This window comes from Pagrus pagrus, assembly GCF_965226575.1.
Source record: "Pagrus pagrus genome assembly, chromosome: 16".
In the NCBI taxonomy this organism is placed as follows: Eukaryota; Metazoa; Chordata; class Actinopteri; order Spariformes; family Sparidae; genus Pagrus; species Pagrus pagrus.
In genome coordinates, this window is record NC_140200.1 from 13,319,773 (window position 1) to 13,563,565 (window position 243,793).

The following is a 243,793-nucleotide window of genomic DNA, read 5'->3' on the forward strand; positions in this document are numbered from 1 at the left end:
CTTTGAAGTAATTAAAATTGTACATTACTTATTACATTTTTAACAGGGTAACTAATCTGTTACCTATTACATTTCAAAGGAAATCGTAAACACTGTCTTTGAGTCGGTTTGTTTATCCTTTAAACAAAAGGAAACCCGTAGAAGGTTATTTCTTCATCTGCAAAGGTGCTGTAAGTTTTATGATACAAGCAGAAGTGTTTGATCGGTGCGGCGTGTGTGTGTGTGTGTGTGTGTGTGTGTGTGTGTGTTTGAGTGAGAGAGAGAGAGAGAGAGGGTGGGAGTTTAAAGCTGTGTTTCCAAGAACTTGCTCAAACCCAGCTCCCTCTCCTTGTGTTTATGTCTCATAAAAGTATTACGACACATAAAGAGCTGTCAGAAGTCTCACCCCTTCAGGCCGTTCATTAAAAAAAAAAAGAATAAGAGAAAGAAAGAGAAAGGGAAGGCAAGAAAAAAGAAAACGGCGCAGGTGAAGAGATGAAAAGCGAGCGAAGGCCTGACTCAACAGTATCGGGTGTTCAGGTGTGTTTACGCCGAGATCAGAGGTGAGAGGATGTGTGTGTGTGGGAGCGAGCGCGAGAGGGTCTCTCGCGTCGTGGCAGAAGTGATTGCCTTCACCTCTGTCAGGTGACTGGTGTCCTTAGCAACGACCCACCTCAGGGGGGGATCTGATAGGACGCTCGGGCCCTGGGGTGACAGGTTAGGGTCGAAGTTCAGAGACCGGTGGCCAGGGCATAGAGATGGGCCCAACAACACTCGCTGCACAGTTGCATCTTTCCAAATACCTTAACCAAAGAGCTGCAGGAAAACGTTCCTTTTAAGAATATTTGATGCTTATGAAGATGTGACAGAAGCAGCCACAGCCTATACATCAGACTTCTTCTCGAACTGAAAAGAAAAAGAAAATATAAAAAATTTTTGATCCGAAAAAAAGATGTGAATGAATACAAACAAAATAAAGGACAAAAGGAACAAAAAATGCGCGATCAGATTACTTTTTTCACATCATAAAAACACCATTTTGTAAATGAACTCTTGAATGTCATTTCCTTGTGTCCCTTCTCCTGAAGTTCCTGTCTTGCTTTCCTCTACATACCACAGCGAGGGAGAAGCAGGGAGCGGTGGTATTTGTCTGATTATGAGAATGAATGAATAACTTCCTGCCGCTGCTAGAGAGAGTGGGTGTGTGAGTGTGTTTGTTATCTAGCCCGGGTGTTTTATCAGGATCAAACAGCAGCTCGGGCATTAGCTGCAGAGGACTCTGCTCTTTTATCTGCACTGGCGGGGATGATAATTCTGTTCATTCAGAAAGTAGGAGCAACAGAGGTAGCCTGTGTTCAAGGAAAAACTGTTAAGGCAGGGGATTTGGTGATGGGATTTCACCCACATAAGTCTCACGCAACACATCCAGATCACTTAAAGACACAGGTCGAGCTGCCTTTTGTCTTTTTTTTCCCTTGCTCCAGAGCAACTCGGCAGCCATCACTTGCAGGAAGAGAGGAGCTTTCCCTGATTGGGAGTTGAACCGGGTCGCCTTCCAGTCCCAGACTTTCTTTCCATCAATGTACCACCGCCTCTTGCAATTCCCAAACCTCTGGCGTTTTTCCATTCTACACCATTGTAATGAAAAGACGGAGGTACAGCTGTTCCAAAATGACTGCCAACAAATCATCCCTGATGAATATGTTTGTTCTCCATTTAAAAGAAGCTTCCCTTCGGGGTGTGTGTCCAACTGTCTGAGTGCCCCCAAAGGAAGGGCAGTTACTTTTTGGATGCACTTGGAAAGGATGCAGTGTCCCAACAGTAGTTTTTGGGAAGCAAGCGCGTGACACATCGGCTTTCCTCGTACAGATATTCTTGATCTTGGCAATGCCTGCTTCTGTAACAGGGAGTGCTCTTCTAGTTTGGTAAATACAGCCTGACAGACCGACCTGTTTCCAAAGCTATTGCCAAATGACCCCTGGCTGGATGTTGTTCTCCACTTAAAGGGAATGTGCGTGCTTGTTAAAACTAAATTGGAACAAGGCTGAGCATTGCTGTGTTACACTTTGCTTTTTGTACAACTTAAACAAAGGGGCAATATATACGAATTTTACTTTGAAATTAACTAAAATTTTCAATAGAATGTGAAGAAATATATAGAAATATAGCATGCGAACCAACTAGCCCCTACAGTCCAGGACTTCAGTAATAAAGCTGTTAACACCAGCACCATTTCCCCATTGCTCCCATGAGCTCCCAGTCCAAACTTGGCTAGCTACACGGCTAACTGAGCTAACTAGCTTATGATGGACACAGTTAGCAGCAGTTAGTGGTTACTCTGGTGATATGCTGCCCCCTATTTGTTTGGAGTATAAACTCAACAGATATATATATATATATATATATATATATATATAAAACAAGATATAACATGTTAATTAATGTGCTAGTATGAGGCCTTTGTTACCTTTGAAAAGAGCCGCCAAGCTGATTTCCCGTTTATAATTTATGCTAAGCTAAGCTAACCGGTTACAGCCTTGTATTTATTGGAAAGATCTTTTGGTGGTTTTAATCTTTCCATCAAAAATCTGCTAGAAAGTCAAAATGTCAAACTATTCCTTTAACCAGGAAGTCAAACCAGAGAAAATGCACGCTTAATCCTGATATCTCTAAATTTTTAAGTCCCGTCTCGTCTGCTCTCGTGTATCTATTAGTCTCTGGTGGATACACAGTTTCAGGGGACTTCCGCTCTCAGCTGAGGGTGGCCTTGCTTCATAAGTCTGCTCCGAGATCATCCAGAGACAGACACAGAGCAGGTATGGCTTAACATAATCCACCTAAATCAACCCTCTGGGTGACAGCCAGACACTGAACACCGTGTGCATGCAGCACACCTACGTATACATACAGTACATACCCCCTCCTCCTCTCTCAGTTCATACAAGACTATCATTGACATGATAATTACCTGAAGTGCCTCCTCACTTATAAAGAGCACTATAAATCATCTTCGTTGCTGTTTTAACAGATGAACACACCTGCATGCACCTGAACGTCGCTCACCACCTTGGGCGAGCACAGTATGCAGAAACGCCACCCTGCAATTAGGTAATATCGCCCCAATTGAGGATCGAGTGTATAATGAGCGCATGTGAAGATGTACCCACGGTGTATATTTTCATTGCATATTAAATCATTGCTCTCCCACCCTGACAAGGTCTTTGAACTGTCAGGGAGCAGACATTTTCTTGCCAGATATATGGATTTTTAGCCCAACCCCCTTAATTTTAGTACAACACAATGCAGAGTGAGGGACAGGGAGGGGGGCGATGAGGAGCGGGGGCCTGTCGTTTGATGTGTTCTTACCCTATCCAAAGTAAAATATCCCTCTGGCTTTGATGTGCTACCTTAAAACCCTTCCCCCTCCTTCTTGGTTCCCTTGCGGGAAGCTAAAAGTGATCATGCACACACACACACACGCCTGGTTTCTTGGCCAGGTACACATGTAGTAGATGAGGCTAATGGCTTGTGTTTTGGTGCATCTGTGTGTGTGTGTGTACATGCAGCCACTGAGGTTGCACTGCGTGCCAGGATCCCTCCATTCAATCCACGGTACAACGGGGATTCGACAGGCTTTCGGGAGATTTAATCGCTCTGGGAGTTTGAGTGAGCAGGAGGAAATACCCTTAACAAGCAGAGTCAAAGTGTGATTAGCGTTCATTTTTTCCTCAAGTCTGTTAGTTTATGTGTGCGCCGGCCTGTCCTGGTGACTCACATCCCTGAAGTAATGACACATTATCCCTCAACACACACTGTAAGCCCCCGCTACTTTACAGCCATGATCAAAAGCAGTAGTCATACATGTTGTTTCATCACTCTTATCCACTAACTAAGCCCAATCATTGCTTTTATGACAAATCTCAAACTTTAAATCCTAGTTTTTGCTTTTATGATAAATCCTCCAGCTATGTCGGCACCGGTGCTTCCATTTATGTTCAACCCCAGAAATCTTGAAGCCCCAATCCGGGCTTTCATGACAAATCTGGAACTTAAATGTCTCTTTATGACGAACTTTCAACCTCCGGCCCAGCAGTTCTGCTCACAATGAACTCCTAACCTTGAGCCAGGCAGGCGGCCTTAACGAGGGTTCTGCCAGTTCGGTCCGGCAGTAATATAGTTCCCCCCTGCCCTCCTCAGTTGGACACTAACGAGACGCCGCACACTGACCTCTGCAGCGGCTCAAATTAGATGTAAATTGTGCCTGATTTTTACGGGGGTCCCTAACGCGATCCAGATCCCCCCGCCATTGCGGCCAGCGGGTCAACGGCGTGAGAACGTCTCGCTCCCTAACGACATTTGGAGTGGTCGATGAGAGGGGTCGCGGGTAATGGCGACCTTACTGGCCTACACTTCACTTCCTTCTAATTAGAGCGCTGGGCCAGATCAAAGGAGCCAACCGCATCGCAGCGGGAGAGCTACTGAAGAAGGAGGGAGGGTAGTAAAGACGAAGAGTAGGAGGAGGGTGAGGTAGAAGCCTTTTCTATAAGTAATGGGGTGCAGCAAGGATGGGGGAGAATTTGAGGGGTTTTTTTCATTAGTTCTGGAGGTCATTGGGGCACTCAACCTGTGTGCAACGGTATGGACCCTCTTCTATAGGTGGCAGGAGTGCCTTACAGAAGAGAGACTTATAGAGAGGTAGTGGAGGGGAGAAACGTATTTGTGAGGGAGGAGAGAGGGGTGTAGGGTTAAGCACAGGAGAGAATAAACCTTTATTTCATTGCTTTCAGGAGAGCCACGCACCTTAGCGTTGTCTGCCGGCCTGCTCTGTGTCCGGCCACAGCTGTGCAGACGGACCCAGACACACAGGAAGTGGAACATTTGGCCCTTCCTCTCTCGTGTGTGGCTGAAGGCCCCCAGTCTTAAACATATGGACGAATGCAAAGAGGATATGCACACACACACACACACACACACACACACACACACACACACACACACACACACACACACACACACACACACACACACACACACACACACACACACACACACACACACACACACACACACGACATTCATCTCTTGTGTTAGCCATGGACAGACTGTCACACAATAACAAGCGCCCGATTACATCTGTTTCCACGGTTACTAATGAGCGCACAAGCAGGCCGGATTAGATAATTGATGGTATCCACTCGGGGACATTTTGTTCCAGGAGAGTAAGAGTGTGAAGGTACAGGATGTGAAACGGTTCAGGGGTTTCCTGGAAATAGAAGGATGAATTTCTCTTATTTTGCACTTGCGTCTTCAAAGATTAAAAGAGTATAGATCCAATAAATACGTCCGGAAACGTGTTTAAAACGCAGTTAATGAACTTTATAAATTGAGAAGGATATGACATTAAACCAATATTGGGATATTTTTAGGTTATATCGAAATAAATCTCCTCAAGAGCACTTGTAGAGATGACTATTGGTACTTCAACCAAATATTAAAACAATAAGATTTTTGGTAAGTAATCATCAGTAATGTGGATGTAATGTGGTGGTCCCCCTGCCCTGCATGCTTCACATGTTTCCCTGCAACAACACACCTGGTTCAAATGAATGCTTTGTTATCAGGCTCCAGCAGAGCTTGATGAGCTGATCATTTGAATCAGGTGTGTTGGAGCAGGGACACATCTTAAACATGCAGGACCAGGAGTGAAAACACTACTTTACTCTAATGCAGCCTTGCAAACCAGGAAAAGACAAAACTTCCAAATTTATATATAGTCTCATACCACGATAATATCATATAATTTAATATCGATATATTCCCCAGCCCTAGAGGTCACCATGTTCACTGCCATGGTTGGAGCATCCCACATACCACAAAACCAAACTCTGATAAGCATTTCCACTTACCTCTTATAGCAACTGCTTACAAAAACAAACACGTTTGTCTCATGCAAAAAGTAAAGAGACCTTATTTCATTGACGGAGGCTCCTCCTGTCGATTGTATCTGAGTTAAGTTTAGATGATTGTGATTATACACAGCAGAAGGTGCTGAAAGAACCGGTCTGAAATAGTAGAAAGAGATAAGAAGAAAACATTTGTGCTGCCTGCAAACACCAGAGGCAATCTAGGCACTCTTGGATATCCCCCCCAGACCTTGTTTTTGAGCGACTGAGCCTTTTCGAGGACGCCCCCTTTCATACCCAATCATGATACTATCACCTGTTACCAATTAACCTGTTTACCTGTGGAGCTTTCCACAACTTTCCCAGTCTTTTGTTGCCCCTCAATATCTTTAAAATGTTTTTTCTTAACAAAGCTTTGTAAATTGATGAGGTGAAACACGACATATATTGTCTTTGTACTGCTTTCTATGGAGTAGATATCACAAACGATTACTGAATAATCATTTTGCTGATAGTTGTCAGCTTTTTTTTGATTGAGAAAAGTGTGTCTGAGGAGAACACTCAGTGCTGCTGAAGGGTTGTGGAAAACACCGCTCTTTCACATCTATGGATCTTTTAAGTGCGAGGACACTATGTTCTCTGGAGTCGAGTTTCAGGACGGAGCCCCGAAATGCACTGGGCTGTTATGAATGTATGGCATGCTAGGTTCATTACATGTGTTGTTGTTGCTCTGGTGTTGCTCTTGTGTAATAATAATTGGTTTGAATGTTTTTTTTTACAGTGCATCAAACCCATTCCAACAGTTTAATGTCTAGGTCTGAGTAAGGGTTCCAGTTCCTGTTGCTATAAAAGCTAATCAACATTTTATTATTGTTAACCATACGTGTGGAATGCAGGCCCGTGTAATACAGCGCAACAAGCTTTCAGTGGTAATTTTCCAGTGATCTACTATCTAAACTCAGTCAAATCCAGCGGTTTTTGTCCGTGAGCTGGATGAAACAGTGGATAACGCTTCAATGTAGCGCTGACCTCTCCTATGTGTACTCATAAGCACGCTTTGGATGCCGAGATTGGGAATTTCATATGCTGGGAGCTATGTGTAGGGATCAGCAAACAGTGAAACTGCAGCCTGGGAAGTTCACGGTGCTTTGATGAAGCCAGAATTCCAGGAGCTTCCCGTAATCGTGGGATAAGGCTGTGTCATCCCTGTCACTCACCTGGATTTATCAGCAGGAAATCTGGAAATGAGACGGCATTCCTGCCCCCTTCAGGAACTCGGGCGGGTCGAACAGCAGACAAAGAGGGCCACAGTCACAGATGAGATGTGATTTGACACTGTGCAGGCTGCTATCTCACGCTTTGTCAAAAGATTTAATCTTTCAAGATATGTTTTGTGCGTTCTTAACTACAGAGGGAGTTTTGTTATAATAAACCTCTCACAGTGATTAAAACTTGTTTGTAAAAGCCAAAAACCCTCTTCAGGCAGCCCCGCACACCCCTTGGGGCGAACCAGTGAACTATGCACAACCCCCTACTATTGATGTTGACATGTTCACTGACCTAGTCTATCAACACACACACACACATACACACACGCATAATTGGTCTACCCTTTCCGTGCTAACTGGCGCTGATATCATCTGTGTCGTCTGATACACTCTGATCTGACCCCACTATGTGCCTTAGCTGCCCTCTGGTTCTGTATGTACCCATCAGAGCACAAGACCCCCAGTGGGCTCACTGACCCTGAGATGAGCTTCTCTCCAGAACCCTGCAGGGCTCGAAAGCACTTCTCTCCTTTATGGGATGTAAGACCAAAACAACCAGAAATCACTGATATTAACTGTGTTTCCAGTTTGTGCCAATGAAATGTTATTTGATAGACAAAGAGCAACATTCATAGTAATGAACATTGATGACTGATGACCTGAGGAAAGGCATTTTTGTAACAAGCCACTGGAAATATTTAGATTTGTTAACAGTGTATGTGCAGATTTTAAAGCGACATCCTTAAATGTCCTCAAAAGATATTCAATTTACAATAAAATAAACAAACAACAATAAAAAGCTGCACATTTTTACATTTGAGAAGCTAGAACCAGTGGATATTTGGCATTCGTGCTTTGATAAATGACCTAAATGATTTATTGATTATCCAAAATGTTAACTGATTAATCAGCTAATCGTTTCTGCTCCAGATCACATTCCATCTCTGTAATCTGAACAACTAGAAAATAACACATTGTACCAATTTATGATAATTAAAGTAAGTATTAAGAAAAAAATGCTTCTGCAGGTTTAAGACTTAACAAAACATGCAAATTAAAGCTGTCACCTTGGGCCCTGTGAAATTCTGAGGCACATTTTTACTAGAGCTGAATAATTAATCCAAATTTGATCAAAACTGCAATATGCCCAAGTGCACTATCCAAATCACAGAAGCTGCATTTTTTCCAAGAAGGTAAAATGTGTGACAACACAGCATTATAATGAAGAACTGTAGCGCTGCAGAGACGCCCTGACCTGCAAACCTTGTTCTCCAGATGTAAGAAAACATGTTTGTTTGCTACAGCCCCAAACAAATGTTACAGCATCATGATTTAAATAGTTTTTTCAATGAAAATGCAAATTGTGACGCTAAAATGATCTTTCCCACTAATCGTCAACCATATCTTAAATGCAATATCTGTCAAAAGAATCGCAGTCGCAAACTATGTCGCTCATGTCTTGATTGATATTTGATATTTCAGGATTTCTGCAGGTCTTGAAAAGTCTTAGAAAGCATTTCAAACACGTTCTCTTGCCTGTCCTTAGCGAATAATGTTGGATTTTAAATGTTTTTGTCAACTAAAAGTGTGATTGTTGTGATTGTTATTACACCTTTAATTAGTTTTGATGCTCTTCACATTGATTCATTACGTTCATTTGGGTGCTGCACTGAAACCTTGTGATGGTAGAGAAAACCCTGCAGGAAAAAGAGTGATATAATAATAAATCTTTCTAAACCTACTGGTTTTCCATCAGACTGATACTTTGGCTGATTTGACCGTGAAACTGATATTAAATTGCATCTGTGAGTTTTATAGACGTGGGTGTGCAGGAGGATTTACAAACCTGGGAACATGGTGACATTTCTTTCATTTTTTTCACACACATGAGTGACAGATGCCTTCACAGGCATGGACTGGAGCACATATGCACTGTACTGCTGCTGCTGCAACATACACACCTGTGATGGTTCACATGGACTCATTCAGGCATGAAAACACGGTTGCAAACACACTGACTGAACAGCCGGCTATCCTCACCAGCTCATTATGGTAACAATTATTGGGGTAATCAATCGGCCAAATTACAGACCAATAACTGAGGCCTTATTGTCTGAGGAGGAAGACGGCGGCCTTCTTCTCTGCTGCATCATTTTGGGCTTGACCCCCTGTGCCCCTTGAACCCCACTCCTAATACCTTCCTGTCTCCATTATCAGGCTGTGGAGGTCACGCTGTGTAAAGGTCAGGGTTTAAGGGTCACGCTGTCACTCAGGCGGGCGCCAAAAATAGGTGCCGTGTGATTTTAACCACGGAAGAGCTCAACAGTGCGCTGAGTTATGTGTCATTAACCTCCTATACACAGAGCATAGCTGGCACTCCCAAACACCCACACGTTTACATTAGAGAGCAGTCTACTGTATATATTGACTAAATGGCTGTATAGATGTTGTTTGACCCAAATACCAAGTTCATTGTTCGCAACACAAAAGCAGACTAACTGGAAGAAAACACTTCTTTAAACTCGCCCACAGGAATCCAGTGATAATAGCTGGGAGGAGAGGTGGCCAGGCTGTTAAAGCGCTGGTAAAAAATCCTTGAGGTTGGCTGCAGCGGGGCTCTGGCTCTGTACGCAGGGCCCTCTGACGGATGTTTGCTGGCACAGGAATCGACCGCGGCGCTAACAATGCCATGTAAATCAAAGATGGCCTGTTAGCGCTGCATCATAAATCACTCACATCCCGGCTAACACAGTCTGCAGGAGCTGAATGGGCCTGCATCGTGGGCTGCATTCCCAAACAGTGTCTCACCTGCACTGAGGTGTCAACATGACTGTTGGGGCTTAGCAGGACTCTCTCCTGCTCTTACTCCTCTGAGATCACTCTCCAAGTAGCTGCAACATGAGAGCACTTCTTAAGGTGAACAGCACAAGGTGGTGTACCTCATTAACTGACACGCAAGTGACAAATGGTGCACTGTGTTGTAAGTGTGCGCAGGTATCTATAGTTACCTGGCGGCTAAGAGGAAATAGTTTACCTTTCATGGCTGGTTATGCGTTCTTAAGATTCCCTGCATCTGCTGCTGGGGAGTGTGTTTAGAAGTCCTTATCTGCATTGAAACAGGAAGCACTGCGGAGCAAAGGGCGCTGCTTAGAAAGAGAGGATGTAAAATGTCCAGAGTCGGTGACTTGGCAGGCGTCGGAGTTTTTGTTTTCGGTGTCTTTTTACGACTCCGAAATTCAGCGAATGTGCAAATATGCGATTGCGTGTTGCAGCAAAATCTTGGCACCGCTGCTTTATTTGTTCTCAGTTTTCTGTTGTTGTGTGTTTGCAGGGTTGTTGAAAGGTTGTGTCAGATTAGGCCTCAGACCAGGCACCGTTCCTCGTGGGTAAAATGAGGTTTCAGGGATTCGTTTTCACACCAGCCTTAAAACCAGCTATGAATATTGAATGTCTTTCATCATAAGACAGCGAGGGGAAACATGCTTGACATTTCCCTGAAAAGGAAGAAAAATGATAATAAATCACACCTGTGCGAGGCCATCTTCCTCTTCAAGAGGATGTGAAGTTTTGGAACTGCCCGTATCTGCTGCTATAAAGATTCCTGCCTCCTGACCCGGAAAGGCAGGCCTGTAATAAGAACCATCAAATCATGTGATTGATCGCCGAACGCCGCTGAGAGGAGTGAGTGCAACAGGCTGGATGGGCCACTGCTTGCCAACACTGAGGATGGTATGTGGGTGTGTGTGAGAAAAAAAGCGAAGATGAGACGGAGAGAGTGGAAGAGGGAGAGAGGGAGAGAGGACTTGTTTAATAGGGAAGACTGGGGGGGGGCACAGTTTTTTTTTCTTTCAAGAGAGAAATGACAGATGGAAAGAGAGGCTTAGAAGAGAAAAAAGTATGAAAAAGGAGACTAAAGGAGCTGACATCAAGAGGAAGAGGAGGTCGGACGAGTCGGAATGAGAGGGATCAGCGACAGAGACCCCATTAACCTGCAGCCAGGTGTAAATCACACAGGAGGGATGCCGGTGTGGGCCTCGCTTTCTGCGAAACCGCCCCACCCCCCAACTCATTTGTACCTCTGAACTACCGATCACAGCGCTGTTTCTCAACAGTGTCGTCTCGCTGCAGTTAAAATCCGAGCGAGGTGACATTCACATGATGGATGCCGCTGCAAGCACAATGAGCCGCGAGGAGGAGGGAGTGGAGGGAATTGCGTTTTGCATACCTGATGTCATCTTTAAGTCTTTACAGCTCAGTTTTCTCAGAGCGGTTAGAGACAAGTGGCTGCACATGTACCTGAGTGGGTGTAAGCATGCCGTTGAGTGTAACTCCTATTGGTTGTATGAGCAGGAATCATTTCAGGAGTGAAAATGTGCGAGTTCCCCAAACAGCCAAGAAGCTGTGATGTGCCGGTGTCATAATCCCCTCTAATCCGATTAGTTTCATGTATAAACTCTGTCCTGCGGGCGATGAGGGACTGAGGAGACGCAACACAAACTCTCTCCGAGACCTCCGTCACACCTGGAGCTTCCAACTTCCAGTCGTCACACTCGACTGAACGGAAGTCTGATCCCCCCCGATAAGGATCGCGGGGCTCCGGGATCGGGGTTCAACAGGCGCTCAGAGGGAGAAAAGACAGAGAGCGAAAAAGATGAGAGAGAGTGAAACTGTGGGAAAGCAGCGGCGGCTAAACGTGCGGTTGGTATGTATGTATTCCTAGGTGGGTGGGGGGTGGAGAGTGGAGGGTGGGAGGGTTTGCGCTTGGATGGGGCGGGTGACAGAATGATGATGGGGGCAGATCAGAGCCCAAAGCTGTTTTTTTAAGGTGGGAAGGGTTGATTGATTAACGGTTTCAAAGCCCCAGGGGAAACCTGGGTTGAACTTCCTGTACTTTTCTCACGTGTCGCCTCAAACTGTAGAAAATTTCAAGTCCTGTTCCTGAAGGGGAAAAACATTTAACTCTAAGCAGATCTCAAACATTACAAGGAACTGTTCCTTACATTCAACAAGTCTGCTTGTTTTACTTTTCATTGTCTACCGGACTGGTTTAATTGCAGCAGAAGGGGTTTGTTAGTGTATTAAAAACAGTTTTTTTTTTCATGTTTCATTTGCATTTTCTGCTGAGTCACACAGTAAATGGCTATTGGCAATGAACCCTGAAACCACATGGTATGTAGAAATCATCATATTTTCATTCACACCCTGGAACTGTAACTCACGGTGCTCCTTTACCCCGAGGATGCACAGGCAGCAACAAGGTGCATTGTAAAACTTTTTACGCATAAGTAAAAAACCTAAAGGAACAATAGAGTGTTTGTGAGCGACTTGCGGAGCGGAGGAGAGGGAGAGTGGTTTGAGCAGAAGTTGTTGTGCAAGTTAAGAAGGAATGCAAAGTGTTTGAAAAGATATTAGATAGAGCTGGCAGAACATTCTCTGTGTTTGGCTGAGAAGTGTCGCTGCGAACGCCAAGCCTCGTTCCTCCGGCGCGGCCCAGCGCTACGACTGAACAGAATGCGCCCTAACACACACCGACTGTGCGCGCACGCACAGCACAAGCGCACACACTTTGCCCAAGGGGCTGCTAACAGGCTGCGAGATAGGGAGTGGGGAATTGAGTCAGTGTATGAAATTGGTTTAATTTGTTTGTGATTGGCAGATTATATAACAACAGTTGCATCAGGCTTGTGACAATTCAGTTTGTCCTGTTTTATTGTATCTTATCAGCAGTGCGAGTCTGTCAGATGAGATGCTGTGATGACTAAAACAATCAGAAAATGTGATGTGGAAACTTGTTTTTTTCTGGGATTTTCTCCTAAACAAATAGAAACAGAAATTAAATCTAGTTGCAATTTGTTTGCGAGGTATTTTACATTGCAGGTAACCATAGCAACAGTAATGCTTGGCACCATATGAACCCTCGTAGAGAGGCGAAGTCATGCTGAGAATGGAGAGAGACAAATCATTTCATGATCATTTTTTCATGATGTTTGTCAATTAAGAAGTTTATTTTTTTTAACTGGAGAAAGTCACAGTTTGTTGTAAAACTAATGAAATGTCCCGTATATTAGCTGGCTCAGCAAACAAACTCTCCTTTCACATAATTGCAGTTGTCAATATGGCCAGTTCACTGAGCGGTTTTACACAAAAGTAAATACATATTTTACATTCTTTAAGACAAACTGTGACTTTCTTGACTTGAAAAATTATCTTTTAAATTGTCAAACATGTGTAAGTCATGGTGCAATTCAAACATTTTTTGTCTCTCGCCATTAACTACTGCACAAAATGTTTCCAAAATAAGGTTCCGTGTGGCACCAGAAGGAGCGTTACTCTTCCTCTCTATAGGTGAAACCGGACCTACTGTATCTGCACATGGGGCAGGCCTGGTGTCTGTATTTACTTTGTTCTTAACATGAGATGTAGGAGAACCATTGATATAAGTGACCAGAAATAAACAGTGTATGAATATTTGAACTCCTTCAGTAAAGCAAATAATGGAATGATGCCATCCCTGTTATCTTTCGTCCCGACATGGTGGCGACTCAGGAAAAGAGGTGGGATTGTGTCCAAGTCAAACATTTGGTCTGATACTGAATTGGCGACACTAATCTTGGGTGCCCAACTTGAAACTGTGGTGATCGTACTGATCTTCTGTGCAGCCGGATTCAATAAAACATCCACTTTTAAGTGTTTGTACCTTCTATTAAATAAAAGGTTTCAGTTGATTGGTGTTGCAGCTATCCATCAGTTCTCTGTACTCCTCTGCCAAAATAGTCTCCTAGTGAAGTCTCCCATGTTTTTCACTGGAAATGACTCACTTGAATCATACATGTCAACGGTGATAACTTAACTCAACTGTTTACCTGTTTTTTGTTGCTGATATAAAGGAGAATTTATTTGAATTATGTTTATTATCCTGAACTGTTTTGAGTAGAAGATTATCATTTTCAAATGTTAGTTTTTGCAATCTTTCCAAGACATTCTTGCTATCAGTTTTTTTAATGAACATTCTGGAAAGAGTCCACTGATTTTTCTACTCAATCAATCTAGTTCTTGCTTTTTTTCAACTAGAAAATATTTAATGATCCGTCTTTTACATGCCTTAAAAGCATCCCATATGATATCTGTTGGAGATCAATCAGTAGATGTAGTATTTTCAATATTTGTACTTTACTTTTAATCACAAAAATACGCTTAATACAAGTCTCTACTGCATGTATGATTCTGCACAGACATGGATGTAAACTGCAGCTTAATTGGTTGGTGAAGGCATCCAACCACAAGCTGTCATTTAAAACCACGACACCTCATTGTGTAATAGCACAGCTCTTTCTACGGCTTCTTTGAATGCCACTGCTGTTGTTGTGGCCACCACTATGTCATCAATATTCTAAACATTCAGAATCTGTGTTCAAGGACGCAGGGATCGGTCCGGCATCACAACAAGGATGAATAAAAGGTTACAGATAAGAGATGAAAGGAGATACAGATGAATAAATATCTGTTTGTGTCTTTTAATGACCTCCGAGCAGAGACACTGTGTTGGAGGAAGGCGCTAGCGATGCATGTTAAACTGGTCACTCACCAAAGACACGGGGAGCCTCTGGACCGCAGAATGTCCCGACACAGCGTTTTTCATTTTCCATGCATCGCAGAGAGAAAGCACAGAGGCTGACGGGGGCAAACACAAACACACACACACACACACGCATATACACACACTGTGGCACTTAGGCCCTGGAAATCTGCTGACATTTCTGCTTCGACCAGGCGGCGCTCAGTCTGTGGTGCTGCCGAGCGGTTCAGCTGTGACAACGCCGGTAATGACGCTCCTCACCCAAGGGTGTCCAGAGGACAGAACCGGGCGTGCAAGCGGCGGTTTATAGACGTAAGGAAGATTGGAAAATATAATTAACTGCAGGGCTGTCTTCTGAAAAGATGGCATTGTCTATACATGAACAAGAAGTACATAAAAAAGCCAGGTTAGAATGTCACGTCTTATATTTATACATATTTTTCACTGTCTTATCTTCATCTCCCCTGGCGTTTTGCATATTTTAAGGTTGTGAAATGCAGAAAAAAATACTCCTTTTAAGCCCTGACATGGGCTTGGCAACGCTTTATTGCTGACACACCTTTTGAGTTTCTAGACTGGATGTCAGACATCAGCCTTTTTGCTCTCGAGTTGTTTGGGTGGAGAAGGGGAAAGTGGGTCAGTCTGAAACACCCTGGGGAGGCAGGGGATGGATGGAGGGGTACATGCGTGGTGTGCACACGTATATGTGTGTGTATGCGTGTGATGGGGGGTGGGGGGAGGGGAGGAGAGAAGAGGAGTCGGGGCGACTCAGGAGGATGCTGACTGTCTACTCAAGCAAAAAGTCTAAACTCTTGAACCCTTTGACCTAGCTCTGAAATCACCAAGGTCTTGTTTTTAAGTCAGCCAACTTACCACAGAAATATGGTTACACACACGCTGCTTCAGTTCTTAGTGCAAACATGTTTACTGTTTATTATGGCTGAAGATGTTTCGATTAACGATTATCTTCACTGCTTGACTTTTTATCAAATGTATGAGATTTTGAACATTAATATAGCAGGCAAACACTATTTGCTTTATAAAGATATGGTGGAGTAATGGCATCCTGAGCAGAGAATAAAGTTTCACTTCCTGTATGTGTGTTGTAATCCAAGCTTCTCTGTTCTTTGTTTTGGTAGCCGGGCTGGCAGCGTGTGTGTGCATGCAGCGAGTTAGGCGCTACAAGCTGCTGAAGGGCTCCAACGTGACTTGGAGATGTTTTTTTAGTAAACACTTGAAGGGTACATAATGTTGCAGGCATGATAGTTAATTAGCTGTGACAAATATAATGATTTTTTTTCTGCAAATGTTACCATCGTTAGATGTCGCTGAATGACGTGTATGTAATTGATCTGTAAAATGACAGAAAATAAGAGTTTCCCAGAGTCCGAGGTCAAATGTCTTGTTTTGTCCGACTCAGGATCATCAGTTTCATTAACTTTTGCTTTCAACAGTCCGACACCCATTAATCAGTAACTAACTAACTAACTAAATAAACGCAAAATGACGTGAAATAAAGGTCGCGCTGTCCTTTTTGTCTGGTCAGGATGCACTCCTCCTTGAGTTGGAGCACACTGGACTTGATCTGCCAGTTCAGCTAAACTGAAGAGCAACATCCCACAACTTACATTTGCTTTTGTTGCCTTTCTGGAGGAAACGATCCCACACTGAGCTTCACTTTTTACCTCAGGCTGTTAACTAGCAAAGCCGTTAGCGGGGTGTTTTTGTGTTTATGCAAATCAACCAATGGACTGACATGCGTAACCGTTGACTTCCCTCATCTGACTGTTCAGACGCCAAACGTTTTCATCTGTAAATGGTAAACGGGCTGCAATTATATCGTGCTTTTCTAGTCTTACTGACAACACTAGTCGACATTCACTCACATACAGTGCCACCATGCAAGGCACCACCTGCTCATCAGAGGCAATAACCATTTATTGGGGTTCAGTGTCTTGCCCAAGGACACTTCGATTTGTACACTGCAGTGGCCAGGAATTGAACCACCAACCCACCGATTGGTGTACGACAGCTTTGCCTCCTGAGCCACACCTGCAAATCCTCTCATTGGCGAAATTATCACCAGGGACGTTTGGCATTTTGCTTAAAAATGGTGGTGAGATGGCGGATTAATGGATAAATCGACTCATTTTTGCCGCTTTACTTGCGTTACTAGTTCCAGTCAGATACACAAGTATGCACTGATACTTTTATGATACCTTATTTTGAGAAATATCAACATGATTTTCTACAGAGACAATGTTTTCATTCGACAGACGAAGCAAAAAGCTCTCAGATGATGATTATTGTTTAAAAACAAGAAATCCGACAAGTTATTCCGTGCCAGCTTTCTGTACTCGAGAGTTTTCTGAGTTAGTGACAAAAGGGTATAAAAGATTGATAGCCGTCTTTAATCTTTAGTTTAGTTTCTTTTGTGTCTCTGCCCCTGCTTGACTTGCCCCTGAGCAGATGTGACAAGAAGTGGCACAGCAAAGAAAAACAAAAAAGGGAAGTGAGAATGAGAGGTGCAGACAGGGGGAGGAATAAAATAGTAATGAGAGGAGATGGGTAGGGACAGGCCACTGCTGAGCATCATCCTCTCTACTCCCCTCCTCACCCCCTGCTGTGATAATGTCCCGCCTTGTCTTGTCTCATCCTCCCCGTCTCCCTCCGCATACTCCCAACTCCCAGGTCTTGTGTGCCGAGTTTCTCTCTGGTTTAACTTCTCCTGTTTCTGTCCTCGACAGCAGGGGAGAAGCAGCCAGGAGGGGTGAGAGACTTCGAGAGAAATGTGTGAGAGAAGGAACACTTTCTTCCAGTCGGTTGTATAAAGCCATCAGTGTCCCTGTTAAGCCTTGCCATTCCCTCCACCGTCTGTCCTCCTCACCCTCTGTCTAGTTATCAAAGTGTTTATTCAGCCTGGCATTGTTTCCTCTCTCCTCATTTTCAGAGAGAAACTTTGAGAGCAGAGTGTGATTCACTGCTTTCACATGAGGACAGTGGGAGCAACTGAAAATGAAAAGACGTCTCGGAGGGTGGAGGGTGGAGGGTTGGGGAGGCACCCCTTGCTTCATACACACCAGTCAGTGGGAGGGTATGGAGGCTTCCATGCCAGTGAGAGGTGGCGGTGAGGTGGTGAAGGAATGGAAAGAGGGGGCCTCTCTGAACCGTGCCCCTGCTGATTGAGATGTACCCCACACAGGCAAACCCCACTTCGGGGTGGATCCGCGACGCGAACGCCCCCTTCAGCGTCCGGGGAGCGCCAGTCCGAGTCAAGAGCCTGCTGGGAAGCAGCGTGTGGGGGGGATGAACTTGACGTGCCGCTGGACGGAGTCTAAAGGATCCTACGGGCGGGGGGGGGAGAGGCGGGCGCGGGGTGGGGATGGGGTGCCGCTCTGTGCCAGGGTTGCCCCGGTTACGGGCAGAAGGAAGAGGCATGATATTCTCTCACTGTCTTGGAGGAGGTTTTTTGGTACGTGTTGTTTTGTGTGTCGCTACGCCGCTGTGGGGATGCTCCGATCCCTGCCGCTCTGGTGTCTTCACCGCTGGCCTTTGATGATCAACACACACACACACACACACACACACACACACACACACACACATATAGTCTCATGGATACACACAAGTGAAAGAAGTCTTTGGTGTCCATGCCGCTCTCCTTTGATGCTACAGGACAGGCACACACTCAGCTTACAGTATAAGTTGCTCAGTAAAGTCTGGCAATCGGTCCCATTCAGTTGCTTTTATGATGGGCTAATCACAATAGTTTGAGAAATTACAGCCAAGCCGACAGATTGATTGTGCGCGCAGCGAGGTGCAGTGTGTGAGTGATTATGTGGGTCTGGTTCATATTAGAGCTCTGTCGAGGGATATAAGGCGGTTACGGTACTATGAGCTACTGAGGTGTTCTGGTATCCATTTGGATGAATCAGCAATGATGACTGAACTGTACAGAGAGACGGGGCTCACCCAGATAACTACTGCTCTCTCCTGATCAAACGAACCACCAGCGGAGATCTCTGTCATCCTCCCTCTCACTCTATTATCTTCCCTCTCTTCTCTCTGGTCTTTTTCTATACCTCTTTCTCTCCATCTCCTCCATGTTTTCCAGTTTTTGGGGTCTTTTTCCTTTCACTTTCTGCCCTTTCCCCCCCCCCTACGTGTACTTTTTTCCTCTCCCCCGCTCCTATTTAATTGCCACCTGCCACTCGCAATCAGCGTTATTCAGATACCCGGAATTTCCAGTGTCACAGGCGGCGGGTCGGAGGGAGATAAAGAGAAAGGGAGGAGATGATGAGAGGAGAAATGATCCGTGATTCATCAGGAGCTAAAGAGAAAGAGGAAGCACTTTTTTTCCCCCCCTCGTGTCTTTAAAGGCAGCAAAAATTATTCAAGTGGAACTTTAAAAAGAGGCGTTCGGGCTCCCAGGTGGAAATGTTATACCTGCGCGCAGATCTAGAGTGACACGAGGAGGGATGAGGGGGATCAAAGGCGGTCTGGGGGTAGAGGAGGCCAGACAATCACCCTAAAACAGATAATTGGCCTGTGTGGGGTTTATAATGGAGCTGTCAAAGGGCTCCCTTTTCACAGCACAATGGTATTTGTGTGTGTGTGTGCGCGCGCTTGCGTGTATGTGCACATGCTACGCGTATGTGGAGAGACAGGCTTTTAACTTCGGGAGTAAAGGTCGGTGTTAGGGTCTCTACATGCCTCTGGGGAACGTTTAGATGTCTGTAAAGACAGGAAGAGAGAGACGAGCGAGGAAAGACAAATAGAAGGAGACAGTCGGCGACCATTAAAATCATTTGGTTTGTGCGTGGAATATTCTGCATTATTATAATTGTCTGTGTACAGCCCCAGTCTGGAGATGTTCGTTGGGATGCTGCTGGTTAACAATTGTTAGCAGTTACTTTGTCATCAAGTAAAGCTGTCGGTCGATGGATGCGGCATAGCAGCCGGTTGAGCAGAAAATACTTTCTCCCCTGAGTGAAAGATGAGTAATCAACATTTTTTTTATGTTTTCCAGGAAGTTACAAACTCTTGTACCTATAAAAATGACTTTTTGCCACTTTTTTTTTTGTCATTCTCATGTAAGACAACACAAAACTACGTGTTAATAGTGTATGAGTAACTTGAAAATGAGTCTTTTTAATACAGGATATGTTCCATATTTTGAAGTTGGGTCTCATGCATTAATAAGTGCTTTATAGTGACTAATAAAGCTAAGCTAATAGGCAACTAGTTCATGGTGTATATGTGTTCCCCAATCTTAAGTGTTACCCATGTTTTCTTCAGTAGATAGGATGTGGGATACGGCCAAAATCTTCTAAAACCCCCAAATAGTCAAAACAAAACAGCGAGATTATATTTTAGAAGCTGGAACCTGGACAAATATTCGACATTTATGCTTGATTAATAACTTTATCAAGGAGCTTAACTAATTAAAATTGAAAAGTCAATCATCAATTAACAGATTCAGCCTATAACAGAAACATTTCCATATATTTCAAATATATAATTAATCCCAAATCTAATTGAATCAATTTAGTAGTTTAATGAAGATAGAGGGGGTAAGGGGAGGACCAAAGCGATGGAAGGAAGAGAGGAGAGGAGAGGAGATTGACGGTCCTAATCCCTCCTTGGTGGCCTGGCTTCCCTTCAACACAACAGGTCTCATAATTACCCCCTCTCCTCTGGCAGCTCACACTCACAGCTCTAGCAGCAGGGAACTGCCTAATACTCTTCATCCTCACACACACACTCACACACACACAAATATTCGGGTGTTGGATCTGTCTCGCGCCGGTGACACGCAGCAAGAGGACAGACAGAGGGGACAGTGTGGCCGCCGTGACGCTCGTTCCAAAATCTTTTTAAGAAAATCATTTGGCTGGCAGAAGGTGTAGTCAAGTGGCTGTCGGGGTCGACTGCGTTTATTTTTCTGTCTCCTCCTGTCTGTCTCACCTAATTAACACAGTCACACAGCCAAGAGTGTGTTTGGCGGGAAGTGAGATAACGGTTACGCTGTGGGTATGACAGAAGGTGTATGAGGGGTTCTGGATCTGTGCGTTTAGAAACTTGATACTTGGTTATGTAATCTTTATGCTTATTTGTTTGTATGCTTCATACTTCACCTTGTCGAACTTTTATTTCTTAACTTTTTTAAGTATTAGTTTTGGCAATGTTTTCAGTAATTTGTGGGTACGATAATAATGCTTTAAATCTAGAATTTGAACTTTGATTTCTGATGAGTTTGTGTCTAAAGGCCATGGGTGAATTTTCATGTCAAGAGGCTTTTCAAGTCAGAAGCTGTTGCCTCTTCCTCTACTTTTTTTTTTAGTCAGCGTGCAAGCCTTTTGTCCCTATAATATCGATATAACTTCAATAGGACAAAGGTAATTTACAAATAGATTGACAGTTCTCTTTTTTTACTCGGACATCAACGTGATTGGGCACTCTCACGATCACTGAGTATCGCTGATTGTCAGATTTTCTGTCCTGTTTGAAAGTGTCAGCAATTTCTCCTCAGCTCTCCTGCAAAAACGATTCTCTGGTGAGAGATCTATCAAAGATGCCATTTGAGAGGAAATGAGTCACATCATCATGTAAGTGCTCCTCTTGCCATGTTGATTAGGCTGCTATTTATCTGACTTGGCTGAATCAATAGTCTGGTAGCAAAACATGAGCTGGTGAAATGCAGTCTGGCTGTGTGAGGCTCATGAGTCTAATGCAGAATTTGCTCAACACAGACTAATGTGACTTCCGGAGATGCTTTTAGGCCCGATCCCAATACATCCCTTGCCCCCACCACTTAGCCCTCACCCTCCTTTTGCGCATTCACGTCTAAGGGAACGGTGTCCCAATTCTTGTTGGGATATAGGTACAGTATAGGGCGAAGTGTTATGGCCATCTAAACAGGGGTTTTCAGATGAACGCTTCAAATCCAAGGTTGTGAGAACCCTGTTTTATTGTATTATGATCCTTTTCTTTATAAAAAGTATAAAACAATTAGGCTTTGGTGTTATGCAACATTTTATATCTTTATATTGTCCTGCCCAAATACTGCGATATATGATGTTACTGTTGTTTGTTCTGCACTGCGTCCCTATCGCTACGTCACGGCAATTAAGCTGAAGTAACCTCCCCAATATCGATGCGCGTTGCCTCCGCTGCCACAACAGCTCTGCGTGCAGTTTCTTTTCAAAATAAAAGCCCAAAGATGCCGTCGTAACAGCTGTTCAATGGCCATTATTGTGAAAAATATTGCATGACAGCAGATGTCATGATATTCAATAATGTCTTATATTGGCCCAAGCCTAAAAACAATTGCTGCTAGTTTGCTAATGTCTCAGTAGCTAACTAGCTATCAAGATAATGTAAATTGTTATTGCTGATTTGTGCATGACTGATTTGATGTATTTCAATGTTGCAATGTCAAATAAAACTGTTAAATGTGTCTTCCTTTAAATTATTGCAAAAAGAAAATCTAAAACTCTTTAAAACTTTTTGTGCAGGTGCTAAAACATGTTGTCCTTTTATGATCTGCATATTGACTTCCAATGACTATCAAGGAGAAAGAGTGGGTCTTATAGAAACCCAATGTTTAAAATGTATATAAATGGTATTTAAATTCCATGTTATAATTGAACCATAAGTCTCTAATTACATTTGAATGAGTCATTTATTGAATTAAGTCTCCACGCAGCTAATTATGTCACACATTTATGTATGCATGTGCTTTTGTTCCCTTCACTGACACTTCCAGTCTTGGCAGACACCATTGTATTGCCATGACACAATTATGACCATTTCCATATGAAAGTGTGGGTTTTTAATTAAATCTTCAGCATTTGTTCTCCAGCCTACCCCCCTCTCTCTGTTAATGACGGTGTTTTTCTACGTTCGACTCACTGTAGAGCGATAGAGTGCCCTGTGGAATACACAGAGGTGCACCGTCTCTGTGCTGGAGTTTTCATGTTTAATGAACCGACCATAAAGGACTGCTCGGGACATTAATAATAGATTAGCACTGTCTGGGTCTTGATAGGTGCTAAATCGCTTCTGAACATGATGCGATGACATATTCCTGAATCAATAAGGAACAACGTGCACTTCAGCCCCTGCACATATTTCAGCCTCAGGAATGTAGATCCTTCAGTGCTCAGAATTGATTTCCTGCATCTGATTCTGTTCATTATATCTTCCTCTTCGTGGTAAACTTGACCGCTGATCGCTCACTTTTCTCTGTACAGCTGCAACCATACTGTATTCCACACAGACGTATTGATGTTGCTGCTGTGTGTATCTTACTCTGTTCTGACCCCTCCCACACACTCACTGTCTACGGGGTCCTTCGGCTTTTATAACATGTATCTGTTTTTGCTGTAAAAACACCTTTTTTTTGTTGCAAGACTCTTCAATAAATAAGCAACAGCCACTAAAACACAAGTTAATCTGCTTCACTGATTCTTATTTAGCTAAATTCTGATTGGTGCCACAGAAAAATGGGCGTTCTTCGTCATTCAGAAGGACATTTGTGTACATTTAGTTGCTGTTGTCACATATACAGCTGTCATCAATGTCCAAAATATGTGACATCATCCTTTTTGAACGGAGCCCCGCCCCTTCACACCAGCAACACACAACACTTAGATGCACAGATCCCTTAGGAATAAATTGTTCTAACTTTGGCATGAAAGGTTTTTTTAATGTATGATTAAAAAATAGGTTTTGGGACCCTTTGATTAATGCTGACGAAACCTTTTCAATCTTACATTTATATTATTGATTAAATATGTCAGTGTTAAAGTTGGAAAGACCTTTGTCAGGATCGATTTATTAGATAATGGCGGTATTCTTGGCATCATCATCAAAGAACCAAACAGCTGCTAATTCTGATTGGTGCACCACTGATATGTGACATCACTCCTTTCAAACGGATCACAGCCCACTTTAACCAGTGCAGTCAAATACTGAGTTGTGAAAAATAAACAAAATCGTTCCAGCTTTGGCAGAATGCAGTGTGTCCATGTAGGAGAAATAAAAAGAGGTTGATTCAGAAAATAAATTATTTGGGTTATTTTTATATTATTATATTTAATTGCCATTTTGAAAAACGTTTTGATTTGTTGTTGTTTTTGTTTTTCAAAGGCAGTTAAAATTACATATGATTTTTTTCAGAATTTGGGCGTTTTCTGCTGTTGATGGGATTGTTATGTAACATCTCATTTGCATATCAAGGCAAATAGCTGAAATTTTTTTGCAGTGAGTGAAGTGAACCAAATCAAATCCATCTCTCAAGCGAAAGCTTGGGTTGAGGTTAGGGGTTAAGATGAGTGTGAGTGTGTGGGGGGGTCCAGGAATGCCTACTTAGATAGATAAAAGTACAGAACAGCAATATTTCATTCTGATATCTGAATTTACTGATGAAAGCACATGATGATGCTGCCATAACTTCCTATTGTCCTATTTTTCATGTCACATATGATGGGGGTTCAGATCCGTCACAGTCCAGTGGAGCTCTCTCGCCCTCATCACCATCATTCTGTAACTCAGTTACTTCTGGATAAGATAACCATCCTTAGTTACGCAGCCAGTTCTCCCCTCCCTCGTCCCACCCACCTCAACCAACCATGACCCCCCCATGGGGGTCATACAATGACTGTCATGCATATCATTATTGGTGGGGGCCCTCCTTCCCCTCTGGGGGTCCGCTCATTGACCTCCTGACAAAGGATGAAAGTGTCCCGTCCGGGGGAGGGGGTTGGCCGGGCCGACGTTGGGGTGAAGAGCCCTGCGTCCTCCTCCGGGTCGGGATAAGACCCAGCAGGGCTTTCTTCACGCTAATAGGCACGACCCCTGAACCCCACACAAAGAGCATCACTTCAGGAGCCATGGGCACTCAGTGTGGGAGAGCAAGGAGGAACCAATAGGAGCAGGCTGGGGGCTCTGGGCTCCTTTGAGAGAGTCGGACCACTGACTTTACAGAGGAAAGAAACAAGAGAGCAGGAGGGAGAAAAAAGACCAGGAGAGAGAGAAAGGAGATAAGGGGAAGATTTTGTGTTTTTGTTTAGGGGAAAGGGCTTGTTGCAAAAGTTCAAAGGGCTTCTCCTTTAGTGCAAGGGTCTCCTTTTCCTGCTTTTCTTCTTCTACTCTTTCTGTCTGTTAATGGCTGGAGGTGGAGGGATTATTGTGCCTTTCAGATGCCTGCTTAATTACTTGTTGCTGGTGTATGTTCTATGTGTTCGTGGCGGGGTAGCTACAGTGACTACAATTGTGTGCATGTATCTATACATCCATGTATAGGAATGCAAATGCTGAAATACAAGTGAAAAGGATTTTTGACAAGAATACAGTCTGGAACAGACATTGTCTGATCATATGTAACAATACAGAAACATTCATGACCTCAGTCCTGTATTATTCACATGGATCCTGGCTTGTTATTGTTGTTGTTGTTGTTGTTGAACGGCCTTGATGAATGTGATGGCAACACATCTAGGGCTGCAGCTGAGGATTACTTTCCTTATCAGTTAATCGTTGCTGGTTTTTCAAGTAATTGTTGAGTGATTGTTTTGCTTAATCAGTTATCAAAACTGTTTATAAATGAATGTCAATTAATTAATAATTAATAATGTCTGTCAGTTGAAAAATTGATTTATTGACTAATTGAGCATTAAAGGAGCACTACGTAGCCTTGGGGTAGAATTTTAAAGACCTTCATTGACAGATTTTTTATGCCTAAACAAACTGTGTAAACATGCTTTTCATTTTTATGACTGAATAAACAAACTGACCAGCTTGTTTATTCAGTTATGAAAAAAATATATATTTCTGAGTTTGTATTATTATATCATTAATATTTTAAATATTACATTTCTGAGTTTTAATTTTTCCCCAAAACTACATTGTGCCGCTTTTAATGAGCTAAAGTTACCTCAGTTTTATCACATGAGGAAGATGTTAGAGCGTACTGTATATTTCTTATGTCAATACTGACAAAAGATGGCTCAGATTACATGAAACAGTGCAGATAGGCACCAGCTAAAAGGCGATGGCTATACATATATTCTCACCTGCCTATTTTGGTGCTGTATTGACACAACACTGCTCCATGCCGCCGCATCAGCATCTGTTTAACGTCAAAATGTTTGCCAAGAACGTAAACATCCGCACTTACAGTTTAGATTTGCCTGGTCAGACATGCTAGTGCATGAATTCATGTTACTGTGACGTTCTTTAGTTAAGAAGCAGTTATGATAGAGATCATAATCCTGTTGTGGTAGATAACAGGTTTGGGGTACAGTAAAGGTCTTTTGGGGGGTGGGGGGTGGGAAGAGAATAGCTACAGTGGGGTCTGATGTGGGAACCAGAGGCCCCTCCTGGCCTCCTTGTTTCAGCTCCATTGATCAGAGGGGAGGGGTGAGAGGGAGGGGAGGGGGCGGGGTACTGTACCTGCAGGGAGCTGGTGTGTGTGTGTGTGTGTGTGTGTGTGTGTGTGTGTGTGTGTGTGTGAGAGAGAGAGAGAGAGAGGGAGAGAGAGAGGGGTCCACTTTTGGTTCTGGCATAATCCATCCACAATGCCTCTGCCTCTCCTCTCTCTCCCCTCCCACTCCACCTTCAGCCTTCAGTGTGACAGGTCCCAAACAAAGCTCTCAGCGTCTTCACACACACTCACACCAACACACATCATGGAGTAAATATGGGCAGGGAAGAACGAGGGAGGAGCAAGAGAGGACGAGGGAGCGAAATTGAAAGTGAGGATTTCAAATGAAAACAGGCCTTTTAACCTATCCGAAGCCAGCAGATGGGCTTTCTTCAGCTTAAATTGCTTTTGTTGACAGTGGCTCAGGGGCGTCCAGCGACGCCGCTGCTCAATGGGACCGTTTTTTTTGGGGTTTTTTTTTTGGACAAGCTGCAGCAGAAAATGATGTTTTCTGACAGTTTAAATAATACGTCTACCTCTTTGTTTGTTTGGAGCCAAACACAGATAGAAAGAGGGTGTCACACACCTGATTGCACACCATTAATCAAGACACCTCCACTTTCACAGCACACACTGACTCACATTTCTGCACACCAACAAATGTGACTCAGAAGCAGATTGTGATGCTGGCGGATATTTTTATCCTCAGTCTATAACAAACTTTTTCCGCTGGAGAGCTAATACTGAAAATGGATGGTGGCCCACGCGTTAAGGGAATGCTCGATGCCAATACTGATATTATGAAGTAAAAAATGTTATAATCAGTGTATCGGCCAATATATACACACGTTTTTGCAATGATCATTCCAACTTCATTGTCTAAAATAACATCAGTACACTTCACTGAGAGTTTAATAACTCTAAATTACCCCAGGCATCTTTATCTGCATAAAAATTAAGAAAAAATATCATATTGGTACACATCAGGGGATGTATACTTTGATACCGATATATCTGTGATCAGCCAATATCAGCTGATAATATCAGCCAACTGATATATAGTCGGGCTCTAATTGTTAGGATGCAAAATGGTTTTAGGATCCCAAGTTCCCTCCTTAATTGACTGTGACTGTGCTCAGATTATGAAAAGTAATGTACAATTAGAGATCGTGCATGTTGAGAGCCTTTTACATCACAAAAAACAGCATAAATATCAATGTATCTATTTTTGCTAGAGATCTGGCAGGCCAAATCAAACCTTATGGCAGTCCATCTTTGGCTCATGGGCCCCACTATGGGCAGCCCTGGTCCATAAGATCTAAATAAGGTAAAAGATTTGAACAATTTTATACCTGCTGCGGACTCAGTATTTACAGTTCCTCGGGGAATTGTATTCCTGGTGGGCTTTCACCTGTGGAGCTAATCTCTATCATTCTTGTAATTAATGAGGCCTTAATGAAGGCTCTGTAACTGCCTCAGGTCATTAGCCGCAGGCAGAGACGCTGCCGCCGCTGCTAAGTGCTACTTTGCTCTCAGCTGTTGCGTACCTCTTAGCATGTCTTTGAATTCCAGAGCTGTGGGAGAACAGAGAGAAATTAAGAGGCAATTTCCACACTAAGACCACAAGTGAGGTGATTAGCGCTCCTCGTTTGTCATACGGCAGTTTGGTTCCAGCGTAAACAAAACTTGAGCTGTGACCGGAAAATGCAAGAAAATATGAAAAAAATCTTAATATGTTTTGTGTATATATTTTGTTTGTTTAATCATCAGACTGGATTTCATTCACAACCACGTCTCTCTGTGTAACATTCTGAAACAACACCACCTGTAGCATCCTCTGGTCCTCTGCAGCGATTAATTGTGATTAATCGATCAATTATTAAATTAATGTCCACCTATTTTAAAGCAACACTATTATTTTTCTGCATAAAGATAAATTATTGTTGAGTGTCCGTCCATCCATCCAACGGATTCAAACACCAATCAAATATCAAATCGGGTCTTTAGCGTCGGACCCAAACCATAAACCATTAATTAACCATTAAGTGTTGGTATTTGAAGCTTTGGGAATGAGACTCAACAATCAACTATATTTCTCCAGAATTACTTAAAAAGTTACTTAGTGTTGCTTTAATAATCCATTAATTTGTTTGAGTAATTGTTTTTAAGAAATAAGATGTTTTTTCTCTTCTATGAAAGTAAGCTGAATATCTTTGAGATGTGGACATCACCTTGGGCAACACCAATCAACATTTTTCATTGTTTTCAGTCATTTTATAGACCAAACAACTAATTAATTGATTAAGAAAATAATTGATAGATGAATAATTGTTTGTCGTAGTCCCAAGTATAACCAACATGACCTAGTAATTTCTTTCAGTATGCAGAATATGGGCCTGTTCTCCCAAGAACATTATAAATTGGCGAGGAATGACAGAAATTTGACAATAGAAATACAAACAGTACACAAATGCCAAATTCTACATGTCCATGCCTCCCCTTGAGATACTGGACACACACACACACACACACACACTCTCTCTCACTCTCTCTCTCACACACAGACACACACACACACACACACACCAACATGGCCTGGAAGAGTGTTATGTCAAGTACCTCCCATCATGCTTTGTTCCTGTGTAGTGAAGTGAGTGAAGCGAATGGCAATTCTTCATTCTCACCCTCCCCTCCCACCCCCAACTTTCATCCTCTCCTCCCTCCTTTCCTTTCTCACCCCATCCTCCCTCTCCCCACTGTGGAGCTGCACTAATCCGTACTGAGGAAGCCCCCCCACCCTCAAAGTTTCCTCCCCCGTCCCTTCCTCTCTCCACCTTAACAGCCTCCCCGTTTCTCTCTTTCTTTTTCTTTTTTTCAAAATTTCTGTCAGTTTTCACTCTTGTCCACTCCCACCATTCAGCCCCTGCGCGCCGTATTTCCTCCATATTTCAAAAATTCAAACTGCCCACCGGTGATCCCTTTCTCTCACCGCATGAGAATCGGGGAGCGACTCGCGGCTTAGCGCTGACATCCTCCCTCGCCCTCCCCTCCGCCTTTCTCCCTCCTTCCCTGCATCGCTATCCACTGTACCGATCAATCAATCTCCATTTCTTACATTCCATCTCTCCTCTCCAGCATCCTATCGTGGACCAGAAACAAAGCAGGCTCCCATTATCCCCCCCTACAACCCACCCACCCACCTACCCTTCAGCTTCCGACTGGGCCTGGCTGGTTAATCTTCCCGAGGCGTTCAGTGTCTAACCGACCCCCCTGATGCCAGCAGACAAAGAGAGGGCTCCCTAATTCTCCCTTTCTCTCCTTTACCCTCACCCACCCTCACCCCTTCACCACACCCCCCACTTACATTCTCCATCCACAGGGCCCCAGAACCAGCGGAAAGGCTTTGAAGAGGGGGAACACCCCCTCCCAGCTTCTGCCTTCCATCCCTCTGGTACCCCCACACCGGTCAAAAAAAAAAAAAAAAACCTGCACCACCGAGGCTGTCAGGGTGGCCCTTCCTTCTCTCCCCCTTTTGTGGGGTCCTGTGTACCCCGCTTTACATACCCCAGAACCTTAGCATCCACCCCCCCATCCAGCTCATGAAAGACCGACCTGCTCAAGAATGTTGTTTTTAGCTCCTTCCTTTTCTCATTGAGCGGGTGATTGGTGATGTGCCCGGTTTTGTTGCCCGTATCAATGGTGCCACTTGATGACAATTTGGCGGGCGAGACGGCCATTTTTAATCAGACGTTAATTTATTGCGCTGCACCCTTGCTGGCGTGACTTTGGTTAAAGGAATGAGTAGGGTGTTGTGTAGCTTTTTGTTCCTTGTTTTGTTGGGGAGTGTGGCTAACATTAATAGCGTGTAGCTATAGTCCCTCTTTACAGAGGCCTCCAGTGGCACTGAGCTTTGCCTGGAGGAAAAGTCCCTGCATTTTGTAAAAGACCTAAACACATCTGAGGACAACCGCATCAAGGTTACAGTCACTTGATCCTGCAGCTATAATAGATGTACAGCATGTACTCCTATGCTTACATAACAGCTGGCTCATGCAGTACACTAAGTACACTAAAGTCGGCTAAATTTAAAATGTACATGAAAAAAAACCGATTCGACTGTGTGTTTTCAGGTCATCTCCAGCTACGTTTAAATCCCTTAACAGTAGGAAGTCTAAATCTCTTTTTCTAGGCTCTATATCACAGCCAACAATAGGTAAAGAGCTGGATACACATCCCAGTTGAGGCGCCAGTACGCTCCAACTGAAGTGCTCATAGGATGGTCTAACAGTGTCTGAAATGAAAGTTGCCCAGGTGTGCTGAGGTTAAAAGTAAGCAGGGTTTAAGTACACTATGAGAGGGGCAGATTGTCAGAAAATCTACGCAATTGTGCCCATATTTAAATGATCAATGAAGGGAGCAACATGCAATAATCGCACGCGGCTGTGCGGACCAGCTATAAACACTTACCCTGTTGTCTAAACTTGAACTGCAGTCACCAGCTTGGCAGCCCTGTGGCTAACATAACTCCACCACCATCCCCTCCAACTCCTGATATGAAAGTCGGGTCGTAAACATGTCATGTGAACGTGATATAACATGTACTGTAGAAATGTCAGTATGATACTGTCAGTGCGATCAGTCCTGATTGGTAGTGATGACTGTTTCTGCGTTGATATCAATACTTCTTGTGTTTGGATGTATCCACGATTTCAGCGAAAGAGTGGCAAGAAATATCAGGCAAGAGGAAGAGTATGAAGCAGCTACACTCACTGTCCACGTACTCTGTGAATTCTCTGGACAGTGACCTGCTCTATTCACACATGGGTTCAATCGAACATTACATGCACTTTGTTTGTCCGATAAAGACCAGGGGTAGCAGTGCATGTGGACACAGCTCAGTTCTTTTCAAGCATAAACTTTAAAGCCTTAAGACACCTAAATCACCACGTCAGTGTGCTCGAGGCAAACTAGTTTGTAGGAAATGTCATCCAACCACGCCTGAAGACAAAAGCATATTTATCGGTTCTGAGATGCTGTCGGAGAGAGGAGCAGGATTTGTTGAATCATTCAGATCGGTAGAGCTGTGCATACAGAACTGTGCGCTTCCTTAAAGTCATTCATTGAATTATACACATCAAAGTTGGGTAAAGAGTGAAAAAAAGAGGGCTTGAGAGAAGAGTTACAGTCCTGCCTACAGGACTGCCTCATCTCAATTCTCAACACGCCTGGCCAGTTAAAAGTGTCAGATTTTCGCTTCATGGAAAGTTGCAAAAATTGTCTGATGCAGTCCTCCCAGTTCCAGCGTCAGGGAGTCAGTTTTAGTCTCATTAGTGTGAATAGAAAGAGAAATTTCACACAGTTCCACAGGTGTCATGTAGGATGGCTGACTGGGTGTTGGGCCTTGGCTGATCTGCCTGGGCACCTGATATCTGTCCTACTCGTTTTGATTCACCACCATGGATTTATAGTAAACTGGCAACCAGAAATCTGAGCTTGAACCATGACCAAAGATCACTGCTGGTCCCCTCCGTCCACGTCTTACTCTCAATACATGCTGCTTTGTCTCACATGCACAATAACCATCCTCTGTCTGTCCAGCCTGTGGGTCTTTTCTCTCTCTTTCTCTTTGGTATCCTGCTTTTATTTATGCTGGTGGCAATCTTTTCAACTCCAGTCTTCCATCACATTCCAAAACCCGTTACCAGTCAAAGTAGAAGGTGGTTGAAAAGCAGCATTACCGTGTCTGTGGGTGGATACCTGGCTGAATGGCATGTGCACAGCTGGAAAAATGATCCTACTTCAAACAGTAGTATGAATCAGAGAGGTATCACTAACACCACCCACTCAAAAGCAATAAAACAAGTGCAGGGAGGGGTTCTCTGTGTGTAAGTGTGTGTGTGTGTGTGTGTGTTCTCAGAAAAAGGAGAGTGGTAAGGTAAGAATTAACCAAGGGAGATTTTGTAGATCATTAACAGAACACAATCTTTTTCCTGGTTTTATGAATGAATGTGGGCATTGTCCTGAATTAAAAATTAAACAGCGCTGGATCGCCTCTCGATTTTCGCGGCACTTCTCATTGCGCTGTGTCCGCCCGTTATGCAATCGACGTGCTTTTAAGTGCAGCTGAGGTATGTATAAGGGATTTACATAGATTGGGGTGCACGTTCCAAGAGGGTTGGGGGCCCCCCAGTCAAATAAGACAAAAAACAAGGGCAGGATATGAAGTCAGGACTTGAAAATACCACCATTGTGAGTAATACGGGCCTCAGGCAATCACTGGATACACACAGGAGGTGTGTGAACCCTTTTCAGAAGATTCGTGCGTGATTAAGTCAAGGCTATACAAAAAACATCCACTACTGATGAAGACTCAGCTGCTGCTACGTCTACATCCAAATTTCATTTACAGTAAATGCCCGCAATTTGCAAAAAGCAATAAAACTGAACACATCAAAGGAAAGCACATCACTGTGCCGACGTTCTTTTGTTCCTGCCGTATCTTATCACAGTAGGCTCCAACAGAGCAGCGCAGGAAGAGCGAGGTTTTAATGTAACATTTACAGCTTATTATCAGGAGGAAAATAAAGAAAGCGAAAGTGTGTGTGTGTGTGTGTGTGTGTGTGTGATAGAGAGAGAGATAAAGTGTATAAAATAGTGACGAAACAAGCGTGGGAAAAGAGCGGCACAGTTCAAGAACACTGTGATCCCTGCGTCATCAAGTCAGTTGAAAGAGTCAGGCAGCTTTAACAGCTGATTTATAACAAGTAACTGACAAGTAGTAAAACGTGAAGATGCATTTTGCTCAGAAATGCCTCGTGATCATGCGTGAAAACCTGTTTGTTTTCAAAAACAAGACATTGAATTGATTGATATTGAGACTTGAGAACTCGGATCACAAATTCATGAACAAACGCTGTAGATGTGCTGATGCAAACATGAAGTTAATGGTTTATTTTCCAAGAAACTGTTTGTGTGATGTTGCAACTCGCTTTGACGGCACATTAAACCCACAGCCCTCCACAACAAACACCCAGACAACTGCTCCAAGCCCAGCTAGTAAAACAGTCACATGGTCCCGCATACCCAAATAGATGTAATTGGGCATTGTGTGGAACCATAATAGCAGCGAGTGTTTCAAAATATCACCCCGGAGCTCAAAGAGTACTCCTCTATCCTCCGGTCCTGCTGTGCTGTAATAACAAACCCTTAAATTGTTGCTTATTGCCATTCACCTCTTAGAAATTAGCTACAGGCTTTCGGAGACCTTCATTGCTCAAATGATTGTGTGTTCATAAGCACGAGCGGCAGATAGCAAATCAGATAAAACTGGGGGGTGTGAAGTTGAATAAAATGGTCGCTTTTATGAAGCCTGAGCTTCAGCATGTCACACTTTTGGTTGTGTTCCTCAACCATCGTGTTATTATTATTGTTGAAACAAAATAAGGTTCTTGCATCGCGGGAACAAAAGGATGGAGGAAAGCAGTTGCCAATCCGACTCCTGACGGATGTCCAAGCTGTGCAGCTGCATCCTGGATATGGATTACACAACACTAATGTTCACGTATTGTCGTGCATGTTTTTTCTTTTTGCCATTTTTTTTCTATTTCGGTTGGAGCAGTGTGATTAGTCAGTGGTGAACGCTCTGTCCACTCATGCTTGTATGGGTTTCCTCAAAGACAGGAAGACCAGGTGATCCGAGAACTCCAAACAGGTTGTTTTCGTCCTTTTCCCAAAAGCACGCTGTGATGAATTCTGGTCCCGAACAGGAAAAAGCAAGCGCACGTAATGGATGGATTTAGGAATAGGCGGGCAAATAGCTGAATGGCATTGGAGCGCTTTTCCCTCCAGCTAATTGGTTGAATATTGTACACTCAGACAACTGTGGAGTATCTGCTATAAGCTGTTTTCAATTTTCCTATAGAGTCTGACTGTTCCTCAAAGCACCATCCTGTACTCCGGCTTTAATCAGGGTTGTCAGAGCACATTTTCCATATCCTCCAACCATGCAAATTAACATTTTCTTTAGTACTATCAGCCTGGAGGGGGGCAGTCCCCATTAATAAAACACTCATTATAATTTGTCCATACCTTCACTCTCTGATTTCACCATCGCTCTTTCATATTTCTCTGCCATTCGTTACAGTCTACATCCCTGTGAGGCATATCGGACGCTCATAAAACATGATTTTAGGGCTAATATAAACCTGTTACGTACATAAAATCAGCATTTAATGGCTGCCCACATCTAATCTGTAGCGTTGGCTTTGAAAAGGGGAATAATTTCAGGCTTTGAGGATGATAAAGAGTGATGGTGGGAGCTGTATGGAGAAGCAAGCATGCGTTTCCCATATCAATCAAGGCCTATGGATGGCGAGGCTAGTTAGCAGCTCGTGATTGTTTTGAGGCCCTTGGCTGGGGTTCCAGTGTATCCCCGAGGCCTGTCCCTTTTGGTTGGCCCAGTGGGGGGCGAGGTGGCGCCTCCGAAGCCCCAAATCCAGCCCACGTTCATGCGTCCGTTCGGATCCATCACTGCAGGGCGGAGTGGTGGGGCAAGGGCCGGCCTTTGTCCAGCGCCGCATTCTTTGGCCCATTGTGCGCAGACCACAACCATTTAGGGATTTTAAAGGCTCGTTTGCACAATTCCTTTTGTCAGCGGCCCTCAGCACAGAAAAGCAGGAGAGCAGTGGAGGGGGGAGGGGCCTATGGATTTTCAATGTAAAAAGGAAAAAAGATGGAAAAACAAAATGAGAAAAAAAGGAATAAAAGAGGGGGTGAGAAATTAGGTTTGTTGTTGATGTTCTTTTTTAATTAGATGGAGTGGCAGTTTAGTGAATCAGGGCCCTCGGCACAATACGTACGCTCCCCTTACCTCGTCATTTAAGCTCTGTGTCCTGTCACGTCTTCATGAAAGCCTTGGATTTCTTTCCTTGGGCAACAGGCAGGCATACTTTTCTCATGGCACCAAGGCACATGTCGTAATGGGAATAGAGATACTGGCTCAGACACATCGCATGTTCTCATAGAGTAAAACAAATGCTAAGCATAACAAGATATGACGGACCCCTCCCGGCTGCCCGTAAGAAAACAGCCTCTTATCAGAATATTTCCCCTAAAGTTCTCTGCATTCCTGCGAACAGGGCCGAGCTGCGAGGGTCCTTGGTTGGAGAGCTTGTTTTGACTGTGATAAATGGCATATATGTGTATGCGCGCGTGTGTGTGTTTGTGTGTGTGTGGTTGTCTATTGCATAAGCCAGATCCTCCTGCATCGTTAATGACATCATGATGTATAGCCAGGATGCTTAATGTCTGATTTAAAAGAGAGCGAGTGCAGTCAATTTGGTGAAGTTAAGCACTGTATCGATCAACCTTCACTCTACTCTTCTTGCCGGTCAAAGTGGGCGTGTCATATTCTACAGGACGTTGTGTAACCGTTGATGACGCATCCTTTATCACAGAACCAAAAACGTGGACTTGTTTGGTAGATAGCACAAAGGTTTATTTGGTGAGAAAAGAGGCAGAAGAGGAACAATCGCAAGATTTGAATTTCATTTTAATATCCCTCTTATGCCTTATACATATTATATACAATCTTATCCTTAGAGATAGGCGGATTGACACGCCTGTGACCGATATCAGGTCTAATTTGGAGACTCACAATGGGATTCTACCAAAAAAAAAAAAGAAAAAATAATCTGTCTCGCATTTGATCATATCTGGACACATTAACACTCGTATTAGTCCTCACACTCTTTGCATCTCAGAACACACACACAATAAAACTTTGGTGTTCTTAACAGAGAAATGCAGAATATCTGGCAAATCACACATTTCACATCCGCTGCTTATGATCATAAAAAGTATTGATATTGGTGAATCTAGTATTACTCAGTGTATGATCAATATTACTAAAAAACAACTGTCTAGAATTAAATATAAATATCTGACCAAAGCAGAAAATGCCTCTTTTACACTTGTGAAGCAGTTCAACCATCCATTACTGAAACTCCTATATATTACTCCGATAATATTTAATACAGAAAACAAAGCCTTTCTTCAGATAAGTCTTGCTTTATGAGGAGAGAGAGAGAAAAAACATACGAATCGGAATAATGGTATAAAGATTTGAATATCTAGAGTGTGAATGTTTCAGCTTTCACGCTAATAATAAGTTATCAAACCTGAGAATCCTAGTTTTTGATACTTGACACTTTAATACTCGATAATCTGTCCACATTTCAGCCACTACTCAACAAGCATAACGATTTTATACCCAACTCTACTTTAAACAAACTTTATTCATGTCTACAAAGGTTAAGATAACACGTGTAACTCACAATCCTCTTGTTCTTTCCCGTGTCAACACTCTCCCATGCATATGGTGACAAAGCAACGTCGTAATACACCCAGCTGACTTATTCATTGATTTGTAATCAGATAACTGAATAACCAGATGGATACATTTATGTGCAGATGTGATGTTTTGTGTCTGTGTGTGTGTGCACCGTTGTTGTTGTTTAGTGTTGGCCTTGCGTTGCACATGAATAGCGAGCAACAGGAGGGGGTAGATGGTAACACACTAATCTGATGCTGTGGAGGATAGTTAAAGACTCTCTTAGGCCTTTAAAGCACATTGTTATCATCCTGATTGGGTTTAGCACTCAAGCAGAAACCAATGCATTCCTTCCTATTGTGTTTCATTCACCGGAAAAGCTGGGGAGAAACAAAAGGCACCGAGCATCACAATCTGGCACTATTGTTGCTCATACAGTGGCCAGCAGAGTCTGTTAGAAAGTTTTTATTGACTGACTCAACACTTGACTGTGAGGAACCTCAGGAATCAATTACTATTTATTTTTATTCAAGAGGGTTTTTTTCAGATCGGATTTCTGGATTCTGATCCCCTTCAGGGAAATCAGGAGGACAATGAGTGAGGGTCACGACTTCTGGCTGAAGAGGTCAAAGTTGAAATGACGTGCAAGGTGGCGATGAAGCAAGTGGAAAAACAAAGTGTTGCTATGGAAGAAGCCAACGGTATTTGAGTTGAGACCAAGCCTTTGAGAAAAGCTTTAAAAGGTTCCTCGGTACAAACTTGACAGAAGATTATTCACGATGTTTGAAATCACATGTCTCGACAAATGTGAGGAGGCCTTTTTTTCTCTCTTCTTAATCTATAGGGACATACGTTTCGGTCTTTGATCTGCTTTGTTTCTTCGACTTCTTCGACTGTTAACTCTTCTTGTAAATATGTTCAGAGCTGCTAACTTGCACGGGCGTGTTCTTGCGGGAGTCAAAGGATGGTATGTGGAGAGAAGAGGAGCTCAAAGCTGATTCCAGCGATGCGTTGACTGATTCGGCCTTTGAATGCAACCGAGTTCGGGCGCGCACACAAAACAAGGGGTCAAGTGTGTCAGCATGCATGTGTCAGGAGATGCACCCCGCGCTGAAGCATGCACGTTGATATGAAAGCGCTGCACGGTAGCAAGGCCTGTAAAGAGCGGACGATCTCAAGTTTATGTTGGCACACCACCTGACCCTGCGACCACTCCAATATGCATCCTACTTCTCAGCTGTTCCTCTCCTTGTTCTCCCTTTCTCTCTGTTTTTTATTATTGTATGGTGCTGCCCCTTCCAGCAGCGACCCACAGGAAGCCATTCACTTCCTAATTATCTGCACATCAAACAGGGGTCGCCACAGAGACGCAGACCATAAATTCAGCCCCCCTCCCCTCCGCTGTGGTGCGATAGCGCAGCAACAGCTGCCTCTAATTGGGGCTGTAGGTTCAAACTGCTAACATATGACTTCCCTCCCATTCACTAACACACTGTCTGCCTCTACCGAGGCCGCAACACACACGGACCGGGTCACCAGCACAGAGAGGGATGAGGTTTTGGATAAAGAGAGACAGAGAGTGCAGAGAAAGAGAAATACACCCATTGATTGCTCGGGATGCTTGGTGTGGTTTTGGGATGGGCTCTGAAGTGGTCCAGTGTGGCCCACTCTCACCGCAGAGACCCTCAGGTCAACAGGAGCTCACCCATGTTGACTAAGAGAAAGAGAGGGATGAAGGGAAAGGCAGCGACAGGCTGTGATAACAAAGACGACCACAGCGCGGTTTTGTGATGGCCCTCCGGGTGCAAACCGATGAGTTATCAGATCCGGCTGGGCCAGATGTTGCGCCGCTATCTTCGAAAACCTCTTTTACACTTGTGGAGCACTTCAACCATCCGTTACTGAAATGTGAAGAACGTTATTTTAAAAAACCTCCTTTTCTTTTTCTAAGTCTTGCCTTCCTTTAATGGCAGGTCAGAGGTCAGGGTCAGTTACAGGTTTCGGTTTCTAGTCAAGGACACTTGGATAGTAGATTCATGGATACATACGCCGTCAAATTGAACTTCATGTGTTAAACCACTGAGGGATAATGAGCTATTTCCAACACATGACCAACAGAGAGGTGTCAGAGAAGGACTTCATAGCCCATAGGACTGAAGAGGCTTTAGTACCTGCCACTGCCATGTAAATTGGACCCTTAGAAAGTGAACGAGCCTGCCTATTGTCTCTAATGGCCTCTTGTTAGAAAAGCCGCCTACAGTGTGAATTTGAGTTTGTATGAACGCTCCAGGGTACGTGCATATGCACTTCCTAGCTTCCCTTAGGTTTACTGCATTCAGCAGGAAACACAATTAGCCCAATCAAAGTGAAAGGAGGGGGGCCTGGGAGGGGTGGCGGTGGGGAGACTGTGTTTTATGAACATGGGTGGTGAAACGGCAGCATTGTGACGGCAGAGGATATTAGGTGCTGGGCGGCAGCTTTTTGATGTAAAGGAGTCTTTGGAACGCATCTGACTCTTGTTAAAGTGGACCGACGTACAATTAAAGATATATGGCCCGGGACAGCCGTGTGATTTGGATACATTAGCGGATTAGATTTTAAAGGGAGTTGTTTAAAGGATGGCCAGTAAATACTATTCAGCACTAATGCGTGCTCTCATGTATGCAGTGAATTAGGTATCGTTTAAAAGCACCATTTTTAAAAGCATGTTAATGGAAGTCTATTAAAAAGGGATGTAAAGGAGATTAATTATTGGTCCACAAACTGCTGCGTGAGCAGATCCTCATTACAGAAATAAAGTAATATTACCAGATGCTAGCGCTCTCATTTATCTTTTTCCTGTCTGTCTCTTTGTCTTTCCTCTCAGCCCTCCTCCCCTTTCTCTTATAATGCGTCTGCATATGGAGCCTCTACTCTCTTTTATGGCATCTGTGAAGGGTTCGTGTATAAATAAGGAGCTATGTTGAGCATACATACAAATTGCTAAGTGCTCAAGAGCCCCAATTTATAGGGAGCTGTCAATAAATCAAGGGGTAAGTAAAGAGCTGAGAAATATCTCTGCATTTCTGCTGATCGTTGGTCACTGTAAATTCTTGTTCTGGTGACAGAACAAGACTGCTGTCGATAAAGCATCTATTCATTGTCAATCAAAAAAGGGAGAGACATTCAGAAAATGGACAGATATAAGTTTAACTTGTAAATGCGTGTTTAAATGTACCTGTCAGTTTAGATGTGGCCTTGCCAGTTTAGTCCGTCTGCTAGGTGTGAGGATGAGAGCGGCTGCCATTGGAGGTATATAAAGGCAAGGGGGCCAGCTATTTAAAAAGTTATTGAATCAGGAAATTCCTCAAACACTCTGGGAGGGGGGCTTCATTGCAAGGCTTAGCTGACCCTATGGTATCCACCCCTCTCATACCCCTGGATGGACTCAAAAGTGGGCTCACTGGATGTCCCTGAGTCAGCACATACAGGGGGTGCGGACAAAAGGTCCATTCTGCCAACAATAGGGGGCATTTAGACCGTCACATACCCTGGTTGACTCCAAGGGTGGGGATGTTGGGGGAGGTAGGTGAACGGAGAGAGCGTGGAGATAGGAGAGCTTGGAACTTCAATGGAAAAAAAAAGCAATCTATAGAAAAGAGTCAGCACTGTCCAAAAGCTAAGCTTACCTATGGGCCAGGTCAAAGGTCAGGGACTAGGCACACAGAGGAATCCCTGTGGTAAAGCAGAGGTAACGGGGGGTTGGGCTTGATCACAGACAGAATAGACAGCATGAGTCTGAGGCTGCTCTTTATTTGTTTTGATTGGACCACTGCGTTGGCACAGAGGGGGCAAAAACGGCTGTTGACCCTGGCTCAACTTTTGCTCTTGCCTCAGATGCGTCTTAACTGCTGCGCGATGACATAGCCATGCATGTTTTATGAGAACAGACTCCAAGATGGGCTCTATGAATTTTACTGAAAGTTGCTCACCTTGTAAATCAGGCCGTGTCACACCAAACCGTCATGAAAGACCTAACTGCGTCGAAGGCTGACTGTTGCGTCGCTTCACATCTCCTTCGTCCCTGCCAAAAAGCTGCACTTGAACACACCGCAGAGACTACAGCCGGTGGCAAACAAGCTTGTGCGTTCTGTGCCTGCGTGAAAGGAAATACCTCCCCGTGGATGTACAAAACTTTTATTGTGATTCCACATTTTCTGACAACACTGTCACTGAAATTGCTGCTTCTAACAGAGAATATGTCTGTTAGAAAAGTTGCAAAGGGCACTGGCAAAGAGACAGAGGAGAAAAATAAGGATAAAACGTGAAATCAATACAATACTACAGAGACAGGCTCAAGGGGCTTTCCCTTTTTATATATATATTTTTTGGCCTTTTCATGGCGTTATTTGAAAGTGCAGCTTGAGGAGTGACAGGAAATCGGATGAGATGGTTCCACCTCCCTCTCGTCCGATTTCCTCTCCCTCCTGACATCCAGCAAAGGGCAACTGGTTGGTTTACGAACCCTGGGCTGAGGACGCAGCTTCCGCGCATGGGGCGGACGCTCTACCAACTGAGCTTCCAGGTCATCCAACTTTCCCTTTCTTTTCCGGTTTCTCTTTTTGTGCACTGACTTGCTTACCTGAACTGGAAATTGATTTCTCACTACCGGTTCTACATGCTCGATCAGCCAAAAAGCTGCCAACAAGGGCCGTCCAGGGCTTTAAATGTTTTCCCTCTTTCTGGTTTCCCTCCTGGTCTCTCTTTCTCAGGTATCCTTGTTGCATGTCACCCCCCCACTATCCGCACATTACTTGCCTGCCTTTCCATCGGGAACTCTCCAAAAAATAAAATCCATAGAGGCTGACTCTCAATGTTGTATCTAGCTCTTTTCATACATCATTTAATCTGGACTTCCTGATTCATGTTTCCCCTCTCTCACCTGCACTAGTAGAGCCGGTCAGTGCAGCCCTGTGTATTGATATATCTTCTGAGTGACCACAGAGATGTCGGAGGGACTTTTTTTGACGAAACCCTTGCACAAGATATGCGCATATGCAAATGTGTCTTTTTGTTAACCTACAGTGACTTCAGAGATAAACTACCCTTCACATAAAGCGCCCGCGAGCTCAAGGGGAAAGTAAAAAAGCCACTTTCATCCACATCTAATGGAGGACATTTTTTTTTTCTCCATCCTCACACAGCTCCCAGGTGCCCCGTGTGCCCTCCCTTCCCTTTCTCCGGTCCGAATCAAAGGCTGATACTCTAAACGCGATGAATGACATTGATCTTAATCTGTGAGGAGTAAGGGTAATTTCGATGGGTGTGTGTGTGTAAGTGGAACAGAGAGAAGGTCAGGGGGTCTGCGGAGAGGGGGGAAGATGATCTCTGTGCTCCAGCGGGGCACAAAGCGAGGGCGCGAGCTACAGGAGCGCTCTCCCTTACAATGCGCCCTGAGGATCGTTAAGTGATTGTGTTACAGAGAACAGGTGAACTGCGTCTCTCCGCCTCGTCTTTTATATTTTCCTCTCTATTATGATTTACAGGGCTATTCTTCTCTCCTGCCACCCCGCCATAACTTGTGCTGTTCTTTTGAAGGCGGCCTGCTCACTGCTATTGTACCTGGCCGGCTTTGAAGTGCCTAAGTCTTAAATGATGATGAGACAAGGAGAGTGCTTTTCTTTAACAGCCAGGGTAAAGGAGGCTCTTGTTTCTGACAGGTGTCTTTTATAGAAGGGAGTGTGCTGGACTGGTGTTTTGTTGGGGATCGGGTTCCACCCTTCCCCATCACCTGCTAATTGAATAACATCAGCTTGCCATCTGTGGAGATTTACTGGAACTGACCTCAGTGGACTGTTTAGATTACAGATTAGGCAAGAATCTGAAAATGAGTCATGTAAATAAGAGCTATTGTTGTTTACAGCGTGACAAAAACAGACTTCTCTCCAGCTTGGCGATGACACATTATGATGCTATAATTTCATCACCATCAGGCAGCAGGAGCTTTACAGAAAATGGGTAGAGACGATGATTGGTTCTCCCAAATAACTGAAAATGTGCAGTGTTTTCGCCTTCTTTTGGTATCTAGTCAGAGAACTTTGGTGTTATTTTTAAGCAGGTTTTGAGCAGGGATCCCACTTTATCTCTTCTGATCTGATTCAGATGTTTTATATCAGGGTGTCTACTAATTCCTGCAAGGTCCCGTGAATTTAACAGTTGCAACATAATCTATGATGTGAACTGGGAAAAGTTCTGGATTTGGGGTGAGTTGGCATGGATTGACCCAATATCTTAGAAACAGTGTGTACACCTCACACCTCATTGTGAACTGCTTCCATCAGGACTACTTTTTAGCTGCTTTTTTTTTTTTTTTTACCAGGGAAACGGTCCCTATAATGCAGCTGACAGTGTGTAATTACGATGAACAGACCCTGTAAAGCTCACAATAGCTCCGTCAAAATAACTCGTCCTTTTTTTTTCTTTGAGCAAGGCACAAAATACCAAACTAGAGGTTCAACGCCAGCTATTAGAGCGCACTGCATCGCCTCCTTTCCCACCACCACTACACGACAGTCTGCTCACAGTGATCCGACCTAGTTAAATAAGGTAGTTCAAGGACAGTGCGTCAATGAGAGCCCGCTCCCACTAATGTACACTGAACGCAGTGAAATCAGAATGAAGCCCTGACGGACTCCATTCATGTGGAAAGTAATCACATCAGCTGTTATCTCTTCATTAGCTCCAGTCTAAACAGTGCATCCCCGTTCGGTGCGTGTGTGAGCGTATTCATGTATGTGTGTGAAAGAGACACTGCCGAAGTGGGAGCATGCATAGAAATGCAGGCGTAAAGGAGCATGAAGGCATTCGTCTTTGTGTCTGTGAGTGTCAATACGTGTGTGGGTGTGAATGTGTGTGTGTGTGAACCTCAGCTTTGCATCAGTGATTCCTATTCCAGCCCTGGAGTAGATCTAGAGCCAGATAGCGGCAACTCGCAGGCCGCTGTGGGCCACGGCCATCTGGGCCTGGCCCGAGGCGGGTATTCTCTCGGGTGGGGGGGTTGCTGGGTCTGTTTTGAGGGGGGTAGCGGTTTCAGGACAGTATTACAGAATTGGTAGGTGTGTGATTAGCAGGCAGGGCAGAATAAATACACCCCTCCTCCCCTCCATCCATCCGCCTCAAGCTTGTGGTATGATGGAGAGAGGGGGGACTGAACACACAGCTGTCCTCAGCCATTATCAGTGATGGATGAAGCCAGAGCAGAGCATCAATGGCATGCCCGGCGCTCACTCACTCGAATGTGTCAGTGTATTGGTGTGTGCATCTTATTTAACTGTGTGTGCGAGACAGACAGAGGAAGGACGGAGAGAGAGAGAGTGCGATGGCGTGCCGGGAATATCCCAGTGACGCAAATTAATCACTTTCAATGTTTGGATGAGAGGAACAAAAGAGGAAATATGTGCTCAATACGTTTCCTGCGGTAAATCTTCCTGTTGTCTGATTGGATTTTGAGTGGGCGAGGTCTTATCGGTGCAGCTGTTCCAACTGCCAGGCCGTTTTAGCTTCCTCTGAGAGATCTACCTGTAACACTGTGTGACAGTGCAGCATATGTCCTCCGGTAGAGGGTAGGTTTAGCTATAAGGCCCGGGCACTCAAGCATTAAAACCAGGAAACTTTCCTGGTAATTTTAAATCAATTTAAATTGAATTTCAACGACCGGTGGATTCGCTCATGGGGAGGAATAAATCCACCCACATTTTTTGAATGAAGTTAAACTTTGGTGAACTGAGACACACAAATATGCCTCACTGACCAATAACAACCATGCTGCACATGCCCAGCTAAGGGAAGCCAGAAAATCCAAAATGGAGGACGCTATCATGGCTTATTAGCTTTGGTTCACTATCCATTTATAATTAACTATCCTCTGTTGGTGTGTTAATCAGTAGACAAAAGAGAAATGGTCTGCAGCCTGTTATACAATGGAAGTCAATGTGACAAATATCTCTTTTGAATAAACTATATGAACTTTCTTTTCATGCTGGACAAAATAATAGGGGTCAACACTGATTATTAGTAATAAGGAGACCAATAAACGATATATGGATCCGATATTAGCTGTCTGGTAAGTTCAGAAAATGACATTATTTTACTGTGATTTAGCCTTTAAAACCAGGAAAAGGCAACATTCACGTCACAACATTTAACAATATCCAAAATCTAAGACGATATATGGTCTCACATGATAATGGTTTATATCGTGTATAGCCCTACTCTCTATCGAATGCAATGATGTACAATCCTGCGGGTAAGTGGCCCAGCACAGAAAGAAGCTCAAAATAGTGACTCTCGTCAGCATGTCCCCGGCTTGCTGGTGTGGGAGCCACTAGCTCACCAGCTACAGTAGTTCACTGAGTAATTCTACCTGAAGTAACTACGTCTGACAGGGTTTTTGCACTTGTGTCAATAAGCGGGCAATTTTCCTTGCCGAGCAACTTGAAAAATCCTGACTTAAGTCCTTTCCTGTTTTTAAATCGATGTCCTTTAAGGTCGTATCGGAGGACGTTGGAAAGTGCTGGCGAGGCCTGGGAGGTGGAGGGCGCACAATATGGCATTTGTTTGATGTTAAATCCCAGATGGAAGTTGAACGCTCCAGATAGTTCAGACATCTAACAATGACCAATGCACTGGTGGATTGTATCTGAAGTGTGTGTGTGTGTGTGTGTGTGTGTGTGTGTGTGTGTGTGTGTGTGTGTGTGTTAAATCAAATTCAATGATGTTCTCCGCTCCCAGTCCACCAATTAAAGTAATCAATGCCACGCCTGAGTTACCACAGCATCATGGACTGTTCTTCAGGCCCTCATTCACATCAGCCGGTGGCTTGTGAATACTATTACCTTACCCTTACAAGCGATAAAGCCATTGTCCCTCCCGAATCTAATTCTCCCATAATTAACCTTGTGTGTAATCCTGAGAGCTTGCTGACGGATGTCCAAAATGCTAACTCAATCCCCAGCCAAGGTTTCGCTGATTAGATTAGTGTGCACTGACTCATATTCGCACAATGCCGTCGTCTGACTCAACAGCTGTCAAACACAAGAGATGGGCATAAGCCACCAATTAAATATGCTAATATATTTCATCCTCTTAGACAGGCGAATTATGTGTGTGAAGAGACTGGGTCCTAATTCGCCCAAATTTTCGTCGGTAATTAAAAGCTTCAAGTTCGTCTGGGTCAACCTGTCAGCGCACACCGTCCAGGAACAGTAACAACTGCAGGGAGAAGGGGAGTAGACGTGGAGAGAGCTGGTTTCAGTCAATCTAATAAAAGGCAGTGATTTGCATCTGTGTTGGGTCCCAGTGCAGAAACAGGCTGATGTTATTAAAATTGAGACTGGTGGTTCTGTCTGGAGCTCACTGATCCATCAGAGAGAAGTGACAGCCACGCAGACAAGCCTGTAATGGACTGGTCATGGACCAAAGACCCACCAGAGAATACACTCTAACAAAGGCTAGCAGAGAACACTGCATACAGAGAGAGACTAAAGAAAAAAAAAATCTAAGAAGCTATCAAATATAACGGTTATATTCAGAGTAAATCATATACATGAACACTCACAAAAAGAGACAGAAGCATCTTTTATTCCCATCAGAAATTGACCATGACACTTGAGTAGCAGGTGCTTTGTCCAGCACACATCTATGATCTATTGTCTGAAATCCTTTTCACAGGTTCAGATATGCCACCTACTGACCTCCCCATCGCTCCCTCTCCCAGTGGTGTGCAGATGAGTGCTGGTCCAACTGATAATGACGGGGGAATATTGAAAGACGAGTAACCCCGCCGTTTCCCTCTCTCCACGATTCATTAACCCGATTTCCACTGAGCTCTGTCCCACATGTGTCAGCAGCGAGGCGCCTGCTGAGGATTCTGCCGCCCCGCCCGGCCCCGTCCTCTGCCCCGTCGCACTTCCAGCTCGCCATCAAACCGACAGATAACTGTCGAGGAGCAAGGTCGCCCCCGAAGTGTCGATAACCTTGTACTCTATCTCGGCTTTTTTGCCTCAGGATTGTCTGCTACTTGATCGATCCTGTGCACTCTGAGCTTGAGGTTTTCAAATCAATAGTGTTATGTATTCATTTAGGCAGTTATTTTAAAATTACTTAGCAAGAGGCCTTGAGATAGTGAGATTTAGAGCTTATCTTATATCAGCTAAGAGGCATTAGTAGGGAGGATATCACTTAAAAGAGCAGACTTCTTGAGTGGCTTGTTGCTGTTAAAACACACAAGTAATTTAAATTCAAATGAGTATAAAAGCTAATTAAAGCTATAATGTATCAGTCGCTTATCAAAGTGATTTTTGGTGATTCATTTCGTCTTTGTTGTAGTTTGATGTACATATCTTTATAATTATAAACATAAGAAAAGGATTAGAAAGCATCAGCTTATCAATGCAGTATCAATGTTCATCTATAGTGCAACATATGAGCCGGTTATCTTTGGTTTGGAAGAAAAAAACAAGGCTCAGGGAGTCAGAGAGAGGAAAAGAAGACAGTGCTGGCAGGAATTTGTGATTTTACCTCCAGTCATAAACATTAAAATGCCGTCACAGGTGTGTACTTTACGGGAATTACTTCGAATGTGACTCACCCGATCCATCCAGACCACTGTTTCCTTAATTTTAATCAGAGCCTTAAAAAAGGAAATAGCTGTAAATTTATAGTCAGTGTCGTTTCTTAGTTAGGGTGTGGAGGCAGACTCTTGCTGAACAGGCAAAATGTGCCTCAACCGCCTCCACTACCTCAGTACATCCTGCTCTCGCCCCCGATCCAGGCCTTGTGCAATCCCCCCGGGGGCATGCAAAGAGGGATTTGCAGTGTACACAGTCATCACTGAGGCTTCAGCAGTGGCTGAAAGGGTCAGTGGATGAATGAATGGACTGGCCGGGCTGCTGGAGTCGACCAAGATACTAGTCACTTATTAAACCCTATCTATTTTCTTTTGAAAACATGCTTCCCTTGTTTTAACACTGTGACGGAGTAGTTAATGGAAAAGCAACACAGTTTTAAACTCATGCATACCGATGAAACAACTGCCAGAAAGCACTGAAAAACTGAATCTTGTTCTTGGAAAAAGGCCCCATCAGGTATTTGTGCTAGACTAGCACTGTTACATATATAATGGCAAGGGCCCGACATGGCGCCAGAACCAGGGCTTTATGGGCTATCAGACCTGGTATACAGTTCAGCTTTAAGATATATTTTAGTTTGACCTGCTGTTTCCTCAGGTTGAAAGTGTTGCGAGGACCAGCTTTTGCATTTTGCATTACAAATACTGCAGCGAGTGCTTTCTGCGGCAAGTTTGGAAAAGTGTAACTACGTTTTTTACCGCTTTTGGCTCGCCTTTCCCCTAACCTACTGTGACTTGAACACACTGAAGGATGGACAGTATCGCTCTCTCACCCAGATGTGGTCCCAGATATTGAAATTTGGCACCTACTGATTTTATTTGAATCGGTACTTGGTCGTTCTGATGTAACTCTGTCGGTTCCTCTAAAAGTAGCAAATTCAGTTCCCTAACCCTAATAATCACTTTGCAAAGATATCATATTATGCACTATTTTAGTGTAACATATCAGTTTTAATAGGCTTACATCCTTAACTTTCCCCCACTGGTCACTGTCACCCTTCCTAACAGGCATAAAGGTCAAGTGTCAGACCCGCCCTAGCCCCCAGTGGACCCCAAATGACCATCACAAGGTAGCATGGAAAAGATCCCTCAGATAGACACACATAAACACACATGTTCTCCTTTTTTCCTCCCGTCTAATCTTTGACCCAATCTTTTGGTTGATAGATAAAGTAAAAGGGACTATTGTAATGTGGAGGTTTGAAAAATGCAGTAGCTGAGCGTGGCCCCATTCAAACACAAACTCATTGATTGGTAGCATAAAACCACGAGGGAGTCTGGAAGGTCTGCTTAGGCCTGAGGTGACACCGGCACTCCACAATTAGCCCTCAATCAATATGTCTCTCATTGAGTTTTACCACAGAACGCGACAGCCTCCCAGCCCCGGCCGTCCATTCAGCCCGGTGCTGAAGGTGCACGCGGAGGATGGTTTAGTTTAGACTAATTTGGTTTACAGGCAGACGGTGTTTATTGGACCAGAAAACCATTTGTTATCTGTTTCCTCTGGAGGAGCAGTCATGAATCAATCTCGATACAAATGTACAAACACAGAAGCGCCCCGGTGATTACTCCAAATAAACACAAGTACACACACACAAAAAGGGAGGAGTGGGTGTGCACTCGCATACACACAGACTGGCACAAAACCCACTCTGACACACAGACACACACTTTCTTTAAAAGAGTTATGATCACTGTGACACAGTGGATATGTGTCTCTGTTACATTAATGAGCCCTGCTGCAAGTGTGAATCCCAATATTTACAATAGGCCTGCTTGTTTAAACTCGCCACAATAAAAGCTTTATCTTATAGCCCACCCATATGCAGGACTGTTGTATAGCAGCGATGAAATGCTGATGGTGGTACCCATATACACGCTGCAGTCACAAAACTAACATGTGGCTGGGAGGTTACAGGTTCAGTCGACATGACGAGAAAGTTTTCCCTCCCCGATGAAGTAAAAGTGACAAAGTGGATCTGTGCACTGTGAGCAAGACGCTGAGCCCCTTGCCTGATCCAGAGGTGGCGCATTTGGCTGCTGAGACCACGGAGCCGTAAAGGACAAAAGAAAACAGGGTCTGTGGATTTCGTTGCCCGTCTCTGACGATGAAGTCGCTCTGTATGAAGGAATCACTTCTCGGACAGTATGGAGAGGAGCAACCTTTTCAACACACATGGGATTTTGGTGCTGTATTGAGAGAGATTTGAACAAAAGAAGCTATAAGGACGTCATTTTTTCTCCTTTACCACATGTGGTGTCCGTGGATTTTGCTGTATTTCTCAGGTGTTTGATTTCTTTGTGGGGCAATGTTCTCTTTCCAAGCCAGTTTTAATGAGGCGTTTTCTTTATGAGTAGAAAGTAGATCCAATGAAGATGTTCCACAGATGCCCTGAGGCTAGTGTCGTAGGGACGTCAGGTGCTGACCATGAACCTCAACGTCCCCTGATTGATTGCACATCTCTCTCCCTGCTCATTTTTTTCCTTTTTAGCATCATCTTTATTTAATTTCATGCTTTCCACCATGGCGTCTTGCTTAAAATCTCTGACAAACATACATATATTATCGCGTGATGTTTAGTCAATCAGAGCATGCGCGGTGTGAGCGTTCTGAGATCTTACCTCACCAGTGTCAACAAAGTGAAAGGTAACAACCTACCTACAAGACGGAGACTGTAATCTTCTGCGATGCCTAACGCTGAAAGATGTCAGAGTGACGTGCCAGCTGGAGTAAACGCAAAATTTGACGATTTGGAGACCAAGCTGGACAAACTTGTAAACCTTTAAACCGACACATTTTCGGAGAGTGGATGCCCTGGATAAAAAGGCTGAAACTCTAATCGGTGACATGAGTAGGTGGTGAAACAGGATACTCGTCAGCGCTGCGTAACAGAGCTTGAAAACAAACTGCAGCTCCCAATGGATTATTTTGATCAACTTGAATTTTTTTTTCTGCTGTCAACGAAATACTGAAAGACTGAAAGGTTCACAACGAGGTCGGCAGATTCTTCCGCTTTCCTGTGGCAAGTTCCATGTTGCTATTTACATTTTTGTCACGTCTGTCCTTCGGCGTCTTATTTTGATTTTGATACGTCTAACCTATATTTAGTGGTTTGTGCAGTTTGTAGACGTCTTTCTAACGCCTTGTCTGTCTCCTGTTTCCTGCAAAGCACTTTCTAACTGCTGTTTTGAAAAGTGCTTTGCAAATGACTCACTGACAGCAGAGTGTCTCTAAACTGAAGGTGTGTCACACGCTGATTGAGGCGGCTGTTGATATTCAAACATTAAACCCTAGAAACTAATAGCCCGACGCGCCGTTTGCGGCTGACGGCGGGTTGGGGCTGCGTTTGGACATGCTTGTGTCTTTAACTGTTCGATGTCATGTTGCGTAGGAGCTCAGGCGCTGACAGATACATCGGGAGGACACTTGGCACAGCAGGCCGATTGCCAGGAGCTTGCCTCACAACAATGGCCTCAGAGGAACATGTAACTTACTCAGAGGGCAGCACTTATGTGATCACCGCGTGCACAACAATGGCGTTCAAAATCAATAAGGACCGAGAATGTGACGGGGTGAATGAAGGGAGAGAACGGGCGTCAGATATATTACATCAATGGATGCATTTCATGACTACTGAAAGGTAAACTGTACTGGGGCGAATTTGTTTTAATAATTAGTGCCTGACGGAGGCTTTTCCTCTTCTTTCTTCCCATTGTTACCACTCTCTCTTGTTCCCTCCCTGTCTTAATCATTGCCTTTTTCTTTAACTTTTTTATCTCCTTGTTTTTCTTCCCCGCTCTCCCTCGCTTTTTCTTTCTCCATCGAGGTGCTGTGTTGTGCAGCCAAGGCCGTTTCTTCCTCAGAACACGCTCTTGAAAGGCTATTCATGGATTCTTCAATGAAACCCTATTACATTTGTGTGCGAGGGTGTGTGTGTGTGTGTGTGTGAGAGAGAGAGAGAGAGAGGGAAAGAGAGACGAAGAAAAATAAAGAGAGGGAAAGGTATTCCGGGGGCCGGGCTACAGTACCATCTGTATGCAAATCTCCTCAGACTTTGGTAAACTTTGATCAAACACTCAGGCCTCCTTTTCTCTCCCTTCCCTCTCACCCTCCCTCCACCCCCTCCCTCCCCTCTCTTGCCTCCCTGTCCACTTTGTGCTCTGCAATTACTGTAGCTCCACAGCTCTTTTGTCAAGGCCGCATATTACTCAGCTTGGGCAGCGTGTTCCCTTGAGGAACTGCCCCACAAACACACACATCCATGTTTTCTGCCCCAATACCCCCTGATACCCTAACCCCCGAATTGGGCTCGGCCCCTCCACCTACCACAACCCCAACACGCACCATTTCTGAGCACCTGCGACCACACTGGACCCCACAACAGATGGTGACACACACACACACACACACACACAGACACACACACACAGATATCAGGCCTCTTGGCAAACAGAGCCCAGTGTGGCGCATGGGTGACGGGCATGCCTTTGTGCAGAGGTTGGGCACATTGCAGACACACACACACACACTTGTGTATGGACACACACACACACACAGCAGCCATTGTTTCCTCCATATGGGAAGGTTAACATGCTGAATACAGATCCGGTGTCCAGCAGGACAATAGAAACGTTGCGACAAGTGTTGTCAATGAATGCCGGCGGTAATGAAGATCTCCAAACAGATGACGGAGACGCACATGAAAAAACACAAACATGACACATTATGTCTGCGTGTCGCTCTAATGTTACATCCGTCAGTGGGGTGTAAGCCCATTAGAGTTGTGGCGTGTGTCTGGGCAGCTCCAGCCAGGCAGTCAGTGGGCAGAAGGATAATGGGTATTAATCAGGGAAAAGCCACGGCCATATGTCTGTTTAACGCAGGAGATGGCTACTCCCCGAACGTCAGCTCCCCTCTAAAACAATTAGCCTCGTTTCACAGAGTAGATAGCCTAACTGTAGCTGAAGCGTGTGAGCACGTTAGTAGTGTGTGTTCGAGGGGACAGAAGAGGAAGGAGTGTGTGTGTGTGTGTGTGTGTGTGTGTGTGTGCACAGCTGAGAGGTGTGCGATTTTTGTGTTTGTTTAAGGAAGGGCGCGTGGGCGGGAAATGTGGCACTGGACACTGTTATGATGTGTGCGTGTGTGTGCTTTTTCTTATGAAGTGTCACCGTTAATCTTCCCGTCTGAAGCAACTAACTGCTTCTGTTAGCTGCAATGTGCCGTTACGCTTTGAAGGAGCTCCATGTAGTTTCGGGGAAGAAATTTTAAATCCGGAGGAGAAAAATCTTCTTCGACTTTATTTCCATGACTGAATAAACAAACTGGCCTTAAAGGACAACACAATTTCACACTGTTTCACTTTGTTTATATGTGGCGGACCCTGCCACCTTTCTAGCTTCAAACAGTGTTGTGGGGACTTATTTTCCTGTGAGAACAGCTTGTTTATCCAGTAATCGAAAAAATAAATATTTCTGTTTTTGTATCATTACCTCATTAATATTGTGAATATTAAAATTCTGAGTTTGGATTTCCTCTCCAAAACCACACAGTGCCCCTTTAATTTTTTTCAGAGGGATGTTATTGTCCGTGAACTTGTTTTCATCCTATAACCAGGCAGGATAAGCCATTAGGCAGATGGTAAGGGGAAGTCCCCACGAGAGGACATGCACACACACACACACACACACACACTCAAAGACACTAGACTCCTGTACCGTACACACACACACGTGCACAGTAAGTGTGCACAAAGACACCAGACCCACCAGACTCCTGTTATGTAATCCACCAGTTCCACTCCCCCACCGAGAGGCTCAGTCTTGGGCTGTCTCAACTCCAAAACAAAGTCATCAGTCTTCATATAGCCCTGTCTATTACATAGTGCACATACCTCTGGATCATTTAAGTCCAGCTCCTACGGGTGAATGGCAAGATTGGAGCGAAAACGTGTCGTCTAAGCAATATATCGTTTTTACTGAGGAAGAAAGGCTCGCCGCATCGTATGGTGCGATGCAGTCATTGCTTTCTTAGGTAAAAAGGATTAATCAAAGTCATCAACAATGTGTGTTTTTATGTCCTGTTAATTCCCTTCTCGGCAAGTCTTCTTTCTCCTTCCCTCTGTGAACACACTGTCGTGCTGAATGGCTACTCAGACCGTGGCAACAGATTTCCCTTTCAGCCATCTCCAGAGAACGCCTGGCCAGACTCCTGAGTGGCACATATTTGGGCTAAGGCCCGGCACTGGAGGCACAGAGGGAAGGAGGAAAGAGGAGGAGGAGCAGGAGGAGGAGGAGGAGGAGGAGGAGGCCAGAGCCATGTGGCTGATGTTGGTAAACAGTATCCAGCCTTGTCCTGGCATCGTGGCAGGCAGCGCACAACGCCGCAGATATCAGGCGCCCGGGCCACACACAGACCGGGACAAAAGGTAGACTCACATACAGACATTTGCATTCATACACACACACACACACACACGCACACATGCAGGCAGGAATACACAGACTACTAACAGACAAATAAAAGACTCACTCTCGGTGTCTGCCACCCAGCAGCTGCTCCAGTTTCCATGGCAACAGCCTGAACAATGTAGTAGGAAGGGCTATGTCGGTGAGTGCGTGTGCCTATGTGTGTGTGTGTGTGTGTGTGTGTGTGTGTGTGCTCCGGTGCACTTGAAGAGTGCGTGTGTGTGTGTAGGTGTGCGTGTGTGGGTGGGTGTGAGAGGCTACAGAGGGGGAGGCAGCCGCAGGGTGCTGAGACAGAGAGGATTCAGAAGACACTCTCTTTATTTCTTTGTCAGGATGAGTCTTTGAGAGGCAGCGAAAACAAATACGGAAACGTCGGGGCAGATAGGAAAAATACACAGATATGAAAAGGGGCAAAGGGGTTAAAAGGGGACATCGAAGAGACCCACAAAGGCGAGGATGAGGATTTTCTGATGTCTATTTATTTTTCAAAATGAGGTATTTCAAAGTGCTATGAGTTGCAGCACTAAATGTACATTTTAAAAGTGAAAAAAACAAACATCTTATATCCGTTTACCCAGTTCTATGCACCCGATAGTTACAAATATAAACAAAAGAGGAAGAAAAAAAAGGCCAGGTACATGAGGATAGAACACATTTGCTGTACAAAAGAATTATTTGATATAGAAGGAGAAAAAAATGACGAGATAAAGTGATATCTACCAAGAACTCATTTTCATACGAAAATATAAGTATCAAATTTAGTATGTATCAGGTTCACACTAAAAGCATAAAGGTGTGTAGAATTAGTAATATGATACAATACAAAGTAAAAGAGAAGGGAAAAAAAACAATATATTGTTATATTACAAAGTTTCATGACTCTCAAAAATCGAGGCCTTACAGTACTTTAAAGGTATATAAACTTCCAGTCTAGTTATTGGCAGCTTCCTGACATGTATAAAAAAACAAGGACAAAATGTATTACAAAACAAGGCAGATCTGAGTGTATTTTTTGTCTGTACACTATTGTTATTTACAAAAGTGTCGGCTAGCAAGGTGCACAGTTATACATCCACTGACTTGGTTTGAGCACCAGTGTGAGAGAGGAGTGAGAGGAAGAGAACCTGTAGTGGCATCGTTTACGTGACCCTCAGTCGTCAGAGTCTCTTCAGTTTTTTGTTACTTTATTTTTTTTTTTTTGCAGTGGTGAAGGCAAAGTAAGTGTGCACTGCTTTCTTGTACGTGAAACTCTCCAAGCAAAGTGCCCTCTGACACCCCATCCCTGTGGGGAATCACCTGATTCCAGGCTGGTGTCACAGTGAGTACAAAAACAAAAAACAAAAAACAAGATACAAATAGAAATGATATAAAAACTCGAGGAGGGGAAGACCGAAACAAGGTGTGTCCTCTCTCCTTCCTCCTTCTTTTCTCTTTTTTTATCTTTCCTCAATGTGACTGTATTGAAAAAGTAAACCCTAAACATTCTTAACGTCAACAAATGTGCAAAAAAAGTGGCGGCAGTGAAAGTCCGATCATCCCTCCGGCAACCCCCCGATCCTCCTCCAGGTTTGTGTGTCGGCATCTGAAGAAAAACGTCCTCTGAGATGTTTGTGTGTGTACAACAGATATGCACGCCTATGTGTCTGTGCTTTAAGTGTATAGACCTGTGTGTGTGTGCATCTATTCGTGTGTCAGACTGAGTGGAGGCAGGAGGGGGGGGTCATCCGGGGTATTTGTGAGTGTTTCTGTGTTGTAGTGGTTGTCTGTTAGCGAGTCCTAGCCTGCTCCAGCCTGCGCATCAGCTGCTGCCTGCGGGCCTGGAGCCTGTCCTTCTCCTGCTGGAGCCTCATCTCCTCTGTCTCCAGCGAGCTCACATACTCGGTGGCCTTCTTCAGGATCAGCACCTTCGCCGCCTTCTCGTTGTGCGCCAGCTCCGGCACGTGGTCGCGCAGTGTCAGGAAGCTGGAGCGCAGGTCGTTGCGGCGCTGGCGCTCCAGGATGTTGTGGTTGCGCCGGCGCTCGCTGTCCTCCGAGTCGGAGCTTCCTCGCGGGCTGCTGTCCCCGCTGGCGCTGCGCTTGCTGCGCGCCCCTGACATGCTGGTGAACGAGCTGCAGGATGTGGAGGAAGATGAGGAGGATGAGGAGATGGTTCTGGTGGGAGGCCTTGGAGCGTCTGATGTCTTTTGCTTTTTTGGAGGCGGGGTAGGGTCATCGTCGGAGGCGTACGGTGAGGGGGCTGCGTAGTTGTGCTGCTGCTGGTGGACCGAGCTCCTCTTCAGGATCAGCTCCTGAGGAGGCCGGCTGACGAAGCGGCTCACCACGCCGGACCCTGACACGCTTCCTCTCGTGTCCTGGTTCCTCGGGTGCACGGAGATGGTGACGGTGCCCGTCGCCATGGGCGACGCCTTAATGGTTGTGGAACGCCTCTTCTCTACTGTAACCACATCAATCTCCTCCTCGTCCTCCTCCTCGTCCTCGTCCTCATCCTCGTCCTCATCCTCATCCTCTCCTTCATCGTCTTCATCGTCGTCATCGTCATCTTCCTCTTCTGGGAAAAGAAAGCAGAATGTGAGTGACTCAGTCGCAAGTATTCCCACAATGTCATGCATGTGCACCAGCAGGTGACAGGTATGTGTGTGAGTGAGATCTGGAGAGAGAGTGTGTGTGTGTGGGAGTGAGCGCGTTGCTCAACGCTGTTTGCATAAGCAGAAATCTCTTAATGCTTAGTGTCAGTCACTCCTCAACTAATCTACTCTGCAGGCGTTGACATGTTCAGTCTCAGCTCTTTCACTCTGCATCCCTCCTTCAAAACTTCTGCTAATCTTCTCCGGTGAGACGAGACAGCTTTAGTCTGATCAGAACTTCGCTTTAGCATGAGAGGCTTTAAGAACTTACTCTGACCTCTGATGGAGTAAAAAAAAAAAAAAAAAAAAAAAGGGGGGAGAAGAAAAAGGCACAATCTCTTCCTAGCTGAGCTCTTCATCTTAATACCTGTGCCTAGCAGCTGAGACTTATCAGGGACTGGCGCCTTTTGAAGATGAGAGGAAGTAGCCAATCATGAGGCAGAGAGTGTGAGGCCCAGTTAAAATGCCTTTTGTGATAATGGCTCTCATTATCAGCTCAGGAGCATCTGAAGAGTGTGGCATTTTACAGCTTACAGTAACCCACTTCAGACACCGCTGCACCAGGGATGCTGTCTCAACAGACACACACACACACACTGACGACACACACACACACGCACACACAGACTGGCGCTGCCATCAAAACAAAGCTGGGCACAGCTGGGTGGATGAGGGGGCGTGGCTGGCTTTGCCACATGTGAAGCTGGGATTTAGCTGTTTGGTGTTTCGCTCTCAGAAGGGAACAGCTCATTTATTGGCGTATAAATAGAAGAAAGGGAACTATATTTCTGTGCGGGGAGATAAAATATTAGCCTTAAGCAAGAGATAAAGTGTTCTTTCCGCTCGCACATCTGCACAGCTGATTCCCCTACTTCTTGGCCTAACAATGGGGATAAACCTGCAATCTCGCCTTCAAAGTCTGCGTCTCTTTGATGAGACATTACACACATAACGCGCGCAGCACAAAAGGACGACGCGCCCGAAACGCTGCGAGCGGCGGAAGCGCACTGGAGCGGTGCTGCGCGCAGGATGGCGCGGCGGCAGGCGATCGGATCACCACCCTTTTAAGCCTCGGAGCTGGAGCGGCGCCAGGGAGACAGCTGTCGAGATGGAGCGCTTGTTCAAAGCTGTCACCCCCTCCCTCCACCCCTGAAAGAGGCAGCCATGGGTCCTCCTCCGTCCTCTTTTCTTCGCGGCGGAGGAGGTGTTTGGCAAGGCTGGCTGAGTCTGCCCTCTGTGCCAAGCTGGAGGCCTTTGTACTACTGTTTCGCAGCGAAAACACGCTGATAAGGACTCGTGAGTGTTTGTTTAGGGAACTCATAAGCAGGAATAGATGGGAGATGAAGCCTCGGGGCGATTAAATACAAACAACGCTCACTTCCTAATCTGAACACATATTACTTCCTACACAAAATCTCAAAAGAAGCGGAAGAATAAGAGCGTGTCACTGCTCCTGAGTTTGACTTTTTGTTGTCGTGGCGAGCTGCTCCTGTTGTTGCTCTCGGGGCTACTTTCAGTTATCAGCTGACAGTTTGTACAGGCGGTCCTAAACAAGTGCCAATTCCTCACCCACTGCGCGCAAATCGTCCCCCTAATCCACGCGTAATGAAAGCACTCACGGCACCTTGAACCTGACACCCTATCAGCTCATCACATCATCGAACACCTTTTCATCTCTCCCTCCTCCTCCTCCTCCTCCTCCTCCCACAGACCTGCTCCGGCTGCACTCGGCGAGTGTGGTGTCTTTTTGTTTGGCTCAGATGCCAACTGAGTTCAGGAAGGCGCACAATTCCCCATTTTACTGCCATCTGCCGGATGAAGAACCCGCTGATTACATAAACCTCGTTCACTGTGTCACTACTCCCGTGCGTGTGTGCGTGGAATGTAACGAGGTAATCCAATTCCGGGCCAGTCACATGAACAAGCTCGAGTCACTTCAATAACAACAATAATAATAAAAATAATAATAATAATAATAATAATAATAATAATAATAATAATAATAATATAATGTGATTGTTTTCCTGGCACCAGTCTTTCTGTATAAAAACGCAAACAAAGGCTTTTAGCGCATCTTCAGATTCTTACCGGAGTCACTGGGAGCGCTGGCGTTGGTTGTGGATGTGTTAACGGTCCCGGATGAGTCCCTGCTGCCGTTCTTCTTGTGGACCGGGAAAGGGAAGACTACCGTGGGGTCCACGCACTCTGACACCGAGCTGCGGCTCACCACCTCCGGCGCCTTGACGCACACGCTCCTGCCGCCTCCTGTGGCCGTGGAAATAGCCTTGCCGAGTTTCTCCGTGACCACCCGCTCCAGCTTTTCCCTGGCGGAGAAGCCACTCCACATACAGTCCTGGATAATGATGCTGTTGGGGTTAGTATCCAAAGCGGAGCCGAACAGGTCCCCATCGTCGGACGCCCCCCAGATATCGTCCTCGGGCAGGAGCAGCAGCTCCGAAGCCCAGTCCAGTGGGTCCCCCAAGCCGAAGCCGAGAGGGTCTGCTTCCGGGGAGGCAGTCGCCGGCTCCCCCGGTAGCGCGGCTCGGCTCGGGGAGAGGGGCGGAGTGGGCAACAGCTCGAATTTCTTCCAGATGTCCTCCCCCGGTGGCGCAGAGTCGGGACCACAGAAGTAGAAGTCGTCCTCATCCGGGTAGAAACACGGTTGTAAGGAGTCAAACTCCAAATCGGAGTTTTTACTTATGACCGCCGGCATTCTATCCCACAATCAAAAAACCTGCGAAGGAACAAAAGGCACTTTAGTCTCCAAAAGGAACGAGCGTCTCTCCCCATTCCCTCAGCCCTCTATCACACCTGAAAACTCCGCTCTAGGAAGATCATGAGTCAAAGCCCACACACAGACACACAGTCTGCTCCACTAAATTCCACACCCGCTCCTGTGTGGGGTTTAAAAAACCGCACAAATCTCACAGGAGAATGTGCGTAAATGTGACCGTGACGCACAAAGTGTGCAAAACGACGCGTTTGGCTCAGCGCTCGCTGAACACGCCAGAATAAAAGACATGACCGGGACACAAAAACAGCATGTTTACAGAAAAACACATGAAATGACAACAATCAAATCTAGCAGAGAGTGTGCTCTGTGTGAAAAATATGAGAAGACAGCGACACGTTTCTGTTTTTTTTACGCGCTGAAATGAGAAGATGCTCACCTTGTCCTGACTCGGGATGATAATGTGCGAACCAATTTTTCTCGTATCTCGCAGTCACTAATACAGACACCAGATTTGGAGCAGTCATCTACTTTGGGAGCACAGACAGTCCTCTGACACACATTGTGGCTGGCTGCAGAGTGTTATACACTCAGTTCTGCGGGAGGAAAGTATAGACTCCTCCCCTCCCTGGCTGGGGGGTGGTACAGTCGGGCTTTGGGTTTGTTGCGGCGCGGGAGACAGGCTGGCTGGGAGCTTTCTTTCAAGGTGAAGCGAGAAAATAGCCTAAACACTGCAGCGAAGAATGAAAGCAAGAAATAAAACAAAGGCAAAGTGGAAAAAGAAGAAAGAAAAGGAGGCAAATAAGACGGAGTAAAAGAGGCGGAAGAAAGAAAACATGTGATTGACACCCCGAGGCGAAGCTGTCTTCCCCATCTCTCCTCACCTCTCCGCTGGGACTCAAAACCTAAGAACAGCTATGAAACAGTCGAAGAAACCCAGAGGCTGTTAGTGATGTGATGTCTTGCTCAGGTTGCTCAAGGGCATAGCAGCAGCAGCAGCAGCCTGGATGCTACTGCTGACCCGAGGGCTTGAACCTGCAAGTGAAGGGCAGAGTTGCCCCCACACAAACAAACACATGATCCTCACATCACAGCTATTTCTTTAAAATAATTCATGTTGCAGAATTTAAGTATTTTAAATGACATTTTTATTTTCTTGGGTTTAATTGGTCAGAAAAGTGAAGACTCTAGTGGTAAAGTAATGATTTCTACATGTGAAATGAATATTTACGCACAGGCATCACGTCTCGTGAACACACTTGATGTGTAGAGATGTTTTCCTCCACATCAAACCCTCCTGCCCTTCTCCTGCTCTCCTGTAGAGCTCTAAATATCATTTTCTCTTTTGTCTGAGGGCCACCGGCAGCATCCCTGGATGAAAGGAGAAGTCGGGCTCACTGCGCCCTCACACGGACACTCAGGGAACAGCAGCAGCAGATCCACCGACCAGACAGAGCGAAGCAGCCAGACAAAGACTCAAAAACACACACAGTCGAGTTTCTTGTAAAATGGAAGAGACTTGGGGGAGAAAAAAAATAACAAACTCGGTTCCTTGGAGCCCCATGTCCTCAGACAATGGGCTGTGAGGGAGCCCGGAGTTTTTCAGCTGTCTCCGGGATAAGACTGGATCCGAGAGGAGCATGTTACGTAACCGCAAGCGGTGGTTGTAGCCTGGAGTCATTCCCATTCCCTTTTCTAATGACAGCTTTGGAGGAATGGCGCATCTGTAATTATGCGCGCAGGCACAGGCGCACACACTGTGCCTGATATTGACATATTCAGGGAAAAACGTTTGCAAAACGGACTCCAGTTGAGCTCCAGCTGTGAGCAGGAAGACGGATCATATCCAGTGTTTTCGAGCCAGACAATAGAAGATGATAAAACAAGCATTTAATATATAAATAAACAGACTTATGTAATTTCTTTTGTTTCGTTTTTTTTGTCTTTTTAAATGTGTAAAAATACAGAACTCATGTCACAGAATATTTTTGACTTTAGTGAAATTACCAGCAACACTTTATATTAAAGGGGCACTATTATGGAGAAGAAATTCAAATTCATAATTTTAAAGTTATAAATATTTTTATTTTTTCCATAACTGAATAAACAAGCTGCTCTCAGAGGAAAACAAGGTCCCAAGAACACTGTTTGAAGCTAGAAAGGTGGCAGGGTCCGCCAAATATAAACAGTATGATGGTGCGTTTGTCCTTTAAGTTCAGTTTGTTTATTCAGTCATGAAAACAAAGAGAGTTTGTTTATTAGGTTTGTTTGGACATAAAAAAGATCAGTCATTAACGTTCTTTCTTGTCTGATTGAAATGTTTTTCCCGCAGAACTACATAGTGCACCTTTAATGTTCTTATAAATGTCTTATAATCTAACAATAATTTGTTTATTGTGATATTATTAACACTTTAAAATGTTAATAGTCATCCTATAAGGAAATTAACTAACACTTATTACAATTATCTCAACATAAATAATTACCTTTTATAATTATTACGAACAACTCACTATTTCAGCCCTTGCAGTTAGAATAATCAGATTTTTTTTTCTCCCTCGGTCGAGTTCAAAAGCAAAAAAGTGAGAACGTGCAGCTGTTTTGTCCACAGGGTAGGAATAGCAGGGAGTTTCCTGGGACAGGCTCGTCAGCTCCCAGGAACTGTGTGGGGATGGTTTGGGAGTCAAAAAACTCCCCACAGGCTCGTCTTGTCCATCCGATCCGATCTCTTTTCCTTTTTTTCTCCAACTGCTGCTCAGCTCTGCCCCTTCAGAACCACCACCACCAGCAGCAGCAGCAGCAGCAGCAGCAGCAGCAGCAGCAGCTTCCTCTGCTGCAAAACAGAGCAGAGAGTGGGAGTGAGAACAGAAGGGAAAGTTGTTTTTTTTGTCCAGGGTTAGGACAGGAAGCTGTGTACTGCTGCTTTTTTATTTTTTATTTTATCCAATGCAGAATAAACACTTCAGAAAATAAGCAGATGGATCAGGGAATATTGGCTTTATGCTGTCTGGCACACACACTGCACATGTTCACCCACTGATTTGCACTGAAATTGCCCAGATGTTGATATGATTATTATGTCTGGTTACTGCTGATTTGTATTCATATCAGTAAACCCCCTCCCACCCGTCCACACAAATAAAAGAAAATGATGTTATTCTCCCCAGTTGTTGACAACTTATTATATTCATAGAATTATTGCTCAGTATGGAGTCTCCCCCAATATAAAAACATTTTCATAATTGGACCACCTTGGATAAATAAAAGTAATATAAAAATAGACGGAGGCACGTAGCGAAAAAGGGCAGACTTGGACTAAATGCTGGCGTCTTTGCTTGTTGTTTTTATGACAGTTATGGCATGCCCAGTCTCCCTCCCGCCATTCACCGCTGGACCGGGCCATGGATGGTTAAGCAATTAGGCCAGTTTTGATAAAAGATTCATAAGTCACCCCAGTGGATAGCGCAAAGACAAGCATGTTGTGAGTAAAACCTGCTGCAGTGACATCGGCACAAGCTGTGTTGGGTCAGAGAGCACGCACATCATATCAATATTTGAACTGTGTGTACGAGTGTGTGTTTGTGTGGGTGTGCAGGTTCTTATTGATGTCATCATTTTGTTGTCAGTGTCAACAATTTAGAGATGCAGCTGACCTGAATGAATACAGCAGGTGTATAATCATCACGTCACTCGATCTCAAACATGATATGGCAAATAATCAGTGCGAGTGCATCATGGTTGATACTGATGTTGACTGTTGGTGGTATAAAAGTGGTTTTATCTCATATAGGCTTGCTAGTGGTGCTTTGTTAACTACTTGCACTAGGGCTCCACAGTTAATTAACGTAAAATCAAAATCGCATGAGTGAATCTGATAAAGGTAAAATGTGTCATGACACGCCATTTAAAATGAAGCATTGTGGTGCAAATCCTACAAATCCTTTTCTCCAGACATTGTCACAGTTTGCAAAATGATGCTGACCCAAATGCAAAAAAACTAAAGTCCAATAAGCATGAAACAAACTAACAAAAACAGGCCGGGGCGAATCCCCAATAAAGAAAAACACCAAAACCAAAAGAAGAACAAACCAGAAGCTCAGGGAACACGAGGAACACCGGAGACATGGGGCTGATGTGGGGAAAGGGAACGAACAAAGAGTGAGGTAATAACAGGCGAGAACACAAACTAAACTAACAAGGGGATGAGGTGCAGGTGAAGAGACTTTGGAAACAGGGCAGCACTAATGAGGTTGATGTGACACAGGTGTTGGGGGGGAAAATCAGACAGTGACGAGCACAGGAACACAGGAGGGAAACAAAAAAACACCCAAAAAATAATGCTGAAGTCGTGAAATGTTTGTCGGACATGAACATTACTTCTTACATTACAGAAAACAAGCTTCTGTCTCCTGTCCCATCCTCTATTCTTCTAATTTACAATGCCCTGGAGATATAATATACATGAATCATGTGTTTTCACGGCTTTCTGGGCAACACTTGTTTTGTGTTTTTAATTATTGGGTAAGCGCTTATTCGTCACTGTGGTATTTCCACACCTGAATAACCCAGGTCTATTTTAGCACAAGCAGAGTCAAACATTCAGAGTGGCAGAAAAGCCTCACGTATGACTTCAGGCGCTTCATGTATGGTCTATTTAAGAGCTTGCACAAGACACAATGAGCTTGTTAACCAGCTAAAGGTTTCCTACAGCAGCTCAGAGCTCTGCACAGCGCTCTCACTCAGTACGTCTGTGGAAGGCATTAAGTCTCGTCTTCTTTAATCATGTCCAGTCAGATTCCACAGTGGCATCTTCCCCTCAAACAAACCAACAAGAGGCCATGTTTGTCCATGATCCACATCATTACATCTCAGCTCCAGCTCCAGCTCCAGCGAGACCCTCCACCTCAACACAGAGGCTGGAGCCTATACATTCCCCTTCACCAACCCCCCTTCACCTTCACCTCACCCCGAACTAAGCCAGGCGTTAACTTTATCCCTAAAACGACTTAACAGCAATCCAATCAAACACTTTTACATATCGGATCAACTTTTTTTTTTGAGTTCTTGGCATTGTTTCCATTCCTTTACGTATTTTCGAATGTGCCAAAGCCAGACTTTATTTACAGTGCCACATATGTTTTGTTCATCACTAGGAAACACAGTTTTGATGAAACAAATGTAAAGACGAGTCCATGAACGGCTTTCTTTGATAGTGAATCTCTTGAGGAATACCACAAAGTTCAAGTTTACTGTTCTTGTTATCAGGTCAGATACAGTACCTGGGTATTGTGTCTTGTTAAAATTGCTCAAGGGCACTCTTCTAGACGTGGAAGACAATTTCTGCTTTGTATCCCACTTATACTGCACAGAATCTGACTGTACACGATCCTCAGATGATGATTCAGGTAAAAAGAAGCTTTTTTTTTTTGCAATCTTGCTGCCAGGAATGACTTCATCAAGATTTTGCAAGAGATTGAGCCTTGTAGAGAAAAGCTGGAGCGAGTTGCAACAAAGCACTGAGGAATCTGTGTGAGAACTTAATAAAAATTCCTCAGCGAACAACCCTACCAAAGCATTTTCTTAACAATCATAAAGTTATTTTGAATATAAACCAATACGACTAAGTATGCTGTGGAAAAAAAAAACGCTTTCCCATGTCTATTTTGGGGCCATATTTTCCCATCAAGTCTATTTTGGGAAGCATAAACTTGTGGAGGAAATGTTTTGGCCTTTTTCGATATTGGATTTTGAGAGTGCCAGAAGTGTGCCTGTGTGAGGGGAAGTGGCTGCTGTCTTGTTAGATCTTGCCCTCCAAACTGTGTCTAAGTATGCCCACAGGTCTACCTGTACAATTAAACCGGCACATCAGATGGTTCACGGAGCACATAAACATCACTTTTTCCACTTGAGTAATGTTTCTGCACATTACTGCCAGAATCTCAGGTGCAATCCATTCCACCCAGGTTAATCCTTCCTTTGTCACAATAGCAAATGTGTTTGGAGACAGTTGGAAAAATGGATTTAAAGGCACACTCCTCTTGGGAAATATCCTCATATATAGAAAGGAACACAATATGTTACAGTCATTGGTGGTGTAAAGTAGCAAAGTACATTTATTCAAGTACTGTACCTACAGTAAGTACAATTTTGAGGTACCTCTGCTTGGAAGTTCAAACTAAATGTTACGGTGAGAAACACAGTTTAAAAAACAAAGATCCAAGGCACTGTTCTGGCTAAATGTTACAAAGCCTTTATTCAGATGACTATTTGATGGTACAATTCTTAAAAACATAGACATGCATGTTAAAAACAAGCTGAGTTGTTACTTGTTACATGCATTGTCTTTGTTTTTAAGAATTTCTCCAACAAAGGTATTTTAACTTCTTAGCCATGGAGTGCTTTAACTACTGTACTTTACTTGAGCAATTATCTCCACTGAGGAAGAGGTTTTCCCCCATGTCTGTTGGTTGGTTTGTTGGTTGCTTGGTTTGTATGTTGTTTGGTTTGTTTGTTTGTTTGTTTGTTTGTTTGTTTGTTTGTTTGTTTGTTTGTTTGTTTGTTTGTTTGTTTGTTTGTTTGTTTGTTTGTTGGTTGGTTGGTTGGTTGGTTGGTTGGTTGGTTTAATCATATTAATAAATGTTGTTAAATATATAAATCAACCAACAATGTGTGAAATTACTGAAGAAATAATTAATCCTCAATTTTCCTCATAAATTTATTTTGGATATCAAAGAAAAAGAAATTACAAAAATCTTAATATGAAATCTTATCAACAAATAAGATATGATATATTATCATTATATATTAAGCTACACACTGGCATGTAAAGCAAATAAAATTAGCACCACCTTTACCAGCTCCAACAATAAAACAATACACACATTGATCAGTCAAATTATAATCCAATAATATAATATATGTTACTCTCTAATGGGTCCTTTTACTTTTGGTACTTTATCTATACTTAGATGCTAATACATTTGTATTTGAGTAGAGTTTTGAATGGAGGACTTTTACTTGTAACAGAGTATTTCTACACTGTGGTATTACCACTTTCACTTGAGTAAATGATCGGAGTACTTCTTCCACCGCTGACAGTGATACACAACCTCATGAAGCTATGCCATATCTCTGTGTCAGTTAGGATACTGGCTTACATTACTTATGTCATTGGAGGTTTCCTGTTAAGGAAGTATCAGACACATTGACTGGAAGAAATGTCGTTACCCTCCACCAGTGGACCAGGTGAGGAATGCGTTTAGAGATTTCATGCAGACGGTAACCAGGCATCCTCTCTGTGTGGGAGCTCTCTCACAGATGAGAAGCGATATGCACGTCTATGTTTTCTCATCTTTTTGCTGAAACGAAAGTATAGATTAGAGACAGATAACTGTATGAGAGGACTTAACATAACTACTGACTATTAGATTTTTAATCAAGCTTTATAATGTCCCATGTCAGTGATTTCTGTTTATTTATTCATTGGATTGATCAGTTGCAGCTTCACCAGTTCCCATTAGAGCATAAAATGGGAGATAATTGTGCATCACTGTTGTTGCATGGATCGCGTTACCAGTTATGGATCAAGTGACCGGGAATCAATGAGCTTGGCCCTGAAGGTGAACATCATTAGGAGGCCTGACGATCAATTGGAAATCAATATCAGTGATGGATTAACAGCACGGGCAACACGATCCAGTTGGTTTGGTCGGTTTCAGAAATAAAAAAAAAAGAAAGCTCCCCCGCCAGCTCAACCAGAGACACTGTACCACAATGAAGCCAACAGCCTCCACCCATTTACAAAAACCTCTCCTGTCTCAGCCTGGGAGAAACGTTTAGTCCGACTGTTTAAAGTGTCACGCGTAAATTCAGTTTTGCTGTGACAGTTTTACAGGCCTATTGTTGCTCTTTGGAAAAAAAAAATGGAGGCTTTGGTGAGTTTGTTGAGTCGTGAATCAGGAGAAGGAAGCCTTATTTAACTGATGTCAGTGTGGGGGTCAATCACACAGACAGGAGAGCCACAGACTCCTAAATGAACTCCGCTCTTATAAGCAAAGACACTAAAATGATCAACACTATTTATCAAATGAATATTCATATTCATCTAATCTGTCTTTATCTATTCTATAGCTGTTGTGCTTCATTGCTGCAGCATTATCCCACTTATGATCACAATTATTTGTCTCTTTTAAATCATTTCGTCTACTGATGGTGCAGCTGTCAGTCCCCTGGCCAACAGTCAATGTATTCTCACAGCAATTTATGTGACATCCTCTGACATAGGGCTGCAACTAACGATTATTCATTATCAATTAATAAGCTGATTATTTTCACAGTCTAAGTATCAAAAAATTGTGAAAAGTGAGCTTCACAATCCCAGAGAAACGTCTACAGATCACTTCTTTTGTCCAACAAACAGTCCAACAGCCAAAGATACTTCATTTACTATCACGAATAACAAAGAAAAGCAACAAAGTCACAGATTAAACAAGCTGGAACCAGTAAATATGTGATGTTTTTGCTTGAAAAATTACTGAAATAATTATCAAGATAGTTGGCAACTCATCTTCTTGCTTTCGATCGACAGATCTATTAATTGACGTATCACTGCATCTCTACTATGTTGTCATATCATATTCTAAAAGAAGCTTTGGCCCTAATATTTCAGACGTCAAGGTGAAATTTTCACCACAAATTTTGTGTTATCACACTTTCTAGATTCAAACAGTGTTCTGGGACCTTATTTTCCTCTGAGAACAGCTTGTTTATTCAGTTATGGTTTGTGTTATTACCTCATTAATATTGTCAATATTAAAATTCCAAGTTTGAGTTTCTTCAAAACGACAGAGTGCCCCTTTAAGGTAGATAATTGTGTTGAAGGGTATGGTAAACACCCCATTGTTCTCATTTTGTGCATATCAAACAAATCATACACTTTTCCTGTTCAAACAAAGAAATGCAAAGTTTTTCCAACAACCACAACAGGCTTAGTCTGTGTGTCAGACTATTTCAACAGAGGTAGGAAGGTAACAAAAGGTTGAGCTCCCCTGACTGGTTGGTGCAGCTGTTGGTTAGATTTGATATAAGGACAAGATAACAGATAAGACATGATGCGCTTTGTATTATCATAACACTACTGCCGCGATCACTGACTGGAGATAGAGAGTCGATGTGGGTTTGAGGGGAAGAAACTATTGAGATAACGTCACGCTAAGTGACTTGTTTATTGTGATGAACACTGATGGAGACTGCGATAGTAAAAGCTTTTGTTTGGATATGTTCACCCCACACATACAAGCACTGTATGTTCCTAAACACCAGCCTGATGTGTAAGAACAGGTATTTAATTTGTCCACTGACTCTGACTTTAATTTGTTCATTTACACACATACCCCTGACAGAGCCGTGGCCTGAGCGAACCCTGCAGAGTCCTCCTGGAGGTCAATGAGCTCTTTTTAGCATTCCCCTCCTCCTTCCTCTGCCCGTCTTTATCTCCCTGCATTTGTTTTGATCCTCAGGGGTCATTAGCCAGATTAAATGTTTGTCTGCTCACAAAGGGAGATGGTTAATATGTTTCAACGCATCCATTTGTCAGCTCTCTTGTCTCTCGCTGCACGGTGTGTGTGAAAGGCGAGCTCTGCGTCTCAACTGGCATTTCAAGACTTACAAGCATTTCAACACCTCCGGCAGGAGAGGCCTTCAGTGTGTGTCTGTGTGCGTGCAATTGTATGTGCATGCGTGCGTGTGTGTGTGTGTGTGTGTGTGTGTGTGAGTCCAAATACATTCCTCCTCAAGGGTTGGGTTCCCAGCCGCCTGGTCGATATATCACCCCTGACATCATCAATGTGCAGTTTGGAGGAGAAAGAAAATGGAACGTTTCACTTCCTGCAAACATGCTCCGTCCTGTCAGTCGGCTGCAGTCAGATTAGCATGAGTTACGAGAATTAGGAAGGGGTCAGAAAGAGAAGAGAGGAGAAGTTCATTCACTTAAACAACAGCAATTATTTGCCAGCGAGGTGAGAAGAAGGAAACCAAGGCCATAAATTTGAGGCGAATGTTTGTGTTGACAGGAAGTGGTGTTGTTGGCACCGTTTAAATGATACCGCTGGTGATTTGCTGAAGCCTGGTCTAAACAGGAAGTCAGCGGTCCAGAAAAATGGCTGTCCTAACAGCATTTAGCTATCAGTGGGCAAAGGATCCATTTGTCTCTGTGATGAGTGATTCTTTCCTGCTGTGCTGGACCCTCCTCTGCTATTCAGAGCTCCATGTTCTGCTCATAATTTTAGCCCTCATGGTGTGTCATGTCTGTTGACACCACACACTCTGAGTGGTATGTGTTAGTGTTTAACCATGTATATCTGTGGTTAGTAGATGTATGTGAAGAGGTTCAGCTATAAGGATGCAGTAGTACTATATTACAAATGATTAGTAGTGATAACAGCTTTGCAGTGGTACTTGAAATAGTTGTGCAGTAGTAGTGCTAGTATCAAAACATAGCTGTACACTTAGTGGTTTAAAGAGTAGTAGTAGTTTAGGATTAGGTTTAGATTTATTGAGACTCAACTTAATTGTCATTGCACACAGCAGACTAACAGACTTTAATAACTTTGTAACTTTAATGTACAGAATGAACAATAAAGTGAAGTAGTAGTGACAGTAAAAATGGCTTTAAAAGTCAATCTCCAAAACGTACAGTGAATACAGCCGTTATGGATAGGTACAACAGGATAGAAAGTGAGGGTCTGGCTATGTTATGTACAAACAGCAAGCGGGTACTTATGCTGTCATCACAGTGTAAGTGATGCTGTTTTGCATAGCTGAATATGGTGAGAGTTAAAGGTGCAACATGCAACTTTTAACACTTTTTTAAAAGACCTATAAACAGACAGTGCTCTCGTTACAAGGAGTAGCAGTTTGCAGGAGCTAAAAGACTAAACAGTTCAGGAGAAATTCCTTGTCATTTTTTCTAATAACAAAACTGCAGTTGCAACTACAGTCAAGTAGTAATAGCTGCTTAAATATGTCAGAATTTTTCATCAAGATCCATTAATAATTTTTGTGAAATTAATGAAAATGTTGGAAAAACATCTAACAATGTTAAAGAAAGTAAGAAAAAATTCTGGGATCCGTCCTTTATCTGGAGTTGCGAGGGTCTGTTCTGGGCAGAGTCCCATCCTCCATCCAAGATTTGTGGAAATCGGATCATTAGTTTTTGTGTAATCCTGTCCACAAACCAACCAACCAACAAACAGATACAGATGAAAATATAACCTCCATGGCGGGGGGAAAAAAATCCTAAATTATCAAATAAAAAAGCATAGTTATAAGGTTTTAAAACATAGATGCCCCGTGCATAAAAGTAAGGAAGCCGAAAACCGAAAAGTACCACGCTTGTAATTGTTATCTAGGAGATTACAAGTTAATTATGTAATCTCGAGATTACAAAGCTTGTTTTTCTCGTGATAAGGGACTGATCTATCTCGTTATCTCACAAAAACGAAAGAGTGATTTCTCAAGATAATGAGGTAATTGATGAGAAAACAACATATGTAGATTCTAGAGTCGTTTCACTATCACATTTTCACAGTGATCAAAGCAGACAAAGTGTCTTCACGTGCAGAACAAAGTGAGACATCTCACAAACACAACACACGATCCCTCCAAATGTGTGTGCGCGCTATTTGATTTGCATCGACTAACCTTGGATAAATCTGTGTTGGCCTAATATGGAAGGAACAATAAGTGTGTTAACGACGTCGCACCTGTTGGTTACTAATGAATCCACACATGTCAGGTCATTATATGTGTGCATGTAGTGAAATGTGTTAGTTGCTGCTTGAGGAAAGTAAACGGGACGCGGACGGCCGGGAGACGATGAAAACATGAAACGTACGCTGGACTAAAAAAAAAAGAATCAAGTGGCTTATCACTAACTGCCTGATTACCTGAGTTAATGAGTCATGTCAGGTTTATGTAATAAAACTGGACGTGGATGTCTAGTTTGGTTTCTTCCCTTCATGCATGTGCACATTATGGAGGGTGTGTGTGTGTGTGTGTGTGTGTGTGTGTGTAAACGCCTCGCTGTTAAAAGGCAGTAATGTCCTAATGAGATGTAAATGACTGCAGGAGGTGGTCTCCCACTCTCTCAATAGGACGCCTCCCCACCTTTGAAGTCCTGATTTTGGGGGTCCGGGGTTGTCATAGTGATGCTCCCTCGTCCCCCTGACCGTCTCTGGAGAATTGGCTTTGATTGGAGTATTGACAGGCATGTGGCAGCCTCCTTCTCTTTCTCCCCTTCTCCCTCCCTCCCTCCCGCTCCGTTCTCCCTCGAGCTTTTTGTCAAGACAGCTCTAAGAAATCGGACAGCCTGCCTGCCACATGAAGTGCCACAGCGGAAAAGTATTGTTCCAAGCAAGAAATGTCAAGTCCCAGCGGCGTCAAACACCCAGCTTAAAACAGATCTCCTGTGTGACAACTTATGCAAAGCACTTTATATTTAGACGCTTTTGTTTTCGAGGATGCGTTTTGATGTTTTTGGAGGTCAGCCTGAAAGCAGGGTATATAAATAACTGATGCAAGGTACATGAGGAGAGGATGCTTAGTATGTAGAGCACAGTCGCAGCTCCGTCTGAGTGTGCTGGTATGCGTGCGTCGCCACAAAGGAACTGTTAGTGGTGCTGACGGGAGAGCAGCAGTGGGCATCGGGTTCAGTCCGACCACCAACAAGGTAATCTGCCAGACATGCCATGCTGCTCCATCTGCTCAGACCGTGCGTGCGTGTGACGATCACAGACGCATCACCTGCTGCTGTCTGAGACTCACGCACCTTACTGCACAGAAAAGCACAAATAACAAAGAAAGAAGGGCGGAAACAGACTGAGAGGTGCAGAAGAGGTAATGAGAAAAAGAGGGAACGGGGAGGACGATAATCTGACCACAGGGACACAGTGTTCCTGCAGCCACCCTTGGCCCAGCAGATCACCCTGTCTTGTCATCATTGATCATGCTTAGCTGTCAATTGATGTGAATCTATTAGAATGGAAGGTCTTTGTGGATGAATTCCTGTCAGGCACCAGTAGCCTACAGGCCTGTGACCTTTGTGCCCTCCACAAGGTCAACACCCGCCTCCCTATTCCAAAAAAAACTTGCCTGGCGTACACCCACCCTCCACTCTCGAGACCTCCATCATGTGGTCTTCTAATCAATTAAGCCGCATCTTGCATTCCTCTGGTGTGAGGTCACGCCATCGTTTCCTCCGGGGGTTTCTTCTCTTGAATGACTGCTGCCCTCCAAAACAAAAAAATGTCCTCAGTACAAGCATATGGTACTTGATTAACAAGCTTTGATTTATTCTTTTGCTCATGAGGGAAAACATTCATAATTTGTCTCCAGCTCTGCAGGAAATTAGTCGTGGCGTTCATTTGCGGCAGGCTGTACCTGCTTGAGCCCAAGAGAATCAGCTGAGCAGGGGTCAAAGACCTCGTCTTCCCCGCAAAGTTAAAGCTGGACAGTTGTGACAAAGTAACAGTCGGCAACAAGGCCGACTTAATGGTTCAGACAGAGTTCTTGTCAGACTTTCTGATGATGGAAATTTGGGGGGCGATTCATTGGGTCTCACCCCTTTCAACGCTGCTGCCCTTCATCAGAAAACGATGCTGATAAGAGAAGAGAGACGTAAAAAGAGAAAAGAAAAAGTTACTGGCCCAGAAACCAAAACAATGAGCTGAAAGATGTTAAAATGCTCCATAGAGCTAAGGAGAACTGTATATTCAGGTCAAATTTCTCTCGGGATTCATCACTTAAGAAACTGCTTTTTCATAACAGATAGTAATTTAATAAATCGGTAGCACAGATATTGTAACAAATGTTTGGAAGTCCATTATTAATGGTCTGGTCTGACGGTAGGGTTGGAGTGATATATACAAAATCATCTCCCTCCTTTTCCTTTGCTCCGGCTGTAGAGGTGTCACAAGTCAAGACTCTGTTGAAGATCAATGGATCTGCTCAGGTATGAGGGTGTGATTATGCATCACGGACCTTAGGTGGGAACAGTTGTAACTGACTGAATGTGAAGCAGGGCGTTGCAGACAAAGAAATGCATGTTCAGCAAACTCTCCCTTGGTAAATACAGTTTAACCCCTTAAATGCATACATCTGTTTTTTAGTGACCTGGGACTATATTATACCCTGTCTAATTAATTAGTTTAATTCAATTTAGTAGTCTACCCAGTAGTTCTTGTTGTTTGCAGACATTTTCAGTTGCTGTTCTTCTTCTAGTTAGCTGCTAACTCCTGCTAGCTGCTTTTTAAGGGACACATAATGCTCATTTTCAGGTTCATGATTTTATTTTGCATGACTACTAGAAGTGTTCTCACACTTTCCAGTGCTGCAGCGCTGTATTCCTCCTCTGTCTGAAACTCTGTTTTAACTTTAAATATGTGACATAATGACATAGTTTGATGTCAAGAAGCCACAGAATTAAAGGTGCAATATGTAGTTTTGGGGGAGAGATTTTAATCGGAAGAGAAAGATCTTCATTGACTGATTGTTTATGCATAAACAACCCAAATAAACAAACTCTTTGACTGAGTAAACTTAATAAACAAACTGACCTGGTGCTATTTGTAAGAAAAGTTGATGAAATGAGTCTCATTTCCAACTCTTAAAAAATAACGCTTTGGGATTGCAGGACAGGACGGATTGATTAAAAAAACACTATAAGGGACAATACATTCTGAAAAGTTTGCAAGTAATAGGATTTTTGTTGTTGTTGTTGTGTCAGTAAAGACCTGAGATATGCAGGGAATGTTTTGACAAACAGACCCATGCACTTAAGAGTAAACAAGATCCATTCTCCTGCCTTTTGTTTGCGGTTTTGTCTGTCAGAAGGCACCATAAAATGTACCTCATTAGGGTGTTAGGAGTGAGTTCTTATCTGAGTGCCATTAACAAAGAGGCCTGATAGGGCTGTGCCTCAGGAACGCTGTGATATTCTGAGGCTCGGTTGAAAACGTATGAGGTCAAATCGACTATAATATGCCACACAGGGGAGTTAAGCTTTAGAAAGTGTTGCCAGGGAGGAAAAGCATCTGACACTTGGAACAGAACACTGATAAGAAGTCAAAGAAACCTTTCCAGCGCCTCTGAATGCAAGGTGAAGTGAGGTAACGTTTGATAAATTCTCATGTCCTTGAACATTACTTTCCCGTTTGCCCATTGACCATGCAAGCTCACGTCCTGTGAGCAAGACCTCGGTGTGTGTGGGTCCCATATGATTTACATAAGGCCGCAGAGGCCCACAATCACGCTCAGCAATCACTGTGCTAAATTTAACATGGGGGATAAGGGGGAAATCAGGCCCAAATCAAAGGCTTTGTTATCTGCCTGCTGCTTATAATGTAGATTATGAAACAGCGCAGGGATCTGATAAACATATGGGCAAGGAGCAGGGTAGAAACATCTGCATGCCTGCTGGCCACACAGTAGCAGGGAAAACTTTATCCCACTGCCAGCCTTTAATGAAAAAGAGGAAGCTGGCTAAAAGGGAAATGTAGACAGAAAATTAGTGTGTGAGTGTGTGTGTGTGTTTCTAGTAAACTTCTTGGTCATGACTTGCTTGGCAACGTGATGAGGAAACGGTCCCGGAGTTACTTCAGGGACCGATTGTGTTTGAGTGGAGGAAGGGAGGGAGGGAGGGGAGGAGGGGGCATTTTGGGTGGTGGGGACTTGGATGGAGGAGAACAGGAAGACAGATCGCTTATGGCAACCGGGACTTTCTGTCAGATCCAGGTCAGTAAGTTGCAGCGTGACACCAGAGGGGGAAACGGTCTGTAATCGCAATAATCAACGTGATTAGCGAGAGCAAGCTGCAGCGACCAGACCTCAGTCCGCCACCCAGGCTGCTGCTGGCCTGCGAGCACCCTCAGCATCAGTGCATGGGAACGATGGAGTTGAGCAGTTTCTGTAACGCGCTGCCTGAAAGTTGAAGACAATGAGAGAGAGGACTGTGCCTAAGGAGGTGGAGAAGATCAGGATCGTGACCTTATTTAGAATATTTGCTCAGATTTGTGGGAAAAACAGAGCAACATCCTCCTCTGCTGCGTCAGAAAGTGAACCAGCTCTGTGTCACAAACAAATAGCTCCCCCTGGGAGACAAACTCCAGACAGTGTAAAAACATTTCTCCTTTTACTGTATGTCACAACTCCCCTTTGAGCACCAGTAATGGCTTCGGCCAGATGAAATATTGATTCGCACACAGGCTTTTTGACCTTGGAGGCAAATATAAAATGCAATTTGGTTGCCATTTCAAGACAGGGGCGTGGCGCTCGTGCTGAGTTGCATCCTGTGTCTGAAAAATATCACACAAATGTTTCCCGGTTTGTCGATAAAGAGCCACGTCAGAGCCATCTCCTCCTTCACTGGTTAAAAAAAGACAAATGTCAAATAGTCAGAAGATAAATGCAACAAAATAATTCATAAAAGTGAATATTGGAGATGAATTATTATAGGTGAGTAGGAGAACAAGAAATCCCCCCCACGCCCTGCAGCATGTATAATCTAAATCCGGTCAGTGTGTGGTGATTTGTCAGTGAGTCAGCGTTCTCGGGGTATCCATCTCTTTGTGTCTAAACAGCCTGTCGATCACCGTGCTGGCACTTCCTGTTTACCTGTCCCATTGACCTCCTCTTTGGAGAGCCACCGGTGCTGAGTGCTCCGGGCAGCCCCGAGGACAAGCACTGACACGGCCAGCTTCAAAGTTAAGGCAAAGTTTACCCAGAGTTGAGCTTCCACAGGCTGCCCTGCTGCCCACTGGGGTTGTGTGTTCAGATAAGACGGCTGCTTCCTGGTCCAAACATACACACACAAAGAGAAAAGAAAGGCAGAAAAGAAAAAAGGGGGGGCTGGGAAGCAAACAGTGAAGTGTTATCACAGGTATCATTTGTTTGAGAAGTGACTCAGTGATTAGGAAAGAGTGTGGTTGTGTGAGAGTTTGTAGTGGGATTTGCTTAATGGACACTGTGGGTTGTGCTGTCACTGCTACTGAATGGAGCTGGCTTCACTGGGATTAAATTATTAATTCTTTATTTTATCCACATGAAGCCTCCCAAATCAGTACGGGGCGGACAGAAATGTTAAAAATGTAAGGGCAGTGCAAGTCTCAAGACACAATATTTTTGATTTTGTCCCAGGGCTGCGCAATTAATCAAATTGCAAAATGGCCAATTGCGATATTCAAATTATAGCAGGTAAAATGGTGACAAAACAGCATGATAATGAAGTAATGAAGGTCTCCAGGTGTGAGAAAACATGTTTGTTTGGTACAGACCAATCAAATGTTTTTGTTTTTTTTCAGTGAAAACGAAAATTAAGAGTCAAAAATGATCATTTGTGAGTCATATCACACTCTTAATATCTGTCAAAATACTCACATTGTGATTTTTTTCATCATGCAGCGCCATTTTCAGCGCAAAATAAAGGCAGACGTGTCCTCTTACAACATGCTGGGCGACCACCGGTGTTCATAATTGTTTTGAAAAGCTACACGTGTCTGATAAATGCGATATCGGGCACGTTTTAAGACAGTCGCTTCACATGAAGTGACAGAAGCAAACTGAAAAAAGAGAGCTAAGGAGAAACGTTCACACTCAGGCTCCTTTCTCAAATTGAATTGGCGAATGGTCGGTTTTTCGGAAAGTAACAGATATGGTCGGATACAGATACTTCTTATACATACAAATACAAAGATAAACATTAAAAAAACTATGCAAAAAGGAGGAATAACTCACAGGCAAGAGGCAGCAGTGTTTTTACCATGACATTAAAGTAGCCTCGTGTGTATACACTATGTAGAGTCACTCTTGGGGTAATAGTGGATACTTTAGCATGTAGCGGAGACTGGAAACTATTGAAGTTAAAACAGCAAACCTGTAGATGTCTGGCCCCAGTACGTGACCATCGTCAGCCCAGTGTTGACCGCACTATGAACTGGGAACATAATGGCTGTTCTGTTCCTGCCATCTCTCAATGTAATGGTACTGTAAACCAACAGACCAACAGCCCCTTGAGCCACATTGCCTCGCTGCCCTGGTATTTCTACAACAAATTAGCCAGGCAAACTTAAATATTGGGTCGTCCGTCAACATGATGGGTGAAAGGAAAAAAGAGGCAATTTAGGCCTAATGTATTTCAATTAGTGGCTAAGTTTTAAAGGAAAAGCGGACTTCCGCACAGAGAAACATGTCTAAACGTGGGTCATCAGTGAGGGGTTGTGGCGGGTGTTTGGGTGTTTGGGGTTTGGGAGGGGGGCTGTAAGCATAAATAAGGCCTTGTGGCTATTAGCAAATGAGCAGTAATGTCCCCTGAATGATGGTGATAATGATGCAGTGCACAGGACATTGGATTTTGATTGGGCTCTCGCTGTGAACGGGCCCCAGTACACACAGGAAGTGCTTGTTTGTTCCGAGCAGCAGAGCTTCCTGTCCGACCGGCTGTGTGGGTGTGTGTATGTTTTCCACTGTGATAATCAGGACAGGCGTGTGTGTGTGCGCGCCTCACTCCTCCGTTTGCCTCCTATGGCCGCCGGTTCAAAGCGTCGCCGCTCGCCAGGACGGAAGTTCCTCACAACCGAGGATGAGATCACTGTGCGCCCAACAAGGGACTTCCTCCCCACACAGGAAGTGGAGGCGCAGCTGAGAGGGAAAGGGCTCTTCCTCTGCCACCCCCGCGCCTCCTGCCCCCTGCTCTTCCCGTGTCCTCCTCCATGATCCGTGTTTTGTCTCAAATACGAGCAAAGCGCCGCTCGCTCGCTCTCCCTCTCTTCTCTCTCTGACCGAGCAGGAAGTGCAGCCGGCTTTGTTTACGTAACAGAGGTCCCGTCTCCCGCCAAAGCCACCCAAAGGCCTCTGGGAAACGGGAATCCCCAGACTTCATATCCTCAGATTTGTGAAGTGAACATCCATCACGGATTGACGGGGCAGCGTGTCTGCAAGTGTACATGGGAGAGAGACCTAGAGGGGGAGTGAAGAGAGAGAACAGAAGAGCATCTGTGCCGATGTTGATGACCCTTTCCTGAGATGGTTTTCCCTCTGCTTAAGTTGACCCCTGCAGGAACTGAAGAGGGACTGGACATACTCTTGTTCAAGAGTCTCCATCATTTCCCATTGTGCCTTTTGACTCGGGCACTTATCCGTCTGCACATGATTCCAATAGTGAACATTCGCACTCATTGCGGACTCGAAGCTGGGAAATATGAATGCCACCGGTGATGGATATCACACTGTGTCTGTGTGTGCCTTGTTCTGGGGGGAGATGTGCACACTCATGAGGCTCATGTGACTGGATGTGGGTCGACAGAGAGAGGGTCTATCTATCTGAGGCCCCCCGGAAAACTGCCCGATAGCCATTATGGAACGAATGAAGATTTGTGAGTTTCTGGAAGGGAAGTGGGTATTTAGTCCACTGGAGACAGGGCTGGATGGGTGTGTGTCTGTGAATGTGCTGCAAACAAGCAAATATTTGTCACGGCGCTACATACTCTAAATACTCAAAAGCAAATATTATCTGATTTAACTAATTTTCTAACTAAATACATAATTTTATTTCAAATAATTGTGGAAAATCACATGAATGCTTTGAGGAACCTTTTTGAATGGAAGAACTCAGAGGATGGTTTAAAAAGAAACTGAGTTTTTTTATCTTCATGACATGTAGGACAGAAGAAAAAAGTCATATTCCAAGGACGTTATGTTTTTACTCGTGTCCAGTGGTTGTTTATTTGTTTGCTTGTTTGTTTTGTTGGTTGGTTGATTGGTTGCTTGTTCATTTGTCTGGTCGTTTGTTTGTTTGGTTGGTTGGTTGGTTGGTGTCAAAGTAAGACTGTACATGACTGTATGACTGTTTTTGACAGAACATCCAAAACATCCAAAACTCAAAGATATTCACTTTAAAACCAAATAAAATCATATAAAAAGCAGCAAATACTGATACTTTAAGTATTTTCGTTTAATAAAATATATAAACTATTAATTACATTACAATTTTTGACGATCAACATTCTGTCGCAGCCTCTCCACTTTTGTGTCTACACATAAGTCTCCGTCTGTGTTTTTCCTTGCATCTCTGGTGCGGACCGTGAAAACGTTAGCATGCAGCACGAGTGTCCTCCCTGCTAACTGGAGGGCCTGTCCCTGCCCCTGGCTCTGCAGCTCGGCTCATACAGTGGAGGGTTTGAGTGGCTGCCATAAGGACTGATGGCCTCAGGACCTGTTGGTGGAGGTCAGTGAGTACAAGAGGCGACAGCTGTAGAAACGCTGGGAGCCCGGTGCAGCATGAATACTGGCGATTATAGCCAGCATCGCACGCACACACACACACTCAGCACACACACACACACACACACACACACACACACAGTGATCAGATCCTTATCTAAAGGATACATTGTTTAGAGGTCGCTGGAGCACCGCCTCACAGGATATAGACCGCTGTTAGAAAGTGTGTCTGTGTCCGTGTGCGTGCTATGTTTGATTGTATAACACATGATCAAAAAGGTGAGGCTTGTGTCTGACTTGTGATTTTAATGGGTCTACATGTGTTCATGTGTGTGCTGTAGTAATATAAATCCATGTGTGCCCTCTCACGCCTCTGTGAGGTGTTGATGTGGTCGTATAGTTTACAGGAGGTCCCACCGGCTTCTATAGGTCAGTGTCAGTATGTGTGAGCAAAGCCGCTGCTACCACAACTGTGAGATCTCTCATATAAACAGTAGATAACTGCTCTGACTGAGCCGGTGTCAGCTGTGCTGCAACATGTATTTGTTGTTATGCAAGTCTCCAGTTAACTGTCATCCCCCATTCAATGATGCTTATGAAATAGATACAGGAGTGCCCCATAGTGAGTCAGCAAAAGACCGTCAAGCTCAGGTTGAACTAAGAACAAGTGCCGTAAACAGTGTGTGAAATACCCGTCAATATTCGGGGGGGTCCCCATCTCCAGATTGTTGCGCAATACCGATCTAAATTTTCTCAATATGCAGTAGGCCTGTAACATTACAATATTTCATGGATGCAAGCCAAGACAATCAGTCTATAGCTTACATGACAACACACACACACACACTTAACAATTTTTGACAATCCGATATGTTATGGTATTCATAAAGCAACACTGACATAGGAGGTTGCATTGGCTAAAGTTGTTTGGATGCACATTGTTTTATAACAAGGAGAGGCAAAGTTGTGCATTAGCTACAATGCAGACGCGACAATAATTGGCACCAATCTGGAGCGCTTACGAGAGCAGTCAACTGAATAAATGCCAGGTATAGCCTGTCTGAGACTGGCACGCAATCAGTGCACTTGCAAATGAGAGCCTGCAGTATGACCGATCGTGTGGCATTATTTAACCATCCATCTACAGCAAATACGATCAGACAGATGCATCATTGAACAAAGAACCATGGCGGATGCTGACAGACAGCCTACAACAAGCCAAACATGCCATGTCACCTGTGCTAGCAGCAGTAGCAGCTAACGTTACCTCAGCACCTGCTGCGTCTTCGGAGCACTCTGCCTCAACTTCACGTTGTTCTTCTGGGGAGTCACTGGGTGGGAGAGGGTCCTCTGTTCTGGTAGCGAGTGGGTCCACTGTGCTAGCTGCGAGCCCCCCCCGGACCCCCGTATTTCGCACACTGGCCCTAAACCATTTGTTTTGTTTTAGATGTGCAGTATGTAAAAGTACTGTGCATGAAATGCTCAGTCTTAATGATTTACACGAGCGGCTAGTGACTTTTCAATTGCAGTGAATCACGCTTGTGAAGTGATTCATGAAATATGGCACAATCCCCCTCTGAGGTACTGTCGTCTTCATTGCTTGCAGCTGTGGATTAGTCTGTGTTAAATTAATCACAGCGAAGCAGCAATGAAACTAATATTAAATCATAACAAGAGACGGCAAAGACATCAACAGAAGCTTGAAAGCTGGAAAATTACTTATCATATCAATCATTTAATTTCCCAATGCACTTCTAAACAACTACTCAAAGTGTCAAACACACGGCATAATGTCAGTTTTTCTGTGCAGCCATTATATAGCTCATGATTATCAAAGCATATAACTACACCTAGAAGTAAAACAGTATGAAATTGTGTTGCCCGTTAAGGTCAGTTGTTTTTATATAAGACAGAGTGTTTGTTAGAAGAGTTAAGTCTCATTTTTGCTTTATGCGTTAGATAAGCATACAGAAAGGGACGGAGCCTTCTTTCCGTAGTCTGCGTTCATTTTGTCTGTATGTCTGCACGTTTTCTGGAAGCTTATAGTTATTGTAGCAGTGTGGCCGATAGTTCAAGCGAGACACGACATCAGGACAAGAGGGAGAAGTTTAAAAATGTTGGTGACTTTTGGTGTCCCGTGCAGAAATTGCTCTTTTCAGTCAGAGATTTGGGTGCTGTAGCAGCATTTTCTCCAAATATGGTGACTGCAAATATCTACAGACATTAACAAATACCTTGTAAAGCTTTTTTCTTTGGTATCCATAACAAATGCAATAATTTTGAGACTGCCATAATGACAAAGTCACCACATTAAAAGATCCTCTAGCACCAAATGGGTTTGGCAACACCTCATTACCTGTTTCCATTTACTGCAAGGGTATTTTGGTCCCTTAAATGCAAGGCCCTTTGCCCTTGGGGAGGGACTGGGGCCACTGACCTGGATGCCCAGAGAGAGGTGTTGCAGCTGGGATAGTGCTCTGGAGAGACGGTGCTGGTGCTGCTGGGAGCAGCTGTTGTGTGTTAGACTGTCAACACAGTCATGAAGGAGGGGTTAAATCTGGCACAAGGAGTTTTGGTTGAATTTTGGTTCTCAGTTTACATAAGTATCTGCTTGGTTTTTACTTGGGAAAGCTTGGAGATGGATATCTTTGATGCACCAGAGGCATAATATGAAGCTGGGGTGATTCAAAGTGGCTTTATCATCACTTTATCAAACCAGAACCTAATTGTAGTTCCTGTGGGGGCACCACCCAACCACATTTATAGAGGTATTCAACGATGATGATGTCTACATTCTGATCATCTACACACCAAACAAGCCGACCAGCATGTCAGAACACTGAGGTCCGCTTCAAACCCTTCGTCGCCCTCATCATCAGGGTCTTGGATCTCTGAGCTTCCCCCTGTTCTCGTTCTCATGGGAACCTCAGCGCCTTTCAATGAGCCGCCTGGTTCACCTCTCAGCACTGGCCGCTCTGGGGTTAACTCCAGAGGTGAAAGGTCGCAGGATCACAGGCTCCACAATGCCTCAGATTGTTGATTGTTGATGCTAAGGCGGGCGCTGAGAGGAGGGGTATGACTGTGTGTGTATACGTGTATGTTTGCATTTCTTTGATTGTGCGCGTATTTATGTGTTTGTGCATGCGAGCTTATGTGAGTGCGTGAGCGTCAGTTTTTCGAGCGTGCATCCCACCGTGTTTACGTGTGTGCTCATGCATGCCAACGCATTGTGTGTAAAAGGAGGAACCTGATTGGCCGGACCACCGTGGCAGATGAAACTTGATGGACTGCAGGCTCTCTAAGCTCCTGTTGATGGGGATTTGGAGGCCTGTCTTTGAGGGGGGGAAATTCAATTTCCTCCCCCTGCTCGCCGGCGCTGTTTGGATAGCTTGGCCTGGGATTGGAGAGGGTGTGTGACACTCCAGATTACCCAGTCACTGAGAGTCTGCTGAGAAAGTGGTGTCGGATCTGCAGCATGCCATGACTCAACACGGGAGGAATGTGGCACGGCAGAGTGCTGTCAGTCTGTCTGTCAGTCCCTTCATTTCCACTTCTTTGACAATTTTTGAGTGAGCTACAACACGTTTGTTCAAAAGATTTCCATTTGGACATGAATGCTTTATGCAGGTATTGATCTTATTAGGGCAGTATGCAAATCAGACCTTTATTGACATCTGTTTTATTGATTTAGCATAATCAATACTCATAAACAGTTCACGTGGTGAGGATCCTTATTTAGGATGCACAGTGACAAGTCGGTCGAATTGTTTATTGTTGTCATTAAACTGTGTATTTGAGTCTTCTGCTTAATACTTTTTAGTTCCTGTGACATGGTGAGCCATTGTCAAAGAGAAGCAATTCTTAAGATGTTTTGTTCGACCATGTCAGAAGGCAAAAGTACTCGAAGGTGAGGTAAGAAGTACGCCGTCATAGAGATTGGGGAGATATCCTTTAAATATGAGCATAACAGTACACATTTTCAGACATTCTCCTGAAAACATTTGAAGTGTTGCAATCAGCTGTCATATGAAACATAGGGCATGCCTGGCCAATTACGGTGTGAAGTGCGTGTGAATGTCGGATTGTTCGTGACAGGAATTGTTCGACATAAAACCCCCCTCCCCGTTTTTAGAAAGGTGTTCAAGGAGAGGTTTCCAGCTACTGATTTCACAGTTTACCATGATATTCAATATTCAGTTAGTTTTAATTGTGACTTGTCCGTGTGCGGTTGTCCATGATGGATGAAAAAGGGCAAAAAAACATGCACCTTCACCTTTCTCGATCATTAGGTTCCTAGGGTTCTTTCCTTTTGCAGGAGGATAATCGTTAGTCCCTTATTTTGTTGTTTTAGCCAAATGACATAATTCCCAAATGGACTTTGTTTTGCTTGTTGTTCTGTCAGTCATAACAAAACCTCTTACCCAAGTCTTGCCACTTGGCAGCCATCTTGGCAAGGCCCCAGCGTAGTTATTTTGGTCTAACAAGACCAGGCTCCTATCTAAATGAAATGGGAGAGAGCAAAAAAAAGTTTGGTGACTTTGCCTCAAAATAAGGTTTAAAACACATTTATTCCTCAGGTTATACTTCTACTATGCATGTGCATGGTCCCACGACACTAACTTCTTTTAGGGCTCAATCTGTGACAAAGTCTACTGTTTGGATAAGCTCACCTTTCTTGGTAATCATGTGCATTAGCGTGATTTCCTCTTCTTCCGTGCCTACCAATTGGTTGAAACTGTCGTGAATCTCAACTGTGCGCTGGTGTCGGTGCAACAACATGTTCTGCTGACATTGTTTCCAGGTTTGGCTGTGATTAAGCAGAGGAATTTGGGAGGCTTGGGTTGGATATGTGTCATCTCTGGTGTTAGCTCCAGACTTTGCTATTCAAAAGGCTTTAAGTGGTTTGTCTCCTCTCTTAAAAGGTCTCTGGTTATATCTTGTTTTTCTGGTACCTGGTGAACACTGGGGATCACCTCATTCAAACCCAGTGAGGTTGCGCCATGTTAAAATTCACCTGCATTCAGGGGCTTCTTTAGCCTCGAGTCGGCTGATCAGGGTGACAAAGAGGTCGTCGCACATTAACTCAACTCATCCCCACTGGGTGTATCCAAGACAACATCCTCCAACTGAATCTGAACACTGAGCAGCTAGTGAGCCTCGCAGTGACTGATATCCATACTGCATGGAGGTTGCTGGATGGAGCGTGCACAAACAAACATATATACAATCCTGCAGGGGTTTGTGTTCCACCTCATCAGGAATGTCAATTACTTCTGCATTGTTTGTGCTGTTGTTTGTTTGTTTGTTTGGCCTGGCGGAGAGCTGTGATAGGGATCAAGGAGGCGGCGCGGTGTCGATGACACTCGGGCCACTCGCCTCCTCGTTACCTTCAGCTATCTCTCTCTCTCTCACCTAGCCGTAAAATGGAGGAATGTCTTTAAAGCCTCATCCAATTTTACTGGAGCGCTGACCACTTCATCATACGCAGATGTTGCAGTGTGTGTTGTTTGTGTGTGTGTGTGTGTGTGTGTGTGCGTGTGCTAGAGGGGCTGGAAAGCTTGCGTGTGCTTCCTGGGCCACAGCAAGTTATTGTTCTTGGAAAACCCTCTTGATGGAGAAGTGCGTTGCCTCAAGTCTCATATTTATTGCCACAACAAGAGGAAAAGGTAGAAGGAAAAGTAAGGAACAGGAAGCATATAAATTAAATGACGGGTTATGTTACAAAACATGTTTGGTCAAAACCGGTTCAGAACCAATGTCCAGAACATTCAGGAATCCATTGACCCCAGTGATGAGACAGGAATAAATAAAACAGACGTGATTAAAAAGGCATTAAATGTTTTAATTTGAAACATTTGCGTTGAACTGTGACTAAACGCACTAATTAGTAGCAGCGGCACATAAACAGCTGCATGACGCAACATTGACAACATTAATGTTCAAATGAACTGCGGTCGTGGTTGTTTATTTAGCTGATATTTTATGCTTTCAACATGACTCAGCCCGCCTGAGTCAAAGGCTATAATCAGACGACTGATTATTTCAGTGATTATTGTAATGAAGCTAAGGAGATAAAGAGGAACAAGGATAATGTTCCTGTTGCATAAGAATTCCAGCATGCATGACTTGACATTTGGATGTGCTGATGATAGTCGGTCACAAACAACTGCGAAGAAATTGAAGGTTTGTAACTTCTCATTGTGTCACACGATCTCGGAGGATCAAAAGCTCCAGAGCAGCCACCAAACATACTAAATGTACCTTGTGTTGAAGTTGTTTTTTTTATCGACTGTTTTAAAGGTCAAGAACTTTTAATCCAACGTGGACAAGACGTCCCTTTAAGTCCTCAGAAAAATGGAAAATTGGACATGTGATAGGATCAAAAGCTACTCAAAGCAACAAAATATTACATCCTGGAGGAAGACAAGGAACCTGAAAAACAAGGAAGGGTGATTACGTCACCGAATCTTGCGTTGGGACAGGACTGCATTGAAGTCTATGGGAGAAAAAAAGCCAACATATCTACATCCTGTAACCTCTGATGAAGAAATACCTCCAGGAAATGAACGGACGCACTACAGAGAGCAGGTTAACACTGTTTTTTTTTATTCACACGTTGTTCGTCCCTTGATTTCGTTTAGGAAAGACTCCTGTTCACAATGTCATTGCAGTCTCATCAGCAATAATTGGTCGGACTGGTCACTATGTTATCAGCCCTGTCAATCATCTGGAAAACAAATCAGTTGTTAACCTACACTCGGAAGTGTGTTTTTTCATTTTCTACGTAGAAAATACAACGTAGATATGTTGGGTTTTATTGCAGTTTCTCCATACATCCCCTAATGCAATAGAGCTGACACCATCCATCCATCCATCCATCCGTTTTCTAAATCTGTGTGACCCTGATTCTTGTCTGGACATGCCCCTCAGCTTTACTCTGTTGGGGGTTTTCTACAGAACAGGAAGGGCAACAGATAAAAGCTGATTTGTTCAGTTTTTAGCTCCAATGGAGAAAAAACAGTGATGAAAAATGTTGAATAGCACTAAAAAGCGTCACATCATATAATCTTGTAACACTTTCACATGAGTGTTAGAAAGCTGCAGACGGATAATCAAGTCAACGAAAATCAAGAAAATCAAGTGAAAAAACACTCAGACAATCAGATTCCTGTATGCAGCTCATAGATCAGTGTCCTCCTTTGACTTTTCTCAGCTTTACATTCACAGGCGAGGGTGGAGGCGTGGTCTTTTGAGTGGTTGCAGTAATCCCAGAGTATTTAGATGATTGGAGATTAGCTCCAGATAGATAAGATGTGACTAAGGATAAGAGGCATTAGCTTTGTTTTAAGACTGGCAGGTCATCTCCTCTCCCCTTCCCTCCTTTCTCATCCCATTTGTCTTCCGTCTCATTTCATCTGTACTCGTCCGTTCGCCTCCTGTAACTAATCAGGTGTAAAGCGCAAGTCCGGGCAGAAACCGGATGCCACTGGTGTTTCAAATATCCCTCACACCTCATGACTTCTGTTTCTGCTGAAAACAGACGCAGATATGAAGGCTCTCAGCGCTTCTCTCCAGGCTTATCTACGCCTTTGATCTATATTGGTTTATTTGGGTATATATCAATCAGCCTCCACCAACCCTTCTCCTTCTCTTCCGGCCGCCACTTCCTGTCCCAGATTAGTCCTCCATCCTGCCCACCTCGTCGGCTCACGATGCAACGGCACTTCAGGATCACAGGTCAGAGGGCAGGGGTCGAGCAAAGAGCGTCGTAACGATGTCCAGACTTAGAGCTGCGACTGACCGCTGCTGCTGCGGACGAGTGTGTGTGTGTGTGGAGGTGGTTAAACGGTTGAAAGGAAACTGTCCGTCAATGTGAAATCTGAAAACAATTTGACTGCATTAAGGCATTTAAAGCGTCTCCACTGATTTCCCCATTGGCCCCTCGTCAGCGCCACACACACCCGCTGCTGTGTGGAGCGCACAGAAGGCCTTTCACAATTATGCATTCACTTGTCTGCCCGCTTCTTCATTTACACATTTGTTTATTCATTTATTCATTTGCTATTGACTTCGTTTTGATCCAGCTGTCATCTGCTTTATAACAGATGAACTGAGACTTTTGTTTGCATGTGTAAACTATGTTTGCAGGCGCGTGCTCGCTGTGCGTTCAAGGAGCCGGGATGCAATGAGGACGCGTGAGTGTTAACAGGTCGCCTCGCGCCCCGCGATCTGTTTCCACTCTCTAATTTACTCACTTTGTCGATTGTCAAATGACACTTAATGGCGTGATTGATAACCGGCTCGTTTCCCTGAAATGCAAACATGCGGCAGAGTTGTGGAACTACATTTATAAAAGGTTAAAACAGCGTACTTCTTGTGTGACTCAGTACACTGTCTGCCTATTTGCTGTGTATAAATTGTGTATGAATACTTTCTCTAATTTTCCCCCCTCGTTGTATATGAATATATTCCTCTGTGTACAGTCCATGTTTATGCATCTCCACCCATGTTTAGCATAAGCTCATGACTCAACCGTTCCACCGCTGCCACCAGGACAGTTTGTCGGCTTCTGCACTCCACAAACAAGGCCTTTTCTCCGAAACTCCCCAAACCCTCGGCCTTGGCTCGCTGCAGCAGTTCCCATAAAGGAGCCCGCCGATGCCTCCTTTAATTGTAGCATGTAATCTGACTTAAACACAAGGCTGATAATAGTGCTGTCTATGTGGAGGTTAGGATTAGAAAGGCCCCTGATTCCTACCAGCTCTCTTATTATCCCCTCAGCCCCGGCCGCAAGGAACCGAATGGCCGACATGCTCGTTTCAAGCGGTGCCAGTTACTCTGTGACTCATCTAGGTTGAGAAACATTTGAGGAGAATGGAGCCCCTGTTTTGGTGTGTCAGCGTGCTGCTTGTGGCTCTCTGACAGATTGCCGTGAGACGTGCAGGCGAATCTCCCTCCATGCTGCGCGAGTATGGAAAATACACACGCCTTCACCTCAAGTTATGCAGCTCGACCATGCTCCCAGGGAGCTGCTGCGACTGTCCAATTTAGGCGGCATATTTGCGGTAGACGGACGCAAAAAGAAAAGTTCCAGTGTTGAGCCATTCTTAAAGGTGGAGATGACATTTTTACTGTCACTGCAGCGCTCGGCATCCCAAACACATCAATATTGAGCTCTCTTTTTCGGACTTAGAAAAACACAAGACGTGAGTAATCGCGTCTCAGATCCTCCTATCATTTGATATATTACAGGAAAAAAGCCAGACGGTTTTTATTACGTAGCACTTTGGCTTTGCCGTCTGCATCGGGAGGGCGTTCTGCTGCTAAATATAGTTGTGAATAGGCCTTATATGTAGTGCTTCCTTTTATCTGATTTTGCTTATGAAAATGAGAAAGTTCAATCGTACAAAACTCCAGCAGAAAATGTAATCAGTGTCACATTTACACACACGCCCCCCCAACAGAACTGACCTGAAAGAAAGAAGCCTGAGTTTGTACTGCGTTCTGCCATCACATACAGTTGGATATACCAGTATAGAGCACATAAATGCTCATAGGAGGGAGCTAAAATTGGCTTGATTTCAGTAACAGGCCATTAACACAGCTTACAATGTATTATTTTTATCACATTTTTACAAAGTGCCTCTAAGCAAGGCATGTAACCTCACCACTCACTACCTTTAAGTAACTTTCCAAAGAAGCAGCAGCTAAATGGCCACAATGTAAATATCCATACACTTATTTGTTAAACGGTGTTTACTATGAGCCTATAGATTAGCGTGCCATGTGCTTAAACACCCAGCAGTGTGCATCAGGGAATATTCAACACAAACGCTCCTGATCAATAGACATGTTTAATGCTAATCTTCTGTTACACCCCCCCCCCTACACTCACACACTTTATCGATTCTCAGGGCGCAAGAATCAGAATTACGCCGGCTCTGGTAGGATTAGATGCGCGCGCGACCGCTCACACGCATTCAAACACGCTCGCGGATTCAGCTTGTTTGATGACGGCGAGGAGGTGCCCTTGTGCGTATTGATCCTCCGGCCTCTGAAGGACAAGGTCGTCGGGTCAGCTGTCACAGAGCCGGAGGAGACAGCGACGCGCACACACTTCAAACAGAACCGACGGACCGTGCAGCGGCCAGACGTGGTCGGTTAATGAGGGTCAGGAGGGAGTGCGGGTTGTGGTCTGGGCAGAGCTAACGTTGCTAGGCTGCATTCGATCATGTCGGACGAGATATCGCAGAGGTTACGGGAGATAACGCAGGACTACAAAGGCGGCCTGTGCTGTCAACAGGTTACAGGGGATGTCCTCACCTTTCAGGCACTAATCAGACTTGATCATCTAGTGTAAACTCTACAACTGATTACTCTGTGTGCATCAGCAGTATCTGGCTTTGTAAAGCTCCATAATCAATGCTGCTAAGTGCACGATCAGTTATGCAACTGTGTGCATGTTTGTGTGTAGAAATAGAAACAGGGAGGGCATATTTTTATCTGCCGTACATCTGCATATTCCCATCAGCATATCAGCTGGAGGTCTGGAAGCTGAAATAAGAGAGCGCCTCACTTGAGTGTGCCGCTGAATGTAAAGTATGCCGCTGACACAGCCTGAGAAGTATTCCTGCTATGCTTTATTCTGTTTCCGCGCCGCTACATCCTCACTTTGACATTTGGCTGTGATAAGAGGAAAGCCTTGAATCCCACACATATCCACAGTGGATTCCTACCGCTGCACAACGCTGGATTCTGACTCCACTCCCACACTCTGCTGTACAGTAAGACTACCGCGCAGTCCTCGGACAATGCCGGGATTCAGGCTGTATGCATGAGGCCCATTCACACTTCCTATCGCTAGCATCTGCAATGCTAATGACAGAGTGACCGAGTGTGTTTCTCTCTGGCAGGGAGGTTGTGTTTTCTCTATGCATCTCTGTCCCGGTCCATTTTTTTTTCCCCCCTTTCTCCCTCCCTCCTTCCTCGACTGCGCAGTTGCGTAGGCGGCACATCTGAAGCCGCATCAAAGCTCCAGACGTCAAAAGAAGCCGTGTGGCTCAGCTGTGCGCAGACTGTGGCACAATCGTGGTAGTAAATGTCATCTGAAAGATTGTTTACAACATTTCTTTGCGGTTGCTTCATCAGATGTCCATTGTGCTGGCGAAAGCAGTGCAGCTTTCGTTGATGGGGCTGCAGCTGTGGGACAGTTTCTTTCACTTTCTCAGTTGATTTCCCTTCAGGTTCAGATTTCCGTTCGGTATTAAACACCTCCTTGGAAAGCCATAAGTCTACTCCCACTTCAACTTCCACAGGATTTATTCCACTTGAGAAATGGTCTTAATCTTAAACACATTCACCCCTTCAAACACTCCACTCTCTCATTCTCTGTGGCTTTTATTTCTGCATGTCTCCGACTGCTCTCCATCCACCGTCTCCCTCAGATTTACACGCGGTATGAACACACTGGAAGCTTTCTTTAGACTTTGTTGTATCAGTGTCAGTTTTGACTTTCCTCCCTCAACCGACTGCCGGCCAGGCAGAGAGGAGGACTGCTGGCGGCGCAGGGCCGTGCCGGAGGTGACTTCCTGTTCAACAGCTGGGCCCTTGTTCGGCCCCGGCCCGGGCTACACTGCGATAATCTCCCATGAGTCTTTCCACATGGGCAGAGAAGCCGCCGTGTCGCACCACTGTTTTTCCTGCCTTCCAACAAAGAAGAAAAGGTGATTGTGTTAAGACCTCTCAGCCCCTGCTAGGGGTCCAAATGTGTTTGTGTAGCGTGTGTGTGTGTGTCTCTGTGTGTGTGTGTGTGTGTGTGTGTGAGAGAGCTGTGAATCATTTTGCTACCAGGATGAATGCATGAATCAGCCTTTTCAGTAAGTATGTGAAGCAGAGGCTGGCTGAGGTGTACAGATTGGGAGCGTTCAGCTGTCACCAGCTGACCTCACCACAGACACACTTTGTGCTCGGAGGCGAGGAAACAGGGCTTCTCTCTGTCCCACCCCCCTCTGGAGAACACTTACACCTCAGTTGGTTATCCTTAGATAATCTGGACCGAGTTGTGTGTGCATGTCGGAGGGGGCAACTTCCATCTTTTTTAAAATCTCTTTTCCCATCGTACCCTCTGTTTTCCCCCCTTGTTGTGACCTTTGGCTCATCGCGAGCCCCGCGGCGCCCCTGGGCACAGGAACTGACCTGCACAGAGGTCACCCCAGGTCACCAGAGTCCGCCTGGGTTTTTGTGTGCGCCGATAGGACTTTGATGGCTTATTAGGGAATGTAATGGTGGGTAAAATAGTGGAAGTCTCAGACTCCACCGCCTGCTGGGAAGGTGACTAGACCAACCTGTTATTAGAGGGATCATACAGGAAGAGAGAAAAAATGGATCCAAACTTGTCATGATAATTAAAAATAAGCAGCTGGCTTTGTTTTTAGCTAAAACACACTCAGACTTAGCCTTCAATTGTGGTTTTTGAAACTTTGTTCTCCAGTTTTATCATAAAATTTATTGGCCACGTTTCCAACAAAAATCTAAATTCTCTAAGATTTAAAAAATGCAGTCCTTCCCCTCCCCTGGTGAGAGGACACATGCAGCCACACAGAGGGATGCCGTTGGGTTCACACAGTTCTATTCTGAACTTCATTTCCAACTGAAAGGCAGATGACACACGTGCAGCTATGATTGGACAAGACAGCTGTGCACAGGATGTACAGAGGGCTTTGATTGGCCTTGGCAGCTGCCCATGCCGAGCTTAGTTTTAGTGCTTGCTAAGTGTGTGTGTGCATTATCAGTGAGGTCACCGCTTTACCATACTACACTAATGCTTTTGAGCTGATGTTTATCCCACTAATCAAGTTTAGGGTTTTGACCGCTGTGGCCATCATTGAAAGGAGGCTCGCTCAAAAAAAAGCTGCACTGTGTGTTCGTTTTCCGGCGCCTGCCTCCAGCATTATTGAGTTGTTTTGTGCTCAGTGAGTTTTAACCTGCATTAGTGAATTGAGATTACTGTATGTTGATGCAATTTTAGTTTTTAGTCTAGCAGGGATAATCTGATATCTCTAAATGCACACTGTTGTAACAACCACTCTCACTCTGTTTTCTGTCAAAATTCATGACTTTAGTAAAAAAAAAAAAAAGGAAGGAAAAAAAGGCTTCCACCAGCCACTGGAGTCACTGTTAAGCTTTTGTCATACTCCCGCCAAAAAGACAAAAACATTTCCTTTTGGTTTCGTCGGAAATTTCAACTAGGAAATTCCAACCTCAAACGATGAGCCTCAAAGGGAAAGTTCGAGTCTTTTGATGTGGGGTTGTATGAAGTACTTATCAATATTCAGTGTATTACCTGCAGCAGAATACTGTCAGCTCTCCCCCTGCGTGGAGAGGAAGGAGGGCATTGTACTGCTGTGAACCGTACCGGCAGCAAGACATATTTTAGTCAGCTAAAATGTGTACAACGTCTGTATTCCTGCGCACAAGTGAAATGTAGTGCCAAAAAAAAGGCTGTCAGGCGGAAACATAAAGCGCCAAAACTGACTGGCAGCACCCATGGGAAGGACATAGGGTGTATTTGTAGATGACACAATCTTTATTAGGCTGGTGAAGGGAATATTTAGATTGGTTTCCAAGTTAAAAAGTCCCGTGAAATAAAATGTATAACGGCGTTGGTTATCTCGTGTTGGTTTGCTTCAACTCCGTTTATATATGCAAGGAAGCCGCACTGCTGAGGGTTCACCCCTGTGTATACTTGCCAAACAGACATAAATTCATTACAGTCAGCCAAGTTTTTAATTAACTTTTGGCATTGTTGGAAATGTCAACAAGGAAATTCCAATCTCTGATGTTGAGTCTTAAACTTCTGTCATGCCAGGACGAAATGGAAATCGAACGTTTCCGCCCTCCTAATAGAAAGAACAATGGAGCGGCAGTCAAGGGCAAAGTCCTACTGCTAAGCAAGTTTTTAGTTTAACTTTTGGTGACGTCGGATAATATCAGCTAGGAACTTCCAACCTCTAATGTTGAAACGCAGCATTAATCGCTTAAGAGTTAATCTTTCAGTGACGTTATCTCGACAGTGCTGACCTTTAAGGGGACGGAGAGCGGAAAACGGAAACGGAGGAAGCTATCGTAGCTTATTAGCTATGTTGCATCATGCACTTTGATTTAACCTCCTCTGTGTAAAAACTGTAACACGACAGTGATGGTTTGCAGACAGTTATGAGAAAGGAGTTGGTGTCTTCTGAATAAGAGCAAAGCTAATAAGCTAACGAGTATGCTAACTAACCATTGGCGATGTCTTAAGTTTGGAGGGCTTTATTTTCCACTAGAAAACGATGTGAAATAGCGAGCGACATGCCCCAGGGAAGTAAACAAAACAGCAAATAGAAATAAGAGAAAGGATCTGGGAACTGTTGTGACTGACTCGTGCGAGTCAGGTCGGCTGTAGAAGTTTACCAACTAGCTCTGCGACTACTCATCAGCTCACCAAGCTTCCGGCCCCGCCCGTTAAGCACGGACGGGCAAATTCACTTTGCGGCGTCAGAAAGACGAGGTGTTTTGTGAAATAGCCGCTAACCAGTTGTCAAGAACAGCACACTCATGACAGATCCATAAAACACACAGGGAATGTGAGAGCTCTGAACAGAAGGGACCCCAAGAATGCCACACATGCGCGCACACACACAGTTATTCATGGAGTCTTATTGGCAGACAAATTCTGAACAGCACCACCGAAGAGTCACCCATCTTCCCTCCCTCTGTGGTTTTTCGTTTGAGCTCTACCAACAGCTGAAGCGATTACATAATCGTGCTCTTACCGAGGGCCGTGCCACCGCCGCGGTGGGAGGGGTGCCACCGTAGGGCCCTGCTGCAGATGTCGGTCCTGCCTGCCCGCACCTGTGAATCATTTGGACCCCAAATTGTTTATTTGGCTTTTCCTAAGTGCTACCAGTGTTTCCTCTGTGCATTTGTGTCCCCTCTGGAAAATGAAAAAGAAAAAAAAAAAATCACCCCCAACTCAGAAGAGCACGTCCCTCTGGGCGATGTGCAGCTTCGGCATGACCACCAACAAAACAGGACCAAATTAACCCAAAGAACACCCTCCGCTATCCACTCCCACCCCCTCTTTCCTCAGGCTGTCCACTTCTAGAAATGCACAGGCACTTAACAGAAGTAAAGGAGTAATCCAAGCAAGCTCTTTAAAAAGGAAACGCAGCGCTGTTATTTGTTGGTGTTTGTTGTTTCTCATCCTTTTGAAGGGGAAACCTCTCTTCCTGCAATTCAACATTTATTTTTGCGTTTGTTGTTGCCAGCGCAGAAGAGGAGGCTGCTATCTATTAACTTAAACTTTCCTCTCAACCGGCAAAACACCAGCGTGCGGCGGGTGACTCGAGCTTGTGGTCAACCTTTATGGCTGCAAGCTCTGGCTTTAAGTCGGTTGGATGATGCGCACACACGCGCACGCACGCCCACGCAGCAGCGATGGTGTCGTCCGTGGTGATAAAATGATTTTCCAGCCCGGTCCCTTCCAGTTTTCCTTGAGAGCAGATCCACCTAAAACGGCTCAAAACAGAAAGTGGGACGCTTGGAACGTATCTGATGAATCCATCTCATTAACAAACAGCACACCGTTAACCAGCACCATCCTGGCGGAGCTCGCAGGTGCTAACGAGGTCCACTCAATTTGCTAATGAGATAACGAGCAGGCTAATGAGGCCCTGAAAGAAGGTCATGATGTAATGGAATACCCAGCTCACACCCATGCAGTAATACGAGAGACGTACTCTTCTGGGGAATTAAAGATCTTAAAATGAATATGCAATAAAGTGGTCTATTATAACTCATCCCTGGTGGGGATGTTTCCTAATAGGAGCTTTGATGGTAATAGTCGGTAAGAGAGCATAATAATAAAATCGGGATTAGATGAAATCAAATGAGAGGGATGAAGGGGATGTTTGTGTTTACAATTTGTTCAAGATAATGAGCTCATCCAGAGGGGAGAGCTGGTAATGAGGATGGGGAAAACAAATTTTAGATGAGTGCGCGTTTGCTTAATAATGAAATCGTGTCTTTTATGACGGTTTTTAAAATCTGTTCTGCAGTGTAAGCTCGCATGCATGAAAGTTCTGTTGTTTAAGCCTTACTTGGGTGATTATCGTATGTCGTTACTGTGCATTTCGCGCCGTGCGTGAGGACCTCTTGCACGCCTTCCTCGCACGTAAAAGTGCACGAATGTGCTATGTGCATTTTTCTGTGATTACGTCTGCAAGCCATGTTCCCCACCATCTCCTTTTCTATGATTCAGTGGAAAATTCCCAGATTGCCGTTGTGCTGGCTTAGAAAACATAGAGGCTGTAACCAAAGCTCCGGCTGTTTCGGTCATAATCCCTTGTGCCTCTCCCTTGCACTGCTTCCCCATCAAAGGAGCGCTGATTACTGGGGACTCCGCTGGGAACGAGGCTGGGAGATGGGAAGTGGGCATGGAGAAGGAGGAGCAGACACGCCTCTAACAAACACCACTGTAACCAGTGATGAAGAGTGACTCTGCCACCGGATGAATTATAAGGCAAACACTGCACCGACGTCTTTTTTCATCGTTTGTCAGCTGATGACTCTCTTGAAGTGCGCCCGTGTTGCTTTTCCCAAACAGACGCCTCCGTGGTCACAAGCATTAATTACAGGATCATTTTAGAGTCCGTTTCCTCACAATTCCCAAGATTCACTCGAGTCATTAAGACGTCAATACTTTGAAAACGTCTATCTGCGAGAATATATGATGCATGCATGTATTAGGAGAGCAGCATGATGCATGACGAGTGAGGGTGGCGGCCAATTTGTCCTAGAGGCTGATTTCAGTACTGCAACAACAAAGTCTCCAACTGCACAAAGGATGTAAAAGTGATAAGTAAAAAGTCTTGACAAGAGCCCCCAAACTGCAAACACAGTTATTTGCTGACAACACTGTCTGTCTTCTTCTCTCCTGAAATAGGCAGGAGAGCCAGTGAGCTGCGAGCTGTTAGCAGGCGGTGGGCAGCAGGATCCTGCAGTGTGTTTGGTGAAGGAGCTAACAGCTAACACAGCTAAACACACAGCAGGACTGAGAGTTTCTATTCAGAGGAACGTGAAGCATTAACATTGTATTAACAGTTTAATGTGACAACATAACACGTTTACAGATATGACAGGTTTTTGTGTTTGTTTTCTTTCCTGGAGCCCTGTGTAACATGCTAAAACCTGGAACAACAGTGGCACAATTTCAGAAATAGTCCTAGAGAGTCAGCGAAGTGACTCAGTATTGTCAGTTACACAACAATAAGTAGTGAAAGTTTGCTAACACTGACCAACCTGACTCAGGCAATCTGTATTGAAATAAAGATGGTTCAGACTTCTTATTTGTATGAAAAAGAAGTGCACAGTGGAAGTGTGCGTCACTCGACTTGTTAAATAAGCTTTTAAGAGGCGTGGACCTCTGTATAAACACTGCATTTTGTCAAAGTAGCAGCCCGACACTCGACTGTAAACACCGGTGGCTTTTTCACATGTCATGTAACCGCAAAACTGAGTTCTGAAAGGAAGGGAAAGGTATTCACAACAAAACACAGCAAGAGTAAAAATGTCTGACTCACTGGTGGCAAAGGGCAGGAAGCAAAGCATCCTTAGTGTGTCTGTGCTCGTGTCCGTGTGTGTTTGTGTGTGTATTTTCAAAGCCTTAAATAGATTAGGGAGTGTATCCGCACATTCTCCTCGCGCGTTTTTAATCTTCCTGTCCATTTGTCCATCATGTAGTGGTGCAGCACTTCCTGTCTGTGTCGCCGCCGTGATGACCGCGTAGCCAATAAAAAGTCAAACAGGAAACTGAGCGGAGACCCTCTGATTGTTACTGAGGTGTCTGGAGCGGGAGTCCTCATTGTACATCCGCCGTGCTTTTCCCCTTTTAATCACACACACACACACACACACACACACACACGAGGACAGAGGCACCCACACACAGGCAAACAAAAGCTCAAAGCAGATAAACAGAGAAAAAAGAGCCTGAACCTGTGATTATGCAGAAATCAAAGAGATAAAACGCCGCGCAAATATTAACACAGTCGTCTCCTTGTTGTGTGCATAAAACATAAACACGCATGTAGACTCAGGGGGATTGTAAAGAGAGTGGAAGTGAGTGGAGGTGATAACACAGAGGCAGGAAGACAGAGCTGCTGGATATGTAATGGAAACATCCCGAGTCCGAGCCAAGAATGATTGAAAATCATTCATGTTTTGTTATTTCCTACACAGTGCTGAAAGGGTGCGGTGCGAGAGGACACTTGAGCATCAGGTAGGATGTTAGTCACACTCACTGGACTGTAAAGGTATGCTAAATTTACCGGCAGGTATTCTCTTTCTCATCCTTTTCCTACTTGAAAGAGCAAAAGCTACAGAACGATCATTTCATGGATAACCAGATTCAGTAATCTGTGTCTCGTGGGGGGTGTGACTGCAGACATTTTACGAATGGTGGTCTTGTGTTTCAGACGGGGTTGGATGTGCGGGGCTGGTGGCCCGACAGGAGCCACCTGGTGAAAGGCCAAGGCCTGGGCTGTAACCCTGGAAGGAAGTGGAGGTCCTGAGGAGCATATTTGAGGCTAAAGGGGGCAGGATGTATAGGAGGGGGCTGGGCAGCATCTCCCACTATCCATTACTGTTTACACTTATATATGAGATAAATGAGAACAACCCTTTTTTCTATTGTCTTCTATTGTATTCTATTATATTCTGTTCTGTTCTATTCTGTTTGATTGCATTCAGTTCTTCTCTATTTTAATCTATACTGTTCTACTTTATTGCGTTCTGTTCTGGATTTCGCTATGTCGTCATGATTTGCTCAATGATGTGTTGTAATTTGAAATACTTATTAATCATCTTCACTTTGCATCGTTACTGACAGATGAAGTGTTGCACAACCATAATTTTAGCATTATAGAATGTAAATCATTACTTTGCAGGGTTGTCAGCCAAAGGTTTCAAACTGTCAACGCTGCTTTTTCATTCCGTCGCTGGAAGAATTCAAGCCTCTATGAAACCAATACAAACAATTCAATTGTGAGCGTTACAACACTGAAAAAATGACATTTTAAAAACTCGAGCGCAGCATGATTTTCCAGAAAATAATGTTCTCATTACGTTTGTTCTCATTCAAAAGAAGAAGAAGAAAGAAAAAGGCCCGGTGAAAAGTTAATAGCCCACAGCAGAGATGTAAAGCTTTTGCATATACAGCTGTAGAACAGGCAGAAAGAGGCTTGAGAATTAATCTTACTATGTCTTGAGCAATCAAGTGACTGTTTGCCATCAGATCTGTCATCAAATGTTCTCTTGCTTCAGCCTCTGATGTTCAATCAACAGCAAACTAAAGGCAACAGTGTGTGAATGGCCCTTTTGTGTCGTCCTCACGTGCTCTCTCTCTCTTTTACAGTGTGTTGTGACTCTTTCACTGTTGCTCTCTGTGTTTTTACGCAACATGCAGCGTCACAACATGACCATGTGCCAGTTTCATCCACAGTTTGCCAGCCTCCCAGGCAGCCATGCCAAAGTCAACGCACACACATCCCATTCCTGACCGCACAAGCATGCATTCACTTGCGCAGAATACACCCCTGCGCACACATACTGTACATGCTCGCACTTGGACAAAGACGAGATAAACTAGAGCAATTATTTATTTCCACACTTTCACACGATCTTAATCTGATTGTTCTCCCAAGCACACCTCGACACACACATGCGCCCACACCCCGATGAGCCAACAGCATGCCTCTGTTTTATTGCCTCTGCAATATGATTATAAAATAAGTGAGTTTATAGATTTGAGAGCATCATAAAAGCGAGAGAGTATGGGCGCTGCATGCCAGACCTCAGGCCCAGTATAACCAGCTCAGTGTGTCTTAATTGAAAGTCTCACAGGCCCACGACTTGTTTTCCCTGGGAATCAGCTGGGGGAGAGGCTCTGGGGTGTTGCTAGCTCTGGCGCTGCATGCAGAAGCTTGCGCAAAAAGCCACCAATTACGGACAAAGGGGTGGGATTTCATTTGGTTTCGATTCAAATGTTTCACTTCACTCTCCCACGATATCAAGCTGTAAAGCCTTTCAAAGTGTATTCCCAATGAAATGGGTCACCACATGTGAACTTGGAGGCTTGCGGCACAATTGCCCGGCCTGATTCGCTGACTCACTCCCTTATTAAATCATCACACTGATGCAGTAACTTTTTCTCTCTGTCATCAGCAGCTAGCAGGATAAGCCACATGTAAATTAATGAGGAATTAACAGCCCAGTCCCCAGGATAGTAAAAAAAAAAGTTCAGCAAACCACAGACAAATCAGTTTGTACCTTTGCAAGTGCCATATTACGTACAAATTATGTTTTATTACCTGAATTTCACATCGGGAGGTGGAGGGGACGCTGGTAGGTTTCAGGGAACGAGGCTGCCCAATGGGCAACAACAGTTGAGTCTGTGTTTGAGCATGTGTGTGAAGCTACAGGATGTTTTTGACAAGGGACTATGGCGTTTCAACATTTGTAAGATTGCCACCACTGGATATTTTTAAGAAGAACTCTGGATTTCCAGCCGTGTTTGTGAAAACCAAATGGATTTTTTTCATACAAAGTTGGGTCATCTCCAGCTGTGTTTATGGTGGCAAAATTGGGTGTCTTTGAGGAAACCATGGGACATTTCCAGCTGCGTTCGTGGAGACCAAAACCGGATATTTTTCATGGGAAGTTGAGACATCTCCAGCAATGTTTTTGCGGACAAAACTGAGTGTCTTTAGGGAGACCTCGGGACATTTCCAGCCGTGTTTGTGGAGACCAAATCCAGGTGTTTTTAATGGGACGTTGAACCATCTCCAGCCGTGTTTGTGGACACCAAAACAGGTTTTTTAAGCCAAATAATGATATGGTCCTAACCCTAACCAAGTGGTTCTTGTGCTTAAACTTAACCAGAGTATAAGCACAGTGCTGTGACGAGAGAAATTGAAAATTGATCCTGAACAAACAGAGTTGCAACATAAAGAAACGCTTGAACATATTTGTGGTTTTGCAGAAACGTACTTAGCTAACATTTATTCTGGCGATTGGGTTGATTATAATCACTGATTGGTAAACAGGCAGGTCTCGACCCAGCCGTCGATTACGGAGCGCATTCTTGTGTTATCCGTGGAGCTTTGCGACCTGCAATAATAAATGAGTGGAGTTTTCTAATTTGGCAAGGATTCTGTCAGAGGTCAGAGACCGTCACCTCTGCGCCTTTGAGCCCTTTCTTGGGGGTCAGCGGAGGTGAGGGCATAGCCACAGGCAAGGACACACAAATGCAAACACTCCCACACATACATGAACACACACAATCCCACTCTATCTGCTGATTTCCAGCAAGGTCAACACAAGGTTCTTTGGTGCTTTCAGTGGTTTTGAATTCCTGCGTTCTGGTGTCCAAAGATCACATCCAAGGTCAGTTAGAGTCCACACTGTATGGCACTGTACTGCGCCCGGTCAGGTCAGACGTTACATCTCCAGACAAGGACGATCCGAGCAGATCAAAGCTGTTCATAAGAGACGCGACGCTCATGGTTTTTCATACCCGCTCGCACACACAGAGTCTGTCCCACCCCGGCGGCGTCGCCTCGGCCCTCTGACCCTGTGAACTGTGCGTGTACAGAGCTGAGGCGGAACTAAACGGGTGGCTCCGGCGGCGTCATGAGAAGAGCTCGGCGTCATCCATGCAGAATGCGTGTCAGGGGATTGGGTAACTCTGCCAAGGGAAGAAAAGGCAAGCAGCACACACTGCACACATTGTTGAAACAGAAGACATCTCACTTACACAAGACAAGTGCGCAGTGTGTGTGGAGGGGCCTGCGTGTGCATGTGTACATGAAATAGCATCTGCAGATTTGCATGCATGTGTGTGTGTGTCTCCCTCTGTTAGTGTTTATGTATTAATAGGACAGTGTAGATTCGTTTCTATATACATTATATTTTTGTCCATGTAAGGAAGCATCTGTGTATGTATATGCCTCTTTGTGTGTCTGAGTGTGTCTGCATGTGGTTATGCCTCTGGTCATAACCCCCCTCGAGCCTAAACATATTTAACTGAAGCAAATGACCCCTCATTACTCAGTGCGCTACAATCAGGGGTGATAGGTCACCGCTTGCTCTTGTGTGTGTGTGTGTGCGCGAGTGTGTGCGCAAGAGCATCCTTGCATTAGAGCAGGTTTTTGTCTCCGCATTTAGACTGCCAGACTGCGAGTGTGTGTGTGTCCCGAGCATGCGAGTGTCATTCATCATCGGCGCTTTGTTTTCCCTCCTCTCACAGTGTTTGTGTTTACCTGCAGCTCTTATCTGATCTGGCCACACGGGAGGTCAAAGTCACAACACGCTCGCGGAGGGATTATGTTTAGTCCAACTGAAGGACAAATCGCAGAGGATCAGCTCAGGTCTGGTGTAACCTGCTCGCCGTGACACTGACAAAGCTGGAAAACAAAAATTTGTCAAATGCATCACAATTAGGCACACAGACATGAGTCCTGTTTTGAGTGATTATTCAGGAAAAGGTTCTGGTTTGGTAACTACGGCCGGTCCTGATGGATGTGGTTTCATCCGTCTCTGAACTGTCTCTCTCTCGCTTGTTTGGCCACAAATTCCAGTTTCACCCTGGAATTGCTATTGACTGTCCCTGCAGAGCCGAGGCGGCTCGTCCTCCATCAATGCCACAGGAAAATACAGCTTTGCTTTAGCTCACAAGCTGCTGTATTTTCACGCCTCAGAGGCTGCACGGATTGTAAAGATGAACTCTTTCCCTTGACTCTTCCTGTGTTTCAGCTGCAGTTTCATCTTTTAGAAATAGTTTTTTATTTGTTTTGTCAATTATGGGGCTCATGTTCCCTGGCAAATGTAGGAAGTGCTATATTAATGTACCGCACTGAACAAGCGGGGGGTGGTTGGGGTGAATGGCGGGCACACAAATCAAAGAGTTTGCATCTGGAGTCCTGCTTTAATTTGGGTAACAAAAGCTCTTCAGTTAAAATCAGGTCCTTTGACTATTTAAGTATTAAACCAACGGCATGAATTTCTCAAACCTTAAAGGGGGTCTTCACCGATTTTACCGCAACTGTTCACGCGTCTTTGGCAGGGACAGTCGGGAGGAGGGGTGAGGGCGAGAGAAATAGAGAATAAGTGTGTGTGGGTGAGAGAGAGGGGGAGAGAGAGAGACCATTTCTGCCCACCTAACCGTAAGTATCGCCTTACTTCAGCCAAAATAAAAGTGAGATCAGAGCTAAAGATGCACCTCAAAAAACCCCTCAGCTGTTTCCCTCTTCTCTGCTGCCAACATTTTTTTTATCCTCCCCTCTACTCTTGAGTACTACTGTATATTGTGTACAAAACCCATTGTGGCTTCAGAGGGAAAAGCATGAAATCTGTCAAATTGCCAGTGATGTCACTTGAGTCATTGTCAGTTGGGTCTGAAGACAACAAGTTTGAAGATGAAAAATATTTGTGTGCGTGGGGCTGGAAAACAATGTGACATTACCAGACCTCTGTAACCCGCTCCTCATCTCTGCTTGAGGCTAGCAGCTTGAGGCGACATAAGAAGCTACTAGCATAACACGCCTGAATCTCCTACTTAACTGTCAGTGGTAGAGTTGTGTTGTGGGTAATGTAGGTGCAAGATTTTGTGGAATAAAATCTGTTTTCCATCCTGAGCCCAACAATGCTAAATGCTGTGAGCACCCAAACATAAACATACATTTTTTTTACCTGCTTTAGTTTTTTTCACTTTTTTGCTGTTGTGGGGAAACTAATGAAATACAGATGGTGTTGAACCAACATGTGCCACCAAAACAGTTTCAATTGCTCCTTGATATTGATGCTGCAAGTCTCCAAGGGCACACTCACGTGCCCAAGCATGTTTGACCCCCAAAGTCCAGTTTGTTTGACTGGTGTGAGCGCTCCGGACCAGCACTCAAGCACGGTGCACTTTCTTGGCCCTGGCACGGTTGGAAGAGGTGCGCTTCTGCACTGTACGGTTGCTCATGCATGAGCACAAGCACGTGTACGCAACATACGTGGACATGTATGTACAAGAGGTAACCATGCTTGGGGGCACGGGATCGGGGCCGGAGCAATGTGAGTGCGGGCAAACGGCGGGCCTGGGGAGGTGGGAGAATCACACTGGGCCAAGTGTGATTGTGCCCTAAATCTCCAACACCATTCTTCCAAATGATATTCTCTTATCTGGTGTTTCAATGACTGACAGGTAAATCCAAAATCTACTACAGGTGTTCACTGTGAAGGCCATAGCAAATGATGTACATCAAGCCAAACTTAATGGTGGTCAATGGGCAAAGAGCAAAAGCAAACAAAAGTATTGTATTGTTAAAATGCAGAAGTAGTACCAGGATCTCAAGTTACCTTAATTAAATGATGAATTAATACATATTCAAAGCATTTTTACCTCATGAAAATTAAACAGCGTAAACAGAGATTTATAGTATAATTAAACGAAAATCACTAGAAACATCTGGTGGGCCAGATTTGTCCTTCGGACCTCGACCCCCTGCGGTCGGGGTGTTTGTGATATCTGCACTCATTTATTCAGGTTTTTCCTTCCTGGTTTTCACCCTTTTGTACGTTATTAGCAAATGTTCTTCAGATGCGCTCAGTGTCAACATTTTGTGTGTCTTGGTAGATAAGTATATTAGTAACACTTTCTCATTATGCTGTTTAACAGTTCCCTCAAAATAAGAGATAAGGTTGATCAACGATGTAATCTTTCTACTTCCTCCTCGTTAGTTAAAAGGTGATTGTCTTTTTTCCATCCTCATCATCATCATCATCATCATCATCATCATCATCATCACTACCACCACCCCTGGTCATATCCGTTTCCTCTGTACCTCACAGTGCTAAAAGACAACAGTCATCAGACAGCACATACAGTAAGCCCCATTATGGGTTTCCTGAGTCACATTCCAACCAAACGACCCAGCCGACTGATGCCCGGCGCAGGGCATGCATTCCCATCCCCACACTGATCCCTGTACATGCTCCCGACCGTACTCACACTTTGAAAACATCCGGGGCCCTATCGGATGCCCTGTGGAACGCCGCCCGGCGACTCCGCGTGTCTCTCATCCAGCTGGCTCACATAATCAGGAGCTTTGAGGAGACACCCGGGAACGCTGGCATTCCCTTGGATATCATTCCCGTTCTCGCCAGTGTTGCTGTCAGCATGAGTAAAAGGGGCTCAGGTTCGGCAGCGGCCATGGTAATGGGATGGACAGATGTTTAGATGTGAGGGACCGGGGCCCCCTGGGGCCCCTACAGTACTACAGTCTGACAGAAAGCAATCAGCTTGATGTGGAGGAACAGAATACTGTACTGTACATTCATAGAAAAGAGCTGCAATATGAGCCAGGAGAGAGGGATTTACTGTAGATATGGGGACGGATAAGACGGGAAATTAGCAGCGGAGAGAGTGAAAACAGTTGAGATACACAGTGTAGAAAGAGCTGAACACAGAACAGATGGAGAAACAGAAACAATGCATTGTGAGAAGCAGGAGGGATCCATTGTTGAATTCTGTGCAAAAATTCTTGAATCGGCACGAGACTGAGGGTATTACAAAAAGGGGGAGAGGAAGTGAAGGGAGGGAGGGGAGGTGAGGATAAAAATGAGTCATGTTGGCAGCAGAGAAGGGGGAAACAGCTGAGAGGTTTTTGAGGCGCGTCTTTGGCTCTGATCGCACTTTTATTTTGGCTGAAGTAATGTGATACTTAAGGTTAGGTGAACAAAAATGGTTTCTCTCCCCCCCCCTCTCTCTCTCTCTCTCTCTCACACACACACACACACACTTATTCTCTATTCCTCTCGCCCTCACCCCTCCTCCCGTCTGTCCCTGCCAAGTTTTTTTGTCCTGGGAGGTGATGTGAGTGTTTCCACATGTGGTAGGCCAGTGCTACTAGTTTGGCTTGTAACACTGACTCGACACAAAGCCCCCTTATAGAACCAGAAGAGCAAACAGGAAAAAGGCCCACGATTACCTCATAGTGTTTTACTTTTAACTTGGAGGCTCGGATAAAAAAAAGGAAGAGAGGCAGGGGGAGGGGGAGCAGAGATAGATGTACTGTGTGTGTGTCCCTGCATATTCCACAGTGTTTTTAATTCATATTTTTTGAATTATCACACACCTTTTGCTTCTTCTTCCCCTTCAGTCATTCATTTACTTTTTCTCAGTGCCATCTTTCCTCGTGAAACGACCGGGCAGGTCAGTTTGACAGTAATTGGGATGGGTCAATACAAGATACCACCCGTGGTGCTGAGGATCATTAGTGTGAGTGAAATAAACATTAATCCACTCGCTGTGCCGATGCCGCCGCTGGCAGCTGCAGTCGGCCGCACACTCCATCAGAGAGACGGAGAGAGAGAGGAAAGATGGATGAGCAGTTCACTTTTTCTTTTCTCTTTGCTTCAGTACAGCTTGAACCGCAGCTCACAGTCATTAATGTGATATTGAGACAGTTGTGTTCATCAGGTGAGATCATTTAACTGATTACCTGCTTTAGATGCAAATAACCTTGTTTTTAGAATGGCACTTGATTTTATGGCTGTTTTATTCTAATTGCAGAAATCTTTGTTATATAAATGAAATTAATCATTTTAGTAGATTTAAGAGAGTAGATTGTAAAATCTCTTATTAGATCAGGCGTTATCATTTACTGTTTTCTTGTGATGTGTGCAGCCATTGGTGTTGTGTTTTTGCACTACATTACCCAGAGGTCTCTGGTACATTTTACTACTTAATGCAATATTTCAATGGTAAAAATTGTTGTTTTTACCAAACTATACATATCTGACATTTTTGTTGATAAATATTTACATACATGCAAAACACACACAATGTTTCTAAGGGTCAAATCACCGTGACATCGCGACAGCTGGAGGAGGTATGTGAAATTGGCAAACTTGTTTACATCTGTTGGCATTTTCAGCCATAACTGTTAATGTTTAAAGATCTATAGTTGAAGATGGTGTCCGACATCTCTGTTGTACTTATTTTATGCACTGTGTTTCACTCAGGAGAAACTTTTTTCTAAATGAATAAATTGCGATATGCACATCAGATGAGATGAGTTAATGTGATGAGATAATTTGTGTCACTAATCTAAAAAGCAGAACATAAAGGAAACAAATTAATACTATGGTGCAGAAAGATCAATATTTCCCTTCCCCAATTATTGTGGCGTAGAAGCATAAAGCGGCGTAAAGTAAATACAAGTACGTCAACATTGTACTTATGAACATTCATCCATCATCTGTAACTAAATGGCAGCGTACATGCTGGACAAGTGGCCAGTTCATCACAGGGCTGACATATAAGACAAACACCCATTCACGCACACACTCACACCTACAGTAAAGTTAGAGTGACCAATTAACTTCACACGCATGGGTTTGGACTGACGGAGGAAGCCGGAGTACCCGGAGAAAACCCACCCAGGCTAAACCTACTTAGTAACTTTCAGCCCTGGCTATAGATCTGCACACATGAATGCATCAAATATATTGTATATGATACGATGGTTCAACGCTTACAGGGCTGATTTCTTGCATTCTGAGTGTTTTCACTTTTGATACTTTCAATATACTTTTAGTTAAGCGCAGGATCTCAATCCTTCTTTCATCAATGGGTCTTTCAGACAGTTTTTACATGTATTTGTACTATTAAGTAGATAGTAATTATTGTTATGGCTTACTAATTTACTAATTTGTTGAGGTACAGCTTCTGCGTACATCTGCTGGGACGTGCACAGCTCCTCTCTGTGCCAGGACACCGGGGGGGTGAGGATTGAAGGTTGCTGCTGACTGTGATGGAAGCTGAGCACGATGGAACTGGTGCAGCAGGCGGGGAGGAGGAGGAGGTGGAGGAGGAGGGCGGTGATGAAAGAGAGCGAGAGGGTAACACACACACACACACACACACACTTTTCTCTGTCGTCCGTTAGTGCCTGCCACCGTCACAGTGGGGGGGCCGTGGCCTCTGCATAGCCTGAGAATGCTAAAGGCTAATCCTACAGGAATGTTCCTGGAATGTGAAAGTTGAGTCAGGGATCGAACAAGAGAGGGGTGGAGAAGAAGTGGAGGGAGCGAGGGGGGGAGGTGGACAGAAAGAGAAAAAAGAGGGGGACTTAGAGAAAAGGGTGGCATTCAGGAATAAATGAAATGAAAGAGAGAGAAAGAGAAAAGGGGGAGCAGTGGAGGGGGAGTTCAGAGAGACTGAAAGAGAGGAGAAGAGGTTGAAAGAGAAGAAAAGAGGAGTTTGGCAAAAAAAGGAACAAAGACAGAAAAAGAGGGGAAGAGAGGCACAGATTGGCAGGAGGGATGATTGCAGAGTGTCTAGTTGTAAGATAAACGGTGGGATGCTTTCTTTTTTTTTTTTTTTTCCCGCCGGCTTTTACAGCAGTTGTTATGGAAACAGGCCAAAACCTGCTGGATTGTTTTTAAAGACATCTCCTGTCCTGCAGGTACATAGAGATCGTCCAGATAGTTTCGCTGGAAGAGTGTGAGAGCTTGTCTTGTCATGAAACAAATGAACTTTGTGCAGGCTTTCGTAACAATGGCGGTTAGGCGTCCACCGTTGTAGCTTAGCTGTCAGGATGAGTCTCTGCTTGTCCTCGTTTCCTGGTTCCTGTTACAAAGATGGTTTTTCCACCTCTCAGCAGTGCACTGTGACGTACTCGAGCCGGCACAGAATGGTATGTTCTCCCATTGTGTGTGCACACATGGGTCTGGTTCAGTTGTGTGTGCAAACGTGCCGCTCAGAGTTCCCTGTAGCACATTTGGCACTGTTCCACCTTAAAAGACGCACCTAGCAAGACGTGTTTGCTCCGTGATAACATGACAACACCGCTGCTTGATATTCAAACATGAAACCAAAGTGGAAAAAGAGTCGTGCAGGATACGATTGCATTATATATCTTCAGTTACCTGAAAGGCAGGTGTGCCTCTGTGTGTTTGCCTGAATGACTGCCAGCAAGGATAAGTGCATGTGTATGAAGAGAAGTTGTCTACACTGCAGATGTGTGTGTGTGTGTGTGCGTGTGTGTGTGTTCTTTGTCTGCTCGCTCTTGTGCAACAGTAATTACAGTTAGAGTTACGGTTACAGTTAAACTTGCTGACAAAACACGGCAGGCAGCGGTGGAGAAATGCAGCTGCCCCATTATCTTTATGTGTGTGCGTGGGTAGATGTGTTTGTGTATATTTATGCAAATGTGCGTGTGAGTGTTGTGAAAAGAAAGAAAGGCCGTCTTAATTTGATAAATGACTAAACTGAAACATTCCTTTTGTGCTTCTCCGTCCGTGACGAGCTGTGAAAATGTTTATTTCCGTTATCGTGAGCAAAATAAAATGTTAATTAGGGCAAATTTCCATCAACTATCCATAAATGACATAAATTTGTGCATTTTTAACTTGCACGGTCACCCCTAACATGGCATATATGTGTTATTTAAAGAATGAATTAATGTCCTCTGATATACATGTACCCTGAGGTGTTGATATGAGCCACTGTAGCAGAGGTCAAAAAGCAAAGTTCAGACTCCACAGGTTGTTGTACGAGTTGTCCGATCATCGGAAATGTTTATAGTTGTTCTGAATGGCTACATTTGATATCGTCTCTCAATAATAACAATGGAAACAAAAGATGCAGTTTGATGATGTAAAGTAGCCTGGGATCGTTTAACTAAAACGCCGATGTCGATTAAAATCTATCTCACGAGCATCGGGCAGAAATCAGGTTCACAGACGAGGTGATGTGTTAAAGTTACTCTCTTGGTCATTCAGTTTTCTTTTCAGAAACGGGTATAACTAAACAAAAAGTGTTTCATTATCTCTTTTTGTTTTAAAATAAACAAATTCTAACTGAAATTCAAGGCGTTTTTCTTTGTCCTGTTTAAAAGGGGTGAACAAAATAACCCCAAGTTCACATGTTTATTCAGGGTCATCTTGAAAAGGAATACATCGAAAATTTCAGCTAACCTCTGAGGGATTTTCTTGTGACAGGTGAAATACGGGAAATATAATGAATTCTGTGGATGACAGGTCGTGTTTGTCATGTGTCAAATTATACAAGAGAAGGTTTCCAAAGGCATTTTAACATGGGCTGAAGCTCACGTGCAGTCCTACACACGGTGCTCTTTCAAATGACAGCAACGACAGTGTTTTAATTTTTTGTCATGTGAAACAGAAAAGGAAAATCAAACCGTTTCTTAAAATATGCTCATCCATTTATTGTTGGAAGCATTTGGGATAATGAAGGTTCAAACTGTTTCTCACCTCCACACAGCTGGTGAATCAAGGTGCTGATTTCGACTGTCGATTTCGGACAGTTACAGAAGTTGTCAGGTGTGGGGGGAGTATCCAAAGCTATTCTGGCAGCTTTAAGGTACGAGACGCTGTCCGACCGTGACGGAGGCAATAGTGTTTCTAGCTGTTCGGAACGTCCCCAATCAAAGGTAGGTTGAAAAGCCGGCTTAAGTTGGGATGTTGTGGTTGTGCTAGTTCAACCTGAACACCTTAACTCTTTCTATTCTTTATTTTTTGGGCCCTCTGGGGGAGGGGAGGCGTGTAATGATGAGTGGCAGCATGACATTAAGTAGAAGAAGCAGGAGCAGGTAGAGCAAAGTCAATAAACCTGTCTGTCAGCCTCTATTCTTCTCTTTGTTTCTCTAAGCGTAAAAACATTTCATTTGGTCATATTTCAGCTCTTTTTATTCTTTAATTTTCTAAATTTAGTCTTAGATTTCTTCGTAGTGAACATGAGAATGGACGGAAACATTTTTTGGGGACAAATTGATATCAGCAGGTTGTTTCAGTCCAATGAACAACCTGCCAAGTCCAATATACAACGCAATGAGAATACCAAATTAATGACTTAACTGGTTACGATTATGAGGATTGTAATTGATCATTTGTAGGAGAAAAAAAATCCCTTGTGTCTCGTAGTATGTGTGTGTGTGTGTGTGTGTGTGTGTGTGTGTGTGTGTGTGTGTGTGTGTGTGTGTGTGTGTCTGCTGGCTGTCAGGAAGTTCTCTCATCATTAGGCTGGCTGGCTCGGTGAGCCTCTGTGGTCACCGGATTCCCCCAGAGACGAACTCCCTCACTCACTCAAGGACAGACATCAGACATAAAAAACAATACCACCGAGAGAGCGCGAGCATCGAGGGAGGGAGGACGAGTGATAAATAGTAAATGTTTGAAGCCGGCTAAGAGTGAGTGGGAGAGGAAGAGAGCAGATGGAAACTGAGCGGCGATGAGAGATTTTAAGAGGGAGGGATATGGGGAGAGACAATAGGACAGACAGGGACACAGAGAGTCCTGCAGTTGGAGGAAGTCCCCTAATAAAAGGTTTCCTGTCTCGCTGAGCATCTCTAGTCTCTGATGGCTTTTCACCGAGGCCTGCTTGACACCAATTAAACCTGCTCTGGGACTAATGCCCCCCCGCGCCCCGGGACACGGCCGACAGACAGCCGTGCACATGATGGCTGAGGGCTGGGTGAGAGGACTTCCTATGTAGGGGATACAATATAAACATGCACACACTGACAAATGCAGACAGCCTCCTGCAAGCTCACACACACACACACACACACACACACACACACACACACACACACACACACACACACACACACACACACAGACACAGAGACATACTGTCAAGGCAGCTTTTAATGAACAGTCTGCTTCCCTTTCCAGCTGACATATATTTTTATGGTGTAAATTCATAGAATTCTCCTCATTTTATGTGTGAGCAAATATAAACTATATGGACGCTGCAGTGCATATTATCATTTTTTTACTTTAGGAAGTCTCATCAGGCTGTTAAGTTTGTACTCCACTCAGAAAGTGGAAGGTGCCACGCTAGGCTAACGAGCTTCCAGTTTTCGAGTGGAGCATCACACATTGTTTTTATGTCATCTCTTTTAAACTGCAATTATCAGCAGTGAAAAACTGCCCATGTTAGCCTCCAACTTTTACTTTTTCTTTTTCAGGAACGTCCTGGTCATATTCACACAGTTACACATTCACACCTGGAGGCTCCACTGGAGCGGTCGAGGTTAAGGGCACTTCAGTGATGGTAATGAGCTTCACTCTCCTTCGCCCCACACTGCAGAAAGAAGGGGGTCCGGCTGTCTCTCTTTCATGGGTCCAGTTTTGGTGATAGCAAATGGCCAGAATGTCAAAATTAACAGCAGTGATTCGTCCTGTGACCTCAGCACCTGTATCAACACTGAGCAGTTAATGTATGGAGTAAAATAGGGAGCGTTCAACTCACAGATGGGATTGTACACTGTGGGATATCGACCTCCGACTGATTAACTTAATTTCAGTGCCCGCTCACACTAATATTGGCCCAATCAAATTAACATTGTCCATTAGAACCAAAACTTCACTAAAAATGAAAATTCTTCTTTTTAATAATCGGAATTTTGATCAAATAATGGATAAGTCAAAACAAACACCAAGATTTGATTAAACTTTTTAGTATAAGGGCTTCTAACTATTATATCACAAGACAACACCTCAGCTCTTCTTTTCCAATTCAGTTGTGTGTGTGGGAGTGTAATCGAACACGCGGCGGTGTAAGAACCTGTAAAAACATACATGAGAGATTGACTTCCGACAAAAGTTCTCCATTTGTGTGGCCCTTAAGATCCTGGAGGATCCGGGATGACGCGGCTCAGGATAAAGGATTGGGACGGCAGATTACAGAAAGGGGGCAGGCTGGGCGGAGGCGGGGGTGTGGGCGAATTGGAAATTGGGCCCAAAGCCCGGCACAGCATGCCACGCTCCGGGCTTCATCCAGCCCCGCTTCAAAGAGCCCTGAAATCTCTCCAGAGCCACTCAGACAAATTATAGTAATAAACAACAAGTCACCCCCCCTGATCTCACCCGCCTCACCTCCCAGGGGGAAAACAAGCGGCCCGGGATCCCGTTGCCCCGGCGACTGAACCCTGACCAGCCCGCCCAGCCACTCACCGTCTGTTTCCAACTTTGTTTGTTTGTTTGTTTACTCAAAGACACCAGAGACTGCTGCAGCGGGGAGGGTTATCTTCACAGAGCTCGCAGGCTGAAAGGAGTTGGAAAAAATAAAGCCTCCAATTACATGTGATTTAGTCCATCCTGGGGTATTATGGGGATGGCGTATTTGATTGGGAGAGATAAGCTGGACTGTGAGTGGGCTCTAATGACTGACCGGCCTACGGGAAAGCTGGGTGTGCTTTTTTTTAATTGTCTCCTTACCGTAAAAACTAAAAAGCCTGCGTGAGGACTCAGGAAACATTTTCTTCTCCCTCGTTTCCATGGAGAAAGCGGCGGTCCACCTTCGTGTCGAGTGAGGTGTGGCACGCAGTGGGGACGCGTCAGGTACACAAGGTCTCACACCAAACTATTGGCAGGTATTTGCCAAGAGCTCTGTCTGGGAATCATCAAAGATTCTTATCCCCGAGAGCCTGTTAACGTGTTAAGATAGGTTTGGGGAATAAAATCCATGCACGTTCCTTTCGTGCCCTCCCATCCTTTCCGTCATTTCCCATCACTTGGCACATCGTGTCCAAAGGGGCAGTAAAACCTAAGAATGTATTAAAGGGAAAAGAAATATACCACTCATATACTGGCGCAGGAGTCGAAGTCTTTACCTCCCGTCCAAGGCCAGCGGCTCTCAGAAGGTGTGGAATTTGACAAAGCAATAACTCACAGCCCTCTACTGTAGCTCGCATGGCACTGCTAACAGAAAACCTATGACGGCTCGGGCGAAGAGTGGGCGATCAATCACGACTCTCTTCTTTTATCTGGTTTAGCTAAGAGGAAAGCCAGATAAACACTCTCTGGTACCGTTCCTCCAAGGTCAATCCCCGTGTGACACTGAAGCCTCGCTGGAGATCCACCAGACGAGAGGGAGAAAGAGATGCAACGACGGAGAAGAAGACGGATGGATTGAAAGAGGCACGACCAAAACATAAATGTTTAAGTTCAGGAGCCAAGTGAGGAGTGTACTTCCCAGGGCCTCGCTCGGTCAGATCAATCACGCTAATATCAGACAGTCATGGGAGGAATGTCAACAGTGCTCACCTCTAACCCCACGTGTGAAGGCATTACAGTGGAGCTGTGACCCCCTGATTCTCCTCACGGCGACCTCCAGGCAGCCCCGCTCTAATGGAGATTTTATGGATGGTGTTCCACTTTATAGAGATGGTGGGCCTGACTGGTCGGCTCTGGGAGCCAGATGTGTTATATGGACAAAGTAAGCCAATTACTTGAGACAGAAAGGGCTTTAGATGCCTTTCTCAGGTACAGGCACTGATATGTCAATTAAACTTCACTCAAGGCAAAGGAGAGCGCTAATGTGGAAAATCGAAAGCGTGTCTCCTACAAAATACATTTATACGCTACTGTTTTTTGCCAATTAAGTTGCTGCCTGGATTGCGTTCATCTGCAATGTTTTTATTTCCAAACCACAAAGTCACTGAGTCTACGCTTAGGTGCACAAAGCGCAGGAATCTGACACTCAAGACGTCCTGCATCTCGAGTCTTGTTAGCTTTAAGGTGCTTTCAGACAGCAAACAATTGCTCTCGCTCGGCAACGATGTTTTGTTGTGTTTTGAATCCGACTATCTCTGATCTTACCAGCCTCTACAGTACATCACACCTTTCTGTGATCTCATCACGCAGACTGGAAAATCTAACTCTGCAGCTGATGTTGCTCCCATAACATTCTCTTCATTGATCCGTCTGTTCTCGTCTGATAACAAGGCGTGTCATTTAGGGAGCTCAGATGCTCTTGTATCACTGCCCTCGCTGAAGTTTTTTTGGGTTGCTTTGGTCACACGACGTGGCAAGTTGAAGAAGTTGAACCATCATAAACTCTCCTCCCTATCCTCGCTATCTGGAGACACTTCAGGTTACCAAGACAAAGGTTTGGGGAGGATTGTGGTTATGGTCAAATATTGAAAAAGTCAACAAACTTTTAAAAAAGTTAATTGTGCTTAAGTTGCCGGGATTGGGTATATATTATTGGATATGTAAAAACAACAGTTAGCCTTTTGTTGTGTTCAGTGTCAACAAAAAGTTCAGTATGAACACTTTCCGTTTTGTGTTGGCAGTTGAACAGTTTGAAGACTTGTTTTGTTTTGTCTAAACATAAAAACATTGACTGGGCAGCTTTACTGTCTCAGCTGATGCAGATTAGTGACATATCAATGTCATTTTTAGGAGACAGGGTGGAAAATGCCACAGTAGCTTTTCTGCAAGTTCCAACCTGCCACATCATTTTTAAAACCTGAAACTTGTAAAAATCCAATAAGAAGCAAGTGTCAAATTTACTTGTTGTTAAGAAACATGTAGAAGCTTTTTTTTGTTATTATTGAGTGGAAAAAGTTTTATTGATTCCATTAATTTGTAATTTGTTTGAATGTTTTAAGTGTGTTTTCTTTCCCAATAGGCTATGCAATTTTTACATGTCGCACCTTGAGCTGCATTTTAGGCAAAAAAAAAAAAAAAAGAGCTTCAAGAATGAAGTATCTACAATTATTTATTGTTTTTCATCTAAGACGATTACAGGATTTTCTTAGTTTCTTAGTTGGGGTGATGTGGAGATGTGATATTTGACGTGTGTGATGACGATAAAGGTATTAGTTATCAGGATGTTTATGATGACAGCTGCAATCGTGATGAAGATAAGGGCAACAGCTGTGAAGACAGTGCTGATAAGAAGAAACTGGACAGACCAACACCATCACTTATCCTTCTATCAGATAAAGACAGCTATGAAAGGGACCTGCTCAGTGACCCTTAGTAGTTTGATCGTGTTTCATAAAATGTGCACTGAGACGTCAATCAAACGAGTTGTATTAAGATTTTATTAATGCAACGTCACCTTACAAAATAGACGTGAAGACAGGTTGATGACAACAAATGCATTATCAGCTGAAATGACAATAAAATTAAGAGGTGACAGAATGTAAAACGTACGACGTCGGGCCAAGTTGTCCCGTTCACACGAAAAAGACACAAAAGGCCAAAACGGAGAGAAAAAACAAAATGCATTTTCAAATTTAGCAAGAACCAAAAAAGGAATACCAAGACGGAAAAGCGAGACAGGCAGACTGAAAGTGTGAGACAGTGAAAGGAATGATGGAGCGAGACAGACAGAGAGTTAATGCAGAGAGAGAGAGAGAGAGATAAAAGAGAGGCAGAGAAAGAGAAGAGAGATCAAGTGTCAGGTCCACTGTGGTCCATTTTGCCCAGAGACAGCTGCAGCCACAACTGACAAATCCAGAGGGGCCCCTTCCTCTATAGGCACCGGGAAAGCACCGGGAATTATCCAACGTCTCAGCTCTCTGCTCCTTGGGGAACCTCTCTCTCTCTCTCTCTTCAGTTAGCAGGGAGGAGGAGGAGGAGGAGAGGGTCACGGCCAGTTCCACTTCCACTGATACCCCTGCTCCACATGATCCCCCCCTTTGCAGTCCTTAAACGGGGCAAATCCTGGAGATTCAGGGGGCACAAACCTCTCCCACCCTCCCCTGCTTCCACTTCTTCTTCTTCTTCTTCTTCTTCTTCTTCTTCCCCCATACGTCCTCTCGTAATGATTTGTATATGTGTGTGCGTGTTGAAGGGGATGTGGAATGAGAGGTGGGGGCAAGTGTGAACAGCTGTGATGTATTGTCGTCTGGGGCATGATAATATACCCACGCCATTAGGGGCTGGACATTGCTAACATGTGTACGCGTATGTGTGTGTTAAGGTAGGCTTTAAAACAAGCGAGTCACAGTTCAAAGGAGGCCACAGCTTGCTGGCAAAGCCCGATACCTGCTGCGCCCGTAAAGGAAGGAGAATAAAGTGAGTAAAGTGAAATGAATGCAGCCGACCGCCACATAGCAAGAAAAAACACAGGGCAGGCCACGGATATTAGTGAGAGAGGTGGGGGGGGGGGGTATCAGGTAAAGGAGGAGGAAGAGGGGGGCAGTAGCTAGAAGGGTGAGAAAGGTAGAGGGAGGTTTTGATGTTTGGACTGGGAGTTCAGCAGGGGAGCGCATCGTAATGTATCTATTGAAGTTCAGGCCTCTGTGTTTGATACAGTACATCTGTACCCCATTTCCCTCTTTTCCCCCAGCTGTGCACTCTCACGTGTACAGGAACAATAAGACCCGGGACCATAAATTCCCTCACTCCCTCCGCATCCATCTCCCTTAGCGTCCATGTTTCTCTCTTTTTATCTCTTCTTCTCCATCCTTTTCCGTCACCCAAACAACATCCTTTCTCTTTTCTTCTCCCCTCCTCTTTTTTTTTTTTTGATGTAATCTAATGATACGGGCCTCCCCTATCACCTCTGACGTCCGCCTCAGATTGCTGACTTGGCTGCAGACGCCGCCCCATAAAAAGCTTGAATTACTTGATTTCCTCCCGGTAAGAGGGGTCATGTCTTCTTGCTCTGGTTTCCGACATCCCTTTACCCCCCCCCCCCCACCTCTTCCCTCGCCTCACACTCTCTTCACGCCAAAAATCCCTCCACCGCCCACTCTCCGCCGTGCAAGAGAGTGGAGGTATCAGTTGGCCCCCGTCGGGTCCACTGGGGTCTGGGTGCGTGGTAAATGAAATATGGTAGCTGTCGCATTAGGAAATCCATTGAAGTTAATTAGGGCCGGTGTTCTCTGCGGAGCCACATCTGCTGCTGTTTAGGCGCCAACACCCCCTCCCATCCAGACGCTGCTATGGGGACTGTGGTGGGGGAACGGGGAACAGGGAGGGTGGGGGTTGATGCCGACGGGGAAACTGGACCTGGGGTATTGAGTGGTACTGGCCAGCGGTTGGCTGGGGAGAGTGGCAAGGAAGCTGAGTGGCTCAGAGGTCGCGACCTCCAGGTAATTCGTAATGGTGGCTGGACGGAGCATCGAGTAATGGATACTGCGTTGTTATCAGGGCTATCAGCTGGCTAAGCTGTAGTAAAACCAAGGAAACCAGTCACTCCACACCCACATGCTATAACAACGTATGATATCGACCAGCCAACTGAGATTCCTTCATGTATGGTATTTCAGTTGAGACGCTGCTCGGTTTCTTTGAGGGTCAAACAATATCAGCAATAAAAGAATGAAACCGTCTCATATTATTGGCCGGTAATGAGCTGCGAAACAGATCTTAGCAATTTGCGCTATTGCCGGGTAATGGGGTGTAATTTTGTGATGGCAGCTCAGATAGACCGGTCAGAGGCTTTACCGTACGCTGGAGGATTTATCGCACACAACAGCTGACTCACATCATCAGGTGTGTGGGCCAGAGAGTGATGATGACAAGCAAACAATGAAGACAAGACAAGTAAACCTAGTGTGACAGGGCTGACCACTACATCGACGGTAGTCACAGGACTCAAAGGGCGGCGTTTTGTCAAAGAGCGACAGACGCAGCGGGGTCAAAAGTTTAATGATAGCGAGTGTGTGAAGCACTGCGACCGGGCAGCGTATCGGCATGTAGACAAACGGTCCAGAGCCACCTCGATCAGCCCGTCACAGCTCTTTAAGATCAGACTCTGATCGGGTCAGATAAGGTTCTGAATCATCCGGCGGATGCCGAGAGTGTCAAGCAGGCCTGTGTGGAGTCTGCTGGCTGCTGGAGGGTTTGTTTTTATACCCGGCTCGGGTCAAATATTTGGAAATTAGTTTTACTCTTTCGTTTTAACCTGCTCGACGTTCCAGATGGGGAAGGGTTTACTGTGTCAGAGCAGTTTCAAAGAGTGTTTGGTAAGCTGTCAGTCACAGAGTGCTAAGTTGACATTATACTTTTCAGTTGGTTTTCATTGTGATACCCCACAAGGAAAAAACCCACCCATCTGGTTCCTCGCAGAGTTTAAAATGGCTATAGACAAGTTTTTTCCTTTAACATATCATAATAATGTAAATGTTGATTGCACAATATAATGGCGTTAGAATAATGACAACATCAACATTTAGATTGGCTTTGGATAAACCTCACTTTCACTTTTTTATTACCCGGGAAAATGAAGTCACAAGCTTTCACTGTCCCTCACTTTAGACTAAATGAATGAGAAAACTAATGTTTTGTTGTGTTTTGTTGGTAGTGGCGTCAACGATAATACCACTTGGGAACGCTGCACTGTAATTGAAAAATAAATTACAAGTAGAATTTCAAAATTCTTTGTTTTGGTTTGAGCAGGGATGATGTGTCAGTTATAATACTTTAAAATACCATAATGAAGTAAATATTGATTGGACAATGTAATGGCTATCGAATAATGACGCCATTTTTACATTTAGGGGGTTCCTGATAAACCTCACTCTCACTTTTTCTATTTTGTCTGCCACCAAGCACAAACTCTCCAGGAAAATGAAGTCAGCCTGGCAGCATTTCTATCTGCTTTCACATCTCCATTATTGACTAAATAAATGAATAAACTCATGTTTTGTCCTGTGTTGTTGTTAGTGGCACCAGCGATAATACCACATGGAAATGCTAGCGAAACTTGTCTGTTTCCATTGTAATTTAAAAAAATAAGTTGCATGTTGTATCTAAAAATTCTTTGTTTTGGTTTAGGCAGGAATGGAAGTGTTTTTATAGTTTAATATAAATAAATGATAATTATATTCAAAGGAAACAGATACATACATAAGGCATCACCTGGTTTTTCTTTAAAAATGCAGTTACAAATAGAGGTTATTTGCCTGATTCAGTCTTATTTAACTTCTGAGCACTTTTGACTCACTTCATTCAATTTTATATATTTTATATCGATTTTTATCTATATTTTGTTTATTGTCATTATTATTATTACATTTTATTAAACATTTTTAAAATGGACTTTTATGTGTAATATTTTAATTGATCTTTATCATAATTTGTTGCTTGTATTTATCTTTTGTTCTTTATCTTTTTAATCATTTATCATTTTAACTACTCATTTAACTGCAACTGGTGTGCATTAGTCTCTAAATCCTTTTTTGTTTTCTTAATACCCCATGTTTTTTTGTAACTGCATTTTGATTTGTCCTAAAGGTGCTATATAAATGAAGTGATAGATTTTGTACCTTTGTTTACTCAAATCAAGGATCAAAAGATAGACGGTGTGAAATGTACAGATTGTTAAGACAAATTTGTGATTTCAGACTATATAAATAAAACTGACCTGACATGACTTTGTTATTTTCACCCAAAGAAAACGTTGGCATACAAAGAGGGAGTGCATAGTTTATCTTTGGCTCTACCAATCAGCAGGAGAAAGAAGGTGAAAAAATGGTCACTTAACCTTTGTCAAAAAACAAAATAAGCCACCCTCGGTCAGCCACAGCAGGGGGTCAGTGCACCCACCGAGGTGGCTGATCATTTCTCACCTACAGTTCAGCTCAGGGAGCATCTTCGCTGCGTCATCCATCTTCACTTTGCATTGTAAGTGTGTGTCCGTGGTGTGTGTGTGTTTCACGCCATTTGTCAATAGTTCAGAGTGCATCTTCACTCATTCGTCTTCAGCGAGCGTCTTAAGTGTGCATTCTTTGTGTCCATCTCAGGTCATTAGTGGTCAGCGTGCATAATGGATGAATGGGGTGGGTGGCTATCAGGATAATGTGAAGGGCTCTCTCTTCTTGTCTGAAACCGATAACTTAACACGATTGTGTTAAAACTGCTTCTTCATCAGTAGAGAAATACTCAGCTCTTTCACTTGCAGTATACTACCAGGCAGCTCAACCTATTATAATACATCATGATTTATTAGTTGATGTATATTTTGTGTTACTGATCTTAATCTGCCAAGTAACAAGTTACTGATGTTATCAAATAAATGTAGTTAAGTAAAAAGTACAGTATTTCCCTCTGAAATGTAGTGGAGTAGAGGTATGATGTCACACAAAATGGAAATACCAAAGTAAAGTACAAGTACCTAAAAAATGTGGCTACTTAAGTACTGTTTTTGAGGGAATATACTCCGTCACTCCTGTGAGAAGTACGCACTGTCCTTACAGTCCAGTTAGCTCCTATATAAAGACTTAACAAACATTTAAAGCCTCCCTCCAGCCCAAAAAATTTTTTCTCATTATTGAATCATTTGGATGTTTGACCTTCACTGTGCCGGATAATTTACGCGCAGTTTGAACCCCGACGGCTGTTTTCATTTTCATCTGCTGAAGGTGGAAAGTTTATCAGGGATCACCTTAAATCTCAGTTTAAGGAGTGTACTATATGTCTTATACGAGGATGATTTGTGACATCGCGGCTAGTTTGGAGCCATTCGTCGTCCAATATGCAACTGACACAAGTATAATACAAACTCTAAAAATGGACTATCTGGAGGGGTGGAAGCTTTGAGTTTGGCATTATGGCCATCCCTATCTTAGTTTTTTGGAGCAAGAAGTGACCATATTTGGGTGAGACGGTGGAGGTGGGGCCGGTGATGATTGGATTTGGCTGAGAATTGAAGGACACACCGGGGTAGTGAGGTATTATACTCTGAAAGGAAAACCATGATTTACAACCATCATTCTGTGTTGAAGAAGACTTGAAACTACTGATTGAGACCATAAACCAATCGGGAAACTGTTTACTGATCTAACTAATCAAGTGAGAAATAGGGTCATTTTCTCATAAGCTTACATACAATCAGACTTATTTTCGTAACCAGTGGAGTTGCCCCGTGCTGGCTATTAGAAAGAATGTAGGTTTAAGGCACTTCTGAATTTGCTTCGCTTTTCAGACCAGCAAGCTCCATCCATATTTCATACAGTCAGTGGTTTATAATTATAGTTTTAAATGGACTTATGGGTACAACTGTGGTGTTGTTAAATGTTACGAGTGTGTGTAGCACAAAAACGGAAAGCGATGTCCCCAAATTTAGTGTTTGCACGCCAGACTTTGAGCATGAAGCCAACACATGAACGAGACAAATAATGACAATTGGACCAATTTGATAAGGAAATGATATACGATGGTGTGTGTGTATGAATAGAAAATGTTAGTGTGAGATTCACTCAGTTGTTTGTTGACCTTCTTGACTCCCCCGGGCCTTGAAGTGTAAGGTTCACCTGAGTTTCCTCTAACTGCTCTGGTTCTCTCCCACAGAGAAAAGCGCAGCGCTAAGGCGGTCTGAGCTTCCCATAAATGAGAATGCCTTTCAATCTACATTCGCCACACATGACAAAATATACACTTCAGATTGTCAGACGATCTAAAGCTATGTGGTTTGGCCCGGAATCAAACGGGCGTGAGCCTAAACTCCGCTCTATCCACTCCCACTTTGTATATCAATAGCAATTTGGGTAAAATTGCCTCTCAGCTGCAGTTTGATACCGGAGAAAAAAAAAAAAAGTGAGGGGAGGCAGTGTGATGAAGCTGGCGGTGCCCAGTCCTGTGAATGTGTGTTCTGCCTGCATACTTGGCATCAGATCAAGGTGAATCTGGTATGAGCAAGGGAATGAGCTAAGGAAAGTGTGAGCTAGTGTGTGTGTGTGTGAGAGAGAGAGAGAGAGAGACAGAGAGCAGTGTGTGTGTGTGCATTTGCAGCCCTCATTAGTCAACTCCAGCCCTGCATTCACAGTATGAACACGCCACTCCTCCCCTTCCCCTCACTCTCAGCCTCTCAGCTAAATGAGGTTAATAAACTCAAGCGTTTACTACCATCACCAACACCATCCCTCCTCCCCACCGCTTTCTCCTTCATCTCTACCTCTGTTGGACCGGCACTCCTCCACCTACCTCCCTTCTCCTGCCTAAGCCTCCCTCATTCTTTCATCTCAGCTGAAACGCTTTCTTCCTCTCTTCCTCACCTCTGTTTTATTGTCATTGTTGCGCGGCGAAAGCTCTGGGATTTCCTCCCTCTATTTCCCAGGACAGAGCTGCAATTACAGCTCAGGAGAGAAGAAGACCAGCTGTGCATGGGAGCCGGGAGCAGGGGGAGACAAAAGATGAGGGCGCCCCCGAGAGGCGAGGGAACGAAACTGCTTGCATCCCAACCACAATATTTCTTCCTCACATCAAAGACGGGGCATACTTTCAGACCACATGGCTGTTCCCTCTGTTTTTTTTATGTGTAGTACCAGACAGGGTCATCATGACCAAACAGGAATAACAACCCATCATAAGGAATAATGTGCTGTGTTATGACCCGGCTCGCATGTCCTGACTGAGCTGGTAAAACACACACACGCTCGGCCGTGGCAGGAACAAGCAGTGATACCAAGGAAATGTGAAGAATGCATCAAACAGCCTTGGGTGCTCTTATCTTTGGACAGCATGTGGACGGGGACATCCTAAGAGAAGAAAAAAAACACAATATGATATGATTGAAGAGGACACATAAACATAAAGGACAAATTCAGACAGCTGTGACCTGAATACGTGCAGGAATGCCGCTGGGGCTGGGCACCATGTCAATTCTTAATACATTTGTGGGTGAATGTATCAAAACGCACATTGTTGCTGCTGGTGTGGCTTGTTTTTCGTCTCATCTCAGCGAGTCTGGCCTTCAGGCAAGGAATCAATCAAACATCTTTAAACGCGGCATCACGTAGATTAGTTATTGTAATTTCCTACCTGCAGTACAGTACGGGACACGTGACACTATCTAGAATTTAAAAGGCCCTCTGTGATTTTCTGACATCTGACTGGATTACCTTCAAACAAAAGATTTATTTGCACCAGGTCTGGTCACAGTGTTCCTCTGATCATATGACCGAGGGCCTGCTATTTATCAAGGCCCCGAGCTGTTAAACCTTCTTCAGTTTTTACTTCTCTGGAACACATTGGGTATTACGCGGCAATCGTGACTTTGCTGCCAAAGGGACACTTGGATAGGAGGATAATTGTGATATTTTACATTTTTGTAGTGGTGGAAGAAATATTCAGATCCTTTACTTAAGTAAAAGTGCTAATACCACATGAGCTCAGAAAAACATTCCTTTCTTCAGTCTTGCCATGTTGATCCCTCTCCTCATATGCTTGCCAAGTTATGGCCGTACACAGTGTCAATCTTTTCTAACCATCACCAGCTTTTTCTATTAGCACCACTCCTGCTGTTGTGGTCTTTAATCCTCCTGTGATCACACCTGAGCTTTTTGCATTTTGGCCTCAACAGAAGGGTAACAGAAAATCAGGACAGCGTGGAGCGATTCTTTCAGCGCCATCCACGACTTTTGAAAATGGAAACGCAAAAAATGTGTAACGAACTGAACTAAACTGAACTGGACTGCTTAGTGGAAACATGTTATTCTTTGATGATGCATTTTCCAGCTGATCCAAGAGGGTTTTTAAATAGTTTACGAGCTGAAGATTTATCACAAACATTCAAAATCAACACATCTGGATATACATGGCTCTCACCGAACACGAAGGGGATGAAAAAATTGTAATCTGAAGAGTAACTAGTAACCTAAGCTGTCAGACAAAATGTAATGGAGTAGAAGCTGCATTAAAAGTAGAGTACTTGGGTAAATGTACTTGGTAACCTTCCACCACTGTATTTTATTACCATCAACAAATGAAAACACCTGTCTCTCAATGCTTTCTCACTCCCCCGCCCTTCACTGGGGACTATTTACAGCTGCCAATCAATACACATTTGTTGCTTGAGTGAGTATTTGAGATGATGTTGGAGATGGTGTGTGTGGAACAGACTGAAAATTGTAAATCTACAGTCCTCATGTTCAACACAGCCTATGAAAAATTTACGGGTCTTCTGTGTTTCAGGGAGGAGCTTTGTCAAGTCTTTGAAAAATTACTCAAGTGACATCACTCACAAACTTTTGTCCTACTTGTCTGACACCAGTACGTTTCTCAAATAAAATAAAAATATTGCCTTAACCTGACTTGATATCATGGCTAACACTAATGGATACCATTGATCTTACTACGCTTTGAACCATCAACCAAACACTTACTCTTGTCCAACATGTTCATGTGTACATGACGTCAAAGTTGGTAATCATGTACCAAAATGTTGACGTTTTGACTTGACGGTGTGTTCAGGTGAATTTTCTTAGTCAGAAATTAATTTTTCCAATTATTCCGACACCACATGAATGCACTATAATTTGGTGCTTCACCCATATTAGTTACTCAAAGTCGGGATCTATGGGACCTTTTTTTCTCTAATCTCTGAAGTGGAAGTGCAGTACTGAATTGCTGGAGTCCTCTTTTAAAGCAACAAAATGTAACTACCTGGAGAAAGACAGCTGATTGTTAAGTCTCATCTCCAGATGGTCAAATACTGGCATTTGGTTTGGCAGCTCGAGATGACACTCCACAATCAACTATATTTCTGCAGGAGGTTACATTTAGTGCTTTATAAGTCCTGTCTTGTCCAGTCACCCCTGCGCTATGGATATCTGTGAACACCTGCTTTGATGGTCACTTTTTTCCGTACATTTTTAGGATGCTTGGCCCCAACTGGAAAAGAACCCATGACCCTGGCGGCACAGCCAGACCCGCTCCACACACACACCGGATCACATTATTAAAATGACTGCGATATGTGCCTGTTCGACTTGAGGCATCAGCTGCTTGCGATGTAATGTTTCCCAACAGCTGTCGCACTGTCAGGTTGTCTGTGTGAGAGAGAGTGATGGCAGCAGGAGCCTCCCCGTCAGGCCCATGGGACAGTCGGAGAGGAGCAGACGGTCGTGTCGTTTCACTGGAAACATATGGTGAAACTCAAGTGTGTAATTTACCTAGGACTACGGGTGGCCCCGAGTAGCGCGTACACACATGCTTACACACACATGTACACACACACAGTGACAGGGTGTAATTTACCTGGGGCCTATGGGTGGCCCAGTATCCCATTGCACTTGTCATACACAAAGACAGCTCAAACACAGTTCACACTCCCCGGTGGAGACGGAAAGAGTGAAACTAATTTCCCCAGGCCTGCAGACAGTAGAGTAAGAAATCACGCGGTGACAGAGATGTTAGAGATCAACGCACCGAAAAGGCTCAGAGAGTGAGACTGCATTTGCGCCGGTGGAGGACATTACCCCAAAATCTCACTCATGTGGGAGTTGCTGCACACCCTGTATCACATCCTCTCCAATTCATCAGCCTGGCTCCTTTTCAAAGCCAGCGCTATCCTCCCTTTGGAGTGAGAGCGAGATGAAGGTCATGGGAGCACTGGCGATGGGGAGGAAGAGGGATTAGAGGAGTGTGTCCCTCCCTACATTCCAGCACTGACCTTCGTAGTGGTGTGGCACTGTAGCTATCATCGGCCCACCATGCTTTACAGTCGACCGCCATTGAGGGGTGGGATTACGGGCTGCTCAGAACCTGCATGCCCCACCCCGATTCCACGGCAACGGTGAGTGGAGCGTATCTTGTTTCACATGAGGATTGACAGAAAGGCTGTCCCAGACGTTTACAGTTGGCACTGTTTGAGGTGTCTGTCTGTGAAGGCTGATATGATAGCCTGTCTACAAGTCTACGTGTGTGTGTGTGTGTGTGTGTGTGAGAGAGAGAGAGCTGGTGTTTGATCTTCTTTCCCAGCCAAGGGGCTTTAACTTCACTCCAGGTGCAGAGAAGTCAACCTGAGGGCATGGGAGGCACATACAGTTGAGATCCTGAAGCACACACACATACAAAAACACACACTGAGGCAGGAAGTTTCCTTGGAGCAGTAACTCAGACTGAGTAACTCTGCGGTTTAAGCTGGTTTACAGGTCCAGTGGTGTCGCAGAGGAATGCTTCTAAAGAATCGGGCAATGTGCTGTAGCATAAACATTTCTGTTACCGCCTCCGCACGTGAACATCAATCAGTCCCAAACAGAAGTACTGAGAGTAACAAAAAAAAAAAAAAAATGAAAAGGTGAAAGGGCCAGCTGGTTCAGTGGGTAGTGTAATGACAATGTGCAGGACTGGCTCTCAAACTACTGTACACAGATACAGATGAGGTTGGTTTTCTTTGCTGCAGGTCAGGTCTGATTGGGCAGTGTCAACAGCAGGACTAAACACACTGAAGAGAGCCTGGGACTTAGCTTTTCAACAGGTGCAAATTTAGATAAATTAATCCAAACCATTAACTCAACCCAATAGCGTGAATTTCTTGAAAGGTTAACTGCACTTCTTCCATTCCATTAGTTAAACCTAACAGGAATAATCACTCTGCATTCGTCTCTATCTCCACACAGGAACTCTGTGTGGTCCATAATGAGCTCAGTAAACATCTGCTACTCCTGTATTAGAGACCATTTTCTCCGCGTCTCATCCTGTAATATGGAGAAATTAGAGTGCAGGGACTCATTCAGCATGTTTATACACACACACACACACACACACACACGGTGAGAGAGAGAGAGCGCAGACATAACATCAGGAGTCCAAGTGTTTTTATACTACCCAACTGACGCTCTAACATACCATCTCGACACCACAATTTTCCATCCACAACAGTAAAACACTACCGGGTGTCCTTGGTGTACGGTCCCTGAAAACCAGGGTTGTTTTTTTTCAAAGTGCAGGATACAGCGGCATGTTCCAAGAAGCAGGTTTACTGATTTATCAGGAAATCTTGATGAAGTTAAACCCAGAAGCCTCTAAAATCTGTGACATGTAAAATACTTTTTATAAAGGTCCAAAACCAGATAACTGAGAGAAACTGCTCTTTAGAAACAGAACTAAAATAATAAACTGTTTGTTTTAGCATGGCAGGAGTTTCCCTAAAAACACTGTAGGACACAACAAAGGTTTGCTTATGCAACTGCTGATGGACGTGACATTTATGGAGGGATAGTGCCACCTAGTGTCAACACTTCTTTACTCCATAGCAAGTACAGCTATAAAACCAAACAGAAACACAACATTTGAGGGGGGAGAAAAAATAAAAATCAAAAGCTTGTAAGGTTTAATAGCGTTTATTATAGAAACCACTTAATGGATGGAGTAAATGTCATAACTAAGTCCAGTTACATTAACAACTCGTGATGGACAGCAGACTGACGAGACAAAGAGAAGGCGGCATGATTCCTCCAAGTACAACACCGGTTTCCATTTTGGTTCCTCCTTATATACATTGGTGTGACTGAAGTAAACCATCAGGATTAACTTCAACTGATCACCAGCAGAGTGTTAGACATCCCTGCAAACCTCCATGTTTCAGTCATTTCCTAGTCGTGAAAAAGTCTGTTGATCGTAAAACTCCCTCACTTGCTCATCTCCTGCTGGACCTCACTGAGGATCTGCTCTTCCAGTTTGGATGTGTCATACTCCTTCAGCATGTCGTACTCCCGCCAAGGCTCTGCCCACTTCTGGGCATGCTCCATCTTCTCTGGGGTCAGGGACCGATCGAACCGTATTCCCTGGATGTTGAACTTTGGTCGTTCCCAGCGTTTGGACCATGGCTTTGGGCGCATCCTTACCTTCAGCTGGTGAAAAGACAGAAATGTTTAATCATTTAGATTCCTGTTTTTCACACTTTGTTTGCTTTTTGTTGGTTATGGATTTAACTTGAGCTGTAACTAGTGATTATATCATTATTGATAAAACTGACTCGATTGATCCATTAGTTGTTTGGTCTATAAAATGGTGAAAAATCTTGATTAGTATTTCCAAAAGCCCAGGATGACGTCCTCAAGTGTATTGTTTTGTCCAGAACTTAAATATTTTCAGTTTACTGTCATAGAGGAGTAAAGAAACCAGAATATATCAACAGTTATCAGTTATCAACACTCATATCAAAGGTTAAGAAGTTCAAAGGTTTAGATCAAACCACCTACAAAAGGCAGGGTTTCTATCACTATTACTAGAAAAAAATACCTGCATTAATATGAATAATAATACAAGCAGCTTTATAGAAATGAGCTTTAATAATATTAAGTACAACAGATGAGTCTCCATCTCAATGTTCTCTCACCGTGCTGACAGGCACCTCTCCTGTGGGGGAGCAGGGCTCCGGCTTCATGTCCGGGTCCACAGTGCTGTACTCCGGCAGAGCGTCTCTCAGGTACATCAGATTGTCATCCAGCCTCTTCTCCAGCTTCAGCACTTCAATCTGCTGGATACGAGGGCTGTACAGCTCATAGCAGATCTCCACACCTGAGCCAAGAAAAACATGATTGAAATGGGTGTTTTACCTGAAGTCCACCTGGTTCACTTTGTTGAACATGTTAAGAATCACTTGTTGGGTGAAATGAAAACAGCCTTTCATCTTCATCAACCAAGTTATCGATGGGCACAGTAACAAACTGTGTGACCATTAGTCTTTGTTGGATCAGTAATGACACCTCACCTTGGTTGTCAATGATGTTCCTCACGACAAATGTGGCTCCCAGCCCATGTCCACCCCTCTGGATACAGATGCCAACAAAGCGGTTTGCTTTCCCACTGGCATTAGGGTCGGCCATGGTCACTGCCAGGATACTCCCTTAAAACAAGCAGAATGATTTACACCATTTTAAAGTGCAATTCGGAAGATAGTTAGTAGTTGAATCCAATTCCCAGGTCATCAGTGTTTGATGTCCTTGAAACTTTATTTCAAAGACACCATTTATATTTGCAAAGTTTTTGGTAAATAAAGAGGTAAAATAATGGTAACACTGTACCATAGGAAAGAATAACGATAAATACTGGAGAATGCCTGGGATAAAAGCAGTTTTGATGAGGGATTGAAAATACAAGACTGGTTAAGTTCCACAACTGTAAGTTCCCCTTCCCCTGACAAGGTGATGGTCATGATGGTGTCATCATGATAATGGAAATTGTAACTGTACAATACCTTAAAAAATATTGATATTCCAAACCATTTGTCATACCATTTGAAAACTGACACCACATTGAGGGCATAGATCTTTAATTTTCATTAAAAGATACATATAACAATGCTTGTGTACTTTGTGTTAAGCATAAACAGCATCTAAGTTAATGCACTTCAGACCATAGTCAAAGTCTTTTCCTATGAACTGAAACTCTGCTGAGGTGTGCTGCTGATGTTCCTCAGGGCTGACAGCTCTGAGGGGGATTATCGTAGCTTTGAGGATTACAAATAGCTGTATAGCCAACAACAGGATATCACACTAATCAAAAACAGTTTACTTGGCCGTCACATTGAACGCTTAAGTGATTTTGAAATGGGGCTTTATCAAACCTCAGAATCCTTTATAGAGGTTGATGTGTCGATCCTTCTGGTGCTTTGCTAAAGTTGTGTTAGCACATTTCATTTGTACCCCCTCCTGGTTCAGTCGCCTCAAATGCATTTCCAAACAGCACTCCTTCTGTTTACTTTGTAAACCAAAACAGGTTGCGGAGGCTCTGAACTTGCCATCTTTAATGAGCTCACACCATAACAATACAAATGAGCTGACCCTGCGAGAGAGCGCAGCCTGTATCTGTACATCTATAATGCAGAAAGCGAGTATTGAAACCATTTCATATATTCAGAATTGATATGTATTGTTAAATCCATATTTTTGACGATGTTAATGGGCACTGCTAAAAAAGGCCTGGTCAGAGAGCCTCTGGTTTCAGTCTGGATCATAACAGCTGAGACACAGAAACACTTCGGTCCAGAATGGAGCTAGGTTGAGCTGTTTAACTTAAATGTCAAATTCTCCAGGTTTGAGGATGAGAGAAGGAAACTGTTTGGTCATCCTAAACCTCTTCCCTCACATTAAGGCATGTACCTGCTGAGTATATCAATGGGTTTCTTACCTACGTAGAATTCAGGGATATTGAGCACTTTCCTCCTGCGGATCATGTCTTTCCTCTCAATGAAAAACTTGAACGGGTTCGTTCTCTGTCTGGGAGGGATGAACTCTGGGCTCAGATGCCTGAGAGGGAGAGACATGACTTTAAGACACATATTTCACTTCCTTTGCAGCTTTAGTACGTGTATCAATGAGTGTCAGTAGTGTGCTTATTATGCTGATCATACTTTCGCGTAGACGCCACAGTCTGTGTTTTATCTAGGATGACAGGTTTAGATGGAGGGATGAACCCTCCTGCAGCAAAACGACACACAGAGGTGGACAGGAACCCTGGAAATAACAAGAAAATGGCACATTTTATCCATAAAGTTAAAGCAAAGTCAGGGTGAAGAGAGCTAACGCTAACAGTCTACCGTTAGCTAGCCACGTTAGCTCGCAGCTAGCGGATGTAAATTGTCGCTACAACATATCTTCGAAGCCTGACAGCAAACTATAACGTTAAGTGGTGAAAGTAGAGCTTGTACGGTTTACTTACGTTCATTTTGGAGCTGGAGGTTTCGTAATAACCTCAGCGAGAACATGAATTTGTCGAGCCCTTTCACACAGGCTGCCATGTCTGACCTTCTGTAGACACACGCGCAAGTAGAACGGAAGCCGTGGTGGTCAAAATGTCATTCAAACGCGATTTGTCCGGATCGCAATGTGGCCCTCAGTCCACAAGATGGCGCAACTGTTCTGTCCCCTTTACACGAGCTCATTTTGACCTATTTCAAGTGCAGAAGTGGGCTTTAAACCAGAAATAAATAGGAAATGGCAGCTTAGTATAACAACAGTAAAAATATATAAAGGATGGACCGTCCACAAGATTACATATTTCAAGTGCACATGTGGTCCCTAAATTAGAAATAAATAGGAAATGGCAACTAAATACTGCGACGAATCAAATTAAACTATATCAGATTAAATTAAAAGGCTTGACATATTTAGATGACAACCATAGCCAACCTGCCTGTGTGATTTACACACGACCATTGCCTATAATTGCCTTTACCACGATTAATAAGCAAATTGTAAAGCAGAGATAGTGATTTAAGAAGGCCTATTAAGTTTATGTAGATGTTGATGATGTCTGATAATGATTGTGGTGATAGTGGAAGTGCTTCTATTCCAAAAACCTGTCTGTTTCATTGTTTTATTTTGTCAGCACTTGTGAGTGTCATCTTCCATATTTTTTCTGCAACAAAATACTTTGTTGTCTTTAGATATATTATGTAAGCTATTTGTACTGTTGGCATTTATATTGTTGTCTAGCTGCTGTGTGTTATCACTCAAGGAGAGTAATTTAAGCTTTCTGATTTCTTTTTCTGCATTTATAGATTGTCCCAGCCAGCTTTTTAAAGCGATATTTAACTTTATTCCTCCAAGAACTCAATAAGAAAGAAGTATGGAGATCCTCTATTTCGGTACCAGTAACACACATTAAAGGGGCACTATGTAGTGTTGGAGAAGAAATCCAAATTCAGAATTTTAATATTTAGAAAATTAACAAGGTAATAATACAAACTAAGAAATATTATTTTTTTCCCCATAACTGAATAAACAAGCTGTTCTCAGAGGAAAATAAGGTCCCTAAGCTACCTAGGTGGCAGGGTCCGCCAAATATAAACAAAGTCCTTTAAGGTCAGTTTGCTTATTCAGTCATGAAAACAAAGATGATGTGTTAATTTAGTTTGTTAAGGCATACAAAAATCTGCAAATGAAGATCTTGCCCTTCTGATTAAAATCTCTTCCATAAAACTACATAGTGCACCTTTAAATACTGGATACTCAATTTCACATAAAAAAATAATTCTGAATCCATTATTTTACTTACAAGCACAAAACTATGAAAAAAAAATGCGCATATGGTATGAAATAGTGCTCATCGGGGGACAGATGACAGTGCTGTTGGATTATTGCATGTGTCTGGTAGGGAACTCCGGGTCTTTGAGACCATGCAGGGGAGCGGCGGTCCTCCAGGTGGGCTGCCTCCCTCCACACAGCACAACACGCAGTTAGAAATGCTCTCAGAGAGCAGCGGCAGCGGAGAGAGCACTGCTCCAGCCCCCGGAGGAACCCCGATCCCGGTCTCACTCTGGAGGAGGATGAGGCGGAGACAATAGAGACATGATGGGACCGCACACCAGAATCTGAACCCCCCCTAATGCTGCTGCTGGACTTTCTGATGCTACGGAGAAAGTCCAAAACTTTGAGGCTTCAAGGATGTTCTGCTCAGATGGGACTCTCTCAGCCGTCACTTATGCGCTCCTGTTGGGAATAACGTGTCTGACCGTCCTCTGCGACCTCACCAAGGGATCCTCAGACTTTTCAGGTGGGGTGAAAGTAGTGTGGAGCTGTTTTAAAAGGGTTGAAACGGTGATCAGCGCTTGTTTTAGTCTGCTTGTGTCGCCTCGTTTACGCTCCATCCTGTTTTTACGCGTGGGAAATACACGTTCTGCAGCCTAGGGGATGAAATTTAAGTCATTACGCGTGTTTTTTTTAACGTCTCCAACAACAACCGAGGAGTGATTTCAGTGTCGCATCAGCCTCTTCCTCTCAGGACGACCCGTGCCTGTGGCGTGCTGCAGCATGCGCACTCAGATGTTTACTCCACAAAACGCAGCTTGAAAGACCCCGATCGCGCGTATTCTGGCACAATTTTGTGGAGAATGACCCACATGAGGCACTTGGAGCAACAGGTTCCCCTTTAACTTCAGCCATCTGGCTGTAAGGGCTGGTTGTTATCAGCAGGGCACACTATCTGCAGCTCATATCTATTGATGCCGTTGAGATAAATGGGTTAATGTGTCACTAGATGGGAACTATTGTCTGGAGCAAGTGCTGTCATTTACAGCCAAGAGAAGAAAGCAAGTGCCGACTACATATCAGTTTTTATCATTATGCACACAATCATATTTAAAGTCAAAGCAAGTGCTCATATCATAACGTGGGAACCTGCCTTTAACTGCTAAGCACCATCCTCTGTGACCTGAATCTGCAGGCCTTTATATCTGCTTAGAAAAGGCAGCATATTACTAAACTAATGAGTTATTCTGTGCTGTATTATAGGCTATTGAGCTCTGCTGAGCCCAAAGGCGAGCCTGCAGGTTTTGTTTACAGTGCCATAAAACAGGAAGGGAGCTTTGTGTCGGTGTTAATTGGCCTCTAATGGGTCTAATGGCTGGAAAGGAGCAGACCAACGCTGTGGGGAAAAAGGTGCTAAAGAGCAGATGTATGTGAGATGCCCTCTGCGTATGTTCCTGTGTGCGAACATGTGTCCGTGTTGCTGCCTAATGAGCTGCTAAAGATCATAGAGTGGTGAGGGGCTGTTAACGGGGTTGTGTGGCTGTAATTGGGAGGGATGTGTCAGTGGTGGCTGGTTTGGTCTTAATTCCTGGGATTGAGCAGTTAATTAAAGCAGCTGAGTCCAGATTAGATTTGCTACTTGGATACTGTGTCATAGGCGGGAGTTCATTTGTTGAAATCTCAGCTTTGGTGCAAGTTTTACCTCTGGACTTTTCAGTGTGCAAACTTTGCTCTCCAGAAGGATCATGTTGAGATTTTCCTGTCCTTCTCGTGGAGCTGAGATCAGATTGTTTCCCCCGTAGGCCCTCAGGGGACGCCGGTGTTGAAATGGAGTCCCCAGATGCAATTTTTGTTGTTGCATTTACAGAAATGCTGACCTGTGAATGAAATTAGACAAAAGGGGACAGGCTCAGAATACCTCAGGGACAAAGAAATCCTTCAGTCCTCACATTCTCGACCAGCTGGAGTCTCCCTGGAGACTGAGGGGAGTGCTGTGATTGACAGGTGCTGCCAGGGTGCAGGGTGACAGGAGTGGTGGGTTTTAATTCAACATCTGTCACATGGTTGGATCAGTGATAGTGGACTATCTGGTCACATCAGTGAGCATCTGCCAGTGTGTTGAATGAAACCAACTGTAGATTCAAGTGTCATAAGATTAATTCATTTTATCACACACTATTTTTGGTTCACGCTTCTCCATGTGTCTTGTTTCTGGATCATTTGTAAACTGGTGTAATGGCAGTTTCGTATTTCAGCAGCGTCCTTGAGCGCACTGCAGCAATGGAAACAAACTACAGTATGTTGGTGGGTAATTTAATTTGTTCTCTTCCCCTGTTATCATCTTCTATTATACAGCCGCCTGAGTGGCTAATTAGAGGTATGGAGCGAGCTGTGCACACTTGTTAGCCCCGGGGCTAACAGACGTAGCAAGAAGAGCTGCAACGACAAGTTGATGGATCAATTACTCAATTGAAATGAAATTATTTGCCGACAATTTTGATGCTTGGTCGATAGTTTAAGTCTCTTTTTCGAGCAAAAATGTCAAACATCCGTTGTTCCAGCTTCTCAAACGTGATGATGCTGCTTTTCTTTGGGTTTTGGACTTTTGTTTGGACAAAAGAAGCCATTTGAGGATATCTCGTTGGTCTCTGGGAAATTGTGACGAGCATTCTTTCAAAATTCTTTGACATTTCAAAGGCTTGGAGAACCTGTAGCTGCTGTTAGCTTGTTAGCTCAGTTAGCCGTGCAGCTAGCTGGAGGGCTGGAGGGCACCTTGGTGTTGACACTGCCAGCGCAGGAGCTTTGAATCGTCGGAAGAAAGAGGTATTCAGGCCCAGGGCTAGCGTGCTTACCTCAGTCGATATCTCTGCTACACACTAAACATAGACATATTTGGTATAACGCCAAACATGGATCATTTTAATACATTTTAAAATGCTTTACACTGAAATTTGTACGTATTGCGCCTTTAATGCTCTTCATTTGACAAGCTATCAAGACTCGATTGTTGATTTTTGTACCCATATTGTCTCCTCTCCTGTATGTATTTGTTTAGGTTATGTGGTGAGTGCTCAGCTCGTTATGTAACTGTTCTTCATCAGACAGCTAGCAGCAGAGCATCCATTAGCAGAAATGTATGTCTTGCTTAATTGCTTTTATTGTGCAAATCCAGACCACACCTGCACCTGGTACCTGATATGTTTTAACAGTAAAATAGAGCTGAAGCGGTCAGTTATTTCATTCATAAGTGGATCTGAAGACACTGATAAATCGTTGCCATCATTTCATGAGCTCAAATGCCAGGTCAGTTTGTGTATTTAGTTTATTCAGTCATGACAGCAGAGAGAGTTGTTTGTTTAGTTTGTTTAGGTAGAAAAGAAAATCAGTCAATAAAGATCTTTTCTCTTCTTCCCCCAAACTACATAAACAAGGTCTTCGTACTTTTTGGCGGGTGTGTCTAAGTACTGGCTGTGATTTCTGCCTTTCTGTCTCCTGCTGGATGCCGTCAACTGCTGACAGAGACAGAAAACAGATGATCATTTTTGTCAACACGTGTTTGCGAAGGGAAAATTAAGTGATGAATGCAGGACTGTTTGGAGAAAGGCCGAAACAATAACAGGAGGCGAGCTTTTTCTTTTTTTTCTACACCTGGACCTTTCGTCTGGCTTCATCTGCAAGCAAACAAAACACAGATGTGGTATTGTGTGTTTCTTTTAACCGTAGAACATTTTAGAATCGCTGCATTGTTTACGGCAAAAAATGTTACAGTGAAGCCACTCTTCTTCTCTTTCTGTGTCATAAAACCCTGCAGGCAAAAACCCTATTTAACCCCAGTCAATGGGATGTGAGGCTGTTGAAGGGCCAAGGGGTCAACTGAGGTCAACCCATAGTAACTGTGAGTGTGTGGTGAGGGGGAGCCATCATCCATCTTGCTCTTTGTTCCCCCCCTGTCGAACCTCATCACACGTGTTGACCAATGTCAGGAAAGGAAGAAGGAAAAGTCAACAGAAGGCCATTTTTTAGGTCATGAATTTTGAAGATATAGTTGATTTTTATCAGTTTTGATGTTTTTCATTTAGATCTCCTGTTTTTCTTCAGTTACCCTTGATGAAAAGATGTGAACCGTAAAGCACACTCGTGAGGTAAAATAGTTTTCAGTCGGTTTAAGGCGTTAACGTGCAGTCAACCTAATTTGTTCTCAGAGACAGCTGGATAATTGTAATGAATTAAATTGTGAGCTGAATAATTGTGACGATCACTTTAACCATAATTAGATCCTTTTCTTTATTGTGAAAAGCTCTACAATCCAAAGAAACGGCATAATTTAACGTGCAAAAGAGGGTTCTTACAATAACTATCCCGTGTTCATTGTTTTAACACATTACATAAATACTTGGTCTTTGGTCAATGTCTCTACAGCCATATTTTTGTTCCAGGAAGAAAAAATGATTGATCAAACGATTACAACTGAAACAAACAGGCAAGCTGTCAGTGAATGAAATCTTCCACAGAAAATCAATCAGCAAATATTTTGCTAAACGATTAATCATATAAATAATTCGTCAAGCAAAAGTGGCAAACATTTCATGCCTTCGGCTTTTTAAATGATTAAATCCTCACCAGAAGTTAATGGGGTCTATTTTGGGCCGAGACCAATCATCCATCCAATTGTTGTGGAAATCGTTATGTAGGTTTTTTGTAATCATGCTGACAAACCAACCAACCAGTGAACAAACAGACATTGGCAAAAACATAACTTCCTTCACGTAGGTGTAAATGGAAAAACAGTGGTTAGATTTCTTACAATAGCTGAAGTTAGAGCTCCTCAAAAGCACTTCATTCGTGGGGCAACAAACTCACATGTCACAAAACATCTCGACACCAATATTAAGTCTGGTACAACACTTATGCAAAATCACGATATCCAAACTCTTAGACAATATATATTGACATTTGTCACGATAACGATATAATACAGATTTATTGCCCAGTCCTGGTTGAAGCCCTTCTAAATATATATTGATGAAATCCTTTAACCATTTAATCTTGTGATATAAAACACTGGAGAGTTTGATCCTTCCATGGTGACAGATCAGCTGATTGCTTCCCTCTGAGCCAGTGCTCTAAGCTGCCTGACACAAATCCACCTATGCTATCACCCTATGGGCAAGTCCTGGATTAAGCTCCCCCTAACTGCCCGCTACCCCCACGCAAACACACAAACACACCCCTCCACCTACTACTGAGCACTACTCGAGGCCCCTCGAGTCTTAATCCTCTCTGATTTTTGCGTGGCCCTGGATAAGAGTAGCACACTGAACCCCATGCTCTCCCCTCTCAGCCCCTTCCCTTCCCCCATTCGCACGCTCACAGGCTTTCCCCACCACCTCCTCGCCGCCTCTGCTCCTCCCCAGGGCTCGTCTGATCACTGTTTCTGTGTCTGTGTGCGCCAGGTGAGCTCTGTCTAAACAAATCCTGCCTCCCGCTTGTTTTGTCTACTGCGGTGGAGGCAGGCGGCGAGGCGGACAGCGAGGGCCTGGCATAAGGCTGCTTTTCTCTACTACTAAATAGAGAGGGGGTGGGGAGGGCGACGCTATTCAAAGAATAGTCTGTGAGTTAGGTTGTGAAAGGAGTGAACTGTCAAGACGTTTCGATTCATTTCATGGTGGCATCAAAACACACAGAGGCACTGGGTGTCGATAAAAGTGTGCATTCTTTACGTCCTGTATTGTTTTGCGACATACTTAAGATATAAAATGTTTGCAGCAAAGCACCCAAATGATTTCAGGTTTAACTATCATCAAATATCCAATATAAAACAAATATATATGTCAAATATAAACAAAGTAAAACAGAATCATCTTCTGTTTTCCTTTAAAGTTGCAATATGTGCGAATTGGCCATCAGTCAAAGTCATAGCATAGTCAGAGCATTTCAGCAATTCTGAATCCACTTTTCGAATCCGCTTATCAAATCTAAATCCTTTCAAATCCCTCACTAAATCCATTTAGGTGTTGCTTTGATAAAATGCAAGTAACAAAAGTTATAGATAACCAAACAGCTAAGAGATTGACACAATTTCTTTGCCAGAGAAAAAGAGACACGATTCTGGTATTTCGCCAGCTAAAATAGAAACAGCCATCAGAAACCAACCTACAGAAGGTTATTTAAACCCAGAGGTAACTGAGACTGAGGCTTTTCCAGCTTCACATTACAGAACAGTTTACATCTAGCACGCTAAGAAAGCATCGGCGACATTTGAAACATCATATCTAGCTATCTTATGAGTGACATGTATCATTAATAGCTGAGCGATGCTGGTTATGTATAGCAGCGTAAATCCCATCTATAAAGTCTGGTACTAACAAGACTCCTCTTGCGGTCTAATAAGAAATGTGAAACTAAAGAGCCAATGGGTGCAGACAGCTTGGAGATGTAACGTAGATAACTTCTGGATATGTGTGTTTGCGTCTGTATGTGTGTGGGGTGTGTGAGGTCTGGCCTGACACAACGTGATAGCGATGAAAGACGGGACCTACTGTGCGAGTCCCTCCCCCTGGATACAATAAGCACATAAACAAACACATAAAGCAGAGGTTGACATCATGTCGGGGAACAACAGTGTGCTGCTGGTGATGAGAGATGGCTGTTTACAACAGGAAACAACTCTTCAGCACTGCTCGTTTCAAGTTCAGCGCGAGGACAGTAAATTATCCCGCATCGCGCTGCAGTAAACAGAAACAGCTTCACTGTGGAGTGATTAAAAAGGGAATTGCTGGAAAGTATGTTATACAGCTTGAGCTTTGTTTAAATTATACATATCAGTGGTTTTGTGAGAACAACAATGCGCTGTCGGGAATTAAACGGAAGAACAAAGCGCTTAATACAGAAGCGCTGACAAGATGGATGGGGAAATGTGTTCAAAGCGGATGTAGCCTTAAAGGCGAGCTTTGTCTCAACTGAGTCAAGTCCCAGCATATAAACCATATGAATGTGCACCAATCAAAATAAGTTTTTGTCTCGTTGCCAAGATATGTGTGGGAGGAGACCTCATCCTGACTGAGGTAATGCTTAATAAATGATTTGGCTGCTGTTGGGGCAATATTACACTAAATTAAGTCCCGGTATGTCAGTAAGTGTCCTGGTACCACACAGAGAACAGAAACACACTTGTCACGCAAAACTGTTTTGCACGCAGTTAAGATTTTCTCTTTCTCTGATTCTGGTTCATTTGGGCCGGTGACCACCTGAACAAGTTGGTCATGGAGAAAGTGAACAGGAGTTAAAACAGAGGTTGTTTCCTTTTCCTTGTAATGAGTGAGACTAAGTGCCCAAACACTAGCTAAATTAGTTTTTTCCAATTTGCTCTGACTCAGCTCTTTGGCTTCCGAGTGTGGGTTCATGTGGTCCTGATAAAGCAGGATGTTTGCAACACAAACTGGACCAGAACACTTTTGTCTTTCCAAAGTCCAAATCCTGCCACTGTTATTGTCTCCTACCATTCTGTCAATCCCCTCCAAACGAATCCTTTGCTTTAAAATCCGGAAATACTTCTTTCAGTGTGCCACACACAGACTGTGGTTGAATAGTCTTTTTGCTTCGATGGATTCTGAGTGAAAAGAGCCGGCGGTATCTGGGTGGCAGCCGTGATAAGAGCTGGTTGAATTCTCTAAATAAAGCTTCTTCAGTGCTTCCTTTCTTATCTCTTTTAGCAAAGCTAACACTGAATCATCCTTTATGAAAGGAAAGGAGATAATTCCTTCCCGCAAATTCTCACGACTCTGGTCAAATGAACCAAACTGCAGCTGTGAACACTCCCTCAGTGTCTCAGCCGTATACCATACTGTAATGTGTGTTATCTGTATGCTGACTGAGGGCTTACCTTGGCTGTTGTCCAAAACAAATCACTATAATTTGAGTGAGAGTAGGTAGATGTCACTTTTTCAGACAGTCTCTGTCTCATTCCTGATTTTGGGGTGAAACTCCCGGATTAAACCCAGACTGCGTTCAAACTGCAGTTGAGGAGACCTAACTACCAGCTAATCAAGACTTATAATCAGCTGAAAACTGCTCAACCAGTCAGCTCTTAATGTGATAATCATTATTTTGCATAGATTTCTGTCTATCCCTAAAAACCACCCAAATCGCCCAATCAGCTGTTGGGCTGGATGGTTTCTATAGTAATAACTGTTATTGGGGAGGGAAGACGAGGTCTAATTCCTTCACTGTATAGATGTATATGTAGACATGGCAGGCGTGTGTTTGCACTTGCCCTCTCTTGCACGAGGGAGGTGTCGGGAAGCCCCAAAGAAAACACAGCCAAACGCGTGAAGAAGATTCTTGAGTGACACCCCGACGTCGTTGCATGCAGGTGCAGTTATAGGGAGCTATCTCTGTTTTGTGTAATTAATTAATAACGCAGTCCCATTTGTCATTTTTTGACTCTTCTTGTGTTCGCCTCGTGAGCCGAGAGCTTATTTGAGAATCGGATACCTGTTGCTGCAAGCACGGGGTGTCGCACCAGCAAGCGCGAGGATGAAACTGAGCTGCAGACAAACAGAAAACAAGTGTTGAGAAAGAGTCTGGTGGGTGTGTGCACCGGCAATTATCTTCCCCCGTGTCCATCCCGCTTATGCGCTCACACACTCGCAAACTCCGAACGCACGCACCTTTCCTGCTCCTGCATCTCGGAGAATGTCGACCATGCTTTGATGCCCCTCCTCCTCCCCTCTGTCTCTTTTATCCTGTTTCCTGGGAGCTGATTTATGTTTCGCTTATGAGTCAACACGTCCGCCTTGATCTCTCTTCCCTCTTCACCTCATTCTTTCTTCATTAAAGGAGAGGGGGGCGAGCACATTTTGAACACTATTTGTTTTTTTATGGTTTGATTAAAACCTCCGGAGGCAAAGAGAGAACGAGACAGAGGGAGATGGAGAGGTAGTGAGGTGGGGCACAGAAGGGCCAGTCTGAACAAGGAGGCATTGTGTAGCCCCCCAACTGTGTCGGACTGACAGTCTGCATTACAGCACGCTACAGCAGCCTGCTCCCCAAAGCACTGCTAATCTGTTGCTTACTGGCCCCTCCGGCTAGCTCAGGTAAGGGGGGAGGGAAGTGGAGAGAGAGGGGAGAGAGGTTTACCCGTTTTTTTTCAGTTAAAATCATTTTTACCAGGCGGACTTCAGACAAACTGTTCATCTGCAGCATGGTGTCATTGTTGAATCATGTTATAGCTAACGATTAGATGGATGTATACGTTAACTGTAATGATAACTAGTAGCTAGCTCAAGAATAGGGGACATTGGCTGACTGGTTGGTAGATATTCTGGTTTGGACGTCATTGGTTGTGTCAGTTTATTGAGCGTTGCGCTGCATTGCGATGTGATGCGATGCAAGTTTGATGAGAGATTCATTCCTCATTCGTTCCCCTGAGCTAAACACTCGTCCAGGAAAAGATAAAAACCGAAGTTAGCCTTTAAATTTTCTACTGAAAGCACGTCTGAAAACAGGAAAAAGACAACAAATTCAACGACAGCGATTATGAGATAGAGGCAAGGCAAACAATCCATCCGGCCGATCCACTCAGCAGGCGTCGACCTTTACCTGAGGAGACCCCGCTAACTTGGTAGCTACAAAAACAAACTCTCCGTGAAGCTCTGAATGAATAGGGCATGAATAAGGTAAGCTTTCACATTTAGTCTGCTCATTCCTGCAGATCTGTCTGCGTTTGTTGTAAATGGAAGGAGATCTCCCTGCTAAGTCCCATTGGACATGCTGCAGACGGCTTTTCACTCCCTCAGCTCCTCAGGACTTGTCCTATTGCTTGTTTTCACAGAGCAGCCCCCCTGATAAGCTTGTTAATTCCCCCAAAAAGCTCAGCCTTTCGGTGCCCACCCACTCCCACCCTCCCGTTTTTTTTCAAAGGAAATACCTCTTGTTTTCTTCACAGCGCATGTTTGAACCTCGATAGAGGTATGCTGTCTTGCTGTTACTGCATTAAAAAACTAATTATTGTTTTCTTTAGGGGGTTTTGTGGGCTTTTTGGCAAAAGTAGAGAAGGGCAGGAAGTGATGGAGCGATTGGAAGGCAACTGGATCACAATGATGCCGGGGTGTGGAGAGAGGAATAGGGTTGCAAAGTGCGATCATTCTGAGTAAAGGCCGTGCTCATTTTCTGCATGAATAATGTCAGGTGTCCTGCTGCTGTGGGGCACAAAGGCTTGCAAAAGAGAAGCGATTGTGTTGGAAAATATCTGGTTCTTTGATAATGAGTCAAAAGGAAAAACTGAAGGGAGAAGCCAGCATTGACTCTGAAGAAGACAAACGTCATGCAGTATAGAAACCTTTAGATTAAGTGTGGGGAATAATCGATTCTTAGTTTTTGATACTTTATAGTATAAAAGATGAATCTGGAAAGTAACCAGCAGATTAATGGATAAAGAAAACAATCATTAGTTGCGGCCCGAGTCAATTCCCTGACACGTCTCTCAGTAAACTGCTCAACAGCAGAGAAAATGAGTGAAAGGAGATCGCTCCTTTGTGACCTCTTCTCTCGGCCTGAGGCTTCCACTGCCCCACCCAACAAACACTTAAATCCAATCCTGCAGTGACTTTGACTCAAGGAAGATACATCTGTCGTTCACTCGGTGACAATAAAGCTCACACACTGATGCATCTGTCTGGTGTCTGCTGGACTGCGGTCAGTAATGGCGCAGTCTGGCTGCCACCCAACTCTCCCAGGCCATAAAAGTGACCATTAAAATGACAGATTTCTCTTCCTGTGGCTCTCTCTCTCTCCATCTCTTTCTTTCTGTCACACACTTTCTCTGTGGGCGTCTGGACACGCATCCAAACACCAGAGAGGGTGTTCCCGGGAACCTCTGTGCCCCTCAACTCTGTCACCCGTAACCCCCACATCCCATCAGAAGGGACACACAACACACACGCTCAGGGACTCGGAGTGAAAGCGTCCTCTCACCTAGTGCCCTTTGACCCCCAGGGGTCGTAAGGAGAGGCACGTGCTAACAGAGGTCATGGGAGGGCTTGGGTGGGACCAGTGTTTGGTTTTTGGGGGACTGCCTTGGGTAGACGCAGCGGCCACTCTCCAGCCATGAGGCCACCTCCGACCCGGCAGATGTTTTATAGCGAATACCCCCTCGGGATGAGCTTAAACGACAGCCCCACAGGTGGACGTCCTCTCATTGTCTGCGGGAGTTAACTGACGCCTAGAACCTGAAACATCAACCGTGGCCTTGATGCTAACATGACAAGCTTCTCTTGTGGTTTCATTCAAACTGCGCCGTTTAGCGTGGATGTTTCCTCGGCTGTGTGCGGTTGTGAACAAGCAGGAGGAGCGCGTTGTGTTCGTGTTCTCCTCCAGAGAATGAATTCCTCATCCCCGCCTGATATGTGTCTGACTTAGCATGTGACATCCCTCCAGTTCTCTCTATTTAATCCCCTTCTCTCTCTGCAGATAAAACTCCACCTCGTTGCCTGAAACAAGAAACACATTCATCACACTATCATTTCCTAACAATCACATCTATTATACTGAAGCGAGAATTTGCCGCCGTCATCAAATCATTCGGTAGTTACCCAAGATTTATTATTGAAATGAGTCAACTCTCCGTTTAAAAGTTGCCAGTCCTGACATAGAAAGTAGTGCACCCAGTAATGTAGAGTGGGAAAGTAAGGGCGTCAATGTCGAGTTGTTGGATTGGCTTAAAGTTTTGCTTCCCTTAACCAAATGTTTTAGCAGCCTAACCCTAATCATACCTCAACCACACTGTGGTTGCCATAACCACCGTTTTCCCCAAACCATAACCATGCTGTAGTTTCCATGAGTGGATATCTCAGAGGGTGGCATTTAATGTAATCCAGGAGTTTTTCAGAATCATCCAACTTCGATGTTTTCTGGCGATCGTGTGGATTCTGTGTCCAGTTTAAGTTGGGATGAGGGTTGTAGAGCCAAGTCAGTTAAAACTCATCCTGTGCCACTGCGCTCCTAACTTTTTTTGGCCATAACACAGGCCCAGGAGACTGCTGCTAATGGGTTCATACGTCATGGAGTGAACAAATAAATAGGTTGTGTTTAGGAAAGCGGCGGGCAAGGGTGGGTGTAGAAGTTGTTTATGTCCAGCAGGTTATAGTTTGTGTCTGCATGCCTCTGCGGGTTTATGTGTGAGCATAGGTGTGTGTGTGCCTCCAAGTGTGTGTAGGTGAAAGATAAGCCATCTCAGGGAGGAGGACGAGGGCCGGGCGAGCAGAGTGTTTGTGTTTGTGTCTCCGGTTTTAATGACTTCAGCTGCTCAGGCTCCGGTCTCTGTCTGTTGGGGGAGGACGGGGGATATGTTAGCAACCCTGACATTCAAATTAAGGAGCCCATCACCTGAGGATATTGATTCACACAGCATGAGCTAAGCCCATGTGGTGATTTAAAAACAAGATCCACCCATCTTCTGCCTCTGGATTCCAGACCGCAGAATTTTTAGTGCATCAGTGAACCAAATCTAAATACATGGGCTTGTTTTTCCATTTCTGGCGGCCATTGCTGACGACAGATTGAAAAAAGGTGAGAACAAATGCAGGATGTTCATGCTGCACGCACCCACATAGCCCATGTTTACTCACATGGTTCTGTCACAGCTTGTTACATGAAAGTGACAAGTCAGTTTCACCTCGATTAGCTGCAGGAAGCACAGATGAAGCCGCCCTCGTCTTATCTCCTTGTCTCAATTTACGAATGTTGTTTGCTGGTCTTCCCAATCCCATTAGCTGCTGTTTGATCAGTCTGATAGCGAAGTGTGAAACACATGCTGGGTTTATATCCCAGAGGGGGAGGATACCGTGGATTTGAAGTTGTGTTGTTTAGGTGCTCAGTGGGGTTAAATCCAGGGGACCAACCTCATGAGAATAAGCCCCTTCAGCTGACATCCCACCCATTCAGAAGCTGTGTGTAGCGTCTGTGTATACGTTAACATGTTCAGTGAATATTCCAAGAAGTCTGCACCGGCCATCACGTGCTGCCTGTTAATGCTGTGCTGTTTCCCGTTTTATTATCTTTCAGCTAATTGTTTTGGTTGTACGGCCCATATCTGCCAAAAATGAATTGGCTCTCATCGACCTTCTTCTCAGGTTTAAGCCATACGATTGAAGGGTAAGATCACCAGAAAATGAAAATGAAAATTATCTACTCATGCTGATGGAAAAGGAAGTTTTTGTAGTCCATGAACCATTTCTAGAGCTTCACAGCAAAACAGCGTTGCAGCATTCTGCTAAACAACTGAAGTAGATAGGGACTTGTTTGTTCATTGGCATTTGCCAAATCAGCCTCCAATTGTTAACATACACGTTGTTAAATCCTGATTGGTACATGTTAGAGAAACATCCTTTTTCAAATAGGAAAAGACGCAAAAACACACACAAATGGAGGTGAAATAACAACAGCTGTTCCAACAGAAAGTTTCCTGTTCATGTAAGGTTGTCAGGGATATTTTACTTCACTGCAGCTTTGCTGATGTGAGCCAACAGACTCATAGATCCTCTTCAGTACTAAGACTCAATCAAATATTTGTCAATTCTGTACAAAAAATGGCAAGCCAGTGCACGTTTGCTCAGATTAATGTGCAAAATCTTCACTCCCCACATACTACAGCACTTGAAAGAACGTCGAATGGGCCACACAATTACAGTACTGGAGTATTTGAAAAGGTAATCCTGCTCTGACTCATGTCAAATTAACTGCCAATGTTTCAGCCAAATATCTCCGTGCTCTTTCTCTGCCCCATAGCAAGATTAGCAGGAAAGTAGGTTAATCCAAAACGTGACTATAGTAGCAAGACTAATGTATTGTAAGCAGAGGAATGCAGTGTATTTTAGGAATGCATTTTTTTTTTTTTTTTTTACCCGAATCTGAAAGGCTTAGCAGCGAGGACAGTACTTGGCACGTTTACAGCAACGGCTGCTCGTAGATCTCCTTTGACATCATGTCCATTGTGTAGTGGCGTGTCCTTTGTGGCGTCCACGTGAACTTTCGCTGCTTTCTTCTTCTGTTGTTTTGCGGTCTCATTTGATGTCAGCACACCTCATCAACCTGTCTCATTCAGCTCACATATCATATATTTCAGCTAAAGGTCTGAAGAGGTGAATGCAGAGTTCTGACCACACATGATTTAGAGACGGCGGTTTTATCTCAAAGTCATGCCGTGCTCCAGGCTCTTGTGCCGCCTTCTGTGGTCTGTGGAGGAAAGTAATTACTACAGGGCCTAAAGCCACCAGCTCCGGCCTTTGGACTCTCTGCTGCCCACATCCTGTAAGCAGCGGCTTCGCTTTTTAAAGATCTGTTCTCCGTACGGCTCTTTTTCTCACGGTCAGTTTGCCGCCTCGTCCGATCAAAACCACCGCCCTCTCTGCATCTTTTCAGAATCTGATTCAACACTCGATTATCGAGCAGGTGTCTGTTTCAGATTTTCTTTCCTTCCCCGTCACTCATCTTCATCTCTACTTTTTCCACGTCCCCTTCCTCCCCTCTTCATCTCCAACCGCGTTCTGTCGACTGTTGCCAGAGCGCCGCCTGCGTCTTTGAGGGAAACCTCCGCTCGTTCCAGTAATCACCACTTAAAGGGAATTCCTTCTCCAATAGCAGGCCTGCAGCTCTACATCTTTGAACATTCGATGGTTTGATGGCTATAATTTGCTTAAAATAACACCAATAAAGTCATGAAGCTGTAAATGCCTAAATACCTAATGTACCAAGATGAAACACGATACAGCCTTTGATTTTTAGCTTTCAAGAACATCTTGGCTACTTAGCTTCTACGGCATGCGTTTTTGAGGTGTTGTTCCAGATGTATCTTTATTATACGTACATGATCCTTTTAAAGAGGCTGCAGATATGACTCTTATTCATGCAGCCTGTTGATTATCTCTAAAATACAATGTAAACAGGCACTTCTGTGGTGTCAAGATAAGCTGTAATCTTCTAATATTCTGCAATATGACACATTCTTGCCCGATGCAAGAGGCTTTACAAAAATACTCCACAAGCAGCATAAAATGAGTAAGCAGCATTAAGCCCGCACCATTACACCACGTCAGTAATGCTTCATGCTGCAGTGCATTGTTCGTTCATTCTCCAGGCTCGGCCAATGGGAGGAGGCGGCATCTTTCAAAAGCAGGGGAAAGCCCTGAGCATGAGTAACAGAGTGGAGTCTCCACCTGAACTACCTCTCTCGCTGCTCCTTCCTCGTTCCCCCCCACCTGCCCTCAGTTCGTGTCAGAAATACCTGTCGTAGTCGCTCGCTTAGCAGGCAGACACCTCAGCTTAGTGGACCATTAGGGGAATTAGTCAGGGCTTACTCGCAGTCTGACCTGAAAAGTGAGGCAGGGAAGATTGCAGTAGAGGATCCAGCTGTGGATAGCCCGCACCAGTTGTGACTTATCAGTGAATCTTGAGGAGGAAAGCTTTCTCCACCCTCTTTCTGTGTCATGTTGACACAACATAGTGGCCCATCACTAATCTGCATCATACCTGACCCCTCCATCGCTGGGTCAGGCTTGAGGGTCATCACATGACCGCAAATGAGGGGCTACAAATCACAAGGTTCTCGAGCTTTACAATCGGTTGAAAGATTGTGTTTGCAGCTGAAACTCGGACATTCTCGCCTTCTGACAGGTTCAGTCGCGTCACATGACAAGATCCCATCTGTGTTGGACGATAGATACAAAAGGCAGGTGCAGCTGTTTATAACAAATCCCCACGCTTAAATGGACCTGGCACGCCTTTCAATCCAGGTCACGACAAGACAACCTGTTTGTGCATCGCGACCGCAACCTCCTGTCTTTTAATGACCGAATAAACAAACCAGCAGACATAATAGTGCGGCGCTTTTGTTAAGGGGAAAGGGCAGAGAGCTAGTTAAGGAAGGAGTCTGGGCCCACATGAAAAGAAACAGGGAGGAGAAGGGAGAAGGAGAGACGCCTGGGTGTTCCTCCAGCATTGTTCGGCCTTCTGCCTCTGAGGGACACCTGTCATTGGCTGGGCGGTTTACACAGGTGCCTTCACCCCGCCTGATTCGTCGGCCTTGAAAGGAGGCCTCAGTCAACAGGTAGCGTGAAGGGAACAATAGTGACGATCCTGAGGAAGAGAGAGCGAGACAGAGAAAGGGAGTGGGAGGAGGAAGAGAGAGAAATGGATTCTTTGGAAAGCACCTGAGGGTTTGTGTGAGATAATCTGTTTGCCTTCACACACAGTCCCACTTTTGTAGAGAGGAGGGAGGCGTAGCGGTGCTAGTGGCGCTCAAACTGTTGCTCAACGATCTCCTCTCTCAAGAAGCTCCTCCTCCAAGTGGCCCAATCATCCATCTTCAGTCCTCTCCGTTTCACCCTCTTCATAACCTCGGTTTCCATGGATACGCCGCCGTACCCGAGGCTCGCTTAACCGGAGGGCCGCGCAAACCCGTGGTCTCTCATGGCGCTGGCACTTTGCCAGGAACCAGCCCGAATAAAGTGATACTGTTACACCGACACCGCACACACACACCCTGGCTTCAAGAGCCAAGCAGCGAGGCTTGTTCCTACCACGTTGTTTGTGTTGACGTTTTGTATGCCTGTGTGTGTGTGTGTGTGTGTGTGTGTGTGTGTGTGTGTGTGTGTGTGTGTGTGTGTGTGTGTGTGGTCTCGCTGCCAGGGGGAAATGCCAAGTTCGCTCTCACCCTTTGTGGAATGTGGCATGCAAAGCAGACCTGTGTGTGTGAGCGAGGGAGATTACTGCAGCGGGGAGAAACTAGTTTAGCCAACACAAGTGAAAGAAAGAATCATAATTTCAGCAGACGCCGTCGGTGTCATTTGTAATCACAAAAGGGATACTGTGTCGGGAGGCCTTAAAGGATAAGTACACTCAAAATGTTAAATTCAGTCATTATCTACTCAGCAGTAGGCCGATGGAAAGTCCGGTGATGTTTCCTAACGTTTGTGGAGTTCAACAGCAAAACAGTGTTGCGGCATTCTCCTAAACAACTGAAGTAGATGGAGACTTGTTTAAAGCTTTGAAAAAACAAACCATAATCCAAATCTCCAGAAGCCCTGAGATCCCAAATTAATTTGAAAAGTCATTACTGTCACCAGTGACGGTTGTGCACCAACTTCAGAAGAGGGCCAGCGCCAAAGCATTCAGCTTAGCGGCTGTAACAAAGATTTTTCTGCTTTAAAAAGGGCCGTAACTCACTCTTTTGGAATCAATTTTGGATCTTGGGGCTTCCAGAGACTTGGATTACGACGTATGGACATATTTTTTAGTCCCCATCTACTTCAGTTGTTTAGGAGAATGCTGCAACACAGTTTTGCCGTGAACCTCCAAAAAATGTTTTGTGGACTTTCCATCTGCATTCGTGGTTGGTAGATAATGACTACGTTTTTATTTTTGGGTGAACTTATCCTTTAATAAAATGTTCTTGTTTCACGTTAATGATCATGGGGTTGTTCACACTATGTACATATATTGCAACTTAATGATTTGGACAAATGCAGTTTGGCAACTAGCAAGTGATTTTGCATGAAATTGATAAATACAGGTAATAAAACTCTACAAATCTGACCTTTGGGTCAAAGACAGCTGCTGTGGTCGGGTTCTACTTCACATCCTGATAATTTGGTCCGTGGCATCCCAATAATCTCTAAATAAACCTAAAATAGGATTGCACCTGACATGTGCACCTGTTCTCTATTTTCACAGCCCAGCCACAGGTGGAAAACTGTTATTGTGAGCTACGGTGGTTTAATAACTATCTCTATTTAAAGTGCGTGTAGTGACCTTTCACAGCCTGAGAATGTCTCTTGTTTCTCTTCCTCCTTTTAACTGTGGCCATGGTGATAAGGGGACAATGTGTGTGTTCAGTGTGCGTCCACGTGTGTGCCTCCCCGCTAATGTGTGTGTTAGGAAACTGTTTATTTCCTCTTCCCGAACAAACACTAACCAAATACAGGTAATCGAATGACAGCGTGTCCACTTTGTGAGTGCGTGTGAGCGTGTGTGTGTGTTTACTTATCTGAAGACGTGTTTGCAGAGCACTTACAGGGAAGCTTGAGCTGGCTTCGGACGCTGTTTACAAGTAAAATTGTAGCATTTTTAACTGGATACATTTGGAGACAGAAATGTGATTATTTTCTTTTATGTTTTTGAATGCCGGTGTCTTACTTTGACACTCAACCTCACAGTGAGCCACACGCCTGATCTTACATATGCCAGGCTTTATAAGTTGCCTTCAACAAGTGGGGTTTTTGAATCCAGCTGACTTTAAAGACTAAGAGAGTGTTTATTTCTCCTCTTCAGCAACGAGTATGTAGGCGACATGGTCCAGATAAGACATTATATGACAGCGGCCAGGGGATCAACTCTCCTTTATCTGCTCTTTCCTTCTCACAGGCTGGAATGTTAATGGTGGCTTTTGTGATGGCTTCAGTTATCCCGTGTGACTGACAGGCTGACTGGCAGCTCTCAAAGACTCCTAATGGGGAAAGTGGAGTTAGCCGTGAGACTCGAGCGTTTTAAAAGAATGAGGGCTTTTATTTGATTTGAAGCAGCCTCCGAGGTTAAATGAAAGTTCACGCGGTGCTTGTTCCATTAAACGGTTTATGTAATGTTCCTATTCACAGTCTTGATAGTAGCTGGTTGTTTCGGTGCGAGTTAACGTGGTTACTAGCGAGGAAGTAGCACACTAATAGGAATGAAGAGTGGCACATAAAAGCTTCAGTTTACAGATAAATAAGATGACCATCACGCAGCCTGGTAGCATTTTTAGCTAGCAATGCCTCAAAATGCTCTCCAAACTCTGTTGCTGGAAAAATCCAGTATGTACAGTCGGTATGTATGAACTGTATCCTTGTATAAAAAGTGCAATAATGTCAGGCTTTAAAAATTCCTCCTTGGCAGGTATTTTTAATATCAAACACAAGAATATGTTCTCCAGCCATGTCCAGAGGGCTGACGCTAACAGCTAAATAAGCTAAAGCTTTACCCTCCCTGTGTTGTTGTGGTATTCACGGCCTGGAGGCGTCCTTTAGATGTAAGCAGTGATCTGTCAGGGCTTGCTGATATGCAGCGCTACCAAATGTCCATGGAAACACTCCATTATTGAAGAAAAAAGATCTCTAGCATGCTAGCAACCCTCTTTGTTTATGATGCTAGCATGAAAAACATTTGCTTGGACAATGCGAAACAGAGGTAGCAGGATTTAATCTGGTTAACAAGGATTTTCCTCTTCAATACTTCCAGTGCAGGGAAATTAAAGGGGCAGTATACAGTATAATACGTTCAGTTGGGAACATTCTAAAATTACTTAATTAAAATCATCACCAGAATTTTAACTAATAGCAGTGTTGACATGATGGACATCGTTGTATTGTGTTTCAGAGATAGCTCCTGAAGTTAGCATGCTAATCAGCTAGCCCTGACCCGTCCTGGTCCTGTGTTAGCAGTGTAAGCACTAACCCTGCCCTGGTCCCCAAGCTCCCTGTCCAAACCGCTAGCTGCATGGCTACCTGAGCTAACTATCAAAGGCAGCTACTGTTAGCAGCAGTTTGTTGCCCCGTATTTGTTTGGTGTAGGAGTCAGGAGAACGTCAAGAAATCTTTGATGTTTTGCACTTAGTATCCGAGGTAAAGGCTGCATTGCTGTCCCATAGGCTACCTGTCCAAAGTGTTGAGGAACTACACCGAGCAGGCCTGTGACGGAGACTTCTTGGCTGTTCGCTGTCCGCCCCGCACCACCATCACCGTCCAGTCAGCTTTCTATGGAAGGAGAGGCGCCTCGGACCCCCAGCAGTGCCCTCAGACCTACCAGGCCCTCCTGAGTTCTTATGACCCTCGGGAGGATGATCGATATTGTTCCGTGTCCACTGCACTACAGGTAAATAACCAACGACACATATTCTTGATAGTGTTTTGTATCAGAAAATAATTGTTTAGTGATTATTTTTTAGATAACTATTTGCCAGAACTAACTCCGAGGTCATCCCCAGTGTCTCCCAGAGCCGCTGAACCTCTTTTTTGGCATCCTTCCCTCAGTTAGTCCACGCTTCTTGGGCAGCAGATCCTCCTGAGAGAAAGTGTCCTGTAAAATGGTCAAATTGGCCAAGGGTTGCATTTTGGAGGACCACCACTGATTATGTAATGCTTTGTGAGGATGTTTTCCGGCAAATTACACTCTCTAAAGAGGAAGCCGGCTTGTATGTTCCCGTGACACAAAGCGATTTCATGGGGTCTTTGCCTTAGCATCCTTTTCTAAATTGGGATGCGGCTGGACCAGAACCCCCGCTTTGCAGCACCAATACAAACACACACAAACACATCCTGTTCAGCATTCATGCGGTTGTTTGGGTTTATTCTTAGTGCCCCTGCCTTCTAGCGTCGAACACCCTCCGTTTCCATAATAGACAGGACAGCCATGAATGCACAGACACAGAGAGTGCATTGTGCTGAAGTGAGAGAATGACTGACTGCTGCGCCACCCACATTAGTACAACCCTGAAGAATCCCATTGTACCACCTGTCCATGACCCCTGGTTTGTTTTCATTACGGTATGAATGTCTCCATATCAAAAGGTTTACATCAAGAGTGTGCCAGCAAGGGCAATTTCTGTTTTATCTGTTAATGTAATGATTATTTTGTTCCGCCAACAGTTTCATCAGCTGTAACTTGCAAATGTTCTGCATTTTTACCCGATAAATGACTTTGAATCGATTATAAAACTGTTGCAGATTACTTTTCTGTCAATTAACCAATTAGTTTACAGACTAATTGTTTCACTAATCCGAGTAATCCTCACACTGAAAATCTGGACGAAGCACTCAGCCGTACTTTTAATAGATTCTCAGTGTGAAGTCTGGTGGAATGTGAAGTTTGGATCTTTTCCATCGTTGCAGCGAGCGGTTTGTTTCTTTGCTGACAAGTGGTATAGAGATCAATGTATCCCTGGTTATTTTGAATAGGGTTGGGCGGTGTCTACTGATGTGGCATACGATGATATCCACAGGAAAATGTAGCAATAGATGATATAATTGTTTTAAACTCAGATAAAGCCGTGAAAAAGGATGTTAGTCTCCACCCCACTGAGTACGATTCAGCCTCTGAAGCTTGATATGAAGTTAGTGCTCTGTTGAACATGAACAGTGGCCCAGACAAAAGAAATGCACCAATGTAAGGATTTGTTTTGGGTTCACCTAATGAGAAAATAATAAACAGACAGCCCTAATTAACTTAACATGTTAGGCTTGATTTATTCTATATATTCATGTCAAAAAGTCAAACATGGAAAGATTAATGTGTTTGTCCATTTCACAATATTTTACATTTATTTTGTCGGTCCTTTCATGGGATATCACCAGTCTTATCCTTGGACTTTACATTCATTAATCCTTAAATCTTTGAGACGGAGGACTTACATATGTATTTGGTGTGTATTGGGGGGGAAATACACTGATATCCCGTATTCCTCCCTTCACGTTTCATGATCTGCTGTAACAAATGCCTCTCCTTTCATGTTAACTTCAGGGGAAGGCTCTGAACAGAATCCATTCAGTCATTCCTCCAGCAAGTGGGATTGTGTTGGAATGTGCTCACCTGGGCTACAGCCTGCAAAAGATGATGAAACTAGAGAAGCTAGAGGATGCCAGGAAATGAGTGGAGTGGAGCTTTTTCCACAGATTTCTTTCTCCCGTTCTCTTTATTCTCGTACCTGCTCCTCTCCTCCATATTCCCATGGCCATAAGCAGCCTGTTTGAAGTGGTTTTAGGTTTTGCCGACCGCTCGTCTCACCATCGTTAGCTTATTGTGCTCCCTCTAAACCTCTCTTTGGTCTTCTCCCGCTCTCTGTCACTCTTTCCCTCTTTAGAAAATGCTGGACGAGTGCCAAGACAGAAGGAGCTGTCAAGTCCTTGTCAACAGCCGCGTGTTTGGGACAGACCAGTGTCCTGGCAGCAGTAAATACCTCATTGTCTGGTACAAATGCAGACCTAGTAAGTCCCTCATCGCCTCAGATCCTGACAGTGACACACATTTCTGTTCCCCTCTGAACTGGGACTGTTTTTTTTTTTCCTCCTTTCTCACACACCTCCATGTCCAGTCTGAAATATAACAGGTGGGGTCACTTTGTTTGCACTGGAAACAAACTGAATTACGACATGAACTGTCAAAGGAAATCCATGTCAGTATTGGTCTATAGTCAAAGTTTCATAGAGCGTCTTTTAAATGATCATCCCGAGGTCTGTCCTGTGACATTTTAAAGTTTCAAGTTAGAGATTATTGTAAAAACTAGGAGAAGTTTTGCTTTGTGGAGAACATCCTCCAACCAATGACCATCACATGGAGGGTTGATTTCCACTGAAAATGTCCATCTCTTTATAATATACCTATGTACTGTGGGTGTGTACAGCAAACAGAGCTTGTGTAGATTGTACGTCATGTATCTTTGAAGAGAATAATCCATGGAAAAAGCATCAGGCGGTGATGTTTCCCCTCTACAAAGCTGCAATGCACTGAAACTGGACAGAGCTTATACTTTCTAATTCTGACTTTAAAGCAACATTATGTAGAAATTTGTATTTTGTGTGATTTGGCGCCCACACAACACCACTGTTGTCAATACAAATCCCAGGTTTCTGTAACAATATAATCAGATGTTTAGGGCCTAACTGCAGCTACAGTTAGCATAGTGAGCGGTTACCTTAGCAGTAAGTAAAGCTATCTGTCCAAAAGGAAATTAGTAAAGAGAAAACGGAAAGCCAGAAAATATTTTCTCCATTAAATATGATGAAGTTACACCAACATGGTTGGTATTGAGTGACATTGTTATGTAAAGACTATCCTACCTGCCCACACAAGTTACAAAGTGCAAACACAAGTGGTCGGGTCACAGAGCAGGCCTGACAGAGACACCATTCACCCTATTACAAGCTGATGTCATCTAAGTTTACTATAAATTCTACACTGGATTAAGCGTCACAGCATCTACGAGAGACTTTCCTGCCTCTGCCAACTTCCCCGCTTCATTTAAAAGCAAAAAAAACTTGTTGCGTGCTTCCCTTCCTTTATCCCATTCCTTCCCTCTCACTGTGAGCCAGGAAGCTAAGAGTATCACTCCAGAGGGGAGCCACAACAGTGCGGTAATCCCACCCAGATTCTAGTCTCCATTCATGTCTCAGTGCTGTGCTGAGCCGAGCCGCACTGAGCTGTGCAACGGTTCACACTAGAGTGACCAGAAGTGGGCATTAATCCACTGATCCGCCTGCCCTCCCCACTTTTTCTTTCTCCACCGGACCCCGGGGCCAATCAACAGCTCTTTGTTCACTGTCACTTAACCAATGACTTCTTGGGGTAAGAGAGAAAGGCCGCATGGGGTGTTAGTGAGGTGCAACGGGCAGGTGTCACTGCCTCTGAAAGGAGAGGTGGATGGAGGATGGAGGAAGTGAAGGAGAAAGGGAGGGAGTGAGAGCGAACAAGAGTGAATCCATCACCAAGGGATAGAACAAACCAGTCCTGCCCCCTTTTTTTCTCGGCTCTTTTCCGATCTCTTCTTTCTGCATTCCTGTTCCACTCCCCACATGGACGGAGAAACGGCTGCTGTTGTGTTTTTATTTGCTGGCCAGTGGAGCTGCTCTGGCTGTCACAGGTCACTGTGGCTGGATGTGTGTGAGGAATGCCTCTGCATGGCTCTACATGTCCACTGAGGAGCTCTGCCTCTGTTTCTGCTTGTTTACACTGAATGAAGCCTTGTTTTTCTGTGCATTTTAAAGCTGTTCTATAGAGGTTTAATGAAATAAAGAATATTTATATTTATGTTTATTATTGCGTTTTAGGGATTAGGGGTCTTTGTATATATATTTATATATATATATATATATATATATATATATATATATATATATATATTTGTCTTTGTAACATCTTGTACCCTCTCTCTCCTTCTGTCTCCAGACGAGTACAAGAGTAAGGTGGTCTGTGAGGAGGAGAGGATGAGGCTGAGCTGCAAACGGGGTATGCAGATCGCCGTTTACTCCGCCATGTTTGGCCGAACTCAACAGGGCACCCTGGAGTGTCCCCTGCACCACAGGAGGGCCCCGTCAGTAGGTGAGCCACCTTCTCACTCTCACACCGGTGGGAGCAGGGCAGCTGATTGGCTCAGTCCGTAAGCCGGATGCAGTAACTCTTCAAGACCTGACAGTAGACCTTTAAATTATCTTACAGTTTTCCTTTTCCTTGCTTTTCGATTGTGTGGTGCACCGATGTTTTTGTGACATCCTTAACAAGCTAAAACATTTTGCATATTATTGGTACTGCTTGATTTAGTAAATTGCAAGTTTGCTAGTAGCGATAGGTCGAAGATAGCTAGCAGTTACTGGACTAACTTACTAGCTACTAGCCAGTAGACCAAGCAAATTTAGTAAATACTACCTAGTCTACTTTCCTAAGGACTTAGTAAAGACTTTACACACTAAATTAGTAATGGACTGAAAGCAACATTAAGTAGAAATTGGCATTTAGTGCGATTTGGCGCCCCCCACAGTTTCAGAGTGCAACACCACTGGCGTAGATACAAATCCCAGGTCTGTAACAATTTGTCAGACGTAACGTAATTTAAAAAGTCACTGTATTCCTAGCAGGGGTGCTGTTTTGTAAACCCCTTAACTGATCATCCTCTTGAGAGTGGTGATTATCATATGAACATACTGTAGAGAACTGTTTTACATTATTATCATTCGCTCATAGCATCAGTTTTGGGGTCAGTCTGAGTTCAGGAAAGGAATGACATGTCTTACATGAAGACACCAGCTGGGAATGCAAATCAAGTCTGCTTGCGTTTGCATGATGTTAAACCGAGTCTCCTTGTTCTGCTAACGCTCATTTACATATTAATGATTTTCGGAGAGAGGAACTTCAGGTCACCCTGGGCTTTTTTATTTTGATCTTCTTGGCAAGATTTGTCTTCTCAAAACACACCAGGCGTCATGATGCATTATAACAGCAGACGGGCGAAATGAAACATTTTTGTTATTGAGTTTTACACGTCGGCACTTGAACGTCTCTGGAAGAGAACTACAAACTCAACAAAATCTCTCCTTCGTGAATTTTCCTTGACTTAGGTGAAATTGCCATCCACGCCCTTCATTATTTAACTTTCAGAAACAAATCTTTCACACCTCTTTTTTTCTTTATTTTGTTGGGAAAGCATGCTGAGATATATAAAGCCACTCAAGCTCAGGTAGACGCATACAAACACACATTGCCAGGGGAATTGGGGTGGAATGTAGATCAGGTGTCTGTCATCCAAAGAGTTTGGCCCGTAGAAAAGGGACAGGATTGAGTTCCCTCTAAGTATGTATGTGTGCATTTGCGAGTGCATGGGATATCCAGATGTACTCAATCCTTGTTTAGGGGGAATGTTAATGACCCTAAGCTTGGATCCATAACAAGTATTAGCTACAGTGGTGGCCTGGGCGCCTCATTTATTCCGCTATAGTCTGCGCTGCTTTTGTTTCGTTAATGTATAGAAGAAAATGAATGCTGAGGTTTGCTCTTGTAAATGAGTAGCCCGGGCAGGTGTAAGTTAATGGGTGTGATCGCCTGTTTAAAGTTGTGAAGGAACAATGCGCTGCAGACATGCCCTATGTACCTTCTTTATGACAGAGGTGACAGGACGGGGTCGAGAGGCTGACACAGGCGTCAGTCAGCGGGTAATCAGAGACAGATATAAAGAAGGCATTGTGTGAGTGTGTATGCGCCTGTGCGTCTTATTGTATTCTATATGAGCATCGAGGGCTTTGAAGCAACCTTAGCCAGTCCTACGCATGCAGGTGGACCAGGAATGTGCAACAGGTAGGTGTAGCGGGTGAGACAGGGCCGGCCTGATATCTGGTTTCAGACTCGGGATTAAATACAGTAGCTGAGCTCTCTCAGTATTGAGGGAATATGGATTCTACTGTTACAGTTATACAAAGAGCAGATTAGAGCGGAGGAGCAGTGGTGTTTACTGTCAAATCACATGTTAACCTCGTGTGCGTTTACATCAACTGGACGCTCAGACGCCTCGTTGTTCCCGTTCACATATCACACAGCATGCGCTTCTGTCTCTCTGTCACACACACACACACACACACACACACACACACACACACACACACACACACACACATACACACACCCATATGTGTAAAGACACTTCAACCACCCACAAACACCTCCTCAGGCTGTTCCAGACAGTCTAGCGGTGCCCTAGTGGGATTTCCCCTGTCAGCTCCGTCTTTCATGTGGCTCCCATGTCACCAGGAGCAGGAAGTGAGGGTGTGTTGAGTGACAGCTCAGACACACACCGTTAATTATTTTTAAATGCTTTTCTCCATCTTTTTGCCCTCACGTCCGAGGTGGTGCAGCGCCTCGCGCGCGTGTGTGTGTGTGCGCGGCCCTGCATGTCTGAATAATCTCGGGCTTGGCGGTAGCATTACGCACAAGTTTGTTTTGAGCCTGTTTTGATTTTATGTCTCTTTTAAATGTGTGTTTGAATGTGCCAACAAGGCAGGTTATAGTAATCTCCTTAACCGCACCGACCTGGCAACCTCGTCACTGCCTGAGGTGCGAGATCAACGGCTGAACTCACACAACCGGCTGCACCTGCCTGGATGAAATACACCTAGTATCAGACATTACAAGACACTACAGTTTACAGTAGCGGGAATTGCGTGTATACTATTTATTATTTTAAGTTTTCTCTGAAAACGATCTCCTTACATCTTCTACTTCTGATTTATCCTGAGAGTACGGTTGGAATTCAACACCAGCCACCTGCCAAATACAGCGTTTTCCCTTGTTTGTGGAAGACTTAGGTTTACGTATTTGGGGGTGCAGGGATCCTCCTCATAAAAGATACAACTTCACATAATTTGGACCATAAATATATCTGTGTACAGAAAGTTTGAAAAGTCAGAGCAGATCACAAACAACACACAGAAAGCCTGATGATAAAACTCTCCACATTGATCTGACATTTATTTGGCCTAGGTGGTGCCCATAACGGCTTGCGTGCGGTGCCTAAGCCTTATAATTGTAGGAAAAACCCAGATATAGACGTAGGTTTTTTCTTTGTAGCTTGTTGAAAACCAGCCATCTTCTGGAGGCGCTTTTATAATCGACAAACTGTGGATTAAAAACATGGATCAAAACGTGAGAGTGTATCTCAGATGTCAGACAGAGGACAGGATAATCGGAAGAAATACTTCCAAAAGTACATTTATTTGCAACGTTACAGTACCAGACCTTCATCCGGCAGTTCAATCCAGACTTTCCTTTCTCAAAATCCTGACTTTTTTCTCAGAATCCTGACTCATCCTCTTCCATAAAGTACCGAAACATCACAAATGAATGTATTTTGCAAGTTAGACAGTCTGCGGGAGATGGCTTGCAATGCGAGGATAAAACCGTAACCATCACTTGTTGCTGCTATTTATATTTGACTCAAATTCAAAAAGAAACGCACTACAGAATTATTTCCTGGATGTATACATGAACTTCTGTGTAGCAATAACTGCATATATCGTTTGCTTTTCTTTGACCTTATTCTCCTCTAAATCTGTCTTTACATATGTCGTTTGTGTGTGTACTAAGAAATAACTCTCATGTTGTTTTGCAACCCTACGTTGCATAATGACCGATACATTATCTTGATCCCTTGTGTTTAGCTTGTTAATTTTTCCAGTCTACTTGCCACCACAGAGAGCAAGCAGCTCTCTGGTTTGCTTGCTGAATCCAAAAACCCTTGAAAAGCACGTCAGACCAAAACAAGTGCATACACAGGCATGTGCGCACAAAAGTAAGCCCCCTTTGATCTCGTCTGTTCCTTGGTTTTGGGGTGGGGTGGGAGTGGTGGAGTTGGACAGGTCTCGGCGGCGATGGAGAATCCTCAAAGCGAAGGGGCCTGCCTCAGCCCTCCTCTCTCATCTGCCCCATTACCATCACACACACCTCTTGACATCTAAATAGCCCCCCACGCTTGGCATGCAGGGTCTCGGACTGCTTTTTCTTTCCCTCTCTTTTTTTTTTTTTTTTTTTGAAGGCCACTGCGCTTTCACTTTTGAGTATGTGCTTCGAAAATGTTTTGAACTGTGAGCGGTAATCGAGCGGTTGGTCTCTCATATGATCTCGGTAGCGTTTGAAAGGCGAGCACGCACAGCTGCAGTTCAAATTTAACACTTGGCTTTTGGAAGCGTGCTCCAGTTGTTGGGGGACAAGCTGCTTCACTGTAACTTTATCTGCGTTTCTGTCTGACTTCGATGCATACGGAGCAGATAAATTTCAGGATGTCGGGGTTGTTTTGGTCGATTTGCAGATTAGATAAAATTCTGAGTAGTTCTGTGTGTTTAAACCTGTCTAAAAGCGTAAGTGCAGACCAGCTGTCAAAGTAGGTGGCAGATTTTAGTGATTTATTTCTTGGTGGTGGTGAAAAACAAACTTCCCTGACATTTGTCTTCCAGCTTCACCCTGTATATGCTATCCATGCAGGGGTGAGAGCTAAGGACCACCACCAACTGGACGTCAGATGGAGTAACATGTTGTCAGTTATAACACACGTGCGCAGGGTTGACTGTTTTAGTCTCCGACTCTAGAAATAACCCGCTATCAGCTTACAAACAAATCTGAACATATGTGCATGTGCATGTCTGTGCTAGGGTGTTTGTGTGTGACACTTTAAAGGTGCACTATGTAGTTTTGGGGAATACATTTTAATCAGAAGAGAAAGATCTTCAGTGACATTTTTTTTCATGCCTAAACAAACAAACAAAATTAGCAAACTCTCTGTTTTACTTCTACTTTATTTATATGTGGCTGACCCTGCCACCTTTCTAGCTTCAAACAGTGTTCTGGGGACCTTATTTTCATCTGACAACAGCTTGTTTATTCACTTTTGGAGGAAATATTTCTGAGTTTGTATTATTATCTCATTAATATTGTAAATATTAAAATTCAGAGTTTGAATTTCTTCTCCAAAACTACATAGTGCCTCTTTGAAGACTGGAACTCAGTCAGTGTTATACTTGAATTCACCTTGTTACAGTAAACTACTTGTGGTGTGGGAGAGTGGTTTCAAATTCATTAATGGCGTTCGCAGAAAGCACTTGGCGTGTGCAGGTTCCTACACCCCATCACGACATCTAAAAGTCGCTTTTCTATCACACAAAGACTTTTAATCCCACAACAATGAGTTGAGCCTCCCCGTGAAATGATACGTGTCGACGGTGAGTCAGAGGAGAAGAGGAGATGAGGACCTCTGACAAGTTTGCCAGCCCATTGTCTTGGGAATTCCGGGAAAGGTGTGCGTGGGTGGAATACCTGGAAGATTGTTACGGACAGTTGCTGCGAGAACCTTCTGGGAAAGGTTGCTGCAGATGTATCGTGTTGTGCCTGTTTGTGTGTGTGTGTGTGTGTGTGTGTGTGTGTGTGTGTGTGTGTGTAGGGGTGTGAACCAGAAGTTTCCTCAAGATAACCAGCATGTACTCACCCTACATTAATCTTAATATAAGGGCTCTGTGACAAGTGAAACTCAACAGCACCCATCACAACACACAAAATATTTGATGCTGTTATTGTAATGCTATTGCCTTAGTTTTAATTCTGTGGGAGATGTAATCCAAGGCTGATGCTGGTTTCAAGCAGGCAGAAAGTTAGATGTGCGACGGATGACTGATGTGACAAAAAGGAGCTGAGCGGCAGAGAGATGCTGCTGGTACAGGGCAGCATAACAACACACACAGCAGGTGTCAGTAACTTTCAGAAGCTGTGGGTGATCAACCGTGGGTCATTCTCGGGGAAAGTCATCCCTCTGCGTTTTCTTTCTGTGGTCCTCCGTACATGACCTCAGTCTGTAATCAGTCACGAGTGAGAATACGTGTCCAGGAAACTCCTCCCTTTCCCTCACCGCTCGTCTTGACTGTGGACCTACTGTGAGCAGGCTCGGAGGTGGTTTGAGGGTAAAGGTTAGAGGTATCAGGGGTTATTCATGCCTGTTCCCATCTATGTGTGTGTGATAGAGAGGACTGTTGTATGCCTGTCTGTCTGCGTTAAAGCCGCTAATGAGAGCCAGGGGAGGTCAGACTCTGAGGAATGTTCTTTTAAACTGCACAGAAATGCTGTGTGTGTGTTTGGAGAGCCAGTGGACAAAGAATAAATGTGTGTGTCTCCATCCTCTTGTCTCTAGAAGTCTCTATCTGTCTCTGAAACCCCCCCCCCCCACTTACACTCCGGTCCCACCCGTTCCTCTGTGGGCCCCCCTGCTCTACTAATCACCCAGTCAGGGAATCAAAGCTGCAGCTAATGGGGGCCTGTCTGTCAGTGGGTTCCCTTGTAAGAGAGGAAGGTTTTCAGCGTGGCACACCGGCTTAAAAGAGCCCTCTGGGGAGGGAGAGAGAGAGAGGGGGCAAATGAATGCACATCAGGCAGACCAGGAGGTCACTACAGTGACATTTTTACTAGACTACATGAAGTTGGAAGTTAGGCACGAACCCACTTGGTTAGTGTCAGGAAAATATCTTGTTTGGGCTTAAAATACCCACATTTGTCAGCACAGACATGGCTGGAAAATGTCCAGAATACCCCGTTCTGTCAGGAGAAGTTGTCTTGAACAGTGGGGTCTCATGTTATCTGAGCGTAATGCAAAATGTATTGTAGAAAGGTTGATTTAATAAATATGTCACTTACGTATTTAACAGAAGTGAGAAAAAATGTTCAATGGCAACATTTTATTCTGCCGACAGGGAGTTTTTTCCGGATTTTCAGATGAAACTGATTGTGAATCAATCATAATCAATGAATCCACATGTGTGGGAACTGTCTAACCTTTTATGGTGTCTGACTGGTTATCCAGTTACACTCACTGGTTCCCACAGGCTTCCACCTCACTGCATCCTGGTTGGGAATTCCAGTGTGTCGGCTCCAGCTGGGGAGGGTCCGGTTGCCCCTTCGAACAGACACTATTCAGGTTCACATTCTTAGGAAGCTTTTAGTCTTTGATCTGGTTTCATTACGAACACAATCATTTCCAGGAAATAAAGTGTCGTCCTCGATTACGAATGCCGTAATGCAATAAAACTGGACCGGACTACTGAATGAATTCCCAGCGTTGACACTATGCATGACTTCCTGACTGGGACATTTGCCCTTTGACCTGAGCTGTAATTTGTTGTGGCCTGTTGACGTGTGAGCCAAGTCTTAACTGGCCTCTTCCCTCTACCTTTCTCATCTGCCTTTTTGGGGGCCCACCAGGGCAAACAGTGTGAAAGCACAGTGTCCACTTTCAAAGGCTCACCTCCTTGTGTTGTTCTTTAGGGGTTAGATGGAGCGTGGGGTCGTGGAAAAGCATCCATGTGGAACCACGACTCATCCACATTCCCACAAGACTCAGCTGGAGGTTCTGCCGACTTCATTAATGCTTCTCAAGCCTCAGTTTGGGGTGTCACTGAAGTTCATGACGTGGAACATTTAACTGAGATCCAGTGTTCAAGTTTGGTTTACAGAATTTGGGATTTTTTAAACACAGCAGTGTTGTGGTTAATCCCACAATCCTCTGCTTTTCGTACGGATCATGTTGTAGCCGTACTTTAAAATGATGTTTCTTGAAGTAGGGCCATGTGCGTCTGGCTTTATGAGCGCTAAAGAGTTCATTCTAAAGTCTTCAAGCACAGCAGGTCAGTATATCACCCTCTGTTATTGATGTGAGAGAGGAAGGAAGTGAGAGCGGCTGGAGGAAAAAGACGAGCCTCATCTGTCCGTCCGCAGGATGAGAGCTGCAGAACAGAGGGTCTGGAGGAGCTGGCAGGTGCTTAGCGATGATGTATGAGAGCCACATCCATTACTCTGTCTGGACTACATACACACACACATATGCATACACACACACGTTGGATCAGGTATCCTTTAGACAATGTGAGGCCCCAGTAAGGTTTCTGTATGTGGGTCTGATGTGGACTGAGGCTCCACCAAGGAAACCTTTACGGGAAGGAGTGTGTGATGTCCCCTTGGTCTGCGTGTGTCTGTCTGTTTTGACTGAGACTCATGTAGTCCTTTTGCGCCTGAAGTGCTACTTGTCCGTCAAAGTCTCTACAGCAAGGTAGTAGAAGACTCTTCTGCAATATGAACATTTGGTATCCAATACTTATATACTATAAACAGGCCTTTTGTCTCTTGAGATATGTTTGACTCACTGTTTTATTGGGAATATAAAATTATTATCATTATTATTATTATTTACATTTTTCTTAAATAAGATTATAAAAATGTGTAGACTCTGAATCTGGCAATGCACTGTAATCGGATGAGAACTTTTCCAAGGATGAGGACAGCGGCAATGCAGCTTTGTAGTTAGTTGATTATCTCTATGCCTTATTGGTAAGTGGACTGTAAATAGTATGAAACAGAGAAGGTTCTTGTATCTGTATTGGTTCTGGTACCATTTAAAGGGAGCATAGTAACAATGTTCGGAGACAAAGCAAGGAAATGGTACAGTCGCCAGTAGATAGCTGATGTTGATTTAAAGTGACGTTCATCTTCAAAGAGCCAAGTAATTCTTAATGTATGGCAAAAGTCAAAGAGATTCAGTTAAACCAAACAAACGTTTCTTGCCTGTAATTTACAACTCACAAAGACAATATTTACATTTTTGCATGTTCTAACCTGCATGAAAGACGGTTAACGCTACAACATTCACTTTTTTCATTTGAGGTCTAAAACGTTATTGTCTTTTTTAATGTTTAATATGCACATTGTTTTATTGACCATTCGATTAATAGTCTGGTATATGTCTATGCATAAATTGACATATTCATATTCCTCCGACTAATGGATTTCTCCACCAATTGTGTCAGTTTTGCTCCATTTTTCATTTTCTTGAGAAATACGTTGTATCATTTCCTTTCTGGGTAGTGGTCTTCTATATAGACCATAAAATAAAGTGTCACATAAAAAGATATAAAAGCTGGAACCCACTCTTTCATATACTTAGCTAAATCATTGCTTTTCATCCGTCTGATCTGTCTAATAATTCAATACTTTTTACTTCTCTCTGTCTTCCCTTCAGACTGCCAGTCGTCTGTGGCTCTGCAGGTTCTGACCGCCCGCTGTCAGGGAAAGAAGAGCTGCCTGGTTCGAGCCTCCACCAGAGACTTTGGAGATCCATGTTACTCTGGCACCAGGAAGTACCTCAGTGTCATCTACACCTGTGGTGAGTCCCAACACACCTTCGCTCAGGGCTTCATTTTCTCACCACCAGGGGGCGATGTTCACTCACTGATCAGCTTCATTTAAGTCTCGTCTTTGATCTCTCAGCTCTGTGTCCAAGAGTCAGCAGCTTAAAATGGGCTCTGCTATAGTCACAGAAGAATTACATGTCTTTTTAGGGTTAGAGTTTAATGATGATGCTACTGGGTGTGTATAAGGATATGAACAGGACACACAATCAAACATCGATTATTAGAACAGTTGGCAATAAATTTCAATAACTTACAACTCGAGTATTCGATTAATTGTTGCAGCTCTAGTGCATTTTTTGTGTGTTAGTGTACGTATGTGGTTGTGCACACTTGGTAGAAAGAGCTGTACAACTTGGATATGGCTACCAGTGGACAATAAAGGTGTCACTTACTGTATTATGGTACAGTCAATGGAAGTACTGTGTACCGGATACTATCATTAATAGTTTGCAATACTTTTGTTTGCACTTTTAAATGAAATTCAAGGTTTCTTTGAGAATCAAAAGTGTCATAAACATTTTCTAGACCAGAAATGGATTCTGAAAGCATGCAGTTTGTTTTTTTGACTCTTTAATTAGAGGAAGCGAGCAAAGTTCAAAGCTTCTGCTTCTTCTAATTTTCCATGTTCAAGTTACATCATTCAAACAAACTTGACAGCCACAAAATTTAGTGAAGAAAAAACAATTTTGCAATTGTTCCCTCTGACGTTTCATCAGTGCGGATGAGGGAGAGAATGATGGTCTTCCTTTTTATCTGTTCCACACCCCTGGGCTAATCCTGACCTGTCAAGGCTGTAATTCATTAACCACACACTTTGAGACACACTCAAACACACACACACGCTATCCAGGCGCCTCCAGCACCAAGAATTGATCAATCAGCACCGTGGCCTGTTGCGCTCATACACACTAAAATAACTGGCACATAGATTCAGGTCTAGACTGGGACGAATGTTGCACTTGGCGTTTAAATGTGAATTTTGAGCATTGCTTTTGAGGAATTTATGAGATGTGTGTCAGTCCCCGCTGGGCCTTAAAATCCCTGTAATGTGCCTCGTAGGATTGCAAATTAAAGTCTGTTTGTGGAGTCTTTTCTGAAGTTCTGATCACAATTTATGACTTGTTTATTGGCTGGTTTTGAATTTTCACAACCAAGTCCTTTGTCTCCAAACGCTGTGTGTGCGTTGTCCAAGAATCCATCCATCCTCCATTCTTTATCTCAGCGACAACCGGTCAGCACAGACAAGAACACACAGACTGTTCAGCTGTGTTTATGGAGTCGTTTGGCTTGAATCCCTGTCTGACCTCCCTTATCTGCCACTGATAACACACAACGTGCTCTCCTAACAGCTAGGTCCTGACTCGGGTTGGTAAACGCGTGAGGCATGCAGGGGATGTGGGATGGTGTAAATGTTCGACAGATAGAGGGGGAAACGTGCTGCGAGGGGGTAAGAGATGTGTTTCCTGCGCTGCGGTGGGATTTGAGAGGGTTGAACATGAGTAAATCAGTGTAGCGGCTGCAGACATGAAGTCACTGGTTGCTCCAGGCTCCAGCAAAGGGGTAATTTTGGGGGATCCTCTTTCATTGGTGGGTTGAGTGCGTGTGGGATTGACCCCATTTGTGTCTGAGTACGGGACAGAGGATGTCTGTCTCCACATGATCGGTTGCATATCTGTGTGTGTGTGTGTGTGTGTGGTTATCTGTAGGATGTTTTGTTCCAACTGAGAAAAAGTGGCATCTACATACACGACATGATTGATGGCACATAATGTTAACAACGACTGTACTTTTTTTAAAGGGCTGCAACTAATGGGCATTTTCACTGTCGATTAATCTGCCTTGACCTTGCATCATGTGACTTCTTCTCATCCTTCTTCACTATCAATCATGAAGTAGAGAAAACTACAGTGGCCCTGAAGGTCCAAACACAACAACATTTCACAAAACAAAACATTACATTGTGTTTTGACCATCAGGGCCACCTTGGAAAAAAGCCAAAATTACCTTAGTAAACAAAAGATCTGGCAAGCCTTGACTGTGTATAAGGATATAAACAGGACACACAAGCACATCTAACATCCACAGTAACAATCACGAAATATGTCGTAATGCTTGTTGTTGGATGCGGCTCTACACTGCCGAGCAAACTATGAATTTGTGGTAAGAGGATTATGATCGAGAAAAAGATAAAAGATCATCAGTTTTCTCCAAAGCCTGAGATGACGTCCTCAAATGTCTTGTTTTATCCCCAACGCAGAGATATTCAGTTTACTGTCATAGCGGGGAAAAGAAACCAGAAAATATTTACATTATGCAACTAGGATCAGAGAATTTCGACTTTTTATCTTAAAAGAATGGGCTTTTTCGCACAGGTCTGATTTTTTTGTTGTAAACTATGTGAACTCTTTCTCTCAGTGTGTGTATGTGCTTGTGTGTGTGAGTTTCTGTACCGCTAAACGTTCAGCATGTGCTGCCTGAACGAGGTGTTAACCCACTTAAAGTCTTTACTGTCCCATGATGACCTAAGTGCTATTTTAGGGGCTTTTGCAGCCTGCCAAGAATAAAATAATTTGGGAAATGGATTTTTATGAGTGCATGTATGTGTATGAGTATATGCACACACATGCAGCCATGACGTGTGATTCACAGTGTGTGGACTCTCTGTCTGCCCTCAGCTTGCCTGTGATTTATAAAGCCATCAACCCTCCGAGCTCCAGCTTCTTCCTCACACAGCCCCAGGGGCAGACTCGCTCCTCGGCAATAACACAGCAGCAAATGGGCCGGAACCTGCCATCGCTCTCCCAGCAGATCACACACAGTCGGCACAGCCGCCACTGTCAGGCTTCATTTACGTCCAGTCCCCCTGGAGGAAGTCCCTCCAGATTGTTTGTTTGTCAAAAAATACTTAAGCCAGGAGTCCGATCACATAGCTCTGAATGTCTGCTGTATCTGTATTTCAACAAGTCGACGCATAAAATGAGTTCTGTCTTGCAAATTATTCGTAGCCTAAACTTACCTTCAGTGCGACTGCTGGAGATTGATGAATTAGCCTGCTCGGGGCACTTTCTTCAAAAAGCAAAGTTGCACTATGGCTGCTTTGAAGTTTCTTTCTTGTAATGTTGTGTTGGTTATTCTGTCAGGGCTTGACCCGCGCCTTTTGAAGCTGTAGGAATGAAGAGCTCAGCCTCTTTGCAACATGTATTCAACCGTTTCTTTGATTAAAAAAAGTCAAGCAGGAAGTAGGAAGGGTCCTATTTATACATGCTTCCTAAACCAGACCTCTTGAGGCCTGTTCTGCAGTCCTAAAATATCCTTCTTCCTTTTTGCCAACATCTTTTCTCTGCCTTGTGAGTGAGGACATACAGCCTGAAGGCATCCTACTTCTGTATCTGTGCATCTTTGTATCAGAAAGCGCAGCTATAACCTTAAAGATGATTTAACCAAATATGATTTATGGACATCCATGCTGATCGAATCATATCCAGAAGAACCTCCTTCCAGTCCAGTCTTTTCCTCCCCTGAGAGGTATTAAAGCATGAGACTTTATATCAAGATGAGGAGGCCTCTCTCGTAAACTTCCCCTCCAGAGTGTTCGCTGTGGTGTAATGGATCACCCTGAACAAGCCACACAGCCTCGACTGAACCAGAGCAGACTTTCAGGGGGGATGAAAGGTTACGGAAAGCTTAATGAACAGGTCTAATTTCTGAGGAGGAAATGGATTAATTGCGGTGCTTAGCTGGTTAACGTGGGACACCGGGTTTGGAGAAGGGGGGGGGGGCTCGGCCGAGCAGGCAACTCAGGCATTTCCAACCCCGGGGTTGAAACCACAAATTGGAAATAGTATCCCTCAAAAAACTCCTAATGAAAGTATAATGAGTCCATAAATTTCCTATATGTGTTTTTAGATATACTGTAAGTCTACTGCTGCTTTGGGACCGGATGCCAGATTTTCCACTTCCTGTCTGAACCAAAATTATAAATATTCTCCTGATAAAACAATCCATCGAGTAGCTTTCTATCGTATCACACAATCTTTGTCAGCCTCTGAACACATTAAGGACTTTTATGTCCCTGCTGGTTTAAACACTGAGTTTAAACCTTACTTGAATTGAGGGTCTAAGGACAGAGGGTGTCCACCGGGGCAATGGGATTTGTAATTTCAGGCTATATAAATAAAATTGGCTTGACTTGACTTGAATAACTCTTCGTCCCTCAGCTAACAATAAATGCCCAGTGAGGAATTCACAGTTGATCCATTCATGGCATGCTTTGTGTTGACGTGTCAAAGCACAATGAACAACAGTTTACACTACTCCGAGATAAAATGCTGCGAGTACTCAACCGATCAGAAATGTACTGTACTACCCTTCAAACAGGGACTTTTTGGTGGATAAAATAATTTCCCAAGAACGTCATTTTGACCCCGGTCCCTGTGGTGAAAAAGCAGAGTTCTTCCAAAAGGTCCGAGTCCCGAGGGAAAGTTCCTGTGGTGGAAACAGGGCTTTCATTGAATTTCTCAAAGTAACTTGGTATCTGAGAATGATTTCCTTCATTGTGTAAGCTGCTCTTAAAATTTAATTTCCCTGTTATGTTTTCACCAATTATGTTTGAAACATTTCCTCCATATTTTCCAGATAGAACAGTGTAGCAGGAGCTTGTTTTATCCATTTTGGTGAAGTTTACACTGTAGAGACTGAACTGCTGGGACCGTCAGAGGTGTGGTCACTGGACTGTGCTACTGGTGTTTTTAATGGACACGATCCGAGCAGCGGAGGCTCTGGCTGCCTACATGTGGCTCAGGGGGGCTGATTTAGATGTAACAGGGGGAAACAGAGGAAGATAAAGATGTAATTCAGAAGCCTCAGGGTTTCGGATTGTCCCAATCGGTTAAGCAGACATACACACAGGCACATACACATAAATATACATGCACAAAGATACTTGAGGTACACATGTGGCCGCTGCAGTAAGCCACACGGTCCTGCAGCTCCCCCGCACACATTCATGTCATGTCAGCAGAGGAGACTGTGGGGAAGATGTTTATTTTGGCCCGGTTGTGTGGAACTGTAGTCCTGCCGGGGAAGGCAGTAGCTGCTGCTGGGCCCCATCAGTCTCCCTTATAGATATCAACTTATAGCTGCAGGAGTCGAGGACACGCATTTATACTGTGGTGAGTGAGGCAAATTAACACTTTAATATGATGCATACACGTGTAAAAACACTGTAAACTGTAGCAGGCCAGGTGCACGGTGCATCCATCAAGTTATTCTCTGCTTTTTGGCTTTTGTCTCCTGAAAGACACCAATAAAATTTAGACCAAAGTTTGGACAATTTGGACCGCTTGTTCCTGTCGGAGGACCCTAAATCTTCAGGATCACTATCTGCAAAATGTATGGTGATTCAGATATTAAAGGTGCAGTCTGTAAGAACTGACTACCTATCGATTGAATAACTAGGGGCAGCAGATCACCAGAGTAACCGCTAACTGCTGTTAACTGTAGCAGACATTAGCTAATAAGCTCAGTTAACCATGCAGCTGGCAGTCATATTAGCTGACTCTGGGGGGTTGTTGGTGTTTTTACCCTTGGACCATAACCTTTTTAGGTATGATGTGACTAGTGGCAAGCTAGTTAGCATGCTAACTTCGATAGATACCTAACACAATACAAAGATATCTTTGAAATAATGTCAAAACTGTCATTTCTACACATTCTGTGGTTCATTTTTGTTCATTTTGGAAAATGTTTTAAACTAAAATTGGTACGTATTGCACCTTTAAATATTAAAACGATGTCATAGTCATCGAGGTCTAATGTTCATCAGGAGCCATCCTTAAAGGAAGATAAAAGCAAACAAATATATGATGATAAATGTGATGTTAGTTATTATTTTGTAATTATACTTTTTATTTTCTGTGTGATTTTATTTTGAAGGAAAATATTTAAATGGTAGAAAACATCGGTCAAATCTGATGCTCACATAGATAAACATTTTGAATATCTCCCCAGTTTAAAAGCTTTGATTTGAGCCCAGGATTACATTTCTACATCAGAATTAATGCTTATAATAAGTTGTTCACTTTTCCTAAATCAGAAAAGCCCCAGTAATACATTGATGTAATATTAACAGCTATTTATTACACTCCGGTCTCCCATTTGCAATTGTAGTGGCCCTTGAATCTCAAGAGCCGCTTTGTTCATTTATTGAGCATGCTTTAGAAAAAAAACTTTCACTTTTGCTTCATAAAACACAGACACACTCCAGACTTATTCCTTCAACCATCTGCTGGGTTATTCTCTACAGACTAACTTCTGAATCACTTGGAAAACTTTCATGACGTTCCTTTCAGGGTCGTCACTGCTGCTTGATTTGATAACGTATTATTGACTGTCAACTTATGGTTTCATTATCAACTCGGTCGAAGATACAAAAATCTAGTAGAAAACATCTTTGAGGCTCGCGTGGCTTATTTTAGCTTATCATTGAGACAACCTATTGTGTTCTGTACTAAAGCCAGCCATGTACGTCTCTTTGTACACTTGACTAAGCTGTCATACTCTAAACTGTAATATATTGACGCTGCACCTTGTTGGAAACAAAGAATTCTTTGAGTATGGCCGTGTCGGGCGTGGTTCACTACGAACGGCCAAATCCAATTGTACCAAGCGAGTAAGAGTGTCAGTCAAAAGAAAAACGGCCTCACTTAACCCTCAAATACTTAAGTGGTAACGTCACAGGACTCTGGCACTCATCGCATCATTAAACAGCATACGACCGACTCTGCCCATCGGGTAAAACAACCCAAGACTCTGAAAAAGGTGTTTTAAAAAACAGTCTTTGACCCAAACGTGATCCGTGGTGTGTCTGTTGTTAGTGAGCAGAGGAGCAAGCAGAAAGGAATGAAGTGGCCCCTCTGAACGCTCCCCAGCCTCGTAACACAAACCTGACTGTGCAGAAACAGCCAGCAGCTGGCACTCTCAGGAACACACTGCTGCGGGAAAACACACGGCACGTGACCTCACCTGACCTGCGTGTGTGTTGCATTAATAGTCGGTTCAGCCAATGCCCATAAAAGGCTTTGAGTTTGGTTGTAGTCTCCTGTGTACTTTACTGAATTTGGGTGAAGTGGCTGAAAGTCACTCAGGGTGCGGTCTCTAGAGCAGGACGAGTAGGGAGTTTTTTGGCGGGAACACACTGTTGCCACGGCAATTTGCTGATGCAAGGGGGTTGTGGTTTTGCCAGCATGTTCAGTCAGCTGATGTCTGTCTCATCGACCTGCACCGTCTGGTGTCTGCCGGCTGTTTGGTGCACACAGGCACATAAAAATCAATCAGACGCTAATTCTGGTAGTTTTCCCTCCTCCAGACACACGAACACTCAGCTATGAGTCATTCATTACAGATCTAGTGTAATTCCCCGCTGGTGACAGCACTGGCCCGGGGGCGAAAGTCTGTAAGAAGTTTAATCAGATTATAATGAATCCTGAACAAAAGGTGTTAATTTTCCTTTTAAGTTCTCACAGCTTCTCTGACCCTCTAACCTTTTGGCTTTCTTCCCTCTCCCCTCCACCACACGCATGATTGACTCGAAGGTTTTTCACCGACACCTTTTTTTTACCCCGTCCCCTCCGATGTTCTCCGTTTCCTCGTCCATGTCGCCCTCTGAAGCAGCGAACCTCTGCCTTTCATCTCACCCCTCTTCCTTGTTTGTCTTCTGTCTCCATACTGTCCACCATTTCCGACCACGCAGACAGCGCCAGCCTCGAGGTTAGAGCTGGAAGTTGACTGGTTCACGTCCCTGACTATCTGAGGGGAGCAGAAGAGATACCAATTACACAATGCCTTTGAGCAATTGAGCGCCACAGTGTTTGGTGTTCCTTCATGTGAATGTATGTAACACAGCCTAATCTGAAGCTAATCCTAAAGGCTGCTGCTCTAATTAACAGTGCTGTTAACTGAATACAACATTCTCTTATTGAAGTTGGATTGGCTCGAATCAAATCCTTTAAAGTCTTGTTCTTTTATCTGAAAGATAAAGTTTAATACTAACTAAATTACTTCAAATAGAGGCTGCGACTTCTCCAATGCAAGATAAAAAGAAAAAAAGGGTTCAAACTGGATTATTTCCTTTTAAAACTAGATGAGTTAACCTGTTCTTATCCCTGGAAATGTATGTAAAATTATACTAAAACGCCTATCCCAGTCTAGCCCAATGTTCTGTCAGTGTTTCTGGCATTAATATACTACTATAGGAGTTTGAACACACTGACTTATTTTTTTTTTTATCTTTTAATGCAAAAATAAGCCTGCAGATGACCTGTAACTGCCCCTATTAGCTGGAAAAGAGTCCACATTATATATATATATATATATATATATATATATAACAATATCACTGAAAATGAACACCTGACATGCTTAGGTGGAAAAACAGCCTACTCAAAAAGCAAAATACATTAAACTACATAGACTTTAGAACATAAAACATAACATTTTCAAGTTTAGGGCTTTAAAAATGGATTTTAAATTGTATATTGAAATCTCATTGGCTCCATGGGGCATCAGTCATCCAGAGGCTGGAGTGTAAGTGGCTCAGGAGAGAGGAAAAAGAAGAGATTAGGTCGACCCAATCATGCATTGGCTGTAGTGGGCTCTAGGCTGGGCATAGACACTCAAATGTCACTGAAACGACTGGTGTGACTGGTGTTCCGGTGTGAAAGGCGGGCCAATGGTTCAGAAGATGTTAAACAAGACATAAATAATAATAGATAAACAGGACTCAATACTGTTTCTGATGTGGTGCTATTGAAGTGTCTATAATCTGTGCTTGTAAACTGCAGTTTAAAACATAGTTTCAAAAGAAACTAAATTGCTGATTGCATCTTCTCAATTAAAAAAATAAACTGCAGTAATAGTATTTTTCGTAACTTGGGGTCATGGTTCTTAATGTCATATCAGTCCATGACTGATATGAGTCCAACGTGTGCTCAGAACTCAGTGATGTTTCTTTTCTCCTGAGCCAGTGGCGCTCTAAAAAGTCCCTTTAATGAAAACAGAAAAAAGAGAAAAACTGGAAACGGAAACTAGACTGTGTGTCGGCCAGACGCTTTGGTTCCACTATCTACAGTCTGTTGGATAAAGATGAGGAAGCAGCAACAGAGGGCTGCACCGATACAGACAGATAACACAGGTGACTGCAGCGTGATAGGATCAGTGCCAACTCAGTGATGACCTCAGTGCTACACTTTGAGGAATTCAACATCAGCTGAGTTAAGATGAGCCAAGATAAACCTGAGCAGTGGTAAAAATGTATGATGTGTCTGTGAAGCAGATTTCATTGGTTCAATCAAGTACCTTTATATTCCCATTTCATACCGCTTTACACTTCTATTGACTCACTTTACAAAAAGCAGACTTACACATAAAACATAATTCAGGATTTTTTTTTTCTTTTTCTAATTTGCAGAATGGCCCACTGTTTTGCCATCCCCCTTTGTCTTCACGGTGCAGACGGTCTCCTGACAGTAGATAATTAGTGTCTATCATCCCTCCTGTCTGGTCCACTGGCTCAGTACTGACCACCCACTCCTAAAAGGCCCCTTTGGGACTGTTGTCGAGGCCATAGGTCTCATCATCCCTGGTCTATATGGTAATGGGAGAGAGAGGGCCTCTCTGACGATCATTGGTCGGGTCTGTCGCTCCAGTCAAAGCCACTTATGTCCCTGTAACCGTTCCAGCCCCCAACATAGGAAGCGCTTTCCAGAGCGGAGGAATGTTCTGCGTTTGGCTTTAGGCTGTTTGTCTGCTTTAGAAATGCGGGATAATGGGAGCATGCAGTCAAGTTCGTACAGTCGCACAAACACATGTGTACACATGTACAAACATACCTACACACGTAAACAACAAGCACAAGTAGATTATACACTACATGCACAAACTGAATGCAAACACACAAACATCTCCCCCCCTCCGTCCTGTGGTTTTTGCTTGGCCCGTTTTCCCAAATGAGCAACTGCTTCTTTGTTGGGCTGGAAACTGCAAAATAAGCAAAGCTCTGGACGAGAAGTGGCTGCCAACTTTGTCAGCTTCACGGAGTCGTAAACTGTGCACACTGCTGTTTGTCGTGTCACTACGCCGCGCTCACGGCGAAAACTACTCCCTGCTCTTTTTGCGATCCGTCGTTCTTGTTTTCGTTTGTACGTAGAGTGTGTTGGATCGGAGGAGGTGTGGTGGGGGGGGGGGGGAGACTAATGCTTTCCAGTCTGTGGCTGGTTTCAGTTTTCCTCCTGCGGTGGACGAGGACAGAGGGAGAGGAAGGGAGAAAGGGAGAGGGAAGAATTAGAGAGGCAGTGTAGGGGGTGGGAACCGAGGGGAGAAATTCCCAGGCCATCTTAAGCTAGAATTATAGTTCTGCAGGATACATTTAAATGTCTCCGTGGATCCGTGCAGAGAGGGGTGTTCTGGGTAACTATAGGTCTCAGAGGCTTGCAGAGGAGTCGGTGCACACACCTCCGAAATCGATCAGCTTTATTCACGATGACATTGTGCTGCTTTGTATAAACACAAAACAAAGATCTCATTATCTCATTTAAACAGCTTTTTTTGAAACCCTCGTTAGGAAAAATGTATTTATCCTTCTGTTAACATGGAGCTGGATTTATGACCTGTACTGCAGTCAGGGAGTCGAGATGTTTCAGCTGTACTTTCTGGGAGCTGTCATGTCGTCCGTCTTAAAGGGGCACTATGTAGTTTTGGAGAAGAAATTCAAATTCAGAATTTCAATATTTACAATATTAATGAGGCAATAATACAAAGAAATATTTATTTTTTCCATGACTGAATAAACATGCTGTTCTCAGAGGATTATAAGGTCCAACACTGTTTGAAGCTAGAAAGGTGGCAGGGTCCGCCACATATAAACAAAGTAAAACAGTATGGAATTTTGTTGTCCTTTAAGGTCAGATCTTTCTCTTGTTATCACAATTTCTTCCCCAAAACTATCGTGCATCTTTATGTAAATAATTGGTTTTACTCAAATCTGTACAGGGGAAACAACAAAGCTGTGAAAGTGGGCACTATGGATTAAATCCATTATCGTGAAATATGCACATTTGAATTGCCGTATTGGTATACTTAATGTCACAATGTCATTCATTTTCTGGTAAATCAATTAAGAAAACAGAATGTCTGTTTTCTTAATTGATTTTATTATTGCCATACAGCAGTCCTGCTTGTTGACGCACACACAGATATTAAAGCGACAGTTATCGTGTTATAATGGTGGAAAAACCTGTTGCCTGCTGTCTCCCGGTGTACACGGTGATATCGTACAACCCGCTGTGTGCGTTCACCTACATGCAGCCTGGAGCAGCATGTTCCAGCTCTGACACACAACATTCCCAGATTCCCAAACTGAGCTGAATGAAATTCTCAGGTCATTTCCTGGAGCTGGACTCCTTCTCTTTTTTTTTTCGCTCTCTCTCTCTCTCACTCAGTCATTCTCACTCACTCGTAGCCCCCTCCTCCTCTTTCGCTCGCTCCTTCCCTCCCCCTTTCTACCTCTCTCTGACTGCTCACTCACGCAGCAGTGGGCTGTAGAGGTGGACACTTCATGTCCCTTCTTCTCTCTCTCTCTCTCTCTCTCTCTTTCCCCCTCTCCCTCCCTCACCACCTCGTTCTCTCTCCCTTGCTCTCTCCTGCTGTCACATTCCAGTTGTCTAAAGCCGGGTTTAACTTTCTCTCTCCCCGAGAGCAGGAAGGAAGGGCAAACTAAAAGAGGAGAAGCATTAGAAAAACTCTGTGGATGAGAAGAAACTCCATTTGGCTCCAAAGAGAAGTGGGAGTCACCATCAAGGAGCGTACCTTCTTAAAGGGGCTATTCTTTTCTTTTTTCCACACTCCCGTCCTTCTTTCTTTTCCCTTTTTTGGGCCGTGCTCTCTCATTCTGGTCGGACCCACGGTGGACTATTCACGTGAGCGCTTGTTTTCACGGTAAAGCTAGTGGCGGGACGAGGAGCAGGAGGAGGAGGAGGAGGAGGAGGAGGAGGAGGAGGGAGCAGTGTTTGACAAGCCAGACAGCCGCACACAAACACACGCTCAGAGAGAAAGTTGCTGCCTGGATCCCCGGAGGATTTTCCATTCAGCAATGTGTGTGTAAGTGTCACCTCGTCTTCTGCCTGAACACGCTGTTAAATCTCTCTGTGCTGTGAGACTTTCTTGTTACCATCACTCTTGTTTGGATGTTTAAGAATCATTTCTCTGCATAGTCAGTCCATCATCGGGCTGTTCAGCCTTCTCCTTGTTGTTGGGAAGTTTAAATGCCTCACCTTGTGTTGCTCTCAGGAATGTCATTGCTGTCTCGGCTCTTGACTGCAGAGGTTGTGAGAACATACGAGGAGATATGTTGGTGTGACTTTGTGTTTCATCATTTGGAAGTTGGATTGCAGTGAAATGTGAGGAAACAAGCGTTCACCGCATGAGATCACCTAGATAAAGACGCGCACATGACTACAGTGATACCTGACAACACCCTGCTCAGTATTGGTACCTTTAACAGCATGTATGTGTGTGTGTTTCCATTGATGGTCAGTGTTTTTTCCTGATGATCTGCAATCAGGCAGACTCCACTGTAATTTAACCACAGGGGGCATAATACAGTCAAACCAACAGGGGCAGCGAGTCGTTCAAACACTGCAGACACTGGTGCTGACTCAGAGCAGGCAGCAGTGATGAGCTCACAGGAAAGATGTCACTTATCTCCAAAACCCTACGACACCCTTTCTTTGAACACTTGTTTTCATTATCTGCCTGATTGATATCTCGATTAATCAGTTCATTGTTTGGTCTATGAACTTTCAAAAAAGCTGTTTCTCGGAGCCCAAGGTGACGTCTTGAAAATCTCTTGTTATGTCTGACCAAAAACCCCAAGATATACCAAGATATTCAGTAAATTATGAAACAGATACAACAGAGACAAACAGCTCCTCGCTCAAATATTAATAGAAATGTTTTTTCACTTGTGCAGTCACATAAACTGTCAGGTGACCCTCCTGTACAGGTACTTGTTGGGCATGTCTCTGCACTGGTTTCATGTCTGAGGAATGGCCTGTGACTGAAATGTCACATGGAGGACCTAAATGTTCATGGGAGCATTACTCAAGCGTCTGGACTCTGGACTCTGGACACTAGGTGCTGGATTCTGTCCAGCACCGAGTGATCAAAATGTTCGGATGTGCGCCCTTTTGTGACCTTTTCAAATATCTGGTAGGAGAAAAAAAGAGATGACTGGATGCTGAGTGTAATACACTGAAGATAAACATTGTGACGGATGTTCCTGGAAAATGATAAAAAAAAATCAGAGGCAATCTAGGTAGATATCTTCTTCATCGTCTTCTCCTTCTTCTTCTTCTCTCTCTTCTATCACTGCTGTATGACCATTTAAAACCTGGACTTCATCTAATTGGTTGGTTGAACATCTGGTTAGATGTCTTTGTTGCTTTAGTTAATCTGAGTTTAGTTGTGTTTTTCTGTGAAATTGCACATTAATGAGAACATTTAGCTCATAAAAGATTCACAAGAGGTTTGGTATTTCAGTAAATTCAGTTTATCGCCATCAAAGAACCTGTAAACTGAGATGAACCAGCGTAATCGGCCACGATCGCTTCCTTTCATCCGATGCTGAACTCAAAATATGTTTTGTGTTTAGTCCACATGCGCAATCGCAGCGGCGGCTCCTGCGTTTCGGCACGTGTTTCTCCACAGAAGCCCTCCTTCAGCTCGACACAACAGCGTGCGCAACACCTGAACACACACGTCACCCCTCGTAAACAGGACTGAGTAACCGGCTTGCACCAGACAATGGCGCAGTCAGTTCCCGGGCACCGAAATGACAAAATTGCTTCGATGGCTTCCAAATGGCGTGTGTGCGTTTTTCTTCCTGTCTGTTGTGAACATGTGTATAGAGCAGTGCTCCTGAGACTCCGACTGTGCGAGTTAGCTTTAATGTGTGCACGCATCCACACCTACCTCTCCCCGTCGACCAGGTTTCCCTCTAATTGACGCGTTGCCGTTCCCCTGTAGCGCCAGTGTGCAGTGCCGGCCCGGTCCCTCCCAAACCACAAGGGACTCTTTGTTTGTAATTTATGAATTAGTGTGCGGTTTGGGTTACGAGAAGAGAGGGAAGGCCAGAGAGCTGAATGACGGCACAGGAACAGGAAGAGGAGTAAGCCCAGCCTGCCCGCTCACTTCACCACTCATTTTGATTAGCTGGATGTTAACGCGCTTTTGTTTATTATTCCAGATTAGCAGTCTGGGCGTCCTCTGGAGATGCAGGGGTGGATCGAGATGACATTAGGAATAATTAAACGATTCTCTGTTTTTCTTTTTCTCTCTTTTTGCGCCTCCTCACACAGCGACGTGACATCATGTTTGACAGCCCTGCGATAATCTGTGTGAGTCTGTGTCCGGCCATCAGATAAGGCGGCTGCTCAGTTGTAAAAACAGAAAATCAGTTGTTCCCTTCCCTCTCTGCGTCTTTATAACTTCGTGTAGCCTCCTGCCCCCCCCTGTTTGGAACGCTCTTTCCGCCATCCATTGGCTTCCTTTTGCTCTTTTTCATCAAGTGGTTTTATTTACTTTGTCTAGTCTGAATGGAACCTGGCGCTGTACTAAGCTTTGGCCTGGTTCTCTCGCAGAAAAGCAAAAGCCCTCTTTCCTTTCCAACCCCGGTCTTTTTTCTCTGCCCTTGATTTGATTTTTATCCTTTTCTTCTCTGTTCTCTGTTTTCGAAGCCCAGCATGCATTCCTAATGGCTTCAGTTCTCCGAGAGGGGTGTTTTCTTTTTTTCCTTCCGTCCTACTGCCCTTCCTTCCTTCCCTCTTTCCTTCCTTTACTCTCTTTCTAAAAAGTAAAAGTCATTTTGAAGTGCACGGGGAGAGTGAGGGGGGTCTCTTGATAGCCAAAGCAGATGTGCCCCCCACACCAAAAAAAAAACTTCCTGGCATCCAACATGCAGCTGCTTACAGGAGGTGCTGGGGCTCTCCTGTCCCCCTTATCCCAGTCTTTACTTCCACCCACCACCGCCTCAGTAATACCTATACATCCTCATGCTATGCCTCCTCTACTCCCCATCAGCTGCAAGAGACCCCCGATCTCAATTATTATACACCGTAGATCGGCTCCCAAAAAACAGAGCCCTTTACTCTATAGTCCATTGACCAAGTTCTGCCTTCTCCCGGAGGAGCAGTGTTTTTCACTCCTCTGATGTCTCTGTTATTGCCCGGACCGGTCCTGGATTGAGGGATTTGAGGAGCCTCATAGCTGTGGGGAGTCGTTTATCTCCCAGCGAGGTTTGTGGGGGTAAGTCCCCTGGATCTTGCTAGATTTAAAAGGTCAGCGAGGTGGGAGAGCCGAGAAAACAGCAACAGGCCGTGCACATGTATAGACACATGAAGATCCCAAACACACACTCTATAAAGCAAGAGGCACGACAGAGTATCTGAGAAGCCTGAAGCGCTAACACAGTTCTTACATTGTTTTTCGATTTTCTTGGCCCCCTCTGCTGAACAATGTGTTTTGCTTGATGTTGATTTACTGTTAGAGTTGAGCAGAGTTTTTACATTGCTGCGTTTGTGTCATTTTTTTGATGTTGCAGTGACAACAAGCTGATAAAGTATATTGTTAGCTGCCTTGTCCAGTTATCCAGACAGCGTGTGTGTGTCCAGTTCATGCTCAGGCCAAAGAGCCTCCTGAATGGCTTTATTGAGCAGCCTTCTGCCTCTTTAGTTGCCCTTTAGTGAGCCATGCTCACCCAGGAAAAATTAATTTTCTCTTCAAGGAACCCTGGTCAGGGTGAAGGACGCTGCACTTCTGACTGTGTGTGTGTCTGTGTATGTGTGTGTGTGTGTGTTTTCCTGGATGTGCTGGCCTTAGGAGAACCTTCGCAGTAGTCCAGTTAATTAAACCGGAGCATTGCAGCGTGAGGAGAGCAGAAAAAGGCCAGTGTTCAGGTGCATACCAAGTATGTGTGTTCACGTCAGTGTTTTGCCAAAGGTGTGTATGTTTGCTCACTTGCCTGTCCAGCCGGGTTTGTGTGCGTGAGACGTGGGTGAACTAGTATCTGCCATCAGGTGAGACTGTTTTAAGCTGCGCAGGGAGGAAGATGGATGGTGTTTGTCAGTGCAATTTACACTCAAGAGACATTTTGAAAGTCAGTGAGTGAGTTTACGTTTCTCTGACAGCTGCCTAGATGCTGTGACTATCTAAACAGTGTCCGTACACGTCGATACAAACACGATTGTTCATTTTCGTTGTACTTACGTTTGTACAATACTGATGCCAGATAGATAGATTGCACTACAGGTAAGAGGGAAAATATGTACTTTTGATTTTCGGGTGAACTGTCTCTTTAAGATGTATTTTTGCCAGTCAGTGCCAGTGTGGGTGTGTTGGTTCTTGCCATCCTAGCGTATGTTACTGTTGGATCTGGTGTAAGGAATAATGTCAGAGGCAGTAATGCTGCAGTTCTCCTCATAGGGACTGGCATGGAGTAGCATGTGGTCTGTTTTTACAGCCCTCTCTTCGCCTTCCCCTCTCCTCCCTCTCTGCTCACCCTGCCTCACCCCTATTAAACTCAATTTGTTCTGAGAGGCGAGGATCGCTATGAGTCCTGAGACATGCGCTGCGCGGGCACAAGAAGGCAGAGAAAGTTGATTTAAAGGAGGATTTAGTGGCATCGTGGGAAAAAGAAATTGGCAGAAGAGAGAGGGAGATATTTATAACATATATTTTAAAGTAGTTAATCATCGAAATATAGTTTGAATGAGCCGTCGTTGGTATTCTTCGGATAGCATAACAACTTCCAGTACTGTTTACAGCCTAATCGGATCGAGAGAGGAACAAAAAGAGACACAAGGAGACAGAGCACTTAGTCTGGAGACTTTCAGAAAGCCCAAACACTCCCCAACAGTCCACCAAGACTTCCATTAAAGGTTGAAATGTTATACAGCAGGATTACAGGGTGCAAATTTAATTAAGACTCCAAGTCTCACTGAGGAGACTTCGGGAGGAGGTTTCAATCTAAACATGTGTTTTAAGTCGGCCCACGTTTGGTAGGTTTCAGTATACAGTAAACATGTGTTTCGGGTTGCGTTGGCCTTAGTAGTTTTTATCGCTGCTGTATTTCAGGTTTTAGAAATTAGCAGACATGCTTAATGATGTCTGTAGATTTTACAGCCCAGGGTTTTTGAATGAAGCATTAAATGACTAGCTGCAGATGTTAAGCAGGTTTTTTCAGATGAAGGAAGAACATCTGCTGTGATTTGTGTCAGTGATATCTAATAAAGCAGGAAGCTTTTAGGGATGACTTTTATCTTATTGCTGTCTACAGTTCAAGGTTTGCAATATGCTTATGAAGCAAATAACTGCTGATGTATGCTTTGAGGCATACTTGTAGTTGGTCAAAAGAAGTGTTATGTACAGTATAAGGCAGACAACGACAGTCTGTAAAGCATGTTTCTTTAACAATTGATCAGCCAAATTTAATCGATTAAACTTAAAATCTTTCAGAGTTGCTGACTGATAACTTTTAGAGTCTGTGTGGACATCACAGGATCTGACATGGTCTCGGCATGAGAAGTTTCACGAGGATAAAGATCTGAGATTGGAGATTTCAGAAAACACAGGACACAGGGCTCAAGTAAACATGTGATGAATCACGACCTCCAACAGCCAGGGTCAGCTCACTTATCAATGCGTTCTCTGTGGAGGGCAGCCTTACTCAAGACAATATTGATCTCTGATTGCTGCTTTCAGGGTCAAAGGTTATCTGTCATTAGCAGCCGATGGGTCAGTCCAGTGCACTAGGCAAAGGTCAGGAGGTTGTTTGGAGGAAGTAAACTTTATCTGTTGAATGTGATGGATAGTGTTCAACTTTTTGCTGTTCCTCCATTTCCAATTTTTTTGTCCTCAACCATCTGGTGACCACTGGAAACAACACACAACCCTCTTCAGGATGCCAAGTTGAGAATGAGTGACATAAAGATAGCAGTTTCTATCTATAATATTGCACTCAACAATGTAATTAGTCAGATGGCACAAGACACACAAGATTTCAGTCAGTCAGAGAGGTTTTAAACCAAAGCCCTAGGTTAGCCAAACTTAGCTGAAATAGAAAAAACGGCCAAACTGTAGCATAACATTTCTTGCAACACCACTGCACTTACATCGAGTTTTACTTCCAAATAAAGTTAAGATCATTTGTCAAAACTGTCTGTTTATTTAAGGGTGCAATATGTTAGAATTTTAGTTTAAAACATACAAAAATGAATTAACTAAAATTATCAATAGAATAAGAAGAAATAAGAGTTTTGACGTTATATATAAAAGATGTCAGTGTACTGTGCTTCAGAGATATCTACTGAAGTTAGCATGCTAACCCTGTAGCTACATGGCTATCTGAGCTAATGAGCTAACAGCAGCTACAGTAAGCAGCAGTGATGCTGCTGACCCCTCTTCTTACATACTGTACCTTTCTTTTTAGCAGTATCCACCTTGTTCTGAGATCTCAGGGGAGACAGCTAGCCTGTTATGTCCAGTGTTCAAAAATATGCATAACAATGTTGTGGTTTTATGAGAAGTTATGTACCATAACCAGAAATTTGCTATGTTCAACAACAGGTTACCAAGAAATACAGGAATTAGCTCCCTGTAAAGCCACACCACTGGGCAGGGGCTAGCTGGCTCGTCTCTACATTTCTGTTTGTGTAGGGTTAAAACAAACATGATACAACTTAAGTGAGCTTTAGAGATGCTGGTCACTGTAATTTTCAACTTCGCACAGCCAGGAAGGCTTATTCCTCCTGTTGCCCGTCTTTATGCTAAGCTAAGCTAATCGCCCCCTGGCTCTAGCTTAACTCATCTTAAATGAGAGTGGTATCGATCCTCTAAGTCTCTGCAGGAAAGCAGCAAGAGTGTCAGCATAAACTTCACTAACTTTGAGCTATTCTCTTTCACACAAACTTTAAATGTAGCCCGTACTGTATATTTGTAGTGCTAATATGAAACACAGCACTTGATAGCGATATTATTCCCTGAATGCCTAAAATATATTCTCACCCGTTGGGATGTGTCCTGTCTTAAATAGCCTGCAGGCTGTGTGTCCCAGCTTAGCCCAGTACAGTAGAACCATGCTGGGCTGTTATTTAAAAGTCTCCCCGAGAGCTCCATCACTCTGATCTCGAGCCAGAGCCCACTGATCTAGCCTCCAAACACCACCACGGCCTCAGTCTTCCTCTGCCTCCCAACCGAGGATGAAGGGATGATGGAGGGAGAGAAAGAGGGAGGGAAGCATTCTCTCTGGCCTTCTTTGGCATGCTTTTTTCAGCTTTTTCTCCCGCAGCAGGCCATCTGTTTCCTGTCTGCAACATGACACCAGTGCCCGACTGGGTTCTGGTTCTCTTGAGGTGTGTGCGTGTGTGTACTATTGTAGGATTTATGATTAGCTGCTATGCTAATGCAGCTAGTCATTTATGTTGGTACAAAGTGGCCCATGTGCTCTCATGTGATTCAAGTGTGATATAGTGGACACGCTTACCCCCGAAGTGTGGGAACCGCTGACTTCTGTATCATTGATTCATATTGAGAGTTCCCATTGGCTGATGGGATGTGGTAATGCATTATGTTCTGTCTCAGCCAGTCTTTGTCACACTTGTTTGTATGCAACAGTGTGGAGTAATGTCCTTTGTGTCTGTTTTTTAAATGATAAATACTAAAGAAGAGGGCAGAGAATTGACCAAAATATGTGAAGTCTTGCCTAATCAGGTTTGGCAAAAGTGGCTGTTTTGTCTGACCAGTGATCGGTCTTGTGTACTCTTGAGGGGGGGGGCCGTCTCTGTTTGGATCTTGGCTTTTCTCCACTAATAACAGTAATAGAGCTGGCTGCATGAACCTGGATAATCCCCACTCTCTTCTTTCACTTGCTCTGTGGAACGGCAGAAGAGGTAAAATGAAAGTCATTTAGCTTCATTGTCAGTTCTGTTGCTGTTTAAGCGGAAAGCTGGCATTACAGGTCAGCCAGCAAATAAGACAAATCTTATCCAAGGGTAGCCTCAGTTCTCAGTAGTCTCCGTCTTCTTCTCTCTGTCGGATGGGGATTTTCCACCCGTAGGCCCACACTGAAAAGCTGGACGTCTCTCTCTGCCAGTGTGTTTGTTTTTAATCGATGTGCATAATGACGTTCGTCAGCGAAAGCGAAGCCAGACCTCCAAGTTGTGTTTGTTTTGCGAGGCCACTGTGGATCCAGGCCTCCGTAGGTTTGGCTGCAGCCTGAGCCAAACCAGCCAGATTTTGGGATGCTACTATTATGCTATCCAAAATTTTGGTTGCCTGCTGATGGAAGCAAACACTGTACTCTGCAGCGGCAGATCCGCTGGAAGTGCGAGGAGGAGCAGAGGTTGTTTTCCAGTGGACTGACTAGCCCTTTTTGACATATAAGGAAGTCGCATTTTGTTCTTTAAATATCACACAGTCAGCTAAGATGTGTGCCCTCTGATATTGTGTTTATTGTAGATGAATTTAACAACAGTTTGACAACGAAAATAACAATTCAGCGATAGAGAGCGAAACTATAGACATGTCAGAACAAAGGTTGCAATAACTACATGTGATTTCTTGCCTGATAAAAGTACAAAGAGTTTATAAGGGCCCGCAGACCCCTCTGTAGAAATGTTGCAGACAACCACATGCTCTATGTTTTGATCACAAGATTTTTCTGCTCTTTCACTCGCCTAATAAAACGCCTGTCAACGTTAATATGGCAGTTGCCCTATAAAGGTCACTGTTGATGAATTCATGGGTGGTCCTTTTAATCTAAAATCTGACTCCTCACAATGTTGGCACATTCTCCGCCCTGCTAGAACCGCTTCAAAATGTGCTGCTTAAAATCCCTTTGATGACATGAAAAGTTATTCATTAGCATAAATTAACTAGCAGATCTTTCAAGGAAGATTTGGACATGATTGATTGGATTCACTCTCATGTTTAAAGAGTAAATATGAAGCTATACTGGGCTCCAGGGTGTGACTATTTTGGTCGCACATGCAGCCAGAAATCTGCAACTAAACATTTTCATTGGTTGCACTGGTGCACCTGATATTTAGCATGTCGGTCAGCAAGTATAAATATGTCAGTTTGAATGCAACAGACTTCTTCTTGGCAGGGAGCAGTAACTTCCTGGAGTCTCTTGGAGCTTATTTTCCAAAATGTCCAACTATACCTTTGTTTCTGACTGCATGTTCCTCATCTTTCCACCTTCCACTTATCGTTTGTATTCCTCGTGCTACAATTAACGTATCGTATTTTGACATAATAGACACAAATATGTCAGACTGTTTGGTTTAAAGCTGATCTGTTTGCGTCACCCCGAGGGAAAGCCATCATTTTTCTCCCCGCTCCTTCAGTTTCCATCCCTCCCACTCTTACTTCCTGTCTTCCCCTGTCTCAGGATTGAATATATGTGCTCGAAAGGTGTTCTGCGTAATGTGTGTTTGAGTTAAAGTGCCAAGTGGTGACCCGTGTGTCAGTGTGTGCTTGTGCGAGTCTGCCTTATGTCAAACCTGCGCCGAACCCCCTGCGGCAATGTAATGTGAAAAAAGACACAACCGCTGCAGATCGAATTGCATTTTCTAACTCTTTAAGTCGCAGTTGGCTCACTGTCGGAGGGTTTCTACAGCCGTTTGATACCGGAAAGATTTACAGCACAGCTGGAATGAAAATACTGTGGGCCGAGTCAGGGATTGAGAAGACAGATCTTCTCAGCTGCGACAAGGGTTTGATTCCTGTTGGGTGGAGAGTTATTTGTTACTGTACTCAGGGGTGGAGCGATAAAGACGCGTGGGTAATCTCTACCTTTTGTCAACTACTACTCTTAAATTTATCAGCTTCAAATATAGATGGTCTTTTTCTCAATAACAAGACTTACTTTAAAATGACTTAACAATCAATGTCTCACAAACTAACATAATATAGACAACCATTTAGTGAACAACTTCCTTTCTCTTTAAGGAGAATCGGACACGAGAACTTCGGTGCTTCGATCGCTTCAATCAGTTTATTTTCTGGCTTCACTTGATGGCTTATAGCTAGCTGCTTACTTTGTGGTCTTTTTCGGTCATATTATGATTTGAAGCAGCACAATTCACTTACACGTTTGTTTGCAAATGTTTGTGCTAGCTGTGCTTGTTCTGGGGCGTTTGTCCGATAGTTTGACTCTAGTTTGTATTCCCCCGTGGTGCGATCCGTTCGGGTTGATATATTTTTGTTTATGTTGCCTTGTGTTGTTTCAATTTTGCTATGTGAAACACTTTGAGCTGCATGTTTGTATGAAAGGTGTTGTATAAATAACATTGAGCTGAGTTGAGTTGAACACAACACTGAACCGAGACCCTTTTGAGGAAGTAATCTTGGTCCCATCACCAATTCTGGTTTGGTTTGTTTGTTTGTGGTGGGAATGTGATCTAACCTTTTTCTCACCCGACTACAAGAAACACTCCGTACGTTTGAGCAAAGCGTCTCCTTTAACCATATGCATTTTGCATACTAATGTTTGGTTGAATTAAATGATTATGAATGGACTGCATTCAAAAGTTTTCTAGTCTACCAACCTCTCAAAGCCTTTTACAACACATGCCACATTTACCCATTCATATGTCACACACATTCAGTCGGAGGCCGCCGTGCCATGCAAGGTGCTTTCTATCCAGAGCGCCCCACAATATTTCTATCTTTAAATAGCACCATCATTTCAGTATCTTGCCCAAGGACACTTAGACTTAACTTGTGCAGACCACCCGGGCACGTTAACGGTTACCCAAGTATATTTGGTCTGAGAAGTCTGCGAGAATGACGGCATCCGCAATCGATTAACTAGTGGAGAGAACTAGAGAAACACAGGAAGAAGGAAGAGAGAGATGTCCTCTGCTTTTACATCCCTCCTGTAAACACACTGATTGTGATGCGATCTCTCCTATTTCAAGTAATCCTTTTCATGCCATTGTTTGGTACAAGCTTGTAAGTGCACCCGCGTGTTGCTTGTAATTTGGCACCGCTTTGGTTTTGATAGGCTACGTAATTAACGACAAGCTTCCTCACAACAAAAATGAGTGAAAAAGTCCATCTCACCCTCCACATCTAACCAATGAGAGGTTAAAGGAACTCACAATTAAAAACTTCATGGGTGCTGAATTTAAACAGTGGGCAGCCAGTGTTTCATGTGCGTTTACCCTCCACTACAGCCCTGCCTGCACGTTTGAGTTGCACGTTTCCTTGTGCTTGTGCAGGATACTAAACCCCAATTGAGACTTGAGGACTTAAGAGATCATTAGTAATGTTGTAACTCTGTTAGCTCAGTTTCATTATCTAATCACGGCCGTGCGGTTACAGACTGCAGGATCTCTGATGTTCCCCAGGCGCTTCGGCCACGGCAGCAGGTGTTTGTTTTAAAGGCTGCTGTAAAAGTGTCTCTGGCAGCCGCTGTGTCTGTCACGCCTCTCTCTCTCCGTCTGTTCCTCTCTCCTCTCTTAACCCTGAGGAAATGCATCTGCATCTGTTGTGGCTCAAGCTGTTTTAAGAACATTTCTAAGTTGACAGGGGCAGAAGAAGAGGACAGGACACAGCAGGACAAACAGATAACCAGCTGTATGCCCAGAAAGTCTTGGGATGGAAATACCAAAGCTTTGCGCCCACATGGGACTCAGAAACTAGAGTTATCTCAACATCTGTTGAACCGCATGAACGTTCTGCTATTCATGTGGCGTGTGTGCACAATCACAACGAGTGTACGTACTAATGTAAGAACCAAGTGAGAACATTATATGTCCAGAAACCCAAACCGTAACGGGAGAAAGGGAAGGAAACGTTTTGCATCTCTTATGCACCGTTTCTATTCTCTCTTGATCACAACCAGCTGCTCAGTGGAGCTTGTGATAAAACCCGCCTGTTAATGTCTATTTTCAGAGTTGGTTCTAATAATAGCTCCTCAGAGAATAATGTCATAAGTCTGCTCAGATGGGACAGGCTCAGTCCAGTGTAGGGCTGGCTATCAAACCTCAATGCTTTTTTTATATCAACTGAAATGTGTCCATAAATGCCTGCTCAGACTCGTGCATATTCTCAACTAGAGGTACTACACGTCGTATAATTTTGGTATTGGCATCACAACATTGCAAACAATACCTCGCTTGAGCGCAGCAGACTAAACAAAAGGTGTTGTAATGTGCACGTGCGTGTACGCCGTGTGTATTTGTGGTGATAAGACCGATGACAGACTCGGGCTGACCCAGACCTCACCGTCATTATCTCCGTCCAGGCCTGACCGCTAATACGGCCCAGCGCCCTGTCAACACATGGAGAAAAAACATGCCTCCCTTTCTTGAACTCATCCGAACACGCCAACTCCCACTCACTACTTAGGTTTCCATCTTTTCTTCCTCTGTGGAGACGTATAGGTATAACTTAGCGAAAACGCCGCTGCTTATGATTCACTCTCACTTTCCGCTCCTCTAATTACCCGACAATGACAGGGCGCAGACGCACCTATGAAAGACGAGAGTTATATGAGGCAGGTGGTAGTGTTTTACCGAAATGATAAAGAGAGAGTGATGGAGTGCGAAGGCCTGCATCAAATCATAGAGCATATAATGACACACAGATGCTAAAACACACTCTGCTGTGTTTTTTTGTTATGGGTACGTCCTCTGTCATTTAGTACAATGGCTTGTAATCTAATCTAGTCAGTCTGGTGTTTACTGAAATGCCAGTTTGTTATGAAGAAGGTCTAGAAAACAACATGTGACTCTGAGGTCACACTTACTGCCTCAACTTGTGACAGTTTTTATTGTTCGTTTAATACAGTCAATGTCCTTTGTAAGGCGTTGCACTTTAAGTATGTTGAACTCTGTGACCTTACTTTACCAGCCCCGGAGTCACTGTCTGAAGCTGAATATTCACACTGATTGTGAAGGGGAGAAAGATACATTTACATTAATAGTATAAAGCAATCAGAACATTCACACTGACACCAATTACGGCAGGGATGTACAGCACGTCACAACAATACCTTTGTCCCTGTGCCTCTCAATCAACTTCTGTAATGGAGTTTGCTTTATCAAAGACGCCTATTCAGCAAGTTACGCGCTGAACTCGGTGAACCTTTTCAGGATTCCTTGTTGTTGGATGCCGTGAAGCAGAGCTTGTCTTAAGTTATTCATAACAGACTCTTTCTGGTTCTCTCGTTTTGTGTTGCTCCGCGAGTCTGTTTTTACACTCTTAATCTTGGGAACAGATACACTATCCTGCACCAGGATATCATCGTCAGCTCCACCCTCTCATCTGAAAATGGTAACTGGTGGCTCCAAAAAAAAAACAAGATGGTGACCCCCATGATGCCAACCGCACGGCTTCAAAACAGTAATCCACATCACGAGGGGTTTGTACTTGGTTTACAAATGATATCGCAGTATGCTGTAAGTTCATGCTTCAGTTCAGTTTCTAAGGCACGCATCAATTTAGAGGCTTTTGATGGTTAGCACAAACCTTGTCATTGGGTCAGAACAAGGTCAAATCCTATTTCAACCACGAACGAACCGCTCAGGAATAACGCCACTTCATCTAAATTGCCTCTGTTCAGTTGTTTTGGTCCACATGTGTAGAGTTTTACACTGCTTTGAAAAGCAGGCGTGGATGATACGACAAAATGTGGTTTTGAGCCAATATCAAGTTATACCAGGGCCACAATCACAGATGCTCTCTAACCTACTAACTGTTCTACAATCAAAATGCTATAAATTGTCTCAGTTATCTGAACTAAGGAGGTGACTGTCGTCTCCATTCACACATCTGCAGCAGAGGAGCTTACATTGTTTTGGTATCAGGCTTATTAACATTTATAACGCTGCTCAAGACAAGACTTGGTGGTATGGTTGCTTCAATCAAGCCGTTCTCCTTATTGGACCATATGACACCATCATGACATCTTTCTCGTTCTACTTTGAGAATTAATGAGGTCAGCGCTGCACATAATCCCAGACTGGAATGAAACCTGCTCCACCGTATTGTCACTTTTCAGCTCTATTAGTCACTAATGATCCTATTACAAGCCTTTGTATTGACGTATTCAACCATGAGAGAGATTAAGAGAGAAACAAAGAATGTCGACAGTCAACATTCATCTCAACAGTTGTAACTGTCACATTAACAAAGGTGAATGCACAATGAAGTTAAATAGAGACTGTTTGTATCTTTAGAGGGTAGGTTAAGACATAACTGGCCTACTTTTTGTTTATCTTTCACTGAAACATCATCCATGCCTCAGGTCCCAGCAGACGTTTATGTTGCCAAGTGCTGATTTTATGAACTGCCCTGTACGACCAGTTGTTGCCTCCTGCTAAAGATAGCGCCATTGTTTAGATCAGCCGCGACATGTGCTGGAACATGCTCGTTGAGTGTCGCAGCCTTCACTTCTGTCATGATTGCGTCTAGACGAGCCCTGCCACTATCTGTCCTCTGTCCGTTCCATGTCAGTGACAACAAATGACGACCTCTGTCTTCACTGTTTTCACAAACCTCAGCAGCTCTCCGACCCAATCAAAACTCAGCATCCCATTACCTCATAACTCTGATATGAAGGAGTGAGTTTAGGCGGGCGGCGTGGTTTGATGAATCAGCGCCGGTCACATCCTTGTTGACCCAGTGGAACATCAGATAATGATGAGGCTGTGCTGACTTCGACAGCGGGCCGGCCTCTCCCACGTCCAGCCGATAAAGATGTGGAAATACAAACATCAGAAACATCTGAGGGCAGCGTTCAGTGCGGCGGGGTCACAGGTCATGTTTATCTATGGACAGTAGACTTTTAAAATTTACATTACAGTAAGCACTTCTTGAGATATACTGCACTGAGATGTACTAAATCTAACGTCAAGCGTTATGATTTCACCGATTTTGTCACAATAATTCCCAAATTTCAACCATGATAAGAATAATAAGAATAACACACTTTATACGGCTCCTTTCAAAATAAAGTTCCAGAGGTCTTTACGCAGTTGAACCAGGAATGACATATTGTCAAATCAGACCGTTTAAACAAAATAAAAACATCATGCTATAAAACAAAAAACCCTAAAATAAACGTGACATGCTGGAATAGAAATCTGAGATTTTTCCTGTACACCAGAATTCCTCTAATTAACTTGAAAACTTACTTGACATAAATGCTTATTATGTCAGGGCAGTTTGGGATGCAAATGTGTCCACGCCGGTGGTGAACTCCCCGCGAGGAATTATTCATTAAAGGTGTGAAGAATTAGCGGACTTAAAGTCATTATTTTTGGACTCCCAAGCTGCATGTTATGCTTTGTTTGTTTAGTCCACTCAGTAATACATGTTTGGCTTCAGTCTCCTTTACCGTTGCCACCGCCGTGATCCCATGGCTATTCCTGACTCAAACCTATTTGTGCTGGCATCACATAAGGGGAAATCGCAAGGCACGTCCCATGAATTGTAAGCACACCATTGGAAATTATCTTAAGTTCAAGTACAAAATGTAAGAACATTTTTATAAACGAGGCTCCAGATCACTGTTTTCATCTGAGCCATTCCAAGTAAATCCTACTAGACCATTTTTTGTAAGACAGCCTTACAAAGACAAAACAAACCACATCCCAAAAATACCATGTGTACTTGTGTAATGTGATTACTATGCTCGGCACCTCCTGGGGTGGAGGTTGTGGATATTGAAGACATCAGTAGGACTCTGTGTGTCTGTGTGGGGTCTAAGGACGGGGAGGGCTTCACAACTGAAGATTGTTGATTGTTATGACCCCACACTGTCAACACAGCATCTATTTCTGTCCCTGCATGCATGTTAATAACACCAACTGTGTGCGTGCACATGTGCGGCGTACGAGGAGTGTTTAAATAACCAAAACAGCTGGGATTGTGGATTATAACTGATGGCTGTGGTGAAGTGAGAGTGATTACGTTCAGAGCCCATGCTGTGGCGTCTCCGTGTGTATGTGTGTGTGTGTATACATATGCATTTGTGGGGGTCTCACAGCAGAGGGATGTGTGTTATCCATTAAAGTAAATGGGGAAGAATTCAATGCTGTGTAGCTGAATGTAGGCCAGAGGGCTCGGTGAGGTAGGATGGAGGGCAAAGCTGTTCCACTCTCTCCATCCTGGAATGCACTCCCAACCCTCGCTAAGACGATGTCACCATCCAGATATGTGTTGCTTCATACAGAACACTATACCTGCATCGTGTGAGAGAATACTGCATACAAGAAGCTCCTGCCAACTCAGGGCTTTTCCTACGCTGACTAGATATCTTGAGACCACTGATTTGATTAAGCGTTCGTGCATCTGAGCCAAAGGAGAAAGCTGAACTTTTTCCAGATCTCCAGCAGTTGAGGGTCGGTTCTCATAACTTCATTTTCTGAGCTGTGCCTGCTTCTCATTCATACGGTTACAAACAACCGAAACAGTGAACATAGCCAGTTTTCCACCAGTGGCCTGAGATTAGCTCCAGAAGTGGTTTGGGGTGGATTAAGTGCCTTGCTAAAGGACACATCGATGGCAGTTCGCCTGCTGGTGCATATCCAATTCATAGACATTGTTTGTCTATAGATTTAAAAAGTCAACTTACTGATTTTTATTCACACATGTATTAAGGCATACATAAATAATATTAATCTGTATTGTCTGCAAATGTGGAAATTGGCCGCGGGCTTCACAGACCGGTTGAAAACACATCACACAGTAATAAAAAACACAATATGCACAGTACAGACTACAGTAATGGACATTGTTCCACTTTTTGCTTGTTAACATTTGGTATGAAAGACTAAACTAAACTAACTTACTAGAGGCGGGACTACTGATGAGGCGTTTCAGGAGCAGTGTTTTCTGTGGGAGCGGTGAGCTCCTGTGAGTGGTTTCACTTTAAAAACCTTTTTAAGAACCTAACCTAATTTTAAAGCATAATCTGTGTCCTTTAAAGTATCATTCATATGTTCTGTTTCTGAAAAATCCAAGCCTTCATATTTATGTGGCTGCAGTATTTAAATGAAAAATAAAATCCTCAATATATCTTGTGCATCGTTTAGTAAAACTAATGTAAATCAATGGTTGTCTTGAAGGTGGGAATTAAATTGAAAACTTATGGCTTGCTTTGAGAAGCTGTCTACAGTCACGTAAATTAGATGTAGTCTGTAGTTAATGGGCTAAATCTTTCAAAACCACCGGCAGGCCCCTCTAAGGCTCCTTTAAGGTTACCACAGTCGTCCCAGCTTGTGTTGTAACTCTCTAGTAGACGCACACACACTCGCAACAAAACCTAATAAAGTCTCAGAGTACTGTAGGTCAGGTTGCCCACACTAACATAAAAATGGAGCAGAACCAGAAAAAGCACTCAGCTCACACCACCGGTCCCTTGATAGAGTTCACTTCACCAGACCTTAAACCTGGTCTGCACTGTATACACAAGACAGGAATGAGTGTGTTAATCACGCCCTATGACATCCGTGCACTCGGTCATGCGGGCGCCCGTTCATTTCGATATGTTGACACTCATGCGGTCATTAATTTTCACAGTAAGAGGTCTAGGTTGTGCGTTCATTTGGAAAAAAGATAAACATGAAGGTAATGTCACACACTCACATCCTTGTGCTGTGCCGTCCTCATCCAAACAATTCACAATTTATAATGAATAGACATTCCATCTCTTGTGTGTCAAAAGTGCACACACACACACACACACACACACACACACACACACACACACTCGATCCCAATCAGCTGCTGTCAGCTGGATGCTGTTAGGGAGCGTTACGGGGGTTAGAGAGAAAAAGGAGAAGGGAGGCAGAGGAGGAATGCAATCTCAACACCTTCAGCTCCTGCCCTATTCACCTTGTATGTTGTTCTGCAGGAATGTCATTAGCTAAGTGAAAAATGGTGATGTGTGTGCACGTTGTGTGTAAGTGTGTGTGTGTGTGTGGGTGGATGGGCGCGTGAATGTGAGCAGGCAGATATCTGCATGCCTCTCTGCGGTGTCTGAAGCAGGAGAAAGAGCTGAAACAGAATAAAAAGCAGTGTGTCTATAAACATTGATTTGAGTTTTTGAGGTTCTGTGTGTGTGTGTGTGTGTGTGTGTGTGTGTGTGTGTGTGTGTGTGGGGGGGGGTGTGTGTGTGTGCGTATCAAATGAATGTTGGGTCTTAGACAGCACTTTAATGTTGCAGATTAAGTAGGCACTGGCTGTGTGCTGATTGAAACCAGACGCTTTTGCTCAACTTCTTACACACATGCACACGAAAACCAGCACATTGTTTCAATGCACCCTGTTTTTTTTTTGCCAAAATGCTTTATGCCCCTTTAAGGGAAAATTGCTGCCCAACGTGTAATGCATTTTGTCATCTAAGCTCTTAAGTTATCCACTGCATAGCTCATTTGTAACGGTTGATATCTGATTTGGAACCGAAGTCTTCATGTGGCTGCAAATGAATCCCATCTCCCGTCAAATGTGTCTCACACACTCTCCCTGTCTTTCACTGCAGTTTTATGAATATACGTCTCAATCGAACCTGGGTCGCATAAAACTGCGGGAACTAGGGGTGCTGAGGGGGCTGCAGCACCCCCTAAAACGAGGCTAGAACATATGCCGAATTTACAAGAAGGCCCAAATAATTGAGAATTTGTCAGAAACAGCGCTTCACAAAGTTTATAAAGTTTCTCCAAACTCAACAACTCACAAAATTGAGCGATTTTATAAGGGAGTCTGGGGAATTTCTCTCCCTCTTCATCTCCCTGTTGTTGTTGACTGTGGTTGATGTGGCTGCTTTGACCAATAGTGTGTCTATGTCGAGTTTTGCCATCTACTGTAGTGCAACACATTTTCAAATTGTTGTACATTATTGTTAATAACGACTAGATACATTATTCTGGCTATACACTGACTCGCAACTGTGACTGACTTCCCGGTCCCTGCTTTTGCTTCGCTCAGGATTGACTATGACTTCAGAGAGAGAAGTCACAGTAAAGATTAAGCTGTCATCTGAGAGCCAAAATCTCAGAGAACTAAATCAGACCAAGCATTACAAACATGCCCTCAAATGATCTTCAAAATATTCAGTCCCCAGCAGCACCCCCCATGTACGCTCCTAAAGGCTAACGTCTGTTCAAATTATTGGCCCGGGTCTGATCTCATCTCAGATTTAGCGTGGTTTAATATTTCATTATATCCCTTCTGGCTTACAGGGCTTTGTCCCAACTGTGTTCTGCATCGGTCAGCACATGGCCGGCGAACAGACACGTACAGACACGCACGCACACGCACACTCCGGCCTGCAGAGCCCAGTGAAAACAAAGCCGGGCTCTGCCAGTGTAAACACGGGCCATTGTTATGGGCACTCTTTTTCCCGCCTCGTATCTTCGCTCCCCGTGGCGATCCGGCGCTCTGAGAGGTACAGCGCTGGCACGGGTCCCGTTTTGTGCAGTTATATTAAGAGTTGCGAGTACTCATTTAGCATGCGTTTATGCGACCATGCCATTATGATGCAGGCCGTAGAGTGTGATTTATGTCCTCGGTTTCTCTCCCTTGCACTCCTCTTTCTCTCTTTTACTGCTTCACTTTTTACTGCTTGGCTCCTTGCTCGTGGTTTGCGGCCGCTTGCTTCGAGAGGTTTTTGCCTTTTGACAATTATTTTTAGACAAGCAGCAGTCACTTTGCTGTACTGTACTGGCCATTGCCAACAAAGTAAGTCCGTAGACAAACACAACATGAGAAATGGCTGTTTGGAAAGACAGATATCTGTGTTCTATGTGCGCAGGCATCTGGTGTGGCTGAGAGCGTGCATGCGCTTTTATATAGTGTATCTCACGTACACGTCCATTAATTGTGCAAAAAAAGTGTGTGTGTCACATCACGGCGTCTCTCAGCTGTGACCCTGGGCCACATGTGCAGCCAATTAGGGCCAATCAGAAGGCTGTAATCAGGGCGTGGCGTGGGGATGGTGGCAGCGTGGCAGTGGGGGAGTTTTAAGACCCATGATTAGTGTGTCAGACTGATGAGGACGGACAGGCGGAGCTGCCCTGGCCCGAATCCTATTTCTTCATTTCTCTGCCTCTTTCACCTCCACATGTGGAGAGCTCTGTTTATTCAGTCCGTGCCAACCAGACCTGCATGAAACAGGGTTTCAAATTCTTGGTTTTTTTAACCTATTCAGGCGACAGATTGGTGCGGTTTGCCACATGAGATGATGCAATTACAGAGAGGTATTTAAATGTAAAAGTATATGTTTCCACAACTGGCACCCTACCTGACACCATATGAACTCTCCCGGTGCAGTAAGGTGAAGCCGTCTGAGCAGATTTAATGACCAGAAATCATTTACTGCTTCTATTAGTCTGGCACCGACCTCTTGCCCTTTTTGCTCGTGGCAAGGAGGAAAGCAAAAGGCTGGAACCAGATTCAGCGGAGCTCTTTGAAGTCTGTCAGTAAACCAGCTTTGTTGATTGGCTGCAGTAAGATATCATCAGAAACTTTTCCTCTCACATGTGCATTGCTCCATACAGAAGATAATACGGTATGCATGGCGACAGGGGCGGAGGACTAGGGGGGGAAAGGTTGACCGAGTATACAGGGCTCACATGTAAGGAAGGCCCAGAACAACACCAGAATGAAAAGCTGTGGATGCCCACAGAGAATGATTATGTACAGGGTCCAGAATTAGTGCTGAGTCTGTTTTAAACTGCATCCTGTTTCTCTACTGGAAGTTACCTAAAGTATAGCCAACAGCAGGGAGAGATGGCGTATTTTCTTGCTAGAAACTTTGAGCGCCCAGCTGGCACCTTATTTAGGCATTTGTAGTAATAGAAGATGGTTTTGTACAGACATAACTCCTCATTTCAACTTCATGAATCAACCGAATCTTGTCTATGTTGCGCTTTTAATGAATGCGCCAGGAATTAAATTAGAAACAGGGCATGCAGCGTGCCATGTTGACACGCCAATCTGAGACAATTAGTTTGATGTCTTGCTCAAGGGCACCTCTGCAGTGTTCAGGAGGTGAACTGAGCTCCAGTTATGAGTACACACACCATATAGACTGGTCGTAAGCAGCTCTTGAATCAGCAACCCTCTGGTCCCCAAGCCAGGTCCCTTTAGACTGAGCCACAGGGGGTATTAGAGAAGCTAATCAATAACTGTTCTCACTGGCTGTGCTACAGTGAAAGAAACATTACTAAGCAAAAAACTCCCTGTGTGCCTTTCTTTGTGCAAATCACTGCATAAACCACAACTGCAACAGTTTAGCATCACAATGTGACAGTAAAAATGTTTCTGCAGGACGTAACAGTTCTCTGCGTGATAAATCTGACTGAATAACTCTTACAACAACTTGTACATCTCCATCGATCCCATCCACGCTTGTCTCCATTTCTCTTTCGTTACTTAATGAATGCAGCCGGCTAGGTGCGGAGGAAGATCACGTCTAAGGAGCCTTGTTGCAGATGTACCACAAAACAACCTCCATCTAGTCCCCATCTTTACTGCTCGTAGATGGCTCTTTGTTATGTGTCAGTCTCTCCTGTGAAATACTGCATGTTTTAAAATCATCTGTACCGTAAGTGTAAGCAGTTAAATGTTCCTGCTCAGTCTTTTCCTCATTGCTTACAATTGGAAAAATCTTGTAATGTGTCCAGGGTATAAACAGTGGAGGGGAGCTTTGTGGGGTCTGCTCTGCTCCTTCCTGCACTTTGATTGACTCTTGGACCGCGGCCAAAATCCGTCTCTGGAAATTTGATCAGCGTGTTTATTCATCGGCCTTAAAACAAATGGTCCATTTTTACCCTAAATCACATGTCACAGTTCCACTATTAGTGCTACTTATGTCAGCAAAACCCGGCAGCTGATTATTCGTCATTGCCCGTTTGTTTGTGCCGAGCAATGAAAATGCAAGAACGGCAAACGGTCAGACTGACAGAAAGCTGGACGGCCGGTCATCTGTCGAGCTGTAAATCACCGCTGATCTGACAGGGCCAGACAAACACAGTGACCGGAGCGTGGCCCGGCCTCCGAAACCACATGTGAGCGGGCAGGAATGTATAGCCCGCTGCACTGTGGGTTTGTGTCTGGGGGAAAGAGTGCAGACTCCCTGACTCACAGGACACTGTGAGGTGGGGGGATGTGATGGGGGTGAGGAGGAGGAGGAGGGGGCAGCATAACTTTCGGGAATCAGAGTGCAAGTTCAGGAGGAGTGTGTGAATCACTGCCATCGTGCCATTTACAACTGCTGCTTACTCTCCCAGCACAATATACTCTCAGTTTAACTACTTTCACTCTCATTACCTCCACCAAGGAGGTTTTATGTTCACCCATTACCATTTGTTTGTTTGTTGGTTTGTCAGCAGGATTACACAAAAAGTACCAAACAGATTTCCACAAAACTTGGATGGAGGATGGGTCACGACCCACAATAGACCCCACTGACTTTTGGTGTGGATCCTGATAAAGGGACGGCTCCAGGGATTTTTTCTAACTATCTTTAATATTGTGAGATAGGGTGTTTTTGCTATATACAGCACCTGTTTCCCAACACCGAACAGCAGACCAACACAGTGACAGACACAAACACAGCGACTAGCTGGTGAACTCTGTCAAGCCTTTAGCTGCTAAAGAGCCGGATATTTACATCAGGAGTTGGTGGTGGTGACCGAAGACAGAAAGTGAATAATGGCAAGAAACATGACTGCAAATGAATACTGATGTTCAACACGTGTGTGCGTGTGATTGGCATTTGCCATATTAACTTAAAAGGTGTTAATATATCATATATAAAAAAACCTTATCACCCTACACTCAAGTGGCCAAAAAAACACACATTTCTCAAAACACAACAACTCTGTTGTAATATCATGTTTTCTGAAATGTTGTGTTTTGACCCTCAGGGCCACTGTATATATTAAACAAGGTCAAAAGCACATAATAATGAATATAATATAATTTATTTTATTTACAGACATACTTATTATATAGATATATCGTGATAAATGAACATCAGCAGGTAATATTGACAAATTGGAATAGAAATGACTGCATATGCACATATTGTTTTCAATATCTAATCTAATTATCCTCTGTTTTATTCTTTGATTCCCTCCCCTCCCCTCCTTTGCTCCACCTATCCTTTTCTTTGAAGTCCCAAAGAGGTTGCTCCAGGAGCAGGGACCCAGACCGCCGGTGTACTCCCCTCCACCCAGCGCCCATGACCCCAACATAGTGGGAGACAGCCCTCCGGAGGGGAGCTCAGTCAAAAGGCCTGACACTGTTCCAGGTGAGGATATAAGCTTATTTCACTCTCACACACACACTGACACACACTCACAGCCTCCCACGGAGAGCAGTTAACACTAAACAGTCCCGAGGCCTCCCAGGCATCAAGAGAAACAGTAACTCAGGTCTCAAGTCGGGGCATATATGTATGTATATAAAGTCACACGGGTTCAACTGTTTCCACATGTATCCGAGCAGAGCCATCGGTTTGGACCATTTATGATCACTGGTCCTAAAAACACACTGCTTCCCAAGAGCCAATGATTGCACTTAGACGTGACCACAGTCTAAATCAGCCTGTTCTCCCATAGAGAGAAAGAGAGAGAAGAGGAACAAGAACAATCAAATGAAAAAGAGAAAATAAAGGAGACGCCAGCAAGGAAGGAAGCTTAAACAAAGCTTTATTCATGAGGGATGGTGGCGTGCGTCCAGCACACCAAGTACTCTGCTCAGCTACCGGCACTGTACTAATTAGGAGGATAGACGAATAAATGAGGAGTTAAGAGAGGACAGGAGATGTGTGCTGTAGTACTGACAGTTCCCAACGCATGACTGACTTCACTTCCTCGCGCTGGCTTCAAACGCTTGGCTAGTCTGGAAAAACCTGCTTCCATCTCTGATGCACTGATAGGGGATGAAGAGGGGACATGAGGGAAGAATATGAAGGTGGAACAAGAAACATTTTACTGTAAATATTGTGATCTTGTCAGATCATGTTTCTCCTTTCTCTTTGTTTATTTTCAACCAAGGGATGGATGTAAAGAAACAGATTTGATCCTTCTGCTTGACCAACATGTTTACTAAACAGCTGGATCACCATTTTCCCAGGAAAAGTTTGACTGTGCATCTCCATATCTGCGCAATAAATGCTACAACCAACAGCCAGTTAGCTTAGCACAAAGATTTGACTGCACCCGGCCAAGAAATAGTCCAGGACATAACTACCCATAAATCCATAACTTATAATTTTAAACAAACACCAACATTTAGCCTAGCATGTTAATTAGTGAGCTTTAGAGGTGCTAGGTGGAAGGCTAGCTGTTTCCTCCTACTTCCAGTCTTTATGCTAAGCTAAGCTAAGCTAACTGGCTGCTGGCTCCAGCTTCATCTTTATTCCTCATCCAACTCTAAGCAGGAAACAAATAAGCATATTTCCAAAATGTTGTCATCCAAAGGCTAACAGACAGTTAGCTTAGCAGAAAGATTTGAAACAGGAGAAAAAAGCTACCCTGGTTGAGTCAGAAGAACAGAATCCGGAGGAACTATTTCTTGGGCGGATGCAGTGACTCGCTGAAGACTTGTTATCACCATTAGGTTGCTTGGCATCAGCGAAGACTCCACAAAGTCACCACCCCCTTGCATTAAACCATAGCTTATCAATTTAAACTTGAAACAACATTTTCTTGCCTATCTACAGAGCCAGGCTAACTGTTTCCTCCTACTTTCAGTCTTTATGCTAAGCTAAGCTAACCGAACTGATCGCTGGTTCCAGCTTCATCTTTATCTTACTTAGTTAGTTAAACATATTTCCATAATGTTGTGATCCAAAGGTTGAACATGTCAAATGAAGTCCAAGATCTCATGGCTGACTTATATGCACCTTTAAAAACTTTTTGGATCTCCTCTAGACTTTAAAATAAAACTTTATGGATTCCAACACTACTTGGCAGGGCGAGATCATTTTGTAGGAACTGACCCACCCGTTAGAAAGGTTAAAGAGGTTAAAGTCAGAAACCACAAAATTCTTTTTACTTTTTATGTCTCCATTTTTGGTCCAAATTGCTTGTTGCTGTGGCATTTCTCCCAGCGACTCTTTGGCCACCACGATGTAGTCTTTTTCCTGGAATTTTATTTCGGTGAACTCCTGTTTTATTGGCTGTTCAGCCACGATGTACTGTACTGTATGTTCACAGTCATTGCTACCCAGTTTCTCTCACATGTCTTCTAAACACACCTCTGTTGCTGGTGCTGAAAACATACAGTACTGAACATGCTGCACGTCGACACATTTTTTATATTTTTAAAATGTCTTTTGAAGTAAATGATGAAGAAATTGGATTATTAATAATGATTTCACCTGAATTCATCATTTACATCATTTAATCTAAAGAGCAATTACTGTATTTTCTGTTGTTACGTATGTTGTGTTTTCTCTTTCTGTTTTCAGTTGATGATTTGTCTGCCTATTTTTACACGTCTTCAACAGAGAGATTGTGGTCTATTGGTTGAATGTTAGCTGATGTGTGCACCACAACAGTGGGTCCAGGTGGAGACACTTACCTCCTCAGTGAGCAATTCCAGTCTAAGCTGCATTTATCAGATAAAGAGAAGCCTGATACACCTTAGAGCCTCTGCAATTAGAGGTCACCGGTGTGTGTGACAGATCACCGGAAAAAATCAAGCACGTAAATATGACTATGCACACGTGCGCACGGGACTGAATGCTCCTGTTTGTTTTGACAGTCTTAACTTAAGGGTTGTTTTTTTCAATGATGCATCGCTTATTCGTGGAGCTAAAGTTACAGTAGTTACTCTCTAACCCACCTAAACCCACTTCAGGTTAACTAGATGCAACTGTGCTCAGAAAATGAGTATCTGACTAATCAAATCACTCTGCTCTCTGATCTCAACTCCCCCATTCTGGCATACACAACACAAGCCAGCATGTAAACACTGAAAAAAACTGTGGTGAAAATCCAGAGGAAACAGTCGTTCCCGTCCATAAATAGACCGTTTTCCTGAGATTTCTGGGGGAGCTTTTGAAATGTTGCCAGAGCGCAAACTTTTGCCATGTGGCTCTCTGTTTCTTAACGACCTGAGTCAGAATGAATTTGACAGAAGCGGATGTTGTGTTGTCTTCTGAATCACACAACTCTCTGCGAGCATGTGTGTGTCTTTATGAGTGATGCATCTTTTTACGGAAGCGTATCTCCTAAAATACGAAAAACCACGAGAGATTGCAGATGACTCAGTGGTCTGAATGTTGTAGTCACAATACCTCAGAGACAATACGCTCTTATTTTACTGTAAATGACCGAAATAGTGCCGTCATAGTCTGACTCTCCATGTGGTAATGAACACACTCCTGTGTGTCATTGAACGTGGGCCCACAGATTTTGATCTCCAGATGTTTTCATGTTCTGCATTGATCATTTTAAACCTTCTGGTTTGGGGGTTGTTTTCAGAGGCCTGCAGCCAAACAGTTTAACTTATCCCCCTGATTTTTCTGGTAAACCTGCTTCAAATCAAACCTGTTGCACATCAAATTAAATCTTAAATTATTTTCTTTGCAACAAGTTTTGACCTTCCATTCCAGCACAACATGACCTTCTACATCCATCTGATTTTAGTGGAGAGTATGGAGGCCCATTAGGGGCTTTATTAAAATGATAATGCAGACTTGAAAACGAAAATGTAATTCCACAATAGCATTATACATTTGGTTTATAATTGGTATAAAGTTAGATTATTGCATTTTCATATTTATTTTTACTCAAACAACACATAGATATTGTGTGTGGAAAAACCTAATGCCATTGTGGTTTGACATTTTTTATTTTTAAGTTTACATTGTCATTTTAAATTTGGGCTTCCATAGAGGTCATACTCATATTCTGTTTATTCTATTCTAACTTTATATTATATTGAAACTCATATTCCGACCTGTTCATAAACATCTTGGTCTGAGTAGCATTTGAATTTTACCCACTTCCTGCTGTTAAACAGAACTTTCCTGCTGTATCCTCTTTTGCAGATAGGAAGAAGATTAGGGAGACAAACCCCAACGAGGAGAAGCTTTCCGAAGCCGGAGGAGGAGAAAGTCCACTTCAGCCTCCAGGCATGAATCCCATCATCAACACCTCTAGCCCCAACATGTCCCTCATCAGCAACGCACTGGCGGCCTACACTTACGTATCAGGTAGGGCAACGGTCATACAATCTTGTGTTCCGTGTTACATTATGGGCCCGGATCTTAATCTTCAAGTGCTGTATCAGATTACTTCGCGGAGAGTGATATAAGTAACATTGAGATCCGAGAGCGAGGTTTCATGTGTGCTACTTGTGTGTGGCATGTTATCTTTTGGGGTAATATCCCCCATTTCCTTTTTCCTGAGACTGAAAGGTGGATAAATGTGGGCCAGAGGAATGCAGATGTTATGCAGAGATAAACTGCTACATACAAACCTTACACACACACACACACACACACACACACACACACACACACACACTGTCAGTCACCTGCTTCAACCAGCTGCTAGAACAGACGCTGCTATAGTTTGTGTTTGGATACTTCCTGTTTTATTACGAGCCATTCTGCGACTCAAATAAACTGTTTATACATAATGAAATGCAGCCATACAGTCAAACAGACATACAGTCCATACATTAAAATTATGTAAGGTTAGCTAAGAGAGAGAGACGTGTTAAAAAGTTTTCTCGCTTTAGTAAGCTGCAATAAAACTTTACAACCTGCTTTAATAGAAGCCATTTTATTGAGGAATATTACACCAATCACAATAATGTACGCCCTTTAAGTGTGAACTTTTTTATTAAAAAAGAAAACCTTTACCTGACGTATTTAAAACATCTGTTACTAATATTTACAGTTTGTTCCCCTTTGCATTTGGAACAATTGTCTGAGGGCCTAATGTAAAAAAATCAAAAATCTCAGCACAGATGAAAAGAAAGGTACTAACTTTTTACTAACAATTTATGTGCTGGGTAATAGTGTGAAGACATTAAAGGGACAGTTCGTCCCAATGTCAAAAGTTTTAAATCTGGGGTGAACTGTCCCTCTAACCAACATTAACAACATGTAAAAATACATTCCTGAAGACAAAGGGTAGGAAGCACAGCACTTAGCAGGGTTAGCAGAATTTGTGAGACATTTTGGCCAAACCGAGAGACCAAGCTGAGGAAGTGAGTAACATGAGCCGTGAGCCATCAGCCAGTGTTCGTTACAGTGAGTGAGCCATCATGCGAAGTAATTCATAGCAATGCAGCTGAACAGGTCAGAGGGAAATAAAAGAGATCCAACATCAGTCACAAAGACCCAATTAAAAGTTTGACGTGTTTTCTATCTTCCTCACCCATAACAGACCACCCAGAGAGGGCAGCGCTCTTCTTCGTCTGCGGTGTGTGTTTGGGCCTCTTCCTCACACTCTTCGCCCTGGTGGTCCAGATCTCCTGTCGCACCGACTGCCAACCCCGCCAGCGACCTCCCGCCAAGAAACGAGCGCGCCCCGCCGACTCGTCCTCCGACTCCAGCGACTCGGACTCGGACTGGGACACCACCTCGGACCTGTCGGCTCGGCGGCACCGGCGATTCGAGCGCACGCTCAACATGAACGTGTTCACGTCGGCAGAAGAGCTGGAGAGGGCGCAGAGGCTCGAGGAGAGGGAGCGGATCATCCGAGAGATATGGATGAACGGGCAGCCTGACATCCCTGGGACACGGAGCCTCAACCGGTATTACTGAGAGGCTTTTTCTCTCGGAAGCTTGACTTGAACAAAATTTAGGACGCACTTGGGTTGGAAAAGGGCAAGAGACATGGCCCTCATGAAGCTTTATAAGCAAGCATGCATGCAACAGTGACTCAGACTGATGAGAGCAGTGGAAGGTATTGCAGACTTTATTGCAGACTTGGGAAGAAAGTCCTCCCTCTCTGTTGGTTTGTATATTCCTCTGGGTATCATAAGCTGTACCCCCTTCAGTAAGAGAATAAGCTCCCACTCTGCATGGTAAGCTCACCTCTTTCTGCCGGAAACGAGGGGTGAAAGGCTACACTGCCTTGCCCGTGACCTCAGCAGGCCTTTTTGAAGTGGGGATTTATGGGTTAGCTGCCTTAGACACACACAGGCCTGTCGAGACTACATGGTGACTGAAGGACAGAGGCCTCAGAAAACGCGAGGCAGCTGCAAAAGACGGCGACACTTGGAGCTTTACGCTCAGCACCCTCCAGTATTCAAGTGTGGACTTCACAGAGGGGCAGCGTAAAGCAGAAAGAAGTGTACTTTGGACAATGTAAGACAATCTTTCCTCAATCTAACCACGCTGCCTTTTGAACTTCATAAAACCAAAAGATATTTTTTTGTGGGAATTCATCTCAACCCTTTATGAAATCTATTTTATAATATTTAATAGTTTATTGATGTTGTGTATTTTTGTTCTCAAGTATGGTTTATTATGAGATATTTTTATACTTGGCGAAGGTTGTCTGGCACCTCAGGGATGCAATCCTATTGTTTCTGTGTTTGGTTGATGTGTTTGCTTCCTAAGAAGGGGATCGGCCCATTTTAAACAGCTATGTCAGCATTTAAAGAAAAGAATTAGAAATATCATATAAAGAAAGAGCCTCAAAGAGGTTTTTTAGTGATTTAATCTTATTTTTGATACAGTATGTTTAATTCACAGTGCAGTGCCTTTTCTAGCTATTAAGTCACTGTTGTCAAGAGTGCAGCTGGTGTTTAATTCAGTAACTGGTCAGATGATTTATAAATCGGATATCCCAAATTTATCTTATCGTGTGTGTATTCCCTTTTATCATTACTGTAGCTTTGCTGAGGTGGAGCTTGTGTCAAATCTGAATGTCTCTGTCTCACGTTGCACTTGCACGGAACCAGAATATGCCAATTTTGTACAAGTGAATTTGCTCGAAATGATCTTTCTCTGATAGAAAACTGCAAATTTCAGGTCTTGTGTCAGCTGTGCCCCTTTGTCAAAGATACCAGTGCTAAACCAGATGCTTGTGCTACTCGCTGCTCATCTGGAGAAGGAACCAGCACTGATAAAAGGTTCACAGTGGACGTGCAAACTGCCAGTTTAATAAAATAAGCTATTGTCAATCCAGTTCTGTTTGCGCTGCCCTGGATTCAACCGTAGAATTTATAATAGTTTTGAGAGACAGCTTGGTATTTTCCTGACTGAGAGTTTAATTGAGAGTACACAGGACATATTAGGGTCATCCACATAAAGACTGCCACACTATATAGTTTTTATAAAGACAGTTTTAAATGTGTTTAAATTTGAATGGGATTCAAATGTGCCAATAGCTGGTAAAGTGAGACCAAAATATGACTCCTGTGCTTGGAATAAACTGTGTTAAAAAATAACTCGTCGGCTGTTTTGCTTATTCTTGCACATTGTTTGTCTTCTGAAATCGTGTTCTGCATTTAAAATGTCACTTTGAATGTTCACAGTGCTTCTTTTACAGTCCAGATATGCACAATAATTGCCCTGTATTGTGGAAAAAAGGAACTGCTCTGATCTCATAATGATATAATACTACACTACAGACGTATAGAGTAAACACTGTACCATAAGGTCACCATGAACTCATCAGTGGGATTGGTTGGTGTCGCTCGCCCCCTGCTGGTGAAGCCAGAGCTCTCCAGTTAGTTGAACTGAGTGTATAGAGTAAAAAGACTAAGTTATAATAAAGTAATTTTTAGTTATCGCAAATCATTTTCAGATTTGAGTTGATTGATTATCGCAGCACTCAACACAGAACTTCATAAATAATTATTGATTGATTGCATTTTATTATTATTATTAAAAACATCTTGATATCAAGGATGATACGCTACTTTACGTTTTAATGTTTCTTATTTGTATTTTTTTCATCAACCTAGACATTATTTCCATGTTTTTTCACTCTGAATTTATTTTAGTTTTTAATTTTTCTAAACTGTTGCCGTCCTGCCGTCTCCATGGAGACAGTAAACTTACCACGGGGGAGCTGCCTGCAGCTTTAACGTCCAGACGCTAACAAAACCTCATTTAATCCACACATTTACAAAAATAATACTGTTTAACGTCGTGTTGAAGTGAGGAAGTCGACAAACATACTTCAAAAAGCGCAATGTCTTGGAGCTGGAACAGCCACGGACTACCATTTTTACCAGGATACTCTTTTCGGGATGTAACGGTAAGACTGTAGGTACTTAAAGTTACTGTAGACATAAAACTAGCTAGCTCAGTTCAGTATGTTTGTGGGTAACGTAACGTTAGGTTTTAACGTTTGACTAACATTAAGTGGTCAAACACACAGGTGTTTGTGTTTTGCGAGATAATTAGCTGTTTTCTTTCTGTAATGGAATTCCTGCATTGCTTCAGTTCTTATGTTGAATAACCGTCGCAGTTTTAATAATACAGGGTGCTGTTAGCTAATGTTGCTAACTGTTGTGTTGCCATAGTATCCATTATTAGCTTGAATTAAAGTCTGAAATACATACTCTGTCGGCTTTAGTGTATTGCACAGTGATGGAATGTAACTAACTACATTTACTAAAGTACTGTATGTAAGTACAATTTAGTATTTCATTTTCCTCCACTCGATACTTTCACTTCACTACAATTTGAAGGAAAAAGTAAAGATACTGTGTTGAAATGTTACCTACTGGTAAAGGTCACTCATATGAACAGCACTTGAGAAAAAGTCTTAAAAGGATCTGATATTAAATGTACTTAAATATCAAAAGTAATTTCTGGCAATAAATGTACTTAAATACTAAATAGTATTCCCACTGTCCTCTACTTTATACTTCCACTCCACTGCATTTTGGAGACAAATGTTATACTTTTTACTGCTACAATTATTTGACAACTTTAGTTACTAGTTACTTGGATTTGCACATTGCATGCTGCATCAGGGCCAAAGCTCCATGACATTTACTTTACAACTTAAGTTACTTGGTACTTTGCAGATGACATGCTGCATCCAGTGTTGTAAAGAGTACCCAAATTCATATGTGGGTAAAAGTAAAGATATCGTGTTAATGTATTACTTTTTTAAAAGTGGAAGGGGGCGGCTGTAGCTCAGTGGGTAGACCAGTGACTAGTGATCAGAAGGTCGCTGAATTTGAATTTGAATCCCGGCTCCCCTGGGCTACATGTCGAAGCGTCCTTGAGCAAGATACTGAACCCCAACATTGCTCCTGATGTGCAGATGGCACCTTGTGTGGCAGCCCCTGCCATCAGAAAGGGCCCTGCGATGAGCTGGCGACTTGTCCAGGGGTGTACCCTGGCCTTCGCCCCCAGAGAAACTGGGATTGGCTCCAGTAACCCCCGCAACCCTTTGGATAAAACGGTAACATCCCCGCGACCCTCATGGAAAAAAAGTGGTAGATAATGAGATGAGAAAAGTGGAAGTCACACAACTTTAGTAAAAGTCTTAAAGTACCTGATATAAAATTAACCCAAGTACAATTAAAAGTAAGTTATACATACATTTTGTATGTATAGTATATATTGTCGCATCCGATAAATAAATTCATGCATCATGCAATCCGCAAGGTATCTAGTAACTAAAACTATGAAACAGATGTAGCAGAGTAAAAGTACAATATTTGCCTCCAATATGTAATGGAGTGGAAGTATCAAGTAGAGGGAAATGGAAATACATCCATCCAATACTATCCGCCTTTATATTTCATACAACACTTTGTGTAGGGCAGTTTTGTCAGACAGAAGACACATAGTAATCGCCTTTGAGTGTACACACCTGCATCAGTGTTGCAAATAAATAATAATAATAATAATAATGCATTTCTGTTTCGATTTACCAGAGCTAATTTACTCCCTCCTCAATAATCTTTCTCTGCAGAAGTCAGCCTTCCATCGTCCACAGACACTGGGCTATAATAAAGGCTACGCTCTGCCCCGTCGCCCTATTGCAGGCATTGGACAGGATCCTCTTTTATCAGAGCATCTGCTCCAGCAGGAGATCAGTGAATTGTCCTTGCAGACACGAGACATTACTTATGGCTCCTATGAGCAGGACCTTCCTAAAGACTTCATCCCAGCTCATGTGGCCCTTGACAAGAAGGTAAAATAGCACCTACAAAAAGTCCAGAACTGGAGGATTTTCTTTGTTGTCCATCAAATTCCTCCTTTGTCTGTTCTTCACCATTCTCATGTCTCGTAGGTGTTGGCCTTCTATGCATACTTTGTGGAAAAAATCCCGTGCTCCCCTGAAGAGGACTCCTGTGTGTGCTCCGTGGTCATTTACTACTACCTTGAGGATGACAGCATGTGCATCATTGAGCCCACAGTGCAGAATTCTGGGATGCTGCAGGGGACACGGCTCAAACGCCAGTGTCTCCCCAAGAACGAACGTGGAGACCATTACCTGTGGAAAGACCTGAACCTTGGCATGGACCTGGAGGTGTACGGGGTCAAGTACCACATCACGCATTGTGACGCTTTTACAAAGGTACAACACTCACCTGTATGAATGCTCCCACTGAGACAAAAATATGCTCATCATGTTGTAAATTGAGCATACCCTATATTGTCTGCCTGTGTCTCTCATTGATCATATATAGGAATTCATGGAGAGTGAGGGAATTGTTCTGAATGATCCTGAGCCGACGCCTGTGGATCCTTACACCAAACGACGCACAACCCTTCCGCCTTCCTTCACAACACCCTCTGAATTCGACCACGTCCACCAATTTCTCACCATGGATCGTAAGGTATAAGAAATTCCCTCCGTTCCAAACTCACTGGGTAACAATTACAAACCCTAATCTGGACAGCTATTAACAAAGAAGCAGAGTACAATAATATCTCCTACTCAAGCTATTTAGAAACCAACTGCAACTAGAGTTAAGAGTTAAATCACTTATAGTGTGACGTTATTATTGTTGCCATAGCTGTCTTTAAAAAGACCTTTCAATTTGTAATTTAAGAAGGTGTGGGAACCCTGGTGTACCCTGAGATTTTACATATTCGCATTCCAATTCTAGTTTCAAGCTCATACCTCTTCTTGGTCAGGTGCTGCGTTTCTTTGCCCTGTGGGACGATGCTGCCTCTCTGTATGGGGACACCAGGCCTGTTACCATCCATTATTTCCTGGTGGACGACACGGTAGAGATCAGAGAGGTGTACGAACCCAACAGTGGGCGGGATCCCTTCCCTGTCCTGATGCGTAGACAGAAGCTGCCCAGGAAAATCAAACCAGAGTCTGGTGAGAAGCAACGCTGTGCCGCTTTTAGCTTCATATATCATTTCATTAGATCTGATACAATGCTTTGGTCAGGTGTCTCTTTGTATCCAGTCATGTACAGTGAAAGGGATGTAATGAACATTGCTTATATTTTTGTTAGCTATTTTATGTACCACACCAGGATTGTATATTATAATAATTAAGTGTTATTTATATAGTGTGTTTCATACAAAAAGATACAATACAATGTGATTTTATGTATTGCACCATTTACTTGACAAAAAAATGAACATTAAAACTCAGATGCAAAAAAAATAAGCTAAATTATAAAAAAGCAAGATAAATGAGACAACATAAAAGGGATTTAAAAACAAAAGATAAATATTATGACACAATAAACTCATATTTTTTTCCAGAGACCTTTCCCAGCTGTGTGCTGGAGGTTTCAACACAGGAAGTGGATGAGTACTACTCCCCCAAAGACTTCCAGCTGGGTCAAATGATTACGCTGCTCAGTCGTCACTTCCTGCTATGCGACTGTGATGGCTTCACTAAAGAGTATTACCAAAAGAACCATCCTGACATGGAGATGAAACCAATAGACGTCCCAAAGAAAACAGACATGCAACAGGTGACAAAGAAGGTGAGAAACTGTCATCTTTTCATCTTTTGTTTTCTTTTACAAAACATCCGTATTGCCAGAGAGCATGTGACTGAATGTTGTTATAAATAATGTTTTTTTGTTCCATGTTTACAGGAGGTTCCTCCCTACAATGGTTTTGGTTCACTTGAAGACTCTCTCCAGAATTGTTTGTCTTTAATTCCAGAGCCTCCCAAAAAGAACGTACTGAAGATGCTAGAAAACAGCAACAAAGCGCTGCGCTACAGTGCCAGGCTGGTGAGCATACCCTCTGAATGACTGTTGATTGGTCATACGTATTTGCAAGTCATCAGATGGTCCATAAACAAGACTGAGTAATCCATTACTAAAACAAGCCATGCTGGTCATTTTACATTGGAGCCCTGGGTTCAAAACATTGTGAGTAAAAACTGACCTGACAAAGAGATAGTTTCTCATCTTGTTTAAGCTGTCCTGTGTTTCTGACATTTCAGGACTCACAGAATCCCAATGATGAGGGCCGACGTTTCGTACTGTCCTACTTCCTGTCTGATGACACGATCAGTATTTTTGAAAAGCCGACTCGCAACTCTGGCATCATCAGCGGCAGGTTCCTGGAAAAGACGCACGTCCCCAAGCCGGGCGCTACAGTGGAGAATCCTGAGTTCTACTCACCTGCAGACTTTGCTATTGGAGCCACTGTGGAGGGTAACTTTCTCTTTTTAACAGCCCGTATTATGTTATGTCTTTGTTTCCAAAAGGAATATTTACTCAGAAGTTATGACATCTTTTCTCCAAGGAAAAAGAGTGATGTATAACTATTGTTGCTACAATGCCATACGTCATCCTAGATGCTTGAAGCTGTATGATGTTTAAGTTGATTACATTTAATTTTCCGGATTAATAAATAATGAAAGCTAAAAACTCAGTTCACGGCTTCTTTCTCCTCCCTCTCACCTGTTTTTTTGTTAGTTTTCAGCCACCGCTTTGTGTTGACCGATGCTGACCACTATGTGCTGACATACCTGGAGTCCAACTCAAGCCAGATCCCTTGTCAGACATTGGAGTCTTTGCAACAGAAGCTGGGTGTGGGGACGGCGAATAACCAGCCAGCTGACCAAAATGGTAAAAAGGAAAACATGCTTCTCTAGAATTGTCTGGCAACACTAGATTTCTTCTAGACGATTTAACAACAATTTATGCAACAATTTAAATATTTTATTTTTCATTCTTTATCAGGTGATGATGTAGCAGAGCCATCTTCGTGATGTCGGGGAAGGCCGGAATGCCCCAGACGTTGTCCACCACCTAATTAAATAAAGCGTTTAAAAAAGCGCTTAATTTAATTAATAAATAAACACTGGACCTGCTGCAGAAAGGATTGTCTCAAATAAGGAAATGTATCAAATAAAACCCTGATTCTAAAAAAAAGTTGACGCTGTATGAAACAAGCAGAATGTGATAATTTGCTAATCCTTGCTAAACATTATGAGATAATATATTTAATGTATCACCTCATTTTACTTTATTTAATGTTAATAACTTGATTTTTGTAAAAAAAAAAAAAAATGCTGATTCTGAATGTCATGCCAGCAACACATTTCAAGTCAGGACAGGGGCAACAAAAGTCTGATATAGTTGTGGGTTTGCTCTTAAAACAGATCAACCGGTTCATTCGTAACAGGTGATAGTATCATGATTGTGTATTAAAGTGGCGTCCTCAAAAAGGCTCAGTCGTTCACCACTTTGTGAAACACATGACTGTATAAAGGATATAACTATGTGGCTCAGGAACAGTTTGTAAAACCGATGTCGCTTATCACGGTTTATTTGCAAATGATTGCATTCTGTATTCAATTTATGTTTTACATAGTGTCCTCACGTTTTTGGAATCAGGGTTGAACATAATTGTTGTGGTAAACATTTGGTGTGGAAGAACACTGGAAATGTAGAAAAATGTGTCCCTCTTGACCAATTGCAAACGTCGCAATTTGTTGTTTTGATGAGCCATGTGTAGAAAATAAAAGCAGAAAATGTAGAATACTTCACAATTAAGTCCCACAATCTACTTCAGAAAATTGCATTATTTAATAAAGTAATCAACAAAACAATTAAAAGAAAAAAAAAACATGGAATGGCATGCGGTAATATCCAACATACATACTTGATGCTTATCTGTTAAGTGACCAGTGACGAATGTAGGATTTTAAACAGACATAAACCGTTGGGAGGAGCTCAGGTGACCACTCTACTGGTCCCTTCCCCGACGCAGTGAAGGGATCATGTTGAGGCCAGCATACAGTAAGCTCATATCAAACCATATCATCAGTAACATTTTCTGCTCAAACGGACCAGACGAGAAACAAGCAAAGCCGGCTCAATGGGAAGAGCTGAAAACAGCTGTGACATGAGACAACACTACAACCAATACAGTACTTACGTATGAGGATATGCATCAACACTGACAGACACAGTAACGTGTGCTGCATACTGCGTTCACTTTACATTTTAATCATTCTGCATACAATGGTGCTCCTTAGGGTGGGATAGCAGGCTGCGTGGCTGTATAAAAAAATACTGATATGATGAGAGGAGTAAATGTCTGTTGGGCTCGAGGGGTTTCGTTTTCCAGCATTCAAGCCTAAGTCTGTAGGTGACCGAGTCCCTGGAACGTCTCAGGACATACTCAACAAGAGGCTTGTTGGCCAGCGGCCGCCAGCTTCCCTGTTGTGGGGATGAGAAACCTTAGCCAGGGCTAAGGCCACTTGTTCAGGGCCGTCAGCGTGCTGTCTTAGGGGGACTTGAGTTTTTTGGTCCGAGGAGAGGCTCCGTTCTCAGCTTTAAGAACTCCGTTTTCATGGTGGCCAACTACAAAGAGAAGAGGTGAGAAGTCAGTAGATGCGCCTTTGACTGTATATAAAGATGGATGACACGACGGCTTAGTATGCAAAATATCACAAAGCAGCTTCTTAATTTGCTTCCTCTGACGATCGCAGGCTATTTAAACTGGTAATAGACTATTTTTTTTGCTTTAATTTACAATTCTGAAGTAAATACTGATCGCACATGCAATGGCTGTAGAATAATGACACTATCCACATAAGATTGGTTCCCTATAAACCTTGCCTTCACTATGCTATTCTGTCTGCAACCAGGCTGGATTTTACCTTTATTATTATTGCACAACCGAAACATGAAGAGGCATTGTTTTCCCTGGTTGCTATCCTCAGGCTACGATAGAACAACTAGACTAACTGTGGAAACTCTACACTGCAAAGGAAAAACAGCTTCACTGATAGGAGGAGGCAAAGAAGGTGAAGAGGGAGACCGACAGAGGCCGAGGTACAGGCAATGGAGAACACTCCGGTGTTTTGTCAAAGTCTGTTCCCTGTCTGATGTGTTCTACCTTATCACCAGGACATGAGACGGTTCAAAACCGGTTTCCCTTTAACTAGATCGGTAAGTAACAAAACCTGCCTCTTCAACTGGGACTTTTACGCCGTTTCATAGCACTGAGATCAAACTTCTAGGTCAAACTTGGGGACTTGTGCTTGTTGTTTTGCTCTGGATAGTAGCCAGGCTGCTAGCAAAAGCAGGGAATGATGGGGGAGAGACGGGACAAATCTTGCATTTTATAAAGGAATGAAGTCACATTCCTGACAACCATTGTTTCCCGGTGACGTAAGTGCGAGACGTGTCTGAGCTGGCGTTTACACTCACGTGAGTCTCTCTTCAGCGGCCGTAGGGCTTGTTTGGTGGCAGCCTTCTTGCGTACGGCCTGTTCGTGTCTGAACTCCCTCCAGCGCCTCAGCTGGAAGCGGATAAACTTCCAGAGTAGCCAAGATTGGGTCAAACATACCAGCAGTAGAACAGTCATCCTGGAGGGGCACAAAGGTAAGAAGATTAGTGTTATTGTGTGTTTGGGGAAAATGGACCTGACATTTACAACAAGGGGATCACAGTTTAGTTTGGTCTGGTTGGACCATTTCCTGTCAATTGGTGTCAAAATCCCTGCTTACATCTACTGCGAATCTATGTTGTAAAACAATAAAACGTTTAAAAGTCAACACTTTTATGGGCGCTAAGTGTGTTTTGACCACACAGTTGTTACCGTGGCTGTAAAAAGTAATACACAATATGAATCATTATCCACGGATGTCGGACATAGGTCATCACCTTATCAGTACAGTGTTGAAGTTGCCCATCTCCAAGTCCAGCCCCTGGTTCTCTGCACGAGCCAAACCAAACCCAACAGCCAGGAACATCAGGGTCAGAGTGGCCATCCGTGTAAACACAAAGCTGACCGCCCACATGTCAAACCTGAAGGACGACACGCAGTGAAAAATGGGGTCAATAAAAAAAGGTGCTGAGATGAACAATTAAAAACCCAGTGAGGTTACTTACATTTTCTGATGGTTCTCGTCAGTGAAGTAAAAGAGTCTGGCGATGTGGAAGCCCAGCTCGGACACATACTGCAGAAAGAGGAGTACCAGACCCACACGGCTCATACTACACAAGAAACAAGAGGGAGGAGTTTCAAACTTAAACCTCAGAGTGCATTTTTTCTTTGACAAGCCTTTGAATTTGCAGCTCCACTCCGCTGGATGCTTACTTTAACAAATATGCTGCAGAGATGTGCAGCAGATACAGACAGATGTACTGGAGCTGACGAGAAATCTCCTCCTGAAAAAAACAAAAACAGCCTTTATTTGCAAAGGTACTTCTCAATCCTGGAGTTCTTTTGCTCTTTCTCACTCTTTGTCTAATGGGAAATACTGTAAAAGCAGAATATACGTGAGCTGACACAAATACACTCAGCTTATCTAGTACTCCTCCCGTTCCCAGGGCCTTCTTACTGACCTTGCGTACTTTCTGGAAGTAGAGCTCTGGCAAGGCGTGGAGCCAGTAAGCCAGCTGAGTGAGGTAGAAAAACTTCACTTGAAACCTGGACCAGAGAGAGAGAGCAATTTACACTGCTGCCACAGTGATACATTCACAGTTTTGTTTGTGTCTCATGACGATGCAACCGTTCAAAAAATAAACCTTTGGAAAACCTGGTTAAACGTAGACGGAGCCAAGCAACGAAGCAAAAATGTCTCCGTGTCGAACTGCGTTAAATGGGTTATTTTAAATCCTCTCAACGGCAAGAGGAAACCATGTTTCACATTTACATAAATGTTTCTGAAATCAGCCAGCTGAAAAACCTCACTAAACTCTATAATTCATGTTAACACAGCTGGTTGGAGTGCTTGTTCAGGTTCTGGCTGTGTGTGCCACGTTTACACAGAAGGCTGTTTAGAACTGCACATGTAAGGAAATGATGATAAGCTACAGGCGGTGGACCAAAGATGGATGACCGACCTGCCAAAGCAAACAAGTGGGAGTCCCAAAGCCCAGAGATTTACTGTGTGGCAACTACTTTGTATACTTGTTTTTGTATATATTATTTTACTACTACTACTATACTACTAACACTGTTATTATTTCTTAGCCCACTTAGCTAACGCTTCTAATGCCTTGAAAGTGCTGAGGCTGCGTCAGTTGTTATTATTATGACACTTACTTACACTAGCTCCGCCAAACACCGGAAGTATCATCTATAATCGTTTCCCCAGTGACCTCCCCAGGAAATTTGGGGTTAAATTCATGCACAGTCAATGAAACATAACTATTCATGCCTATTTTCAAACACTGTGAAGGCCTTGATTTATCACCTCAGATTCACAAACTTTCAAGGACCCGTGGAAGGCCTGATTTCATCAAATTGAAATCATGCTAACTTGAGGGCTGGGGGTCTGAATTGGGGCACACACTTAATTTTTAATCCCAATGGTTCCTCGCAGTCAAATCCAGCCCTGGGGTAGACTAATTATGTAATGTCCTCAAAAACACTGAGCTCAACAGCGCCTAAGATTTCTGTCAACACAGAGCAAAGTGTAGATGTGTTTAAGGTACGGTAAATGGTAGAGCTAAAACAAACTGCAGCTTGGGGAAATGTTGGGGGTCTTAAAATTAAACTGTAGCAGCAGCCCTACCATTAAGAGTGTCTTTGGATACTGCAGTATTCTTCTAGCCAAACCACCCAGCTCTCAAACTTTGTCACATTTTATGTATGTAAACATATGTCACTAACAGAGTTAGTTTCACAGCAGTCATACCTGAGGTGTACATGTGGATAGTTCTCCCAAAGGCTGCTGGGATGCAGGATATATCCCTCCTGTGAGAAGGAAACAAGAAGAAGGCACTTTACACCGCCGTTCATTAGTGTGTGACACGATTTAAAAATATATGTGACATTTCCTTAAGTAGGAGGTTGTTACCGAGTTAAGTGTGATTAAAACACGATAAACATCTCACTCACTGTTATGAGGATGTAAAAACTCCACACACTCGACACCAAGTGAAACACACACAGTTGACCCGACTCATTAAACTTGGTGTTCTTGCTCTTGGAGAGGTGGAGTCGCCGGTTCACTTTCTGCAACGAGAACAATACAGAAGATCATGTGAATGCGGCCAGGACGCAGTCGAATTGGGTGACATGTCATCTCTGTCTTTGTCATGCACAAGGAAGTGTAACAGTAATACAAATAACTAGGACGAGAAAAGACAGCAGGTCCTATTTATAGCTGCTGCTGAAAACCTTCCTCTGAAGAAGTATTCCTTTCAAGAAGACACTTTGGAAACCGTGGTGACGGTGCTAAAATAAAACATCAGTCCTGCCCGCTGGCCTATTTCTAAACAATGACACAAGTGCTCATGCTTTTAGATGGATTAAAAACTACTCTCTCTTCCTGTCTCCACAACTCTGTCCTACTGAGGAACACTCACCATGCTGCTCTTGTGTTTTCATAGTGCTGTGTTTCAAACTCTTCTGTTTAAAAATGTCTTTTTGAGCCCCACAAAGTGCAACTGGATGAAGTATGTTTGTTCATATGTTCATACACTTGAACAGATCATAAATAGTAAAGTCTTTTTGTTACTGAGGAATCAGTTGACAACATAAGACATGATGGATATTTTATGTTTGTCTCAGGTTCCTGACCTGGCTGGAAAAAAATATTTCTTTTTTATTATTGACGTAATATTGCCTGTATATGCACCTGACAGTATTAAAGGGTTAATATACGAGATTCGGGGTTGGTGGGTCTTCTGGTGAAAGATGGCTGATTGTTGAGTCTCAACAAGAATCAGTTATTGCGCCTTTAATTTAGCTAAAAACGTATTTTGGTAACAATTTATGCGTCAGTAATTTCTGAGTAATTTCCAAAAGGTTAGAAATAAGTAGTTTGGTTGAAAATATAGGAAATAATAAAGACAGTCTTGAATTTCTTTACTCGCAGTTTCAATTCTAATTCAATTTCAATTAACTGGTGCAGAGAGAGTCTCACCTCTGGTGTGGAAAATGTATACTGTGGTCAAAGGCAAGAAACAAACTCTTTGATACCATTTGAAATGTGCCATGAATTACACGTGATGTTTGTCAATTTAAAAGAAACTGCAAGTCAAGAAAGTAGTAATTTGTCATAAAGACAGTAAAATACCATTTAACAGATATGGAGAATAAAGTTTACAATTGTAAATTAATAATGAATGGATATTTAATTTTACAATTACTACATGATATTTTCCTGGGAAATTATGGTCTGATAAAACAACGCGTTACCCTCATTTGACTGTTTACTCATTGCAGCCATAGACCACATTCAGGAGTATAGAAGGACCTTTGTGGTTGACCAATGCCACAGTGGGCACTTACATCCAGAAGATACTCCTGCACCACTGCATGGAGGATGATGGCGATGAAGAAATAGAAGAGGATGGTGGCGGAGTCCTTCCATCCGTAATGGTAAAATGTCACCTCTCCCTCTAAGCACACATAGGAGGAGTCAAACACACACACAGCATACAATCAGTAGGTGTGATAAACATCCTGGAACACAGCACTCTGAATTCAGTAATATAATGATGCAATGTGCAGGAAGAGCGGCAGCAGAAGTGAAACTGACATGTACAAACTGTAGATAGGTCATGAACTGAATTCAGATGAGTATTAATGAGCTGTGCTGCATACCTGCTGATAGTGTGGTGACATTGTACTGAGGCTGAATGAACAGTATGGCCGTCTTGGCTGTTGCCTGGAAAATTAAACGAGATGGTAATTAGCGACATATTTCAGTGTGTGAGTGCAGCTTGAAGAGGTCTGTGACAGGTGTGTGTGTGTGTGTGTGTGTGTGTGTGTGTGTGTGTGTGTGTGTGTGTGTGTGTAGGGGGACAGAGAGCGAGCGAGGATGCCAGCTTTTCAGAATACATAATGTTGTTTATCATGTTGTCAGTCAATCCTCCCCTGCGGCATCATAATTGCCTGCTGGGAGATGAATTCCTTAAGTAGTGCTGCAAAAGAATCTGTGCAGCATGACAAGGCTTGTATCGACCCGACACAGCTTCCCAAATTATTTTATGTCAAGCATCCCCACAGAGACACACGCTAGAACAGTTTCTTTTCGACCTTTTTTGGCGCGTGGCCGCCTTTAACGAAGCAATATCTAGCCGAGCTGCAACTCCTCATTACAGTGTGACAATCAAATGGTGATTATTATTGATTATTAGAGAACGAGAAAAGACGCTTTATACTACCCTGATTGTTGGTCAAAGTTTCATACATAACAAAGAAAAGCAGCAAATCCTCACATTTAAGAAGCTAAAAACCACAAATGTTTTATATTTTTGTTTGAAAAATAAGAATCAGCCACCAAGTTTTGGTGTTTACACTGCTTTAGGCCTGGATGGGCCAGGGCTAGCTCCTTAGCATGCTAAGCATGCTTTGCAACATGATATATGGATGTCATAATGTTAAAACAGTTTTTTCTTCACACTCTGTTGATAATTTTAGCGATTTTTTCAATGTTTTCAACCAAAATTCTTACATGTTGCACCTTTAATCATGTATTCTCAGCAAAATTTCAAGGAAATGTGATGAAATTGCTCATGTTGGCCGCCCAACAGTAAAAACAATAAAGATATTCAATATACAACAACATAAACAGGAGCTTATTCTTCCACTTGAGAAGCTTGAACCAGAAAATGCTTTTGTTTGATTAATTATTCAACCTATTAAATTTGCCAAAATTGTTGATTAATATATGAACCAACTAAAGGTTTCAACACCACAAAGATCAAATGGCCTAAATTTAACATTGCGTGCCTCAAATATCTCTCTAATCTGGTTTATCCATGTGTGTCTCCTCATTTACACTATGCAAAATGAGTTAGGGATATTGGTGCATACAGTAGATGCGTGTCCATGGATATACAATAATAGTCCAATTAAGTGTGTTGCATTGTTTTGGGGGACCAAAAATATTCAAATAAAAATATGTCACAGAATAGAAATATAAATCAGTATCCCTAACTCATTTTGAGAAGTGTATGTTCAACCCCTTGGAGGACAGGATAAGATCTTGCAAACACTTTGCCTCAAGCAATCCCATCCTAGCAGATATGATGTATAACAGCTGAAGTCACCCTCACTGAGACCTCTCCAGGGACCCTGATGGTCCCCTGGCCCCAGTTTGGGCACCACAGTGCATCCAGTCACCAGTCATTCCTTGCGCACCGAGACCATAGGTAGCCTGTCAACGCCACATGTCAAATTCATGACCAGTTAACAGCACTGATGAAGCCTACTCTATCTTTTCTTTTTTTTTTTTTCCTCCCGAAACTAGAAATATGAAGGAAATCCCCTACTTAGTTTTTACTCGGCCAGCTGTGTGACCACAACCAGGGTTCCGGATTGAAACTTTGCTAAATGCTGAAGCGGCGGCCAGAGAGTCTGTGCACACGCAACAGCAGCCATCAACTAATGAGACAGCTTATTAATTCAGTGGCTGGATGTCAGTGGTGAAATCCCTTCAGGTCACAGCAGTCCACAGTTCAGCTGAGCCGACGGCAGCCAGCAGCAAAGGCACAAAGATTGAGACGTGGCAGTTAACTTCAACTGGCAAGCTAGCGACGGAAAGTCACGCGGCTTCCGTCTGCGCTTTTCAAAATAAAACCCCCTCCGCGTCCGACGTGTGCTGGAGCCAGTTCGAAGCCATAGCTACGCTTTTAATTTGAATTCTTAAACCGCTTCACTTCCTGCATTAACCGTGCTCTCTGTGGTCACTGACAAATCTTGGACTCAAACGTTGAAGCGGACTGGAAACTGGAACAAGACATTGTCAAGAGGGTAAAATGTGAATTTTAGGACACAAATATGTTTCATTGTGTTGTTGTGGAGTAGCTTAACGTGTGTATGAGTCTTAAGTTGCATTCTGTGTCAAGAAAACCCCCCTTTGAATTAAAGTATGCAGAGCAAGACATCGAAAACTTTCTATTTAAATAGCTAAACTAGCAACAAACGTCGTAAAGGCAGAGTTTGTACCCTGCTGCAGCTCTCCGGGACAGTTTTAAATCATAAGTTGCTACTTTGACTGCGAACAGAGCGACATTCATTGTTCACAAAACTTATGAAAACTGCAGCAGGCAGCCACCATATATATCCACACACACACACACACAAAAAACTGCTGGCAGAAAAGCTACAAATGCAGCCAAACGCTCCCACAAAGCAAGAAGATAAGCGAAACACGATTCAACTTTAGCACCGAGTTACATCTTTAGAGGGTGCAAGCAGGCTTTTGCCATCTTAAAACAGCTGAGAGAGACGAGGAGGGGAAGAAAAAGAGAATCTGAGTTCATCTCACCTCAAACATCAATCCAATCAGAATGAAAATCACCAGACTGAACACGATGTCTGCGTGGTTTTGAATTAAGAACTCCTGGCTGAAGAAAGGGTAACTCTTGTTTCTTCGGCGAAATGCCATGTCAGCTCAATGCTGTTTTCCCTGCTATTTTATAAATCAGAATTTTTCTGACTACGAAGTTCAGGAGTTAACTTTCTCACTGACGTGCGCATGCGCGACTTCTTAAAGGGCGAGTGCCATAAATACCTTTCTTCGAGGCCATTTACACAGTCGGGTTCAGTGTGGCGTGTGTAAACCACGTTTTTTCAAATTCTCCACGAACACTCACTTTGATAGCATAAAATAAAAATAAATATATATTGAGCAAATAATAACAAACACTTGCGTTCCAGTCACCCCAATATGTAGGCTATTTATTGCTTATTTAAAGCCACCAGTGGCCTTTGCACTTCACAGTTCAAAGTATCATATAGGCAGTCACCTGGGTGCAAGAGAAAAAACCCAGCATCATTTCACTGCTTTGTTAGTGGATCTCATCCCTTTTACAGAACAGTGATGAGCAAAAAATGCATTTGTCCCCCTAGAAATAGCAATCAAGAGCACATAAAAAAGTCACAACAAGTACCCCATAAGCATCTTTTTTTCCCCCTTTTTGTTACACGATAAAACATTTGAAAGCTTTTTAAAGTTGGTGCCTGAGACATGATTTTTTTTCCCCCTCCAACATAATGTCAATTTTAGCAATTACATGGTCAACATGTAACTAAAGTTAAAACATCAAACACAGTTTGCCTGCTCAAAGCAATGCCAGTTGACATGATTATACAAAAAATACAGTATATTCTTCTCTCAGGGGATAAGGGATTTCTTTTTTTTTTTCACGGGAATAACAAAAGAATCACAGCAATAGATGTATGATACAGAAGATACTTGTGCTTTTAAAAAGCCAACAAAGCTCAGGCTTATGCTGAGTTGGTAAAGCCTCAGAGGTCACACACTCCTGCCCCATTTAGGTTTCGGCATCATTTCTCTATTCTCATAACTGCTGGCAGTTTTTAACATGAATAGCAGCGGTTTCAGTATGTAATATAGAGATCAGCGGTTGTGCGTGATCATTAAACAGCTGCATATTATGATGTTTTGATACAACTCATGGCTACTTCTTTAATATGTCATTATAATCTGGCAGAACCAGTCTTCACTTTTTTGCACAGTATGATTCTTGAGGCTGCCAAAAGAATAAAAAAAAAAATGATTGGATGTCAGGTAGAATGTGTGTCTGAGCTCTGTGGCTAACTAGCTCTTTAATTATATTCTTTCGTGATAAAACTGAAGGTTTCACCTGTGTTTTTTCAAGCATTTGGGCAAAGCAATGCTTTTGGAAAACAGCTTATGATTTGAGAAGGCTAGCTTAGCAGTATCTCAGATTTGTTGCATATACTATACCCCACAGTGTACTAAATATATAGACATTTAGAGGTGAAATTTCTGCAGCACTGAGCAGATGAAAAAGCAGCCTTTCAAAAAAGCTGGTGTACTCCTCCTTTAATGTTGGAGACGTAGCCGCTGCTCCCTCCCTGATTCTGTCTTGAGAAAGCTAGAAGTTGTCGTCCTCATCTCTTCGGGACATTATGAGCTGCCTCCTGGGACCTGTGAGATGAGGGACACTTGACGGGGAGTCCAGCACTCCGGAGTCCAATTTAGGAGTGGAGGTACAGCGTGGCCCAACCCGGCCCATGAGCCCACGAACATCTCTGTGAAGTGCAGGATCGCTGGGGATTGAGTTGAGGCGTACTCCCATTTCCAGACCCCCAATGTCCCGGTCCAAACGGGGGTTACTGGCACTGCTGGGAGATTGAGGATCAGCGCTGAAATATAAGGTTGAACTTGACTCTGTGGGGCAGAAGTACGGCTCTGGACTGTCTCCAAACACAGACTTGCCCTCTGGTGAGCTACGTTTGAAATCTGATGCAGGTGACTCCATCGGGCTCTCCATCTCCAGACTGTCATCCTCTTCTTCAGGTTGGTCGGTCGACGTGGGTTCGCTCACGCTCTGGAACTCGTCTTTGCAGTCCGAGAGAGGTGCAAGGCCTTTCCCCTGAGACTCAGAGGTGGAGACGCCCTCGCAGCTGCCTCCCGCTGTGATGGTCATGCCCTCGTTACTCTTAAACTCTTGGTTGTACTCCTCCATGTCCAGTATTGCCGCTGCTCCGCCGGCCCCATATGCTCTGTTTATCTTCCCCAGGTCTCCTGTTTTCAGAGCCAGCCGGATCAGGAGCCAGTGGTGGTGGTAGCAAGGGCAGGAGCTGTTAGGCCGGACCCCGCAGGTTCCTGGATGCTCCAGCAGAGAGCCAGCCACACCTGAGAGTGAGAAGCTGCCATGGTTTTGAATGGCGGGAGCTGGCAGGCTTTTGTCCCCGAGAGAGAAGGAGGACTCCCCTCGTTCTATGCATGTGCTGCCCATGTGGTTGTGGTTCGTACCCTGGGAGATCTCGGTTGATTTGGGGTGGAGGAACCGGTAGTATAGGACAAGAGAGGTACCGCCTGTGAAGCAGGAACAGGAATACATTTATTTTTGTATATTCAGTATGTTTTATTACACTTGTTACTAGCAATATTTCTTCCACAATTCACCAGAAATGATCGAGTGAAAAATACTTAAGAATTCAGGTAGTTGATAAAGGCACCAGAAGATAATATTATTTAGTTGTAGTGTGTTTTTCATGTCTTGTTGTGGGTCTAATCTTAATTTAAATAAATTCCTACTAGTTTATTGTACATCCAATATGTAACTTTAATATATATTTTACGTAAAAGTCAAACATTCAATACAGAAAAAATCCTCTACATGCTCTACTATATACAGTCCAAATCACAATGCAGAGCTGACTGAAGTAGCTGAATATCATGCATATAAATATATTGCTTCTAAGATCTTGTTAGGATGTAAAGTATCAGTAATTTTCACTTTCACGCAATATGTAAGAACTGGCCACATGTCTAATTCATACTCCAAACAAATAGGTGGCAGCATATCACCAGAGTAATCATTAACTGCAGCTGATGTTAGCTAGTTTAAGTTAGCCATGCAGCTAGCAGTCCAATGAGTTGATTCTTCCCAGAATTGGAGGTCAGTGCTAGCTGTTTATCTCTGCAGACATCTTTGACATAATGTCAAAACTGTTTTTTTTTTGCATTGTGTTTACAATTTTCATTCATTTTTGAATGATTTAAACTAGAATAAGATACATATTACATATTGCACCTTTAAGCAGAGAAGCACTAAAGGCATCTTTTTTGAGCTAATTAGAATTAGGGATGTTCCTAATTACTAATTTTAAAAGGAAATTTAAACTTAGATTAGTCGACTAATCTAAAAGTTAGTAAAGACTCCGAAAACAGTCAAAATGTATCATAATTTAATCTACAAGGTTAAACATCGTCCAATAAAATATCATGCAACAGTTGACTGTTGTGAACATGAGTGAGGGATCTAGCATCTTTATATGGCTTTATTAAGACACATTTGACTATGAAGATTGGACATGTCAGTGCCAGTTTTGTTAAACTGTAATTAAAATGAGTATATTAATATAATAGTAACACTTAGTAACACATATATAAGTAACACAGTCTGTTCGACTTCCTGCTTGGAATTACTTTTAACCCATTTGAATCACCATTAGGCTGATATTACTCAGATATGACATAAGCTATCAGATATTTTGACACTAGTCTAATTATAATCATTGCACATAAAACCACTGAAGACATATTTGCTCCAAAACAGGTGAGGGGAGCGCAGATAGAGAGAGTGACTCACCGAGGAGAAAGCTACACAGCACAGTGGTGGGAAGGGTCATGCTGTCCCATGACGCTTCGCTAAGGAAGTCGGAGGCGGCCAGCAGCAGAGTGGCGTTCTCTACGAGCATGAACTGAAGGAGGGGAGAAGGTCACACCATCAGTCATCTACAGACAGCTTTACGTCACTGTGAGCTGAGGACGCAGAGGTGAGGATGACGATGCAAAGTATCTGCCTGTGTGTGTACATCTGTGTGTGTAAGTGGATGGGCCAGTGCTGCACATGGAATACAAAACGGCATATGGAAAACAGGCATCAGAATCAAGCACAAAAGTCTTACTGCATAAAAACTGGCCATGCGGAAGCGCGAGGGTCCGTCTTTGACGTTGAGGAAGAGGAAGACATGGACGAGCCCCATTATGCCATTAAAGGCACGCCAACACCAGGGTCCAGTGCAGATGTCCGGTTGCTGTGATACCAGCCAGAAGGAGGCTGTGAGCCAGTGGAAACCTGGAGGTCAACGTAAAAATAGACTAAAAGCGCAGTATGGGGATGTATATGCAGTGTATCATGTTGATGCAGAGAAGCAACCGAAAAAGACTGGATTAGGAGGACATGCTCACTCATTAACTTAAGTAAATGAATACAAATCTGATGTTTTTATTACTTATAAATCACAAGTCACAAGAAACATTGAAATGCCTGGGTTAATCATTTAGATCTTACTGTACCACAATAATTAACCATCAGACTGAAGTATAAGCTACTCAAAAGCACATACGGAGCTGCTGCTCACCTGCCACTCCACAGACCCACCAGTTAAACACCCTGGCAAAGAACATGAGGCAAGTCACCCTTGCACCCAGCATGCCCGCCCTCCACACCAGCTGGCACAGCAGGGCTGCCGGAGGCATGGCCAGGTGGCCCGGTCGTATCAGACAGCAGGCTCTACTGTACAGCACCAGGGCCCAGGAAATTGACAGCACACACAGGCCACAGCAATAGGCCACTGAGGGTAAAAACAAAAGGATTACCTCTTATTCAGATACTGTCTTTACACTGACATGCCAAAAACAAGATATGTGCTCAGATCAGTGTACCTGGGGACATGATGCCCACATCCGTGGACACCACGACATACGCCTGCAGCAGGCTCTGAGGCAGCGTGAGGACGAGGGCCTCCAGCAGCCAGAGAGCAGCAGCATCTGCCTGCTGCATGACAGCAGCTCCGAGCTCAGCCACCGAGTCCTGCCTGCGCAGCACAGACCTCATGCAGTCCCATAACCTACCAGAAGAGGGAGCCAGAGACAAATACCAGAGAGGTGATGCACAGTAACCTCCTGGCGAAGGTTTCAATGACAGATTCATATTAATAGAAATCTTTCTGCATTCCTTTATATATTCACACGATGCAATATGTTGTAATATAATATCAGCAGTTGCAAAGATCTCACCTTTTGAAGATGCCCAAGTGCAGTATGTGTATGACAGAGAGGTAGCATCGCCTGTCATCACCGTCATCATAGTACCATTTCATACTGAGCAGTTGAACTGCCGTCCCCGGTAGAAAGAGGCCGAGAGTGAGGCCCGCCCACTGCGTCTCCTCATTCCAAAGGTAAAACCCTATACAGTAGAACACTAACACACACACACACAAACAGATGGTGTAAGTATTGTGTGTTTGTTTTTCAGTAGAGAATTCGTATCATTAGAGTACAGTCTGATTATCATGTAGTCATGCAGGTCATGAAGGAAAAAGAGGACATAAAACCCAGCATGTGTGTGAGCCGAGAGCTGCAGAGGCCGGCAGAGTCCTTGAGAAAATTAAAGAGCACCTCGCTCAAGTGGATTGTCCGTTAATTTAAGAGGAAGCTGCTCTAATGAGATGACACAAGCTCCACCAAGAGGAGTCTGACTCCTGGCTTTAACACGGCCTGCAATTATCTGTCTTTAGTTACACGAGTCCTCTTGCACTGTGGAAGTAACGACTTATTAAGGACCAGAAATATTGATCAGTTTGACCAACGCCTCATTTTTCTGTGACAGTCTGACTCCAGCGAGGAGCCCATGCAGCAGCAGCAGCACAGTATTTTGATCTTCTGGGAATGATATACCTGCTGAAGGCAAAGTCACACTTTGTGCACATCCAGTCACCTCGTCTCTGTCCTGCCCTTGCCACATTGATCTGCTTAGTCAGGGAATCATCTCACCTGGGAGCGCTGCACACTGTGTTCGATTCAGCCTCCAGATGTGCATTCATCGAAACACTATAATAAGTAATAACTATAATAATATCTGTTTTTTGAGGATGGGTGCAAAAAAACAAAAATTAAATAAATAAATAAAAGCTGATTCCTATTGCTGTTGGTAAATGTAATCATGTTGGGCTCTGTGACCCTGCTCAATGACCTCTGGGGGTCCTGGGGGGCCCAGTTTGGGCAACCCAGCTGTGCTAACCAAAGCCTATGTTAAAAGAAAAGAATAACATAGCTCGGATTGCCAGTTCAGCAGTAACGCTGTGCTACAGCATCACACCATCTGAATAGTGTGTGTGACCTGCTGCTGGGAGAGCTCCAGCGCGGAGCATCATGGCTGAGCAACAGCGTGCTTCATTCATCACAGCCGACGAAAAACACCTCACTCAAGATACAACACCCTCCTGCCCTGTTTACACAGCCACTCTCAGCCCCACACCAGGAAACTAGCACCCCGCCAGCGCGGAGGATGCTATGCCCACTTACGAGCGGTCCGTTCGGCCACGATCACCAGCGCCGACACGCCGAGCAGCACCGCCTGGCAGCACGCGATCCAGCATCCGCTCCGCCGGGCCGCGGACGGCATCCTGCGGGCGACCGCCCCGACAGCGTTTATCATGATAGGGATCGGCGGGAGAGCGAATAAAGCGGTGACATTATCCTGGGCATCCTTCACCCTGGGTACATCCGCTGCCTTCTTCTCCCGCTGCCTGCCCCCCGTCAAAAACGATGACGTCACCGCGCGGTGTTAAAGGGGCATCGGTTTACAAGCCGTCCGGTCCGCTGTGGTACTGTACACAGCTCTCCTCCTCCCCTCCACCCTCCTGGTTACCTTACCTCCTCTCCAGCTCTGACCACATCACAAACGCCAGAATGTTTCACTGGAGGGGAATCTGACTGATTTCCTACTGATAGATTAGATGCTCATCGATCACCAAGTCTGCAGACTCTGTTAAAGGAGCACTATGTAGTTTTGGAGATTAAATTCAAACTCAGAATTTGAATATTTACAATATTGATGAGGTAATGATACAAACTCAGAAGTATTTTTTCCCATCACTGAATGAACAAGCTGTTCTCAGAGGAAAATAAGGTCCCCAGAACACTGTTTGAAGCTATAAAGGTGGCAGGGTCCGCCACATATACACAAGCGAAGTAAAACAGTATGAAACTGTGTTGCCCTTTAAACTCAGTTTGTTTATTCAGTCATGAAAACAGAGAGTTTGTTTATTTCGTTTATTTTTTAGACATAAAATTCAGTCATGAAGCTCTTTCTCTTCTGATTAAAAAACTACGTAGTGCACCTTTAACAGATTTTTTTTTTGTTTTTTATTTATTCCCGTTGTGACTCTCTTCTTCCGCTCTGCCGTAGCTCCACAGCAGGTGGTAGGCGCGCTGCGACCTGATCAGGAGTGTGTCACCGCCATTGAAGATGCACGCTCTGAAAGTTGTCTCATCATTTTGATGGCCACTTTGAACAATACGCCACCCGACACCCTTTTTAAGTTGTAATCTGAGGATCGCAGAACACCACTGCACAGAAAGATACAGCGTGTCTGGCCTTCCGCCACAATTTTATGGTTGGTAAAAGTCATACTGAATCTTTTACAGTCAGCCTGTGTATTGTTTTTTTAGTAGGCTTAGTTTTATAGCTGTACAGTCATTTGTTGTGGGTTTATTGTCTGTCACCTCATTAATACTGAAACTTTAATATGCAGGCGCATGTCTAAAAATTGCTCGCAGGATCTTGATAAAAGTGATGATCATTTTTGTTTTTTTCCAGGCTGTTGAGTTCACACTTCTCAGTGGTGAACATCCCAAGACTCATAACAGGATGTTTATCCACGTCACCAACTCCCCAAGCAAGTGTGTATGTCACACACAAACAAAGACACTTAGCTCAGCGACACTACAGAGTCATGCCAAACAGAAACACTCATGGTGAAACCACAACTAAAGGCAAACTTTTTTTATGCATGATGACATGTTTAGTTGTTGTTCCATGAAAACTTTGCAGCGATACAAAACAAATTGCAGAAAAATCTCAGTTTTTATACATTTTAGATCATTATTAGCAACAGAATAAATTAACTATACATTAAATCAATCAAGTCCTCGGTCCCAGGCCATGCTGGTTACATCTTGATTCTTCACATACAACTGTAGAGTGTAGGCTAGGCAATCCATGATTGAGATAAGGCTTTACTTCAAATAGGGCAGTAACAGACAGCTGCTGAGTTGACCTGTAAGGATTATATGGCTGGATTAGCAAGGCTGTCTTAGGGCTCTGATATGCAGCCTGACTCCAGCTTGATGCTGGTTGGATTCAGAGGTAGAGGGATGCCACGATGCAGCTGAACGACAGAACACTCCTTTGCTTTGTAGATGCTCAGCTCAGAGTCCTCTCTTGTGTCAGAGTTATGAGTCTCCATCTTTTTTATCAGCTCGATAACATTCCCTGTGTCCATCTCTGCCTCCGCAGCCATGGCCTCGAGCTGCTCTGCCGCCTCGCTCACATCGAACCTCTCAATCTCGGAGTTGACTCGATGTAGCTCCTCCGGCGAGTGTCCGTGGGAGGCGGAGGCGGAGAGAGGGCAGAAGCCTTGAAGGTGCACCTGGAGGCTGCAGAAGTGGAGATAGGCGCAGGGGCAGCGAGGACACCGGTGAGGTCGCTCTCCGGTGTGGAGGCGTTTGTGGAGCTTGAGGTGGACGAACTGGGTGAAGCGGGCTGGGCAGAGCTTGCACTGGTAAGGCCTCTCACCTGAGTGTAGCCGCTGGTGGGTCTTCAGGTTGCTAGTGCTACTGAACCGCTTATGGCAAACCTGTGTCGAAACAGCAAAAGAGAATGTTTTTGAATCTTTCAAAATTACTAAACCAACCAGATATAACATGGTAATAAATATTTTTTAATTGTCTTGAGTGGGAAGACAATCAGCATTCATTCCCTCATCAAATGACATTTTTCCAGTGCAACAAAGGGACTGAACTGTATAACAAGTAACTACATTACATTGTCATTAGCCTCCAATGCTGCTTTCTACTCTTTCCTGTTTCCCAGCACATTTGTGACGTCTAACATGACACACCAGCACAAAAAAAAACCAGAAAGACAGAAAGGCAGAGTCGTCTACTGGCAGTTGGAAAGGAATCAATCACTTATATTTTGCAGATTAACCCACATTTAAAAAAAACACCTGCTTGTACATGTTAATGGTCATTTTGATGTAAAAATTGTATAAGAGGTGCTGGAACGGAGATTTTGGTTCCTTTGGACGGAGCCAGGCTAGCTGTTTCCCTATGTTTCCAGTCTTTATGCTAAGCTAAGCTAACTAACTGCTGGCTCCAGCTACATATTCACTGTACAGAACTTCAGTGGTACACTATATCTTTAACTGCTGTAGCCTTACCTTGCATTCATGGGGCTTCTCTCCTGTGTGAACCAGGTAGTGTTTCTGCAGGTGGGCCAGCTGCGTGAAGTTCTTATTGCAGGTCTGGCACCTGAAGGGACGCTCTCCGCTGTGCACTCGCAGATGGACCTGGGGACAGCATGTCAGACTTTATTTTTTCTGTCAAACTCAGGAAACAATGGTGGCTGGTAAATCCTGATATTCTCTAGCCCATGGTTGCCATTTTTCCCACCCCTGCTCTACTAATATTCTGAAGAGGAACTGACCTTGAGGTTGGACAGCTGCCCGAAGATCTTTCCACATACATTGCAGTCATACCGGATCTTTCCATTCTGCCGGGTGAGGGGATAAGACAGAGTCTTGTAGCCAATAATCTGCCCCCCTCGTTTGGCCTTCCTGAGGTCCATGGCATCCTCTGTGTTGCTCTGAGTGGCAGAGGTGGGTTTGGAAGGGAGGTGGCCTGAAAAGGCGGCCATGCCCACTGGTGGCGAGCTTCCTCCGGGTGCAAGAGAGGGCAGCGCTCGGCGGAGTGACGTGACCATTGGTGAGGCACTGGATGCAGCAGGCGTAGTGAGGTCTGCGTTACTGAGAGGAGAGTGTTTGAAATCTCTGAGGTCAGACGAGGGGATCCTGAGGTAGTTTGTTCTTTTGGACATGAGGTTCTTGTTGTCTTTGTGCTCACGGGTTGGTGATAGAATGAGGTCTTGTTTGGTGTCAGATAGTGCAAGTGTCAAGTCTTTGTGTCCATTGGCCAGAGGATGGAGGAAGTGTGCATAACCGTCATAAGGCAGGAAATGAGATGAGAGTGTTAGGTGAGGCTTCAGTCGATCACTGTAGAGCGGGTATGAATGAGGTAGAATGCTGTTAAGGCCAGGTGAGTAGTGAGGCAGTAGATAGGGAGCATGCCTCAGAGCAGGATGGACTCGATCAGACACAGAGGGCTCCTGGTAAGGTTTGGCTATAACAGGGCTTTGACTGTGCTGATGTGTGAAGTGCAAACTGGCTGGGACAGGGCTACTTAGAGCTGGCCTTTTGGCAGCTAGAGGGCTACTGGATGGCAGAGATGGTAGAGTTGCATATCTATGGCCATGGATGGATTCTGAGCGGGGCTGGATTGGGTAGACAACACGGGGACACAAGGGAAAAACCCCTGGGAGGTTAGTCGGAGGCAAAGGACTGTTCAGACGTCTGGGGCAGGTGGATTTGGAAGGCTCGTCTCTGAGGATTTCAGAAACGCTGTGTCCTCTCTTTCCCGTTTTCTTCTCCTGAGATTGACTCTGTTCTGTGGGACAAATAAACAACAGAGAAATGACATCAGAAACAGGAAAATCACAACAGTGTCATCATTCAGTCAAACGACACATTCATGTGATCGTGTGCACGTTCCTTGATGTGGATCTTTACTTTCCATCCAAACCTGTTGAGTTATGATTTAAAGGAAACATATTATGCTCATTTTTCAGGTTCATAATTTTATTTAATTACGACTAGAATAGGTTAACATGCTTTAATCCTCCAAAAACCAGATCCGTTTTCTATTACTGTCCAGTGCTGCAGCCCTATATTCCCCCTCTGACTCTTTAAGGCCTTCTTCCTGAATACCCAGTCTCCTCTGATTGGTCAGCTCACACAAGCCTGAACCAGCATCGCTAACAACAGAGCAGCTGTGATAAATCAATTCTTAAGTGCTAAACCAGCCGCTAGGCATAAATAGTGTGACATGGTGACGTAGTGTGATGTCACAAAGTCAGGATATTAAAGGCGGGGCTACTGACGAGCCGTTTCAGGAGCAGTGTTTTCAGTGGGAGAGAGGAGCGCCTGTAGGTGTGGACTTTTCAACTTTCAAGATTTTTACATGCACAAGAACCTATAAAACACACTGAAGGAAAGGGAAAAAAATGAAGAGGCATATTAGGTCTCCTTTACAGATTAACAGATCAGTCTCCCAGGCTTAACCTGGCTCTCTGTGAAAGTGGACACCGCATGAGAAACAATAGGTGTCTGATCAGGACACAGATAGCACACACTTAGTGGGCACAGTATGTTATTTGCATTAGAGAGCCGGCCAGTTGTAAGTGTTTTCCACCACATGCAGGACGGGATAAGAAACTACTTTTTATCTGAAAGCGGCTGATGACCCACAGATTTCAGGCAGACATAAATAATCCTAAAAGATGCTTGATGAAGTGGAAAAAAAAAATATATATATATATATATATATATATATATATATATATATATATATATATATATATATAGTGACCTATAAATAATATTAGTTTCTGCTGAATTCTGCACACAGGTCAGGATTATGAACTCTGTATTTAATCTGAGCAAATCTTTCAACTTTATGTGCAGGAAGTCACGAGGAACTGACCTCCTCAAGAGTGGACAAAGGCCATCAGCTGACAAACAGAGGAAGATGAAATACAGAAGTCTGCATGTGCTTTTCACCTACTCCCAACCCACACAAACACAGAGCGACCCTTATCTGCCGTGTACTCCCCTGTGTCACCCTTCCCCCTCTCCTGAGAGGCTGGCTCTCAGCAAACAAACAGCCGACACTCAGTGAGATATCAATCTGTCAGCGGGTCGCCTTGTCAGGAAGTTCAAGTAGTCACTGGAGCGCTTCCTACCCCTCTTCCTCCTTAAGAGCCAAATAAATAAGAGAAGTCGTGCCAGAATGCTGTCAGCACCTCAGGCAGCCTCTTGTGTGTGAGCGCGCGCGTAAATGAGTGTTTTGGTGTGTGCATGCGGCCTCTCTGCCGGCATGTGCGCTCTTTGTGTTCGTGAATGAAAGACAAATGCTTTGTGTGTCGAAGAGCTGCCAGCTGTGGAGTTCTGAAAAAAAGGGAAACTGAAACATTGCCCTTAAGTCCTGAAATTGGTCTCGTCTTACTCAGGTACTATACCTGGAGACAGATCCTCTCTGCTTTCAGGACTCTACTCTCCTCCTTTGTGTCTTGCTTTGACAAAAGAGCTGTGGGTGTGACTGAGTAACTTCTTAAACACCCACACAAAGAGCGCATCAGTCGGCCAGCGCTTTGATTACTCCACAATGACAGTACATAACTGATATGTCTCAAAGCGTGGGCACAAGAGTAGTTTCTGTTACCTAAAGGTGTCCAGAGACACTCAGTCCTTGCGTTATTACTACTCACTCACTTACCAATGCTGTCAATAGCCAGTTGGCCCAGTGGAGGGTAGTTGCAGCGCTGGGCGAATTCAGGGCAGTACCAGACCAGAAGCTCCTGCCCCGGCTGAAGCGGTTTGATGGTGTAGAAGTAGATGTCCAGACCGTTCTGGCACGCGACCAGGTTCTGCTCCTCCACAGCGCAGGCTGGGTTGACGTAACGCATCCAGTTGCTGCGTTCCTCATTCAGACCATCCAGAATGTGGTGTAAATGCCCCTCCGAGAAGACCTACAGTGTCAGAGAACCAAGATGAGAGATATTTCAGTTGATGATGACGTGGTCTGATTCTGAAACCATGATGCCACAGGTTTCCTGGTGCTTTTATGGTAAACACTGTATGTTCTTTCAGCTGATACCGTCTGCGTTTGTGGCACAGGAGTCATCTAGAGTTACGAAACAAAAGAACTTCGCCGTATGACTGGATATACTCATTCGCCCACTCTCACCTATCGCCTCTGGGGCGGAATTGTTGCTGCATCTGCTGACCTTTTAAAAAGCTTTAGAGGTGTGCGATGTAGTTTTGGGGAAGAAATTTTATCAGAAGAGAAAGATACAGAATAAAGAATAAACAAACTCTCTTCATTTACATGACTGAATAAACAGAATAAACAAACTGACATTAAAGGACAACACAATTTCATACTGTTTTACTTTGTTTACATGTGGCGGACCCTGCCACCTTTCTAGCTTCAAACAGTGTTTTCCCTCTGAGAGCAGCTTGTTTATTCAGTTATGGAAAAAATACATATTTCTGCATTATTACCTCATTAATATTGTAAATTTTCTAATTCAGAGTTAAAATTTCTTCTCCAAAACTGCATAGTGCCCCTTTAAATTCAGCTGATTTAAACACATGTGCCTTCCTCTCTCTTATGTCTCTTTATGCTATCTGCTCTTTGAAGCTGTGCTGTCACTTGAGTCATGGCTGTAATGTTAACAGATGGTCTGTGTTATGGCTGTTGCAAGTTTTGGTCGGGGTTGCATGGTTTTAATGTTGCTGACTCTCAACTGCAGAATTACACAGACGGCCTGTGCGTGTAATGGAAGATGTCCTGATGCGGCTCATTCGTAAAAGTTCTCAGACTCGAAGCCACTTCCTTGCTTAGTCAGTGTGAGAGTTTGTGAGCCTGGAGAAGCGCGGACATGTATTTACTGGCAGCGATACCACTGCCGAGACAAGCGGAGAGAGAGAGGAGAACCGCTGCGTCACTGAAACCAAACAGCTGTGTGTGTGACCTCAGACAGCCATGCAAAGAGCCGGCATATACACTGCATGCACATTTAAACCTGCTGTTTAAAGCTGCCCCAGGGTTGGCAAGCGGAGTCACACTTTCACAGGATGTCAGAACTTGGCCACAACTGCTAACTCGTGCCATGTCACAGCCACAGCGGCGTCTCCAGATGGAGATACAGGATGTGAACAGGTTTGACACACACACACACACACACATACACACATACAAATTTCACACACAGATCCAGAGTGTCACATGCAGCGCACTCACCCTCCAGAAGTACTTCCTGTCAGCATCTTTTGGCAGCGTTTCATTGGTGTAGCTCTCCCCCACCAGAGGGCCAAAACGTGTCCCCTTAGGAATCAGCTCCTTGCTGGTCACCCCGAGCACCTGTTTGACAAGGAGGACATGAAGTCATCAAAACAACAGAGTAGCTGACAAATTGGAGGCCTGAGCAAGCAGCCGGATGCACTCAGAGTTGAAAAACATAATTAGAGGGATGAGATTCTTGGGAATACAGTCATTCTTATCTGACTTTCCACTGCCTGATTGTTTCTTGGTTAATTAAAAAAAAAAAGATCAGGTCAATTCATTGGAAAATCGTCCCCTGGATAATTACTATCTCAAGAAAAAGGAAATGAGATGAAGTTGCTGTAATGACAAATCTCCCAGGGAGAAAATGACTCTTTTGTCGGGCTGTGACAGAATGCGTTCGTTCCTTCACACCCTGAATATTTTATGAACCAATAGCCCGAGTTATCTTCAGTTTCTCTACCATATTAAAATTTCACCACCGCTCTTGTTCTGATACCTGCAGGTGTGAAACTCACCCCCGCTGTCTAAAGCCTCCAGGGTGTGGAAGAGAGTATACGATGTCACGGGCACACCCCGACCAGTCAACTGCACCTTGTGCTCCTTGTTCAAAATCCCCTAAAGCAATGGTAATGAGCTTTCTCTTTCATCTTGGAGCAATGCTGACATGGTGTATGTAGCCAGATCAACTGCTGCATGCTCTTATCTCCAGGTTATGCAGCGAGTTTGACCCTTGCTTTCGTTGGCCTTGTCTGACGGCTCCATTTGAGGTGTCGCATACTCTAACGTATCCTGTTCTTCAGCGTCAACCAGACTCCAGACAGACCTCAATAGGAGGTCAAAGTGGTAGTACAGGTATTTTGCTGCAGACGCCTGGGCTACTTCCTCTGATCTCATCTGACTACCATCTTTCATCTACGGAGGCTCAACCCAAACTTTGCATAAGGAAACCTAACGTTTCCTTTTTACGTGTGGTCGCCTGGATGGAGCTTTTATCGTGTATCTTCCACATTATCTGCAATTTTCTAGCCCCTGTCCATGCAGTCAAATGTAAAGTATCCTCTACTTTAAATCACTATTGCCATTTTGAATCCACAACATTGTTTATAGTTTCTACATATGGAAATATCCATCCACATGTGTAAAACAAGCCAGTCAGGTAAAAAACGTATGTAAGTTACATCCAAAAAGTAAACTTCCTAAGTGGAAAAAAGCTAATCAGTGGTGAAAATGTCCAGTTTACATCTGATATTACTTTATTTTAAATGCTATGTTAAAGTTTAACTTCACATGTGGAAAAATAGCCAATTATATATGAACCTATATATTCACATGTGAAAATGTAAATTTGTCTTTTTTCATGTGGTAAAATTTTAGTTCACGTGAAAAAAATGGAAATTTGTGAAAATGTGGACTTCACATGCGCCATGTTCTGTTTCCACATGTGAAAATTCTATCTAGCCAATCAACATATGAACGTATGTATTTCACATGTAAAAATGTTTTTTTTACATTTTTTTATAGTCATTTAAATGTGAAAAAAGCGCATCAAAAAGCCAAAAATGCTCAAATGTAAGAAATATCCAGTTCACATGTGAAATTGAGTTTTTCGCATGTGACATCTTCAAAACGGGTGTCATCCATAAGTTGGCTCCCAACGCTCGCGCTCTGCTTTACGGTGTAATGGTGTCCTGGGACAAAGGTTTGGGATTCTGAGGTAGCTACTAATCATAGCGACCCCCGGGCTGAGGGCCTTTCTCCTCGCCTCAGAGCAGAGAGGAAAGGCTGAAATTAGACAACAACATGTCAAGTGCTTCCCGCCTGAGGATGGATGAGTGGATGGAAGGATGTTGGAGTGACGCAGAGAGCCGGCAGTTACACAAAACATAAACAACTACGGTACATGCTTACATACCACTTAGATATATTCAGGATTTATTTTTGAGCGTCAGTTTCCTGCTTTGGTGATGCTAACAACTTCCTTAGACAATTTGAATAACAGGTAAACAAGGAAAGTCTGCTTAACGAGTACCTCTGCCGTTGCGTTGTTGCCCCGCTTTAGAGCCAGGTTTCTGGGTAAGGATCTCTCGGCGCGTGTCCTCCTGTCGTTTACAGACTCTTCCTCCAGAGGTTGGTCTTTCACGATGTAAGTGCACTTCTCCTCAAAGTCTGCCTCGCTCCATGACGTCAAGTCTACGTCCTGTGTGTCTGGCATCGCCGCCGTGATGATCCCTGAGCTTTGCGGTGACCTTTCCGAGGTTAACATGGCTGTGGTGCGCTGAGAGGAGGAGGCCTACAGAAAAGACATCAAGTAGTGAAGCATGTTGTTGAGCAAAGATTTCTTTTCCTTTTACCTTTTTTGTCACAATTTAAGGGGAAAACAACACAGACAATACAAGCAACAGCTGGAGGGAAGTTTTGAATGGAGCTAAAATTAGACTCAAGCGTGCGAGATGTGATACAAAGGAGTTTAAGATGGGGACGTTAAGGAGGAGGAGAAGTGGCTGAGGATCTAACTTTCCCATCAACTACCGGACAAACAAACTTCAAAGTGGGACCTTCATGCTTGCTGCCCCATTGCCCCCACTGTCCCATACATCCTGTGACTCTCCAAATCACAACCCCTGGGCTATAAGGGAGGTTCCTGTGCACGTCAGGACCACTTTCACAAGGAAATCAGCGCTCCCCGTGAATCGAGCAGACTTCCTCTGAACTGCCTGCGACTTGGCTCTCAGCCAGGTCCAAGCGCGCTTTCTTTCTGTCTGTCTACTACCGTCTATCCCTCTCTTCTCAGGTGTCTCTGCCCTGAAAAAAAGGCTGGGTGCCCCCAACTGATGGGATGAAACGGTGAAGTAGCAAAGAGTGAAAGAGAAGACTTGTGATCAGAAGACAATGCTCACAACTTCCTTTTTCAGGCTCTTCTTTTTTTTTTGTTTTCTGAGATAGCAATAGATAAGGTCTGTGGTTGACAATATTTGGCTGGTTCTCATGTAACTTATGTGGGCAACTTGAGTGTCACCAAACTCAACCTTAAAACTTCAGTTAAAATTGTTGGCATCGAAACAAAACTCTAATAAGCCATCCGCTTTTAATGTTTTTTTAAAAAGGTTGTGTGAAATTATCAGAAATACCTGACACAGAAACAAAACTGTGTCAATCTACTCCCAGGGAACAAAAAAAAAAAGAGAAACGCAAATAAAAGTGCAGGGAGATGAGATTTATGGACGACATTTCACCCTATTTTTCTCTGAAGTGTGCTACCACAGCTGACTCGGAATGACTGTCACAAGCGTGACAGCTCACTCCGAAACCATCGAACCCGGTGACACAGCATAAAATATACTCTGAAAATCAAGACATGAGTCAAAGGCACACAGCTGTGGCTCGTGGGATAACACGCAACAGTTTGACTCTAGAAAGCGCACTTCTCCTTAATTCGACACTCGTGGGAAAATGTCGTCATGCAGAAAAACACGTTCGCATATATGTCAAAACTTTCGGAATAATTACCAGAAGCTGCGATTTTGAGAAGGATGTTGCACACTTACTGTGAAGCCTTGAGAGGAGCCACACATAGGGCAGGCTGTCTGTGCCCTCCTTGAAAGCTTGAGTGTAACTGAGCAACCAGTGGCTGTTCTCTGTGTCTTGTCCTCTTGTATCCTGTGTACCTGTGTGTGGCTGACTGCGCGACTGAAAACTTGAGTGTGTGTGTGACTCTTTCTCTTGCATGGAGGGAAGGTGTGTTTGCGAGAGAAAATACACTCCCTCTTCCTCTTGTGCTGCCTCCCCCTCCTCCCCTTTGCCCCGTGACTCCTCCTTGGAGAGTGTTTGTGTGTGTGTGTGTGTGTGTGTGTGTGTGTGTGTGTGTGTGTGTCACTCTCTTGCCCCGGGGCGTGAGGCTTTCTCCAGGGGGGTGCACTGGCTGTCACACAGCTATGTCCGGATCAGACAAATACATCTTCATTTTCTGACAGTCAGCCACTCCATCTCGAGGGCCATACCTGTGTTGTGTTCGGAAGTCTAGGACACACCGCAGAGGAGATGAGGTCATTTTGGTGCTTGTGTTGTGTAAAGAAAGATTTGGAAAGCTTTTTTGCGTGCTGGATTAAAAGCAGCAGACCGTGAATCTCAGTTCCTGAGATAACAATTCTTGAGATTGCCGCTTTCGTAACAGTGCTTTAAAAAGTCAAATTTTCCTGTCGTGTTCTGCAACTCAATCAGACGGTCAGTTTAAAATGACTTAAATGCAGATGGTAAAGTGACACTTGTTGAATATGAAGAAATTCAATATCCAACTGTTCATCACAGCAGCAGCTGCGCACTGAAATATTTCCACTCTATGTATGACTGTTGACCGTGTTTGACTTACGCTACAGATACTTGGTAATGTTGAGCTTCACAGAGCAGAGGAGTAAGACAGAATTGTGGCAAACTGACCCAATTTCTTGAGAACTTTTTTGAGTGCAATCCAGGAGTTTGTAATGTACAACACAAAGAAGGTAATGAAGAACTATTCAAGTCTGTAAATCAACACGTAAAGTACAAATGACATCAACTTTTAGTTGCAAATAACTATTTTTGTTATCAATTAATCTGATGATTGTTTTCTCATTTAAATGCACAGTATGTAATTTCTTCCACCATGGGTCTCTCAATCAATACAAAAGACATAGTGAAAGAACTAGCAGGGGATCATGGTAGTTGTTGTCTTCAACCCCCATTGCAGATGAAAATCTATCAGACGTGACTCATGTTTAGTCACGTTTCCCGACTTCCAGCCCAGACTCTCGAAATGAAACGCACAGCTCCCTTTAGTAAATTAGGGATTTCTCTATGATTGAACCTTTTCAACAATGCAGGTGCACATCTCAACAGAATACACAACAATGGTCTGGTCATTTTTTTTGTCATTTCAATGCAGAAACATTGCATATTATATCTTTAACTGTCTGGTCAATGAATCGTAGTATCTAAGAGCACAAGGGGACGTCATCAACAGCCCAAAATATTCATTTTAATATGAAAGACCAAGGAAACCAATAAATTATTACCTGAGGCCTTCAAATTTATGGCCGTTATTACTTAAAAATGACATTAATGGATCATCAAAAAGTTCTTTTAATAAGATTTTTTTTGTTTTTATTCACCAATTGTTCTGGTTAATATTTACAATCACTACCGCAGTGCTTGTTCAAAACATGCTGTTCAGCGCAGATTACCTGGTAATGTGAGGGGCACACAGATCCAGTCTTAAGCCTCCTGAACTGCTCACAGACTCCTCGGCTTCCCCGGTAATATCATATTTGACATTTCCAATTTAAAATATGGATGATTTCATCAGTATTTCCCAAGCTGGGCCGCAATGTTAGCTAGCATACAACTGTTGACAGAAACTTAAAATCTCATCTACAGTTCTCACCGAGGAGAAGAAATCCTGTGTTGCACAAGTCTGCCCACTCATCCAGACTCATTTAAACTTTTGCTCTTGGTTTTTGTTACTACAGCAAGTTGTTGCACCATGCCAATTTTCATTTTGTGTATGTCTGCTTCCCCACGAGATCCCGTTAGAGGGATCATGTGTGAGGCCAGCTTCAGTCTGCAGAAAGCCAGAGTGGCTAAGGCCTGCAGACACTGCACAGAAGCCGTGTTTGCCGGTTATTTAAAATTGATCAATATTGAATGTGTCACGTGTCCAAATTCCACCAAATTCAACACTGCACTTCCTCGGGTCCTCTGCAATAAACCTGCCAAGTGTGAAGTAGATCAGATCACCAGTTCTCCAGATATTTAGATAAATTCCTTCCAGAGGTGCTTATCCAAAATAGTTCATAGGCGTCTTTCTCATATTTAAATAAATGCTTTTAATGCTCAGCTACTGAGAATTGCTGGATACTGCAACATGAAACTGTGCCCTCACTTATGTGAGACACAAATAAACGAATGGAGCACTGTGACGGGTGTGTTTTCTGGTGCATGCATGTGTTTTTTGTCTTTCGTGTCCAGCTGTCCCTCTGTACGACTCGGTGGGGGTGAGATCCAGAGTGTGTTGATACTTGTGTCATCCTGTAAGTTTATCTGTAGCCCGGCTTTCACCCCGCTCTACTCTGCCCTTGTTCTTTTCTCCAAAGGCAACATTTGACTTGGCAGGCCGCCAGCCAGCACAAGAATTGCCTGAATTTTCAGACTCTTCATCCACGCGCTTGACACGCGACATACTGTGAACAACAGCCTTGTATGTGTGAGCCTATCTCCATTCACACATGCGTTTGCCACGGACGTTGCTCTCATTCACTTTCTCCTCTTCAGGGACGTTCATATTGCATAGCTGTGTGTCAAGTGGATTCTGATCCACATAGGCTCCTTCGTTTCTGTGGTGTTTTGTCCTTCTTCTCATACTTCCTGTCCCACTCATCACACCTGACCAAGCTACTAATTACAGCTGCTGACATGAGCCACCATGTAATTTAAAATCCACTTCTCTCTTGCTGTTTCGCTCTTTCTCTTTGCCTTCAGTCATCTCATTCATCACCTTCTATTCAGCTCTCCTCTACTCCACCCCTCCTCTTCCTCTGTAATACCTCTCTATCTGAACCTTTCCCTTTACTACATCTATTACTCATTCGTAACGTGTGAGTAATTCACAAAATGACAAAAGCACTTCTAAAATGAGTCGTGCGGAGGCACGAGGTTGCACTCAGAGCTTCGTTTTTTTGCGAGTGGATGTTTTAAGAGCGTGGGCATGTGTGTGTCTAGTTGGAGGTTGACTGCCCGATATTTGACATGACATTCTTAGAATGACAGGATGATGAACAGGCTTA

At 43.8% G+C, this 243,793-nt stretch overlaps 7 protein-coding genes and 1 long non-coding RNA gene across 12 annotated transcripts; 3 read left to right on the plus strand and 5 right to left on the minus strand.

Moving 5' to 3' along the window:
- Positions 1-54,076: 54,076 nt before the first annotated feature.
- mycn (MYCN proto-oncogene, bHLH transcription factor) lies at positions 54,077-61,797 on the minus strand. 3 transcript variants are annotated; one of them, XM_084376691.1, is made up of 3 exons: positions 61,457-61,797; positions 58,328-58,973; positions 54,077-56,163 (listed from the first exon to the last, which is right to left on the minus strand). In XM_084376691.1, exons 2-3 carry the CDS (start codon positions 58,950-58,952, stop codon positions 55,382-55,384), a joined length of 1,407 nt encoding a protein of 468 aa, XP_084232817.1. In that variant the 5' UTR covers positions 58,953-58,973; positions 61,457-61,797; the 3' UTR covers positions 54,077-55,381. The 3 variants fall into 3 exon arrangements, with proteins under 3 accessions (XP_084232817.1, XP_084232818.1, XP_084232816.1); XM_084376692.1 differs by lacking the exon at positions 61,457-61,797 and adding an exon at positions 59,410-61,282 and having other exon boundaries at positions 54,077-56,160; XM_084376690.1 differs by lacking the exon at positions 61,457-61,797 and adding an exon at positions 59,410-61,270.
- A 65,349-nt stretch (positions 61,798-127,146) lies between these two features.
- Positions 127,147-130,595, minus strand: mrpl19 (mitochondrial ribosomal protein L19). Its single transcript, XM_084377830.1, has 6 exons — positions 130,488-130,595; positions 130,180-130,282; positions 129,957-130,075; positions 128,539-128,673; positions 128,164-128,345; positions 127,147-127,675 (listed from the first exon to the last, which is right to left on the minus strand). The coding sequence occupies exons 1-6, from the start codon at positions 130,564-130,566 to the stop codon at positions 127,454-127,456; spliced, it is 840 nt and encodes a 279-aa protein (XP_084233956.1). The 5' UTR covers positions 130,567-130,595; the 3' UTR covers positions 127,147-127,453.
- A 1,479-nt stretch (positions 130,596-132,074) lies between these two features.
- Positions 132,075-207,704, plus strand: eva1aa (eva-1 homolog A, regulator of programmed cell death a). 2 transcript variants are annotated; one of them, XM_084376937.1, is made up of 8 exons: positions 132,075-132,323; positions 151,473-151,696; positions 153,681-153,804; positions 155,762-155,914; positions 164,904-165,047; positions 200,321-200,455; positions 204,209-204,373; positions 205,557-207,704. In XM_084376937.1, the coding sequence occupies exons 1-8, from the start codon at positions 132,215-132,217 to the stop codon at positions 205,934-205,936; spliced, it is 1,434 nt and encodes a 477-aa protein (XP_084233063.1). In that variant the 5' UTR covers positions 132,075-132,214; the 3' UTR covers positions 205,937-207,704. The 2 variants fall into 2 exon arrangements, with proteins under 2 accessions (XP_084233063.1, XP_084233064.1); XM_084376938.1 differs by lacking the exons at positions 132,075-132,323; positions 151,473-151,696; positions 153,681-153,804; positions 155,762-155,914; positions 164,904-165,047 and adding an exon at positions 177,114-177,228.
- Positions 207,705-208,164: 460 nt separating this feature from the next.
- efhc1 (EF-hand domain (C-terminal) containing 1) lies at positions 208,165-213,404 on the plus strand. The gene is made up of 10 exons (XM_084377977.1): positions 208,165-208,385; positions 210,063-210,284; positions 210,384-210,671; positions 210,784-210,933; positions 211,235-211,427; positions 211,823-212,049; positions 212,164-212,304; positions 212,520-212,733; positions 212,998-213,150; positions 213,265-213,404. The coding sequence occupies exons 1-10, from the start codon at positions 208,320-208,322 to the stop codon at positions 213,291-213,293; spliced, it is 1,683 nt and encodes a 560-aa protein (XP_084234103.1). The 5' UTR covers positions 208,165-208,319; the 3' UTR covers positions 213,294-213,404.
- Positions 213,405-213,589: 185 nt separating this feature from the next.
- tram2 (translocation associated membrane protein 2) lies at positions 213,590-222,962 on the minus strand. Its single transcript, XM_084377978.1, has 11 exons — positions 222,771-222,962; positions 220,100-220,163; positions 219,785-219,894; positions 218,387-218,503; positions 218,184-218,242; positions 216,886-216,970; positions 216,638-216,708; positions 216,430-216,534; positions 216,202-216,345; positions 215,746-215,903; positions 213,590-214,893 (listed from the first exon to the last, which is right to left on the minus strand). Exons 1-11 carry the CDS (start codon positions 222,888-222,890, stop codon positions 214,817-214,819), a joined length of 1,110 nt encoding a protein of 369 aa, XP_084234104.1. The 5' UTR covers positions 222,891-222,962; the 3' UTR covers positions 213,590-214,816.
- Positions 222,963-223,156: 194 nt separating this feature from the next.
- On the minus strand, positions 223,157-229,752 carry xkr5a (XK related 5a). 2 transcript variants are annotated; one of them, XM_084377976.1, is made up of 7 exons: positions 229,665-229,752; positions 228,027-228,210; positions 227,673-227,857; positions 227,369-227,581; positions 226,913-227,082; positions 226,594-226,705; positions 223,157-225,314 (listed from the first exon to the last, which is right to left on the minus strand). In XM_084377976.1, the coding sequence occupies exons 2-7, from the start codon at positions 228,107-228,109 to the stop codon at positions 224,368-224,370; spliced, it is 1,710 nt and encodes a 569-aa protein (XP_084234102.1). In that variant the 5' UTR covers positions 228,110-228,210; positions 229,665-229,752; the 3' UTR covers positions 223,157-224,367. The 2 variants fall into 2 exon arrangements, with proteins under 2 accessions (XP_084234102.1, XP_084234101.1); XM_084377975.1 differs by lacking the exon at positions 229,665-229,752 and adding an exon at positions 229,314-229,558.
- LOC311271958 lies at positions 226,696-230,697 on the plus strand. The gene is made up of 3 exons (XR_014624503.1): positions 226,696-226,780; positions 230,200-230,407; positions 230,611-230,697. It is a non-coding gene; the product is annotated as an uncharacterized lncRNA (long non-coding RNA).
- Positions 230,698-230,781: 84 nt separating this feature from the next.
- Positions 230,782-240,644, minus strand: prdm1c (PR domain containing 1c, with ZNF domain). The gene is made up of 7 exons (XM_084377974.1): positions 240,524-240,644; positions 239,008-239,268; positions 236,934-237,053; positions 235,404-235,656; positions 232,501-233,516; positions 232,235-232,363; positions 230,782-231,649 (listed from the first exon to the last, which is right to left on the minus strand). The coding sequence occupies exons 1-7, from the start codon at positions 240,548-240,550 to the stop codon at positions 231,107-231,109; spliced, it is 2,349 nt and encodes a 782-aa protein (XP_084234100.1). The 5' UTR covers positions 240,551-240,644; the 3' UTR covers positions 230,782-231,106.
- Between the last annotated feature and the right edge of the window lie 3,149 nt (positions 240,645-243,793).

Excerpts from the sequence above, each read along its gene's own strand:
- mycn (XM_084376691.1), bottom strand. The coding sequence starts at position 58,952 with ATGCCGGCGGTCATAAGTAAAAACTCCGATTTGGAGTTTGACTCCTTA. Across the intron at positions 56,164-58,327 it reads CAGCGCTCCCAGTGACTCCG|AAGAGGAAGATGACGATGAC; the intron begins GTAAGAATCTGA and ends TTCTTTTCCCAG.
- mrpl19 (XM_084377830.1), bottom strand. The coding sequence starts at position 130,566 with ATGGCAGCCTGTGTGAAAGGGCTCGACAAATTCATGTTCTCGCTGAGG. Across the intron at positions 130,283-130,487 it reads CCTCCAGCTCCAAAATGAAC|GGTTCCTGTCCACCTCTGTG; the intron begins GTAAGTAAACCG and ends TGTTATTTCCAG. Across the intron at positions 128,346-128,538 it reads GAACATCATTGACAACCAAG|GTGTGGAGATCTGCTATGAG; the intron begins GTGAGGTGTCAT and ends TTCTTGGCTCAG.
- eva1aa (XM_084376937.1), top strand. The coding sequence starts at position 132,215 with ATGTTCTGCTCAGATGGGACTCTCTCAGCCGTCACTTATGCGCTCCTG. Across the intron at positions 151,697-153,680 it reads CCGTGTCCACTGCACTACAG|AAAATGCTGGACGAGTGCCA; the intron begins GTAAATAACCAA and ends TTCCCTCTTTAG. Across the intron at positions 153,805-155,761 it reads CTGGTACAAATGCAGACCTA|ACGAGTACAAGAGTAAGGTG; the intron begins GTAAGTCCCTCA and ends TTCTGTCTCCAG.
- efhc1 (XM_084377977.1), top strand. The coding sequence starts at position 208,320 with ATGTCTTGGAGCTGGAACAGCCACGGACTACCATTTTTACCAGGATAC. Across the intron at positions 208,386-210,062 it reads ACTCTTTTCGGGATGTAACG|AAGTCAGCCTTCCATCGTCC; the intron begins GTAAGACTGTAG and ends CTTTCTCTGCAG. Across the intron at positions 210,672-210,783 it reads ATTGTGACGCTTTTACAAAG|GAATTCATGGAGAGTGAGGG; the intron begins GTACAACACTCA and ends GATCATATATAG.
- tram2 (XM_084377978.1), bottom strand. The coding sequence starts at position 222,890 with ATGGCATTTCGCCGAAGAAACAAGAGTTACCCTTTCTTCAGCCAGGAG. Across the intron at positions 216,971-218,183 it reads TATCCACATGTACACCTCAG|GTTTCAAGTGAAGTTTTTCT; the intron begins GTATGACTGCTG and ends TCTCTGGTCCAG. Across the intron at positions 216,709-216,885 it reads ACTTCCAGAAAGTACGCAAG|GAGGAGATTTCTCGTCAGCT; the intron begins GTCAGTAAGAAG and ends TGTTTTTTTCAG.
- xkr5a (XM_084377975.1), bottom strand. The coding sequence starts at position 229,446 with ATGATAAACGCTGTCGGGGCGGTCGCCCGCAGGATGCCGTCCGCGGCC. Across the intron at positions 228,211-229,313 it reads CGTGGCCGAACGGACCGCTC|TGTTCTACTGTATAGGGTTT; the intron begins GTAAGTGGGCAT and ends TGTGTGTGTTAG. Across the intron at positions 227,858-228,026 it reads CACTTGGGCATCTTCAAAAG|GTTATGGGACTGCATGAGGT; the intron begins GTGAGATCTTTG and ends CTCTTCTGGTAG.
- prdm1c (XM_084377974.1), bottom strand. The coding sequence starts at position 240,550 with ATGTGTGGCTCCTCTCAAGGCTTCACA. Across the intron at positions 239,269-240,523 it reads GCTCCTCTCAAGGCTTCACA|GCCTCCTCCTCTCAGCGCAC; the intron begins GTAAGTGTGCAA and ends TCTTTTCTGTAG. Across the intron at positions 231,650-232,234 it reads AGAAGCCCCATGAATGCAAG|GTTTGCCATAAGCGGTTCAG; the intron begins GTAAGGCTACAG and ends GTTTCGACACAG.